This window comes from Astatotilapia calliptera, chromosome 7 (genome assembly GCF_900246225.1).
Source record: "Astatotilapia calliptera chromosome 7, fAstCal1.2, whole genome shotgun sequence".
Classification (NCBI taxonomy): Eukaryota; Metazoa; Chordata; class Actinopteri; order Cichliformes; family Cichlidae; genus Astatotilapia; species Astatotilapia calliptera.
Window position 1 is genome coordinate 42,107,482 of NC_039308.1, and position 282,703 is coordinate 42,390,184.

The 282,703-nt window shown below is 39.8% G+C and overlaps 10 protein-coding genes, 1 long non-coding RNA gene and 2 other non-coding genes across 27 annotated transcripts in view; 9 read left to right on the forward strand and 4 right to left on the reverse strand.

The window, feature by feature from the left end:
• Nucleotides 1–7,893: 7,893 nt before the first annotated feature.
• On the forward strand, nucleotides 7,894–15,880 carry ccnd1 (cyclin D1). The gene is made up of 5 exons (XM_026174841.1): nucleotides 7,894–8,511; nucleotides 11,692–11,907; nucleotides 12,402–12,561; nucleotides 13,474–13,622; nucleotides 14,669–15,880. The coding sequence occupies exons 1-5, from the start codon at nucleotides 8,308–8,310 to the stop codon at nucleotides 14,819–14,821; spliced, it is 882 nt and encodes a 293-aa protein (XP_026030626.1). The 5' UTR covers nucleotides 7,894–8,307; the 3' UTR covers nucleotides 14,822–15,880.
• Nucleotides 15,881–21,839: 5,959 nt separating this feature from the next.
• Nucleotides 21,840–62,057, forward strand: LOC113026270 (proline-rich protein 5-like). 2 transcript variants are annotated; one of them, XM_026174842.1, is made up of 9 exons: nucleotides 21,840–22,108; nucleotides 36,663–36,796; nucleotides 47,978–48,058; nucleotides 48,283–48,331; nucleotides 52,202–52,268; nucleotides 53,600–53,691; nucleotides 55,252–55,389; nucleotides 56,793–56,910; nucleotides 60,501–62,057. In XM_026174842.1, the coding sequence occupies exons 2-9, from the start codon at nucleotides 36,678–36,680 to the stop codon at nucleotides 60,938–60,940; spliced, it is 1,104 nt and encodes a 367-aa protein (XP_026030627.1). In that variant the 5' UTR covers nucleotides 21,840–22,108; nucleotides 36,663–36,677; the 3' UTR covers nucleotides 60,941–62,057. The 2 variants fall into 2 exon arrangements, with proteins under 2 accessions (XP_026030627.1, XP_026030628.1); XM_026174843.1 differs by having other exon boundaries at nucleotides 36,666–36,796.
• Nucleotides 62,058–64,382: 2,325 nt separating this feature from the next.
• commd9 (COMM domain containing 9) lies at nucleotides 64,383–70,620 on the reverse strand. Of its 4 annotated transcripts, none has more exons than XM_026174844.1 (7): nucleotides 70,579–70,613; nucleotides 70,002–70,138; nucleotides 69,581–69,697; nucleotides 68,156–68,295; nucleotides 67,840–67,874; nucleotides 67,227–67,330; nucleotides 64,383–65,100 (listed from the first exon to the last, which is right to left on the reverse strand). In XM_026174844.1, exons 2-7 carry the CDS (start codon nucleotides 70,053–70,055, stop codon nucleotides 64,963–64,965), a joined length of 588 nt encoding a protein of 195 aa, XP_026030629.1. In that variant the 5' UTR covers nucleotides 70,056–70,138; nucleotides 70,579–70,613; the 3' UTR covers nucleotides 64,383–64,962. The 4 variants fall into 4 exon arrangements, with proteins under 4 accessions (XP_026030629.1, XP_026030632.1, XP_026030631.1 ...); XM_026174847.1 differs by having other exon boundaries at nucleotides 70,002–70,067; nucleotides 70,579–70,607; XM_026174846.1 differs by lacking the exon at nucleotides 69,581–69,697 and having other exon boundaries at nucleotides 70,579–70,616.
• Nucleotides 70,621–75,980: 5,360 nt separating this feature from the next.
• On the forward strand, nucleotides 75,981–85,385 carry LOC113026272 (40S ribosomal protein S17). 2 transcript variants are annotated; one of them, XM_026174850.1, is made up of 5 exons: nucleotides 75,981–76,123; nucleotides 77,396–77,547; nucleotides 78,585–78,690; nucleotides 82,500–82,565; nucleotides 84,945–85,385. In XM_026174850.1, the coding sequence occupies exons 1-5, from the start codon at nucleotides 76,121–76,123 to the stop codon at nucleotides 85,020–85,022; spliced, it is 405 nt and encodes a 134-aa protein (XP_026030635.1). In that variant the 5' UTR covers nucleotides 75,981–76,120; the 3' UTR covers nucleotides 85,023–85,385. The 2 variants fall into 2 exon arrangements, with proteins under 2 accessions (XP_026030635.1, XP_026030634.1); XM_026174849.1 differs by lacking the exon at nucleotides 75,981–76,123 and having other exon boundaries at nucleotides 77,390–77,547.
• LOC113027521 (small nucleolar RNA SNORA71) lies at nucleotides 77,607–77,735 on the forward strand. The gene has a single exon (XR_003273081.1). It is a non-coding gene; the product is annotated as a small nucleolar RNA SNORA71 (small nucleolar RNA).
• On the forward strand, nucleotides 84,734–84,863 carry LOC113027522 (small nucleolar RNA SNORA71). Its single transcript, XR_003273082.1, has one exon. It is a non-coding gene; the product is annotated as a small nucleolar RNA SNORA71 (small nucleolar RNA).
• A 767-nt stretch (nucleotides 85,386–86,152) lies between the features above and the next one.
• On the reverse strand, nucleotides 86,153–88,531 carry LOC113026273 (cocaine- and amphetamine-regulated transcript protein-like). Its single transcript, XM_026174851.1, has 3 exons — nucleotides 88,222–88,531; nucleotides 86,819–86,902; nucleotides 86,153–86,394 (listed from the first exon to the last, which is right to left on the reverse strand). The coding sequence occupies exons 1-3, from the start codon at nucleotides 88,336–88,338 to the stop codon at nucleotides 86,287–86,289; spliced, it is 309 nt and encodes a 102-aa protein (XP_026030636.1). The 5' UTR covers nucleotides 88,339–88,531; the 3' UTR covers nucleotides 86,153–86,286.
• A 13,648-nt stretch (nucleotides 88,532–102,179) lies between these two features.
• Nucleotides 102,180–106,533, reverse strand: c7h15orf40 (chromosome 7 C15orf40 homolog). The gene is made up of 4 exons (XM_026177024.1): nucleotides 106,292–106,533; nucleotides 104,754–104,886; nucleotides 104,548–104,675; nucleotides 102,180–102,613 (listed from the first exon to the last, which is right to left on the reverse strand). The coding sequence occupies exons 1-4, from the start codon at nucleotides 106,493–106,495 to the stop codon at nucleotides 102,524–102,526; spliced, it is 555 nt and encodes a 184-aa protein (XP_026032809.1). The 5' UTR covers nucleotides 106,496–106,533; the 3' UTR covers nucleotides 102,180–102,523.
• Nucleotides 106,534–111,032: 4,499 nt separating this feature from the next.
• Nucleotides 111,033–163,648, forward strand: LOC113026274 (synaptic vesicle glycoprotein 2B-like). 2 transcript variants are annotated; one of them, XM_026174853.1, is made up of 16 exons: nucleotides 111,033–111,231; nucleotides 117,308–117,511; nucleotides 117,675–117,886; nucleotides 119,072–119,298; nucleotides 122,016–122,196; nucleotides 124,806–124,957; nucleotides 127,616–127,749; nucleotides 127,993–128,082; nucleotides 131,486–131,599; nucleotides 133,838–133,926; nucleotides 138,260–138,335; nucleotides 138,687–138,775; nucleotides 146,958–147,091; nucleotides 152,780–152,980; nucleotides 153,797–153,956; nucleotides 161,127–163,648. In XM_026174853.1, the coding sequence occupies exons 3-16, from the start codon at nucleotides 117,714–117,716 to the stop codon at nucleotides 161,308–161,310; spliced, it is 2,004 nt and encodes a 667-aa protein (XP_026030638.1). In that variant the 5' UTR covers nucleotides 111,033–111,231; nucleotides 117,308–117,511; nucleotides 117,675–117,713; the 3' UTR covers nucleotides 161,311–163,648. The 2 variants fall into 2 exon arrangements, with proteins under 2 accessions (XP_026030638.1, XP_026030637.1); XM_026174852.1 differs by having other exon boundaries at nucleotides 117,308–117,886.
• Nucleotides 163,649–165,440: 1,792 nt separating this feature from the next.
• Nucleotides 165,441–202,216, reverse strand: LOC113026276 (aminopeptidase N-like). Of its 2 annotated transcripts, XM_026174854.1 has the most exons (23): nucleotides 202,083–202,216; nucleotides 200,234–200,331; nucleotides 197,940–198,056; nucleotides 190,392–190,578; nucleotides 190,144–190,286; nucleotides 188,635–188,771; nucleotides 188,408–188,534; nucleotides 187,492–187,646; nucleotides 187,304–187,417; nucleotides 187,064–187,207; nucleotides 184,799–184,864; nucleotides 184,623–184,688; nucleotides 184,038–184,210; nucleotides 182,079–182,158; nucleotides 181,841–181,971; nucleotides 179,285–179,340; nucleotides 175,536–175,683; nucleotides 175,308–175,399; nucleotides 172,368–172,478; nucleotides 168,082–168,249; nucleotides 167,557–167,697; nucleotides 165,927–166,008; nucleotides 165,441–165,841 (listed from the first exon to the last, which is right to left on the reverse strand). In XM_026174854.1, exons 1-23 carry the CDS (start codon nucleotides 202,214–202,216, stop codon nucleotides 165,677–165,679), a joined length of 2,835 nt encoding a protein of 944 aa, XP_026030639.1. In that variant the 3' UTR covers nucleotides 165,441–165,676. The 2 variants fall into 2 exon arrangements, with proteins under 2 accessions (XP_026030639.1, XP_026030640.1); XM_026174855.1 differs by lacking the exons at nucleotides 197,940–198,056; nucleotides 200,234–200,331; nucleotides 202,083–202,216 and adding an exon at nucleotides 193,926–193,938.
• Nucleotides 174,500–176,227, forward strand: LOC113026277 (uncharacterized). The gene is made up of 3 exons (XR_003272900.1): nucleotides 174,500–174,597; nucleotides 175,277–175,293; nucleotides 175,954–176,227. It is a non-coding gene; the product is annotated as an uncharacterized LOC113026277 (long non-coding RNA).
• A 10,283-nt stretch (nucleotides 202,217–212,499) lies between the features above and the next one.
• LOC113027414 (aminopeptidase Ey-like) lies at nucleotides 212,500–232,788 on the forward strand. Its single transcript, XM_026177026.1, has 21 exons — nucleotides 212,500–212,794; nucleotides 215,546–215,846; nucleotides 217,364–217,506; nucleotides 217,717–217,853; nucleotides 219,259–219,385; nucleotides 220,638–220,792; nucleotides 221,214–221,327; nucleotides 221,420–221,563; nucleotides 221,648–221,713; nucleotides 223,201–223,266; nucleotides 223,515–223,687; nucleotides 223,872–223,948; nucleotides 225,070–225,203; nucleotides 225,294–225,349; nucleotides 226,653–226,800; nucleotides 226,890–226,981; nucleotides 227,335–227,442; nucleotides 229,515–229,685; nucleotides 229,774–229,914; nucleotides 230,782–230,863; nucleotides 232,630–232,788. The coding sequence occupies exons 1-21, from the start codon at nucleotides 212,500–212,502 to the stop codon at nucleotides 232,786–232,788; spliced, it is 2,889 nt and encodes a 962-aa protein (XP_026032811.1).
• Nucleotides 232,789–250,076: 17,288 nt separating this feature from the next.
• The window catches only part of zc3h18 (zinc finger CCCH-type containing 18), a 59,708-nt gene continuing 27,081 nt past the window's right edge, over nucleotides 250,077–282,703 (forward strand). For 2 of the 8 annotated variants that reach the window (XM_026174856.1, XM_026174862.1), the window contains exons 1-10: nucleotides 250,103–250,540; nucleotides 251,153–252,108; nucleotides 257,114–257,198; nucleotides 268,532–268,680; nucleotides 268,880–268,975; nucleotides 270,847–270,989; nucleotides 272,181–272,210; nucleotides 273,874–273,988; nucleotides 274,604–274,878; nucleotides 282,367–282,549. In XM_026174856.1, the coding sequence (XP_026030641.1) occupies nucleotides 251,194–252,108; nucleotides 257,114–257,198; nucleotides 268,532–268,680; nucleotides 268,880–268,975; nucleotides 270,847–270,989; nucleotides 272,181–272,210; nucleotides 273,874–273,988; nucleotides 274,604–274,878; nucleotides 282,367–282,549 (1,991 nt within the window). In that variant the 5' untranslated portion in view covers nucleotides 250,103–250,540; nucleotides 251,153–251,193. The other 6 variants (XM_026174863.1, XM_026174864.1, XM_026174860.1 and 3 more) reach the window with 5 other exon arrangements.

The window sequence follows — 282,703 nt, forward strand, 5'->3', positions numbered from 1 at the left end:
AAAAATAAACAAGCAAAATATTAAATTAAGGGTTGGGGACACCAGACACTGGTCTTCATTTTATTATAAATGGTGTCAAAGGCTTTTTCTGTTAGAAGGATCCTGTGAACATCAATTAAAAATTCCAGGTTTTTTTTCCTTCCCATTTAGTCTCGATTTGAATCTGTGTGTGTGTAGCAGTAACGATGGACCCAACCGCATACTTCACTCTTTCAACACTTCTTTATTCGGCTGTCACTTCTTACACACGGCCGCAGCTTTTCAGCTGTATCCTACACTTAACAACCCCCAGGTCCCGGCACAGTCCTTTGAACTGGGGAGATGTGATGAGCTGATGGAGCTCCGATGCGTCTCATCCACCTCTGCAACCACGCCAAAGCCACATCTCGCCACAGTGTGTATATGTGTGTGTCGTAGGGTGTGCCTAACAGGCCACATGCTTTTAGTGTTTCCTTTAATCTTTTGTCTTTCACTTACCTTGTCTCTTTGTGTTCACAGTTCTGTCTAACCACTCATGCTGTCAAGAAACTGCAGCCTGGTGCTGAAAATCTCACCTCATCCATCTTGCTCCACCGTCAATATTTGGGTATCTTTGCCTCACCTGCTCGCCTTCTGTCTTCTCTAGAAAACTCACAGCAAAAAAAAAAAAAAAAAAAAAAAAAAAAGAAAACTCACAGCATCAGGTTGGACAATCTCTCTTTCTGCACACTACTCTGCCACTCACTTGGTGCACATTGTCCCTCCGCTAGTCGGAGAAAAGCCTCCCCCTGCAAGTAAGCCATTGCTCTCTCCCATTAGTATCTCAGGCTCAAAGGTTCCATCACTGTCATTAACCCCATTTCTCCCGTGCTGCAAACCCACTGCCTCAGTGATTTCCCACACTAGTTGCGTGGTGTTCCTTGTATTAAATCTGTGTTTAGAATAAAGACTTGTGAATCTGATCTCTGTCAGTATATTGGTATCTGCATTTGGGTCCATCTCTCATGGTGGCCTCCAGGCCTTGTGACACTGGGCGCAGGTTCTACAGAAAAGCGGCCTGGAAGCTAAAGGCTCGAATGAAGAGAAGCCAGGACAAATTTACGGAGCATAATATATTAAATTACAACATAAACTGAAATGATCAAGATCAAAATTACAAGTAACACATTCAGTGGGGCAAAAAAGTATTTAGTCAGAATCAGAATCAGAATGGGTTTATTGCCAGATGTTGAGGTTTACAACATTAGGAATTTGCTGCGGTGCTTCAGTGCAAACAATAAGAATTAAAGTGCTATGTAGAAAGAAAGATATGTGCATGAGATATACATGTGATATATACATGAGAATAAGAATTATGAATGCTACGTAGAAAGATATATACATGAGTGCAGGTGGTGATCAGTGCCAGACATGAAATGATGCAGTGACACAGCGTAGGGTCATGTGTTAGTGGCGGGGACAATCATGTGGTTATTGTTCATGTGTCCAACAGCAGAGGGGAAGAAACTGTTCTTGTGGCAAGAGGTTCTGGTGCGAATGGACCGGAGCCTCCTGCCTGAGGGGAGCAGGTCAAACAGACTGTGTCCAGGGTGAGAAGGGTCAGCTGAGATCCGGGCTGCACGCCGCAGTGTCCTGGAGGTCAGCCACCGATTGTGCAAGTTCCCCCACCTAAAATGATGACAGAGGTCAGTAATTTGCACCAGAGGTACACTTCAACTGTGAGAGACAGAATGTGAAAAAAAAAATCCATGAATCCACATGGTAGGATTTGTAAAGAATTTATTCGTAAATCAGGGTGGAAAATAAGTATTTGGTCAATAACAAAAATACAACTCAATACTTTGTAACATAACCTTTGTTGGCAATAACAGAGGTCAAACGTTTACTATAGGTCTTTACCAGGTTTGCACACACAGTATCTGGTATTTTGGCCCATTCCTCCATGCAGATCTTCTCGAGAGCAGTGATGTCTTGGGGCTGTCGCCGAGCAACACGGACTTTCAACTCCCGCCACAGATTTTCTATGGGGTTGAGGTCTGGAGACTGGCTAGGCCACTCCAGGACTTTCAAATGCTTCTTACGGAGCCGCTCCTTTGTTGCCCGGGCGGTGTGTTTTGGATCATTGTCATGTTGGAAGACCCAGCCTCGTTTCATCTTCAAAGTTCTCACTGATGGAAGGAGGTTTTGGCTCAAAATCTCACGATACATGGCCCCATTCATTCTGTCCTTAACACGGATCAGTCGTCCTGTCCCCTTGGCAGAAAAACAGCCCCATAGCATGATGTTTCCACCCCCATGCTTCACAGTAGGTATGGTGTTCTTGGGATGCAACTCAGTATTCTTCTTCCTCCAAACACGACGAGTTGAGTTTATACCAAAAAGTTCTACTTTGGTTTCATCTGACCACATGACATTCTCCCAATCCTCTGCTGTATCATCCATGTGCTCTCTGGCAAACTTCAGACGGGCCTGGACATGCACTGGCTTCAGCAGCGGAACACGTCTGGCACTGCGGGATTTGATTCCCTGCCGTTGTAGTGTGTTACTGATGGTGACCTTTGTTACTTTGGTCCCAGCTCTCTGCAGGTCATTCACCAGGTCCCCCCGTGTGGTTCTGGGATCTTTGCTCACCGTTCTCATGATCATTTTGACCCCACGGGATGAGATCTTGCGTGGAGCCCCAGATCGAGGGAGATTATCAGTGGTCTTGTATGTCTTCCATTTTCTGATGATTGCTCCCACAGTTGATTTTTTCACACCAAGCTGCTTGCCTATTGTAGATTCACTCTTCCCAGTCTGGTGCAGGTCTACAATACTTTTCCTGGTGTCCTTCGAAAGCTCTTTGGTCTTGGCCATGGCGGAGTTTGGAGTCTGACTGTTTGAGGCTGTGGACAGGTGTCTTTTATACAGATGATGAGTTCAAACAGGTGCCATTCATACAGGTAACGAGTGGGGGACAGAAAAGCTTCTTACAGAAGACGTTACAGGTCTGTGGGAGCCAGAGATTTTCCTTGTTTGAGGTGACCAAATACTTATTTTCCACCCTGATTTACGAATAAATTCTTTACAAATCCTACCATGTGGATTCATGGATTTTTTTTTCACATTCTGTCTCTCATAGTTGAAGTGTACCTCTGGTGCAAATTACTGACCTCTGTCATCATTTTAAGTGGGGGAACTTGCACAATCGGTGGCTGACTAAATACTTTTTTGCCCCACTGTATGATGTAAAGATCATCACAAAATATTTAAATATGGGTCAACATATTGTAAAATAAAATATTGGCTCTAATATGTCATCGCCTGCTTTTCATCTGGAGACAGCATTTACATTTCAATCTATCTTTGGTGGCTTTTTGACCATTTGTGGAATTTATACTAGAGTACACGCCACCTACACTATATACTCCATAAATGATCAAAATCACCTTGGGTGATTTTGTGTTAAAGAAGACTCGTCTGACATGTTAAACATGTTTTTATGTGAGTATGCTCACACATATGCCTGAAGCAGAAAGCCCAAGTTAAAAGAGAAAGATGAGAACCACTGTGGTGATACCTGCTATTGTGGTTTTAGGTTTTCTCAAGCCAGTCAACGCAAAGAAAGCCATGCTGTGTTGATCTTACTTTGTAGTGTATACCTTAACAAATTTTCAGATTCTCACCTCTCAAGAACCCTACATGCCTGTCAGTCACCCTACCAGCCTCCCTCACTGTCTGGGAACTAACTGTAAGAAATGTTTGTCCAGTAAAATCATATAAAAGTACGCTTTAATGTCTTGCATTTCAACATTTTGCATTAGCCTGTTACACTTGTAAATTTTACAGCACTAAGATGCTGACTTGGCCAGTCATGTTTCTTCTACCTCTCAAGATTTTTTTTTTTTTTAATTTTAAGTCGAGAGACCATTTGTTTCATTTCAGTTGAGAGCTGTGTCTATCTCTCTACATCCATATATAAATATATATACACATATATATGTATATATGAGAGTAAGTCAATACATTTCACTTTAAAAGCTTTACTTTTATCAGTCATTTTGGGGGTAAAGAGAAAAAAATGAGAAGCACCCAAGAGTGTATTGTCTTGAACCTTTCTTCTTGTCTCCCTCCCTCTATCTCTCTCTCTCTCATACACCCACACACACACACACACACACACTCCACCCTCTCCATACATTGTCTTTTCGGATCAGTTAACAGGACAATTACTCTAGACATCTTTTCATTATGCTCTTTGTGTTTTTATCCTTGGTTTAGAAAGTGTTTATGGAAAGGAAATATTTTTCTGTTTCTATGGTTATATTCACATTGTATAATTTAACACAGTGATCATACTGATTTAGGATCTTCAGGGAGGATCAGTAAAATGCTTTATTCATAGTGGAGTATTCAAGGCATGCCTTATAGTTTTTAAATTTTACATACTGTTTTCTTTGAGGAACCATTTACCTTTTATTTTACCTTTTACATTATTTTCTAATTTTATTCTAAGCCTTCATCTGCAGCCTTCATAAGCTTAGTAAAAGCATAATAACAGTTTTTCTTGTCAACAAGGTATCTCTAGAAATATTTTTTCTCAAGAAAGACTGAGATACAGGGTAATCTTCTTGGTTTTGTTTATCAAAAGTCAAATAAATGCTAGTTTTATGCTCTACTACATTTGGTTTCGTAAAAGTAAATATATGCTTCAGACCAATGGCTTTATCAATATTTATCCATAACAGCTGATTTCAGTGTTAACATAAGATCGAGCATATTACTGTTACAGTTAGAGCACACTAAAAACTATTAATTATTAGAAGATAATGGACAATATCATTGATATATTGGTATTTTATATTTTGATTAAGAAAAGATTAAAAAAGTAAACTGGGGTAATGATTTAGTCATGGTACATCCTGTTGCATATCTAAAGCACTTTCCTTCGCTGTAGGTTTATGAGGGTGTTTTGCTTCGTTGCTAACAGACATACTTCTAGATTCAGTAGGTGGTACAATGTTTTACAACACAGTTTTTTGCAATTGTCAAAACTACAGAGATTATAATTTGTCTGATTGCAATGAGCCCATCTGTTATTCTCTAAATGTTAGAGGTATAAATTGTTCTCTAACATGCAGCAGTAAATTATTCACTTGTAAATGCCCAGTGGAAGCACAGCACAGTACCATCCCCCCTAGATGTGGAAGAGGTGTTGGGGGCTAGTAGTGGGGGATGAAGGCCAGATTCTTTGGGGGCACTCTGGGCCTTTCTCTGTTCTGTTGTCCATATATGATTGTCATAATAAACAGGCCTTTCAAGGACTTAAAAGACGCTGACGCACTTGAGAGGTTATGGAAGCGTCCTTCCTTCCCTGCAGTCACATGCAAATGCTCCAGAATGTGAAGGCTCATTGTCCAAAGTGCCTGGAGAAGTCTGAAGTCAGACAGACATAAAGTTGTTTTATATTACAAGTGTTTCTAGTTCCTTAACCTCTTCTAAAGCTTGCCGGGCACTTTTTATCCAATTCTTTTAACAGACAACATAGCAGAAGGCTAGCAAAGCTGGTCATCACAGATCAATCTCTGTTGTAGGAGGGCTCGGTCTTGGTGACTCAATAGAATCTACAGGCGCTATTGTATGCAGTTTCCATAGTATGACCCTAAACTGGGCCACCCTGAGATAATGAGGTTAAAGGTCATACACACAGACAGAATGAAACATCACTACATAGATTTCTGTCTCAGTCGTCTTTCCAAAAGCATCCACACCTAAAGAACAGTTCACTTGGGCTCAACACGTTCTCACTTTCAGCTCTTCACCCTCAACCCCTTGGGATGACATTTTACCACAGTGCCTCTTTAGGGTCATTTTTCAGCATGCAGAGTACTACAGCTGAGATTTGCAACTGCGTTTGTTAGAGACAGGAAACTGAACAATGATATAGTTCTTTTGTATAGAACAAAGGGTGGTGGTGACATAGGTCAGTCACAGGACACAGGACTGAGGTGGTGTTCCACGTGGGACTGTTCTTCTATGATGCTCTTGCCTTGTTATTGCATTTTTGTTGTGTGCGTAACATATACGTTTGTTGTTATTTGTTTAGGCTTAGGAAATTATGATGGCTTGGCTTAAAACACACCCTTTGGTAACATTAACAACAAGAAATTCAAGTACATCAGTGAATGACCCTCCTGGCCTGCCTCACCCAAACGGCTTGTCAAGGCCAGGTGTGCCAACTTTCCTCCCACACAAGCCGATTATCTTGTTTACAGAGCGGTAACTTCACTGCCTAAGACACACAATAGTATTTCCACTCTAAAAAGAAAGTATAGAGTCAGGGAAGTCCAGATCCTTCACATTTTTAAAGCTGACACTTTGAACACTGGACAAGTAGTAGTGTTCCACTGATTTACAAAAAACAATGTCACAGTCAGTGGATGTTTGTTCATTAAGTATTATCTGAAGTGGTGGAACCATATTGAGGTCACAGAGGAGTGTCACATCATCTGTGAGGTTATAAAGCAAACCTAAGTGTGTAAACCACTTTCTGAAGTCCAAAATCATCACATGACAAACATTTTCATTTGATGAGGCTTTGGGCTGAAAACTTTCCTTTTTGCTAAAGCATATAGTCAGGGCTGGATCAGGGGACCCTGACTCCTCCCTTAGGTATGCTGCAATACGCATAGGCTGCTGGGAGATTCCCATGATGCATTGAGTGTTTCTTCTTCAGTCACCTTTCTCACTCGTGATGTGTTTATGAACCTCTCTGCATTGAATAATACTTGTTACTAATCTCTGTTTTCTCTTCCACAGCATGTCTTTTGTCCTGTCTTCCTCCCCTCACCCCAACCGATCGCAGCAGATGGCCGCCCCTCCCGCAGCCTGGTTCTGCTGGAAGTTATTTTTCGGTTAAAAGGGAGTTTTTCCTTCCCTATGTCGCCAAAGCGCTTGCTCTCTGTATGTATTATTGTAGGCTATACCTTACAATATAAAGCGCCTTGAGGCGACTGTTGTTGTGAACTGGCGCTGTATAAATAAAATTGAATTAAATTTATTGGAACAAAAATATACCTAATTGGCTCCAACTGTCATGCAATTATTGATTTAAACAAATCCTAACACTAAATTCGAAGAACATTTGTGGAGCATTTGAACGATTGTCGGACAGCCATACAGAGATTCCTTGATTTATTAGTGACATACAGCAGGTACAATAAGTATTGAATATGTTACCAATTTTGAATATATTTCTGAAGGTGCTATTGACATAAAATTCTCCCCAGTTAATAGTAACAATTAATCCAATCCACACATGCAAAGAAATCAAACCACAGATGTCCATAAATTGTAAGGGGTGGCTGTAGCTCAGGAGGTACAGCAGGTCATCTACTATACACTATATTTACCTTTTTACTATATACTATATTCACACACACACACACACACACACACAGACACTTTGTATATATATAAATATATGTGTGTTCGTATCGTATGTAATGGTGGGCCAAGTTTTTGTCTCAGTCCAGTCCTGTAAGAAAGTCACATGAATGTTAACACTCTACATTTTACTCTAGTATATGATTTACATTTTGACCCAGAAATGGAAAAACGCTAAAAAGAATGGATGAATAGATGCATCGCTGGATAGATGGATGGACAATGCTGCTTAACATTTTGTAAATTTTCTTTAAAATGATTAAAAAATAATTTTCCATTTTTCCATTCCGCTTCTATCTTTAGACATATTGTTAGTACACACTCTCTCCCTCTCTCTCTCTCTCTCCGCGTGTTTATGTTGAGAGCAAAGTTACCTAAGTTAAGCGCAAAAGCAGTCATGTTTGTCAGAGTGCATTTCCGTGAGTAAACCAACAGCCTACTGACGTGATCTTCAATAGTAAGGAAAAGGACCGTTACTGCTGTCTTATTGTGAAGTGTATACTCGGAAGTGTACGTTATCTCGCGTTGTTTGACGCCGAACAATGTGCCAGTAAAAGGGCGCAGCAGGACAGGGATGTAGTCTGCCGGTGGAGAAAGCCTTGCTGTTCTGGTTTGTCCTGTAGTTCTGTCTTGTCCAACAAAAGGAAGTAACTTTTAAACCGTCGAAAAGGTATAAGCTAACTTGGTAGAGGAAATCAAAAGGTTAAGTTATTTACAGATTTAATTCCAACAGGAAACTGAAATTAACATACAAACATGAATAAACTGGAGCATTTAGACGGTTTTGTGAACAAAGTATGTAGCGGCTAATAATTTTGTGCTGCTAGCTAAGTAGTTAGCTTTAGTCGATCACATCAGTGACTTAAAAAGTACAGACTCACAGTGCTACGGACGCAATAAGGCATGGAGCCTCAGCTGTGGTGCTGCGAGGGGGATGGGCCTCCTATACCGAGAGCCTACCGAGACTCCAACCTGTTGACTGACCGGGTCCTGCACGCTCTGCTGCGGGTAGAAGACATGTACCTCCCCGCTCCTAACTACTTTAAATGTGTCCAGAGAGAGATATCTCCGTACATGAGGAGGATAGTCGCTGCTTGGATGTTAGAGGTGAGTTGAGCCGATACACGTTAACCGCATTCACAGAACTCAGAATTCCTCTGCTCTGCAACTTTCCATTAAAGTTTGTGTTTTTGTTGCGTGTCACGTGGCTTCAATTACCGATTATTGATACCTGATTTCCACGCGGTAACAAGCTCATTTCACTTGATAGTCATTTTTCTATCCCACAGAGTGTGTGCGATAGATTTTACATACAGTTCCGTGACGTGAAAGCTGAAAACTATGTTAGTGGCGAGTTGCCAGTCCTGCGGCCACGCGCTGCCTTTGTGTTGGGGCTTCGCGGAGAACTTCAGTCTATTTGTCCGGTAATGTTCATTAACACCGACCCACCGTTTGTTGCATTTCCTTGGCTTATGCTCAGAGTTAAATGCGGGTTTTTTGTTTTGTTTGTTTTTGTAATCTTGAGCTTGTCCTGTCAGTGCATGTTGTTCAGCCATTGTTTTTGTCATCACAGACGCATATCACTAAAAAGATGTGGTGGGGTAACATTTTTCTCCTGTCATAACATTTTCCAATTTTAAAATCGTACGGGGTCTTTTTTTTGTCAACTTTTTTTTTTTTATAAATTTTTCAAATGTTGCTATTATTACTGTTAAAACAGGATCATTCTGTGTTTTGGGGGGTACTTTGCCCGAATTTCAGCCAAGACGCAGAAATGGCGACCAGAGGACGCTGCAGGCATTGGCTGTGGGATGATTGTCTGTCAGTCTTCATACATTCAACATTATCAATTTGTTGGGGAGTTTTTTTTTTCTTATGACCTTGGTCAAAAACAATTCCTACCTCTTAAACATGTAAAATACTCTGTAATTACAGTTAATATAGAGCAGTATAGAGAACTGTAATATAGAAATAAAGTCTTAGTACTTATGAAATGTTTTAAACACAATCTGTTAACTGCTTTTAAAATGAATCAGGCTCTCATCACTGCATCAAGGCTTCTCGATACCTTTATGTCCATTTTGAGTGCATGATAATGAGAATTATGAGTAACTGTAATGAAATGCTCTGGGCTAATGACCTAAAATGCTAGTATGGTACACAACCTTTAATTCTGCTTCATGCTAAAGCTTTAAAATGTATTTATAATTATAAAAAATGTCGTTCTATTTTAAGAAGTATTGAGTGTAATGATAATAGGGAGTGTAAGAGGCGGAAGATTCAGTAAGATTAACAAGAATATCACAAATCGAGAGAAGAGCGAGCAGCTGACTTTGTGTCCGTTTTGAATCTTCTGTCTGAGGAGATGCATTGTGGTACTGCTCATCAGTTTGCTTTTTATGAGCAGGTGAAATGGTAATGAGAAACATTTAGTGTGGACAAGGTAGTTTTAAATAATTTTAAATATTTTCTTTTGTTAAATATCATATATATTAATATTAAGTATAATTATAGACATGTCTATATTATGACTTATGTCTATATATTAAGACTTAAAGACATATTATAGACATATCTTTGCAATTTTATTTTATATGGAATTTTTATGACATTAACAAAATAAGTAGAAAAATGGATCCAGATGCATGTTGATAATGAGAATTCACTTAGAATTCTGGTTAAATGATTGTGAAATTGTGTTAAAATGATGACAAAATTAATTAATCCTGTCAGCCTCTTTCAGGCTTTACATAAAATATCTTACTTTATATTACTAAATTATTGTTTTTGAAAAATATGACCTGGACATATTGTAGATGGCGCCGCGGAGCCAGTTTGCAGTGTTCCAGCACGAGGACCATAAGACATGAAAGCCTTCATCGTATTGACAGTTAGAATGTGTTCAAGCCGGAGCCTTATCACGCATGAGAAGTTTGGTATGGATTGGATAATGTATGTGTCAACGACAACAAATGAAATTTTCATGGCACATGATCAAAATTAGCCATGGTGTCATGGATGCCCCCTGCAATGAAGACTCAAAAGCTCTACAGTTTAATAAGGCCAAAATATGAAGTTGATCTAATAAATCTCTAGGAGGAATTTGCAAAATTACAACACCTGGAAATGTCAAAATTGCTATTTTCAATTATTATAAACAATTATTTTGCCCGAATAACAAGAACAAATGTCGCAGATACATTAGGGCCTTCGCACTTTAGTGCTTGGGCCCTGATTACACACTTTGACAATGCTGGCTGTAAAACACATTGTGTTTGCACTGAAAAAGTTTTAAAGATGTTTCAAGAGGAAAATATACTCGTTGAATTTAAAGTAGCAGTGTCTAAAGGTATTTTGTGTTAAATCTATTAATCTAAGTAACTGCGAGTTTCTATAATCCAGTAATTTTTTTTACAACTCGAAAAAACTGTACTGTGCAGTCAAAGACTTTTTCTGTCTATTCTTAAAACAGTTACTTGACACGCTCTATTGGTTTGTATCAGAATCATTTGTAACTCTGAATTCCTTAAAGCTTTGTACACTGAGAATTAAAATAGTGACACTTGCTGATAGAGATACAGGTACTGTGTATAAAAGCCATTCAATGTAAAACCTCAATGGTAGCATTTAGCCTGTAGTCATCCCCCCCCCCCCCCCCCCCCTTTCACGCTCCTTTTGTTTTTGTTTTTTTAAGCCAAAAGGGGCCATATTTGAACAAGGCAGATGCACCTTCAAGTTGCCACGATGACCTACATACATATCTGCTAGTTAGTGCTAATAAGATATTAGAAATTCACTCCCACAGAGTGAAGCGTAAATGTGTATTTTATAAAATATTACTATATCATTAGTTTGATAGTTACATTAAAGTGTCCCAAAAGCCTAAAACAGCACAAACACTACTTAGAGGTCCAGTTCAGTGACTCCTAGCAAATGGCTTTCCGCTACCCTTGCCTGTGCCGGGACATCTGTTAGAGTATCAGGTTGTAAACATGTGTTTTTAATGCTGTAAAGTTGGGCACTTTTACACAGGCCCAAATGGGGACTGGGTTCATTTTGGGGCCAGACTCAAGTGACCATTATTATGCATCTAAGTTGACTATATTTCCCCAAAGGTTATCACTTGGATACATTTATATCTCACATTTCCAATACCTGAACTCTGTTTCTTCAAATTTTGAATCTGGTAACATTTCTAGGGAGTTTTCTCCGAGACTTAAACTAATACAACATTTTAAAAACGACTAGACAGTATTTAATGGTGGTATTCACTGACTGTTGCTACAGGTGTGCGAGGAGCAGAAATGTGAGGAGGAGGTTTTCCCCTTAGCTATGAACTACATGGATCGCATCTTGTCAGTGGAACCCACGAAGAAGAACCATCTGCAGCTGTTGGGAGCTGCCTGCATGTTCCTGGCATCTAAACTAAAGGAGACAATCCCACTGACTGCGGAGAAACTCTGCATCTACACTGATAATTCAGTCACACCTTCTCAGTTGCTGGTATGGCATTCTGAAGTAAACTATTTCATTAAAGTGCTCTCTCTGTTTTGAAGCTAAGATTCTGAGGACTTTTTTTTTTTTCTTCATGTAACATCCATCCTGCAGGGATGTCTGTCTCAAAACAAGATGTCTCAGTAGCTAATGCCCAGATGCTGTAGAATGTATAGTCCCAGAGAATGACTTGTAATAGTTCTAGTAACCTCCTAACATTTTCCACCTTGCATTTAAATAAATAAATAAATAAATTTCACTATTTTTCCACCAACATATGAGGTCTTTTATCTCTAAATATCAGCACAGTTATTGTAGTGTCTCATTGTCCCACGAGAGTATTTCCTTAATCATTTCAGATACCCCTTTTCTTACAGTGTTACTTTTAAGCCCCAAATCTCCCAAAAGTGACCATAAGATATCTGTTAATCCCTCCGTCTGTCTGTGTCAAATCCCACTTTGAACCTGGCCTTCTGTCCATCTTTGTTTTCACCCACTCACAGCAGATGGAGCTGCTGGTTTTGAATAAGCTGAAGTGGGACCTGGCTTCACCCACCCCTCTTGATTTCATCGACCACTTCCTGTCTCAGCTGCCTGTCAACAAAGAGAACAAGTCGATACTGAGGAAGCACGCTCAGACCTTTGTTGCACTGTGTGCCACAGGTATGCATGAGGCTACATCACATGCATCGCTGTCTTTATATATTGTGGTTGAAATTTCTCTTGAGCAGAGTGTGGTAATAAGACTGACTCACTGGGTTAGTACATGCCAACAAATAACTGATGTACTTTTAAACACCCAACTTCATAGTTTTCTCTACTAAATTGCATAACAATTCACTTATTCCTAATTGCTCATATTTGATGCATAAATAGACAATGGATCCACTGCTGTCTGACTACTATAATGTGCAGTGTTTTGGAGCACAAATCAGGTTGCAGTCTCCATCCGTAGAGCTGGTAGATGCCAGACCAGCTCAACCCTGCTGTCTGACTCAACCTTCCCTGGTGAAACTGTTGTGTCGTGGTTCGCACTGTCACCTCACAGAAGGTTTCATGGTTTTTAACCCTGGCTTGGGCCTTAGTTATTTTGAGTGAGGCTGGATGGTTAAAAACAGTTATGGCATTGTTTGAGAGAGGGCATAAAAGGAGGAGCTGCTTCCATGTCTGTAATGTGGGCAGGCCAAAGCAGCTAGTTTGTGTGGACTTTGTGTCGAAAGAAAGAAGAAAACAATGTGTAGAAAGGCATCAGCTGAGCTGTTAAATGATGATTGATGGGATTGGGGTCAGCTGATCTGCTGTGATTATGGCTTGTCTGCTTTAACTAGTCCTGTACGCAATCTTTGGGTTTTCCTAAACCTTTAAAGCCCCTATAACTTCTTAATTTCTTGCTTTTATTAAAGCATCTTCATATATGAAACACATTGCCATCAATGCATGCTCCTGTTTAACACAGAACAGAAATTCACCTCAAGCATCTGTATTTTTTGTGGTTTTGAATGTTTTGTTTTGTTTGTTATTAATCCCCATTTAAAAACTAACAAATTTACATTAAGTTCCTTTGATTCTCTCCAGATGTCAAATTCATAGCCAGCCCCCCATCCATGGTGGCAGCAGGCAGCATGGTGGCAGCGGTAGAGGGCTTACAGATGAGAATGGTGGGTAACACCATGATGTCTCAAAAACTGACAGAACAGCTGGCTCAGACCATCAAAAGTGACCCGGTGGGTACATCTGTTCACAGCATGACTGGTACACATTACATTCACTTAGTCACATTAGAGGAAAGATGTTAGCAGAACGAGTGTGTAATTAGTCCTGCTCCGCACTAATACTGTTGATTTACTGGAAAAAAGAGCAGAATTGAATTTAACAGGGTGTCGAAGAGAGGGAGAAGGATCCTGAGGAACCCAACAGATGCTATTATGTTTGTCAAAACGCAGCTATTAATGGGACTGTGTTGGACTGTTTATAATACGTTCAGGTTTGTTAACTTATCCAGTATTTCCAGTCTAATGAATCCCTCTTCAAACACAACAATAGAAATGGTCATGAGATGAGTCCATACAGGGAGTCATCGCGTTCCATTTACTGATATCAACAGTCAAGTTTTGTGTTGATTTAGTTTTATTTATATAGCACCAATTCACAACAATAGCTGCCTCAAGGCAATTAATATTGGAAGGGTTTGTTTTTTCTTTTCTTTTCTTCTTCTGTTTTTTTAAATGGCATCTTGGACCACAAGTGTTTGATGTGAGTGATGCAGTAAATAACGATCAGGTTGGGTTCTCTTTACTGGGAAATGTGGCTGCTTCTCCATCGGCCATCACAGCAGCTGCACCGTCACTTGCAGCGCAACCCTGCACATAACATTTGTTCAAAGACGCCCTCACAGCAAAGTTTTCTAACTGCAGGATGTGAGACAGCAGCCCTGGTATATTTTTCTCAGTTTCAGACACTGCTCTCATTTACACACAGTAAACAGTATCGCACATGGATGACACACACTCTTCTACACGTCGTCAGCTGTTGCATATAGATTTGAATCTCCAAACTAAGGACCCTGGAAAGAAAGTGGGAGGACTCCAATCACTTTCTTTCCAGGCTCCTTAGCAATCATCCAGGTCATGGTAGTCTGTGTTTCTATGTAGGTTCTCAGTCTTTGACCACTGTTTATTGTGACTGTAAGCCTAAGCTGAGACCTTATCTTTTTAAATTATGTATTACTGTATAAATTGTATATAAATTACTCTGAACTCTCACTTTTCAGGATTGTTTGAGAGCATGTCAGGAACAGATCGAGTCTTTGCTGGAAACCAGCCTCAGACAGGCGCAGCAGCAGCACTCATTTGCCATGGAAACTAAGAAAATGGGAGAGGACCACTCAGCGACGCCCACAGATGTACGAGACATTAACATCTGAGCTCTAGCAGTAACGCTGCTGGATGAAGAAACAGAAACAGATGAATTTGATGATCGTATAATACGCATAAAAATATGCACGTCATGGAGCATTTATAAGTAACTGGACTCAACAGTCTGTCACAGCTGTTCATGTGAAGTCAGTATGAACTGTGGCAACAACCATAGCGAGATTCTCAGCAGATGGCGTTATTTGCAGAACTGGAATTATGCTAATGCAGGTGAAAAGGCTGAAAAAGTAATGTGTTACAAACAGTGTGTTGATGAATGCAGGCAGGTAGGTGTTCAACCGGGGTGAATATTTCCCTTTAAGACCTGGGCTTGTAAGCACTGAGTAAATTCAAGATGGATCCACAAAGGCCTACAGGGCCTTTTTGAACTCGCACCTCCTGGCAAAGTAAAGAATTTGAGCTTTAGGGGCTAACACTAATTATTTCTTTTAAACGGCTATGAAGCTCAAATGTATCCAAATTTTAAGAAAAACACATCGAGGCACCTCTGTAAATCAGTCTGTTTATATAAATGAAACATCCTTTTAAATATGTGTGGAAATTAGTTTTCATGGCTTTTTTTTCAGACTGTTTCTATTTCAAATTACAATATTTCCTTCACATTACATGTTATTTATTAAGGTCTTTTTACTGCATTATACAGTAATTTGATGTCATGGGTCTCTCTTGTTGAATTCAGTAGGTGAATTTAGAGAGGTTGTCTAAATGTGAGTGTATTTTAAGTAGAGTAATATGAGAAATGACTTCGACATTCAGGTTTTAAACGTAAGGTATCCACATGTATCTCTGACAGTCTGATAAACTCATACAAATAATAATTCTGAATAAGATGTAATACGAGTTTATTACAGGGCAATCCTTTGATGGCCACCTAAGTGGTAAATACCAGTAGTTTACAATATGATCTTTAGTTATTTGCTTTAAGACATGACTAATGAAGTTATTGTTCAGCTTTAATTCCATGTGAACACTGATTTTCTTGAGTCAAGGCCTAAAATCCCCCCCATTGTATTTGGCTAATAAAATATACTATATCTACTGTAAAATGATCTCATGACTTGGTGCAAAATTGGTGTTGATTTTGTATCTCTGGTATACCAACATAGATGGCTAACTCCACTAATGTTATAATGTGATGTTGAATGCACGACTAGCTCTGAAGCCAAAGGATGAGCAAAGTCCCAGGGATTTTTATTTTTTCATTCCAATAAACCTGTCTGTTCTTCTACAGAAATGTAGAAAGGTACCAGATTTTCTTTGGGGGGTGAAATTTTCTGGTAAAACGTGCTTTGGTTCCATTGAAACGCACATTATCCCGTTTGCTGTGGCTGCAGGTCAGCGCTACCTATTGCAAAAGTAGATTTGCGGTTCTAATGGAGAGCAGAGACTAAAACAACTTGAAGCATAGGCTTTAAATAGGAAGACTATAAAAGCAAAACCAGCCAACTTTTAATCAAAAATTGAACATGACTTCTACTGGAACAGGTTAAATGTCCATAAGGTCTCATGATGACGATTTGGCTAAAGAGCAATGACACTGAAAACTCTGGCAAACCCATGATGGGTTGCTAGGGCTAACACACAAACATTAGAGAGACGCAAACATCCACAAGCTTAAAAACAAAAAAAGTCACTTAATGGTTTTTGAATGAAATTTCATGCAAACGCAATTACAGTAGATGATACGGTTGGGGGAAAAAAACTAAGTGCCAAATTATAGTTAAACTAATAATAAAAACTATCCAGGGCATTGGATGGTTTTTCCAGCAGTATGCCACAGAACATTTCTGGTTTTCATTCCATCAAAGGAAAATATTGCATTTCAATTTTTATTTTATCTACTAGTAGCAGTTTCTTAGCAGCTATTTGACCATAAAGGCCTGATTAACACAGTCTCCTCTGAACAATTGATGTAGAGATGTGTCTGCTACTGGAACTCTGTGTGGCATTTATCTGGGCTCTAATCTGAGGTGCTGTAATGATTTCTGAAGGTGACTGACCCCAGTCACCTCTGCTGCTTCATCCTCAGCAGCAGAGGTGACTGGGGCGGTACACATGTGAGCCAGTTTCTTCGTAGCACTTGATGGTTTTTGCGACTGCACTTGGGGACCCATTCAAAGTTTAACAATTTTTCTTACCGGAATTTTGTTCCTGAGAAAAATGAGATCCACAAATGAGGGCATTCATTTTAAATTTTGATAGAACAGTGGCAGTATAATGTCCTCGTAAGTGGATATCAGGCCCTTGTAGAGCAAAATTTAGTATTTTGGTTTAGACATCCCAAAATGTGATGTCCACATATGTGGACGCCAGGTCCTAGGAGGTTAAAGTAATGATGGACTGTCATTTCTCTTTACTTAGCTGTTTGGTTCTTGCCATAATATGAATTCTAACAGTTGTCAAATAGGGCTGTCAGCTGTGCACCATCCTGACTTTTACACAACACAATTGATGGTCCCAACCCCATTAAGAAGGGGTGGCTGTAGCTCAGGTGGCAGAGCAGGTCAGATACTAACCCCATGTTTGCCTACTGGTGGTGGTCAGAGGGCCCGGTGGCGCCAGTGTCCGGCAGCCTCGCCTCTGTCAGTGCGCCCCAGGGCAGCTGTGGCTACAATGTAAAGCGCTTTGCTTTTATATATTTGATGTCTTCAGTAGGTTGACACATTTGTGGTTGAACCATTTTACTATAATCAGACCTTTTGAATCTACGCTTTTCTGTAACAAATAGACTCAGATGTTATTAGCATATTATTATCATTTCCTTTCCTTTTCAAAAGAATGGTCCAATGTGTCCTAAACCACAGGACCAATAATAATAATAATTAAAGCACCATTGCTTAATATTTGGAGTTTTTATCATGGGTGAGACTCAGAAACTTCTGGGAGATTTCATTTGGTTTAAAGCTCAGAAGAAAAAGGACAATTTAGCCATAACTCACATTTGCCTGAGCAAGAAACGTCTAGGATGTGAACTGCTAATGTGATGTCCGTCCTGGTCAAACTGCTGCAAAAGACTGAGAGACTGAGTATAATGTAAGTAAAAACAGAATGCAACAATTTATAAATCTATTAAACCCAAAGATATGAAATGTTAAAACTGAGAAATATATTTATAAAGATATTGTCCACACATCTTAAAAATAGGTTGGGGCAAGTCTTCATCACCAAGAGTATGAAGCAATGCTGTTATAATAGATGCAGTGTACAGTTTAGGATTATCTTGCTAAAATAACGTCTTCAGTGAAAAAGATCTGGGCCCGTATCCCTAAAGATTCTGAGAATCCTCTCAGAGAGCTCCTAACTTAACCTAAAAATTCCTTGCCAGGAGTTTTAGCTTAGAAGTGATTCCAGAACATTTTCAGTGAACTCTGAGCAAGGAATGGATGGAAAATCCTATCTTAGTGAGGAGGTGTGGTTGACCCCGTTGCTAGGTATGAGTCATCATTTCAAAAGCCGTGATTGGTTGATCCTACAAGTTTGATGGAAATGAGCTTTTGGTGATAATGAGCAAAGGATGTACCCTCAAATCAATAAACATATTATATACTCTAATCTTATGCTGACTGTAATTGTAAATAATATTTCACATTCAAGAAAATATCTGGAAAATGAATAGTAAGCTGTAGGGGTTATAGCCTAACATTAGAATCTAAAATATGTGAAAACTTAAAGTCATTACACCCTGTTCAAATAATGATTCGTGTCTTATTTGCTCATATAAATATCCTAGCTGGCATATTTTGTACTTTCACTCCCATATGGACCCCGTTGAAAACAAGATGGCCTATCTCAAGAGGCTGTCCTTAATGAAGTAGAAATCACAACGTTACAAGTCCAGTGTGGTCTTAACGAGGGTAACACGGCTCAGCTTTTAGCAATGTCTGTGATTGCAGACCCAAGTCATCACTGCTGCATTGTTGCATTTTCCCGGTTGCCAAATACCTCGGGGTTGTGATTACTTTCGTCTCCGGTGTAATAGCGTTGTGGCGTCGAGTTGGTGAAGTAATTGCATCTCTAAGGAGATCCACCACAAACATGATTCCTGCACGATCCAATCTGTAGCATCTCAATAATTCCCTGTCATCCAGTGTTTGCAGGACATCTCTCCTGCCTCTTCTGTTGGCCATTTTGTGCAGCTGCTTAGGGGAACTCCTAAGCCACTAAAAGTCCTCTTCCCTGCTCTTAGCAGATCTTGCCTTAGGAGCCCTTTTAAGCGCTAGGAATCTTGAGGAATAGCTTTTATATTAACTGGGATTGTCGTGTCACTTTTAGGGGAAATTCTAAGAAAACGTCATGACTCTGAGAATTTTCTTAGAATTTGGCCGCTAGGAGCCACTTTTTGCACAAAGATTCTTTAGGGATACGGGCCCTGATCTGTAAGAGAATGTATGTTGCTCTAAAGCTTGTATATACCTTTCAGAATTGATGGTACCTTTTCAAATGAGCAAGCTGCCATGTCTAAAGGTTTGACAAACAGTAAAGCTCAGAGATGCAGTAAGTGAGCACTACTAACAAGCTGGGTGGTCTTTTTCTTCTTTAGTCCAGAGAACAGGGAATGTTTTCTTCCAAATTGATTTATTTTTTCTCACACAATTTGCGTGTGCAAAATAATCCCAAAATGCAACAGTACAACATTCTGCCAGTTGGCAGAAAAATAAAAGAAGAAAAAAAAACCACACACAAAAACCCTATAGTCACGTTGTGTGTGCACATAGTGGTGTATTTAGGGCTCTTTAAGTGTTTAATGGAAGTGTAAAAATGATATACAGTGCAGTTAATTTACAATTTAGTACACTTGAGGTGTAAAAAATATATTTTTAGGCATTTAATGAGTGAAGAATATTTTAAATAAGTCTTTGATTCTAGTTGGTCAAGGACAGATATTTATTTGTACTTCTTGTGGTTATCCAGCAGATGGGGATGTTTGTCTCTTTAAGATATTCATACCCCACATCCAGCGTTTCACCAACTTCTCTGACCTCCTCTTTGGCTAAAGTGATGTGCAGTGTGGCCTAAACCTGACCCAGTACCTTCTGTGTGCTGCAGCCATGGACACAGTAAGTTACTGTACAAACAGCTGAAAAACAAGTAAGCCAGTTCTGATGTGAGAAATCTGGTCATCATAGTATTTTTGTCATGTGGCCTTCAGTCCCATGTTGGCTCCCAAGGATGGGAATGTGAGAACAGTAAGGTCTCAGTCCAAGCAGGATTTCTGACATCATCACTATAGTAGTAAGTCTCAAGTCTGCCCATAGATACTCTACGGTTTCTCTGAATGGTTATTAATATTTATCCAATACTACTTTTGCTGATGCCGCTGTATAGCATCTTAGTCCTGCTAACTACATAGCAATCAGCAGAAAGGCAGTCAAGATCCTAAACAAACAGTCTTTAATGCTTATATTTAGTAATATGTCCAACAACAAAAAAAAAATCACACTGTACTGCTCAAAACAAAACAAAACAAAAACAGGCACAAAACACTGAAAATAATACCTTCCTGTTGCTATTATTAGAAAACATTATCCTGACCCATCATACAACCTTTTTTTGGCAATCCTTGCCACAGCAGGAATACTGAGTTCCTGAGCTGTGGAAGTAGCTGAAGCAAAAACTCAGGTGTGGGATTAAATCTGCGAGGCCACTGGACTTGACTTTCAGTTGGTCTTGATGTAATTCTGGCAAACCCTCAGGAAACTCAGTAGGAGAACTCTGCTCATACTGTGTACAGTGGAAGTGGGGTGCTGCAGACTTCTACTGAGGATATAATCGACCATGGAGGGATCCCCTCAATCCTGCTAATACGCCTTCTGTAGAAGATCTGGGACGGTGCCTCTGGTTTGGCAGACTGGGTTGCGAGTCCTATCTTTATGAAGAGCTACCATAGGTTGAGAGGCAGGTAACACCCTGGACGCCAGGTTGCCAGTGTGGTGCAGCCAAATACAGCATACCAGCACAAACCGTAGACAGGTCTCCAGCCTCTACCAGGGCCAGCACACACTGGGGCTATGCTTAAATGTGAATATACAAAGTCAAAAATTAACAATCATACTTAAAACATGCTGTAAAGAAATTTCAGACAATTTAAAACTGAAACTCGGAAACTCGTCTGCTCTTGATGTTCTAGTTTTTATTCTCTCAGTAGAAGACTTGGTGCTATTAAAGGGGTTCAGAGTAAAGATTAATTCTGAGAACAAAATTCAAACATCGTCTGTGTACAAGTTTGATATGAGGTCATCAAGGACGGTGTAGGTTTCAGTAGGCAGTGATTTCGTACCTGTTGATCCTTATCTGGATCGTATCTAAACTGCTTCAGGCAAAGTTAAGGTCGCCACATAAGTTACCATACCTATACATCCTGGTAAGAAGTTACCACTGGCATACTACAGAAAGCCCAGGGTTTAACCCTGAACTTAGCTGGATGAGACAGAATGCTGCTTTGTACTATAGCCTTCTGACCTCAACATAATTAAAATACTGTAGGGCTGTGTATAAACAAAAGCCTGCAAATCTCAATTAACTGAAGCAACACTGTAAAGAAGAGTGTGCCAAAAGTCCTCCACAATAACATGAGAGACTGATAAAGTCATACAGAAAATTATTACTCCAAGTTATTGCTGTTAAACATGTTTTTTAAGCTACTGAATCATGAACTGTGGTTGCTTTTGAAATGGTTATGTGTTCTAAGAATTAAAAAAAAAAGTAATAGTGACCACTTTTATTCTTATATTGCTTTCTAATTAGCCTAATAATTTCATGTAAATCACAGAATCAGGCGTAAAGGTCTTCTGAAAAAGGCAATTAATAATCCAACACTATATTATATATAGAATTATATAGAGGTTTAACTATATACCTTTGCATATCTCTGCTTTGTGCAACGTGTTTTCTGCGAATAAACTTCAGGTGCAAGTGTTGTGAGGTTGTACTGTGAATCCATTCCACCACAAAACTTGATTTCTAACAAATTCGACTTTTATTTTGAAGGTCACGCGTGGCAGCGTCGGTTGCAGCCGGTACTGCAGCCTGTTGAATGGAGGCAGCGGGAAGAGGCAGTTGTTCTCACTTCCAGTTATCAGAGAACCTGTGTGAGCTCCGTTTCTCAGTATGAGTTCTTAAGCGGAGGAAGTGTTTGTTTTTTTTTAGAACGGAAACCCAAGCGATGCGCACACACAGCTGCTGATAACAAGAAGCGGCACATTTTATTGAGTCGCCTAAAGACCGCGGCTGTGTTTATTACTCAGAGCAGCAGCAAAAGGTGAAGCCAGTTTGCAGAGGTGAGTCCACGCACGAATACCACGAGGCTTATATCCTGTCAAGATGTTCACGCAGAACAGCGGCCAAACTCTGTGGCGTGTTTCTTTTTCTTTTACTGTGTTTTTGTGACCGGACGCATTTCATATCCTCTCGAGCTGGAATTCAGTAAAAAAGTAACTTACGAAGAAGAGATCCTTTAAAATAGAAGTGAAAACCCCTTTTTAGGTCAAATAGATACAGCCCACTGAAAAGGGGAGAATGCAGATACCTGCTGGTAGTTACGTGTGTGGAATGACCCACAGAACTTCATGTAAATAGGTACGCAGTCACAGACAGTTCAGCTCTTTACGTATAGTTACATGTAATGACTTTGGGGAGGCGTCGTGGATCTTATACCAGTAATTCTGTATGCCAACTTAAAGCATAAGATCGATAACTGCACCGCATACTAACCCAGTGTTTGTTTTTGGGTCAGTAGATGTATTTATAACTGTCATTGTTGTGTTGGTATATACGTTTTTAACCGTTCGTGAGGCGATTTTTCTTGAGACCAGTTGTACTTGTCAATGACATGAAGCGGATGGAGGAAACAGTAATACGTTATTTCATTCTTAGAACACGGGCAGATCAGACTTCTCAGAGCATTATTTAATGATCTTATTGTTGCAGCTCTAGATAGACTGAGTAATTTTCAACTGCACTTATGTGAGTTCCTCAAATATCTGGGGATCGACCTGTCACAGAGACCTGCAGTTTTTTTTAGGATGCCAAGATAACTTTACCAAGTTAGGCCTATGAATAGCTCACAGTTTGCAGATGTCAAGCAAGTGACTACTGTCACCTGTTACTTTGTAACCAGAATTGTTTAACACCACGTAACTTCAAAGTAAAAGAAAATAATGTATTGTGTGTATAATATGGCCAGAGGTAAGAGGGCCATTTATGGGGCAAGGATCAGCAGAGGCAGGCTGATGCTTGGCCTTGCAGTGTGGTGATAGTCTGTAGGTAGCATACAGAGCTTTGTAGATCCTGTTACTTTTTACTGTCTGACTGACAGGACGTTGGTACAGGGAGAACTCACTTGGCTATTGGTTGCTTGGAGAAATTCCAGTTTGACAAATGCCCTCATGGGTTTTTGCAGACTCTGTACTGTGCACTCTTACACTTCAGTTTATTACATTAGGATTAGGGGCTCACTAATTGGCACTTGGCTGATTTCTTTCTATTTTGTTTTTGTTTTGTTTTTTATTCAAAGGGCACTGATGAACAGCCCTCAGCCAGTGTCTCCCAAAGTATACAATAGCATGGAAGTCTGTGAACAGTTCAATCTAATTACAAATTTGTCATCAAATATTACAGTTGTTTGTTTGTTAGAATTTCAAACACCATAAAACTACCAGAGGGGTCATTTTAACCCATCCTACAACAAGATGAAAATTAGGTTGTTAATTTTCATCTAATTTTAAAAATTATTAATAAGAGCTAACACAGTAAATATGTAAGATTTTTTTTCATTAGTTTTTGTTTTACGAATTGTTTTATTTTGATATACTGATTTTTTTTAAATGATTATTTTATTAGAATTATTATTATTAGACTCAATAGAGTTCAACAAACAATAGTTTACACACCTGAATAATGTAACTATTTTAGGAGAAGATGATCAATGAAAGGTTAATTTTGGATATTGGTTACCCTACTATATAAAAAGAGCACTCACTGTGAAACATTGAACAGGTCTTTGCCTATACAGGTGCTGGTCATAGAATTAGAATATCAAAAGTGAAACTTGTATAATGTATACATTCATTCCACACAGACTGATATATTTTAAGTGTTTATTGCTTTTAATTTTGGATGATTAAAACTGACAACTAATGAAAACCCCAAATTCAGTATCTCAGAAAACAACAACAAACTTTATTTATATAGCACATTTAAAAAACAGTGGTGTACCAAAGTGCTTAACATGCAAGCGAGTAGGATGAAGTAACAGGGAAGGATGAGGGCTATGGCAAGGTACCAAAACATGCTAGCAGGTTGAATGGCATTAAAACACAAAAGCAAAAGAATTGCATAAGGAAACTAAGTGTAAAGGATAAAACAGTCAAAATTAAAAATGATTAAAAGTAATTAAGAATAAGCCAAAGATAAGAATAAGCATTAAGCTAACTGACAAGCAGGCGTTAACTGGTAGAAAAGGCGAGGCTAAATAAGTGGGTTTTTAACCGCGATTTGAAGGAATGGATGGAATCAGACTTGCGTATAGCGATGGGGAGGTTATTCCATAAATTAGGTGCAGCCAAGGCAAACGCGCGGTCACCTCTAGTCTTCAGCCGGGATCTCGGGAGTACCAAGAGTGACTGGGAAGATGATCTTAGTGCTCTAGTAGGGGTGTATAATCTAAGAAATGTAGAATATTACTTAAGACCAATACAAAGAAAGGATTTTTAGAAATCTTGGCCATCTGTAAAGTATGAACATGAAAAGTATGAACATGTACAGCACTCAATACTTAGTCGGGCTCCTTTTGCCTGAATTACTGCACCAGTGCAGCATGGCATGGATTTGATCAGTCTGTGGCACTGCTCAGGTGTCATGAGAGCCCAGGTTGTTCTCATGACACCATGAGAGCAACCATCTATCATGGTCCTTAAACCAGCTACTGGTAGCTTTGGCACTGTGTGCATCTCCATAAAGCTGGTCAGCAGCATGAAGTGCTCTAAAACTTCCTGGTATACGGCTGTGTTGACCTTGGACCTCAGAAAACACAGTGGAGCAACACCAGCAGATGACACCCCAAACCATCACTGACTGTGGAAACTTTACACTGGACCTCAAGCAACGTGGATTCTGTGCCTTTCCTCTCTTCGACCACATCTTTTCCTTCCCCTCGCCTCTCTACTAATTTACTTGGACACCGAGCTATGTGAACAGCCAGCTTCTTTTGCAATACCCTTTTGTGTCTTGCCCTCCTTGTGCCCAGTGGTCATCAACTGTCAAGTCAGCAGTGCTCCCCATGATTGTGTAGCCTACAGAACTGGACTGAGATTTTCTTTAAAGGCTTTTGCAGGTGTTTTGAGTTAATTAGCTGATTAGAGTGTGGCACCAGGTGTTTTCAATATTGAACCTTTTCACAATGTTCTACTTTTCTAAAATACTGAATTTCATTAGTTGTCAGTTATAATCATCAAAATTAAAAGAAATAAACACTTGTAATATATCAGTCTGTGTGGAATAATTGTATACATTATACAAGTTTCACTTTGTAAATAGAATTAGTGAAATACATCAACTTTTTGATGATATTCTAATTATATGACCAGCACCTGTATTTTAAAATTGACCTCACATTTAACTTTTAAAGAATAAGAAACTCAATTTAATGAAGTATTGTAAAGTACAGCAATCATAGTAACATAAATTAAGCTTCAATCTACATCCCTGCAATTCATCAAGCCTGAAACCAAATAGTTAAATCTGCTCTGCATTTAACTCAATTTAACTCATTTAACAAAACATTTTTGTGGCATGCAATTTATTGAAAACAACGCTTAAACTGAAACAGGCTGTTTTACAGCTGATCAAATGCTTAGGACCACACCTCCAAAAAAACAACAACCCCGTAAACCCCCACAAAACAGAAATCAAAGTTCCAAAAATGAACTCAGAAATGAGTAGCTCCACCGTTATTGTTGATCATTTTAAATATTTGTTGCGGTGTGCTTGATGCAAGTGTTTCTATGAGGTGAGTGGGAACATTTCTCCAAGTGGTGAAGACAGCTGCAAGAAGGGCATCTACTGTCCAGAACTGTTGTCCATTTTTATAAACTTCCCTCGCCATCCATCTCCAAAGGTTCTCAATTGGATTGTTTTACCTGCCTAAGAACATCTGTGATATCAGGCAGGTACGTAGTTCTTCTCTCAGTATCGGTGCAATATACTTCCACATTCACTGCATGTAGTTGGGGGAATTCCCTCAAACTGTATTTACAAAGGCTGCCTTGTTATGTCTGTAAAAAGTGGAACATGTAGCTTACTTAGATGAAGTTAATTTACCTGTTTTATTTACAACTGGAGCACTGGCTCAATAACTTTTACACATTATGAGCAAAGCCAATTGGCCACTCTAAAAGTGAACAAGTTCCATACGGTGTATTTATTTGTATATATAATAGAACACTTTTAGAATTAGAGCAAGAGAATTATCTCATAGTTACCGTAATTGTTGGGCTATAAGCCGCTACTTTTTGCACAAGCTTTGAACCCTGCGGCTTTTAGTCAGGTGCGGCTTTTTTATGGATTGTCCATGATTTTTGTCATATCGTAAGACGATTTGTTTTGTTTGTTCCGCTGTTGTACGGCACTACATTGCCTGGCAGAAGGGCATGTGATATGTACCCATAACTTGTTTTTCAAAATATTAATAAAAGGGGTGTGTCTTCAAACAGCCATCTCTTTCCTGACAATTCCCTTTGTGCATATTCTCTTACATAAGATAAGTCAACATTGAAACACCTGCGGCTTTTAGTCAGGTGCGGCTAATGTATGTACAAAACAGGATTTTCCCCTGATTTTAGCTTGTGCGGCTAATATTCAGGTGCGCTTTGTAGTCTGGGAAATATGGTAATCAGATAGTTGTCCCAAATTTGGGGGGGAGGAAGGCACATCACAAAACAAACTTGGTTGCCCTTTAATATGCTACACAAAGCTTTATTTTCTGTGGTATATTTTCTGTGCTTCTGATAACTTGGTGTGATATTTTCATTGCTGATTAGAGGTGGTAGACTGCCACTGCTTATTTCTATTTACTGGCAGATGTTGTGCAGCTTCCTGTAACAGATTTTTGACACAAATAAGTGTTACTCTGCTAAGTTAAAACTGTATTTATGTTACAGATAGGAAGGAGTGGTAATATTTTTCTGTCTAGCTCCAACATTAACGTTATATATTGGCGTCTCTTCATTGGCTCCAGATTCAAATTGAAAATCCTACTCCTTACATACAAGGTCTGAATAACCAGGACCAATCTTATCTCAGAGACATAGTACCATATCTCCCCAGTAGAGCACTTTGCTCTCAGACTGCAGGCTTACTTGTTGTTCCTAAGATATTTTAAAGCCGTATAGAAGGTAATGCCTTCAGCTTTCAGGCCCCTCTTCGGTGGAACCAGCTCGTAGCTTTGATTCAGTGACAGGTTACCTCTATTTTAACATTAGGCTTAAACTTTCCTTGTTGATAAAGCATATAGCTGGGGATGGATCAGGTGACCCTGAACCCGGCCTTAGTTACACTGCAATAGGCCTAGGCTGCTGGGGGCTGTTCCTCCTTCAGTCACATTTTTTCATTCACCTTTGTGTTTATACATCACTCACTTAATCATTAGTTGCTATTAATATCTGGCTCTCTTCCACTGTGTGTCTTCTCTCTTCCTACACTCACCCCTTGTTTGTCGGTCACAGCAGGTGACACTGTCACTAAGTTCTTGCTCTCAGGGGGGGGGGGGGCGTTTGATTGTTGGGGTTTCTCCATATTATTGTAGTGTGTGATGTGGCACTATGTAAATAAAATAAAGTTGGAATGAATTAAATTATTATTAGCCACAGCTGCTAAGTTAATGATAACTTAACTGATGGCTAATAATAGTAAAATGGGTAACATTAATGTGGGTGCCAGCCAGATTAACATTTATGATAACTGTTTAATTATTAATTGTTGTTGAAACAAGAACTTTACTGACCTCAAAATTCCTTTTACACTCTCCAAGGTGGTGGTTTAGTGTTAGTGTAGGTTTGGTGAGTTAGTGTTCACGTCTTCAGCTGCTGGTGATGGGAGGGGCTGCCTGAAAATCTGCAGCAGTCCCTTTGTTATGTGTCAGATGGAGGAGGCGAAGTTGGTACCGACGATGTCATTACTGTTGCAAAAGCATAATAATCTAATCTATTTAATTAATAATTAACAATTATCACTAATTGTTAGTATAAATTAGTATCTTAAGTACCTACTCAGTACTTATGCTGCCTTTAGTGCAAAAAAACCAAAAACGTACCATTGCATTTTCAGAATTTAGGTATCAAAGGTTCTGTAAGTATTGGTTCTGGTGGCATCCTTATACCACAAAGTAGTAAACCCTAAACTGTTAGATCATCCATATGTTAACCCTGGGACTTCCTCAATGCAGAGGGCTCTATCCCGTGGATGGACTGGTATCCGGGGAATTTAAAATCTAGGTTTACACTTTGGCTATTTGTCACATTCCTGGAGTCACCCTCAGAGTAATTTTTGTTGCATAACAGAGTGCATAGTTCTGCTGGGAGAAACTGCTGCTCCCTCTACAGTGTTGACATTGGTGGTACAGTTGTGGTCAGAAGTTTAAATGCATTCATCCTGGGTATGAGTGTCAGGTTAATGGTTTCCTTCAACCGTACTTTTTCTAGAGTGAAATGTTTGTACATTATACATCCTTAATTACTTTAAAAAACAAAATTTGGGTGCACAATTTTAAATTTCTTTTAAATTTTATAAGTTTTTAGAAGTCAACACTAGGGGTGGGCGATATAAACGATATACGATAGAAACGATATAAATTTGGCCAATGATAGAGATTTTGACTATCTCGCTCTATCGCGATAGCGCATGTCGATGATGTCATCAAGCTGCGCATGTTTTGGTCGAAAGCATCACAGCGGCTAAAACCATTATCATCTGCAAGTTATTCCAGGCGACAGTCATAGCAAAGAGATGAAGCACTTTTGAAATAAGGGGAAAGCCAAAAACTCTGCTTCCTCCACTTCCGTAACATTGATTCATTAATGTTGAATTCTCTCGCAGCTGTTCTAATCCCATGTTGTTGCAGTATATTAATAACTAACCTCGTATTGTGGATGAATAATCTCAGTTGTTCTCCTGACTGAAGTTTGGCCCATGTATAGCATCATGCTATGCGATTGCATTTGTCCCTGACCACCAGAATCCCTCACGTTAACTTTTAATGAGTGGAAAAAAGTTGGCGTTCATCTTCCAGCTTCACTGTGCTAATGTTATGCTAACATAGCTGTGTCGCTAGCAATCACGTAGCACAACATGTTTAGGTGGAAGCTAGCGAGCTAACTTCCTGTTAACTTCTAACTCCGTTAAATTTAATAAATTCTGTTTTCATGGATGCATGGATGTTAAACTTAATTGTTACAGCTGGTAAAGCAGCAATGCTGATGATTTTATTAAAGATGAAAGAATTTAGACCGTTTTTAACTCTCAGTATTCGTTTGACTTTGGGACCTGAAGCGGACGGAGTTTTCGACCCAGATTACTCCGCAAAGCTCCTCACTACGGCAGCCGCAATGCTCTGACAATCCATCAAGCAGTGCACTTACCAAAGTTGTACTAAAACATTTTTTAACAGATTTCTGCACGCCAAAATCGGTTCGAGGTCAGTAAGCACAACCAGAATTCATACATAAGGCACACTCTCGATTTTTGAGAAAATTAAAGGATTTTAAGTGTGCCTTATAGTGTGGAAAATACGTTATACAGAAGAAAAGAATATATCGTGATATATATCGTTACCGCACATGCTTCAAATTATATCGCGATATGAATTTTAGGCCATATCGCCCAGCCCTAGTCAACACAGTGTCAAAAGTATGGATACAGGCTCAATAATTTACATAATTTCCTTCGGGATTAATAAAGTTTTCTGAAAAATATAGATATATTTACATACACTTACTTAAATCTTTTAACAAGTGGTGCTGAAGATTCTAAGATGGCTTTTAAGTTGACGAGGCAGAGCCCTATTAAATTCTGGTTAGTGATCATGTCCAGTACAACTGGTGATTTCTCTTGGATAGCACTCATTGGACTGACCAATTCTTAGAACAATGGCAAAGTCCAAGGGAGCCAACTCAAAATTACCATGGCATTCATGCCCATGATGAGTGTATCAGAATCAGAATCAGAATACTTTATTGATCCCTGGGGAAAATTATTTTTTGTTACAGTGCTCCATTTTAAACCAACATTAAGACAAGACAGACAATACACTAACTAAGAATAGTACAATATATACATATATATACATACATACATACATAAGTCACTCATAGATAAATAGTTGGAAAAGAAACGTGTAGTTGTAGCAGCAAACAGTGTGTTAAGTGGATGCGTTGTACAGGGAGATGGCCACAGGCAGGAATGATTACCTGTGTCGTTCAGTGGTGCTTTTCGGTAATCTCAGTCTCTCACTGAACGAGCTCCTGTGACTGACCAGCATGTCATGGAGTGGGTGGGAGGTGTTATCCAACATTGTCTTTATCTTGGACAGCATCCGCCTCTCCGACACCACCTTGAGGGAGTCCAGCTCCATCCCCACAACATTGCTGGCCTTACGGATTAGTTTATTAAGTCTGTTGGCATCTGCGACCCTCAGCCTGCTCCCCCAGCATGCAACAGCATAGAGGATCGCACTGGCCACAACAGACTCATAGAAAATCCTCAGCATTTTCTGGCAGATGTTGAAGGACCTCAGTCGCCTCAAAAAATAGAGACGACTCTGGCCCTTCCTGTAAAGTGCTGTGGTGTTTTTAGCCCAGTCCAGTTTATTGTCAATGTGTACTCCAAGGTATTTATAGTCCTCTACAATGTCAACACTGACCCCCTGGATTGAAACAGGGGTCAAGTGTTTCCTGGTCTTCCTGAAGTCCACGATCAGTTCCTTGGTCTTTGCCACGTTGAGCTGCAGATGATTCTGCTCACACCACATGACAAAGGAGTCGACCACAGCCCGGTACTCTGTCTCATCATCCCTGCTGATGCATCCAACCACCGCAGAGTCATCAGAAAACTTCTGAAGATGTGTACATAAAGTGTACATAAAATTCTGACCAGAACTGTATGTGGATAATCGGTATGACTTTCAACCTTTTTTAAAATCTGCTTCCATGTTCAGCATGTAGACGATCTGGAAAGACTAATGGTTAAAGAAAATGTGGGAACACCTAATACCTGTTGAGATGATTCACATTAGGCCAAGACAGGTGATGATCGTGTGAGGGGCAGACTGTAAGAAATTGACTAGGAAGTTATTGAATTTTATTTAGAAAAAAGTTATTTCAGTGGAACATACTCAATTCCCCAGTGTAACTCTGTAGGCTAATGACTAAAAAAAACCTGCACAATGATAGATTTCTAGCTCTACACAGATGAACTTCGTGTCTCAAAAATATAGGTCATCTAGCTAAATTAGACTTGGACAGAGGTTGGTGTAGTGTGATTTATTAAAGGATCCCTGGGTTTTGGCTTCATAGCCCAAAGAGTAGGGTTGGGTGATATTAGTTTAAACTTTAACATGGTTTGTGGTAACAGAAAATAGGAAAGAAAGTTTATTAATGCAGGCAGCTTGCAGACAAGTGTAAGTAAATTAGGAGCATTTTCCATCCTTTTGTTTTCATAAGCTACTGTCAATAATAGCCCATTTCCTAATGTGAAGTGTGAATTTACTGAAAGAAGGTGTTGGCAGCAGCATTTGACTGGAAAGGTAGTGATACACCTTATATTTAGTGACACTGTGCAAGTTACACACAAAAAAGCCTAGGTACTGTTTTCCCTTGAAGTTTAATACTTTAGCTTGTCATCTTGCTTTAGTTATTGCTAACATTTTTTTATATCATGTAAAAATGTATAGCTGTATATTGCAAATATTATGACAATATGATACAGCACAGTCTTCCCTAAAGGTTGACATCTTTAATGACTTTAAAAATCGACAATTTTGTGCACAAATGTGAATGTATTTTGGAATTTCTTACTAATGTTTGGTTTATTTTTGTCCCTTAGAACATTGCACTTCAGTAAGATGCTTTCAGTAGCCATCAACAAGCTTCTGGCTGGATAATTAACTAATATATGTTGTCTTGTGGGCTCAAGCATGCCTATCTATTTCTTTCTCTCTGACTCTCAGGATTTGTAATTGCATTAGTCTGAGTACTTTCTCATGACAGGGCTTCTGTGATAGGATTAGTCGTCATGCTAGCACAAATCAACACTTGCACACAAATACACAAGCACAAGAAAACTGACTGCTATTCTTTCACTGTAGGTCAGCAGAAGTACCATTATATTTTCAGGATTTTGGTATGTCTTTGTTTGTTTTTGTAATGAACACTTGGTTATCTTTGCATTGAGACTGGAAACAGCAAGTTAGTCTACCCAGATGTATCAAAAGCCACGTGCACCTGGCAAAACTGTGTCCTAAAATTGCTTCCAATTCAGCTAAACTGCATCTTCAGTAGCTCTTCTGGTGAAATGTATTTGTTGTTAACTGTTGGTTGTACAAATATATCTCTGAACCATGACTCTGATATTTATTTACATAAATCACAAGCTTGTGATTTGGTGTCATTGTAAAAGCCTATTTTAAATGAACTATTAATGATCTTTACTTCAACCTAATTGAGTTTGCAGTGTCAGCTGGTTTACTTTAAAGAACACTAAACCCAAAATACATGGACGGAGGCATATTTCTTTTTTCAGTAGCATTGTCACTAATGTTTGGAGTTTCCACTTTTCTTCACTATGTTGCCTGTTCCATTAGTCAAAGCTGACTTCTGTTGACATGTGGTGGTTTGTGTAAAAATATCTTGATACCATCCAAGCCTATGGCATGTTTTGTTCATTGAAGTTGGATGAGGAAGTTACACTCAACATCACAGACTGATAAGATGTAACGGTGGGGAAGCATCTGATGGAAGGTTTGGTGAAGTAGAGGTGGTTTGATTGATTTTTGGTGTGTACCAGATGGATTGTCATGGTGATAGTTATGCACACAGTGACACCCAGCAGATTTCTTCCTGAGTGAATCATGTTGTCAAATATAGACGCTTGTTGATTTTGACTGTGGGTAACACATGTTTAGAGACATTCAGCACAGCTCAAGTTGTACTGAACAGCTTTTTAATTCTTCTGCGTGTGTGTGTGTGTGTGTGTGTGTGTGTGTGTGTGTGTGTGTGTGTTAATGCCAACAAATCCTTTTAACACCACATGTGGTGAACGGTGCACAGATGGTCTCACTCTCACACACAACCTGCGGTCCCTGGCACACACCTTTTTGAAACATTTGGAATGTCGTCTCACTCTCCCACATGTATCTGGATGATAAGCTGTTATCCATTTGGTTCTTCTTTTGGTCAAACATGTCAAACGTTGAGTATTTGGGATACAGCTCAGGAGGTAGAGCAGGTCATCTAATCAGAAGGTTGTTTTAATCCCCGGCTACACCAAATTATCCTTGGGCAAGATACTGAACCCTAAGTTGTGCTCTGATGCATCCATCAGAGTATGAATGTGTGTGAACGTTAGTTAGAAAGCACTTAGAAAAAAGAAAGCATAGTTGTGTGAATGGGTTACTGAGGCAAGTTGTAAAAAAACTGTCCAATATTTCTGAATTAAAACTCAAAGGAAGAGTAGGCCAATAATGAATAATGTGAAAGACTCATTGCCAGTTATCACACATGATTCATTTCAGTTCTTGCTGCCAGTGGTGACACAACCACTTCTAAATCATTTCTCACATGGTGATAGAGATTAATACACAGACACCAGACCGATACCAAAACCCAAACTTTTCTGGGCAATTTTAATTTTCATTGACCAAAGGTTAGAGATAAGTCCTTTGCTTTCTTTGCATCCAAAGTACGACAAACCTCTCAGTGCCTGTGTATTTATAACCATAACCCTGGCTGCACTCTTTTGATTACTCTTTCACTGAACACAACTATGAAACTAGCTCGCATTTGGGGAAAGCTATATTTTGCATTTCCTGGGTGTGTAAGTGTGATTACACGTGACAGCCATATTTACAAAATTAAAAGCAGAATAATTATTAACTGACCTCATTTCAAAGAAAACAGTTATGTTTCAGACACGTGGGAAATGTTTACACTTTTTCTTTCTGATAATATGTTTGTTTGTTTGTTTGTCTGTTTTTTCAAATTTGATGTTAAAAGAAAAGAAGTGATGGACTGTTAATTTTAGTATTATTAAGTATTGGGACAGTCATAGAGTTTTTGTGATGTTGCCTCTGTACCACCACCACAGCAGATTTTAGATCAAACAGTGAAGACTGAAGTGCAGAGTTTCAGCGTCATTTCAAAGAGTTAAACCAAAAGTATTGCATCAACTGCAGAGGAGATGTAGACTGTTTTTGTGATTTGGCACTATGTAAGTAAAGTTGAAGTGTAGTCCTCGATTTTCAGAGGACAAAACAAGATTTTAAAAGTAATTGCCCGATCACCAAATGTGGCATTTCTTTCCTTGAGACCTTTGAAATGAGGCCTTCACTGCTACCATGCTCAGTTGCTCCTTATTTGTGAGTCTCTCTGCCTTCAGTAACTGAAAAGGGAGTTTTAGACATTGACTTTATCTGTCCCTCACTGGGGAAAGTCACTTGTTAGTAGTACAGTAAGGTTCAGGAAGAAAAAAGTGAAATGGACATATATTAGAAAAATAAATAGGAAATTTAAATCAACTTTAAAAAACAAACAAAAACCAAAAAGGTTACCAAAAGATAAACGTGTGTGTGTGTGTGTGTGTGTGTGTGTGTGTGTGTGTGTGTGTGTGTGTGTGTGTGTGTGTGTGTGTGTGTGTGTGTGTGTGTGTGTGTGTGTGTGTGTGTGTGTGTGTGTGTGTGTGTGTGTGTGTGTGTGTGCGTGCGTACGGTGTTTTGATATTCCCTGTGTGGGGGGTTGTGCAGTCTGACTGCTGTCAGGATGAAGGATTTGCAATAGTGCTCCATCCCACACAGTAGCTACAGCAATGATTTATCATGATTTATTATAATTTCACACTGGAAATTATAATACAGTTTTACTAGTTCTGTCAGCGTTAATCTCGTTAAAATGACGTTAATGCCATAACAGCATTAACGCGGCATACCTAAACGCGGTTAGCTTGTTAGCACGTTGACGCCGTGCAGCCCCACGCACGGGCGATCCGTGGTAACTCACTAACGGAGATTTGTCGCGTTAATGTTATGGCGTTAATGTCATTTTAACGAGATTAACGCTGACAGAACTAATTTTCACTGCAATTTTTTTTGTTTTTGTTTCGATGTTTCGTTTTAATGCACAACTCCGTAGTGCTCAGTTGTCACCATTTTAATGCAAGTGCATTTTCCACTTTGAACTAAAAGAATGATAACACAAGAGCAGCACTGATGAAACTGTCGATTACTAAAATATTAAATAGCTGCAGCTATTTAAGGATTTCCATTAGGTGGTAGTACCAGGTACTTTTTTTTTTTTTTTTAAGAGTAACTGAAGTCACTGTTCTGAGAAACTCTTGTGTTGCTTTTGCACTACGCTTTAGGTCAGTAATTCTCTTGGCAGCCATACATGCCAGTGTCAACATTGTCTCCACCATTTTTGACAGATGATGCTTCTTTTCTCTGTTGTCAGACTTTTTATTTACATGTTGCTCCTCAATACAGTTTTACAGTTCTGTTGCAGGTCTGTTCTTACTTGCAAATCTGGGTGAATTGCTTGTGTTGCCATCGTTTAGCACATCAGCGTGTTAGAGCTGCGCGTTAAATGAATCATCAAACCAAAATATTTGTGTAGGATTTTATTTAATAATTGAATTATTCATATAACTAGATGAATTGTTGTCATGCCTTTTACTGTTCTGATAAATTATTGTGTTTATTGCGCCCAGTTTCAAAGAACTGACAGGTTAAATGCCCAGGTGTTTCCTGTTGCATTGGTTCCTTACTCATGTACCTGCAGTGTAGGTCAATAGTTGCAGACTGGTTCTTGGTCATCATGTTAATTAATTGTTAATTAATTTTTAATTGTGAATCACAAGAGGCTCATTTTGGGGTCATATTTAAGGCCAAAAAAGAAGCACTATGAGTCATAGCACAAGAAACTGATTTGTACAATGTGTGGAAAATTGCACAGAAAGAGAGACATGTCACCAACAAAAAAGGGCTACATCCAATGAAAGAAAGTCTGTGTAGTTTCTGGAAAGCAGAGTACCTGGAGATCTGCATTTTATAGAGACAGGCTGATCTTGTATCTTTGCACAGGAAGCTGTGGGTTGATAGAAGTCTGTCTCTCTGGTTCTAAATAAAGCCGATGTAGCTAAAGCCGCTTTGCTGCATCAGCTATCAACAGAAGTTAAAGCAGCCTAGAACAGGGGAGTATTCCCAGTATGTAACTTGAAAGAATCAAGATCAACATAATAATACATTATCAAAATATCCTGGTTAGCCTAATCTTATTTGAGCATCCATCATGCAAGTTCCCCACTTTCAGAACCTCAAAGAGATGTGGTGTTTAGCTGCAGCACCTTTCACCTTCTTCCTCCTTTGCATGCTAGCAAAGTCACAATGCAATCTTCCAGTTCTATATACAAGTATTACTGTGCAACTCAACCACAGCTAAATGCGCTCATCACCTTTGAATGTTTTAATCTCAGATTCACGCCTGTCTCCAAGGAGATCAGTTTTGTATATTTGTAAAATGATGAAACTGTGTTTTAGTATGCTGATTATTCAGCTGCGCTTCCCTCTCTCTACAGCAGCCAGCTTCCATAATGGGATCTTTTCGGCGTCCCAGACCTCGATTTATGAGCTCTCCAGTTCTGTCAGACCTTACCCGTTTTCATGCAAGCACACCTGCTCTACAGATCTCCAACATCACTGTGTGGAACAGGTGAGCTGACTTCAAACAAGAAATCCCACAGTACTTTAGCTTGATCTTTGTGATCCATATTTAATTTACATTTAAAACCAAAGTAAGCCGAAAGTGACTGTAAGCTAAAATTTGAAGTGTTTTTGTTCTGTTGTAATTTAGTATTTTTATGAAGTCACTTTTCCATCAGCAAGTTTCATCTTCCCCTTTTATTCAAAGTCGGTAATTTATGTCAAAGGGCCTGCACTGACCTGTTACACTTCAAAATTTTAAATAGGCAGCAGTTAGAAGTTTCCACATATATAACAAGAATATAACAAGAATTTGCCTGAATGGAGCACTACATTGGCTCAGTTCATTGGTATAAATATCAGACGTTATCAGTTCTAGACTGCACGACTCCATAATCCCAAAACAAAATGTACAGATATTATCTTACTTTTGTTCTACCTTTAGCACTGGGTTATGTTTTGTCATGTGTATAAACATTGGTTTTAAAAAAACAGAAAAATACAATAAGAGAAGAAGAGGTTATATTGAAAGTTTCAGAGGTTAGAAATTTTCTATTTGGTTTCATATCTGATTAGCTTCTAATTTTAGTGATTTAATTTATATTGGTAATGGCCTAATGAGGGCTGCGTGGTTATGTCTAGAGTTATTATCATGATAACAAGTCTTTTTTATTTCCAGACTGACCATTTTCCTGAAACCTTTGTTACTCATGTTTGTGGTTGAATGAAAACAATTCTGCAAAGAAAAGTGGGCACAGTTCTTCCACAGCGACATGAAAGAGTCATTGCCGGTTGTTGCAAATGCTTGATTCCTGTTTTTGCAGCCAGAGCAGGAAGAACTGACTTACTTACTTACTTTTGATTAACAGATAGCTGATTAAATAATCTGTTGAGCCCCTTTGTCCCTGGGGGTTCATGGGCTGTGCCGCCAGGTCTGTGATTTAACTATAGACTTAACATAGCAGCACCTGGTATCCAGAGAAATGGCAGACTCTCACAAAACCATTTTTATGACCACCAAACACAGCTAAAACAACAAACAATCAACAACAGGTAGACAGATTCTGCGAAAAGATGTCAACACAAAGTGCGGATTCCCACATTCACCCAGTGATATTTACACGGATCTACACAGACAAACAATGTCTCTGCTGTCTTCACGGATATTTCAAAACCACAAGTTTTATCACACTCCAACCAAAATTCACTGAAAAAGCAGCAAAAGAAGACCAAAATTGTGCTTCACGTTAGAATTTATGCTAATATTTTTTTAATCTTACCTTTTCTGTCTGGCTTCCAAAAAAAAAAAAAAACTCAGATAAAAACACATTTCCTGCATAGCTCCCTCTCCCAGCTTCAAGAGTAGTTTCATAAATCACTCTTTTCTACCTTATTCGTTTGTTTATCCACAGATGCATTATGCACCAGTCTACCATTGTGTACAGTGGGGTGTCCGCTTTTTGTTTTACAAAAATGACCTAAGTTATACTGTTCAACAAAATTTTCAACTTTCACAGATGGTGCCAAATTGTTCCTATGCTTAGCTTAGCCTCTAATTAAACCTGTGTAACTTTGCTCTGTGTCACTTCAGCAGCATTGTTCTTTCCACAGGTAATGTTTATATGTTGATTCATTCAGTTTTTGGTCTACTCCAGCATATTTTCAAAGGGTTTATATGCTATAAAAGCTAAAAAAAAAAAAACAACAACAACATTAGTCCAGAAAAAGAATTTTTCATATTTTTTTCAGTGTTCCATCCTCAGTTATTTTGACACAATTGCATCTGATGTGATGCTTACATGATTATTTCTCACATGTGTTAGCTTTAATACCAAGATAGTTTTTTTTTGTTTTGTTTTTTTTGAAAATGGAGTTTATGATTTTAGAGAAATATTCAATTCATTTTGGGCATGATGTTTTCAAGCAGGAACCCCAGAAAGCCCATAGGGTATTAAAGGTTAAAAGAAAAAAGAAAAACCCCTAAAGTATCTTGATGCGTGCTCTATTATCCAGGTAAGGAAATCCAAAAAGGTTTATTCTGCTCATCTGCAAATGTACTCTATATAAGGTTGGGGAAACCTGCATAGGCTGAGACTGAAGAAGTCACTTGGATGAATGATGAAATGTTTCTCCCACTGAAAACGCTACGTCCAGATGAACAGAATCAACTTTTTGAAAAGTATATGAGGAATGTGGAGGGCCTAGACATGGTCCCAACATAGCTTAAATTGCTCCTTTGCATTGACTCTTCATCCCTGTGGAACTGTACTAGAGGGTTGGAAATGTTGAGGGTGGTGGAGAATGCTTGGCTGGTTTGTCCCAACTAGGAGCATGAAGGAGCTGCACGCTGTACTAGTTGAAATCAAGTCAGAGGTAGGACTGCCAGTCTAGGACGGACTTGTAAATTTCTTCTAGGCATTCAGTTGTATTTAGGTTTGGTGACTGCTAAATGCCATAGCATGTGACTCACATCATTACCATCTGTTTCTTGCTATGATGGCAACTGCACTCACTGGCAGCAGTTGTTTTCTAGCAGGATCATGTGTGACATCACAAGACTGAAACTGCTCATAATTGCCTCAAAGAACTAGTAAAGAGCTCAAGACGGTCACCTTGGATTTACCTCTGAACTCTCATTGACATCTGAATTCAGATCAGTTAAATTTTACTAGCGCCAAATCACGACAAGAGTTGTCTCAAGGCATTTTATATTGTAAGGTCGAATAATACAATAATACAGAGAAATACTGAGAAAATGACCCCTTATGAGCAAGAACTTTTGCAACAGTGGAAAGAAAAAACTCCCTTTTAACAGGAAGAAACCTACAGCAAAACCAGGGAGGGGCGGCCAGTTGACTGGAGAGAAGGAAGACAGGACAAAGGCACACTGTGGAAGCGAGAGAGAGAGATTAGTAATAACTAATAATTAAATGCAGAGAGGTGTATAAACACACAATAAAGGGGGAGGGGGTTGTTGAGTGAAGAAGAAACACTCACTGCATCATGGGAAGTCCCCAACAGCCTAGACCTATTTCAGCAACTAAGGCGGGGCTCTATCTAATATGCTTAACTATATGCTTTGTCAAAAGCTTTAAGCCTAATCTTAAAAATAGAGAGCACGTCTGTCTCCTGTGTCCCAAGTGGTGGCTGGTTCCACAGAAGAAGAGACTTGAAGCTGAAGGTTCTGCCCTATTCTGCTTTTATATATCCTAACCTTATCACACGATTTGCTGAAGAAGATTTGAAGGAGTCAGGAATTACCAAGAAGTGCATGAGGGTGCTGCAGGATATGCACTTAGAACAGCAAGACAGTGGTGTGATGTGTCGCTGGTGTAACAAATGAGACTGCATCAGGAATGGGGTTAACAAACAGATGTGGACCAGCAGGAGTTTTCATTGACTAGGAAGGGAGCCTGGAGAGGTGGAGGCATACTCTGATCAAGAGTAAAGAAGAGTGAGAGGGAAGAAAGGTTAATTTGCAAGAAACAGATGTAGAGAAGGAGGAAGCGGTAAACAATCCAAAGCAATGACTGGTGTACAAGAGAAATGAAGAGAGTACAGGCAGGGTGGAATGGGTGGAGAAAAATATCAGGGGCGATTTGTGACAACAGGATGCCAACAAGGGTGAGTCAAATTCCTCGTTTGTGTGTACAAACTTATCCAAATAAAGGCTGTTCTGATTCTGCTGATTTGGTGGCAGTGCCAAAAGCGACCGGGATGGATAGGAATTAGGGCTGCACGCTTACGCATTTTGCATAAAATGAGAATCACGATTTTTTGGCTTAGAATTGAGATCACGATTCTCTCACGATTTTCTTTTCCAGTATAAATATTTATTGCACTTATTAACTGCACATCAACTTCGTAACAGTTGAGACTGAACATAAAAACAATAAATAAACATAAAAACAACAAATGTCTCACGTTTTGTTGTTGCCGCAAAATGTCGTACTGCTTGAAATTCCGTCTCCGTTGCTGGACGCTGCGTGTATAGAGCAGGTAGTGCAACAATAGAAAAATAGTTGCGGGACGGCACTGTGTAGCGTTTGTCTAGGGTGTTGATCATTTTCCTAAATCCCTCGTTTTGCACAGTGTTGATGGGAGCCATATCTTTGGTCAGGTGATAAGTGATAGCCTCCGTAATTTCTTTGTACCTGCGGGAGTTCGACGTGTAAAGGGAAGCGCTGTATAAGGTTCCCGTTATTGATGTTTGGGTGGTTGACCGGGACGGATTTTCTCCTGTCACTTTCTCGTCATCCCTGACGTGCTCAACGTTGTTTTTTCCCTGCTAATTTTAGCATCACACGGCACAGCTTCTGTATCACGTGGTATAAGGCTCCGCCCTTGTTATTTGTTGAGCAGGAAGAGTGAGCGCTTGTTTTCATGCAGATTACGTCCCGGATCAAAATGCGATACAATCGTCGTCGTCTTTTTTTTTCTTTCTTTTTTTTAAAAATCATTGTCATTTGGAAATGAGATCACACATAAGTATGAATCGAGATCGCGATTTTCTAACGATTAATCGTGCAGCTCTAATAGGAATCAAAATGACTCTTTCAGAGGGATGGCTCAGGTTGTGCAGTTTGGAGAAAGAACTGGAGATAAGATTGTTTCGAAATTATGCAGAAGAGCGACAGTGGAAAAGTACACAATCTTTCAGTTCTGAGGTTTTATGTATCAGAACAAAAAAATCATTGTGTCCTTCACAATTCGCACAGATTATTGAAATAACCTGAGATTAACACTTGACATATCTCATCATGCATTTTATTTTATTTTTTATTTTTTAAAAGAAACTAAGCCAAGGTGTAGATGCAGTGTGTGAAAGATGAAGTACACCACATGATGCAGTGGCCTGTATAACCACTTTTAACAGCAATAACTTGAAGTAATTTTTTTTTTTTTGAATGATTTTATCAGTCTCTCACTTGGCATTCGCATACCTAAATGCTTCAGACTAACAATGCATTTTTTATGTCATTTCATAGAACTGGACAAAGGGTGTTGAATATGGAACTGCCAGGCAGGAGAAAAAGAGGTAGAGCAGATTTATGAATGTAATGAAGGAGGACATGGCAGTGTTGGCATTACAGGAGCGGATACAGGGGATGGGGTGAGAAGGATGAAGATGAGCTACTGTGGCTTCCTCTAAAGGAAGCGGCTAAAATAAGATGGAGAAGTTACAGTTGAAAATTCTTTATCCTACTGCAGCTCAGTTTGTCAGGGTGTTTAGATTATTTTATCACTGACAGGAGGAGCTCACACCTCTGAATCTGTGGCCTGTTTCCTGCACTCCACAGCTCAGAGCAGGATGTTTAATAGGAAATAGAGGCAACAGCAAGGTCATATCCTGAGAACCAGCTTAGCTGCATGCAAGGACATTGGACATAGAGAGGACACACTTAAATGCAACTGACCCAAGGAAAAGAGAAACAGCCTTACCTAGAGGCATTATATTTTAGGTTGTCTTCATCCGTATGTATATATGTCTCATTCTTAGTAATGCAATTATTTTCAGCAACACAGATTTACCCTTAAACTCATGTGTCTGTGAAGGTTCTCAGTCATCCAGGTCATCGTAGTCTAAGGAGCTTGGAGAGAAAAGCGTCTGGACTTCTTTAAGTTGCTTGAAGACGTTTCACCTCTCATTCGAGAAGCTTCTTCAGTTTTAAGGGTCAAATGGTGGAGAGTCCCAGATTTAAACACAGTGGGAGTTTCCCACCCAAAGAGGGACAAAGGACCCCCTAATGATCCTCTACCTAATCACATGAGCCAAGGTGTGAAAACTGGTGTGGATCACAATCAGCCAGGGTTTCGGGTGAGCTCATTGTGAATTGTAGCCAACCTTTACATGGACGAAGTGGAAAGAAAGGCTCTTGGCTCTTTTAAAGGGAGAGTATCCAGCCACTGGTACAGATATGTAGACGACACCTGGGTCAAAATCAAAACACAAGAAGTGGAATCCTTCACTGCGCATATTAACGCAGTGGATAAAAACATCAAGTTCACCAGGTAAGACACAAAGGACGACTGTTTGCCTTTCCTGGACTGCGCTGTGCACATTGAAGAGAATGGCAACCTCAACATTGACGTTTATTGGAAGCCCACACACACGGACCAGTACCTCCTCTTTTAGTCCCATCACCCTCTGGAACACAAACTTGGAGTAATTAGGGCCCTACACCACTGGGCAGAAAATGTTCCCTCTAAGCCTGAAGGGAAAAAGGAACACACACATGTAAAGGAAGCACTCAAAACATGCGGTTATCCTAATTGGGCGTTTGTAAAGTCAGCAAAGATGCACAGAAAAGAAGACCAGACACCAGCGAGGGAGGATAAGAAAGACAGACGCAACAACATTGTCATCCCCTATATAGCCGGTGTATCAGAGAAACTCAGAAGAGTTTTCTCCAAGCACGACATCCCGGTGCATTTCAGACCCAGCAACACGCTCAGACAAAAACTGGTTCACCCGAAAGACAAAACTCCTAAACACAAACTTAACAACGTGGTGTATGCTGTACAGTGCAGTGAGGATTGCCCAGACCTCTACATTGGAGAGACCAAACAGCCACTTCACAAACGTATGGCACAACACAGAAGAGCCACCTCCACAGGACAAGACTCAGCAGTCCATCTGCATCTAAAGGATAAAGGTCACTCTTTCGAGGATGCCAATGTTCACATTTTGGACAGAGAGGACAGATGGTTTGAAAGAGGAGTGAAAGAAGCCATTTATGTCCACTGTGAATGACCATCTTTGAACAGAGGTGGTGGTTTACGACACCAACTGTCTGCCATCTATAATCCAGTTTTGAGATCCCTTCCCAGACGCCTTAACGCCCACTCACCTCCTGGGCCATCTGACCTCAGGAAATCGCATGATAGGGTGGGGCCAGGTTTCACAATGAGCTCACCCGAAACCCTGGCTGACTGTGACCCACACCCGTTTTCACACCTTGGCTCATGTGATTAGGTAGAGGATCATTAGGGGTCCTTTGTCCCTCTTTGGGGGGAAACTCCCACTGGGATATTCCTCTCCTTCCATCTCAAATGTAACATCTGACATTAGAGGGAAGACATTTTTACAATTTAAGTAACACTCTTGGTATAGAGTGTTTGTCTTTTTCATTGGTTAGTACTAAACCTAATAACTGGTTGGGTCACTTCAAAGTTTTCATTTTGTTCTTAAGCCAGTGTGTGTGGACTGGCTGGTGTGATTTGGATCATTGTCCAGAATGCAAGTGCGCTTCAGCTTGAGGTCAAGAACAGATGGCTGGACATACTTCTTCAGGATGTTTTGTTAGATGGCAGAATTCATGGTTCCATTTACCACAGCAAGTCTTCAGGTCCCGAGGCAGCAAAACAGCCCCAGACCATCACACTACCACCACATTTTACTGTTGGTGTTAGAGTCAAATTGTTAAATGTTGCCATTATTGTACTTAAATTTGTAAGTCTTGGTTCAAACTATATGATTAAGGACTTTCCTTTGTTTCTATCCGGTCGTTAAGTCTGACGTCACTAGCCGTGTCTGGGCCTAAACTCCGCTGCAGGTCCATATATCAAACGATCACTATGGCATTACTGAGAGTTGAAAAACTGTCTAAAGTCTTTCATCTTTAATAAAATGATCAGCGTTCTGCTCTACCAGGTGTAACAATTGAGTTTAACATCCAGGCATCCATGAAAATGGAATTTATGACATTTAACGGAGTTAGAAGTTAGCAGGGAGTTAGCTCGCTAGCTTCTATCTAAATACAATATAGCATGTCCTGACTGCGGGGTTTTGGAAACAAATTAAAACGTATAGCTCTGTTATCACTTCCAACATAAATGAAGACAGAAAACTAAACAGCAGTGACGTTTGTAGGGTTACTGAAGTTTGGCTAGCTGGTACATAATGATGTGCTACGTGGCCGCTAGCGACACAGCTATGTTAGCATAATATAAACAAGATAACTTTTTTTTCCACTCGATAAAAGTTAACGTGAGTGTTCTCGGTGGTCAGGAACAAATGTAATCGCATGGCAGGATGCTGTAAAAGGACCAAACTTCAGCCAGGAGAACAACTGAGATAATCCATCCACAATACGAGGTTAGTCATTCATATACTGCTGCATGGGCTGGGCTGTAGTTACATCCTAAGGTTTTAAAAACTCAGCTTAAATAAATGATTAGCGGTAATAAAAGCCGAGGGAGGTCAACAGTGATCACTGACTGTTTTAGGAGCTTTTTGAGATTAAATAGAAGAAAATACAAAACATTAAACATGTTAACAACACAAAAGCCATATTAAACGCAGACTACTTTAGACCCGGAAGTAGGGTTAGTCACGTCATCACTTAACGACCGTCCTCCCCAGCCTGTTGAAAGGTGGGGGAGGCTATAGTGTTTAACTACAGGGACATCGTATGTGAAGCTTCTGTTTCTGCTTTCTTATTTAGTGAGGATGTTTTACTTGCCATTTATGACCTCACCTGTGCTTGTGTATGGTGAGATGGTGAGAACGTTAGAGGGGTTAAGCCATATACAGGGTGGGGGAGATTACCCTTTGGTGAGCAGGAGGTCACACAAACGCACCCCCAGACACACACACACACACACGCCTAGTGCCTGACACCATAGGGGGGGGTTTACAATGAGTGTTTGTGAAACTGTGTGTCACAGAAATAAGAGGCTGCAGGGGAAGCTGGTTCTTTGAAGTGGTCTGTCACCAAGGGCAGAAGGGCTGCTCTGAGATCCTTCCCTTGCTAGTATGTGAAAGACCGGTTGAGCTGTTCGTCTTGCTTTGTTAACGGGAATACGTTTCTGAACCAGCGGGGCCTGTGGAAGCGCAGACCCAACAGTTGGTATGATGTTACTTTTACACCAGATGTAATGGGACACACACCTTCCAAAAAGTTTAACTTTTGTCTCGTCAGTCTACAGAGTATTGTATTAGTATTGTAGTGGCCACAGAAATTGAACTCTGCTTTCCAAAGATGACATATATTACAGTTCATTTATGCTATTATAGTCACTGATTGGAGAGGTTGTAATCACAGAGTTGTGACTGTAAGTAGTAAAAAAGATAAATATAAGAAATTTGAGTTACAACTTTGCAGCTCTCAATATGGACACATTTGTGTATAAATTTATTTTCTGTAATTGTAGTGTGTGTGTGTGTGTGTGTGTGTGTGTGTGTGTGTGTGTGTGTGTGTGTATAAAAATAAATAAAATTTTAAAAAATGTTACAAGTGAAAATTTCAAAAGTTCAAATTTGTTCTACACATTGTCACTTTTTTTGAAAACTCTCACATTTTGCATTATATTTATTTATTTATATTTATATTTTTTGTCAAATAATGCCACCCGACTTTCATTTGGGGAGGGGGGGGGGGGGGGGGCTCTCTGCAAGCTGCACTACATGAGACATCTCCATTAGGAGGTAAGATACAGATCACTATTTTACATGTTTAAAGTGAAATAAGTGTATATAAAAATACTTGTATGTGCATGAATATGTTAAGAAGTATATTTGATTGTTCGTTTTACTTTTTAAAATTTATTTCTAGAGTAAAACTGTTAATTTTCATTCGTTACCTCAAGGCAACACTGTGCAGTTAGCCCAGTTTTTTTTCAGGCAATATAATACATTAGCATATGTGTGTAGAGATGTGTTTGACTATGATCATACAAATGCACACAATGTTTTTTACTTTACAATCTACTGATAATTACAGGACATGGACGTTAAAGCCTTTTATGGAAGGAAACCAAGGGAATGTGCAGAAAGTGTAGAAAGTGAGCTTTCAGGGAGTGACAGTGAAGTAGAGGAGTGGATCCCTCAAGAGGTCAGAGGTCAGCTGATAAAGTAATTGTGTGTGTGTGTGTGTGTGTGTGTGTGTGTGTGTGTGTGTGTGTGCGTGTGCACCCGTGCATGCACATCTTCCTGTTGCATTTCTTTCTTTCTAATACTTTTTTCTTTTCGATGCATGGTGCCAGGGTGCAGTGGTACACCAAAAGCAATGTGCCGCAAAAGCAATGTGCACCTCAGCTTCACCCCGACCCCAACTGCTTCCTGAGGTTCAACACTGAATGCACAAGACACCCTGAGAGATCCCTGATCAAGTGTTGGATGTATTTTGGTGTTTTATTGTTCTGTGAAATTGTTTATTTGTTGTTTGTTTATTTGTTCATTCTTGTCGTACTAATAAAACTTATTATAGAATAACTTGGTGTTTGACTACACTTGTTGCACAGTGTTGCGTTGAAGCAACAAACCAATATCTGTTTGGGGGGGGGGGGTCAGATTTTATGATTGATATATTATTACGGATCCTAAAGCTTCCCCAAAATAGGGTGGAATTTCTCCCCCCCCCCAAAAAAAAAGTCATGCAGTAGAGGGTTAAAACGTTATATTTTTTGATATTTTTGTGAAAGTCTTTGATCTTTACTGCTCTGTGGTGAAAGGCTGATCAGGTATTACCATGTGTGCCTGACCAGTGGGGTGACGTAGGATTTTCAAATTGATACTATAGGTGCATCTACTAAAAATCTTGGACAAGTTTTAATATCTGTGAAACTTACCTCAAAGTCAGGGTCAGAGGTCAAGTTTTCTGAAAATCTTTTCAGATTATTGAATTCAGTAATCTGAATCTCAGAATCTCAGATCGTGATAATCTCTATTCAGGGCTGAAGTGCAGCCCTTCACAGCAGTCTAAGGTTTTCATGTGGCCTTTGTGAAAACTTAATTGTTCAACCCTTAGAAAGTGATTGCAAATGGGTCAGTGACCCCAGCTATACTTCAGAAGTTGTGGCAGAAAGGTTTAATAACTACAAAGTGTCCTGGTGTTGCTGTGACAAATCAATGAACCCAAGTCCAGTTCAAAATTTGTGGTTAGACCTGACCAATGCAAATGAGGGAAGAACTCACAGTAATTTATTGTTTGGAGCTTGTGGCATTCTACCTGAAATATTTGACCCTGGTGGTATAAATGTTATGATGCCTTCAGCTTCAACTGAAAAGCTAAGGAAATAAGTAATCGAAGTATTACATTCTGAGTTTTTAAAATGCCTAAGATCTAGCTTACTGGAGACATAATGCAGTTTGCTGTTTTTTAGTTCTTCAGAAACTCGGTATGATAAAACAAAGATTTCTGTTACAAGCTAGAATTTATTTGTTTGACCTGTTTTATTTCTCTCTCAGGGTCCAATCAGCTGTGATCAAGGTGTTCAAGGGGGGAGCTCTGCAGACTAATGAGCTCTACACACTTAACGAGAGCATCAGGTGACACTTTACTTTTTCTTTTCAAAGTAGCCTTGTTGAATCAGAACAGAACAAAATGCAGAGACAGAAGAAGTGGAAAGAGTCGGCAGAAACAATAAGTGAAGAACTAATTTAACTTTAAATGAACTTAAAGAAGAAACTGGTTTGGACTGTGTGAGTGAGATAAAAAGGAACATGGTAGCTGCCAGTCTTCCTCACTGCTCAAGTCTTCTGTGTCTTTGTAGGTGGCTCCTTAAAACTGAGATGGGTTCCTTCATCACAGAGTACTTCCAGGTATTTTCTCTTCCTCTTTTACCTTTTATTACTCCTGAGTAAAGTAACAGAGTTCATGTCAGCAGGAGTCTCTAAGTCAGAAGCATCTGAAGGTCTGTTTGTTTTCCGTGGGCAGGGGAAACATTTACTGTTGCCGATGTTGGGCGCTGTCCTTACTTTGTCTTATCATTAGTCTTGTAGTACTGGTACTGGATTTTTGAGCATTTTACCAATACTCAATTCAATTCACTGCCACCACAACAACACCCATTTCAAAGAACTTAATATATTAAGATAAAGAGGACTACAAATTTGGAGAGATAACACTAATGATCAAAAGTGAATCCTACATGGTGACTGCCAGTAGGAAGACCTCCAGCAGAACCAGGCTCAGTAAGAGATAGTGACGGGATGAGGGGGAAGAGAATAGAAAAAAACGTATTGCATAGAGATATCAGGAACAATAAACTGGACAAGATACAAAGTACAGTAAGCAGTATAGTATTGTTGGGGCGATCGTGGCTCAAGAGTTGAGTGTTCGTCTTGTAATTGGAAGGTTGCCGGTTCGAGCCCCAGCTCGGACAGTCTTGGTCGTTGTGTCCTTGGGCAAGACACTTCACCTACCGCCTACTGGTGATGGCCAGAGGGGCCGATGGCGTGATATGGCAGCCTCGCCTCTGTCAGTCTGCCCCAGCTGCCCCCAGCTACAACTGTAGCTTGCCTTCACCAGTGTATGAATGTGAGAGTGAATGAATAGTGGAATTGTAAAGCGCTTCGAGGGGTCCCGAAAAGCGCTGTATAAATGCAATCCATTATTATTATTATTATTATTATTATAAGGAATTTAATAACGTACAATAGTGGCATGTAGGTGGAGTGGTGAAAAGAGAGGAGCAGCGTAGAAGTTCTCAATGCATCATGTAAAGTTGCTACAATTTTATAGATTTTTGCTGATATGTTGATCACCGAAATTATTTTTAAAGTTAGTCAAATTTGTTATTTTATGGGAAATAACCTTTAAATTGTTATGGATTGTGAGCCACAGGAACTACTGTATCACTGCCATTGTAGTTTTTGTGAGACTTGTAGTATTTTAGTTCTGTCTCGCTTGTATTACTGATCTTAAAATTGGAAAGGCATTTATTATGAAATTGCAGGCTGTTTTTGACAACACATCCCCTTTGTGTTCGGATGTGTTTGTGTCCTTTTTAATTTTTCTTTCTTTTCTTTCTGGTTTTTTTTTTTTTTGTTTTTGTTTTTTTTTTAAATGATCTGCATGTTATGTCAGCACTGAGTTTCTGGTCTTCTTTGTGCTGAAATGTCTTTCCTCTTCACATCCTGAAGCAGCTTAGCTTTCATTCTGTCATGACATTCAGATTAAATTTTTTGCGGTTATTCTGAAGGACTTCAGTAAAAAAAAATGTAATATTTAAATATCCAGTGTTATTATCAACAGTACAGTTCTGCTTTATATATGCACCAAACAGCCACAGCATTATAATCATATTATAATACATATTATACAAATAAAGTGAAAAATACTGAACATTACAAATCACTATAATGTTCTGTTAGGAAAACCTTGCAATCAAGCATTCATGTGGATAATATTGGACATGTACTAAGTCCTTCTAAAAGCCAATATGTTTACAGAGCTGCTTGAAAAGCCTCTGGGCACTGATTTAGGTATTTATTCACCTCATCGTGCTTTATTTAAAAAGCACTTTGCTCTCAGACTGCAGGCTTATTCGTGGTTCCTAGTTCATTGTTCAAGTTGTTCAAGTAGAATGGGAGACAGGCCCTTCGTTACGGAACCAGCTTCCAGTTTGGATTTGGAGAGACAGACACACTCTCTGCTTTTAAGATTGGACTTAAAACTTTCATTTTTTTAAGGAGGCTTTTAGTTAGGGCTGGAGATATCGAGATTAGACTCGGCAACCAGTGGCAATACAATATTTCCACAGTCTGGAACTGAACTCTATTCTCCCAAACAGGAATGCTCGCCTCAAAAGAGTGGGATTTATCAGAGATTACCTTCAGAACTTGGGAGTAAAGCATGTAATAATTAGCCTGCTTGTAGTCTTGACTTCAACCCCGTCAAGCACCTGTGGGACTTCGGTGTGCTCTTGTACAGATTCACTAACTTGTGACAAATGCTGGTTGAAGAATGAAATGCCATCCCCCAGTAGTATGTGATCCACATGAGGAGCAGAGAGCAGAGGTGAAGGACTGCAGTGGCTGTGGATGCTTCTTCCACATGCTTTTGAAGCCTGTTTGTTTGAATCAAATGTGGCTCCATTGTTAGAAGTCGGAGGTGACTCTACCGACAAGGCGCAGGAACTTTCACTTGAGCCAGATGAAACTATGGTGTCATTTGATATAGTCTCTCTCTTCACTTGCATACCTACAACAGAGGCAGTGGAGACTGTTAGAAAACCCCGATCAGATTTGCACACTGTTAGATCCTAAAAACAAATGAATCCAAATTTGGTTAATGAATCCAGCCGGAATTTCCTTTTCTTTTTTTCTTGTTTTTGCTCAGAATAAGAACATTTCCATACAAATATTTGTAAATGAATCTCATTATTTGTTTGTTTTTTAATGTCTTTGTAGTACATTGAGTTACCTAATGTTAGTCACTGCACAAGAGAACCAATGATTGAATCTCTTGATATTAATTGATATGACTGCTTCAGTCATTTAGCTTTAATCAATTTGCTCTGAACTCAAGATCAAGAAACAATTTTCACCTTTAGATCTCTCTCAATGGCTCAGATACTTTATGAATTACTTTCACTAACACCAGAATTCAATTCATAACACTGAAATTCTTAGAAAACCTCAATTTAAAAATTGTGTCACTAGGAACAATCCATGGTACTAGAACTGCAGTCCCTGATCAGTGTCAGCCGTTGCCAAAAGAGCCAAGCAAACCAAACAAAAAAGCGCTGTGAGTGCTCCAAGTCTGGTTGCCCCGCGCAACTGAGAAACCACAGGGCTCCTGGTTCCTGTGACGAGCGAAAAGAGCTGCGAAACTAAAGAGCAATCTCTGCTGTATCTCATTATCTGAAAGGAAATGTGTGCTGTGTAAATGTGTTCACTGTTACAGTGATGATAGTTTCCTGTGCTACTTACTAACACAATAAATAAGGAAGAACAGCAATGCTTTTTATACTCTGCCTTTAAAATATTTGACCCATGTGTTAAAACACCTGTATGCATGCTATAATAACAATAATACCTTGTTGGTCACTGCTTCAGTAGTGATATTTTTACATAAATACAAGCTAGAGTGGCTGTGGCCCAAGAGGTAGAGCAGGTCATCGACTAGCTGGAAGGTCAGTGATAAGATATTGAACCCTGAGTTGCCTGTGATGCATCCATGTGAGTGTTATTATAGTGATATCAGGTTGAAAGTGCTTAGGTTAGAAAAAAGTACTCTTATAAATGAACCTCATAGTATTAAAATGCTTTGCGTGCTCAAATTGAGTAGAAAAGTACCAACCACAATATTTATAATATGATTAGTTCTTTTGTAATGTATGAATGGATTTTTGTTTGGGTATTAGTGCGTTAATTTAGCAGGTTAGGACACTGACAGTGATTTTCAGACAGTGCTGAACACAGGATCACACAGTATTTGGACTGGTTAACTTTCAGTCTGAATCTTTGGGAATCTCTTTATAATCCTGTCTTCTGTTCTAATCTGACATGTGGTAAGATTAAATGTGTGATTATTTTCTTTTTTATGTTGTCCCAATTTGAAATGGCAGTTGCATGAAATGTGGCGTGAAATTTAAAGACATCAGCTTGTAGATGATGACCTACTTATTGGCTTGATTGTCCTGGATACACAGTTCAAATCTTTGTCTGTCTGTGTTGATGTTTTAGAATCAGCTGCTGAGTCGAGGTCTATCTGGAGTCCTGGAACAGATCCTTCTTCAAAACAGTGACACTGGTTAGTAGGGTGTTAATATAAAGAAGCTGGAATCTCTTATGTTTAGTTCGCCCTATGTTTACTATCAGCTCAGAACAATGTAGAAGAGAACAGGCCTGGATCAGCACTGTCTCATATTGCCCATAAAATAGAAAATGAATACATTCTTGTAACTGTAGGATTTAAAATGACAGAAGGGAAATTTGATTAGGTGGTGTGGTATTTAAGCCACTGAGAATTCTGCATGAAGTCATTTGCAAATAAGTAAGGTTTATTTACATAGTGCTTTTCAAGAACAAAATTCAAAAACTGTTTTACAGAAATAGGGATACAATATGTCTGTGAAGGTTCTCAGTCCTCCAGGCCACCTCGCCAAGGGATTAATAAAGTTCTGTTCTAACTCTTTAAAAAGCAAGGATGGGGGTACGGAGCTCAAGTACACAAAGCTCTGGTACACTTGGGTTGTGCAGCAGAACAATGATCTAAAGCACACCAGCAACCTCTGAATGACTCAAAAAAATAAATAAAGGTTTTGACTTGGCCTAATTACATTTTAGACTAAAGCTAAGATGCCTTTACATGAGCTTACACAGGCCGTTCTCTCAAAAATGAGCAGCCTGTTTAAAGTCTGGCTGAATTTAAACAATTCAGGAAAGAAGAGTGGGCCAATTCCTCCGAAAGACTAGAATTTCTTATGTTGCTATGTATGCGTCTCTATCCAGTTAATCCCACCAAGAAATGTTGAAGTTTATAGCACTCTAACATTATATTATGTTTTCAATCAGCTGGGGAAAATATCTGAATCTGCTCTTAATTGTCATTCCATTAAGACTGAACAGAGTAAGTTAGTGGAATTTGGATTAAAGGGAACTGTATTGATATTTTTGCACTCCCACTGTAGAAGTTATTGAATTCTATTATGTTGGTTTTTTTAGCTGGTTTAGTAAATTGTGACTATTGTGTGTAAAAACTGGTTGAAAGGATTGAACTAATAATTGTTTCTCTAATAATTTTGACTGATTTAAAATGTGAAAAAATAAAAATGTGTTAGACTGTGACACTGATGGCACCCCACATTTTCCAAAGGTTGCTGTAGTGGCCGTGTCTGATATTTTCTGATGGACCATGGAATCACTGCATATATGATTGTTGCCACTATGTTGCAGCCAAATAAAGGATATTGATCTGTTATAAAGTAACAGGTTTCAGCAGAACATCATGCTTGTGTCTATCTTCTGTTAACCTGTTTGTTTATACAGACAGAAAAACAGTACGAGTAAGTCCTCAGATGGTGGGAAAAGCTCAGCATATCACTGTAATATTGGTTGTATTTCTAACTCGTGTCCCCACAGATGACAACCAGCTTAATGTCCTTGCCTGTATGTGGGACCAGTTCTTCACAGAGACCCTCCCTACACTGCAGGCCATCTTCTACCCTGTCCAGGTAAAGTGTTCATCGTCCACATTACAAAAATGTATAGTTCAGTTCTTCCCGAACTTTAATAATACGGCATTCAATTAAACCAAGACCTTTTTATATTATGTTACTTATGTTATGTTACTTTAAATCTGCCAATCCAGAAAAATGATTGTCTGCAAAACTCACTGTATAATGTTGTGATCTGTGGTGACAGTAGAAAGCAGGTGAAAGAGAGAGATGAGGTATGCACTTTAAAGAAGAGGAATAAAATCTAGTAGAAGAAAGACGGGTACAATCTGTGTGAATTGGAGTTAGGGAGGTGTAATGTTTAAGATGCATGAAGTACAGGTAGTGAAGGCAGATGGGGATAACCATTTGAAGGAACAGTGTAAAAGAGAGAAGTCAAGAAGAGGTTGCAGGCAGGTGAAGTGGGCAATTTGTGACAAAAGGGAAGCGGCGAGGAAGGATGGTAGTGAGACCAACTATTATAGAGTTTAAAGATGGTTAGTCTTACAAAAAACATGGGGAGGAGCTAGATGAGTCAGGAGTGGCAGATCATGCTCAGTGTTTGTAGACAAAATAAGAGAGGCAAGGATGAGATTGTGTGAACATGTAGAGATAAGGGCTTGTGGATAAATTAAGCAAAGGATATTGAAGAAGGAGCAGCTAAGGGTATTGAGACAGGAAGAAAAAATGAAGACCAAAGGGGAAATTCATTAATGTAGGGACTGAGGACATGCAGAGGGTTGGTGTGACTGGAGATGTAGGCCCCTAAAAGGAGAGGCTGAAAGAAGACATTCGTATAGTACCAGTTAACAACAAGATGCCATATAATGTGCGATATAGACTCAAAAAATGTTAGAGAGAGAGAGAGAGAAGCCTGATGATCAGATGAGTAATCACTGAGATATGGAAGAAGAAAAGGAACTCCCATTTAACAGCAGAACCAGGCTCAGGGCGCAGGGGTGAACAAATGAAAACTGTGATGTTCATAAAAGTAAATCTTTTTCTTTTCTTGATACATTTTTGAATTTGTGAGATTACCACAATGGTATCAGAACAGTCAGAAGTTTTTTCTGTTATTTTCACAGCTCAATTGTCCAAAAAATGTTTTGGAAAAAAAAATATTGTTTGTCCAAAGAATGTTTTGGACACACAATATTGTGTCCAAAACAGCTGTGTCATGGGCTTAGTCTGTGTCTGTGCGTGGTTTTAGAAGATCTAAAGTTACAGATTTAAAGCCTTACATCACCTGGGGTCATTTGAGTGCAGAGGTTATTAGATTAACCCTCTGATCTGAGGACTGAAGTAAAGTGCTTCTGAGCGATATTTTTCATTCTTTTTGGTTGTATTTTTTCACATTATCTAGATTTGAAATCATATTGGGATGAAAAGCCCACATGAGGTCACCGTAATGTAAATTATGAAATTTTAATGGGAAGACTCGGCTGAAAGTGAAAGTAGGGCGCAGGTAGCAGTGATTATGGTTAAGGCAAGTGTCCAGCAAATTAACCAATACTGAAATGTTGTCTTTAATAATAGTCTGTGTTTATGTATTTTTAAATATGACTTTGTGCATTCCAGGGTCAGGAGCTGACTGTGAGACAGATGGCTCTCTTGGCCTTCAGAGACCTGGTGCTGTTAAAACTTCACCTGGAGGACACTCTGGGAAATGCAACCTCTATTCCTCCATCAGTCACACAGATGCTACTGGTGTTACAGGTAAACACACAGTCACACACAATCACTCGCTCTATTTAAGTTAATTACAAGTCAGTTACAGCCTTTATTTCTTAATTAGCACGATATTTCTTCATGGCCAACATCACTGTAACCCAGAAACCCAGAAAATACAATCAGATACATATGAAACAGTTTGTCCATGTTAGCTTAATCATATTATTTGGAAATGCAGCTAAAACTGAGCTTGCATCAAATGTTAATGTCCCAAAAGATAAAGAAAAGCTATGAGCATAACATAAGAATGCAGTTAGGTCAGAGGTGTGGCCATTATTAAACAGAAAGTACCTGTGAGTCCATAAAAGTTTTCATTTTGGGTTTATTGCTAACATATTTGACTCTTATGTGAGCTACGTACTGGTGTTGTTGTTGGTGAAATTAAAGATAAAAATGCAAAAATAAAAGAACAGGCTATTTAAAAGTACTAATCATCACTAATACCCCTAGATCTAAACAGTTTTAACACGAAGACCTTCAATAGGTTTTTGATTTTTGGAAACAGATATTACTTATCAATACACTAGTTGATACCATTCTCTATATTTTATATAAAATAAAGATATAACAGACGTTATAATTCTGACACATTACGGGGCCAAAATAATCGTACTTCTGCCATCGATATTACTACAATACTAAATTGTTTTTCATTGTCATGACAGTTTACACTAAATTCAGACTTAGTGTAAACTTAGGCTAGCTACATGGTAGTTGTTGCTGTTGTGATGATTTGTTACCAAGCATTCAGGACCTAAATCAACCCAAATCAACTTGACTCCACTGTAATAAATGGTGGGGAATTTTTTCACAATAATTAAGCAATTTAAGAATGTGGTTGTACGTTTGATCTGACAGAACTATGCCTGCTGCTTGTCTACATTTAAAGAAATACTTACTAAAGGTTCATTTAGTGTGGGACCAGGAGGTTGCCCTGAAGATGCTGATATAAAGCATTGACTGCTTGCTAAAGTAAACATATTGTGCTGTGAAGAATATTATAGTTGAATTTAGTTGAATTTTTCATTAGTTGTAAAATGAGCCCAGTCTTTTGAACATTCTGACCTGTCGGCTTTGACCGCAAAAAAACAAAATATTAACGCACAGCGATGTCAAATGTAATCCCTTTAAATTGGCACATTTTATTGGGGGTTAGTTAGAAATTAGAAAGTATCAGATATATTAGATTGCATTAATACTGCATGAATTCCAGTAGCAGTACAGTTTGCCTAGATGCTTCTCATTACTACTGACCACTCTGGTCCTGGTATCCATCCTTACTTAGTATTTTGAAGTGATGTCTTCAGTTTTTAAAATATCATACAGAGGCCCAAAGGTACTCACTTAACATCAAAAATTGTATGAACGTCTTTGTCTTTTTCTGCCAGGGTATCCATGAGTCGGGTGTTCCAAGTTCGGAGTATCACCGTTTGGAGAGTCTCGTGGAAATTGTTGTGTCTCCATATATCTGCAATGTCCTGCACAATAGAAACAGCCACCAATTAGGTCAGTCCACTGATCACTGATACTGCTTTTACATTACATTGATTTGTTACAGTTAAAGTTACAAGTTACAGATTTTAAGGCTTACATCACCTTGGGTCACCTAAGCGCAGAGGTTATTGGTTTAACCTTCTGAATTGAGGACTAACGTAAAGTGCTTTTGAGCTATATTTTTCACTCATTGTGGTTCTACTTTTTTCCACATTATCTGGATATGACATTGTATTAAAGATAAAATACCAGAAGGCTAGTTGTACTCCCAGCACAGTCTCGAGAGCATGGAGGAAATTTCAGGAGACGGGTAGTAACTCTGGATAGGGCCGTAGAAGGTCCTTAACCCATCAACAGGACTGGTATCTGCTCCTTTGTGCAAGGAGGAACAGGCTGAGCACTGCCAGAACCGAACAAAATAACCTGGCTTCAGGTTTCATGACAGCGTGGCCTCTAATGGGCCCTGTGCTCACTGCCTGGAACAATGGATCCTGGTTTTCATTTATCATAAAATACCAGAATTGGCAGGTTGATGGCAGAAATCTTGTGCTTTTCACAGATGTCAAGGGTTCCAGAGAACCATGGAAAGTGTTATGCTGCATGTAACATTGTTCAGCACAACCAATTTGGTGGTGGGTTAGTGATGGTCTGGCGAAGGATGCATATACTTCTACAGGCTCTACAGGTTATAACACCCTGACTGCCATTAGGTATCAGAATGAAATCCATAGATCCATTGTCAGATGCTACACTGGTGTGATGGTCCCGGGGTTCCTCTTGGTGCACAACATTGCCAGGCCTCATGTGGTTAGAGTATGTAGGCAGTTCCTGGAAGATGAAGAAAATTGATAACATGACTAGTCCACTTGCTCGCCTGGCTTAAAGCCAACAGAACACCTCTGGGACATAATGTTTCAGTTCATCTAGTGCTGCTAGGTTGCACCTCAGACTGTCCAGGTGCTCAGTGATGCCCTGGTCCAGATCTGAGATGAAACTCCCCAGGATGGCATCTGTCTATTGTTAGACAAGCACACGGGGGCCATGCAAACTTCTGAGTACCATTCTGAGTTGTTGTAAAGACATTTCAGCATAATGGACTAGTCTGCTGCATCAATCTTTCACTTTGAGTTTTTGGGTTGTCTTTGAATTTACCCTTCTGTCACTTGATCATTTTCATTTCCATCAAAAAATGTAGCTTATCTGTGTTCCTAACACATTAACCAGTCCATACCAGTACTGATAGTGATTGCATGACTTTTTTAAATCTTTTATCGTCCTTTTAACTTTTCAATAGCTAACCAATGATTTCTGATTTCAGGTTGCTCAAACATAAAAAAGGTGCATTGTTTTACATTGACCTCTGCATCCATCTGCAGTTGATTTTCAATACAAATCTAATGGTATAGATGTCTTTACTATGACAGATGGATTACATTAAGAAAGTAATGTTTATGTTTTTAAGAAATAATTAGTAAGTTTGCAACAAAAGTGCCTGCTGAACTTAGTCAGCTTGTTTCAGAGGTCAAAGGCAATGTGCTGTTTAAATCCTCTCAGAGGTTGGCCGCTTAATCTGCTCCTGCTGCATTGTAGTTTCATTCCAGCAATAACCAGTTACTTCACGTTTCAAAACATAATGTGCTCCTGTTGGAGGAGACTCTGAAAAAGTTTTACACACATACACAATCTCTGCACGACTGAATAAAGATTATTGGATCAAATAGCTGGGTTTAATTTCAGGATGGATCAGATCACAAATCTTGCTGTCTGCTACTGAACAGTTAGATCAGTGCTCGTCTTTCCTACAGCATTCTGACAGGAACACGTTAGTTACAATAAAGTGACGAACTGTAAATAAATAACCAAAGATATTTTCTATGAGTCATAATTCTTCACAGAATTATTAAAAACAGTCATTAAAGTGAACATATTCTGCTTTTCCTTCATTTCTGTCAGATATGTATGGAAAAATGGACAAATATTAAAACCTATCAAAACAACCTTACACCTCTGAACAGCTTTCTATTCAGGAAAGGATCTCATGGTGCCTTTCTACTTGCACCCTGTACATGTCTGCCATCTTGTGGTCACAGTTGGCTATTGTTTCTTGAGGGCAGTTTAAGTTGACTATAACCACTAGGGTTCTGGGCTGCACCACTAGAGTCTGACCCAGAGGTTATAGCCATGTTTTGCACTGGCTGTGATCGGTGTTGATCATTTCTGTCATTTCATTGACGATTTGTGTCCTGTTAACAACAGCTCTGTCCCACTTCCCATTTAGGGGCTGCATCCATTGCAGGATAAATTGGGACGCAGCTAAAGGCTGGAATTTGTCAAGCTAAAAGGCCAGCATCCTCTTCTGGTTGTTTGCAGTATGTTTTCACTATGTGGAACACTAACAAGAAGCAAGTATGCTAGACCAGCTGCCCCCGGCTGTTCACTGATCTGAAATCAGTAAAGTCTGAATGTCATTGTACACATGTGCAGACATGTTTGGAAACATAGCAGTAGCAAGTGAACAGGAAGTTTACATCATGATTGTCACCACTGGGGGTTTCTCTGTATTGTTGTAGGCATTGGAGCTTCAGCAAACCATGGTGAGAACAATTATCTATAAATGAAGAAAACTTGGATCAGTGGTGAACCTTCCCAAGAGCAGCAAGCTTGCCAAAATTACTCTAAGAGCACATTGACAACTGGAGTCACAAGAGAACCTAGAATGACATCTAAAGAATTTCAGGGCTCATTGCAGGACCAAGACTTTGGGGGAAATATTCTTTGGACTGAGGAGACAAATATAGGGTTAGATATAAAGGGCTGACAAAACTAACGTAGCAATTCAAAAAAATAACATCATAGCAACAGTTAAACATGGTGGTAGTGTGTCGGTCTGGGGCAGCTTTCCTGTTTCAGGACATTGAGGACTTGCTGTAATCGAAGGAGCCATGAATTTGAGTCTGAAACAAAAGCACACTTGGGTTATACAGCACGGCAGTGAGCTGAAAAACACCATTAAGTCCACAAACAAAATGAAGGTTTTTAGTGGTGTAATCACAGTTTAGACTTAGACTGAGACCTTTTTGCGTACGGCACAACTAATTTTGAGTCGTTACCTGGTGATTTTTCAGAAAAACAGTATTTACTTAAGTACACTGTACTTTTCTGGGCATGGCCTGGTATTATGGGGTGACTTAACCCTGCATCCATGTGTTAGTGTTATTTATATTTTGCTAAACAGTTTGAAGCTGCAGTTATTAAAGTTAAATGAAAGAATCTGAATTAACTGCTGTTTGGTGACACCTGAATGATATGCTGTTGGAGTAAAACATTTTTCCAACACGCTTTTAATCCGAGTCACAGTAAAAGCTGTATTTTGACAATGTTGTAACGGTTTTTAATATGTAACATAGCTGATAGTTGAAAAAAAGGTTTTGATGGAAATCAGCATTATGTTTTGTAACTTAAGGTTCATGTAAGAAGAAGAAGTCTGATCTAATCTGAATGTGCAATCCACTTACAGAAAAAAGACTCTGGAAGTAACGACATGAAACAAAAATGACTTGTCGATTGAAATCAGTTTTCTGTTTTTATTTCTCCTCAACCAGAGCCCTGTCATCTACGTTCATCTGAAGCACTGCTAGGTGACCAGTCCCAGCCTGAGATTATGATCACACAGCATCATAGCTCCTTAGACTCCTCATCTCTTTCTCCACTGGTAGAACAAGAAGGAGAGGCATATCTGGAGAAAGTTGGCGGTGTGCGGCGCCACACAGTGGCTAATGCACACTCTGATGTCCATCTGCTGTCAGTTTCAAACAAGATGCATGCTGGGATGGAGAACAGCAGAGGGGAAGAGGAACAGGGAGTTGTTGGGTTTTTGGTGGGGGCCAAGCCTATGAGTCCCATGAATTTCTGCCGCCAATTGGTCATGGGAGATTCTCCAAATTGCTCAGAAGACATTGGATATGTGAGACAGAACAAGATGAAAAACTTCAGGGTGACGAATGAAACTAACTGCAGAAAGAAACTCGCAGGACATTATTAAGATTGAAGAAAAAGCAAGAAACTGTGTAGGAATCACGAGGAAACGTCCGTACCAAGCTTGTTCATCTAGGATGGAAAGGTCTGCTCAGGGTCTTAACTGCAATGAATGTTTTAGCATCAGCTAAGAGCTGCTGTCAAGTTCCTCACTACTTATGAGGTTCTTTGTATGTCTCCTAATATCAGGAGGTTCTCTTTTAAGACTGTTATTAAATAGCAAAATTGATTAATAAAACAAATTCATGTGCTTTACAGTACAATACCAGTCCAGACATTGGACACTTCTCAAACATTTTGAAAGAGTAGATTTGTTTTTATCTGTATTATTCTTTACTTTTCAAAAATAAAAATAATAAATGACACATTGATATGTTTATAGTTAATACAAAAATTTAGTCTGACGTCACCATTTTTATCTTCATCAGTTTGTCACTTGGTTGGAGAGGTGTTTAGTTAGCCAGCCAGCCTTGTCATTGTTAACTATTAAAATTACATACAAATTTGGTACCATTCAGCAACTCTGCTAAGAAACACAAAACTAAATAAAGAGCCCGTCAACTAGAATACAATGAATCTGGAAAGTATTCAAAGTGCTTAATTTGTTACACATTTTAACATGTTTCAGCCTCATTCAAAAAGAAACTAAATTAAAGTGTAGTTTCTCCCATTATTACTCTCAGAACCTCTCAAGTTCAGGGTTGATGGGACGCGTCAGTGCCAGCCATTTTCAGTTATTTCCAGTGATGTTCAATTCAGTTTTAATTTTATTTCTATTGAGCCATTAAACAATAGTCACCTCAAAATGCTTTATGTTGTTAAGTAAAGACCCTATAATAATGGAGAGAAGCGCCAACAATCCAACGACCCCCTTTCAGTGACCACTTGGCAACAGTGGGAAGGGTAAGCTTCCTTTTAACAGGATGAATCCTCTGTCAGAACCGGACTCGCTGAGAGGCAGCCATCTACTGGGACTAATGGGAGGAAGACAGGATAAAAGACACATTTGTTTAATCATTTATTATTAGCTAACGATTAAATGTCGAGTGAGTAAAAAAGTTAAGTGAAGAAATAATCAGTGCATCATGGGAAGCCCCCAGCAGCAAAGACATTTGCAGCATAACTAAGGGTGGATTCATTGTCACCAGATCCAGCCCTAACTATATGCTTTATCAGCAAGGGAATACGGTACTACAAGGCTTTTAAACATAATATGGGGGCTGATTATTGAAAATGGTATGTAATGAGAAGGGTTTTAATTTCAAATCTGGATTTAACAGAGAGCCAGTGGGGATTAGCCTGTATGGGAGAAAAATGCCCTTTCTAATCCCTCTCAGTATCCTTGCTGTTTGGATCAACTGAGGGTTTTTTAATTAGTTTTTAGGACAGCTTGATAATAATCTGAAAAAATGTATGTTATGCCTTCGAAAGGTACTGCCTAGGGGAAGTGTGTATAATGTAAACAGAATTGTTCCTAATACGGAACCCTGCAGAACTCCGTAATTAACTCCATTTACAAGAACAAATTTGAGTCTGTTAGATGGATATGATTAAAACACTGCAGTGTAATGCCTTTTATTTCTATGCCATGCTGTAATCTCTGTAACAAAATATTGTGGTCAACATTACCGAACACTGAACTGAGGTCTCACAGGACAAGTACCGAGATGAGATCACTGTCAGAGGCCATAAGGACATTATTTTAACCTTCACTAACACTGTTTCTGTACTGTGATGTGATCTGAAATTTAACTGAAACTCTTGAAAATAAACCATTACTCTGCAGATAATGAGCTGTTTCATAACTACTCTGTCAACATTGTTTTTAAAGATAAAAGAAAGGTTGAAGATTTGCCAATGATTAGCTAACAAATCTGGGTCAAGTGATGGCTTTTTAAGAAATGCTTTTTACTTCAACCTTAAAGGCCTGTAGTTCACAGCCAATTAATAACGATAGGTGAAAATATCAATTAATGGTAGAACTTCTTTGAGCAGTCTTGAAGGATGCTCAATTGGGTTCAAGTCTGGGCTCCGGCTGGGCCACTCAAGAACATTTAAGGACAAAGGAATTGTCCTAAAACCACTCTTTTTTTTTTTTTTCCTTTTTTTTATACTGGCCATGTGCTTAGGGTCATTGTCCTGTTGGAAGAAAAAGCTTTTTGCCTTCAGGTGCCTTTTGGTAAACTCCAGGTGGGCTGTCATGTGCCTTTTACTGAGAAGTGGCTTCCATTTGGCCACTCTACAATACAGACCTTTGGGTGGAGTGCTGTAGAAATTATCATCCTTCTGCAAGTTTCTCTCTCCATAGAGGAAAAGTGGAACTCTGTTAGTGACCATTGGGTCCTTGGTCATCTCGAGAACCAGTTCTTGTAGAGAACTTGTGGGCCACATCAGCACAAAGACTGAGCTATTTGCCTACACTAACAAGATATATGTTCGGAGGTTTAAAGAGGAGACTTTAAAACCTAAGAACACTGACCATTTTAAGGATGGTGGTGGTAGTAACATAATCCTCTGGAGCTAGCTAGCAACAGTGGTACTGATACAATGTATGCAGTGAATGGGTTGAAACTTAAGAATTTGGAATACCCCCAAATTCTTAAGTTTCAACCCAAATCAAATCACAAGCTGCAGTCTTATGAGCCTTCTGATCCACCATTATATCTGAATGTTTAGCCAGCTGCTTATCTGTCTGGAATTTGAAGACCCACAGGACCTTAACCGTGTAGTTTTCAACTACCTTTGGTGGCGTCTGCCATTGGAAACTGGAGACTTCTAGTCCATATGCAGCACAGATGTTTTTGTACACTATTCCAGCAACTTCGTTGTGTCTCTCAGTGTACACTGTCCCATCTTACATCCTCCTAGTATGTGTTTGATAGTCTGTGGGGCACCTTTGCAACGTGGTTCCTGTTAACTGTATTAGACTAATTGGTAAATTGAGTGGTTCTTAGATAGCTTTTCGACTCGAAGTGAGCACTCAAACACTTTACACAACTTGCCTCATTCACACAAACGCTTTTTTCTATGCTCTTTCTATATAATTGCTTCCATCTAACATTAACTCACATTCATGCTGCGATGGATGCACCAGAGAGCAACTTGTGATTAGTATCTTGCCCAAAGACATTTGGCATTCAGACTGGAGCGAACAGAATTGGCATTTTCCCTATTACTTAAAGACATTTTATCTGCTGTACATCGTTTTGTTTTTTTAGACCTTGCTATTTCTTTTGTCCTGAACTTATCTGGTTTGCCCAACAGTGCCAAGATATGCCAAGATTTCAGCTAAAAGTGCTATGGGAATCACCTTGTTGGTGCAAAAATACAATTTTGGTATGTTTTATGTTTTATAGAGCTAGTGAAAGAAATGGGAATAAATTGAGTGCTTCTGCAAAAGCTACTGTCTTCAATTTAAAACTGCTTGATAAAAAAGACGTGGAAATTGCTTCAACTTGTGGCAGATCCAATTAAAATTTATTTTTATTGATTGAACAGTTAGAATGAAAGACATATTTCATTCTAATCCATTAGGTAAACAACATTCAGATATGTTCTAAATCACCAAATTAATACACAGATATATAGGACATGAAACCTGTGACAATTTCAGCTGGTTAAATCATTTGCAACCAAAGTTTTTTCACTGTTGACTGAAAGTAGACACATTATCATGGTTCCACCCACTACTGGGACCTCTATACAAAGTAAAGAGCAGACGTATGGCAATAAATTTTATCTTGAAAACTGTGAGGACTAAATCTGATGGGTTATATCAAGTTCCAGGTATACAAGTTTACCAACAGGACGAGACAGGACGTGAGACCGTATGTCTCAATTTACCTTCATTACTGGAGAAATTCTTAAAGCACTAACTCAACATGGATGGAAATAGTTCCAGCATATTTCATCTTGACTTTTGTACTGGGGCAAAGTGGGGACACAGGCAGTTGTTAGACACAGATGATAGTCCAAACACATCAGCATCACACTGTAAAAATCAAAGCACTGTCTCTGAGCTTTCAGTGATCACTTCCCAGCAACTACTGACAGTTGGTCTCTGATGCGTCCAAGTCCATCCAGTATAGTGTCCAGAGACTCCCTACTCAGCTCCACAGTCACAGAGGAAACAGACTCACTGTCTGCTGATGAACATGGATCCACCATCTGAAAAATAAGAAGTGCATGACATTTTTCACAAGATTAGATAAAGATTTCACTTTCAACGCAGCAATCTGCAGCATGGGTAACAAATGCTTTGTTACTGTACTGAATTTTCAGGTGTCTGTCCTTGAGTATTTAATTTTCTGACAACTTTTTACATTTATTCCCTACATTTTTAAAACAAATATCTGTACTTTCTTCTCCTTACATTTTCAAAACAGACTTGTTACTTTAGGTTCATTTATAGTGTTTATACTTGGGGGGATTAAAGTGGGCTGGAAGGAGTGCAGGTATGTTGTGGTTGTAGTACTTCTGCATGTAGCTAGCGCTACAGAAGAGGAGAACGCATGAAGGGAGTGATGTTTTTTTAAGTGAGGGGTTATTTCAAAAATTCAACGTTGCTATCAGCTCTGCAAACATTAGCAAACACAAACTGTTTGTGTGCAATTTGTCGCACAGTGTGTTGCTCCAGGTGCTGTATTTCACAGGGAGAGAAAAGAAGGAGAGCTAATGTCACTCAAGTGTTTGTGTACATGGTCACATTATGTACACTTAGAAAGTCTACTGAAGCTCATGCTATAAATAATTGTGAGTTGTGATTATTTCCTTTTGCTGAGCCACTACACAGATCTTAGGGTTCCCCCACCTGCTAAATCCGACTGTAACCCCTGACTGTACTCATTTTACTGTTTAGGTGTGGAGACAAAGTCACCCTGCAGGCAACAGAAAATAGTTTTGGTTTTTTTTACATTCTCTTCTACATAACAGATTGAATCTTTTATGAGAATTTAGATTGGAAAAATATTTGCACTCTCGTGTACTGATATTGTTTATATTCATTTAGCACAAGGTTCAGTTACCTTTGTACAAAAATGGTTAGTAGAATTGTTCTTCAAGGAGCTACTCTTTTTAACTTCAAGTACATTTCAGAGCCTGTGTTTTTTCACTTTGACTTGAGTAAAAAAGCTGAATCAGTACTTCAACTTTTACTGGAGTATTTTTAACACTAGTATCTGTACTTCTACTTTAGTACAGAAAGTCTGTACTTTTGCCGCCTCTGTTTACTCTGCCTCCAAACACAAATGAGTCAATGCACCATGTTGTTTGGATGTTTGTGAATGTCGAGAATTATATGAATATACCCACTCTGACCATACCTTCAGTATGAAACGTGAATAGTATCACTGTTTACTCAACAATTATTTAGGAATGAGTGTGTTTGTTAAACTGTGTTAAAATCTCAGTTATACTAAAGCTAAAACACTGGAATATCCCGTTGATTGATTGATGTAAGATACTTTATTTCAATCCTTATATAATGCTTCATATAATATAGTAGTATTGCATTGTATGTTATAACACATCGGATATATGATTATATGATACATGAATATGTGCACATGATGTGCACTTTATTGTTATGTCCAAAATTTTTTCTTTGCACATCGTGGGAGACTGATGGCTCCTGGATCTGATGCAAGAGAGATAAATAACTGGCTGGTATCTGGGCTGATGGTGGTTGATGTGTCAATGGTATATGTCACTCAGACCAGCTGCAGGGTGATGCAGGGTCAGATCTGCAGGTCAGAGTGATCTCTTGAGAGTAGTAAATGACATCACCACTGGAACATAATGGATTTTTCAAACACTGCCTGAGTAGACCAAGAAGCAGAAATTTACAGAAGAAGTGGCCTTGGTGGACCTTTTTTGCTAAATAACATAGCGACCTGTCTTGGATTGTTGATCCCAGATAGTCGCAGATAATTAATATTTGGTCACTTTTTCCAGGAAAAAATAAATAAACATTATTGGGTCCACTAGAATAAAACAGAATAGCTTTTTAATGTCATTGTACATGTACAACGAAATTATAGGTGCTCTGCACCAACTGTGCATGAAAAGTGCTCAGAAGTAGTGCAAAGGACTTGGTCTGACTAGAGTTCGTGTGTGAGTGATGAGGGTTACTCGGACCATGGCTCAGGTAGCTAAGTGGCTGGGCAGGGATGGGATATGGGGGGAAAATGTAAATGAACGTTCGTGACACTACTTTCATAACTTTTGTAGCTGATAATGCTTTAGCTCATATTTATGCAAAACAAATATTCTGAAGCAGGTGGTCTCACACTGACCTTGAGTTGAACCAGGCAGGTTGGCACCGACATCCGACTGACTGAGTCTGAGCTGGTCACCATGTCAACTCTCCAATCCAAGTCCTTCAGCTGAGGGAGAGAGACTGGGTGCATCCATGCATACGCGCGCACACACACGCGCACACACACACACACACACACACACACACACACACACACACACACACACCTCAATGATTTCAGGGGACATTACATTGAGATATAATAATCTCCTACAGACACAGTCTTTTAACACAGGCGGTTGAAATGGCAAGATAAACTCCCAGTCAAATCTTCTTGCAGTATAATGGTAAAAACTGCAAAATATATGGACAGATGTTGACATCATCCCCATTGTTTTCCACATATAATGGTGGTCCAGCTAAATTGCTTTTACAAAGCAACATAAATTACATTATTGCAATGAACAAGGCAAAAACATGTCTGATTTTGTTGGGTTGGCTGTTACAGGCGGAGGTACAATATATGTCTCATATAATTCAGCTTTTGCCATCATGGTATGGTTTATAGAAGGAGAGACATACATTACATGCATACAAACACACGTAAACACACACATATGTGCATAGCTATAAACGCCGAGTCTACTCACTCTGATTACTGAGGGCTTCTGTCCTCCATGTTGCACTGCAAAACAGCAGAGACATCAGACATAATTACAGCTTATGGTTACATCATCAGCAAAGAGTAAGATGGGGAAAACAGAAAGAAAAAACATTTCTCATCCTGTTAAACACATTTAATACCTTTATCTCCCTCTCGAGCCCACATTACTTTCTTCATCTATAACATTTTTTTCTCTAATCAACATTTTTATTTAGGTTTTTGAAGGGAATAACAAAAACAGTTTACTGCTAATTTAAAAGAAATGAATAGCGTGCAGCATTCAAGGTTTTTCTGGGACTGACCTGTTCTCTAACAGAATCTTGGTGATCAGGTTTTTCAGACTGGAATGGAAGGACTCGGGGAAGATAGCGAGGATCTGCTCTGGAGAGCTGAGGTTGTAGAAAAGGACGTAATGGGAGAGTGCATGGAGGGACTGGACCAGCTAAAGGACAGAAAATAACTCAGATTCACATTGGAAATACATGTTTTACAGCTATTTAAAGTCCTCGATCAAAGCCAGCAATAGTTAACTATTTTGATGCTCACTGAACTTTAAGTAATTTTCAAAGTAAGAATGTCAAGATTTTAATGATTCCGTGTTCTCAAATTTGAGGATCAAGAAAATTAACCCAGTTAGGAAATATCAAAAACTGTAGTTCCTCTACTGGCCACCCAAAGCCAGCTCTACAAGTGAACCACCTGTCAAATCCAGCAAAACAGCTCCAGACCGTCACACTTGGACATGTTGGACAGTTGATGCCACACACTGTGGAACCATCCTTTCGTCTACTCTACGGCGTACAAAGATCCTGCGTGATGAACCAAAGATTTCAGATTTTGATTCATCAGTCCGTAATACCTTCTTCAAGACTTCAGTAGTCCAATGATGGTGTTTCATGGCCCAGGAAAGCCTCTTTTTCTTATTCCGATGTCTTAGCAATGCCTTTATTGCTGCAACTCGCCTGGTTCAGTTGTGGCTTTGGGTCTGCCAGCCCTCTTCCTATCAGAGTTTGCCCCAGTTTCTGAGTTACTTTTGATGGTGAAGGAAACTGGACTCCCGACACTTTGACTTTCTTTGCAATTTCTCTGTAGGAAAGACCTGCATTTATAAGTGTTATGATGGTCTGTCTCCCTTTCATTGTTAATTGCCTTCTTCTTGCCATTTTTGTAGCAACACACTACTTTCTGCAGTACTTTACTGTTCAACTGATGCTCACGAGGGTATGGTACCACAGTTTGTTCCAATACTGGTTTTATGCAGACAGAGGGGGCTTTGTAAGTAATCCAGAAAAGTTGGAACACCTGTAGGAATTAGTAGCACCAGCTTTCAAGACTTGATAAACCTTCATAACTGCAGAACAGCTTTACATTGTTGACCCATTTTGTGTTCGTTGAAAAAAGCCTTTTTGTATAATTCTGAAATGTAGATTATTTTTCAGTTTTGATATGGAGGTTTTTTTGTTTTGTTTGTTTTTTAGTGTTGACACATATCATAATAATAAAACTAGTGAGTGCATGTAGAACAGTCAACAGTTGCGAATTGGTAGGAAAAAAATTATATTAATCGATTTCAACCAAGTCCTCAAGTTAAACTACAACGACTAAACTTAGTGGAACTTTCTTTATATCCCCCAAAACACAGTCAAGTGCTTGCAGCATGGGTCAGTAAACTACTGTATGTCCACACACACTGCAAGGACCAACACACACTGATGTTTTTGTGTTACCTGTGCAGCCTGGCCTTCCGAAATGCCGAGTGTTGCTGCAGTGCTCTCAGTTAGCCGCTGACTCAGACCTCTTTGACTCTGCACACAAACCTCTCTCACTGCATCTTTAGAAGAAGCCTCCAGAGAAAAAACAATCCACTCTCAGTGACTTAAAACTAACGTGTGTAACAATTTCTCAGATCTGAACATGGAGTCGGTACGTGAAGCCCTAAGATGTCCTCAAATCTGCTAATGCGGTTCAATTTACTGTCACTGGAGGTTTTTAAGGTCAGTTCCACTTCACTGACGTTTGTATATAAAATTGCAGTATTTAGATAAAAATCGTGTCTTTATGTCTACAGAATGAGAAATACAAAGAGCTAGCAGACTAACAGACTCACTGAAAGCTGACTGTTTTACAAAATGTTAATGTTTGACATACCTTCAGAAGAAGCTGTAAGTTGGTGAAATCTTCGTTGCATACAGTGGCAGCCATGTTGACATGTGACTGTGACAAGTCACGTGAGAGAAGAATGCCGCATGGGAAATGAAGTGCAAACAAAATGACATCGGCAGCATCTACCAACATAAATCTTTATTAAATGAAACAAACTATAATTTGATTTTTTAAATAATCAAAATATGAATTGTGTAATTCTTAACAAACAGTATTGCCAAATATGTATGCCACATATACGAATCCCTGAAATGTTCACTTGAAATTGTCAGAAAAATGAAGACACGAACTATTCATTTATCTTGCCAGATTTTCTCTGTTATTACAAATAACAAACACAAAATAAATGTGCAAATCTTCCCTTGTTCAACTGTGTCTCTTTGTATAAATGTCTATCCTTTTGTTGTATGTCGGAGTTAAACATACATTGTCAGATCGGCTTAGCACAAACTGACAGCTATATCTGTTAGACAGCCATTAGCCGTGAGACCAGCAGTCACCCTAACCGTATATCACTAAATAGAAAACTTTGCTTAAGTAAAAAGAAAGATAATTTACTTACCGTTTGTCGTCTGTGAACTGACGGCTCCTATTGACATAGTGGAATTATTCTAAAACGCGCATGCGCGCACATGCGACTCAACGCAATGTATGCAACTGATTTGTGGGCTGCGACGACGGAACACTGGCATTAGATATTAAACATACTCAGTTTCAAATGGTATAAACCAAATAAACATTGAAGCAATATTGAACCTCTTACTCTTATGGTCTCAATCACACAGTATAATTCAATCAATTAGAAATCCCAGTTAGCTCACTTAACAGCAAAAATCAGTCTTTCACTAGAGGTTTTCAGACCGGTGAATATTCAATATGTCAATCAAGCAAAGGTTTATAAGTTTAGGACACTAAATAAACTATAAAACTAATCAAATGAACCGCATTTTAAACCCTTAATCGTTCCTTTTCTATGATTAACCTTTTTAACATTGGTTTTAGCACAGTATCAACAAAAATATCAACTTACAACACGTGGTCCAAGGATTCAGGGGTCCAGCATTCAAAATAAATATCCACAATCATATTATTGGTACAATACAAAGCTTTAAAAATTAATAAAAATTTATTCATAACACAGTTCATTACATGTTCATTACTCCTGCCTTTTTACTGGTGGCAAACTACACAAAAACAAGTAACCATGTCCATAAAAGGCCTTGTGCATTTAGCTTACAGAGGTAGTTTTTTGTGTGATTTCACAGTGTGCTAACCTGATTCAGTAAAAGGACTAGATGTTATAGTCCCTGAAATTGCATTGCTTTAAATGGAGAGAATCTTGAGGGATGGCTGTTATGAGGAAAGGCAGCCCAGAAACTTTTACCCAACCTAATCTGCCATTTTTGGGGGATTAGAGATCTGATTAGATATTAAGATTTGGAACACATTGTCACTGGTGGACCTTAAATTCATCGGGTGGGATGGGTCCTTTCCAAACCACAGCTGTGGATTTATTTGGGAAGGTAGCACATCGTATGTCGCTCGGATTACGAAACAGTCTATTAGACTCCATCCTCCAGATTTCATTCCATGAGAGCTTCTCCCAATTCATCCAGTGACCCTGCCTTGCCAGCACTACGGCTTTGGACATGTCTGGCTGTTTACTACTGTCGACGCACCTCCTCCACCACCATTTTTCGACGTTCGGTTACAGATGCCTGTTGCCACCGAGGTGTAACTGCTCCAAGACCAAATCCTCCTCTACCCTGTTGGACGGGACCCACCACATCACGATGCCGAAGAGCAGATTTGGCCTGTAGCACAGATGTGGCTGGGGTCCACTTCCTCCCCGTTGCTTGGGTGGGAGCAGTCCCTCTCACTATGGGGTCTTGGGAGTCCGTGAGTGACATCTTAAGCCTCACTTTTGCACATTTAAACTCCTCCACCAGACATGGGATAGGCAATGACAGTATCCCGTCGCTATAGAGTCCAACGCTGCTGAATCATTTGGGAAGTCCGAGCCACTTCTTAACGTAGGAGCTCACTAGCCTCTCTAGTCAATTGGGATGATTGAGTGAGACCTCATACATGGTCAACGGCCACTGTAGTCTGGGTAATAACCCAAACTGGAAGCACCAGCGCTTCAGTTTCCCTGGGAGTGCAGTGTTGTTAATCCGCTTGAGGTCATTAGCCAAGTTCTGCCTTGGTTGTTCTAGTTGTCACGTATCATTGAGTTCTGCATTGTAGCACCGTCCCAGGCTCTTTATGGGCTTCTCTAAAAGTGTGCTAACCTGAAATACACATCATAATACACTATCAGAGGCACAAAGACACACATCACTCATTTCTCTTTCCAGATTTTCTGAGGTGAGGGCAAAGCCCAGGTGCAACGCTTTCATGCAGCGCTAACAAAACCTTATTGTTATATTAATGGAGAGGGTGATGTGAGGAAAATGAGTGGGGAAGACTTTAAAAGTGGGACTCAGCGTTTGGGGGAACCCAAAAATCGCATGGAGCGACTCAGTGTGGGGAAAATAATCACAACTCACAATAATTTCTACTGAGCACTCCAGTAGATTTTCTTAGTGTACAAGCTGTGATCAGCTGACCTGTGCTGCTGGTTTGAGGTTTACGGCACTTTTTGGATTTACACAACTGAATTCAACCAGATGTGAGCAGATGTTTCATGAGTTGTCCAACAATCTTATCTTATCTTATCTTCCCATATGGAAAAGATATATATAAATCTTATAAAGTTTTTATCTGTCTTGTATGAAACTTGTATGAAAAGCATACAAGAGTGAAAACACATATAAGATCCCTTGAAAAATTATATAATGAAACCTGTATGTTTTGTATACTTACTAAAAACATATATGATTTACTCATGAAAGTGGCCACTTTCATGAGTAAATCATATATGTTTTTACTATTTCTTTTCCATATGGGTTATCTTATCTTATCTTATCTTATCTTATCTTATCTTATCTTATCTCTTGAGATTGTTTTATACCATCATACATGAAACTTTGTGACCTTTTATTTAAAAATAACACCCACCTAGCAGACTAAACCTTTACTGTGCCATTTAGGTGTCATCTACAAATGAAATTGAGACATTGGTCAAGGAGACTAGTCCCCAAATAAAGATGAACTATAAAAAAGGGGCAAAATTGCCTATTTTTGTTAAGGTAACTAAGATCTCTTGACATCTGCAGTAAGCTGCTGCAGGTGTTCTATCAGTCTATGGTGGCAAGTGTTCCGTTCTATGCTGCAGTGCAGCATCAGATACAAGGATGCAAAGAGATTAGACAAACTAGTGAAGAAAGCTGGCGCTGGAGCCAGACTGTACATGCTGGGGGAGGTGAATAACTCTGATCACCCACTGTACAACATTTTCATGGAAGATGAGTAATAGAAGACTCCTCTCTGTCTGTTGTACAACAGAGCAATACAGAAAAACATTTGCTCCCACAGCGATTAGGCTTTTTAATTTTCATACAAATAGCAGATGGGCCATGTCAGACACAAATTTACCCTTGGGATCAATAACGGTATTATTTTATTATCACAATAATGTCACATGTTACATACCTCAACTGGTGTAAGCTACATTTTCTCTTACCTAGGGAACACCTGCATCCTGGTGCCAGGTGTTCCCTAGGCAGGCAAGTTGGCAGAGGCATGTTTTGGGCAATGTTCTGTTGGGCAACTTTGGGTCGTGCCATCCACAAAGATGTTACTTTGACCTAAGCACTTTTGCAGACCATATATATATACACCACTTCATGAAAACAGTATTCCCCGATGTTTTTGATTTTTGCCATTTTTTCAATTGTATCCATCATTATCTGTCAAAGTGGTGGCACATCATAGAACAAGTTAACCTGTATTCACCTCTGTGGAACATAGGCTATATACCATCTGATATGTCATGTTATCAGTATTTCTTTGTTTGTATTGTTAGGTCAGGTTCATTATTTGGCATATATCGCAAGACACACTTTATTCGCTTTCCTCCATACATACAGTGGGGCAAAAAAGTATTTAGTCAGCCACCGATTGTGCAAGTTCCCCCACCTAAAATGATGACAGAGGTCAGTAATTTGCACCAGAGGTACACTTCAACTGTGAGAGACAGAATGTGAAAAAAAAATCCATGAATCCACATGGTAGGATTTGTAAAGAATTTATTCGTAAATCAGGGTGGAAAATAAGTATTTGGTCAATAACAAAAATACAACTCAATACTTTGTAACATAACCTTTGTTGGCAATAACAGAGGTCAAACGTTTACTATAGGTCTTTACCAGGTTTGCACACACAGTAGCTGGTATTTTGGCCCATTCCTCCATGCAGATCTTCTCGAGAGCAGTGATGTTTTGGGGCTGTCGCCGAGCAACACGGACTTTCAACTCCCGCCACAGATCTTCTATGGGGTTGAGGTCTGGAGACTGGCTAGGCCACTCCAGGACTTTCAAATGCTTCTTACGGAGCCACTCCTTTGTTGCCCGGGCGGTGTGTTTTGGATCATTGTCATGTTGGAAGACCCAGCCTCGTTTCATCTTCAAAGTTCTCACTGATGGAAGGAGGTTTTGGCTCAAAATCTCACGATACATGGCCCCATTCATTCTGTCCTTAACACGGATCAGTCGTCCTGTCCCCTTGGCAGAAAAACAGCCCCATAGCATGATGTTTCCACCCCCATGCTTCACAGTAGGTATGGTGTTCTTGGGATGCAACTCAGTATTCTTCTTCCTCCAAACACGACGAGTTGAGTTTATACCAAAAAGTTCTACTTTGGTTTCATCTGACCACATGACATTCTCCCAATCCTCTGCTGTATCATCCATGTGCTCTCTGGCAAACTTCAGACGGGCCTGGACATGCACTGGCTTCAGCAGCGGAACACGTCTGGCACTGCGGGATTTGATTCCCTGCCGTTGTAGTGTGTTACTGATGGTGACCTTTGTTACTTTGGTCCCAGCTCTCTGCAGGTCATTCACCAGGTCCCCCCGTGTGGTTCTGGGATCTTTGCTCACCGTTCTCATGATCATTTTGACCCCACGGGATGAGATCTTGCGTGGAGCCCCAGATCGAGGGAGATTATCAGTGGTCTTGTATGTCTTCCATTTTCTGATGATTGCTCCCACAGTTGATTTTTTCACACCAAGCTGCTTGCCTATTGTAGATTCACTCTTCCCAGTCTGGTGCAGGTCTACAATACTTTTCCTGGTGTCCTTCGAAAGCTCTTTGGTCTCGGCCATGGCGGAGTTTGGAGTCTGACTGTTTGAGGCTATGGACAGGTGTCTTTTATACAGATGATGAGTTCAAACAGGTGCCATTCATACAGGTAACGAGTGGGGGACAGAAAAGCGTCTTACAGAAGACGTTACAGGTCTGTGAGAGCCAGAGATTTTCCTTGTTTGAGGTGACCAAATACTTATTTTCCACCCTAATTTACGAATAAATTCTTTACAAATCCTACCATGTGAATTCATGGATTTTTTTTTTCACATTCTGTCTCTCACAGTTGAAGTGTACCTCTGGTGCAAATTACTGACCTCTGTCATCATTTTAAGTGGGGGAACTTGCACAATCGGTGGCTGACTAAATACTTTTTTGCCCCACTGTAACCTTAACCAACAATACACAATCAAACGTTGTTTTCCTCTTCAGCTTTGGCCTTGTGGTCTTGTGATTTTTCCCACCATTTTACCGCTTTCATTAACGTAGTAAGTTTATCAAACCAAGTGTCAAAGAAACAGTTGAGGTCTCCTCATTTTCTCTTCTATTACTTTCTGTTTCGCCTGTAGATGCATATTTCTCTTTCATATATGGAAACATCTTCAAGATCACACGCTGAAAATTTCTGACTTACAAACAGCATGGCAGGGCAGTGAGGAGAAAAGCTGGTAAACAACACAAAATTTTAAGAAAGCGTTTTTTGTCTGTTGTAGAGACGTGCATGTTGGAGGTTGTTGTTTAGCTTACGATCGGAGGGGTCGCTGCAGGGACAGAACGTTTCTGTTTTCAACTTCCGCCCGAGGATTCAAGCTTCCACCGGAAGTGTGCTTGTTCTCTTTTACCAGGGCCGATCCAACATGGTGGGTGTTTTTTATATGACTACCTACACTATCTGTTCTAATCCTGTCGTTTAAAATGTTTTGTATTCCGTTTAACCTTACCAATAAGCAGCAGATCAATAATCTTTCCTTGTGGCCGCTGTATTGACGTTAGATGATACGAACGCGACTTTTTATCGGCGCTTCTGTAACGCTGCTGCTGACGGAGCGACCGGCTGAATGAGCCGCGATGCTTGTTCGGGTTTTTATCGGTTAATATCGAGAGGACTGACAGAACAACCTAGGCGGTATTTGTTTGTTCACGAACCGTTAAAATGGTTAAATTGCCGAAAAGTATAGCTCACCTTAGCTTGGTGGCCAACTCAGGTGTTAGCTTGTGTGTCGTTGAGGAAGCTAATGCTGCTCTGGAGGCTGCAGTCCCTGATCTAGTTGGGAGCTTGTCTTCAGCCGCACAGTGCTTCGGTCAAGTGATTTCAGAATACTGAAGATGTTATGTGGCGCGACAAAACTTCACCACATTAATCCAAAAACAACGTCTGACACACAAGTTTAAGGGTAAACTTTATTCCAAGGAAGTTAGAGCAACCCAGAGGCAAAAATGTATAATATTAAACATTAACAAGATAAAACTAACAAAATTAGCACAGGCTCACATAAGGCTCTAAGAAACAAATATAGATGGTGCTATCAATAATAATAATTCACAAACCTTATTCAATTCAATACTACTTTGGGATGTTGGTACGTTTACCTCGGCCTCTTCATCCTATTTGTAAAATTGGTTCTTTATGTCTTCGGTGTATTCGTCCAGGAATTCATTTAGCCGCTTGTTCATTTAGTGTAATCTTCCAGTCAGATGGACTCCAACTCTACCATTTTGGGCAGCAGCTGATGCCTTTAGTCCTTGTTCTGCTGTGCAGGAGACCCACTGTGATCAGGAGGACCGCTCCAGCCAGAACCTGCAGCAGGAGGAAAACTGCTTAATGTGCTTCTACACGGAGCTCACTGACGTTGCAGAGCAGAACAAGGACTAGCATTGCCTGGTACAGTCCAAGATGATGGAAATGGAGGTTGTGTGCAAAATCAGCCATATAACATCAAGGACAGCCACAGCTTTGACCTGGTCAGCCTGCAGGTAGGGAGTTGCCTGCAGATTGGCCAGGCCTAAAATAGGATTTAGATTCCACTCATGGTGGCAAACGGATGTTTTTTAAAGAAATGGTGCCAGAATGACTGTTCCGATAGTTTACCCAAATGCTAGGAGTAACGAGTAAACATGTTCTCTTCATGCAGGGACGAGTCAGGACCAAGACGGTGAAAAAGGCTGCCAGGGTCATCATCGAAAAATACTACACCCGGCTGGGAAATGACTTCCACACCAACAAGAGGGTGTGCGAAGAAATAGCCATCATCCCCAGCAAGAAGCTCCGCAACAAGATCGCTGGGTGAGTTGTCTATTGCAAAGTGGAGCCCACAACCACAAATTTGTCTTGCTTATCTGCCATCCTGTATCGAAAGGTGATCATGGCGTCTATGTTGCCTGGTCATTAAAAATTACAGGAAGATAAACCTTTGAGCCTTTCCCGTGTTTGAAGGACTGCCAATTCCTATCAGACCCTGGTGCTCTAAGACATGCAAACAATTCCTGGGATGGTAGACATTAATTAAATAAATACATTTTTCTGTTAAGTAGGCAGATATTGATGGAAGGCCTGTGGTGTGGAATCTGAGTTCGCAGCAGAGTTAGCATTTATTTCATCATTTTTTTAAGTCACTTTTGTACCAAAACACACTCCAAAACCATCAGTGTTTTTAGATTAGAGGTGGGTTTAAAAAGCCTCAAAATTATAGTGGTATTTCATGAAAATACATCATCAGAGACTGGTGATGTTTGTATGCTCACCACGTGCAAAAAAAAAAAAAAAGGTCATAACTGTTGGTGTGGGCTGCTGTTTTTGTGTCGTACACCACCTACAGTTATCTATTTTTGTAGCCTGGCGTGTTGCACCGTGGCTGCTGCAGCCGGATTGAAGACACCAGGATATGATCGTGTCCGTTTTTACCGCCATTTTAATGGTATTCACTACAGAAGCGTAGAGATTCACAGATGTATGAGGGAGATGTTGCACAGTTTGAAAACCTGAGTTTGTGAGAGGGGAAAAAAACACTGGGCAGTGTCTTTGCTTCTGGTTTTGATTTCTTCTCTTTCTATATCAGTGCTTATATGGCACAAATAGAAGTGACTGTAATGATGTTGCGGCAGCAAAGCAACCAGTATGGAGGGTATACTGGTGCCTTGGCACCTGGCTCTTGGTCTCAGACAAGCCCAGGCTTGTCTCGATGCATTTGGGAATCTTAACATATGGTGTTGCTATAGTAACCATGTCCCTACATGACATTTCTATAATATGTACAAATTTCTATGGTATTATCATGGCAGTTCCATGTGATGACAACTTTGTGTGCGTTGCTCCACTTGTAGGTATGTAACACATCTGATGAAGAGGATTCAGAGGGGTCCAGTCAGAGGAATCTCCATCAAACTGCAGGAGGAAGAGAGAGAGAGGAGAGACAACTATGTACCAGAGGTCAGTGAACGCATCACTGTGTTTGTTATACCAGACCGGGTAAAAGCAGTGAATCTGCTCTTGTAAAACTTGTTGATTCTGGTAGCATGCTACCGGAACCACTGGGACCATTAGTATAGTTCCTGTTGTATCTTTTTCTAATTTTGCCATAGATGTGTTTGTAAATGTTGTGGTGAGAGGTGCTGAATAGAGCAGGGCGATATGGCCAAAAATATTTATCACGATATATATTTGAAAATTTGCGATAACGATATAACTGACGATATAATTGATGCGAGACAAAATACAACTCCACAACATTACTAGCGCAAAAAGACAACCTTCCATTTATTTTCACTTAAACAAGAAGCTGGTTTTTATGTACATTAAAGCTTTATAAAAATGAAATAACGGTGCAAATGCAAATTCCTTGCTGAAAGTTTAACCAAAAGGCATTTCCAGTAGAAATGGGCTGACATATCCTGAGCATAACCATGTATAATATCCACTGAAGTTAAAAAGAGGTGCTTTGCAACATTAAACTGCAGTGTGCAGTACGTATTTTTCGGACCATAAGGTGCGCGGGATTATAAGGCACATTAATCGAAACAAAGCAGTCAGATAAATCAAACTTTATTAAACTCATTCTTCTTGCTTCCTCCACTTCTGTACCATTGATTCATTAATGTTGAATTCTCTGGCAGCTGCTCTATTCCCATGTTGTTGCAGTATATTAATGACTAACCTCGTATTGTGGATGAATTATCTCAGTTGTTCTCCTGACTGAAACGTCACTGCTGTTTAGTTTCCTGTCTTCATTTATGTTGGAAGTGAAAGCAGAGCTGTACGTTTGAATTTTTTCAGAAATCTCTCAGTCAGAACATGCAATATCATGCTTAGGTAACTAGCGAAACTAGCGAGCTAACTTCCGCTAGCTTCCTGCTAACTTCTAACTCCGTTAAATGTAATAAATTTTGTTTTCATGGATGCCTGGAAGTTAAACTTCATAGTTACACCTGGTAAAGCAGCAATTCTGATCGTTTTATTAAAGATGAAAGAATTTAGACAGTTTTTAAACTCTCAGTGATGCTGCAGTGTTCGTTTGACCTGAACGATACGGAGTTTAGGACCCAGATTACTCCCAGATTTAAGAGCATCTTAGTCCGACAAATAGGACAATAACGACGGCCGCTTGCATCTTCTGCAAAAAAATGTGCTTTGTTGTGTATCTGACGGACAAACACCAAACCAGTTCCACATCACTGAAGTTGCACCGTTTTTTACAAACCAATTCTGGTTCATCTGTTTCACTCAACAATCGGCCATGTGCGTATGAAAACAAAGGCACTGCGCATGCGCGTTTTACTCATATTCTATCGCGATATTTCATTTTCCTATAGTTGCCTAACATTATACCGGTATTACCGTGAACGGTATAATATGGCCCAGCCCTAGTGCTGAACGATCTGCTGATTGTTGACTGAAGTTTGAGCCTGATCCACAAGTGGTCACGTAACTAAACGTACATGGTACTACAGGGTTCATGTGCTGGGCAAGTCTATTGTAATCATACAATATTACAGCAATATACAACTAGATAAAAAGTGAAGAATGAATGGCTAAATTGCTGCATCAGTAATTTTCATTGTGCATACAGATGAAGAAGGGTGTCAGCAGAGTGCACAGATCACTGTTTGTCCCCATTATTTTTATTTGTGAATGTGTGGATTTATTTGCTGCAATATAGAGCTGAAAAGCATCAAGAGTGCATCAGCAGGCCATTGATACTGAGGTCTGGTAGCTTATGTGATTGATTAAATGGGTCAGGCACAGAATAATAGCCAAATCTGTGCATTATTAGCCTAAAACATAAGTCTGTTTTTAAGAGTGTTTTTGAAACAATTTTAGTTATTGTGAAATGTGGGGTTAAATTGTGCTAAGTCTTCACAATTAAAACTACAAATACACAGCTTTGAGGGGAACCACTGACTTTTTTTTTTTAAAGAAAATATGGCTGTAGTGTTACAGTATTGTCGTTATAATTGCCAACTGCTCCAGTTTACCTTAGTAAACTTCTTTTCTTTTGGCAAATTTGGCACATTTATTTTTTTAAACAAATGTTAAGAAATAAAGCAAAAGCTTGGATATTATTTTGGGTAAAGGAGTGGAATGAGTACATTTTAATAAGTCTAATTTTTCTGAAGATCAATTTAATTGCACTTTTAAACTCATGGATTTCTAAATTTGACATTTAATTGTGTAAAACATCAAACTGTTTCACATTTATAAATATTAATGTGTTGCATGTAAACTGTATGATGGATCTCAATTATTGTTCCAGGCACCTCAACATGCTGCACAAAACTCATCCCACAAGCCTGTAAGGCTACAGTTGCACTAGGGATACCAGTGGTTGGAAACTACGGCACAACCATAATTATTGTGACCATGACCAATCAACTCGTGATTTTCCTGCCTTTGAATTGGTCCCTTTAAAAATATTATCAGGTCTGAGATCACTCCCAGTCAGGTTCTGTTTTCGAAGGAATATTAGTGCATCAAGATGGGGATAAAATGGCAATAAGATGGAATCAGTTTTGGATTGTGCGAATCAAATTGGCACTTAAATTCAATCTGTTTGCAACAATCACTCTAGAGTAATACAATTATTCTAATTTCTAAACAAACATTTTTCCAGACATATGTAACGATGCCTGTTGAAGGCAGTAAAAGAAAGACACTTGAAAGTTGCTCTGCGTGAGCACTGCAGACCGTTTCTTTTATTTATTGTAATACAGATTAAGAGACTAAGACCATAAACTCCACAGGACAGAGGCCAAGATAAAAGGATTCTTTAGAATCTGGAGCCTCTTTGCAACCACAGCTTATGCCATCTGGTGGCTCTCAGATAGAATGCAGGTTGGCGATATTTCCACATTGGCTTAATCTTCCCTATCCTGGAATCTACATCCATGTTTTATAGCATCCCTATCTGTTTGTGTTTGAAGCTGTTGATTTCCTTTTTACCCATTAACATTTGATTAGGATTAGAAAGTTTCTTCACTCCATCTGGCGTTTGGGTTTTGATTTGTTTCATCTATTGGAGAAATAGTTGAGCTTAACAGTAATAGAGCAGAGTAGTAGCAGAGAATGTACAAAGTAGAAAATAAAATAAAAAAAGGCAAATAAAAAAAGTCTGCATTGTAGTGTGCCAATATTTCAGTATGCGTGCATCTACGTTGCAAATTTGAATAAAACTGTAGTTTTGTACCACTGGCTTCATACATTTTGTTACTGGCTGCAAGACAGAGCTATATATTTGTGAGTGTTTGCTTCAACCAGTTTATCCACAGGTGATCTCAGAAGTGCAAACATGGTCAGGAGCTGGAACAGTCGAGTGTCCAGCCCTGATGGGGCTTTTGGACACATTAAACCAAATTGTGCCTGTTATGTGTTTTTTGTGTCCTGGTAGTCTGCCTGAACCGAACACCTTTCTTTCTACCAGTTGTTTTGTGATTATGGTCTGTAGGCAGGTGATTCACAATGCAGAAAAAAACAACACATACAAATTTTCTTGAGTTTTGAAGGACTTTCTGTTCTTTTTGTGCACTCGTACAATTTTTTTAAACGCAACAGATGGATATAAGTAAACAAAATAATATGGTGTTACTTTGCAACTGTGGAAATAACTGAGGTGTGAGATAAATTCAAATTCAAATTTTATTTGTCACGTACACAGTCATACACAGTACGATATGTAGTACAAGTATTAACCGGAAATGAAGAATGTAGTGATGGCTAATGTGATTCCTGTGTGTTTATCTGTCCAGGTGTCTGCTTTGGACCAGGAGCTGATTGAAGTTGATCCCGACACCAAGGAGATGCTGAAGCTGCTGGTAAGTCTTTCTGTAACAGGACAGAACAAGTACAGTTTTTGCGGTACTTACTTTCATCTTACTCTGCTGGGGCTTAGCGGTTAATGTATTAACTGATTAAAATAAAGGGTCTGTTATACTGTAAAGAAATCCTCTCACAAATTGAATCCTCTGTGTGCCGTGTTTTAAACACAAAAACAAACTACTGAAAAATTATGTGATCAGACATAAATCTTAGAATTAAAGGCATGTTCCAACTACAAATGAAAATAAAAAGATGTAAAAGCAACAGGCTCACAAAGGTAATGACAGAAATAAGAAGCTGATTTGTTAGATGTTTAATGGTGGAATGACTTAGATCAGACACAGGCATCTAATCTTGTTAATGATAACAGCAATTGGTCTTGAGTTGGGAAATAAAAAAAAAATGGTTGGAGTTAATGGAGTTTGAGTGTTGAATTGTATCCAGCCAGTGGAGCTCTTTAGAAAAAGTTTGTGTAGCTCTAGAGAGGAGTTGTAGGAAGGCACATCTCATCAAGCAACATCAAGGGAGGTCACGAATCGCCTTCAGAGGAACCAGAGGGTTTGAAAACTTCAGAACACTTTGATCCATTTTAGTGTTTCATTAAAACTGGCAGTTGTTGTGTAACCAGTGTTACTGTCAGAGTGGAGGTTGCTGTTCAGGCCTTTTAAACCAGAAGATTTTATTTAAAGCACAGAAGCATTTAAATGGCTGAAATCAGTTTGTTGGGACATATTTGCCTCTGTCCCTGTGTTCAGCTTTTAAATGGCAGAATTTCCAGGTAAAGGATTTTACTAGAATCAACCTGAGCTTGTAACGGTCCGATTCCAGCAGCAAGAAGGGAGCTTTTAAAAACAGCCACTCAAACCAGAGAGTCAAAGTGCAGCATGCCCTTAAAACTTGTTTTGAAATGTCGTAGACAGAAAAAAAATTAGATAATGGGACATGTGTTTTTTCCTCTTTTTTTTTAAACACATATAAGTATGCTATATGTGCTGTTGTCTACTCTGTTATGTACACTACAGGCAAAGAAATAGCCCAAATCCAGTTCCATGCACGTGCACATGTATTTGGTAACTAAAGCGGTTTCTAATTCAAGACAGTTGCCGACCTTCTTGGGAGTGGACACCCCAGCAAATTCAGCCCAATGTCAGACAATGCAGTGTTCAGATAAACTGAAAAACCAAACAAACCCTGCACCTTAGATTCCACGGGCCTCAGATAGCATGTAAATGTTAAAATTGATAGCAGTATAATTAAAAAATACTGAAGGACTTCCAGGACAAACGCTCTGTTCTGTCTGTAAACACCATCAGCCTTCCAGGGATTGCAGATGAAAATGAGTCTCTCTGGCTAAATCTGGCATGTTTACATGATAAATTTAAGTGTTCATGTTAAATAATTTTAACAATAAGTTTTTCACTGTTATGAAGTAAAAATAGTATTACTACTTAAAATGTACAAGGGAACTGTGTTAGGCCTGTTGTTTGAAGACAAATAATTACACGATGCTGAAATAAATCGGTAAATGTGTAACAGATGAAGGTAGTGATTTCTCTTTTCGGTCATTTATCAACAAATGCTTTTACTTGGCTTTGATAAACCACACACTTCTAAAACTACGCCCCATGGACAGAGGAGACCAGTGATATGAGCTGCTTTTGCAGCCACAGGACGTCTTGTTGTACTCTGTATATCAAAATGATCAGCTTTGGTCAGGAAACGGGACAGGGGCAAATCTCCAACAGAGATGCAGCGAAAGAAGGGAACTATGGCCTAGTCAAAGTTCAAACCTCAACCTGATTGGGAATCATGGGGGTGTACTTAGTTTTTCACACTGATTTTGGCAGTTTTTGTCAAGTGTGTTGTTGTTCATGTGATGCTTTTAGATCCCCCACCCATTTTGTTTAACATCACTATATTAAAACCTTCACATCACGTATTTATTTCAGGACACAGCATTTAAAAAAAAACCATGAGTGTTTATGCTGGTGCAGCCACACATGCCTGGTAATAAGTGAATATAAATGTACTCACCACAGCTGAAGTACAAACCAGCCGGGTAGTCGTGCTACACAGCAGGCCAAAATATTTGAAGGACCATTCCATCAAGAAGACGCAGACAGCTAGCTGTGTAACTTTGCTGTTGCTTTTGCATTTCCCTTGAGCCTGTATCGAAAGGTGATCATGGCGCCTTTGTTGCCAGGTCATTTATTAACTACAGGCATATAAACATGTGAGCCTTCCCTGTGTTTGCTGGACTGTCTGTTCCTGTCAGACCCTGGTGCTCTCAGACATTGAGTATTGAGTTGATATTGAGTTGCAGTCACCTCCTTTCAGATCAGTTCTTAAACCAGTGTCTTGTTTATGTCCCTCAGGATTTTGGCAGCCTGTCCAACCTGCAGGTCACCCAACCTACTGTCGGCATGAACTTCAAGCAGCCCCGAGGAGTCTAAGCTCTGTACAGTATCTTCCCAATAAAATCCATTTGGGACAAAGAGCTCTGCTGTAGGACTGATGATTTGTGGACATCCGTTTTATGTGTTTTCCCTCTCCAAACTTGAGGTGTTAAGTTATCCTTTTCTCATAAGTGTAGGGCCAGTTGGGTGAAACTAAATAAACCCCATCAATTATTGGCTGAAAATACAATTATGTCTGTAAATTTGATGCTTTTAAACTGAGTCATGCCAGTAATTATGTGGAGGAACAGAAGAGGCCACACAAGGCTGCTTAATATTAGGAACATGTTTGTCCTTTGGTTTCATTGTTTTGACACACAATTGAAAGTCATTTTTAATAAACAGCCCATTCTACATTTACTAACAAATAATGGTTCTCATTGATCAGGTGCTGCTTCCTGTCAAATTGTGGTGGATTGCCTTTTTTTTTAAACTTCATCGAATCTGTTATATTTATGTGTTACATAATTTGATGTAGCCTTTTCAGTCATGATAACTTTACGTTTGTCCTGATAGTATTAAAGGTTAAAGGGTAAAGTCTACTGGCAGCAGAGCAGCTGATTTGACAAAAATTAGTAGAAAAAGCGTAAAAACAATACAGGCTGAAAACAGCTGCTTTAGACAAAAGAGGGGAAAAAATAGGTAATGAAAATTTTGCATAGCTGTGTGTCTTCTAAGCCTGGGTTATGGTCACCATCATGGGGACAGCCATGATGGCATCACTGTTAGGAGACTGGAAAATAACTGTCAAAGGACCTGTAGAAAAGCAAGTCAAACGTTTATGTCACAAACACGGTGAAAAGCTATCCAAAGATTTTTCTGCTTCGTTTGTGCTACGATCTACTTTTTCTCATTAAGTTTAACATTAATAGTTTGAAATTACATGACCTCAACACTTTTTGTCAAGACTCTGGTTTTTATCATCAGAAGAAATATGACTTCTCACAGATCCCAAAAGGCTACATTTATGCTACATATGTGTGTTGATACAAGGACTGCAAGCTTGAACAGGGTTCCTGTCTTTTGCCTGATTAGTCAGGATTTTACATACACATCTTGCAATGTATGAAAACTTATGAGAAGGTCTGTGTACTTTATTTAAAAAAAACAAACAAACCTCTACAACATTTTTAAAAGCAAGATAAAACACCTTTAATGCAGCACAAAAATGTTTTCACATAAAAATTGACAAAGGATTCATTCCATTCTAAAGGTTAAATCTACAATTTAAAATAAACTTTTGTGACATGATTTAATTTGCTCATAAGCACTTAAGGAGGAAGAAGTTGCAGAAAGCTCCTCGGGGGCAGTCGCACATCTTCCCAATCCGAGATCCTTTCCTGATGGCACAGTATTCCCCAAGATCACACTGTGAACACAAATAACTTTTTAATATCAAACTCTGGACTTCATGGAATGAAAATTCACAAAGTATCACTAAGACGTTAACACAACCATTCTGCTAATTTATGCTTTCTTGCAGTCCAAAAGAAGTCATTCATAACTGCTGTCAGAAAAAAAAAAGAAAGGCACAGCAAGGACGATCTCTGATGCCGAGAAAAGCACTTTTCTAGAGGGAATCATACCTTTAATCATTAAAACAGTAAAATGCTGCTTCAGCTTTGGTGCACTGTTGCTGTTTTTGATTTTTTTCATTGCATTTTTGTTATACCTTTATTCTTGAGCACCTTTGCACTGAGGTTTAGAATGTTATACACTTTTAGAGAAATTATAAATGTTTTAAACATTTTTTGTCACAAGTGTTAAATCAGAGTATAGTGTTAGTGACTCACAGAGGGGACCTGTCCATACTTCTTCTCCCAGGGATTAATTCTCTTGGTTTGCAGTCTCTCCAGCACTTCATGCAGCGCACCAAGCTGAGAAAAACAAAAATACAACAGACGTGAAGCTAATGTGTGGTCAAAATTAAGCCTGGAAACACAGGAGAACACTTTAGTGCATCAGTCACTGTCATCCAGCCATTCTGTCATTTTCTGTCCAACAGCATTGCTCCATCTATGACAAAGGCTTTAAACATCAATTGGTCAATAATACAACTAACAATAAGCAATTGTATTAACTGAATTTAGGCAAAAGAAGACAAGAATTAAAAAAGTCTCCAGCTTGACACTTGTCAGCATTTCTTGCAAAAGATATTCCACATATTTCTCATTATTGACTTGTCTTATGGCTCATGTTTTTAGAATTGTACTGCCTTAGTTAGAAGCAGTACAGTTATAGGAACTAAAGGATATTGAGTGGACTAATTAGGCAGCCAGATCTAAAGGATTACATTTTTCTGTTCGATATGACATCTGGTTTGAAATACAGTAACAGCTTTTTAATAATCTGCTAAATTCATACAAATCCCCCCTCCATACATTCATATAGAGATTTACACTTTTCTATACACTTCAAGCACTTTGTCTATCTCACATCAATTGCCAATTTCAAATAGCCAATTAATTTAACATGCATATCTTTGTGCTTTGGGGAAAGCTGAAGCGCAAACTCACAGAAGAGATGAATCAGATTTGAACCAATTTAAATCACCATGCTGCGCTGTGTCACTGAAGAACATGGAACCTGACAGCTTTTATGAGTTTGGTGCCAATATAAATAGATTAACTGACGATGTTTTGGGTTAATTTTCATTATTTACTAATCTGATGTTCATTTATTGTTTGATTAATTGAATGAAAAAACACAACCCTCATACATTTATACTTTTCATGCTGAAAATGTCCTCTTAACTCTGAGCAATCAAATCAGTCAAACACAAAAATAAGCAAATCTTCATAATGCAACCAGAAATGTTATACATCAATTAACAAATAGTTACTAATTTATTTACATTTTACAAATTCATTGTTGCAATGAAAAACATTAGCCACCTATTATTATTACAGTTTCCAAAATTTGATCAAAAAAGCTGACACTAATGGAGATTTCACTACAGAATGAGTGCTTTTATTTTGATACTACAGGTTCAGTTCTGCATAAGAAGTTTGTCCAGCATACATTTGGAAGAGGTATATATGTTAAATACTTAAACAGAAGAAATTTCAGATCGTATCCAAAGACATATAACTTTTATTAAAGCAAAGCGTATGAACCCCCTTTTCATCACAAAATACCTTTATGTGTGTGTGTATTAAAATATTAGATATTGTAAATATTCCACACTCGGATTTACCAGTCTGTTGGAGTTGTGGTAGTCCTGCACTTCTCTCTCGTCCCTCTCGGCTTCCGTCTTCCCCGCTGGACACAGCGCAGATAGTAGCACCGCGCACAACACAGCTCGTGCCCACATTTTAAAAACACAGCAAAGAAAGCGCAGTGTTGAATTTTCCAACAGTCGCAGTTGCCTCTTACTTCCTCCAGGCGTTTCTCACGCACTCTCTGCATGTTCGGCACAGCGCGGGATCTTTAGAAAAACAGCTCCGCCCCTTCCAGGTATGACGCGGAGCATCTCCCAATGGGCTAAGATGTAGCAAAGACCCTGACTGGTTCACTCCTGTTGCTTTCAGCAAAGCTTTTATCAGAAGAAGATTAAAATACAGCACTGAAATATGTAGTATTTATAAGAACTTCTAAACATCACTGATGAAGACATCTTACTTTTTTTTGCATTTCCTTATTTTTTTATTTGTTGTTGTCATTTCCCACGTGTGGGACTAATAAAGGTTATCTTATCTTATCTTATCTTTTCAAAAAAACAAAAAACAAAAGAACAGCTATCTCATTATGGCATATTAGGTATTACGTGAGTATTTGCAAACAAATTTGAATATTAGACAAAGATAACCCAAGCACATACAAAATTATTTTAAATAGTAATGCCATTTATTAAAGGAAACAAGCTGTCTAAACCCACCTGGCCCTGTGTGAAAATTTTGCTCCTTTTGTTATCATGAATTGCTTTCAGGATGCTGGACTGAGGGTGGAGGTCTCAGTTCAATGTGAGTAGTGTTTGTGTCTTGACATCAGTGGTATCTGTCTACTCCTGTAACCAGTTTATCACTCCTGCTGGGTATCAGATGACAGGTAGGGCGTATGCGTTGATGGCTTGGATCATATTCCTGCACTTCAGCTGACCACTCAGCACTTCTTTTAGATATTTGGACGTGGCTAACCTTCATGAATTTTTATCATGTTTCCGAGTGGCTTGTGAGATACTAAGGCACTTGTAGTTAATTAAATTCAGTTCATTTTTATTTATATAGTGCCGAATCAGAATGATTTTGAATTGGATTGGAGTCTGTTAGACAGATATGATTCAAACCACTCCAGTGTAGTAATTTCAGTATCTATGGCATGCTCTAATCTCTGTAATAACATATTGTGGTCAATAGTATTGAATACTGCACTAAAGTCTAGCAGAAGGAGCAGAAAAATCAGTCCACTGTCAGAGGCCATAAAAAGGTAATTTGTAATGATGAGCTCTGAAACATGACTCCATCTCTTCAGATAAACTATTTTCATCTGCGGATGATCAGATAGCTGTTTTACAACTACTCTTTCACGAATTTTTAAAAGTAAAATGAAGATTGGAGGCTGACCTACAGTTAAGACAGATGGGTCAAGTGATGGCTTTTTACATACTGGTTTAATTACTACCACCTTAAACACATGTGGGACGTAATTGATTGATAAAGACTAATCTTATTTCAGATCAAAGTATTAACTAAAATAAGCAGTCTTTTAAACCCGGCAGGTTTATGCCACTGCAGGGGTTCCCCTTCTTTCAGGAGTGCGGGCCCACTCATCCCATGGGGTGGCCACCTCTTGTTGAGGGGCTCCTCTCTCTCTACCATTGGTGTGGCGGAATCATGGTCCTCGGCTACCACCTTTAATAGGTTTTACCGCTTGAATGTGGCAGCCAGCCCCTCTTTTGGGGAGGAGGTGGTGGGTGCCCCTCTGAGGTAGCCTTTGTCTGTTCGCTTGGCCTAGTGTCTTGCAGGCTGACCATGAGCGGCTGTTTAGGTGTGGACCTTGTGTCTTGTGGGAGTCACTCAGGCCAGTCTTGCGTCTGGCAGACTGATGCCTCCTCCCTCCAGCTCGGCCTTTGCATCTGGCGGGGCCTTGACCAGGGTGGTGTGTACATATGTACCAAGGGCGTAGATTTGGCATGGACGGAAGGGGCATGTCCCCACCAATAATTTGATCTCTTCGAGTAAAGAAAAGCAAAACCAAAAAACCAAAAAAAAACAAACAAACAATCTGTCAATGTCTCATTCACCCAGCGGTGCAGAAAGAGTTACGTTCTCTACCGGAGTCCTACCTCATGTGACAAAAATGGCCAATGTGATTGGCTGGGCCTTTCAGTGAGCTCTGTTTAGTGTTAGCAGCGGCAAGCCTGCGCTGCGAGGACCTGCAAGGAGGAGAGGAGGATGGCAGCACAAAGGAAGAACCTGGACATAAGAAAGTATTTTTCAAAGAAACCTGTAAAGTCAAGTTCACTCATAAAATGTGTCCGTCATAATAACGTCACAGGCTATGCTAGGCTTTGGCCCACATCAGTCTAAAATTGTATGTAACCATGAATAACGTGTTTGGGAAACTAACAGCACAACAGGCAGCACTCGTTATCTCAGTCTCCCAGAGTAGCATTTCTAATTTTGATTGAAACTGTCAGAGAAAACGGCAGCCTCGAGCAAGCCAGGATATTAGTTTACAGAGGCTGTTAGAATTATATGTCTAACGTTAAAATGTTGGTGAAACAATAATTTCATCCTAATGGTACTGACATATTCATAGGGTTAATTTTTGAGACAAAATATCACGAGTTAGTCATTATTTTGCAAATATTCCACGTTGTAGTGCAGTTTGCACAAATTGTTCTAACAATGCACTCACCCTACAAACATTACTGACGAGTCAAGATCTGCACAATTTGACAGAAACACTGAAGCAGCTCCACATTTTATTCTTATTGTCATGTATGTCCTATTTGTCAGGTGACAGAAGAACCAACACAAAGCTCAGAGAGTAATGGTGATACAAGATCACAGGTGAAATTGGATGATGACTTGGTGGTGCACATGTGTGACTGCATGTATTTTGTAATTTAACATTATATAATTCAGATATAAAACTATGAATTGTTATTTTAAATGGTTTAAAAGCATGTAGAATATCATATGTAGGCAAGTATATTTCTCCTTTTTTTTATTATCAAGAAGCAAAGACAAAAAGGAAAAAAAAAAAGAAACAGGGCAGGGTTCGGTGGTTGAATCAGCCGTCCCCACCAATGCCAAAACCAAATCTATGCCCTTGATATGTACATTTGTACATTGTTCATTTTGTACACTTTCACGCTGGGGTTTCGGTTGCACTGTCTCTTCACAGGGTGTCTTAAAGAGTTACCCCATACATATGGAATATGTAACGGAGTGGAGAGATAGTCTCTCAGTCAGAGAACCAAGGTTACAGTGCAACCGTACGTTATCCCTGGCAGTGTTTCAGAGTTCCTTCAGTGTCTCCTCTGGAAGACAATCAACAATGATTTGGGGTTGCTTGTGTCTCTAGCTTCAGGTTTTTCAGAATAGAGTTGCCAAAACCTAGAATGTTTTCCAATTAGTCAAACTGCAGGAATGTCTAATAGACATAAATACCTGGATGACCTTTAAATTCCGGCTTCTAAATGCAGATAAAACAGAGACTACTGTACTCAGCCCTAAAGATCTTAGAAAAATGTGGTGATATAAAATACTGCAGTGAAAGTAGGGATAGGGACTAGAAAGATATATCTCCCATAACAACAGCTTTCAACAGCAGGTTTGCATGGAATAGATAAAGTAGGAGCCCCAAAATAAGCTAACAAACCCACTTACAAACCCACAGTACAACTGCATTTTATTTACATAGCACCAAGTCACAACAACAGTCACCTCAAGATGCTTTCCTGTTCATAAACAAAGCCATGGTAGCATTTGATAGCAAGTACTGTTTAGTTGCAGATTCATAGAGTTTTGATTACCAACCAGAAACTGATTGGATTGTTGTCTGCTGAGTGCAAGCCGCAGCATCAAATCCTCCCGCTGTCAGCAAGGCTTTAGTGTCGGACTAAGAGCATTTTGCTGCTAGTAAGTCAGCGCTGGGCACACAAAAAATAGAGACTTTAAAAAATAAACAGTATTGGTATTAAAGTGTGTGTTATGTCAGCTGCTTCAGGACATTTTAGATGCTTAAGGAAGCAGATGACTATAAATAAACCTGCAGAGAGGAATGAAGTAAGAGGTTTAAAACCTGCCATGTTGTTCCACTTGCTCCAGGCCATGATTCAGTGTGTGACTGTCTGCTTATGGGCTCATGATAAAGACATAAACAACTATATCCCGTCTATGTCAGCTGCCCAGAAATCCTGCTGAGTGGTAGTGAAAATGAGGATGAAAGCTGTTGGCTTTTACTGTAGACAGAAGAGAAAATATAACAGGATGCAGTTTGCATCTTTTCATTCATATATTTTTCTTCTGCGAGTGGTTGAGCCCCTCTAATGCTCATTGCCTTGATTCATGCTCAATCATCCAGGGAAGTAAATCTCAAAAGGTCGATTCTGTTCATCTGGACGTAGCCCACTCATGAATGACAAAATGTTAAATGTTTTGTCATTCATTAGGATGAATGACAAAACATTTCTCTCATTGGAAAAGCTACGTCCAGATGAACAGAATCAACCTTTTGGGTCTAATACTCATTGCCATTTGACTCTTCTTCTCCCACTTTGTTGTATATACCATCCATCCATCCATCCATCGCGGGGCAAGTGCCTATGTATGTATCAGGCAAGAATTAAAAAAAATAAAAAAAGTCAATTACAGCAGTTGGTCTCCTCTGTTGCTAAATGCTTGCACAGTGTTTAAAGAAAAAGTGATGCATCACAGTGCTCCTAACTTTTTTGCAGTAGGTTAACACTGATAGTATCAAATTGAACTACTTCAGTTGCATATAGGGTTTATAGCTGCAGGTCACTGATTTTTTAAATTAATTAATTAATTAATGACAATCTTGTTTTAGCACCACATCAAGCCTCCAACTTCCCTTGCATTTTATTTTTCATGTACATAGTACTGCTTAGACAGTCTGACTGTAGTAAAGGAAACTTGAACCCAAGCTGCCAAAGTTGATTTAGTTGGGAGGTAGAGGTTTGGTAGCAGGTACCCACCACTAAATTTTGTTGAGAGCCAAATGGCCAAATTATAGTTGGCCTCTCATTTACACCCACCTACCCCTTAGAACCTCGCTGCTTTCAAGTTTTCATTAAGTAGTAAATGCGGTGTTGAGTCTGTTGTGTCACTTGTAATGAAAATAAGGCTGCAAGAACTATCTGGAAGAAAATGAAGAGTAAAAAAATGAGGCTGAGCTGAAAGGAAACATCTTAAACCGCTTCATTTACATAATCCCACAGAATAGATCAGAGTTGGGCATCATTATCATCCCTTAATCTCCTCAATTTTCCTCTAATCCTCTCAAGAAACAGCAGCTCCATCACCCGTAGTTAAGCCAAATAACTTTTATCATTCTCTGTGCAGAAAGTGATCTTTTAATTGCTGTCTATGACTGACCTGTTGCAATCTGAAGGCAACACTTGAGGCTTTGATGGTGAAATTGTCATTTTCTAAAACTTGGAAGGAAGCATTAAATCTAGAAACTAAAAAGAAAGTATATGGTTTTATATATCAAAATATATATTTTTTAAAAATCAAAGCGCCCTATTCCAGGAGGCATGTTCAACAAACAGAGTTAAAAAATTAATTCTGAGTTGGTTAACTCTGAGATTGGCATTTTCAGTTTCAGAAGAGCTGATCAGAGTAAATTCAATCAACTTGTCACAAACAATTCACCATGGCAATGAGTAATCTAGTGGACCAAGTAATATTTTTTAATATAATATATGTCAATGCCTACCATGATATTTAAACAGGAGGGCAGGAAAGAGTCATTTTGATTAGCTTTCATTATATACGTTTTCAAGCCTTCATGTTTCAAATCTTTTCAGTCTCATCTTCACTTAAATGTCAAGTCAATGGCTTTATTGCCATCCCAACCATGTGCAGTGGTACAGTACACAGTGAAACGACACAGCATTCCTCCAAGACCATGGTGCAACAAATGACATATAACAGACAATCAACACAGGACTACATAGAATACAATGTGCAAAAAATGCAAAAAAACAAAGACAGTCCAACACCAGACAGAACAGATTGTTTCCAAAATCCAACTTCAACTGTCATTTTTCCATCTGTGTGACCAAAAACAACACAACAAATGATTGATCCTTGATGAGTTTGTTCTGTGTGTAAAGCTTTATAGAGATCATTTTTATTTGAACAATGATTGCTAAAGTAATCTACAGTAAATGTTTGCTATGCAAGGAAACTGTCCACAAAGTCACAGCATTATAAAGATGGAGACTATAGATTTTTGGAGTGCCGTTAGTATTAATTTATGCATAATTTATAGCATCATAGTGTGGTACTTCAGTATAGCCCTACTCAGCAACCATAAAGGGAGTAACATTTTTTTTAAGTGGCAAATGCAACCCAAATGCAACAAACAGCACAAACTGTTTGTGTGTTTGCTAGCTGAAGGCTTAGCTGCTGTATTTCACAGGGAAAGAAAAGAAAGAGAGCTCAGTTCACTCAGAGATGAGAAGATAAGAAAGACAGACAGTAGAGGATGAAGGGAGGTTAGAGTAAAAGGTAAGGGCTGCTCAGTGGTATTTAATAAACTGGGAATGTAAACCTTACATGCAATATGATCTTTTTTAAAATCAGATATTGGATCTATATATATGTTATGAAGTTATATTTATGCATATTGTGAAACCTGCTGCAAAACAAACTGAGGCAGACTAACTGTGTTATTTAAAGGTTGCATGACAATATTCTGCAGGCTAGTGCAGGATAAAATGGTTTGTTTGCTGTACTGTGAGATGGATTTACAGTAAAGAACAGTGAGTTGGACTGGTGCACAGTGGCTGTGGTGTTTATGGTTATAGCTAGGTTACATAAAATGTAGCAGAGATTAGTAAGATTTTTAATTGATGCTTATTCATTCACTGAATTCCAGCATTACACTAAATTCATACTGTCTAGTATAAACCATCTAAGTTGTCATACAACCAAGTTTAGTATAAAAACAGTTTACTGTCATTATAGAGGATGAAAAACATCCAAGACATCTCATGAAACATGAGCAGTAAACCTCTTTCAAAAAAAAAAAAAGTCCCCTACTTTTTCGAGGATTTGTATCTCCTGACTTCCCACTTCTGCACAGTCTGTTATGTCACAGTAACTCATTTAGAGTTGACGTTAACTCTCTTTCTTGAATGGAAAACCTAAAGTTTTCCTTATTCAGCATGAAAACATTTTGTTAGCTAAACCGCTTTCCAAGTTTAGGGCCAAAGCCTTAAAATTAAATAAATAAAGCTTCAGATGAACAATAAGTTGACACCATGATACCATGTTATTATTTATTTTGCAAAAACGAAACAAAAAAGCAGAAGCAGTGTGTGCAAAGCTAAGTAGCTAAGATTCAATAACTTGCATGACCACCTTTAGCAACAATAACCTGAAGTATTGCTGGTAAATGTGATTTTCTGTATGACTTCATCAGTCTCGCACATCATTGTGGAGTAATTTATGGCCCACTCTTCTTTAAAATGTTGCTTCAGTTCATTTAGGCTTGGTCTGGACTATGACTGAGCCATTGCAACACATTGTTACTCGACTATGAACTCTTCTGTATACCAAAGCATTTTACAGTGAAATGCTAGGCCTCTTGTCCGACAGAAAAAGCTTGGCCGACATTGGGTCATGCAATAGGACAATGATCCCAATCACACACTTACAGATCTACAACAGACGTGCTGCAAAGCAAGTTCAATTCAACATCCTTCCACCACTATGAGAATGAGGTAAGAGCTGTTTTAACTGATTTGCAATCCTAACCCATGTTGCTATGGTTTTTTGAGAGAGAAGAAGCTTTCTCCTGGCAACACCAACTAGCAATAGTCTCTTGCAACTTGGGGATGAGTGGAAAGAGAAGTGTTAAGAGAGGACCACAAAGAGACAACAAATAAACTTCAGAGATTAGACAAAGCTTGATAACATCCAATAATTGAAACATCAATTGCAGTTTATACTTGCCATTGTCATGTTTGCACACCAAAAGTGATATTATATCTACTAGCCAGCAGTGTTTTCTGGTGTTGTTTTGGCTTTTGGCACACGTTCCAGATGCCATTTTTCTAAGATTTTTATGTCTGAGTACAACAACCTCAGTTTTATCTTAGTTTAATTGGAAAATTAGAGCTTATGCAGGTCTTATGTTGTTATGACATCTCTGCAGTTTATGGATGGATGCTATACCTTCGGATGATACTGCCTAAGGGAAGCATGTATGTTGTAAACAAATTTGGTCTTAGCACAAAACCCTGTGGAACTCCATAATTACCCTTAGTGTGGGAAGAGTACACAAAGGGATCGGACAACCAATGTCGTGATATAATAGATGTAATACTATTGACAGAATAATTGATCTCTGTGGGAGTAGAGTTCAAGTATCTGCTCTGCACTCCATTGGCACATGGCATTGAAGAAAATAGCAATGAAGGAAAAGAAAAAAGAGGGAAGCGGAGAAGAAATGTTTAGTGCATCACGTTAACTCCCGCCAGCAGCCTCAGCCTATAGCAGCTAAACTAAATAATGGTACAGGTTCACCTTTGAGAAACTCTAGGAACCACAAATAAGCCTGCAGTCTGGGAGAGAAGTGCTCTTTTAGATTAATGATAATAGGATGGTAATTTGCATATGATCTTTTTTTCCCTACCAGTTAGTAAAAACTGCTGTGTTTTGGATCCAGTGAAGACTTCTTAGGGAATCTTTGGAATCAGTTAATAAGGAATTATGGTAGTTCAGCCTAGAAGTAACAAAAGCATGAACTACTTTTTGGTATCACTCTGAAATAGGATATTTCTAATCTTGATTTGTTGCAGAAAAAATATGATGAAAGAAGGCATTCCTAGACATTTGTTTAACTGAGTCCAGGTCGAAAATGACTCCAAGATTCCTCACAGTATTACTCGAGCCTAAGGTAATACCTTCCACACGAAGCATCTAGTCAAACACAATTTTGTCTTGTACTTTTAGGGCCAAATACAATAACCTCAGTTTTGCCCCAATTTAAAAGGAAAAATTACACTGTATTCAAGACTTTACATCTTTAAGACATACCTGCAGTGTATTAGGGCATTATCTACACAGCAGTGAGATGACCTTTTTTTCAAGAATCTGTCAGATAAATTAAATTCTGAAGTCTAGCAGGATACGCACAGAGAAGACTTTATTGTCATACACTGTAGATCATTAGATCATTAGTAACAATCAGTGGTGCTATTCCTGTCCTATGATGTAATCTAAATACTGAAATTCTTCAAATAAATCTTTCCTCTGCAAATGATCACACAGCTGATTTACAACTCCTTCGATGTTGAAGGACCTCAGTCGCCTCAAAAAATAGAGACGACTCTGGCCCTTCCTGTAAAGTGCTGTGGTGTTTTTAGCCCAGTCCAGTTTATTGTCAATGTGTACTCCAAGGTATTTATAGTCCTCCACAATGTCAACACTGACCCCCTGGATTGAAACAGGGGTCAAGTGTTTCCTGGTCTTCCTGAATGTCCACGATCAGTTCCTTGGTCTTTGCCACGTTTGAGCTGCAGATGATTCTGCTCACACCACGTGACAAAGGAGTCGACCCACAGCCCGTACTCTGTCTCATCATCCCTGCTGATGCATCCAACCACCGCAGAGTCATCAGAAAACTTCTGAAGATGGCAGGTCTCTGTGCAGTGGCTGAAGTCTGTGGTGTAGAGGGTGAAGAGGAAGGGGGAGAGGACAGTCCCCTGTGGTGCCCCTGTGTTGCTAATCACCTTGTCAGACACACACTGTGGGAGACGTACATATTGTGGTCTTCCTGTCAGGTAAATCAACAATCCAGGACACCAGAGAAGCATCCACCTGCATCGCTGCTAACTTATCACCCAGGAGGGTCGGCCTGATGGTGTTGAAAGCACTGGGAAAGTCAAAAAACATGACCCTCACAGTGCTCGCCGGCTGGTCCAGATGGGTGTAGACACGATTGAGCAGGTAGATGATGGCGTCCTCTGTTCTGAGACGGAGGCTGATAAGCGAACTGAAGGGATCCAGGTGGTGGTCTTACTATGGGTCGCAGCTAAATTAAGGTAAATTAAGTAAAAACTTTTTAAGTAATTCTGTAATTTCAGAATTCCAGCCACTTTGTGGTATGTAACCTGTTACTAAACATAGTAAGTCTTGCAGGGATAGTATCCAATAGACATGTTGATGATTTGAAAACTATCTCTACCTCAGAGAGATCAATAGGTGTAAAGCGGTCTAAATAAATATCAGCAGGATTACTGAAGTTGTACTTCACAGTTTATCCAGAACTTTGAGTGATTACTGTGTGTTTGCTTATAACCACTTGATTTGATTTTGCAGAAAGCACTTTTGATAGACTATAATCTTCAAAAATTGACCACAGAGATCTTCCAGCATACAGTGTGAAGGGAAGGGGGATTTAAGTTTATGAATCTCTTGAATTTAGGAGGGAAAATGCTCGTCCAGTCAGCAGAGGCTTAATGCAGCGTTTGAAACCTCCGTTAGGCTGACATGAGCTTCAGTGGGACTCAAATGCAGATATAAAGCTGCTGATCCAGGCTCAGCAGAGGAGACAACCCACGAAAAGTGACTTCAGTTAGCAGAAAACAGCATGAAAGTGAAGTGTGATTTAGTCCAACTTGAAAACAAACTCCCTTTAGCCCTGCACAAGGTATTTCTTATATAATGATCTCAGTGTCTGAGAAGATAAACTTCATTTAACAGTCATCAAGAAGCAGAAATGTTGCTTGCAGAGCTGGAATATAAAATAAGTCAGCGTTTTGATGATAGAGCTTCATAAGAGCTGTGATGTTTGATACGAAATCATTATCTTGCCATGCTTTGATGTCAGCTCACATTCAGCAGTGGTGCCATCTCTTTGAAGCATTTCAGTTTTAACTAGAACAAAGCAAGGATCATTACTGCAGTGCTAATTCACTGTAGGGGAGAGTGAGGTAAGATGAGCCACTTTTTACTCATGTTGCCCTGGATGTGAGAAAAAATGACACAGAAATAGAATGATAACATATTCCTTTATTTCAGGATGTCTCCTTTCAAATGTAATGATCAGAATCTATGTCTGATGACGCTGCCCAAAATAATGACCTATTAAAAAAAAATGCTCCTTTGGCTCAACTTGCCCCAGATTAGGGGTAAATTGAACCTAGTCAGTGGGTAAACTGAGCCATCTTGGGGCAAACTGACCATGTAGTTTTTAAAATGTAAAACTGATCATATTGTGAAAAAAACAGTTGTAAACCTGTGAGAACAAACCTGGAAACTGGTGGTTTCTAAACACCACCACCACCAGTTCAAAACCATTTATTCAAAAGAACTATTCAATATTCCAATGATCAAGGTTGCAGGGGAATATGAACTGTTGCTCCCTCCTTGCAGTTCCTCCAGCCTGTTGAGGTTGAGGTAGCTTCTTCAGCACATCCTTGCGTGGGAAAGATGCCTCATCATTTTCCTTGAACACAAACGTGGGTTTCTTACTGCTAGTGATCCCTCGGATTCTTCTGAGAAATCTGGCACTCACTTCGTTGTCTGCAAAGCTGTCAACCAGGCCAATGTAATGGTGGCTCCTGGATTTGGATGCAAATCTTACGATGACAAAGTCACCAACTACCAGGTCTGAGACATCTGGTTCACTTCTTTCATCGCTGGAACTCAGCGTGTCAGAAGTGTACTCAGAAGTGTCTTCAAATGGGATGGGAACATCACTCTCCTCAGAGCTGCTTTCCACTGCAATTTTTGTCTGGGTTTGTTTCCTCTTCCACATTCCTTGCTTTTTGTGGATTATTTCTTTTTTGCCTTTCAGTTTATTTGTCCTTTCTTCATGGGCTCTCTCTCTCAATTGCCTGCTTTTCAGGTGTATCAGTCAGGATTCGTGTCTTCACACGCTTTCGATTTGTTTGTTTCCTGGGCTGCTGACTTTTGGGTAAGGGTAGAATATCAGTGGGAGACACATATCGAGCATGGTTGGGGTCACTTCGTGAACCACATGCATGTACAGGGTCTGGTAAAAATCTGGAACTGCTCTGCAAGCTTCTTGATATGCTCTGCTAGCTCCTTCTCCACCTCCTCAGAGAAGACTCTCTTTGCTGAAGCTGTTCCACTATAGCCAACCGATTTGACCTCCTATGTGTCCCTCTTTTTAATATATCTCCTGAGTGTTGACCTGTCAATTTGTCTTTCTTTAGCCACTGATCTTATGGACTTTCCTCCCTTGACTTCACTCGCTGCCCTTTCAATCTCCTCCAGGGGTGTTGAGCCCCAGCTGGTCTTCCGTCTGTAGGTCCTTGGCATGATATCTTTTCTATAATAGTTAACATATGACAAATACAACAAAAGGGTTCAGTATACTGAACTAAAATACTATTTAATAAGTCAGAGCCTTAAATAAATTTCAGTGCCTTATGGTGGGGTAGGTTGAACCATTGGATCAATTTACCCCATAGCCTTTGGCTCACTTTGCCCCATAGCCACCATTTTGAAAAAAACGGGCTAGCTTAGCAATTTAGGCTAATCTTTAGAAAACTTCTTCAGATGATATTATATTTTAGAAACCCACCAACATGTATAATATATCATTTTAGACACAGATACGTTTGTTTTAATATTACAGTCAATTTACCTGATATGCAGAAATTTTACTTTGACAAGCAAAAAACATTTTTTTGTGTAATACAGACTTACCCCTTCTCCAATGTGCTCCTCTTTAATATAGCAGGATGGAAATGATGAGTGCTTCCTGGATTTATGGTCACATGACAAAACATGTACACAGTTACCTAGATACAAGGGGTGGTTCAACTTACCCACTGGCTCATCTTACCTCACTCTCCCCTACTCCTGATTCTGTGGCTGATGCTAATGAGATTTTTGTTCTTGTTTCTCCAGGGACTATCCACGTGGATGTGCATGACAGTGTGTTCTCAAACCTGAAAATATGGTAGCTCACATTGCGTCACAGGACAGTCTTGGAGTGTTTCATTGTTTGGGCTTTTTAAATTTGATTTTATGTTGTTATATTGAAACCTTTAAAGAGTCCTTTACAGACCCATGGTTAATGACTTCAAAATGTATAGAACATAAATTCCTGCATTTATGTGGTACCTGTGGCTCAGGAGCTAGATGGCTTGTCCCCTACACACACCCCTGTGGGTGGTCTTCTATCCCTCAAGCTCGGGTCCTCCACCAGAGGCCTGAGAGCTTGAGGTTTCTGTGCAGTCTCTTTGCTGTTCCTAGGACTGCGCTCTTTTGGACAGAGATTTCAGATGTTGGTCCTGAGGTCTGCCACTCGCCTAGCTGGGGGGTCACTGCACCGAGTGCTGATTACCACTGGGACCACTGTTACCTTCACCCTCCACATCTTCTTGAGCTCTTCTGTAAACCCTTGGTACTTCTCCAGCTTCTCGTGTTCCTTCTTCCTGATGTTGCTGTTATTCGGTTTTGCTACACATTAACATGCCCATATTCTTCTGCTTGTCCACTACTATGCCCAGTTAGCCATCACCAGTTTGTCCGTCAGTTTGTATGCCCTGCCTGCTAGCATCTTGCACCCTTTACGCATCTTTACGCAGCCTGCACCTGGGGTCTTGCCTGGTGTGGTAGACCCCAGCCTCTATGGATCTTGTGCTCAGAGCTCGTGTGCTGCCATGATTAGTGCCTCTGTGCTGTCTTTCAGTCCTGTGTGTGTGTGTGTGTGTGTGAACTTTGTATGAATTGAATTAAATGTTAACCACTGTTAACATTCAAAACTGGGCTGATCATCCTATATTGTAGCTGGTGGACGTAACACATAATACATTTGAGTTAAATGATTTAAGTTGGGGGAAAAAAGATTTTGTTGATGATCATCTTGACATTTATTTTACTAAAATTCAATTTGCATTCTTTCTATTGCTTGCTAATAACTGCTATATTGATTGGGAGAATTAATTTCTGTTTATAAAAGATACAGTGGTTTCAAAATTTTCATTTTTATTCCGCTTTTGCCTACTTCATACAGAACACCCACCCCCTCCCCTTCATGAAACACCTATAGGAGACTACACAAAAATAGCATCCATGGTAGAGCTCCAAGGGAAAACTCACTTTGGCATAACCTTAAACAGGCTGTTCATGTCATTCCAAAATTTCGCACAGCAAATTGTAAATGACTCATTCCCATGTATCCCAAACTTGGTTAGCAGTTCCTGCTGTCAAAGGTGGCACAACCAGCTATTAGTTTATTAGTTGTAGGGACAATTACTTTAAACACAGATCCAGGTAAGTTTGGATGACTGCTGGAAACTGACATCCCTCTTGTCAGCCTACAGCCTGTCTGAGCTTCCTCAACACCTCCTCTGGACTGAGAGAAGAGTCCACTTTGATGACTTTGTCTCTGGACCTGGACCCCTAAAAAATACAGACGAAAGGACTTAAACGATATATGATACAATGGGATAAAACTTTGCTCACCCTAAAAAAAGAACCTTCTTACTGTGACAGTGCACCATCATGAAGCCACAGAATGAATGACAATGACAATTTGGCCCAATTTGGCAGCTTAAAGGTTTAGGAGCACAAAAAACAAAGTCAGTGTCACTCCTCTATATGGTCCCTGCTGCATATTTAGATCTAATAATAAGGTATCTATATAAAACATATATTGTGTAATACATTTACATTTTCAAAGTACACATGTGTACTTTTGGGTACAAAGTTAATTTACACCCCTGGAGCTGACACCATTTAAAATTCTCAGTGCATAGGACAAGTCACACTACAGTAATGGCTGTTTAGTGTTACGACCACTATCGAGCTCGTTCTTCAAACCCTACCATACCCACAACATGCAATCTCTGCAGTGAAGCCCCCAACAGACAGTAACAGTGACACAGTGCCATCTACTGCTGCCTGCTTACAGCTGCTTACACATACTCAATGCAGTATAGAATGTGAATACTGTGGTGTAAAAAGTGTTTTTGCCCTTCCTGATTTGCTATTTTTTGTATGCTTGTCACACTTAAATGTTTCAGATCATCAAACAAATCTAAATATTAGAAAAACATAACAAGTAAACACAAAGTGCAGTGATTTCTCCCTAAACCTAATAACTGGTGCAGCAACAACTTTATCAACAACTCCCTTAACAGCAATAACTGCAATCGAGCGTTTGTGGTAACTGGCAATGAGTGTCTTACGGCGCTGTGGAGGGGTTTTGGCCCACTCATCTTTGCAGAATTTTTGTAATTCAGTCACATTGGAGGAGTCCTGAGGCAGCAAAACAGCCCCAGACTATCCCACTACCACCACCATATTTTACTGCTGGTATGATGTTCCTTTTCTGAAATGATGTGTCCGTCTGATGTCAGATGTCATGGGATGCACACCTTCCAAAATGTTTACCCTTTGTGTCATCAGTCCACAGAATATTTTCCCAAAAGTCCTCAGGATCATCAAGATGTTTTCTGGCTAAGGTGAGATAAGCCTTTGTGTTCTCTTTGGTCAGTGGTATTTTTTTCTTTGAACACTCCCATGGATGCCATTTTTGCACAGTCTCTTTCTTACTGTTGAACAATGAACACTGACCTGAGCCTGCAGTTCTTTAATGTTATTCTGAGTTCTTTTGTGTTGTCGATGTGCTCTTGGAGTAATTTTGGTAGGCTGGCCACTCCTAGGAAGCTTCACCACTGTTTCATGTTTTCGCCATTTGTGTATAATGGCTGTCACTGTTGTTCACTGGAGTCCCAAAGCCTTAGAAGTGGCTTTGTAACCCTTTCCTGATATATGTCAGTGACTTTGTGTCTCAGGTGTTTCTTTAGATCATAGCATGATGTGTTGCTTTTTGAGATCCTTTAGCCTGCTTCATTTTGTCAAACAGGTTCCATTTAGTTGATTTCTTAATTCAACAGGTCTGCCATTAATCAGGCCTGAGTCTGTTTAGTGAAACTGAACTCAGCTTTCAAAATCACAGCTAAGTCATCATTTAAATAGTTTAAATTACTTTTTCCACACATGACCAGATAGGTTTGGATAACCTTTCTCCATTAATCAATTAAATCACCATTTAAAAACTACATTTTGTATGTACTTAGGTTGTCTTTGTCTAATATTAAAATGTGTTTGATCATCTGAAACATGTAAGTGTGACAAATATGCAAAACACTAAGAAATCAGGAAGGGGGCAAACACTTTTTCACACCACTGTATGTAGTGAGATATGTACATGAGTGACGGTTTAAGTAAATATTAAGTGAGAAATGCTTAGTGACAAATGTCAATGTATACAGAAATACTCAAATGTGTACTGAGATTGCACCAAGATTCCACTTATAAGTTTCAGCAACCTTGTCCAGACACACGTGACTTTTCTTCAGGCCCAGAACCTCAGCCAGGTAGCGAATAAGCTCAGCATTGGCCTCTCCATCTGTAGGTGGTGCTGAGATGGCAACACTTACTGCCTCTGTAGAAACTTCTGAAAGCATGGCAGAAGAGATAGCAGTGTGATTTGTGTTTCACTTTGTTCATATCAACAATTCTGTTATACAAACACCTGTGATGCTGCTGTGTTTGGAGCCGGGCTTTGCATGAACTCTTATGGTTACAGCACCACTTTTGTCTTTGGTTACTGGACCACAGGCTTCTGCTACGGCCGCTCCTCCACAACCTGCCAGCTGTTCTTTCACCTGGTTTAACAGCACAAAAGAGCTTAAGTCAAACATTACTGGCTCTTTACATTCATTTTCTACCTTTAAGTCATCTTACAGTAAAACAATTGGGAATCTAGAAATAGCTTACACCATAAGTAACACACTTGACAAAATCTTCAACCTTCCTTTTTGATTTTTCCTGCAGATCATATGAGCTTTCTAAGCTTATAGGGGAGTTTGTTCACAAGTGTTTTTATAGTAGTGACATTATCCAAGTCTCTCATGCAGCTGATACCAGACATTGCATTTAAATATCCTGTTAGGAACATTACAAAAGACTATAACACACCACCATCTTCTAGCTTCATTATTTGCCAGTCTTGATGCATGCTGAATCATCCAGGTACAGAAATCCAAAAAAGTGGATTCTGTTCATCTGGACATAGCGTTTTCAGTGGGAGAAACATTTCATAACTCATCCAAGTGACTTCTTCAGTCTGAGCTGACTGCAGGTTTCCCCATCAATGTAATCTTGTAACAGATTTCAAGTTTTACACTTTTACTACTGTTTACGTTCACTGCTGCCACATTGGATCAGTAACACGGGGTTGGTGGAGCTGCTCCTTCTTTCAGAGTTGGTAATTCTAGCTGTTGGAACTGGAAACTCAGAAATTCCATTCTAATCTGGAGTAAGTGGAGTAAGTGTGCTATCACCACACAGCTGTGGAGAAGTGTTTCTATGGCGACTAAAGACAGTAAAATGAAGAGGAGTGAAAACCCCTGCTGTCTGCATCAGGTAGAGAAACAGAAAGGATAGAAGACTAGAAATTCAATCTCAGAGAAAAGCTTACCACGTGAAAACTAGAAGTTGTATAAGAAGTATTCTGTGGGAGCAGCAGCAGCAACTTCCCAAGTACAAAATACACATTTTTCACTTCTCCAGTGTGTATTATAAGGACACAGTTCCAATATACATGTTCAACAGACAGACAATAGACAGCATGTTCTTCTTCTTTTCATCCTAAATATGGGAGCTGTTCTACCTTTTTGGGTATTTGTCTGTTCATGAATTAGTAAAAACAAAAAACAAAACCTACTTTTGTAAGGGTTGAATACTACGACTAATACTACTAATACTACTAATAATACTACTAATAATACTAATAATAATACTAATAATAATAATAAGAAGATATTGTGACTTAATGCTGTTGCACTGGCACACTTAATAACAAAGGTCGCAACAAACGAAGAAGCCCTGCACTCAATCTTTAAACTCCTTAAAATTCAAATCAAACTGTTTGGACCTTTAGCATAAACAATGTCCATCAAAAAGATGGTTGAAAGAAGTACTTACTTTACTTTAATTGACTCATATCAATGAGAAAATGAAGTTAAAAAAAAAAATCTATATACACAAAAGTGGAATAACCGCTCTTACCTTTTTGGGCATTTGTCTGTTTCTGGAGTAGTGCCTTCTGTGCAGGGCGACACCGGGCAGAGGGGCTCTGTACCGGCAGCTGAGCACCAGCACAAGGTTGGGTAACGTTACAGCCTTTAAAGTGACAGATCTAGCCTGCTGCAGAGACGGTATAAATTTAACACGGTAAAGACAAGCTACGGCAAGACCTGAACAGGAAAACATCTACCGGCTACCTGTTAGCTTGCTAGCTTTTTGATGAATTTCCGGTTTTCAAAATAAATTCTTCCGCTTATCACAATCTTAAATGAGTTGTTATAAATGATAATAAATATATAGATCTTTTTATACTTACATTTTCTGCTACTTATCAAAGAAATGCATAATGGGGCTAGTTGGCTTACAAATGTAAGCATTTAATTCATACCAGAGCCAGAGAACACATTTATTTAATAGACTTGCATATTTTAGCAAAAATAAATAATATTTTAAAAAAGTACGGGGTGGTGCGACACATACGTCCTGTCTTGCTCTTCCTTCCTGCAGCACAATCTGTGCTCGTGTGTAATGGAGGAACAGGAGTGACAAAATGATTTAATTAAATACGCCATTAAATAATTAAATGTTTCATTAATTAATTAACATTTGAATTTGTTAATTAAATAAATAGTTCAATAATGAATTAAATGCCCATTCATTTCATCTAAATGCAAATTCACTTCATTAAATAAAATATATTTATTTATTTCTAATGTTATCTAATTAATGACACATTTAATTAATTATTTATTTATTTGCTAGTTGCCAGGGAATCAAAACCTTTATCCTTAGAGATTTTGGGGGGGCTCCCATTAAATGTAGTTTCTTTCTTTCTTTCCTTTTTTTTTTAACCACACATGGCTGAGTGCTGAACAGGGGTGAGTGCTTGATGAGATTGGGAAGAAACAGGAAGAACCCCCCAGTAGAACCAGAGTCAGGGAGGGGCAGTGGGGGTTGAGGGTGAGGGGAGGAACACTATCTGAACACTGTTACAGAGGCTATAAGAGATAGCTTATCAAGCATTATTGTATCCTAATTGCCCCTTGGGGATAAATAAAGTCTCTCTGATTCTGATTCTGACTCTGATCCAAGTTATCAACTCCATTCTTAGTGCCTCACAGTCTGTCTTTTTTAAAGCTTGATGTTTGATATTTGCACTTTATTGATCAGGCTGCCGCCACAATGGCTCTCATATAGGCTCCTGATTCTGACCCAACTGTCTCTGTCTCTTGGTCTGTTATTTTTAACCAGTTTGAACCTGTGAATCCGGCGTTCATATAGAATGTAATTCAACATATTGAGCCTTCGGGTTCTCCCCATGATGTTGTTCCTCTTCATCTCTCAGAGGCTCTGTATAGTTTAGTGCAGTTGGTTATTGCCATTATTAATATCAGTTTGTGTTCTGGTTTGGTCCCTTCAAACTTTAAACATGCAACAAAGCAAAACCTGGCTCGACCAAACAGTGCAGTAGTTAAATCTAGCTTCTTTCATTTAAGGCGGCTGGCAAAGTTGAATCCTCTTTTATGATGTCTGGGCTGGATTACTGTAATCCACTTTATATTGAAGTTAGCCAGTCTTCCGTCTTACTTTTGTTCAAAGTCTCACTGAGTGTCTTTTGACAAGAACATGTAAAATTGAGCAGCTCTTGCCCCACCTTACCTTCGAGCTGCTTTAGCCTGACACTCTTGTCCAAGCTCTTAGGTCATCTGACCAGTACATATACAGAAATCTAAGCAGAACCTCAGAGTGTACAAAGCGTTCTCTATTGCTGCCCCTAAGTTACAAGGGGCAATAAATAAATTGCTTTTGCACAACAATAACTTGTGTTGCCCATCTTTAAAAGTCATCTTAAAACACAGTTATAATTTTTGTCTTGAGATATTGACTTTATTACTATGTGTATGATGTTATGACCTTATTTTTATTGTATTATAGTTGATTGTTTTTGTTTTTAGTGTTTTGAAGATGTTTTTAATTGATGTTTTTGCGTTTTTATCATTTTCCTTAATTCTCTATGTAGCACTACAATACATTTTGATATGTCAGGAAATAAAATTGGCATTGCAGGCACTAACACTATTCCCTCACAGCAAAGGTCCTTTGTCAGAGGTTGGGGCGTAGCAGTCAGCTTTACATCAGCATCCTTTCTTGCTGATTAATATTTACTTTAGTCTGCTTAAGCTGTAAAAGTGAACAGTCACTGTTTGGTAGACGAGGCCAATCTAATCCAATTAAATCTGCTGTACTGTGCCAGACCAGGAAGATCAATCTTGTAAATTCCATCCTTCTGGATCCAGTTCATGAAGTAATTTGCTGGGTCATTGACTGAGGCTCTTATTAAAATCTGTCCTACTTAATAAGAAAGCCTTTAAGCATTTTATTTTAAATGGAATGACCACGAAGTATTCTAACAAGTTTTAGGGAAAGACCTTGTTACTTTACCTTTAACTTGTCCAGTTACTTTTGAAGCTAAGAAAGTAGTGAACTGTATAAAAATGGCTGTAATTCCTAATATCATAAAAAATGCAATAGTCCTCCAGTCCACATACTGAAGTATCTTGAGTGAAGATTGTGAACTCTGAGTTGCCCCCAATGCATCCATAAGAGTGAAAATGTGTGTGTAAAACTTAGAAAGGCTGCATCACACTCATCTGATCAAAAATAAGTGATCAGTGTATCCAAAAGCACAAAGATTCGCAACATAGATTTAAAATTCTAACTGGGTAGCCACCAGCTAGTATTGAAGCTGCCAACTCTACAATCCTCCACCTCAGGAAGAGCATAATGGGGCTATTATGCTTGCTATATTGCCTGTGTCGCACATCAATTTTGACATCACATCATGTGTTGTGTGAGAAAATCACATTTTGTAATCTGGCTTTGTGTCCGCTGAAGCTGGGTTGAAGACAGATGTGTATGATCGAGTCAGCTTTGACCAACTTTTTAATGATATTCCAGTGCAGAGACAGGAACATACAGATACACAGAACGAGATGTTGGAAAAGTTTGAAAATTTGAAAAAACTTAATTACGGCAGGTAAACTACGGCCTAAGATTCCAGCATCTAACTTTTAAACACCTGTATTCAGACTACTCATCTGCTTAATCTTTGAGCTATGCAAACCACCCTAATACCCATCAATAATTTATTTGGGCACATCCAGATATAACTGACTAAAATTGTTCTTCAATCCATGAAATGTTATTTAGTTTAGCAGTTTAGGTGTGTTGGACAGGAGTTTTTTTTTGTTTTTTGTTTTTTTATGTGCTTCCTGCTTCTACAGTGTGGTTGACTGCCTCAAAATGACATTCATGTCATCACCATTACACAGGATTAAGGACGTTCCCCATTGCCTGAATACATACTTATTTGTGAACATATTTTGCTTTTGATTTTTGATGTTCTGACTTCAAATCAAACCGATGGCCCCTTATGAGCAAGCATTCATGACAGTAGGAGGGAAAAACTCTCTGTTAACACGAAGAAACCTCCAGGAAAACCAGGCTCAGGGAGATCAGCTATATCCAGCAAATGGCTGAGGGTGAGGGGAGGGATACAATATAAAAGACACACTGTGGAAGAAAGCCAGAGACTAATAATAACTAATCATTAAATGCAGAGTGGTGTATAAACACTAAGTGAATCAAGAAAAGAGGAGTGGAAGAAACACTCCTAATGAGCCCGATTGCAACAACTAAATGTTAATGAAAAAGAAAATTTTACCAGTATAGGAGAAATATGCTCTCTCTTTTTTGCCCTGTCAGTATTCTCGCTCCAGCATTTTGGAACAAATAAAGGTTTTTCACAGTTTTTAGGACAACTACAATAGTCCAGTGTAGAAGTAATAAATGCATGAACTAGTTTTTCAGGATCTCTCTGAGATGGGATGCTTCTAATTTTAGAGCAATGCACAAATGCATGAAAGCACCTGCATATTTGCACATTGAAGTACATATCTTGGTAAAAAAAACAAAACAACAACCAGTGACTCAAAGATTCCTCACAGTGTTGCTGGAGGCCAAGTTAATGTCATCAGAGTAAATACATTTGTCTGAAAATCACAAAACTGCAAAAATAACTGCAATACAATACAGCTCTCTGACTTCCCTGAACAGGGCACTAATGTTCATGGTCTTTAGGCTCAACATAGCAGAAGCATGCAGAACATCCAACTACCTTGTGGTACATTTCATGATTTCCGACAGTAATATCGATAAAATCCATTCACGATTTTTCCATAGTTTCATCTAGATCTGGGTCAGAGAATGGCCATGTCTGTCTCTTTCTTTTCCTTGTCCTCCTTAATCTTGTGCTTCCTTCATTACTTAATCATGATGCTTAAATGCATAATGATAGCAGTGCTTTAGTAGCCGAGTAGGGAAGCAAAGAAAGAAAGAAAAAGAAACGAATTATGATTCATGGTTGTAAAGCTGCAGGACTTTCACATCATCACAGAGAAAACATCTTATCAAGCATCTCACACTAAGTCAACACAACTATCACATCACCTCCTCCTCCCTGTCTCCATTTCCTTTTTCACTGGCCACCCATATGCCACTTTCAAAACCCCCTCCATGCCCATCCCTTTTCCCATCCCCAGCCCACGCCCCAGCCCTTGCTCTCCCCTTTTGATGAATAAATGGCGTCTTCGTGTGTGTATTGTATAACAGAGGTGGACTGTACCACTGTGAATGTGGCGGGAGGCTTCAGGGAGGAGTGCTGCAGTGAGAGGAGAGGAAGAAGGAGGAGACGGGGCAGCTAGTAAAATCCCTCCCAGCCCTAATCCCTCAGTCGTGCCTGTGTATGTTGATGCTCTTTACATTTTTAGGGCAAAAAGACTAGACTAGATTTTTTCAGGCTACAAGTGAATTTTAAAGAAAGATCTGGTGTGTGACTGGGAGCTTCAACTCGTTTTGTCCTGGTAAGAGAAGTCATTTTTCTGAATGTTTCTTTATGTTATTGACTTAGATTGGAAGAGCTTTACGTTTTGTTCATTTTAAAAAGTAAGATTTCCAAATATAGAAATTTTCAACTGAGGTTTGGACTAAAAAATACCGTAGCAATCTTTTTAAAATGTTTTTATTGCATTTAATATGAAATATTACAATTATCCTCTTCTTGGTATAGTTATTTTTCTTTCAGATAAACTGAAACACAATCACTTACAGTACTCCTTCAAATTCCAGACTGAGCAGCACAAACACTCTATTTATTTCATAATTTGTATGTAAAATATGTGCATGTACTACATGACACCACCTTGTGGCTTTGGACTGTTTTAAATGCTCAGTGTCAGTACAAAGTTATCAAATATTGTTTTCAAGCTTGGTTTGCATTGGTTATACATAAGCTATACAGGTGCAACACACATACACAGACATCCTCTAATTAGTGCTAACAAGGAAACTAATAAGATACTAGAATTTTACTATATATATACTATAATATATATATATGTGTGTGTGTGTGTGTGTGTGTGTGTGTGTGTGTGTGTGTATATGTGTGTGTGTGTGTGTGTGTATATATATATATATGTGTGTGTGTGTGTGTGTGTGTGTGTGTGTGTGTGTATATATATATATATATGTGTGTGTGTGTGTGTGTGTATATATATATATATACACACACACATATACATACATACACACACACAGTACAGAAACATCTGTGCCAAGTATGGCCTGGAAGTCACGAGGTCTAAATGGGAGACGCCCCTATGGTGGTGAAGAACGGCTGAGCTAAGATCCTGTGGGACTTCCAAAATGGTGGTGGCTAACCAACCGGATATAGTGGTGGTAGACAAATGGAAGAAGATGGCCATAGTGATAGATGTAGCGAACCGAATGACAGCAACATCAGGAAGAAGGAACACGAGAAGCTAGAGAAGTACCAAGGGCTCAGAGAAGAGCTTGAGAAGATGTGGAGGGTTAAGGTAACAGTGGTCCCAGTGGTAATCGGAGCACTAGGTGCAGTCACTCCCAAGCTAGCTAGGCGAGTGGCTCCAGCAGATCACAGGAACAACATCCGAGATCTCTGTCCAAAAGAGCGCAGTCCTAGGAACAGCTAAGATACCCTGCAGGACCCTCTAGCTCTCAGGCCTCTGGTAGAGGACCTGAGAGCTAGAGGGTCCTGCATAAAGAAGGACCCTCTAGAAGGATAAAGACTGCTTGCAGGGACGAGCGGTAGTAGGTAGTAGGAAGTTTTATAATGAGAGAAAAAAAAGAAGTCTGACCCTTAACCTCCTAGGACCTGGCATCCACATACGTGGACATCACATTTTGGGTTATTTAGATTAAAATACTCAATTTTTCTCTACATGGGCCTGATATCCACTTATGAGGGCATTATACTGCTACTGTTCTATCAAAATTTTAAACGACTCTCCTCATATGTGGCTCTTATTTTTCTTAAAAACAAAAATAAGGTTGAAAAAAAATCTGGTAATTCTTTGTTTTTACATTCATCGGGTTCCAATATGCCCAAATATCAAAGAGAAATTAAAAATGCATGTCGTGGAAGAGTTCGGGTCTTAGGAGGTTAAAGGAGAAGCATGCAGAAGTAGACACTCTGGGACTTATGATGTAAAAAAAAAACAACCCATAGTAGTAGTAGTAGTAATAATAATAATAATAATAATAATAATAATAATAATAATAATAATAATAATAATAATAATAATAATTATAATAATGAAATGAATTCCAGCTAGAATTCTGTTTTGCATTAAAACAAGTTTAGTGAATAGCTTATTAAAAATTTGCAATCAATTTTGTGAAGTTGTAATAACATATTCAATAAATATTTAATTTGTGACAGCCTTGTTCAGTTATTTTGAAATCTACAAAAACAAAAAACAAAACAGTGTTTCTATTTCTTTTAAAAATTTAAATGAATGTTTCTCTCTGTGCTTTACTTTCAATTAACTTTATGCAGTTTTTTTGCATACAACTGCCTATGTACATCATCTGCATGCAACATACACAGATTCAAAGTTAAACTTATACACATATATAATGATGCTTATGTGCATAAAAAAGCAGTAATACTGTACATGTAATACTTAGTGATAATAGAGATGTGGGACACCAGTAACAGTTGAAAATTGAGATAAAAATGAAAGTTAGAAGGAAAAAAAGTCTCCTCCGTTTTGAATCAGTAGAGTGTGTTTTACCCAGTCTGTGCTTCTATCTCTCTCCCTCTCTCTCTCTGTGAGTGAGTGTGTGTGTGTGTGTGTGTGTGTGTGTAGTGGCTTCCTGCTGTACAAAGACACACGATGCATTATTAATCTGGTGTAAATGACTAGGCTTGATGCTGAAGCTTCCTCTTCAGCTCCCTCTCCTCACATCTGTCATCACAGGTTTGAACATAGCTATGTTTGTGTCTTATCACAGTTAAACAGTTTATATCTTTATTTTGGTTGTCATGATGACAGGATGCTTGCCATGTAAGAGGGATAGCTTCTATATTATATTGTTAGATGCCTCTCCACTGCCCTGAGGGGAAGAGAATTGTGTGTGTTTTCATCCTCTGATCTCAGTTTACAGGAAGTAGAGTGTTTTAGAGGCTTGCATTGTGTTTTCTGCTGACCTTGAAAAGCTACAGAGTGCACACTGAACGTGTGTGTGTGTACACACCATATGATAAAATGGCATGGGTTATTAAATTTTAAATATAAAGACTTGGACGAAAAGGATTACTTGAAGTCAGTGACTGCTGCTTGTTTGTGGGTCTTCTTGTATTTAGTTTGGTTAAAAACTGAAAAACATGCTCTACTGGGTTCAAAACAGTTGGCCACTGAAGAATATATAATTTCTTTCCCTTGAGAAATTCTTGGGTTGCAATTGCAGTAAGCTTTGAGTCATTATCCATTTGTACTGCAAAGCACTGTTTTTGCAGCATTTTGCTGAATCTCACAGAGATAGGTAGGTAGGGCCCATGGCCCTACTCCAGGAAGTAGATTTTGCTAACAACTCTGAGTCTGTTAAACTGGAGATGAGGGAAATTCTGGTTTGGTAAATGGTAAATGGACTGGTTTTTATACTCTCTGAGCACTTAAAGCAACTCATTGCCTCTTGCTTCATTCACCCATTCCCACCCATTTGCACAAGCACTTCCCCCCCCAATGCTCTTTCTCTTTAAGTGCTTTCTAGCTAACATCTTGATACACGTTCAATCATCCACAAACGAGCTAACTTGTCCCGCCAGGACTCCAGGACTGTACACATCCTGGACGGGGAGGAACACTGGTTTGAGCGGGGAGTAAAGGAGGCCATTTACATGAAAATCGAGGAGGGGGCCTAAGGGTACATCTTTCACCATCTTGTGATGCTGTGATTGCAGCCATTCCCCAACTCTCTGTGAATGATACTCATGGCCATTGATCAATGAGCTTTGGTCAGTGGTTGTTGATCAATGGTCATGACAATTTGCATATTAATGATCATGAAAGTGACCTCATGGCCCATTGTTAGTCAGTGGTGCTAGTTTTCATCATTATGCAAAAGTACTGTTTATATTGTTGGGTAAACCTGCAGTCAGCTGAGACTGAAGAATTCACTTGGATGACGATGAAACGTTTCTCCCACTGAAAATACTAACAGAATTAACTTTTTAGGGCAGCTAGCGTTTGGTGTCCAGCCTTTCTCTGTAGGTATCTTCACACCTACTCAGCTCCGGCTTCACACTGTATCCTTCTCAACATATCCTTGATCCCAGAGATAAAGATTCCTTTCTTTTCATTCACTAGGATCTCCAGGTCACTGGTGATCCAGGGCCTGTTGCTGAGAAAACAGCATAGAGTCCTGATTGGGATAATTGTATACTCAGAGAAATTTATATAATCAGTGATGTAGTTTGTTATGTTGTTGATGTCATCCTCATGTGGATCACAGAGCACATACAAAGCACAACTGAGTGGCAACAGGAAGTCAGGAGCATGCTGTTAACCTGGTCCTGGTACCACAACCTGGTCCTGTTAACAGTAACAAGTGGGGTGAGGGCAGTGGCTCTATATTAAATCCTTGCATGTATGCATTCAAAAGGACCAGAGTTTTATAGCCCTTTTCCATTAGCACCTACTCAGGTCAGCTCGGCACAGATCGATGAGGTTTTTGGGGTTTTCCATTAGGTCAAAAGTACCGGGTACCTTTTTAGCAGCTACTGGCTGGGGTTCCGGCGATCTGAAAATGTGACATCAACAGACTTTATGCCATTGATTGGCTGGTCAGTGGCGTCAGTCAATGAGTTATGAGTGCATTTTCTTTATGAAAATCAAAAACGCTATTTTGAAACCTGGCAATGAAGTAAACAGCTGCACAGAAACAACACCATGGTCCCCGTCTGACGAAAAGCTACAGACTGAGCAGCTGGTATACCATCAGCCCAACGTCCACCTTTGTTGTAGTGTTTATATCCCATCACAAGATGTTCAGCCACGTTGCTATAACAACTCCATGCACATTAGATGGTACTCAAATGTAAATGAGAAGCTGAGTAGTGCAACCTCGAGCCAATCCAAGTAGGTCCTAATTGAAAAAGGGCTTTACTTTCCTGTGTTTTGCAGTCCACAGTAAACCTTAAATGTTTACGGTTTTACTAGCGTTTATGTTGAATGCTGCCATGTTGAGTTTGCTAACTGGATAGTTGGCAGAGTGGAGTCATATTTATATAGTTAAAATCAGCGCTGATGGTGATGAATGCCACTGGATGCCTACACTGTAGGTCGCGACAGTTGTGTGTCTGAGTTTTAGAGGTCTACAGATGGTGCAAAGTGCAGCTGCTCGCATTTTAACAAGAACTGGGAAATTTGAGCACATTAGCCCTGTACTGAACTCTCTTCATTGGCTACCTTGTCAGGTTTGAGCAGATTTTAAGATTTTTCTATATGTCTTAATTCTACAGCTTTTAGTTTTTAAATTTTTTATTGTTTTTAACTTGTATTGTGTCTCTTACCTGTATTGCTATGTATCACTTTTATTTTATTTATCCCTTTAGTTGTACAGCACTTTGTTTGAAAGTGCTTTATAAATAAAGTTAATAATAATAATAATAATAATAATATTATTACTGATGTCGCTTGCCACTGCTCCATGGTGGTAAATACTGCTCACTAATAGTGCAGGAGAATTCCTGTGGTAAATAATAGCCTCAGCTAAAAGTTCAGTTTCAGGCAACCAGAGATATTCCTATGTGCACATGTCCTGGATTGCACCACCTTTCATTAAGAAGCACTACAATGTCTTCTTGTTTCTTCTTACTGCTCAGCTTGGTGTCTCTGTCAGCCTGAATAATGAAAAACCTGCGTACGCAGCCATGTCTCTGTGAAGTGTAGCAGACTGCACTCACTTTCCTCTCTCATGTCTTATTAGCACCCACAGCTTGTCCATCATTCTAGCCTTTGTTTTGATTCCTAGCAGGGTAGATAAATTCACTATCACTAACAACACACCATAATATTTATGTTTTGGTGCTTAAAAAACACATCTACGGATAGAGACTGATCAATGCTCTGCATATGGCTTATTGAGTGAGTCAAAAATACACAACAGTGGCAGTACAGATGAAAAAGAAAAACGTTTTACTACTGTTTATGTTGCATGCTGCCATCTTGGATTGCTAGCTCACTTCAAATCTGAGTTGATTTCCGACTGGGAAGTCGGAATTTCCAATTTCTGAGTTGTTCAGGAAAGCACCATAAATGATGGATAATGAGCCAAGGAAAACAAATCTAAAAGAAAGGCACAAGGGACAACAAACTTTTAAAATAAAGAAGAAAGTTTGAAAAGAAACCAAATGGGGAAACACAGTCATACAAATGAACTTAATACGCAGAGCAGAGTGCTCATCAGCAGTAACCACCTCCATCATCACCACTATCACCACCACCATAATCAGCAGAAAAAATAAATACGTTTAAAAAAGCATATTTTGGTAGGTAAGGTCTTCTGTGTTCCAAGTGTCACAGTGTACAATAAACTAACCAGTTTTTTTGTTTTCAGGAGTGAAGAGAGGACCTTACAGGAATTTGGAATTACCACTAACAGCACCATAAGAAGCACAACATGGAGCAGAAGTTACTGATGAAACAGACACGTTTTGTTTTATTGGGACAGTCACACCTGAATAGGCTGCACTGCAAATCATACAGACTGATGGTGTGATGTCATTAATAGACCTTTATTTGCTATTAAGTTTAAAAACCAGTAAGTGGAGTAAAGTGACTAATGACCCTGAAACTAGTTTTTAAGGGTAGTAAGTCAGTATGATTAACTAAGAACTCCAACTGCTATTTTATGACAACTATATTTTTCCCTAAAATTCAGAACTGACATAATTAACAAGCCAAACAAAACCTTTTATTTACAGTTATATTAACAGTTAGAAAAGCTGGTCTAGTAGGCCAAGATGGCTGACCACTACCAGAACAACATATACAACCAAGGAGACTACCCTCTTCAGGAAGACGATGCAGCAAGTGATGTGACTGAAGGACATGATGAAGAGGATCAGATGTATGAAGGAGAATATCAAGGGATTCCACATCCTGATGACACAAAGGCTGCACAGAGAGCTGCATGGTGAGGCACTGCATATTTAATGTTTCTGGGCACTCTCACTGTAGAGTGGTAGCTGGTGGTGAGGGGGTCTCAGGAAATCTGAAAAATGGATCAGTCATAAATGGATTTACAAGTTTGTGCCATATCACAGAAACTAAATAAAAAGGGCCACTGCACTGGAGTTTAAACTTTGTTTTATATTTAATAATTGTTTTACAGTCTGTTTAAATATTAGTGTACATTTTTTAGTATCAAAATATACTGAAAGTGTCTGAACTAAAATGCAGAATCATATATAATACTGGATTATAATTATTATTCATTATTGTGCATATTTCTTTAATGTTGCAGAGGGAATATACTGCTATTTAAGTTTATCTGTAATAATAAATAGTATATCATTAAAATCAGCAACCCCCCCCCCCCCCCCCAAACTAAACGTTACTTAACCCTTTCATGCATAATTATGACAGCCTCAATTAGGATTTTTTCTTAAGTATATATATCCATCTTTAGGCATGAAAAGGTGAATAAAGTACTTAAGAAAAAAAATCCTGATTGAGGTTGTCATAATTCATGCATGACAGGGTTAAATAACAATAATTACAATGAAACACGTCATATATCTATAGTAACATTAAACGACCAGTGGGTGGCAGGGTATGGAGTGACACATCAGTGTCCAGTGTAGTGGTTTATGTGCAAGTATACCATCAACACTGACACAAGTACAAGAAAACAGCCTTTGAATAGCTGTCCACTGTAGTGACCACTATGCATGAAAGGCTTAAGCTTAGATAAGAAAAAAAAGTCAAAACACTGTAAATACAGGAATGCAAAAATTAAACCTCAAAAATTGGGCACAAAACCTAATAATTTCCATGATAGCATATCTGAGAGTGACAGCAATAATAACCAGATATAGGGCAGGGATAGCACAGTAGGTAGCGTGGTCACCCCATGATCAGAAGGTAGGGGGTTTGAATCCACTGAATGGCTACCCTGAAGTACCCCTGAGCAAGGTAGCGTCCATACACACTGCACCCCGGGTGCCTGATTTGTGGGCGCCCTCTGCAGAGAGAGTAATTTCCTCAAGAGATCAATAATGTATTCAGTATTATCATATATTCAGGACAGTGTAATCAGATCTGGTTTTCAGTGTAATCAAAGATTCACATTTTCTTTTGTCTTCATGGCTTCTTCCAGGGCTAAACCTCAAACAGGTAGCAGTGCAGCATCTGATCTAGAGGAGTTATCTGAGCAGTATGAATACATCATGGAAGAATGTGGTCATGGGAAATTCCAGTGGATGCTCTTCATAGTGCTGGGCCTGGCTCTAATGGCTGATGGAGTTGAGTGTTTTGTGGTTGCATTTGTTCTACCGTCTGCAGAAAAGGACCTGTGTCTGTCCAATGCAGAGAAAGGAATGCTGGGTAAGCATTAGCTGTAGTGATTGTTGTTTAGAATAAGCACAAGCCGAGGTCCCTTCCTTCTCAATTTGAGCACTCAAAGTACTTCACACATTCATACACTGCCTTTATCTACCTTCACACACACACCCAACTCACCTGTTAATGTATCAGGGACAACTGGGGATTCAGTATCTTGAATACTTTGACACATTGACAGGAAAGGATGAATCCTCCAATTTTCCAACTGGTAGATGACCCACTCTACCCACAGGTGCACTACATCTGTGTTGTTCTGTCAAAGCAAGCAGTGCTTGTCCAGCCGTATTTGGACAATGAGGCAGTTTTGTATAGTGGCTTTTAAATCAAAAGTGGAAGATGTAATTGAAGTGAGGACTAATTCAAGGGGTTTAACAAAAGCATTTCATTAACTGTTTAGGGAGCTACATTAATTTTCATAAAAAGCTCCACATCTCAGGGATTCATACCCAGATGAGGCCTGTTCCCTTTATATTATCAAAAATGTAGAAAATAAAAGATCTGGAGTATATTCCAGATCGATTAAGTGTATTTGCTAGCTTTTTTATAGGAGTCATTTTATAATCAGGTTCTTAGGTGCTTGTACTACTTCAACAGTGTGCCTTAAACAATGCCAAGGTGCCATAACATCAGAAATGATTTTTTTCCTAATGCTTCACCAAAAGCATTATTACTTAAGCTGGAGAATATTCGTTTTCCTTTTTGCTTGCAGCTTTTAGCTGGTAGTTTTTTCTTGCTGTCAACCCAGGCACATGAACACAGTAAGTCTGTTTGCCTTATCACAATAAGATGTTGATGTGATAAATGGGCACCACAATAGATTTTTTTTTATATATATTGAAATGTTTCAGTGGCAACAGATTAAGATGTACCGGAAGGTGTTAGTTATTATATCACCGATGAGAAAAACCTGAAAATGACTTTGCAGTAGTCAACACTATATCCAGGTATCATACCAAGATAATTTGGCATTGATGAGAAATCTCATGTAGCTCCCTCTGCTGTGACCCTTTCAGCTACTGATGCAATTTTTCACCCCAGTAGCAAGGCTGAACGTGTAATAGACACGCCAGTCCACCGAGTCCACTTCACACTTTGCCTCCTTAAAATGTGAAATGAATACGCATGCAGAAGTTGCATTACCTGCAGGGGAAGATAATATATTAGATACAAGAAGTCGTTAGTGAACAAAAAATGTCTGGGCTGTAAGTGAGGCTTTCTTTTTACCTCTGGTAATTGTTGAGCCAAATGACTCGAGATGAAAACGGTATTTTTCTGAGGAAAAGTCACCATGTGAATCAGGTTTTCGCTTGTGATGTTTGTTAGTTTCTATCAGTTTAAAATCTAAAAAGTAATAAAATCTAAGTTTGTGTGAACTGATGCAAACAGGAAGAATAAGTTATTCATGTCTGTAGTTGTTTGTAGGTCAGTTAATTTCTCCGCAGTGAATTTAGTAGTCAAGTAAAGTACTACACTTTGTTTAAGAAAGGTATTCGTGTAATATATGTAATACTTTACTTTTTTTTCTTTTTGAGTAATAACCTTAACAGCAATCTCAACAAAAGAGGGGAAATGCCTCCGACACACACAAACATTTGACAACGCAGTATGCAGTCAATTTACACAAATGTAATGTAATGAGATGCTGCTTAGTGATGGTGGTAACTCTCATTGATGAGAATGACAATCAATAAACGCTCGAATCAACAAGTGATATAGATAATCGAATCGGAATTGCTAAATTCTTATCAGTTCCCATCCTTATCCCCCACTGGTCACAGCATATGGCTGCTGCCTGAGCCTGGTTCTGCCAGAGGTTTCATAACATCAGAAATGATGTTTCCTGTTAAAAGAGAGTTTTTCTTTTTTTCCCTGATGTCTGAATTTTAAGGTTTTCTATTTATTAATGTAGGGTGCTTACCTTCCAATATAAAGCACATTAAGGCGACTGCTGTTGTGATTTAGTGTTTTATAAATAAAACTGAATTGAATTGCCAAGGTTTGATCGAAACCGATATTGTCTGTTCGTGTTCAGAATCAGTAGAGTGACACACCAATTCTTTTTGTACTGACCTTGAAAAAAGCATATGGGTGCTGCCCAGGTGTCCCTGGACCTTTGTGAAACAGATATTTTACACGTGGTGTAAAATATCTGATGATGAGTCACAGTTATCCTGTGTTGCATGGCCATCTGTACACTGGTTTAAAATATTGTCAGCATGCCAATCTGGCACCAATCAGTGTTAAATGCTTGCCTAAGGCTAAAGCAATCTGCTCATGAAAGTCCATACCAAACAAGGTAAAGAAGGAATTTGATTTCATATATTTCTGCAGAGCATGTTTGATAATAGGTGTGTCATGGTAGAGTGTGATGAAGTGAGGAAAAAGCAAAAAAGTGATCCGTTTATTTAGGCTGGTATAAATCCATGGGAAAGAAAACAAAACCAAATTTAAGAGAAAGTTAAATAAATAAGTTGGGAACAAACAGCCAGAATACACAGTGAAGACACAAGCAAACGACAAACTGAGGCTTTAGATATACACAGACACAAAAGGCAATCAGGGAGGAGTAGAAACACCAGGGTAACAGAGATGAAACCAATCAGATGTGGTTTTGATTTTGAGTATATTGAGGTTTTGCAACATATCCTTAGTATTAAATAATTTGATATGGCATCCTCTATTACTTCTTCTTTGTGCAGGTCTCATCGTTTTCCTGAGCATGATGGTGGGAGCATTTCTGTGGGGAGGACTGGCAGACAAAGTTGGCCGTCGGCAATGTCTGATTCTGGCATTATCTATAAACTGTATCTTCGCATTTATGTCTTCCTTAGCTCAGGGTTACAGCTTCTTTCTCTTCTTCAGACTTCTTTCTGGCATTGGGTAATGCACACACACACACACACACACACACACACACACACACACACACACACACACACACACACACACACACACACACACACACACACACACACCTACAGGGCAGTGGACACTCTTTCAATGATGAGATGTAATCATTATGCAAATGTACTGTTTATAAGGGGGAAACCTGCAGTCAGCTGAAACTGAAGAAGTCACCTGATGATGATGAAATGTTTCTCCTACTGAAAACGCTACATCCAGATGCACAGAACCAACTTTCTGGGACTTTGATTCTAAAAGCTTTGATTCTTACATTTTCAAGCATCAGAGTCCAACAAAGTTACATTGGCTTCAAAGACAGTTTCACTGATGCTGGTTAACAGGAGCTAACAGCAGCGTTACCAACAGTTCAGCATATCCTCAACAACTCACCTCAGTAATGCTCTCATCAGCCGAATTGAGCTTGTCTGACTCTCTGACTGTCGGACTCCTTTCACACAGTTTTAAAGCCTTTTTCAAAGTAAATTAGGGTGGATGCTTTTTACCCCACATTAACAGCTGAGGTAAACAGTGGACTGACAGCCATCCAGAGATAGGGATGGCTGTTGGATCTAGAGCTGGTCCAGACAGCAGCAGAAACACACTAAACAGCCTTATAAGCTAAAGTGTAAATGTAATATTTTGGTCTCTCTTAGTTAACTAAAACACATTTGTCCTATAGCAGCTACCATAGTGAAGATTATCAACTGAAGCTGGAGTAAAACACACCTTAGTTGCCTGGAATCTCCTCAACCCAAGTGCAGAACATTTTTTTACACAGTGTAGAAATAAATGAGGTTCCATATTGAGCCAAATTGCATTCACATGGGACACATTTGTTTTCAATGTTTTTCTTATAATGGTCATGGCTATCTTTTCTAATTTAGCCAAGACAAGTGTGTTTTCTGTCAAATTAAGTTAAATTAAGTTTGCAGTTGCTGTGCTTTAACTTACGAAGGTGTCAAAATGGTGTAATTTAGGTCATTGGGTTAAAAACAATACACGTAAAAGACTTAAAAGTGTTTGAGAAAGAGATCTGGATTGTACTCTTGATGAGGGAGCATGGAATTCAATTATTTCTGAAAATGGGCTTTAAATCAGGGAGGCTAGAGGTAAATTTATCCGATATAAAATTCTCAGCAGGTACTATTACATACCAACAAGGCTTCATAAAATGTGCATGAGTAAAGATGACGTGTTGGAAATGCCAAGAAGCAAAAGGATGCTTTGTGGGAATGTCCAGTGGTCTTCCCAATATGGGAAATTGTTTTAAAATACATGGATGTAAATTACAGAAATCACCAAGATTGTGCCTACTGGGGGACAGGGGTGAGGTGCCACATCTAGATAAAGTGACACGTGTTCATCTTATTTTAACACCATTGAAAGAATCTCAACCCTGAATGTGTGGAGGGAGAGAATGACTGAAAATGTGGCATGTGGGAAAATGCTGGGAAGACTGAGCAGCAAAACACAGATTCTAGTAGAACAATGGGACAGTTTTTGTTTGTATGTATCTACAGCATCCGGGTAAGTTATAGTTTGGATCAAGTGTCTTGTGTGTGCAACAATAATCAAGCACTGGTTGATCCCTCTGGTGTCTCTCCTGGAATTTCTAAATATGAACTTCTTAGATCAAATCTTCTGAACTGCTCATCTGACAGGAGACAAAGGGAAGAACCACTTATCTATTCGGAACAACCCATTGTGGCGTCTAGTCACCGTTGTTCACATCTATCACCCGATGTCCAGCTACATCCTGTTATCCTCTCTCTTACTTTTCTACATACACGATTTAAAACAAAGTTGAAACTTTAAAATCACTTCATTACATTTTCTTCTTTTCTATGTTGTCGTGTAACATGACTTCTTAGTAATTCCCATTTGAACATTCAGTTACATATGGATGCACTTCACTTCATGTTTCATTCATTTTATCCAATTTCACTTCAATTAGATTTATCGGTAGCTCATTCTTACATGAACATCCATCTGCACATCTTTTTATTTCAAATGCTTGGGAATACTTTTTCTCTTCAAAACTCTGTAAATATAATTTATTTTATTAAATCATACACCTCAAAGTCAAGAATTATTTTAGAGTTACCTTAGAGTCAGACAACCCACCCCAATCTTCTTACATACACATATACGCACATAACCTCCAAGGACACAGTCTCCACACGGTCTCTCACCACACGACTTGCATCCATGTTCCATTACAGTGATGTTGGTCATGTTTCCAGACTGACAGCACTTCAACTCCAGTGACGCTGAAGGAGGCCAAACTGAATTCTGGGGTGGCAGTGCCATCAAATGTCACCTTGTTGCGGTTTAGAATGTGATACAAATTTCAAATGAACTCTTGTTGCCTCCAAGAAAACGTCGGCTTTGCTCAGAATATCTTTACACATCTTTGCTCTGTGATTTTCAGTGGACGTTTTCTAAAACACAACCTGCTTTTGTGTAGCATCTGTTTTCTTCATTTTTTTGCTCTGGGGGAATATAATAATCTTTAAAATAATGTTGTGGCTGATTATTATTTAAATAATAATCCTTACTATCTTCTTTTCTGTCTTTGCTCTCAGTATTGGTGGCACAGCACCGATCGTGTACTCGTACTTCTCAGAGTTTCTTCAGATGAACAAGAGAGGAGAGCATCTGTCCTGGTTGTGTATGTTCTGGATGATTGGTGGGATCTATGCTTCATTCACTGCCTGGGGAATTATACCCAGATATGGTAAGACAGTTTTAAAAATGAAAAAGGATACTTTACATTCTTGCTTGTGAGCAATACTGACCAGTGAGTGCATTCACACCTTTGGTGGATGTGGTTTAGGAGAAAATGGAGCTAGACTTCTTATTGAAGAGCTGTGGTTCAGCCCCTTACTATGCCAGTCTACATGCCACGTATATTTTTAAATACTGGTTGCAACCTTTGAATAAGAGTGGAAAAATATTGATATATTCATTGCTCTTTAGATAGATTTTTGACACATTTGTGAATACAGTGGGGCAAAAAAGTATTTAGTCAGCCACCGATTGTGCAAGTTCCCCCACCTAAAATGATGACAGAGGTCAGTAATTTGCACCAGAGGTACACTTCAACTGTGAGAGACAGAATGTGAAAAAAAAATCCATGAATCCACATGGTAGGATTTGTAAAGAATTTATTCGTAAATCAGGGTGGAAAATAAGTATTTGGTCAATAATAAAAATACAACTCAATACTTTGTAACATAACCTTTGTTGGCAATAACAGAGGTCAAACGTTTACTATAGGTCTTTACCAGGTTTGCACACACAGTATCTGGTATTTTGGCCCATTCCTCCATGCAGATCTTCTCGAGAGCAGTGATGTTTTGGGGCTGTCGCCGAGCAACACGGACTTTCAACTCCCGCCACAGATTTTCTATGGGGTTGAGGTCTGGAGACTGGCTAGGCCACTCCAGGACTTTCAAATGCTTCTTACGGAGCCACTCCTTTGTTGCCCGGGCGGTGTGTTTTGGATCATTGTCATGTTGGAAGACCCAGCCTCGTTTCATCTTCAAAGTTCTCACTGATGGAAGGAGGTTTTGGCTCAAAATCTCACGATACATGGCCCCATTCATTCTGTCCTTAACACGGATCAGTCGTCCTGTCCCCTTGGCAGAAAAACAGCCCCATAGCATGATGTTTCCACCCCCATGCTTCACAGTAGGTATGGTGTTCTTGGGATGCAACTCAGTATTCTTCGTCCTCCAAACACGACGAGTTGAGTTTATACCAAAAAGTTCTACTTTGGTTTCATCTGACCACATGACATTCTCCCAATCCTCTGCTGTATCATCCATGTGCTCTCTGGCAAACTTCAGACGGGCCTGGACATGCACTGGCTTCAGCAGCGGAACACGTCTGGCACTGCGGGATTTGATTCCCTGCCGTTGTAGTGTGTTACTGATGGTGACCTTTGTTACTTTGGTCCCAGCTCTCTGCAGGTCATTCACCAGGTCCCCCCGTGTGGTTCTGGGATCTTTGCTCACCGTTCTCATGATCATTTTGACCCCACGGGATGAGATCTTGCGTGGAGCCCCAGATCGAGGGAGATTATCAGTGGTCTTGTATGTCTTCCATTTTCTGATGATTGCTCCCACAGTTGATTTTTTCACACCAAGCTGCTTGCCTATTGTAGATTCACTCTTCCCAGTCTGGTGCAGGTCTACAATACTTTTCCTGGTGTCCTTCGAAAGCTCTTTGGTCTTGGCCATGGCGGAGTTTGGAGTCTGACTGTTTGAGGCTGTGGACAGGTGTCTTTTATACAGATGATGAGTTCAAACAGGTGCCATTCATACAGGTAACGAGTGGGGGACAGAAAAGCTTCTTACAGAGGACGTTACAGGTCTGTGAGAGCCAGAGATTTTCCTTGTTTGAGGTGACCAAATACTTATTTTCCACCCTGATTTACGAATAAATTCTTTACAAATCCTACCATGTGGATTCATGGATTTTTTTTTCACATTCTGTCTCTCACAGTTGAAGTGTACCTCTGGTGCAAATTACTGACCTCTGTCATCATTTTAAGTGGGGGAACTTGCACAATCGGTGGCTGACTAAATACTTTTTTGCCCCACTGTAGATAGTTATGAATCTATTCACAACTATCTATTCAATAGTGAATCAGTTGTTTTTTTTGTCAGCCATAAAAAGCTAATCAGTTGTAACTTTTGCTGCCCTCTTGGCCAGGTCTCCTTTGGAAAGACATTTTAATCTCAATGAGACTTTTTATTTATAGAATAATGAAGATGGATGAAATTAATCTCAGTGACCTCAACCTCATTGTTAGAGGTGCAACCTGTTAAGTCTTACATATCAGCAGCACAGTAGTGCAGTGGTTAGCATTATGGCTAGTACTTGTTAAGAGAACTATCCCAGTGACAAGGCACTGTGCTACTAAAGGTGCAATAGGAGTCTCTATTTTGAATGGCTCTACAATTTCACACCAATACGATTCTGTAGGTTATGGCTTTCTGCAGGTTTTTAGTGCTGGGGCTCATTCAAACCTCAAAGTAATGCACAACGTTATCCTGTAGTTTTTGAGTTGAGCTAGCTGTTGAAAAACAAACCAAAACAAAAGATTTCCTCTGTTCTGTCTGGACTAAATACCCTGAACAGTCTCAGCTGCAAATACATACAATTACAGTAAACTCAGAGAGGAAACATGCATCATTTACCACCTGCATTGCTTAATGCTGCTCTGAATCACTGTTTATGATACATTTCTACTTCTGACAGTTTGAAGTAAAACCTTAGTATTTTTCTCAAAACTTGTAAACAGTGATTTGTGTGTGTGTGTGTGTGTGTGTGTGTGTGTGTGTGTGTGTGTGTGTGTGTGTGTGTGTGTGTGTGTGTGTGTGTGTAGGCTGGGGCTTCAGTATGGGCACAGAATTTCAGTTCCACGCTTGGCGAGTGTTCGTCCTGGTTGCGGCTCTCCCTGCAATTGCTTCTCTGGTTGGACTTACCTTTATGCCCGAGAGCCCACGTTTCCTCCTGGAGGTGAGACTGTTAGCATAGTGTTTCTTTGTACACCTGCCTGCAAAGTGTACACATGTGGAAAGAACATAGCTGGCATAGTTGTTAATCAATTTAAAAGAGACGATGAAAGTGTTTTTGGAGATCACCGAGATAGTTCACATTCACTATAGATGAACACTGACAAAAGTTTTTTTTTCTTTGTAACGTTTTTCCATGGCTGTGTGTAAGTTTGAATACCTCTGCCTGTGTTTGTTTATGGAGCAGAATGGCAAACATGATGACGCGTGGATGATCCTAAAACAGGTCCATGACACTAACTGGAGAGCCAAGGGGCAGCCGGAAAAAGTCTTCACTGTAAGTAAATGATTTTAATTAATAATAATGATTCTTATTGCACTTTCGAATAAACTGATTTTCTTATTTGATGGTAACTTTTTAAATGTTTATTTTCAACAATAAAACGAAACCGCTCAAGGATAACTAACAGCTTACGGCACGCATTAATGTTAAGTGAAGATTTTCACTTTTTTATAAGTGTCATATCTGAATTTACCTTTACTTACCCATGCACTGACACGTAAATATATTGCTCTAGTGAGATATTCAGTAACACAGTCATTATTCTGGTACTGTCATGGTTTCCTGCTTCTTTTTTTTTGCGTCTAAAGAGACATCTGTGGCTTTTAATTTGTTGATGGAGCAATAATCTATTATATTTATCAATCTGCTTGTATTATTGGCTGAGTGTCTGCCCTTGATAAAAAGAAAAAACTGTTTGGTCAGAATATTTTGTGAATGGAGTGATTTTTTTCTAGCTGAATGGGAGCATAGGATCTTTGCCGGGTTTAAGTATTAGACTAATGATGTTTGTAGATAGCGTCTAATCGTTCTGAATTTGAGTGACCATTCTGAAAAAAGTAGGAGCCGGTGTAGGCCAAAATTCTTTGTAAAATTATGCTGAAAACTATCTTGACCTGGGGCTTTATTTCTCATGAGATGCTGTTGGGCTTCATCATTCAGACATTGAAAGCGGTGAATCCAGACACACAATCTGTTCTTCAGTTTTAGATTAGATGAGATAGATTAGATTAGATTAGATTAGATTAGATTAGATTAGATAGATTAGATTAGATTAGATTAGATTAGATTAGATTAGATAGATTAGATTAGATGAGATAGATTAGATTAGATTAGATTAGATTAGATAGATTAGATTAGATGAGATAGATTAGATTAGATTAGATTAGATTAGATTAGATTAGATAGATTAGATTAGATGAGATAGATTAGATTAGATTAGATTAGATTAGATAGATTAGATTAGATGAGATAGATTAGATTAGATTAGATTAGATTAGATTAGATTAGATAGATTAGATTAGCTGAGATAGATTAGATTAGATTAGATGAGATAGAGCTTTATTAACCCATCTGGTGGGTTTCTCTGGGAAATTCAGCTTCCAGTTGCAGAACACCAACAGAAGTTGCATATTACAGAGTTAGAATATCAAATAAAGGGGAATGAGGGAGTGCGAACATAAGTATAAAAATATAGCATATATACACAAATATAAATACTAGTGCTGTCAGCGTTAAGCTTGTTAAAATGATGTTAACGCCATAAACGCATTATTGCCCCGTACGTGGGGCTGCACAATGCTAATGCATTGATGAGCTAACCACGCTAACACGTTGACTCCGTGCAGCCCCACGCACGGGACGATCCGCGTTAATGAGCTAACGGAGATTTGTCACGTTAATGCGGTTATGGCGTTAACGTCATTTTAACAAGATTAGCGCTGACAGCACTAATAAATACAGAATATATCATAGAAATAAATAGGAATACTAGTGAAATATACTCATTAAAGAGATGTAGACAGCCAAAGTCTAATGCACATTTCAACAATTGCAAGACTATTGCACAGTGATTATTGCACAGTGAAAAAACACTACAGCTTAGTCGCCCTCCTTTATCCTCCTGTTTCCCCTCACTCTCCCCTCCAGCGAGGAGTTAAACAGTTTGATGGCATGTGGGACAAAGGAGTTTTTAAGTCTGTTGGTCCAAGATTTTGGGAGGAGCAACCTGTTGCTGAGCAGACTCCTCTGGTTGTTTATGACCATATGCAGAGGATGCCCAACTTTCTCCATAATGTCCTGCAGTTTCTTCAATCCTCTGCTCTGCCACTGTCACCAGAGTGTCCAGCTTCATGCCAACCACAGAGCCCGCCTTCCTGATTAGTTTTTTCAGTCTGGATGAGTCCTTCTTTACTGTGCTGCTCCTCCAGCACACCACAGCATAGAATAGTACTCCTGCAACCACCAATCGGTAAAACATCCTCAGGAGCTTCCTGCAGATGTTGAAAGACCTCAGTCTCCTGAGGACGTACAGGTGCTGCATGTTGCATGACCAATGCAGTTTGTTGTCCACCCACAATCCAAGGTACTTGTACTTGTTGACCACCTCCACCTCCTCTCCCTCTATCTGAACTGGCAGTGAACCTGGTCTGGACCTCCTGATGTCCACAACCAGTTCCTTGGTCTTTGAGGTGTTGAGTTGCAGGTGGTTTGTGCGACTCCGTGTAACAAAGTTCCTCACCAGCCTCCTGTACTCCTCTTCCTAATCACCCCAGATACACCCCATGATGGCTGTGTTGTCTGCAAACTTCTGAAGGCATGATTCAGAGTTGTAGCAGAAGTCAGAGGTGTACAGGGTGAAGAGAAGAGGGGACAGCACAGTTCCCTGTGGTGCCGCAGGTTAGAGCCCAGATAAATGCCACACTCAGTTCCAGTAGCACTCATCTCTACATCAACTGTTCAGAGGAGACTGTGTTAATCAGGATTTTATGGTCAAATAGCTGCTAAGAAACCACTACTAAGGAAAAGCAACAAGCAGCATAGATCTGTTTGGGCCAAGAAACACAAGGAATGGACATTAGACCAGTGGAAATCTGTGCTTTGGTCTGATGAGTCCAAATTTAAGATCTTTGGTTCCATCCACCGTGTCTTTGTGTGATGCAGAAAAGGTCTCTACATGCATGATTCCCACCATGAAGCATGGAAGAAGAGGTGTGATGGTGCTTTGCTAGTGACACTGTTGGGGATTTATTGAAAATTGAAGACACACTGAGCCAGCATGGCTATCACACATCCTGTGCAACATGCCATCCCATCCTGTTTGCGTTTAGTTGGTCCATCATTTATTTTTCAACAGGACAGTGACCCCAAACACACCTCCAGACTGAGTAAGGGCTATTTGACCAAGAAGGAGAGAGATGGAGTGCTGCGCCAGATGGCCTCCACAGTCACCTGACCTAAAACCAATCAAGACGGAGATGGACCGCAGAGTGAAGACAAAAGCGTCAGTGCTCAGCATCTCTGGGAACTCCTTCAAGACTGTTGGAAAATCATTTCAAGTGATGACCTCATGAAGCTCATCGAGAGAATGCCAAGAGTGTGCAAAGCAGTAATCAAAGCAAAGGGGGGCTGTTTTGAGGAATCTGAAATATAAAAAATGTTTTGAGTTATTTCACGCTTTTTTATTTAATAAATAATTCCACGTGTTCATTTGTAGTTTTACAGTGTATATAGTCATGAAAATAAAGAAAAAGCATTAAATGAGGAGAGAGAAACCAAGTCTGTTCTGCTATAAATTTATGTATAAAGTAAAGTAAATACACCTAATTCTGTTATGTTAAGAAAAAGCTACTTCGCAGTGTTTTTCAAAAAGTTTCCCGTTTTTTATTTTATTTTATAGGTGGTGCACATCAAGACACCGAAAACAACTGAAGACGGTTTTTTCGAGGTTCAGAGTGCAACAAGAACACCTGTACAACGATGGGCTGTACGCTCACTGACACTCTGTAAACTGGTATGTAGGAACACAGACTGGAGCACCATCTCTAGCTCAGAATCTGGCTTGGACTTATTTTGTATTATTGTAGGTTTTTTACCTTACAATATAAGGTGCCTATTGTGATTTGGCGCTATAAAAATAAAATTGAATTTACTGAGGGGTCAGAGAAGGGTGAATGTGGGTTTGTCCTAGTTAAATGTTATGTTCCCCTAGATAGTTCAAGGGATGTCAAGAAATAACAATAAAACTCTCCAGGTTGAAAGTGTCAAAGGACATGACACAAATGAATTTATTATTGTTATTTTTATTACTTTAATTATTTATTTGTTAATAACTTAACTAAAAGAGACAGAAGCTACTATCACCACCAACAAGGAAGAACACAAAACACGTAGTTTGGTCAAAACAATTATAAATGATCAAAACACACTCTTCTCCGCTGACTAGGAGGAAAGTTACAAGCAAACAGCACACACTATAAAGAGGATGACACTCTGGCACCAGAGCTCGAATTTGCTTGACACAAACCTCCAGTGTTAATTTTGACAGAAAATTTTGACTAAAAATTTTTATTAAACATAATTTACACATCTTAAGTCTTTTAGTTTAGTTATACTTTTAGTAGACTAAATCTAAAGTTGATTTAATAGACTAAAATATAAAGTGTAAAAGTTTGTCATGTTTTTACTGGTGAGAGTTGATCCACATGGTTTAAAAAGAGTCTTTTTTCACACCTGTAGTGTTTACTCCATTCAAATGGGACTCTGCTGTATTCTCCCATTTGGTGAAGTTTGTTTGTGCAGGTGTTCAGTTCAGTTCAAACATTTCAAACATGTGCCTTCACAATCATTACAAAATATCATTCCATTATTTGTTTGAAAAGGAGTAGGCAGAAGTATTTACTTATTTGTCCCTACCCCCTCAAGTTTTACCTCTCATTCATTTAATTTTTTTAAGTCTTAAATTAAACAAACAACATATGAAACAAAAGTAAAGCAAAACAAAACAAAACATACATAAATCAAAAACAAGAAATTAGCACCACAGTATAGTTTCTTTCATGTGAAAAATACAGAATGTGTATATTTGCAGATACACAAGTTATGGAAAAACAAACAAACCAAAACAAAAAAACAAACAAACAAAAAAACACAGTAAATACAGTGTGGACCAAAATAACCACACCGAGATCCTTTGGATAGGCTGGTCTCGGTACGGTTAAAAAAAACCCCTCCAGAGCAGTTTGTTTAATGTCTGAGCATGTGCTGACCCCGATCCGAGCCAACTATCATGTGTGTTGCAGGTTTGAGCTAAAAAAACATCCTGCTGTATGCTTTGTATTCTCAATGCGGGAACTATAGTTGTGTCTCTACGGGCTAGCAGCTAGCCATGAAATAACTATAAATTCTCTGTGTTCAGCAGTACAAAACACTGCACTTTCTTCCTGTACTTACTTTTGTTTCTCTTTCCCCAAACACATCAGGCCAATGAGTTTACTGAACATTAGTGTGTGGTTTGTAATTATGGATTTTGGCTTATTTGGAGTTCAATTGGATTTTTTGTTGTGTGAAAACGAAACAAACCAAGACAAAAGCTACAAGTTTACAAACTCATTAACTGATTCAGACCAGAGTAAATGAGCTACAGGTGTGTGTGGCCGAGGAGTGGGTTCAGGGTGTACATGAGGCTGTGGTTGGCTTGTATGCGTGCAGATCCTGCTCCACCAAAACCTGGTTGGGCCCTGGGCATTGTTGGAGGAAGAGTGGGTAAAGGTTAGGTGTCGGAAATGCATTCCTGCCCGTGCACTGTTGGCTCTGGGTCCATTGTGTAACTGGCGCCACCAACATTAACAGGACGATTACATTAGAGCCTCTTATTACGTGCTTTGTTTGGGTTTCCAGCAATCAGAATCAGAGAAATTGTATTAATCCCAGATGGAATTTTTTTTTAAAAGATTTCGGGTCATACTCGAACTCAGGCTGTCCACTCTCAGCCATGCAAGATACATGCTCATCCGACTGCGTTTGATCATCAAAATTTTCTTTTTTGAAAAAGTGGAAATGGGTTAACAAAAATGTGGAAAAGCAAGTGGTGCTGAAAACAAGCTCCACATTCCTTGTCTTCAGTCGCCACTTATAAAGCAATTAGGTCATGTGAGGGAAAACTTCCTTGCTTTGGAAACAAAGCAGTCAGTGGTAATAAATAAAAACTGCATGGTTCTAGGCTCATTCTGTGTTTGTATATGTAAACCAGGTGTTGAGGAACGTGGCATCTCTCCTTTCTGCAGAGCTGAGATTTGCTACACTCTTCATGGCTGTCATCTGGTTCTGCATGGCTTTCAGGTAAGTTCCCAATTTCAATTCAACTTTTGATTCAATTTTATTTATATGCTGCCAAATCACAACAACAGTTGCCTCAAAGCACTTTATATTGTACGGTAAAGACCTAAAAATAAAAGGGAGAAAACTCCAACTATCACACAACCCCCTTTGAGCAAGCACTTGACAACAGTGGGGAGGGAAAAGTCCCTTCAACAGGAAGAAACCTTAGTCAGAACCAGGCGGGCAGCCATCTGCCACAACTGGTTGGGCTGAGGGGAGGAAGACAGGATAAAAGGCACACTGTGGATGACAGCTAGAGATGAATAATAATTTATGCATAATGAAAGCAGTGGTGTATAGATGCATAGTAAGTGGAAAAAGGTGAATGAAGAAGAAACTCATGAAAAACATGTTTTCTAATGGTTAAATTCTTATTTCCAATCCAATCCAACTTTATTTATAGAGCACTTTAAAAACAACATGGCTGACCAAAGTGCTTTCCAGTAAAAGAAAAACAGATAAAAGTTAAAAACCATACATTAAACAGACAAAGAAAGTTAAATAACAATAAAATAAATACATAAATTAAAAAAGGGATAAAATAAATCAGTAAATATTAAAACAGGAGTAAAATAGACAATAAAATATACAATAAATAAAACTAACAAAGTAAAAAAAGACTAAGAGCAACCAAAAGCTGACTAAAACTGACTACAAGCTGACTGTGGTTCTTCTCCTTAAAAACCTTAGAAAAAAGGTGTGTTTTTAAAAGTGATTTGAAGATTTCAAGTGTTGGGGCCAGCCAAATATGGAGGGACAACTTATTCCTTAATTTCGGGCCACAACAGCGAACCCATGTGGAAAAGAAATAGAAAAAAACTTATAAAAGACTTGCATCAGATTTGGCCTACTTCATATAGTGAATCATATAAGGCTTATATGATTTACTCATGAAAGTGGCCACTTTCTCATTACTTTCATATATTGTTTTAGGAAGTATCCAAAACATACAAGTTTCATTCATATAATTTTTGAAGGGATCTTATATCTGTTTTCACTCTTGTATGCTTTTCATACAAGTTTCACACAAGACAGATACAAACTTTATAAGATTTATATATATCTTTTCCATATGGGAAAGCTCAGTCCCCCTGGTGTTTCAGTCTCGACATGGGGACAGCAAGGAGTGGCTGGTCAGTTGATCTGAGAGACATTTGTGGAGTGTATAGGTGTAGAAGGTCTGACAGGTAAGTAGGAGCCAGGCCATTCAAAACTTTAAAAGCAAACAATAAAAATTTTAAATGAATTTTAAAATGGACAGGAAACCAGTGTAAAGAGGCAAGAACAGGGCTAATGTGCTCGTGTTTGTGTGTACCTGTCAGCAGGCGAGCAGCAGCATTCTGGACCATTTGCAAGTGGGATAGTGAAGCCTGATCAATACCAATATAAAGTGTATTACAATAATCAAGTGGTGAGTGGTCACAAATGCATGTAAAACTCTAAGTCACAAAAAGAGATAATAGGTTTGACTTTAGAGAGCTGCCTCAGCTGAAAAAAGCCATTTCTCACCACTCTACCTATCTGTTTGTCCATTTTAAGAGCTGTGTCAATTTTTACTCCAAGGTTGCTGACAATTGGTTTGACACAGGATGTAAGAGGACCCAAGTCAGGTGGTGGGACACCAGGGCCACTCGGCCCAAATATAATGACCTGTCTTCTTTTCATTAAAATTTAAAAAAAATTCAGAGCCAACCATGCTCTGAGGCATTCTAAAATAGGCCTGAGGGAGTGAGGGTCATTATGTTTCTGTCATGGCTACCGGACAGACTTACAAGCAGACAGAGTTTTTTGAAGACAGTCAAAAGAAATCAGTTTATTAACAACGGGGAACACCTGAGTGCTATATATATGTACAGTGAATTGGGAGGGGGGTCCAGGGCTCCAGGGAGAGGGGGTAATCCTCACACTCACTCCTCATCAACCACACTGGCTCCCAAATCTTCACTCACACCACCACACACAGGAAGGGTCCGTAATCTGGTCCAGGAGGGGGATATTCAGGAGATTCAACGTTCCAACGGCGAACTGCTCTGTGCCACTGCCTTAAATAGTAGCTGGGGAAATCAGCCAGATCAGCAGCAAGTGGTGACAATCACGCAGGTGTGTGGGCCAAGCGCGAGAGCCTGTAACGAGCTCTGCCCAGGCAGAGAGGAGCGAGGGAGAGGCAGAGAGGAAGAGAAAAACAAAAACAAAACCTGTAGCCAGTGTGAGCCAGCCAGAGAGACACGGGGACCATGACAGTTTCAGGGGTAGATAAATCTGACAGTCATCTGCATAACAATAAAATGACACTTTATGTTTGTTTGTTTTTAATAATATGGCCAAAAGGAAGTAAATAAATGCTAAAAAGAAGGGGCCCGAGGATGGATCCTTGAGGTACACCACATGGGAGGGGGGCAGAGGATGAATAAAATTTACCAAGTGAGACTGAGAAACTTCTGTCAAACAGATATGACCTGAACCACTCCAAGGCTGTGCCTCTAATTCCAACATGATGTTCTACGCGAGAAATTAAAATGTTGTGATCTACAGCATCAAAAGCTGCTGTGAGATTCAAAAGCACAAATAACACGGAATTCCCAGAGTCAGCAGTTAGTAAAATATCATTAAAAACTCTTAAAAGTGCAGACTCTGTGGTGTGAAGTGCTTTAAAACCTGATTGAAATACTGCAATTTTTTTTTTGACTGTTTAAAAAAGTCTGCAGCTGTGAAGACACTACGTTTCCAAAATTTTAGGAACAAAGGGAAGCTTTGAAATAGTTCTGAAATTATACAACAAAGAGGCATCCAGGCCACGGCGTTTCAGCAGAAGCTGGACCACTGCCTGTTTAAAAGTTACAGGTACATCACCTAAAGTCAGGCTGCTGTTCATAAGCCTTTGAATATAAGGTCCAATAGTCTCCCAAACTTCTTTTAAAAAAGCGATGGCGAAGGACATCACTGGGAGAGCCAGACTTGATTTGGGTAACAATTTGCCCCAGATAAGACAGAGACACGTGGTCAAAATGGCTAAAACTGCCAAAGGTGTGATAATAAGTTATTTGTAAAGAAATTCAATAAGTTGTTACTAATTAAGGTTAATCTCCTAAGATCCGAACTCTTCCAATGGCATGCATCTTTTAATTCTCTTTGATATTTGGGCTGATTGGGACCTGATGAATGTAAAAACAAAGAATTGCCAGATTTTTACCTGATTTTTGTTTCTGGCAAAAATGAGATCCACATATGAGGATATTCGTTTAAAATTTCAATAGAACAGTGGCAGCATGATGTCCTTGTAAGTGGATATCAGGCCCTTGTAGAGCAAAATATAGTATTTTGGTCTAAACAACCAAAAATGTGATGTCCACATATGTGGACGCCAGGTCCAAGGAAGTTAAAGGAATGGTTCGCTCAACAGACCTTTGACATTTTGTCACCATGGCTACAATGCTGAAGAAAAATCTGGTGTTGTTTTTTCTTCAATAGTAAGATTAGTAAGATTTATGCTATTGACAATTACTGAGAATAGTAAGATTTTCCAGGTTTAGGGCTGTTTTAAAGAGCAGCGATCCATTTTTCCAGACTAAATGAAGATCTGATAAATAAGTGATACACCATTTCATCTCCAGCTTATGGTTATCTGCTTTAAGGTGCACATCTTAGAGTTACACCAGGGAGTCAAGTACTTCTTACTAGAGACTTTCTTTTTCAGAGGAGCAGCAGGATTCAGAGTCACAGTAAAGATGTAATACTATTGTGGGAGTCGAGTTCAGGTAGCTTACCTGCACGGTTTCTTAATATAGTTATAATTTGGGAAATCTTTAAATAGTTGTCTACCAAGAGCTTGATGAGCAGGCATAGAAAGGACAGCCTCCAGGAGAAACTCCACCCACAGGTGGGTCAGCGAAGCAGAGAATTCGTTCTAAATATTTGCTCCCTGGTTTTTAGATCACTGAGGAAATAATTACCCTAACATGAATTGTATACGGTATTACCTCACAACAGATATGGGAATGAAATATGGCAACATTGCAGTTCACATGTCAGAATCCAAAATGGTAAATGGCCTGTATTTATATAGCGCTTTACTAGTCCCTAAGGACCCCAAAGCGCTTTACATATCCAGTCATCCACCCATTCACACACACATTCATACACTGGTGATGGCAAGCTACATTGTAGCCACAGCCACCCCAGGGGGGCACTGACAGAGGCAGACTGACTGAATAGAGTCTAGAGTCTAAAGTGATATGATGACGAGTCACTTTTATTCTTAACCTTTTGTTAATTCAGCGTCTCATGTTTTTTACAGCTTTTATGGCTTGTCTGTGTGGTTCCCTGACATGATCAAACACCTTCAGCATGAAGAGTATGTGTCTAAGGTCCAGGTAATGTCATCTACTCATAAAAGAGTCTTAATACAGTATCATTTCAAATCTGGTTGATGTATTATCTTGTGTATGTGTTTTATGTATTAATTTGTACCATATATGCTACATCAGGCGGTTTTTGTTTTTTTTTAGCTATGTGTATTTTTTGCAAAATATATTTTAACATTTATTTCAGCTTTTTGGGGGTAAAAACAACAACAACAAAAATTCACCCTGATGACACAGAAGGCAAACCACTTACAAAAACTCATATATCGAATATAATAAACTTGGCTTTAAAGGGTTAAAAATGAATCAAACAAGATTTGAGCACAGAAAACAGATTTTCATTGTTTTGTTTCTCTCTAGGTTATCCATAAAAAACGAGTGGAGAACATGATTTTTGACTTTCCTTTGGAGAACCAGATCCATGAAGAAGTAGAATACATCCGTGACAAGTAAGCTTTAATGCTGCTTAAATTCACTGCTGGCTTGAGGTTTATCTACTTAAATATGCTGTAATTTAATATTCATTCGCTGCTGTTTCCCCTCTCATCTGAGAAGCTTCTTCAGTTCTAAGAGCAACTGGTGGAGAGTCCCAGATTTTAAGGCCTATGGGAGTGTCTCCAACAGGGACATAGACCCCCTATTGACCCTCTACCTAATCAAGATGTGAAAACGGGTGTGGGTCACAATCAGCCAAGGTTTTGGGTGAACCCATTGTGAAACCTGGCCCCACCTTATCATGGGATGTACTGAGGTCAAATGGCCCAGGATGTGAGTGGGCGTTATTCCGTCTGGGAAGGGATCTCAAAACTGGATTATAGATGGCAGACAGTTGGTGTCGTAAACCCCCGCCTGTTTAAAGATGGTTGTTCACAGTGGACATAGATGGCTTCTTTCACTCCTCTTTCACTGTCTTCTCTGTCCAAAATGTGAACATTGACATCCTCAAAAGAGTGACCTTTGTCGTTTAGATGCAGATGGACAGCCGAGACTTGTCCCGTCGAGGTGGCTCTTCTAAGATGATCTCCTGTCTGAACTAAGGAAAGAATGGTTTCTTTTGTCCTGTCCGGTCTAAGAGAAAGAGCTTCATTAAAATAGGGATTTGTGTTGGTGTGTGGGACTGTAGCTGATAAGTTTATATTGTTAAATGGTAAATATGAGACAATGCATTTTAGATCATTTTATGGAGAAATGCAAAGTGATGTAATGAGTAGTGCAACAACTTACTTTCTCCTGGGAGTAAATTGTTAAGTGATCGATAAGGAAATCAGAATCACTAAATTCTAAATAATTCACATGCCCAGTCATAGAGACTGTGTGCATGACGGTTCATGTGGACACTGCCTGTGTCATCTGTGCTTAAAGTGATCGAGCCAGTAACCTAACAATCAGAGGCTTGGTGAAGTTATCCTCACTTCCTTCTGGACAGATACTGAAGCCCGAGCTTCCCCTGATTCATCCATCGGAGTGCAAGTGTGTGAATTTTAGATAAAAGTACTTAGGTATAGGTAAAAGCAAACTCTAGAGACAAGGGAATCTACCAGTAGCCCTTAAATCCAGTGATGTGAAAAAGCACCCAGGCAGTCTCACAATGATGTGTATGAGGTTAGTGCAATCTGGTAGAGGGGAGAACACATCAGCAAAGGGCTGCTGCAATTCAGAAACATCTGTTCTCTAGGCCATCACAAAGGAGCATAGCAAGACTGATAGAATTTGTTTGTCTGCCTGTAAATCAATCAATCTATCATTCGCCATGATTGTTAGACAGTCTTCACCAGTCTCCATGATTGGGATAATAAATTTGCCTTGCTCCTGCCCTGTCAGTTGGCATCACCTCATAATCTTCATCATTCATTTGCCATGTGACTTTGAAGGGCCCTTGCCACTTCGCAAATAATTTAGTGGTGGAGTAATGGAGTAACATAAGCACTTTATCTTGTGGTATCCAGCAAATAGCTTTTCACAGGGAAATGGAATTGGAGGCCTGGAGTACCTTCTGCACTGCAAGCAACAGAAGATCCAATCACCAATACAATCAATGGTCCTAGTAGTGTTCATCATCACTAATGAACTTATGAATTGTGGGTTTTAGAGTCTTATTCAGCTGCTTCAACAGGCCATCTGTCTAGGGGTGATATCCACTGGTCAGAATCGACATAATACAGGGAGTGCAGAATTATTAGGCAAGTTGTATTTTTGAGGGATAATTTTATTATTGAACAACAACCATGTTCTCAATGAACCCAAAAAACTCATTAATATCAAAGCTGAATGTTTGTGGAAGTAGTTTTTAGTTTGTTTTTAGTTTTAGCTATTTTAGGGGGATATCTGTGTGTGCAGGTGACTATTACTGTGCATAATTATTAGGCAACTTAGCAAAAAACAAATATATACCCATTTCAATTATTTATTTTTACCAGTAAAACCAATATAACATCTCCACATTCATAAATATACATTTCTGACATTCAAAAACAAAACAAAAACAAATCAGCGACCAATATAGCCACCTTTCTTTGCAAGGACACTCAAAAGCCTGCCATCCATGGATTCTGTCAGTGTTTTGATCTGTTCACCATCAACATTGCGTGCAGCAGCAACCACAGCCTCCCAGACACTGTTCAGAGAGGTGTACTGTTTTCCCTCCTTGTAAATCTCACATTTGATGATGGACCACAGGTTCTCAATGGGGTTCAGATCAGGTGAACAAGGAGGCCATGTCATTAGTTTTTCTTCTTTTATACCCTTTCTTGTCAGCCACGCTGTGGAGTACTTGGACGCGTGTGATGGAGCATTGTCCTGCATGAAAATCATGTTTTTCTTGAAGGATGCAGACTTCTTCCTGTACCACTGCTTGAAGAAGGTGTCTTCCAGAAACTGGCAGTAGGACTGGGAGTTGAGCTTGACTCCATCCTCAACCCGAAAAGGCCCCACAAGCTCATCTTTGATGATACCAGCCCAAACCAGTACTCCACCTCCACCTTGCTGGCATCTGAGTCGGACTGGAGCTCTCTGCCCTTTACCAATCCAGCCACGGGCCCATCCATCTGGCCCATCAAGACTCACTCTCATTTCATCAGTCCATAAAACCTTAGAAAAACCAGTCTTGAGATATTTCTTGGCCCAGTCTTGACGTTTCAGCTTGTGTGTCTTGTTCAGTGGTGGTCGTCTTTCAGCCTTTCTTACCTTGGCCATGTCTCTGAGTATTGCACACCTTGTGCTTTTGGGCACTCCAGTGATGTTGCAGCTCTGAAATATGGCCAAACTGGTGGCAAGTGGCATCTTGGCAGCTGCACGCTTGACTTTTCTCACTTCATGGGCAGTTATTTTGCGCCTTGGTTTTTCCACACGCTTCTTGCGACCCTGTTGACTATTTTGAATGAAACGCTTGATTGTTGGATGATCACGCTTCAGAAGCTTTGCAATTTTGAGACTGCTGCATCCCTCTGCAAGATATCTCACTATTTTTGACTTTTCTGAGCCTGTCAAGTCCTTCTTTTGACCCATTTTGCCAAAGGAAAGGAAGTTGCCTAATAATTATGCACAACTGATATAGGGTGTTGATGTCATTAGACCACACCCCTTCTCATTACAGAGATGCACATCAGCTAATATGCTTAATTGGTAGTAGGCTTTCGAGCCTATACAGCTTGGAGTAAGACAACATGCATGAAGAGGATGATGTGGACAAAATACTCATTTGCCTAATTATTCTGCACTCCCTGTACACAGGAATTCATAAAGCTCTCTCAGTGTGTGGAACATGAATGATGTGCTCTGGTCCGTCAGAATCTCTTTCAGGATTCCTATGAGAGGAAATAACCTGAAAGTAGGGATGGGTATTGATAAGATTTTCACGATTCCGATTCCACTTTCGATTCTGTTTAACGATTCGATTCTTTATCGATTCTTTTTAAAAAAGGAGAACACACAGGTCGAATAGCTTAGAACTTTGTTTTATATCTTCTCTTTGAACAAGATAGAAATTTAGGAGTAACATGGCCTTACAAACCCAACAGTGAGATCTTAAGAGATCCAGCCTATGGCTCTTCTTTTTTTTTTTTTCTTTTTTTTTTTTTTTTGTGTGTCCCGTTTGGATCTTTAGCCATCAGAATTGTTGTCTTAAGGCCAAGAAAGATGCCGAGCGGATTTATTTTACCAAGTGGATCATCATGGCCTTGCCACATTGGTCCATTTGATTGACCTTTATTATAATTATGTATTTATTTTATTTTCAGTTGCTACAAACGGGACAGACATGACTGGGGGATAGGACAGGGAGAAAGAATGATAGAAAGAGAGGGAGAGAAAGAAAACCAAACAAAACACCTGGATCACCTGTATGGAGAAAAAAAAACAGAAGAGAAAGCAAACAACAACGAGCAACATAATAAATATAACACCATCACAATAAACTAGCTAGCAGTAGATATCAGTAGATACTAAATAATAAACGATATTGTGCAGCACGCAAGATAGACAGCGCACAATGTGCTTTGAGGCAGCAGCCAAGAAAGCTGTAGTCCGCGTCTGTGAACACCCGTGTGTACACCTGTGTGCATACCTGTGTGGATCAGCATGCTTGTATTCCAAAGGTTTCTCCATGTAACGATCTGCTAGGGAGTGAGGGGAGCCATAGCCCCGTCCCCCAGGGTATGAAGCAGGTATGGAGGAGATCCAGGCCCCAGATATCCAGAGGCCCCAGAGTACAAGGACCCGAGGTGGACCACCAAAAAGGGGGGGGGGGGAACCGTGCCACCCTCCTGGGAAGAGCTGAGTAGAGCCCCAAACGAGAGGTCACCCCGCAGCTACGGAGCAGAGGCCAGAGGGGGTTGCAGTGGCGTGCCCGCGGGCTCTGCCGGCAGCCAGCTATGCCAGAGAGGACCGAGCTTCAGGCCCAGAGGCCTGAGGGCACCCCACCCCCCGGAAGGGGCCCAGCTGGGTCACAGGCGCCAGGCCCGCCAATCGGCCACCAGGAGTGAGCCGGTACATACATGAGCGCCCAGCCCCAGTCGACAAGAACCACCAACGCACCAACGTCTGAGGGCATCAGCCACCTGAAGGGAGTGTGGTGAGGGGAGATAGGCCTCCGTACTTTAGAGGGCCTGAGATGTACCCAGAGAGGTTGAGTCTAAGACCCAACCTGACATATAGACACAGACGAACAGGCACACGCGGACACAAACATGCATTCCTACCCCCATATACACAACCAAATACTCGGCACTCACCCAACGTGTAGACAGACACAAATAGACACTGCACAGACAGTCGCACTCCCCAAACATACTCTATATCCCAGGTCCAGGTACCGCCCTCAGAGGGGCAAGCCGCACCTAGACCCAGGAGATGTAACCCATCTCTCTGGGGTGGAGGCAAGCGGACCACCTCCTTATCTGCAGTAGCAGGGAGGCCCCGCATCCCAGACCCCAGTCTGACGGCCAGCACCTCCTCCCAGCCCCCCAGCCTATGGCTCTTCAATGGGGTGTCACAGGGTCCCCAGGAAAAAAAATTGCAAATGTAAAATAATAAAATAAACATTCTTCTGTAGCAATAACAACGTATAACATAAATTATTCTGTAGCAATTACACAAGAATATCCAGTAATGTCCCTGCCTACAATTAAACACATTCACTTACCGAAAATCGGGGGCATCTGCTGTGGCAAATGGGTGCAAGCCTTTTACCACAAACTTAGTCACTGCTCGGTGACATTCGTCTATCCTGGCCTGAAAGGAGACGCTACCGGTAGACCCCAGCCAGTCTATTTACAAAATCAGCAGCTGCGCAAGGCAGGAACTATTTGCGGCCTTGATTCTGTTTTGGCCCTCTATTTAATTTTCACCGGCACTATGGGACAACTGTGAAAATTATTATGTGCATGCTTAAAATCCACACACAATAACTCCACCATAGCTCAGGTTCTGAACCAGGCTCTGGTGGATTAGTGACTGTGTACAGCCTGAATCCACTCATGCCTGGCATATACTACTACTGCCCGTCACCCCTCCCAGGGTATGGGCCGCCAAAGGTAGATCTCCAGAGATTTCTTCAGATTTGGTGTATACCCCATATACCTCATTGCATTCTTACTGGATGGTGTATGTTCATCCTGAGCCTTGGAGAGCTGGTGGCCCAGACCACCTGACCAACCTCTTTGAGTGTACACTCATTCTGGAAATGCCTGGGAGGGGTGGCAGGTGTTTGTTCTGCAGGTTGGGTACGGGTACATGGTAGCTAGCATGATGGCCACATCCTCACCTATTCTGATGTCTGCAGTGGAAGCATATAAATGAATATCTGTCACCATCAGCTCCAGCAGCCATTGTTCTCATTCAGACTCCCCCAGCTCCAGTCACCTTGGCAGCATCCTTCAGTAGGGTGAAAAACGCACAGTCCTGTCTGCTTTGAAAATGGTAAATGTACTGGTATTTATATAGCCCTTTTCTACTCTAAGTGAACAACCAAAGCACCTTTTGCTACTATGACCTTGGAGACCGGTGGAGAGGTTGCCATTCCCAACCGGGACAGCAGGCTCTGCAGCAGCTTGGTCTACTTGTCCAACAAAGCCTGCAGCGACTCTAGGTGCTTAAACCCATGCTTGCTCTGGGTGCCACACAGCCATTTCAGCTAACATTTGCAACAGTGATGCTACTGGCTGCACCATTTATTACTCAGATGTCATCTAGTGGATACCTTAAGCACCAGTGTGGCAATAGCTAGTTCTGCTAGTAAGGATGAGGGTCAGCTTGTGATTCGTTTAGATATTTATTTGACACACTTTCAAATCAATTCAATAACATTCAGTTCAATTTTATTTTTTTTAAACACCAAATCACAACAACAGTTGCCTCAAAGTGCTTTATTATTGTAAGGTAAAGACCCTACAATAATTTAGATAGATAAGTATTAATATCCTCCTGCACAGCGATAAATATAAGAATATGATTTAGTCTTGAATTTTTTCTGGCTTGTTACTGGTATGCTTTCTTGGCATAAGCCTAAAGAACCACAGAACCCTTGCTGTACCGTGTGATTCCTGGCTCAGTTTGTCATAAAATAGTTCCTACAGGTGAAAACTAAAAAGGGTGAGTTGGTATTTGACTGAATAAAAATAGCTTGGAATGGACAGGGATTGAGATGTAATGTATTTTGGTTAAATTAAGGGCAATTTGTGATTTGGGCTGTACCTCTGACTCTGAAGGACAAGTTATTAAAAAGGACATCCACAGGCATCGGCTGTTTTTATCTGTCTTCAGAGTTGAGCTAAAGCTTCAAATACAGCTGTTGCCAAAACATATCGCTGCAATTTGTTCGTATTACCAAATATATATTAAAAAACAAACAACAACAACAACAGCAAACCAATATTCACCTATACTTAATACTCTAACTCTGGGTATTTTAACATAGGGGTTAGAGCTAGAGCTCTACACTTGTGCAGGTACAATTCACAGCTGAACATTAGCATTCTCAAATAAGGGAATGCATCTTCAAGTTTTAAGTACAGATATAATGTATATTTTGTTATATATTTTACAAACTTCTATGCTCTTTTAGAATAAAATGCACAGAATCAGGTTTAACTTTCAGTTTGACATGAACCACATGATTATAACAGGGCTTCTTTTTCCATACATTGTATTGCCATGAAGATTGTTCCACCATTTTCACTCCAACATGCTTTTGCATGCTTCAACTTGTGTCAGTTTTGGATTTATGCCCACTGTCCATTCTGATTCTGTGCTGATAGCAATAGAAGTGAGAGTCCATGTTTTCCATTTCTCAATCTGTATTCTCACCTGTACTTGTGTTCTTGTAGATTATTGAACATCCTTTATATAGCATCCTTTAAAACTTATATATAGCCAAGTTCTAATTAAATCATTATCTTCTACTGATTCAAATATGAGAAATCTGCCAACAGCTAAGCTTGAGGAACGACTGGTCATGACCTACCTGAAACAGGAACAGATGAAATGCAAACTAGAATAAATTTTGCTGTGATGCTCATGGATTTGGGTTAGGGTTAGGCAGGAAAATTCAACGTTAGTATGGTGCATTATGTATTTACAGTGCTGCTTGAAACCATACCTACACCCTATGTGAATATTGTCTTCTTCAAAAATTGACTTTATGGTCATCATTTCATCCCTTTAAAAACTCTTTTCCAGCAGTTTCTAAATTGTTGTCACCTACAAACAACACACTTAAAAAACTAGGCACATAAAATGTATGCTTACTTCTTACTTCCTGAAACTTCAGAAACACTACCCTGTATGCAGGGACCCTCTGGAGACAAAACTCTGCTTTAGTTATTCCACTTAGTTATTTAGTTATTCAGCTTAAACAGAAACTGATAAAATGAGTCCCTTAAATAGTTTCTTCTCCCTCGTTTAAGTACCTGTTAAGGAAACATACCTGTAGTGGAGTTTTTGATTGTAGATAATTTTGTTTCGGTGCAGTCAGGTACTGACGTGTTGATATGTAACATTTACCAAGAAAGCTGTGGTTCTATTTTGAAATTGCCCTTCTGTCCCTAAGGATTTATATTCCTGAGGTAAATTTGAACTCAAGAACACAAGTCAGTGCTTTGATTTGAGAAAGGCTCTTTGTCCATCCCATTCTCATAGGTTCATCAATATAGAGATGAAGTCAGTGAAATTTAAAGACTCTCTGTTTGAAGACTGTCACTTTGAGAACATCAGGTCCTCTGAAACAGTGTTTGAGAACTGCACCATCCACTCCACTGTCTTCTACAACACAGGTAAGTTTGAATGGGACAATTTGTTGGAATTGGTTGCAGCTTTGGTATAGAAACGAATGTGAATGTGAGTGAAAATGGTTTCTACCCCTCAGGTATGAAAGGCTGATAGGGCATTATCGTCACTCTGCTGGGCGGGCAGGTGGATAGCACCGTCATCCAAGTTCGTCAATGCAATAACTAGAGAACTTTACATTTTTTATAAAGGGTGTCTTTATTGAACGTTATACCTACATTTTCTTTCTTTTAATATAATGTTAATCTTTTGGGAGGGCTGTAGCACAGGAAGAACAGCAGGTCACCTACTAATGGGAAGATTGGTGGTTCAATCCCTGTCTGCTTCAGTCTCCATGCCAAATATCCTTGGGTGAGAAACCTACCTTAAGTTACTCTCTGATGCATCTATCAGAGTATGAATGTTAGATAGAAAGCACTTGCATAGAAAAAAAAATGCTTGTGTGGTTGAATGAGGCAAATGTGTAAAGCACTTTGAGTGCTCAGAGGGAGTAGAAAAGTGCTATATAAGAGCCAGTCAATTTATAATTTCAATATTTGTTTTTTGGATGACAGAAATCCCAGCGATTTTGAAAATATTAAACCAGGATTTACTCTACTGCTTTCCAATTGTCTGCCTCCAGTGATTTTCATTTAGAAATGTGGTTCCACATTTTTCATTAGTTTGAGAACAGTCACAGGCTTCAGCTAAACATTTTAATTTTTTATCACCAAAAATTAATATAATAATTACAATAATTAAAACTGTGAGGTTCTATGTCCCTGTCATTCAAGCCGCAGTTCATACAGTGTTTGCCCCCTTCCTTATTTTCTATTTTTTGTGTATGTTTGTCACACAGGTCATCAAACAAATGTAAATATTAGACAAAGATAATACTAGTAAACACAGAATATAGTTTCTAAATCTCTAAATCTCTGAGTCTGTCATGTTTCGGCCGTGTGGCAGGCAGGATGAGGACCCAATCGCAAAACTCACACACACGGGGATGAACTCAAAAAACACAGCTTTATTGCTGGCCACGAGAAACAATACAAAACTAAACTGGGAAAAACTAACATAAAGCTCACCAAGGAACACAGGGGAATCACACACAGCATGAGGGAGAACGCGACGCCGAACAGAGGGAGACTCAGACAGAAATACACAGAGGGTAAACGAGGAAAGTGGGCACACACGGGGAACACAGGTGACACTGATAATCATAACGAGACAGGGCGGGGTGAACTGAACATGACATGTACAGGCACAGAGGTTCAGACAGGAGGAGAGAGAGCACGGGGAAAACACAGACATAACGGGCTGGGGAAACATGAAACAACCACAAAGGGAGACGAGGGCTCATAAATACATAGAGGGCACACAGGGGGGAGAGAGAGCACGGGGAGAACTTAGACATAATGGGCAGGGGAAACATGGAATAAAACATAAGGAGAGACGAGGGCTCACAGATACACAGAGGGGCACACAGGGGGTAAAAGCCATGAAGGGAAAACACTTAGGGAACAACACAACAGGGCAACTCAGAAAACATGGCCTAAATAAGGAACGAAATACAAAAATACAAGGAACTAAGAATACTGGGCCCACATGGCCCAGGACCATGACATCACCCCCCCCTAAAGGGCTGGCTCCCGACAGCCCAAACCCGAGAAACAAAAACAAAAACAGAAAACAACCCACCCAGGGCGGGAGGCGGGGGACCAGGACGGAGGGACCAGAACGGGAAACAAAAAAACAAACAACAGAAAACACGGGAGCACATGACCATAGTCAAAATAAAGTTCAGGGGGCCGACCCAGAGCCCACAGGCACAAGAGTTCACGGGTCACACGGTCGGGGGGCCGACCAGGCGGGTGGCACAGGTGGCAGAGCTGGTCCGGAGGCCGGCCGTGCGGAAGGCAATGGCGGCGGCGACGAAGGAGACGACGGAGCAGTTCAGGAGGCCGGCCGCGCGGAAGGCAGCGGCGGCGACGAAGGAGACGACGGAGCAGTTCAGGGGGCCGGCCGCGCGGAAGGCAGCGGCGGCTCTTCAGTCTCAGGCGTGCTGGCCATGGCCTGGTGGGCACAGGACCAGTCGAGGCAGGACCAGACGATGGCGATGCGGGGGCCGGACCAGGCGTCGCTGCAGAGGCTGAGGCTGGACCAGGAGGAGCAGAAGCCAAAGTTGGAGCTGGGCCAGACGAGGACGAAGACTCTGAGGCTGGGCCAGACGAGGACGAAGGCTCTGAGGCTGCAGCAGACGAAGGCTCTGAGGCTGCAGCAGACGAAGGCTCTGAGGCTGCAGCAGACGAAGGCTCTGAGGCTGCAGCAGACGAAGCACAGGCTGGAGTTGCAGCTGACGAAGGCTCTGAGGCTGCAGCAGACGAAGCACAGGCTGGAGCTGCAGCTGACGAAGCACAGGCTGGACCAGGCGTAGCAGAAGGTGGCTGGATGGGCTCCTCGGGCCCTCCAGCTGATGTGGCATGGTGCTGGTGCGGTTCTCCTGAACCCCCAGCTGACGAGGAAGGTTGCTGAACGGGCCCCTCGGACCCTCCAGCGGAGACAGGAGGCTGAACGGGCCCCTCGGACCCTCCAGCGGAGACAGGAGGCTGAACGGGCCCCTCGGACCCTCCAGCTGACGAGGTAGATGGCGGCGTGGGAGCCGCGGAGTCCTGGATGAGCTCATCCGAGCTCCCAGCAGGAGCTGATGCAGAGCCAGGGAGATTTGGGACCCCTGGCTGAATGTTAAGCTGACCAACGGACCATACTGCTATCGGGGACTGGGCTACTGGAGCTACTGGGGCCTGCGCTACAGGCGGCACTGGAGCTACTGGGGCCTGCGCTACAGGCGGCACTGGAGCTACTGGGGACTGAACTGAGGGTGGCTGCGAGGCAGCTAACTGAACTGAGGGTGGCTGCGAGGCAGCTAACTGAACTGAGGGTGGCTGCGAGGCAGCTAACTGAACTGAGGGTGGCTGCGAGGCAGCTAACTGAACTGAGAAGGGCTGCGCAGGCGATAAGCAGCTCGCGTTGACATCCGCCACACAAAACACAGCCCCTGAGCGAACAGTCACTATGTCTGGAAAAGACACAGAGTCCTCACTCACCACAGCAGGTGAATTGGAAGTCCGAGTGTCCGGCTGTGGGGTGGTGCGTCGCTGTACAGTGTCTCCGGAGTCCAAACAAAAGGGGACAGAATTATCCGAGTCCGGTGTTAAAAAAACAGAGCCACTCACAGTTGTGCACGGGTTAAGAAGTCCGGGATCCGAAAGCTCGGGCTGAGAGTGTGACACACGGTCACTCTCTCCCAGGGGTGAAAACTGCTCCGCTGCTCGGGAACGGCGACAACGTGAACGCCGTTTTCTCCGGGAAGGGGGAGGAGACGAGCCGGGCCGCGAATCCGTCAGCGGGCCGGGCTGAACATCCTCCGGCTCTTCGTACAGGAGCGACCGCTCCGGGAGGACGCCTACAGTGGAGACGAGGAAGTCCTGGATGTGGGGGTGGAGCGCGCCGAATAGCCACGGGAGTCCGGACACCATCCGCTGTAGGCGGACGGCTACGGTCTCCCGGTACTCACCCTCGGGCAGCACCACCCACTCCTGACAGTGATACTCCACTGTATAAATCAGATCCTCCCGGAGGTCAGCGGAGGGGTTGTGAATTGCTGGGTCCATATCGTGGTCGCGTTCTTCTGTCATGTTTCGGCCGTGTGGCAGGCAGGATGAGGACCCAATCGCAAAACTCACACACACGGGGATGAACTCAAAAAACACAGCTTTATTGCTGGCCACGAGAAACAATACAAAACTAAACTGGGAAAAACTAACATAAAGCTCACCAAGGAACACAGGGGAATCACACACAGCATGAGGGAGAACGCGACGCCGAACAGAGGGAGACTCAGACAGAAATACACAGAGGGTAAACGAGGAAAGTGGGCACACACGGGGAACACAGGTGACACTGATAATCATAACGAGACAGGGCGGGGTGAACTGAACATGACATGTACAGGCACAGAGGTTCAGACAGGAGGAGAGAGAGCACGGGGAAAACACAGACATAACGGGCTGGGGAAACATGAAACAACCACAAAGGGAGACGAGGGCTCATAAATACATAGAGGGCACACAGGGGGGAGAGAGAGCACGGGGAGAACTTAGACATAATGGGCAGGGGAAACATGGAATAAAACATAAGGAGAGACGAGGGCTCACAGATACACAGAGGGGCACACAGGGGGTAAAAGCCATGAAGGGAAAACACTTAGGGAACAACACAACAGGGCAACTCAGAAAACATGGCCTAAATAAGGAACGAAATACAAAAATACAAGGAACTAAGAATACTGGGCCCACATGGCCCAGGACCATGACAGAGTCAGAAAAAGGTTACAAAGCCAGTCCTGAAGCTGTGGGACTCCGGCAAACCAGAGTGAGCACTGTTGTAAAACATGGAACAGTGGTGAACATTGCCAGAAGTGACCGGGCACAGAAATTTACCCCATGAACGCAGTGACAACTTATCCAAGATGTCACAAAAGACCCCAGAACAACATGCAAAGAATGAATATATGTAGCTCTGTGTTCCAACATTCAGAAGAAGGAACTGCTGTCATGGCTAGAAAATGATGGGTTACATCACATATTCTATGGCAAGAGGGAGCCAGGACAATGGGGGGAGATATCATCACCACCCCCACCCGAGATTGTGTACCAAGGGCCAAGTACGATGGAAGAAGGATCGTTGAGTGTGAGAGGATTTGACCTGAAATATAGGATCGTGGAGAAGCTTAAAACCTGGACCCTCCACAGCTGGTTACCAAGATTACGTGAAGTACCCCTGAAGGTCTACTAGACGATGTGAATGCAGCACTATGGACATTCCTACTGTGACCATCATCAAGACTAATCAGCTGATCTACACCACGGCAGCAGTAATCAGCCAGAAGGAGCAGTACCCTCCATGGAGAAGGAGACTAGATGAAAAAATCAAGGTAGCACAAAGGGAGTTGCAGAAAGGTGCAATGAAGAAGGTGCCAAAGAAGTACGGCAAGCTGTCCATACCTGAGGCCTGGTGAACTGCCAAGCAAAGACTCACCTGAAGAGGTACTGAAGGCAGGAGAATGAACCTGGTGTTCTCCACAAAACTATTCAAGGTATACAATCAAGGTATGACAAGTGAAGAGCACTGCAAGAGTATTGGGGGTAGTGGATCCAAGAGCAGACCATAGCAACCTGCCTGAACAGGATCCAGAGATCCAAGAAACAGTTGGACAGCACCAGGCCCTGACATGATTCCCACCTACTGGCTGAAGAAGCTGACTGCACTCCATTAGTGTCTAGCAGCACAAATGAACCAGCTGCTAGTCAATGAGACACACCCAGAATGGCTAAAACTTTTTACCAGTTGTGTATTGTAAAACTGTTTTCCTATATCTGTATAGTGTAGAACCGTGTATCTGAGACTACTAATATAGACAGTTATAGACAGTTTTTCCGGTTTTTGTTTTTTTATTTATTGTATTTATAGCAGTATTCAAATGCAAAAACAAGTCAATAAACCTTTTAGAGAGGTGTCAGTTAATGGCTCTTGTAATTTAGTTCCAAAAACATCTGCAAACACAAAAGCCATTTAAAGTATATTAACACTAACAAGTAAAGTATATTATATAATAGCCTTTCTACTCTCTGTAGACCTGTGGGAGGCAAAGTTTATTGACTGTGAGATGGAGAACACCACCTTTGAACACAACAAGCATGGCTGCCACCTAGATACTGCTAAGGAGAATGATGTCCTCATCTACCTGGTCAGCTTCCTAGGCAGTCTGGCAGTGCTGCCAGGCAACATCATCTCAGCTCTCTACATGGAGAAGATTGGCAGAGTAAAGATCATAGGTAAATTATGGAAGTTTGTTTGTAAAGGAGTTAGGAATGCAGTCAAGGAATATTATGTATATCTTTCATATTTTCGTACCGTATGTAATGTTGTAGAGCTTGTATTTTGTGTTGTATTTATTGCATTTCTGAAAGTTTCTGAGAGTTTCAAATGGGCTTCCTGGTTAAATAAAGGTAATAATAAGGTGTTTTAGTTGTCATCTGAGATTGCGTTTACCCAGTTTTAAGACCTCCTCCCATATGGAAAAGAAATAGTAAAAACATATATGATTTACTCATGAAAGTGGCCACTTTCTCATTACTTTCATACATTTTTTTAGTAAGTATACAAAACACACAAGTTTCATTATATAATTTTTCAAGGGATCTTATATGTGTTTTCACTCTTGTATGCTTTTCATACAAGTTTCACACAAGACAGATAAAAACTTTATAAGATTTATATATATCTTTTCCATATGGACCAGATTCTTTTTTTTTATTATTATATCCTGATACATTAAACTTTAAATTTAAAGAGGGTATTTTCTTTTTACAGGGAGTGTAAATCTGTGAGTCTGCATTTCAGTTCATAGTTTCATTGCATACCTGTGGTGGCATTCAGAAGCAATGTTGTGTCACTGTCCAAACATTTCTGGACATAATTTCACCTAGCTTTACATCTATATTTGATTATCTTATATAGGCCATAACTTCATATTACATTATTTTAGAACTTATGTTATAATGAACTCTTAATGCATTCTATAAATATGTTGCAATTTATTAAAAAATACTGATTCTACAGGATTCATTACAAAACTCTGATCTCCTTAGGTGGATCCATGCTGATTTCAGCAGGCTGTACATTTTTCCTGTTTCTAAGCTTCAGCCAATCAGCAATCATTGCACTACAGTGTCTGTTCTGTGGTGTTAGTGCAGCTGCATGGAATGGAATTGAAGTGGTGACTGTGGAACTGTATCCAGCTTCAAAGAGGTACCAGTATTTTTCTTCTTATATATACACACACACACGTGTGTGTGTGTGTGTGTGTGTGTGTGTGTGTGTGTGTGTGTGAAAAGTACATTGTAGCTAAAAACTGAAGACATCAAATATATGAAGCAAGATATATGGAATTATGTAGCAAGATTAGATTCCTGAAAGTAGCCACCATTTGCTCTGTTGACAGAAGTGATAGAACTGAAAATCAGTCGCTCTGGAAAATTTCTAAAACTTTGAATGTCACTTCTTGAGTCACCTCTGCTGCTAAGGATACATTCATGTGAGTCACCAGCCCCAGAAATCGCAAGTTAACAGCACCTTAGATTAGAGTCCAGATAAATGCCACACAGAGTTCCAGTAGCAGACCCATCTCTACTTTAACTGTTTAGAAAAGACTGCACAAGTCAGGCTTTTATCAAGTCTTTGTGTGATGCAAAAGGTGAACTGATGGTCTCTACATGTATGGTTGCCACCGTGAAGCATGGAGGAGGAGGTGTGATGGTCTGGGGGTGCTTTGCTGGTGACACTGTTGGAGATTTTTTGAAAATTGAAGGCATGGCTACCACAGCATCCTGCAGCAAATTTCCATCCCATCCAGTTTGCGTTTAGTTGGACCATTATTTATTTTCCAAAAGGACAATGACCCCGAACACACCTCCAGGCTGTGTAAGGGCAATTTGACCAAGAAGGAGAGTCATGGAATGCTGCGCTAGGCCAGCGTTCCCCATGTATATATATATGTATACACATATATATATATATATATATATATATATATATATATATATATATATATATACACACACACACATATATATATATATATATATATATATATATACACACACACACACACACACATACATATATATATATATATATACGTATATATATATATATATATATATAGCAGCTGGATAGCGTAGTGGTTAGACTACACGCCTTTGGAACAGAGGATCGCAAGTTCGATTCCTGCCTGGGGCGTCTGTATCCAGTAAGGGTCCTAAGGCTAGACCCCCTATGCTAAGCAAGCCTACCGCAGACATGAGCGAGACAGATAAATATGAAGGCATGCCGGCTCGGACGTCGCCCGGATCAACAAGGTCCGCGTCAGGTGTTGAGGAACCAGGGCACCCTGACGAAAAGTGGGCTACTGGAACAAGAAGGCATCGGTGGGCAAGAGACGAAAACAGGGCATTGTTGGAATGCTACTACGCAAGTAACCCTGGCGGAAGGGGCTACATGAATAGGATGAGGGACCTATGGATTCTTCGATACCCAACATCCACAATGACGGCGAAACAACTAGTAGCTCAGTGTTCCAACATTCGAAAGAAGGGACTGCTCTCACAGCTAGAGATTGACGAGGTACAACACAAATGCTACGGCAAGGAGGAGTCAGGACGCCAGGTCAGGGGGGCGATTTCATCACCCCCACCCGAGATTGGGTACGTAGCCCCAAGTGCGATAGGAGAAGGATCGTTGAGTGCGAGAGGAACTGACCTGAAAAATAGGATCATGGCCAAGCTTGAAACCTGGATCCCCCGTAGCCGGTTACCAAGATTACGTGAAGTACCCTCAGAAGGTCTGCTAGATGATGTTAATGCAGCACTACGGGCAATACCTACAACCACGATTATCGACACTAACAAGCTCATCTACAATACGGCAACAGTGATCAGTGAGATGCTTGGCTACAAGTTGAACAGCGACAAGGGGCAGTACCCTCCATGGAGAAGGAGGCTAGAGGGCAAGATCAAAGTAGCACGGAGGGAGGTTAGCCAACTAACGGAGTTGCAGAAAGGTGCGACAAATAAGGTGCCTAAGAAATACAGCAAGCTGTCCATACCTGAGGCCTTGGAAACTGCCAAGCAAAGACTCACAGCCTTGGCCAGCCGCTTGAGGAGGTACACCAGAGAGATCGAAGGCAGGAGAATAAACCAGCTGTTCTCCACAGAACCAGCAAAGGTGTACTCTCAGTGGCAAGGGAACAATAAGAGAACAGCACCACCAAGGCTGGAGACGGAGCAATACTGGAAGAGCATATGGGAGAAGGATGCAACCCATAACGGCAATGCTCAGTGGCTAGAGGATCTGAGGGCAGACCACAGCGACCTCCCTGAACAGGGTCCAGTAACCATCACAGTGGCAGATATCCAAGAAAGGGTCTCCAGTATGAAGAGTTGGACAGCACCAGGGCCCGACATGGTTCACGCCTACTGGCTGAAGAAGCTGACTGCACTCCACGAGCGTCTGGCAGCACAAATGAACCAGCTGCTAGTTAACGAGAGACACCCGGAATGGCTAACTGAAGGCCGGACGGTCCTGATCCCCAAGGACCCCAAGAAGGGACCGGTCCCCTCCAACTACCGACCAATAACCTGCCTCAGTACTACATGGAAGCTCCTGTCAGGCATCATATCGGCTAAGATGAACAGGCACATGGGTCAATACATGAGCGGGACACAGAAAGGAATTGGCAAGAATACCAGAGGCGCAAAACACCAGCTACTGGTAGACAGAACAATCAGCCGAGACTGCAAGACCAGACTGACCAACCTGTGCACTGCCTGGATTGATTACAAGAAGGCCTATGACTCAATGCCCCACAGCTGGATACTGGAATGCCTAGAATTGTACAAGATCAATGGGACCCTAAGAGCCTTCATCAGGAACTCAATGGGGATGTGGCGTACAACACTAGAGGCCAACTCCAAGCCCATAGCACAAGTCACCATCAAGTGCGGGATCTACCAAGGAGATGCTCTGTCCCCACTGCTGTTCTGCATAGGCCTGAACCCCCTCAGTGAGATCATTAACAAGACTGGCTACGGATACCGACTACGGAACGGAGCAGTTGCCAGCCACCTCCTGTACATGGATGACATCAAGCTGTATGCCAAGAGTGAACGAGACATCGATTCACTGATCCACACTACCAGGCTATACAGCAATGACATTGGAATGTCGTTCGGACTGGAGAAGTGTAGTCGGATGGTAACAAAGAGAGGGAAGGTAGTCAGAACTGAGGGGATTGAACTACCAGAAGGCAACATTGCAGACATAGAGGACAGTTACAAGTACTTGGGGATCCCACAGGCGAATGGGAACCATGAAGAGGCCGCTAGAAAAGCTGCAACCACCAAGTACCTGCAGAGGGTCAGGCAAGTCCTGAGGAGTCAGCTGAATGGTAAGAACAAGATCCGGGCCATCAACACGTACGCCCTGCCCGTGATCAGGTACCCTGCTGGGGTAATAGGCTGGCCAAAGGAGGAGATAGAAGCCACTGACATAAAGACAAGAAAGCTCCTTACCATGCATGGAGGGTTTCACCCCAAATCCAGCACCCTGAGGCTGTACGCTAAGCGGAAGGAAGGGGGCCGGGGACTGGTGAGTGTCAGCACCACAGTCCAGGATGAGACAACGAACATCCAAGAATACATTGGGAAGATGGCCCCAACTGACCGAGTGCTCAGTGAATACCTCAGGCAGCAGAAACCCAAGAAAGAGGAGGGAGACGAGGAACCATCATGGAAGGACAGGCCCCTGCACGGTATGTACCACCGGCAGATAGAGGAGGTGGCTGATATCCAGAAATCCTACCAGTGGCTGGACAAAGCTGGACTGAAAGACAGCACAGAGGCACTAATCATGGCAGCACAAGAACAAGCTCTGAGCACAAGATCCATAGAGGCTGGGGTCTATCACACCAGGCAAGACCCCAGGTGCAGGCTGTGTAAAGATGCCCCAGAGACAATCCAGCACATAACAGCAGGGTGCAAGATGCTAGCAGGCAAGGCATACATGGAACGCCATAACCAAGTGGCCGGCATAGTGTACAGGAACATCTGTGCCGAGTATAACCTGGAAGTCCCGAGGTCAAAATGGGAGATGCCCCCAAGGGTGGTGGAGAATGACCGAGCTAAGATCCTGTGGGACTTCCAGATACAGACGGACAAAATGGTGGTGGCTAACCAACCGGACATAGTGGTGGTAGACAAACAGAAGAAGACGGCCGTAGTGATCGATGTAGCAGTTCCGAATGACAGCAATATCAGGAAGAAGGAACACGAGAAGCTGGAGAAATACCAAGGGCTCAGAGAAGAGCTCGAGAGGATGTGGAGGGTGAAGGTAACGGTGGTCCCCGTGGTAATCGGAGCACTAGGTGCGGTGACTCCCAAGCTAGGCGAGTGGCTCCAGCAGATCCCGGGAACAACATCGGAGATCTCTGTCCAGAAGAGCGCAGTCCTGGGAACAGCTAAGATACTGCGCAGGACCCTCAAGCTCCCAGGCCTCTGGTAGAGGACCCGAGCTTGAAGGATAAACCGCCCGCAGGGGCGTGCTGGGTGTTTTTTTTTTTTATATATATATACATATATATATATACGTGTGTATATATATATGTATGTATGTATGTATATATATATATATATATATATATATATATATATATATATATTAGGGGTGCAACGATACACAAAATTCACGGTTCGGTTCGATACTTTGGTGTCACGGTTCGATATTTTTTCGATACAAAAAAATGTTCATGCATTTTTAATTTGTCATTTATTAAAATTATAAATATATATTTTAACTCAAAAGTACAGTTTTTAAATTTAACCCTAACCCTTGTGCGTGTTTTTTATTTTGACAGCGAATGCGCACCTGCGGACCACTTATGTGCAGCCCTGGTTATTTAGCTCATCATATTGCAGCCACAGAAATTCTTTTGTCCATGAAACCATAAAGCTGCACTTTCTTTTTGCCTTATAGTCTGATTTGTCATAACTTCTCCGTTTTGTGGTAAGCTTTTCTTTGGCTGTCACTTCTTCACCCTGACCTGTCTTATTTGGCTCAGCAGAACTGAAATATAAATCCTGCTGCTTTTACACACACACTCACATAAGCTCAGCGATTCTCTGCACGATCAACCTCTCACATGTTTAAGCTTGCTGCGGGAGATTTCACTTGTCATGTTTGCATAGTAAGCTAACGATTAATAAGACGATGTCAGAGGAATTGGTGCACAAATTATCATCACTCACAGATCAGTGCTGTCGCTCTCTATACACAAGCGCAAATTCAAACGCGACTTCAATATGTCACATATTGACAGTGGCTCACCGATGCCAATGACATAATTACCCAGCTACATTTCCGAAAGAATGCAAAAGCATTGACATATATTTTTCCTACAATAGCCCGACGGGCAGGGAAGAGATAGATTTTGGTAGCCCGACTGAAAAAATCGCTAGCTCTGGGACGTCGGGCTAGCGATATTGCAAGCCCTGTATCTGATTGAGGAATCACTCATCTTTGGAAAAGAGAGTTTATTACAGAGAAATGTCTCTTTCCAAAATAAAAGCTATACTATCCGCTTCTTCTGGGCTATATTCTCAGCAGCATAAGGAGAATCATGTGCTAACAGCTGTCTAAATGACTCGGCTAAAGTTAGTAGCATGCTTGCTTTTTTTTGTCTGCTTCCACTTGTCTTTGCACTACGATGATGTCGGCGTAAATGTGCAGTCATATTCGTTGTGTTCCCGCTAGTGCTTTCAGGTTAATCTCGTTGAAATTACCTTAACGCCACAACACGGCAAATCTCCGTTAACGAGCTACCGCCGATCACTCCGTGCATGGGGCTAGACAGCCAACACGTTAACGAGCTAACTGCGCTAACACACTAGTTCACACCAATGTAATTGAGCATTGCATGGCACATCCAACATACTGTTTTACTTTAGTCCATGACTCGCTTACCTTCAGGGTCATACGTCACATGAAAACCAAAATAATTCCAAACGCCAGATCTGAATGACGTTCAATTTGCCTGTTGCAAGGAGAGCTTAACTTCTGTCTTGCTAGCTTGCCCTGCGCTCTTCCTTCTGACTATGCTGTCTGTGTTGAGCGCTCAGTGGATCTGCGCTCGACAGTGCAGCCTAGGCGGAGTAGTCGAACACAGATTCACTGAGCGCTCAACACAGACAGCATCGTCAGAAGGAAAATTGATAAAATAAATTACAAATGTTGTATTGTTCGATACATATGCGTACCGAACCGAAAGCACTGTATCGAACGGTTCAATATCGATACGAATATCGTTGCACCCCTAAAATATATATATATATATATATATATATATATATATAGCCTATATATATATATATATAGATATATATAGATATATATAGATATATATATATATATATAGATATATATATATATAGATATATATATATAGATATATATAGATATATATATATATAGATATATATAGATATATATCTATATATGTATATATAGATATATATAGATATATATCTATATATGTATATGTATATATATATGTATATGTATATATATATGTATGTGTATGTGTATATATATATATGTATGTATGTATGTATATATATGTATGTGTATATATATATGTATGTATATATATGTGTATATGTATATATGTGTATATATATATATGTGTATATATATATGTGTGTGTATATATATATGTATGTATATATATAATTTGTTTTGGGACAAACAAAATATGGATCAGTGCATCTGATGAGAAATTCCAATTCCTAAAACCACAGATTACAATATCCTCATATCACATATCCCTGACCACTTGATCACATTATATTAAATTCAGTAGGTAAACATAAAACATTAAAATATTTACTTTTGAAAGTTTCATTATTCCAAAGACTTCTTTTTTAAATCATTTATTTCTTCTTTTTTTGTTGTTGTTGCTCAAATATGCTGCTGGGATCAGATTTAAAATGAGCCCGTGTTTTTTAATCACTTTTTTTTTTTCACTTGCAACTAAAAAATGTATGTGAATTTTTGAATTTTTGAAGTTTTGAGATCAAAAAGTTCCTGAACTCCACCTATTAAACCATAGATCAATAATTCTGTATTTATTTATTATTTATGTGATTCATCATTGGATCCTTGTTCACATTTCTTTATTTTTTTTAGGATGATTTATGTATAATATTGTTTATGTGTGAAAAAGATTGCACAGCAGTCTTGAAAAAACACAAAACCATATTTTTTTCTGTTTGGACATTAAAATGTTAAGAAATGAAAAGTCCTGGTGACAGCTTTATTTTCAATAAGGCTGCTTCAAAATGTCATTCTGTTGTCACTCTTTTCTCTTAGAGCAACAGCTTCTGGTGTGCTGAATGCTCTGTGTAAACTGGCTGCTGTTCTCAGCAGCTCCATCTTTGCTAGCTGTGTGGGAATCACCAAAGCCATCCCTATTCTACTATCCTTTACTGCGCTGGTGTGCGGCGGCCTTGTGGCCCTCAACCTGCCTGACACGCAACAGAAAATTCTCCAGTGAAGTGATACGAGCGTGCTGAGGTGGGAATGAGGGGGGTAAGGAAGAGGCCAAAACACATCTACTTCTTGTTGGAGGCTAATGAGTTTACCTTGACTCTGAACTTAAAAAAAGACAAGACTTGGAACAACTCACAACTGTTCATTAGAACAATTTTTTTCAGGTTGGAGGTTTTAGACCAGGAAAAAGCAGGTTTATGTTTTTCTGTATTTCTGTATGAGTCTTTATTGATGCCATGAATCCACTAAGGCAGTTGACATACTAACCATTTAATGATTTGTTTGACTTACGTGGACAGATGTTTTTTGAATGTTTAAAGCACGCGCTGTAATATATTCTGTCTTCCTACCACTATTTACATGCATGTCAGGGTAAAAAAAAGTGTTATCTGTAATTTGCACCTTAAAAGTTTTTCCAACACTTTTAGCAAATAACCTGCTTGAAATCATGGGACAAAAAACTGAATAAAGATTTTCCGATTTCAACAAACTCTACCTACAAACATGTAACCCAAACTGTTTACACCATGCCTTAAAGCTTATACATAGTGACTTCACATTTGTGACTACATGTGGTTAAAACTGTAGTGACTTAAGGCAGCAAAGACAGACTTGGGTAAGCTCTGTTATCAATATTTCATAGCTTAAAAATCTGCTTTAGCTTTTCTTTATACTAAATAAATAAGCTAGTCCTTGTAAACAGTGGCTAAATAACCTAGCTTAGCAAACTAGCCCCAGACTGTAACAGATTTTATGTGATCAGTGTGATTAAATCACATACTTCTACATATTAACGTCAAGATTAGGTTTTGATGACAGAAATGTGATGCTGTTGCTCTGTGAATTTTTGCAGGGGTGATCTCACTCATTCCAGTTCCCACGTGTCTTTATGTCTTGTAATGTTAATACTGTTCTAGTTTGGATTTTCACATCTGATAATACTGCACTTGTCTGTATATGTCATCTGTAATACACAATCAGTTAATTCACTGGTGATTCTTAGTTAAACTGAAAATATTAGCAACATAAGTGAAATCCCCTTTTCTGAAAGTTTATTTTGTTTTGAACTGTTGGTGTCAGTTTTAAGGCAGTGGGATATGGGGATCACTATTTTCAAATATTTTTAACCAGATGTTTGACTGATTCATTGTGAAAATAACCTTCAGATCAACCTCTTAACATCCAGTATATTATTGAAGAACCATCTAGGATTAGGGTCAAGGACAGGAGTAGACTTTGGTAACTTGCATGTTTTTTAAGAACTGTTGCCTCTTTGGCCCACCAACACCTGTAAACAGAATTAAGTGAATAACTGTATGGCACAAATGTATGCAACATTATATGAAATGTAGTACCTTCCAGTTTCTGAAAATGTACTTGTTTATTATAAGGATAAAATACAGCCTTTAAAAATAACCCTCATCGTAAACTTGTTGTTTTTAAGAGATTAATCATTAGCAAACAGTAATTGTGAGACTGGATGAAGCAGACAAATTTATTTTATTGACCTGCAGGACAGAGAACATTTGAACTTACATCCCCTAGACTGAAGAAATACATAACCTTTAATAGGATCTTAACAAGAGATATATTGGTCATACTGAAAATGTAATATTTAGGAAAATGGTTCTTCAAGCATTCTGCTTGGACACCTCTTTGCACTAACCTCTTTTTAAAAAACAATTGGATGATTGTTATTGTTGGATGGTCATTCTTGCAGCATCAATTCACCTGCAGTTTTTAACAGCTCATTGCAATTAACTGAGATTGTCACGATCCTGGGTTTTCTGACCCAGCGGTTTCAGTTTCTTGTGTTTTGTCATTTTGTATTATGGTTTTAGTCCACCTTGTTAGTTTAAAGTTTAGTTCTAGTCCCTAGGTTGTTATGTTTAGCTTTTGGTTGTTAGATTTCCCCGTGTCGTTGGTCCTGTGTTCCCTCTGTGTATCTGTGTTCATATAGTTCTCAGTTCCTGTGGCTTGTTTCCCCTTGAGTTTTATTCCATGTTTCCACAGCCCATTATGCTCTCCCTGTGCTCTCTCTCAAACCCTCCGGTCTGCCTCTGTGTCCTTCCAGTGTTACGTTTAAGGCCCACGTCTTGGGTCAGTATTTTCAGTTCCGTGTCCCCCCTGTCTTGTTATGTGTTTGTCCTCAGCTGTGCTGCCCGTGTGTTCCCACGTCTCTCATTACCTTCTGTGCGTCATCCATCAGTGTTGTGTGCGTTTCCCCGTGGCCTCCCTGTGCCTCCCTGTGCCTCCCTGTGCCTCCCTGTGCCTTAGTTCATCCCAGTGTAGTTTTATATTGCCCTTTGCCATTCTGTTAATAAAGCTGTGTTTTGAATTTATCCCTGCGTGTTGTTAGTCCTGCCTTTGGGTCCTCTCCTGCCAGCACACAGCCGGTTCCTGACAGAGATGCTTATGATCAGTGAATATTGCAGTCACATTATTTAAAGTTAATAGAATATTTATCTGTGTATTGAAGTCCAACATTTGGTCTTTTTTGATGTTTCCGCATGAGTACTGTACTGGACTCTACTGGATTACTGTCATGTGCTGGGTCTTTTGACCCAGCATTTTGAGTTTCATGCCTTTTTGTATTATGATGTTGTTTGTATAGTTTAGGCTTCAGTTAGTTCTGTTTGAGTTCTCTGTTTCCTTGTTTAGGTTCCTCCCACGTAGGTGTCTCCCCCACTATGTTGGTTATAGTGCCGTGCCTTCAGCGTGTGAGTCTGTCATGTCCCTTGTGTTTAAGTCTCCCTCGCCCTTTGTGTGTCTCAGCGATGTCTTTGTCTCCCTTCGTGTCTCGCTCCCTCTCTCCCTCTGTCTCCACCTCTTATTTACATGTTTGCCCTTGTCTGTCATGTGTGTTCTCCCTAGCCATCATGTTCTCTGTATTTGTTGCTTATTTATGTCCATGTCTCATCTCCAGTTTCTATTTCCCTATTGCCATGTCAAGTGTGTGTGTCTTGGTCTGCGTGTTTCCTGTTTTACTTTGACATTCTCGCGTCTTATGTTCAGCGTGTTCAGTTTGCTTCCTCCTGACTTGTTATTATGTTTATTCGTCCCAGCTGTGTTGCCCGTGTGCTTCCTTTTCCCTCGTCACCCTCTTGTGTATTCCTGTCTGTATGAACTCTCATGCATTCATTGTCAAGTCGTCTGTTATGTTTATGCCATGTTATCAAGGTTTCATGCTTCCAGGTATTTACGAATTCTCACCAGGTTTATGGTTTTTCATGTTTACTTTCTTGTTTCCACAGTTTAGATTTTTGTTTAGTGTCGTATTGGTTTGCCTAGCCCTTTGTTTCATACTTTTTATCAAACACAATAAATGTCTTACTTTCAGTTAAAATTGTCCTATGTTGGGTCTTTATTTCTCTACTCCACATGGTCTGCCAATGCAGACCTTGACAAAATCAATACAGTGGAGTACAAAATATATGTGACCAAAGCTGTGTACTTTTATTTCTCTCTCTCTCTCTGACCTGAAGACACTTTGCTAGGTAAAATCTAATCTGCTGGTTGACTTCTCTTTCTTACAATTTTCACCTTCCTAGTTATTTTTTTTTCACTCATACGTATTCTGGACTTAAAATGAATGAAGGCATTGAAATGAACAGCATTACAACAACATGTTGTGAGAGAAGGCAAAAGTCACAGCAAATTTTGTCCTTCTCTGAATACGCAGCAGAAATCTCGCAGTGGAAAAAGTATTGCTTATAAGAGGTTCCCTGCATCAGTTACTGAAAAAAGAAAATTGCTGTTCTAAGAGATTAACGAGACAGAAGGACAGGCCTGAGGCAAAGACCCTATGGCTTGTATTTGTATAGCGCTTTACTTAGTCCCTAAGGACCCCAAAGCGCTTTACACTACATTCAGTCATCTACCCATTCACACACACATTCACACACTGGTGATGGCAAGCTACATTGTAGCCACAGCTGCCCTGGGGCGCACTGACAGAGGCGAGTTTTGAAGTTTATAAAAAGTAAGGAAGACTTGTTCACCATTAAAATCAGACTTTGTCAGATCCCATAACACATCTATGAAATACATTTTTTAGTTCTGATGTGAGGATATCATCAAATCTGATATCTATCTAAAATAAAATGGGTAAAATGTTTTTACAGTTTGGTTACATTTTAGTTTATTTGCATTTGTCAGTCAGTTTAATAAAGGGATCATCTGAGTTTATTATTTATTAAAACACATCTCATATACAGTCAAATCAAATTTAATTTGGACAGACATCTTTCACTACTTTATTACTGCATGCTGTTTTTCATTAACACCAGTACACCAGTAGTTTATAAAATTGTCACTCTTTTTTTCCAGAAAAAAACCAAAACAACACTAAATCTCCAAACACACCTTTGTTACTGCATTTGATCTCCGTTCTGACTGTTGAACCAGTTCAGGATTTCCTGTTTGTTTGTCTGCAGCCACTTGATGTTCATTCTGGTCCTCTCCAGGGCCTGATCTACAGCCAGTGTGGCAGAACCAAACCCTGTTGCACTGTGCGCCTCGACAAACTCCTTCAGCTGTGAGAGAAATCACAGGAAAAGACTTCAGACAAAAGCTTAACATTTAAAAATTGGTTTTGTATTGTACCTAATCAATGTATACCTCCTGTAGTTCAGCAGGTGTGGAGAACCTCGCTGTTACCCCAGTGATCATAGAAGCAAAGGAGAAAGAGCCCACGCCATATCTGAAAGAACACGAGAATGCTTTATTTCACAGATTCTTGGAAGCTTTGCACACATAAAATTTGGCATATTTACAGTTGTGGTCAGAAATTAACATACATTCATGGGAATGAATACCATGGTTTATTTATGGTTTATTTTTTAGTTTTATTAAACCAAAGCCAAGTTACAACTGTATACATTACGATCATCAGTGTGGTAAGCAGGGAATAAACCGAAATGCAGGACTCCTCAGACTAAACATAAACTTAAAGGCCAGCTTTACTGCTAGTACTCGAACTCAAAAATACTAAATACTCAGGCACAGATGAAACCAGGAACGTGGAAACTAGGAAACACACAGGACGAGTGAAAAAACAGCATGAGGAGAAATGAACTGAGGCAAATGGAGGACTAAAACAGACACAGGAGGTTACAAAGCAGACTAGATACACCTAGGGAACACACCGGAACAGAAACTGACTAATGAGACAGCAAGGAGAAAGGTGAACAGAATGCACACAAGACAGGGGACTGTCTAAATAAAACAGGAAACATAACACTGAGACAGAGACAAAGATATACAAACTTGACAGAAAAAAGGGAAAGAAACACGGAGACTAGAGAGAAAAGACCATCTGACACAACTAAACAGGGAGAGACCAGAAACCACAGAGACAGAACACGGAGACAACCAGACAGACATGCGGAAATAGAGAGGAATCAGAAAAGGGAACTAACGAACTATAACAAAAGCTAGGCAAGGGCCTAAAGCATGAAATAACAAAACTCAAAAGGAACAAATGATAAAACAATTATCAATTCAGTTCAGTTTTATTTATATGGCACCAAATCACAACGAAAGTTGCCTTAAAGCACTTTATATTATAAGGTCGAAAAACTTCCTTTTAACAGGAAGAAACTTCTAGCAGAACCAGGTTAAGGAAGCTGAGCCTGGTCCATTTACTATCACCAGCTGAGGTGAAAGGGGGAAGACGGGACAAAGACATGCTGTGGAAGAGCGCCACAGATTAAAATGGAGTGCTGGATAAACACATAGTGAGTGAAAAAGGTCACTGAAGAATAGGGATGGGTACCGGTATCCGGTGCCATTATGGCATTAGAGAAAATCCAAAGTAAATTCAAACTTGTATACCCTTTTTAAAAGTCATTATAGAGCTATGCTGTACAACCATTTCCTGGAAAAATAAAGTTACTAGAAATCATCAAGAGCCACAAATTACCATAATAATCATGCCCCTGTAGACTTCTGACCACACCTGTACCAGCTCAGGTTTTGAACCCTCCTTTACTTGGCATATAACAATCCATTGTGACTTCAATTGACCGTATTAAAATATTCATTCAGGACTTAAACTGATGGTTGATAAATGCTTTCAGAATAAAAGAAGTGCTGATTATTATTTTGTCAATCAAAAAAGGGTAAAAGTATATTTTAACAACCTTATGCTACTGTACTAAAATTCACACTCCATGTTGATGTTTTCTGTATTTTCAGTTATTGCTCCACCTCACACATGCAAATTATTTTTTATCAGTGTGATACTAACTCTGTGAACATGTATTCCCAATGGTTTCTGACAAAGTCCCAAGCCAGCTTTTGTCCTGCTCTGTTGCTGGCGACAGATGTGATGACACTGGTGGCATCCTGCTTCCGGATGATAGTGGAGTTTAAAGTGTAAGACAGATACCTGTGAAAACAGTTAAAACAAGAAATGCACTTACTAAAGCTCCTTCACCTATGTTTATTCTTGGAGTCTCTGCTGTATCCACACTCAACTCAGTGTTTCTTAAAAAGTTTAAAGCTACAATAGATTGCAAAAATAGTTTCAGTTTTTATAATGAGTTCCTTTATAAGTTTTTTTTTATGGGAGACAATACTGCTTTAAAAAACAGTTCTTTTCATTATATCAGTTTGTTAATTCTAAGGCTTTAACCCAAGGGGCTTAAAAAAATCTGCTTTGTTTGTTTGCAAATTCCCTGACTTGATTTATGGGCCACATAAGGGATTTTCTTACTGACTTGTTACATCACTATATGTTCCATTTATTTGTGCACAGGAAGGACACACATACCTGTTTAGCAGCTCTGTGTTGTTTGTGCAGGCCAATGCAAACATGAGTTTGTTGGCCTCATTTGCTACAGAAGCAATCTTAAATTGTGACCATCCAAACTCCCACTCAGCCTCATCACCTGCTGCAATGGCACTGCAGTACACCACTGAACGCAGGTTGGGGTGGATCCTGAAAAGGTTACAGTTAACACACTGCTGAGTAAGTATCTTAAAATACATCCTGTTAAAAAGACTCACTGTTAGACTCACGGATTTCTCACCAGTGCTTCCCAACCAGTCTAACCCAACTCGTCACACTTGTCGACTAGTGAGTTGACATTTCCCATCAGAACTGACGGCAAAAATGGCGTGTACTTCTACTTACTAGCCTTTAGACACCACATATTACTGAAGTTGAGGAAGCCATTCTGAGGGTGACGAACAAGGGCTAAGAAGATTATCTCTTGCGGACATTACTTTTCCCAGAGTTGTGCACATCACGATATTTGGAAAATACACATTTAAAACTGAACACTCTCTCAAGAGCTACTCATACTTGCTGCCACTCAATATGGTGAATTATTTGAATTTGAATGATTTCAGAGTTATTTACAGTGAGGCAAAAAAGTATTTAGTCAGCCACCGATTGTGCAAGTTCCCCCACCTAAAATGATGACAGAGGTCAGTAATTTGCACCAGAGGTACACTTCAACTGTGAGAGACAGAATGTGAAAAAAAAATCCATGAATCCACATGGTAGGATTTGTAAAGAATTTATTGGTAAATCAGGGTGGAAAATAAGTATTTGGTCAATAACAAAAATACAACTCAATACTTTGTAACATAACCTTTGTTGGCAATAACAGAGGTCAAACGTTTACTATAGGTCTTTACCAGGTTTGCACACACAGTAGCTGGTATTTTGGCCCATTCCTCCATGCAGATCTTCTCGAGAGCAGTGATGTTTTGGGGCTGTCGCCGAGCAACACGGACTTTCAACTCCCGCCACAGATTTTCTATGGGGTTGAGGTCTGGAGACTGGCTAGGCCACTCCAGGACTTTCAAATGCTTCTTACGGAGCCACTCCTTTGTTGCCCGGGCGGTGTGTTTTGGATCATTGTCATGTTGGAAGACCCAGCCTCGTTTCATCTTCAAAGTTCTCACTGATGGAAGGAGGTTTTGGCTCAAAATCTCACGATACATGGCCCCATTCATTCTGTCCTTAACACGGATCAGTCGTCCTGTCCCCTTGGCAGAAAAACAGCCCCATAGCATGATGTTTCCACCCCCATGCTTCACAGTAGGTATGGTGTTCTTGGGATGCAACTCAGTATTCTCCTTCCTCCAAACACGACGAGTTGAGTTTATACCAAAAAGTTCTACTTTGGTTTCATCTGACCACATGACATTCTCCCAATCCTCTGCTGTATCATCCATGTGCTCTCTGGCAAACTTCAGACGGGCCTGGACATGCACTGGCTTCAGCAGGAACACGTCTGGCACTGCGGGATTTGATTCCCTGCCGTTGTAGTGTGTTACTGATGGTGACCTTTGTTACTTTGGTCCCAGCTCTCTGCAGGTCATTCACCAGGTCCCCCCGTGTGGTTCTGGGATCTTTGCTCGCCGTTCTCATGATCATTTTGACCCCACGGGATGAGATCTTGCGTGGAGCCCCAGATCGAGGGAGATTATCAGTGGTCTTGTATGTCTTCCATTTTCTGATGATTGCTCCCACAGTTGATTTTTTCACACCAAGCTGCTTGCCTATTGTAGATTCACTCTTCCCAGTCTGGTGCAGGTCTACAATACTTTTCCTGGTGTCCTTCGAAAGCTCTTTGGTCTTGGCCATGGCGGAGTTTGGAGTCTGACTGTTTGAGGCTGTGGACAGGTGTCTTTTATACAGATGATGAGTTCAAACAGGTGCCATTCATACAGGTAACGAGTGGGGGACAGAAAAGCTTCTTACAGAAGACATTACAGGCCTGTGAGAGCCAGAGATTTTCCTTGTTTGAGGTGACCAAATACTTATTTTCCACCCTGATTTACGAATAAATTCTTTACAAATCCTACCATGTGGATTCATGGATTTTTTTTTCACATTCTGTCTCTCACAGTTGAAGTGTACCTCTGGTGCAAATTACTGACCTCTGTCATCATTTTAGGTGGGGGAACTTGCACAATCGGTGGCTGACTAAATACTTTTTTGCCCCACTGTAACTTGGTTTATTTTTAAACTCAGAGTTTGTTGAACCTACTTCCTTGAATTTTGTCCACAAGTAGCAGAGTCACTGACTTTTCAGGAAAAGCTGGCCACTCGCATCTGTTGGTTCATTAATATTTGCCTCTTTGGATGATTTGAACTCAATTGCAAGAGGGCATTTACCGTCTCCTTTTTTATGTTTTTGAATATTTGTCAGTGATTCATTTATTCTTCATTGAGAAATTCATTCTATGCAAAAGAAAAAGACTGACATCACACAATCACAAGTCACAAGAGGATTCTGCTATATTTACAATCTCTGAAAGCTCTGAATGACATCCTCAAAGTGCAAAAAGAGCTTTTGTACTCAGCTGCCAGAGATGCTGATTATAAAACTAATAGATTCAAGTCTGTTATGCTGCTCTGCTGTTATCTGGGAACATGCAACCAAACCCTGGTCCAATAAAAAACATTCTCAGACCAGCAGATTTTAAAAATAGATTAGGTCTTTGCCTTTTACATTTTAATGTTAGAAGTCTTGTCCCTAAAACTGACATGATAAATATCTACATTATCACAACTGATAATAATATCATGGTTCTATCAGAGATGCAGTTTAAAAAGTTAATGCCCAATTGTGTGATTGTAATTGATAGCTACAATATTTACAAATCCCCAGATGAGGGGTCACTCAGTAGCCGCGGAGCAGAAGCCAGGAGGGGTTGCAGTGACGTGCCCGTGAGCTCCACCGGCAGCCACCCCAGTAGGCACCCCCATACTCCGCAACCCGCCAGGGAAAGGGGACCCAGGCCCATCCGGACCAGGGCCCAGTTCAGCAGCAGTTCAGGTCAGTAACCCACGTCCATCAGCACAGACCCGGAGCTAGGGGAGGGTCCCAAGCCTATCCCTACCCCCACACCATTCACAACAGCACTCTGAATTGCTTGCTGTTAAAGTGAATACATCCAAGGTTCTTTACTGTTGCAGGCTGTAATAGGTTTCATCAGCTAGAAATATAGGTGTATGGGTAAGTATAATGGCACTATTGCGGATAGGACATTTAATTAAGATCTTTATATCATTTAGTTCATTTTTGCCTTGGACAAGAAGTGGTACTGTGCAGCTGTTTGTTGATATGTCCAAGGCATTTGATTCAGTTGAATATGACCTGCTCTTAGACTCGGTGATATTGGTTTGAGTAATGGGAATTGGGTAGTTCAGGTTCAAAATTCAATTTTAAGCTTTGTTTTATTTTCTATTTTTATTAATAATATTGGAAATACTATGCTGGCAGTTACACTACACCTTAATGTAAATAAGACAGCAGTTGGTTAGTTCTACTGTGAGTCAGGCTGTTAAAGAGCTTGGGGCTGCCTTCCAACAGCTGCAGGCATTACTGCACCGTTTAAAGTTTCTCTTAATACTAAGAATGTGTGCATTGTGTGGAAACAGTGCACATGGAAACAAAGCTAGCATTACCAAGTTAACAGGCTAATTCTTTTCATTTAGATTAAAAATAAATGTTTAAGATGGCTCATATAAATATTGTGTTTTTGAAAAGGTCCTGGACATGTGTGCTTTTTGCCTTGATAACCTCTATGGCAGGGGTCTCGAACTCCAGTCCTCAAGGGGGCCTGTCCTGAAACTTTTCCATGTGTCCGTGCTGCAACACAAGTGAATACAATTGGTAGGTCATTAGCAAGACTCTGTAGAACTTGACTGTATGCTGAGCTGGCAATTCAGCCATTTGATTCATGTTACAGCAGCTTGTGAGTGAATGAACATGGTGCAATAAAAGTAACTTTAGAACAACATTTTCCCAAACAAATGTTTACATTTACTTAAATTGACTTGAGTAGGGTTAGGGGTTGCCACTTCAGCATGCAGTCAAGTTCTCTAGAGTCTTGCTAATGACCTACTGCTCTTTTTCACATGTTTTGCAACAAGTTTCAAGACACCGGCCCTCGAGGACTGGAGTTCGAGACCCCTGCTCTATGGAATATGTCATATATGAATTTCCTTGTTGCCCAGAATTTCTACAATGTAAAAAAAAAAAACTATCTCATTAAAGCGCAGTGATTGAAAAGTAGTTTATAAAGTTGACCCACATATTTTGTTGAGGTTCCTCCATCCATTTTTTGAACCATGTGGTTGTCAAGCTGTTGCATTCTGGTACCCCACTTCTGCACGCCATACGAATGGCATTCTCCTGGTTATATCTGCAAGAAGAGACAGGCATCGTTATATCTGAAACATCAGCAGTGTTGGTCAAGTTACTTTGAAAAAGTAATTAATTATAGTTACTTGTTACTTCTTCAAAAAAGTAACTGAGTTAGTAACTGAGTTACAAAATTCTAAAAGTAATTAATTACTTGAAAAGTAACTATTGCGTTACTTTAAAAAAAATCTTTAAGCCTCTGGGGTCCAGGGTATAATTGGCCTTTTTTAACTACTTTTGATGTTTCCTCTACATTTTACCTTTAAAAACTATTTACTTTGCCTTGTTTGGTATCATCCTTTAAAGCACAACCTCACGTGTTTGAATTTACAGTTAAGTTTTCATTTTGACATACTGTATTAACACAATTGATCTAAAGTCAGACAAAAAACATAAAATCCAAGTAGAAAGTTACATTTTTACTGTAACAACCACAAAGTTTTGCAAACAACAAAGTTATTTGCAGCCATTTACCTTTTACCCCTTTTTTTTAATAACTATTTCAAACTATTTACAGAACAATCAGCTGTTCTGCATTCAATAAGATGCCACAAATTATTTGTGCCACTCCAAAAAAAAAAAAATTCTGTCCACTATAAAGGAGAACATCACAGCCTGATACCTGCAGGTCTGACAGCAGCAGGTGTATCACTCCTATTTTTTACCTGGAGACAGCAGTCACCTCATTGTTCTGACACACAACACAAGACAACACATTAACTACACACTCCAAATACGCTAAACGTCACAAATCTCTCACATCTCAAAACTCACTCTCTCTCTTTTACTGCTGTCTTTCTTTCCTCTCTCTCTCTCTCTCTCTCTCTCGCCGTCACTCCTAAAACTTCCCCCTCTTCCTAAACAACCAAATGTCATGTTGCCATATCATTTTTTGATTGGTTGACATGGTGCATTTTCCCACCAAAATGAAAGGGCAGTTTTTTTGTTTTTGTTTTTGATTTGTTGCTCATAAGCAGAGAGTGCTTGCTGTGCTGTCCTTAGACAGTAAAAGTGACGAAACTATTGAGGAAAAAAACGCTGCGTATATATTGTTTATCATGACTCTGGTTTTATGTGACCTATCAACACAATTTAAAAACTGGTATATATCACCTTGTTGCTTTGTCTTGAAGTGGTCGTGTGATTGGCTTACCACGACTACTTTATTCTTCCTCAGTCAAACAGCAGCACTCATGCGATTGTTTTGCTCCTTAGCTCCAGGTGTTGTGCCAAAAAGTGATCGTCGGGCAGAAAGTGATTGCCACCTGTGGGAGCGCGCAGTTGCTTAAACTGCTTAGTAAAATGCTGATGCTCAGTGATGGGAATAACCCATCACTGAGCATCAGAGACACATTGGACTGGTGTAAAGTAGTGTATATAGCCCATCACCTCCTTAATGGGTAAGCCAATCTACACAAAACTTAGCATAACCACTGTCAAAAGTGTCAATTCTTTTGATTTTCATATAGATTATTTATCTCATAAGTAGTTTCACGTGTTTCATTCATTGTACATTGCCTGTATGGTCACCAAAATTTGTATCCACCATGGAATTTTCTTTGAACAGCACTAAATAAGGAATGAAGACTTTGAAAAAGCACTGAAATCTTAGCAAATTACTAGCTTTTTGCTAATATAAAGAAAGGCTAGATAAAAAAAAAAAATTCATGAAATTGTTCTTATATAGCACTTTTTCACTCTACTTGAGCACTCAAAGCACTTTATACAACATGTCTCAATCACCTATTCACACACATTCATACAAGCATTTTTTACTGTCTAACTGATTTCTATACCATATAATATATATATTTGTTTTACAAAAGGACCAGAGCGCTAAGAGTTTTGCCACAAGAGTGATGCTCAAACTGAGGCAGACGAGTCATAACAGAACTGGAAAGTTCTACATTAAAGTGTATAAAATACAACTGCTAGATGTCAGTGGACTGTAGATTGCAGTCAACTGAGTTCTGTTTTCTTACCACTCTCATTCCACAGTTCACCTACAGTGGCCACTGAAGGACAACTATTTCTGGGTGCCGTTCATCTGTAGTGAATGTAGGCTGTCAGTCTGCTGTTTACCTCAGCTGAGGTTTGCACTACAAAGCAGGCTCATCCAGGTAACTTCAAAATTCTAAAATACTTAGGACCATATAATATTTCAGTTTTTCAATTCTATGTTTTTCTGTCAATATGGGGTGCTGTATGTACATTAATGAGGAAAAAAATTAACTTTTAGCAAATGGCTGCATTATAACAAAGAGTGAAAAATTTAAGGGGGTCTGAATACTTTCCGTACCCACTTTCTCAGTACATGTTTAGAATTTTTTTAATTTATTCATGCGGCCATGCATTTATAAATAAAAGTACTTTGTTCTTGGAACAAGGACCAAGATTGATCTGTGATACATTACTATACTAGAGTAAGAACTAGACTAACACTACAATGCAGTCTAGGAGAAATCTAAAACTAATGGAAATTGTGGTTAGCAAAACTTAAGTACAAAAAATAAATTAAACTACTATCCAGCACTCAAGCCAACTGCTAAATCAGATCTCTTTTTTGTTTTGACACACTGATTACAAGGTGGAATATATGTCAATATATGTCATTTGTGGATTGCTGATTATTTTATAGGAATAAGATGGGAAAGTGATTTTTAGACTATAATAACCCATTTGGATTGTGGTTCAAGTCTTTATTTATTTATTTTTCTATATCTATATAAGCTGCTGTTTCTCTGATGTCTTGTAACCTATACTCATCTACTCATCTTTATATTTTGTTTGCGTTTATAGGTGGACTATGTATCCTGGTGAGTATACTTACTGATCAGTGTGTTGTACAGGAACACTGCTCCAGTCTAAGGTCATGTTCTTGAAGTATAGGAATAGTGGAGTCACCTGCTTTCTTATGTAGTCCTAAAAATCAAGAGTTAAGGAGAGTTTATCTGCAGAAAATGTTTTCCTCCAAATGGGTCTAAAGTCACAGTTGGGTAAACAGTCATAGAGAGTAAAGGAACATTTCTTAAAAAGCTAAACTTTGGAAAGTATTCACCTGCATGGGCTGATAGACGTCCGTACGGTCTAACATGAGGTAATAATAGTCCAGATTATTGAGAGCAGATTGCCAGGGCATGTACTCTGTTTCCTTTGACAAGTAAGAGGTTGTCCTGAGGGCTAGAGAGGTGGAGAGCAGCTGAGCCCTGCAGAAAGAATACATGGGAATAAATAACTTATTGCTAAGAAACAATATTACAGCAAAGAATTGACCACAAACAAATTTCTTTATTCAATAAATCTTGTAACACTGGAAAACCTCTTTTCACCACATTTGTGAGAAAAATACATTTGTGGTTTGAGCAGTGGAATTGAGTATGTGGATTGCGCCCATGAAAACTTGCCATCTCTTTTTTGACATTGCCAAATAACTTATTCTGCTACCGACTCTTTGTTTTGAATTTCTGGTACCCCAGGTGCTGACGATCAGGTGCCAATCAGGTATCTGATTAACAGGACCAGTGAGCATGGACCCTTCTACAGTGGTCTTTACAGATCCCTCACACCCTGGACACAGAGTTTTTGACCTGCTGCCTTCTGGCAGACGGTATAGAGGCCTGCAGACCAGGACCACCCGACACAGGAACAGTTTCTTTCCCCTTGCTATTTCCCTCCTAAATAGTTGAACTGTCACATTGCTTCACACTGCCATACTGCAACTGCACCTTATGTACATTCTGTGGTATTCATTTTTGTAATCCTGTAGTTTTTGTATATAAGGATTTAGATGTTTTTATATTGTGGTTTATGTATATTGTTCATTGTGTTGCTCACATATTGTGTGCTTTTACATTGTTGTGCTTGAAAGACACCATCGACCGGAACCAAATTCCTTGTATGTGTTTGTGCAGATACTTTGCCAATAAATGCGATTCTGATTCTTGTCAGTTGATGTCTGCTCTAAGCTTACCCTATTTCACTGATCTGGATATGGCCCCATGCCATAAAGCAACTTTAAGGTGGTGTTCTCCAAACCCAGCTTCCAGCGTATTTATAATGAGCCCTAGTATCATCTCCAAATTGAACACAAAATTCCATATAACAGGGAATTTCAGACACAGGGCACCCCAAGAAGATGACACCGCAAGAAGGCCAGGGACCGCAGTTAGTCTTCAACAGATTTGCAGTCAAAGTTTGCAGGATGATGAAGCCGGTGGCTCTCTACCCAGAACAGACTGGACACAGCCGAACTCTGGCCTTACAGTACTGCCAGGAAGCCTGCCATGGGTGCCCTTCACCATCAGGCCCATTTGAACTGATGTTGACAACATGTGCACTGGTGCATCATGAACATGTGGAGGAATATTATGTTCAGTGATGAGCCCAGATTCTGCCTATGACACTTAGCAAATAAACTCTCATACAATGTGAGAAGGTAATAAAACTGTGTATTAAAGGGAGAGTGTGATTTTTAGAACACTTGAACCTCAAATTAGTCGGAGTAATGTTAGCTCATAATCTGTTGTTGTTGTGCAGCTGGCTTGACATCTGTCTGCAGATAGGAGGGTTGCATGTCTAATATGCTGATAATTAATTGTGACAATATCTGCATTAAAATAAGTATGTTTATGCACATTGCTGTATGTTTATGGCAGTAACTGTTACTGTTACTATTTTTACCATTTCTTTTTGGAGCAACTGTAACCCACATAATTTCCTTAGGGATTAATAAAGTATTCTGATTCTGATTGTTTCAGGATGACCTGCCATTATCCAATGACACATCTGCTTACCTGCATCTTTTGCTCATTTCTCCTCCTCTTCTTTTGTCTTTTTTATAAACTGAGGACCTGATGGCTTTGAACTTTTCTTGTCCATCTTCCATTGGTTTTAATTTTGCACTCCAGTATGAACACAAATCCCCCAACCCGAGGATCACCACAACATAACCTAATAGACCTACACCTTAATTCACAGATTCACTTTGTCTAGGGTGCATTTCTGGGATTTCACACAACCCAGGATTCAAATCATGAATACATAATGGTCTTGGATTTACAACATTATAAATGAAATGTGCTCTATTTGGAAGGAGTCGGCCCCCCTCCCCTTTCGACGGGTTGTGTGTGAGACTTTAAATCATCAAACTGTAAATTTTAAATTGTTATTGATCCCTTTACCCCTGGTCCTAAAGTGTATATTTATTTTCTTACTCTTCTTATACATATTGCTCATTTACTTGCACTGCTGTAACTGGAGCCTCGTCGTCTCGTCTCTCTATATACTGGACTGTATGTAGCGGAGATGACAATAAAGTTTACTTTGACTTCAGCAGCAAGCAGGCGCACCGAGGGCTCTCGCGCTCACTTTTCGCGTATAGAATTTTGAAAAAACATCGGTGCAAATTATAAGTCTGTATCATAATGTCTGGTGTTTTCGTGTTTGTTGGTTTCTTTTTATTTTGTGTTATTTTGTGGGTTGGTTATTAGATGCTGCTCCAGCCAGCCAGAGAATCCCCCGCCGCCCCGCCCTCTCCTCCCTGTGCCGCAAGCAGCAGGCGCACCTCGCAAACGGAGGGCGTCCTTACTCCCAGCAAATGGGAGATAGAAAACCGATCGGTATCTATGTCATTCACAATATGCGCTGGCATGACGTCGGGCAGCATGAGAACGAGCTTTTTTTTTTTTTTTTTTTGATGCCGCCCCCACCATGATGCCGCCCCGCAAAACGCAAAGAGTTTGCTTTTCCTCTGCTCAAGTAAGACTGTGACAAGTCCTGGAGTTGGTGTTTTCTACCAGGCTATGTCCGTCAATGCACATATTAAACAAATATGTAGGACTGCTTTCTTCTATTTGTGCAAAATTTCTAAAATTAGGAACATCCTGTTTTTTTAAAGTGATGCTGAAAAACTAGTTCATGCATTGATTACTTCTAGGCTTGGCTATTGTAATTCATTTTTATCAGGCTGTCCTAAGAACTCAACAAAAAGCCTTCAGTTGATCCAAAATGCTGCAGCAGGAGTACTTACATAGTCTAGAAAGGGAGAGCATATTTCACCCATACTGGATTTTCTTCATTGGCTCCTTTATAAATCCAAAAATCAAATTTAAAATCCTTCTCCTCACATAAAAGGTCTTGAATGAGCAGGCCCCATTTCATCTTAAAGTCCTTAGTGTCCCATGCTGCCACTATAGAACACTTTGCTCTCAGACTGCAGGCTTACTTGCAGTTCCTTTGGAATTGTAAGGTTATACATTGAGGACAGAACACAGACTCTAGGACATTAAAGGAACTAACATAATCAAACAAGACATCCTGAGAAAATATACATAAGAAACTCAGAAGCACAAGGAAATACTAAACTCGGAATGAAAAATACTGAGCATGAACTTAAATCATCTCTGAAATCCAAAAGAAAGGCCCAGGAGTCCACAACAAAAAAACTGGCTCAAAGATCCAGGACCATGGCACCAGCTTCCTTTCCACTTTTCGTAGCTGCCCTTACTTCGTCATTACTAATCATCTGTATTTCCTGATTATAAATAATAGAAATGTAAGCTTCCAAAACTTTAAATTGAAAAACAGCAATTAACTAAGTCTGGGGGGAAAATGTAGTTACTGAAAAGCAAAAGGTGGCATCAAAAGAAAAGATCTGCGTAAAAACCTAAAGCTTGCACTTGAGTCAGTACTTCATTGTCTCAAATAGGAAAAGTTATATAGTTACTTTTTTATCAGTGGGTATATATAAAAGACACCAGAATTATTAGAACTGGAAATTAGTGAAAAACTGCAACTTAATGGACCTACCTGGCCAGACTGAATGCATCATCCACAAGTTGTGCTCTGTTTATCACTGGTATAACCTGGAATGATATAGATTCTCGCTGAAGACATCAAAACTATGAATTAACACATATGGACTTGTATAGTAAACAAAAAGTGTGAAATAACTCAAAACATGTTTTATATTTTAGTTTCTCCTAAATAATTCCCCTTTACTTTGATTACTTCTTTGCACACTCTTGGCATTCTCTCGATGAGCTTCATGATGTAGTCACCTAAAATGTTTTTTTCAACAGTCTTGATGGGGTTCCCAGAGATTCTGAGCACTTGTTGGCCCTTTTGCCTTCACTCTGGGGTCCATCTCATCCCAAACCATTTCGATTGGGTTAAGGTAAGGTGACTGTGGAGGCCATCTGGTGCAGCACTCCATCTCTCTCCTTCTTGGTCAAATAGCGTTCACACAGTCTGGAGGTGTGTTTGGGGTCATTGTCCTGTTGAAAAATAAATGATCGTCCAACTAAACACAAACAGGATGGGATGGCATGTTGCCACAGGATGCTGTGGTAGGCATGCTGGTTCAGTGTGCCTTCAATTTTCAAGAAATCCCCAACAGTGTCACCAGCAAAGCACCCCCAGACCATCACACCACCTTCATGCTTCATAGTGGGAACCACACATGCAGAGACCACTCGTTCACCTTTTCTGCATCACACAAAGACACGGCGAGTGGAACCAAAGATCTCACATTTGGACTCATCAGACCAATGCACAGATTTCCACTGGTCTAATGTCCATTCCTTGTGTTTCTTGGCCCAAAGAAATCTCTTCTGCTTGTTGCTTTTCCTTAGTAGTGGTTTCTTAGCAGCTATTTGACCATAAAGGCCTGATTCATGCGGCCTCCTCTGAACAGTTGATGTAGAGATGTGTCTGCTACTGGAACTCTGTGCGGCATTTATCTGGGCTCTAATCTGAGGTGTTGTTAACTTGCAGTTTTTAAAGGGTTGATGACTTGGATGAATTTATCAACAGAGGTGACTCTTGGCCTTCCTTTCCTGTTGTGGTCCTGTTATGAGCCAGTTTTGTTGTAGCGCTTGATGGTTTTTGCAACTGCACTCGGGGACACAATCAAAGTTTTAGCAATTTTCCAGACTGACTGACCTTCAGTTCTTAAAAGAATTATGGGCTGTCATTTGTCTTTACTTAGCTGATTGGTCCTTGCCATCATATAAATTCTTACAGTTGTCAAATTGGGGCTGTCATTTCGCCTTACCACTAACTACTAGGTAATTGGTAAAAATACCTCAGGCAGCAGAAACCCAAGAACAAGGAGGAACCATCATGGAAGGATGGGCTCCTGCTTGGTATGTACCAACCGGACATAGTAGTGGTGGACAAGCAGAAGAAGACAGCCGTAGTGACAGTCTTAGCAATACCGAATGATAGCAACATCCGGAAGAAGGAACATGAGAAGCTGGAGAAGTACCAGGGGCTCAGAGTCTCAGGGGATGGGTCTGTGACTCAGCATTTTGAGTTCATTTTGTAATTTTGATTTCTTATATTATATTGAAAATATGTGAAAATAAAAGTCTTGTGTTGGTATTATCAGTTAGGATTAAGTTAAGTGTTATTCCAGTTTAGGTTTTCATCTATGTTCCCTTGTGTGAGTCTGTTCTTTTCCTCTGTGTCAGTATGACTTGTATTTCTTGTCTGTGTGTTTCATGTTGTCAAGCCGGTGTTGTAACGTCTCGGTCTCTCCATGTTTCCTGGTTTATTTTGAAAGTCTGTTTCTATGTTCAACGTGCTTAGTGTTTCTCTTCCCTGTGGTGTCATGACGTTCATTTGTGTCAGCTGTTTCCCTATGTGTTTCCACTTTCCCTGATCTGTGTGATCCATGCAGTCTTTGTTGGGTCGTCTGTTTGCGTTCATGTTGAATCAGGTCAAGTCACAGAGTTTTCTCTACTGTTCAGGTTCATGTTCATGTTTGGTTCGTTTCATAGCTCCATAGTCGCATGTTCCTTTTCAGTTTCATGTTCTTATCCATCGAAACTGTTTTGATTGGTTGATTGACTGGTTGATTGATAATACTTTATTTATCCCCAAGAAAATTGTTTTCATAGCTATTTTAGTATTTCCCAGTGTAGGTCTTAGTTTAGTTTTGCCATCCGCCACAATAAAGGCTCACTTTTTCTTTAAACCTCAGTTCATCTCTCCTGTGTCTGCATTTGGGTCCATTTCATAAATACATAGGCGTTCCCCGCTGAGACACAGAGAAGAGCTCGAGAAGATGTGGAGGGTGAAAGTAACAGTGGTTCCAGTGGTAATCGGAGCACTAGGTTCAGAAACTCCCCCCAAGCTAGGTGTGGCTTCACCAAATCCCAGGAACAACATCCAAGATCTGGTTGAGGACCTGAGTTTGAAGGATAAAGACTGCCCACAGGGATGAGAGGGGAATTTTTTATATGTACATATGCATATCTCATTATGCATATGCATAAATACTGATAACAGAAAATAACGAAATTGATGTCCTGCATCCATTAAATGAGAAAATGTGAATCATGTCAGAGAGTGTCTGTGTACCTTGTGATTTGTATTAAGCTGGGTGAAAAGGCGTTCCCAGTTTCCCAAGTCATAGTTTACCCGGTAATATCCAGTTACATTAATGTTGGCCAGTACCCAAAAACCATCACTCCTCATTTCTAAGTTTATCACTGATGGAGGAAAAGAAAAAAAAACCCACATGCTTAAATTTTCAAAAAGTTTAATTACATTTGTATTGTACTTGTAAAACCACATTAAAACTGTGTACCAGCTTTACCTTCCTTTTCCATGAGCCACCAGATATCTTTCTGGACCGTACCACCCCTTATCCATCGAATAGGAATCAGCCACTCATAGCTGGGGAAGGCAACACATTTAGCGTCATTCATATACCAAACAAGTTACTAACAGGTGCAGCTCTGACAAATACTAGTGAATTTAATATTTCTATTTAATTCGGTTTAGCAATTCACTGTTTAAATGGACCTTAAATAAGGTGATCCAATAATGTTATGTGATTACATGTGTCAAGTGTTTGAACAAAATAGAGAGTTAGAAAGGGTCTAACTTTCTATAAATACTATAAGTAGGGATGGGAATCGAAAACCGGTTCTTGTTGAGAACCGGTTCCCACTGTTTCAATTAATTGGAATTGTTTGTCATTTTTGCAACGATTCCCTTATCGATTCCAGTCGCCTCGAATGACGGCACCATGTTGTTGAGCGTCATTTACCTGGCAGGAATCATGGCGCCTAAGCGGCACAACCGCTCAAAAGTTTGGTTGTACTTTACGAGAACAGATGACAACAGGGCAACTTGCAATACTTGCAAAGTAGATCTTTCATTTAAGGGAGGAAACACTATGAATATGCAAAAGCATTTGCTCATAAAACACGCGATAACCTTAAATGAATGTCGTGTTTTTAATTCTGCTCTGGACGAACCCAGCAGCAGCGGTAACGTTTGCACGTCCTCTCCCGTTAATACGGCAGGTAAATAATCAACTAACAGTGCATATTATGTCAGCACTATCTGCCTTATTACAAAACCTGCCATTACTGTGCATTTAGGTGACCATGATGAGAGAGACAGACAGAGTCTGGCTGGCTCAGATGCTGGCAGTTCTCGCTGCAGTCTACCGGTAGCGTCTCCTTTTAGTCCAGGATAGACGAATGTCACCGAGCAGGGACTAAGTTTGTGGTCAAAGGTTTGCACCCATTTGCTACAGCAGATGCCCCGGATTTTCGGTAAGTGAATGTGTTTAATTGTAGGCAGGGACATTACTGGATATTCTTGTGTAATTGCTACAGAATAATTTATGTTATACTTTGTTATTGCTACAGAAGAATATTTATTTTATTATTTTACATTTACAATGTTTTTTTCTGGGGACCCCGTGACACCCCATGGAAGAGCCATAGGCTGGATCTCTTAAGATCTCACAGTTGGGTTTGTAAGGCCATGTTACTGCTAAATTTCTATCTTGTTCAAAGAGACGATATAAAACAAAGTTCTAAGCTAATCGACCTGTGTGTTCTCCTTTTTTAAAAACAAGAATCGATAAGAGAATCGATAAAGAATCGAATCGTTAAACAGACCAAACGTTGCTGTCTAGATTTCTACCTGTATCATTACCTGTGCCAGTTATTTCAGATTTTCTTTCATTATTATTGTCCATTTTGAGCTGTCACAATTTAAAGTTTAAACCCAAAAGGCCATTTCGAGAAAAAAAAAAGCTGAAATACTATTTTGAGAAATGTGGAGATTTACGTTGTAGTTTCAAGTCAACCAACTGCCACGTCTGCTATACCCTCTAAAAATTGTTCTTTCAGAGAAGGATGCAACAGGATCCTAAGAGCTTTCATCAGGAATTTGATTCGGATGTGGTGAGCAACCCTAAACAAGCAAACACTTTCCTGATGTGTTTATAGTTCCTCCATGAGCCTGATCCTACCAGAGATCTCTTCCTGTTAAAAGGGAGTTCTTTCTTCCTGCTATTGCAAAGGGCTATTTGAGATTTTCAGATTGCCAGGTATTTTTTATTACTATACAAAGCTTTTTGAAATAACTATTGCTGTGAACTTGTGCTATGAAAACAAAACGTAACTAAATCTAAGTTGACTTTAGACTAAATCTAAACACTGTGGGAAGGACATATAAAAAAATGACATATTTCTCAATACTGCCACAATGAGTCAAAGCATATTTGCATTTCAAAAGCTGTAGTTCTGCATACTTGTAAGGTGATTTGACTGTGACGTTAGAATCTGCATCCAGCAGGAAGTGCTTCTGGGATACTTTCCCTATGGCTGTATTTATAGTAACCACAGGGAATCCCATCTGAAGCACCCAGGGACTCATAATTCGATCAACTGAATGAGGAAGTGAACCATTATATTCTTTCACAGCCTGTAGATTAAAAAAAAGTACCAAAAAGAATTTAGTTAAAAAAAAAACACCAGAGGCATAATGATAATAACTTTAAGACAAAATGAAAATAAAATATAAGAAGTTTGCAGTAATAACATTTGTCAGCTATTGTGAAATTTAAAATTTGTGAAATTTTTTGTACTGTGTGTTTTAATAGAACCTCAGTCCTTTGTAGGATCATATGGCAATACATGCAGATGATTTTGTGTCTGGCTGCACAGTCCGGTAGTGTGAGAAATTTCAAAATGCCATAAAATGTTTTAAAAAAATTATGGTAATGTAACTATCCCTTTTTTAGAGAATATACCAAACAATCATGTTTTGTAACTGTAACAAAATGCCAAAGTCACATACAACCTTTGTAAATAAAAAAAAGAAATCATCATTTTACCATCTGCAGATGATGCCACAAGTCATTCCCTACTATATTACTGTATCCAAAGTAATTGAGGTAAGTCTGCAGAAAAAAGGAAAAAAATCCAAAATTCTTAATTATCTGTGGCTGAACAATATTGGATAAGGTGATGTATCTCATTAACTAACTAAAAGAAATATACAAAAACATACACTCAGTCCCTGGATGAAGACTGGCTCTGAGAGAACGTCTGAAAGCATCCTCAACACTGCTGCACCCTGAGGAGGTAAAAGTTTTGTTCAATCTATCAGTTACTCAGTTTATAATAATAAAAAAAATTAACACAATATATCGAAGAGTGTACAGCAGCTGAAAAACACTAGTTATTCAGGACATGTACATTTATCTCAAAGTGGTACTATTCCTGATCTTTCACATCTACAGTGTCAGTATCTTCAGGGCTATTACTTATTTTGTATTCAATCATTATGGAATCGCTACCCCTCTCTGTGAATCGCTACCTTATTGTCCTGGAGGGGTTTGTGTGTGCCAGAGATTCCAGGGGCTATATTGTTGGGTGGGGTTGCCCCCTCGTAGGGTTACCCATAACAAACTGGTCCTGGGTGAGGGACCAGAAAAAGAGCCATTCAAAAGACTCTTATGAGTAGAACATCGAGGGAACAGTTCACCCTGCCCACGACAGGGTTACCAGGGCCCTGCCCTGGAGCCAGGCCCAGGTAAGGTGCCTAAGGTCGAGCTTCTGGTGGCCAGACCTTCCACGGGGCCCGGCCAGGCACAGCCTGAAAAAGGGACATGGGCCCATCCTCCTGTAGGGCCGCTAACCACAGGAGGCGCCCTAGGAGTCGGTTGCAATGTGTGTTGGACAGCGGCCAGGAGCAGAGGCCCAGGCAGACCGATCTCTGACTACCTAAACTAGTGATTGGGACATGGAATGTCACCTCCCTGATGGGGAAGGAGCCTGAGTTAGTGTGTGAGGTTGAGAGTTACTGGCTAGATATAGTTGGGCGCTCCTCAACACATGGCTTGGCCTCTGGTACCAGTCTCCTGGAGAGGGGACTGTCTCAGTCTGGATTTGCACTTGATGAGAAATGGCAGGCTGGGGTGGGTATCCCATTGTGTCCCCTTGGCTAGCTGCCTGTATGTCAGAGTTTAACCTGGTGGGTGAGAGGGCTTGTTCCCAGTGCCTTTGGGTCGGGAAATGGGTCCTGACTGTCATCTGCGCTTATGCAGTGAATGAAAGTTCAGAGTACCCAGCCTTCTTTGAGTCCCCGGGTGGGGTGCTTGATGGTGCTCCACCTGTGGACTCTGTTGTCCTACTGTGATACTTCAACACTCATGTCTGTGACAGTGAGACCTGGAGGGGGGGTGATTGGGAGGAACAACCTCTTGGATCTGAACCCTAGTGGTGTTAAGGTTCTTCAGCTGAGAGCATTGTCAGGGTGGAAGGAATACTTTGAGGACCTCCTTACTCCCACTGAGAGGTCTTCCGTGGAGAAAGCAGAGCCTGGGGACAAGGGGGATGACTCGTTTATCTCTAGGGGGGAGGTCACTGAGGCAGTTAAACAACTCCTTGGTGCCAGGGCCCCTGTGGTGAATGAGGTTTGCCCTGAGTTCCTGAAGGCTTTGGATACTGCATGGCTGTCTTGGTTGACACACCTCTACAATGTTGTGTAGAGATCGGGGCAGGGGGGTAACTCTGGATTGGCAGACTGGGGTGGTTTTTGTCTTGGTCGTGGAACACTGGAGAAGCTCTTTATCCTCTCGGGGATACTCGAGGGGATAAAGGGTACACGGGAGTTTGCCCAACCAGTCTATATGTGCTTTGTGGACTTGAAGAAGGCATTCGACCGTATCCCTGGGAGTGTCCGTTGGGAGGTCCTTCGGGAGTATAGGGTTTTCTGCTATGAGCTATGAGCCATTTGATCCTTATACAACCATTCCATGAGGTTGGTCCACATAGCTGGCAATGAATCAGACTAATTTCAGGTGGGTGATGGCCAGGGCTGCCCTTTGGCACCAATTCTTTTTGTAATATATATGGACAGAATTTCTAGGCATAGCCAAATGGAGGAAGGCTTTCACTTCGGTGGTCTCAGAATCTCCTCTCTGATTTCACAGATGATGTGGTTCTGTTGGCTTAATCGGGTGATGGCCTCTGACTCACACTGGAATGGTTCACAGCCAAGTGTAAAGCAGTGGGAATGAGAATCAACACCTCCAAATCTGAAGCCAAATCCTCTCTGAACCGTAGTTATTCAGTAGGGTGAGATATGTTAAGTTAAAAGAGATCTCAATTAATCTCCTACAATTAATCTTGTTTAAACTACTTAGGTTTTATAAACTCAAAAGGCCAGATAAAGACAATTTGGGCATGTTTGCATACATAAATCTTATTCAATTAAGGATAATTAGAAGTTGATGAGTAGTGATACTGTATGGTGTTGCAGCTTCTGTACCTTGCTGTATGAGATGACATCAAATTGTTCACTGATTTGGTTAGGTAGGACAATACTGTCTTCGTTAGAGGACAGAGGATGAGAAGAAGTCAAGGCATCGACAGCAAAAACTTTATGAATTTCGTCAAGTACTATCAGGTCTCTCTGGGCAAACAGACAAACAGGAATGTTTTAAGAGAATTTTACACTATGACAAGAATGCATGTAAGATCAGGTCCAAATGCAAAAGTCTGTTCTCACAACATTCCATGTGGGCTCAGCATGGTCTGCTCCTAGGTAAGCCACATATGAAGCAAAGCCTTCATTGAGCCAGACTTCATTCCACCAGCGCAGGGTCACCAGGTTACCAAACCACTGTACCAGACATGGCATGAATTAATTTGTTGATTTATCAAGGAGCGAACAAATCAAAAGGCAAAACAGCTTACCATGTGTGCTAATTCATGGGCAATAATGGTGGCAGTCTTCTCTTTATTCCTACTGGAGGAAGTTTCAGGGTCATAAAGAAGATTGGTTTCCCTGTAGGTCACCAAACCCCAATTCTCCATTGCACCATAATAAAAGTCTGGTAGAGCAATTTGGTCTGTGCGGAAGAGAGCAGATTTAATATAGGTTTAAGGAATTGCTTCAAGTTATCTTAAGATTGTAATTAAACAATTTGTTATAAGACACACAATTCCTTAATTCCCTCAACTGGTATAAACTGTTGTGGTCTGTGAGTTTTATTGATGAGAGTTTTTAGTTTATAGCTTTCTGATTTTCTTTGTTTTTATAATTATAGTAAGAACTCTAATGGTTTTTGATTTTGGTTCTTTTGCCTTTTGTAGTTTTACTTCGTTTGTGTCACTGCACTTGATTAGTTTCTTCTGTGTCTTGTTACCCTTATGCTTCCACCCTTCATGTGAAACCTTGTGGTTTCAACCAAAACCTTTGGTAATTAATTAATGAATTAATTGATTCATTCATTAAAATCCAGGTTGTGCTGATTTGCCTAGAGATTAAGTGGAAACTGGATTTATCTTCATGATAAATATGAACAATGTATGAAAAAGACACTTGTTTTTGAATGTCATCTTTTGATGAAACCTCTTTTAATGTTTCTATTAATTTATGCAAATCGGGTCTCAGTATGTTTACCATTTGCAACAAGACTTTTAATTCGCTTTCATACAAGGGGTTAATAAACAATCATATCAATTCATCTGAAATTGTTCAGACAGACTCTCTCTCAGTAATCTGGATAGGTAAAAGAACTCCCCACCCACCCAATATCTATCCAATAATTGGAAAAGCTAAAACACTAACATCATGTTATAACAACACCTGTTATAAAAGCAGGGTCACCTGATTTAGTTAGAGGGTAGGCAATGTTATAGTATGACTGGAAGAAGTCCAGTATGGGTCCAGTTACATTGAGAGCATAGTTTCCCTGTCCTAGGTCAATGGCCTTCCTTCGAGCCCAGATACGAATCTGAAAACAAAAACAAAACAGCAACCAACTCTTTCACAAACGTTTTTGACACAGTTCTTCCAGTTTTGGAGCAAGTCAACCAAAGCACACAGAGAATTACCTGAGGGTCTTTTTGTGTGGTATTGATATATGTGTAGTCAGAGACAATGATGGCCAACAGATAGGTGGACATATTCTTGGTGGGTTCAAACTTGGTTTTTGTCCAACTTACTCCATCAATGGTGATGTTAGCAATATCTGAAGAACACAACTAAAGTTATCAGTGACTATGAATGAAGTAATAGAAGACAAGGTTTTGGTAATGCTACTGTGTGCAACTTTTTGTTTTGTTAAACACGATGATGACTGTCCATATGAGACATACAAACTTTAAAATAGACACACATCCTGCCCATCAGGGTGACAAAAATACCATATTAGTCTTTTATAGCTACATCATGTGAATCCAACAGAATTAAAACTAAAGTAGTCTAGTTGAGGAACCTTTTTCCAGCAGCTAGTCAAATTTCCTAAAAATTCATGAATATTTATATGAGCTATTCTGTTAAATTACTATTTAGTAAGGTTATAGGTTATTGATTCTGAAGCTCATAATTAATCTGATCAACACATGCAGCACGAAGATTTTTTATTATAAAAGTTTTAGAGTTAAAGAGCGAAGCTGTATTAAGAAAACGGACTTGTTTTGGCTACAGCATTTGGTCATTATGACAGAGCTTTAAGATATTAACTTTTTTCATAATTGACATTTAGTTAAACACATGACTGCAAATTTCTCCGTAGCACAAATTGTAGCACCAGGTCTAGGTTGTGTCTGGCAGTCGTCTAAATTACTTTGAATCTAAAGGGTTTATGCTAACGCCGAATGCATCACATGCATTCAACAGAATTAAAACTAAAAACACTTAGAACTGTGTTATTTGAACTGTGTGTCATGGTCCTGGGTCTTTAATCCAGTGTTTTGAGTTTATTTTGGTTTCGTGACTCTTTCCTTGCATGATAAAGATGATTTAAGTCCAAGTTTTGTACCATTTAGTCTTGAGTTTAGTTCCTTTGTTGTCTCTCAGTTTATTTGTATTTCTGGTTTCCTTTCTTTTAAGTTCCTTTTGTCTTTGTCTTGTCCGGTGTCTCCAGTGAGAGTTAGTCGTGCCCTCTAGTTATTTACCTTTTTCCTCAGACGTCTCTGTTTGTTCTCTCTCTCTCTCTCTGTCTCTCATGTCTTTACCATCTCTAGTCCCCTGGCACTTGGACATGTCTGTCTATCATGTGCTTTGTGTTCTCTTCCATGGACATTTTTGTGGATCTTGGCTCCTCGTCTCTATCTCTGCCGTGTTTACTGTTTTACTTTGGTATTCCTTGTCTCATATGCATTGTATTCAGTGTTGTTCTCCCTGTCTCGTTATGTGTAGTTTGCTCCAGCTCTGTTCCCATGTCTCTCTACTTTCCCTAATCGCCCTCATGTTTTTGTATTGTCACAGTTGTCTACCAGCCTAAATAAACGACTCAGCTTCTGTTGTCTCCTGTGTCTATGCGTCTTTATTTGGATCCTCTTCTGTGCTCCTTATGATCTGCTGTTGCAGATCTTGACACTGTGTTTAGGTACACTGACCTCTTTCCATGCCATTTGAAAGGGCTACTGTTCCAGGCGGGTGAATGAGCGTTATATGGAAAATAGCTTTCAAAGCTGGCTCATCAAAACAAGGAAAGGTCTTCCTGGCATAAGTTGGATGCATCTGAGAGGTGGCAACTATCCTGTAAATGATCAAAATTCCACACATGCAAATAGTGAGACTGTAGAGGTTTAAAATGACACCAGTGAAACAAATCCAGCCATAGAAGGACACAAAGAGGACTTACTTTTGTAATCCATCTTCTTCATACTCACTCCTGTAAAACCCTGACAAGTCATCAGCTAGTTCTCCAGTGAACTCAGTGTACAGCTGATACTTCTGTCCTTGACGTAATTTACTTTTTAAGTTGATAACCAGATACTGTGTTTCTGGCTGCAGCCATGTTGATTCTATAATCAGAGCAGCTGCATCATCTGGAGAGAAAAAAAACAAAACATCTTTAATGGTCTCTCTGTATAATCTCCAAGAATGTAACAACAACACACACACACACACACACACACACACATATATATATATTAGGGGTGCAACGATACACAAAATTCACGGTTCGGTTCGGTTTGATACTTTGGTGTCACGGTTCGATATTTTTTCGATACAAAAAAATGTTCATGCCTTTTTAATTTGTCATTTATTAAAATTATAAATATATATTTTAACTCAAAAGTACAGTTTTTAAATTTAACCCTAACCCTTGTGCGTGTTTTTTATTTTGACAGCGAATGCGCACCTGCGGACCACTTATGTGCAGCCCTGGTTATTTAGCTCGTCATATTGCAGCCACAGAAATTATTTTGTCCATGAAACCATAAAGCTGCACTTTCTTTTTGCCTTATAGTCTGATTTGTCATAACTTCTCCGTTTTGTGGTAAGCTTTTCTTTGGCTGTCACTTCACCCTGACCTGTCTTATTTGGCTCAGCAGAACTGAAATGCTTTTACACACTCACTCACATAAGCTCAGCGATTCTCTGCGCGATCAACCTCTCACATGTTTAAGCTGCGGGAGATTTCACTTGTCATGTTTGCATAGTAAGCTAACGATTAATAAGACGATGTCAGAGGAATTGGTGCACAAATTATCATCACTCACAGATCAGTGCTGTCGCTCTCTATACACAAGCGCAAATTCAAACGCGACTTCAATATGTCACATATTGACAGTGGCTCACCGATGCCAATGACATAATTACCCAGCTACATTTCTGAAAGAATGCAAAAGCATTGACATATATTTTTCCTACAATAGCCCGACGGGCAGGGAAGAGATAGATTTTGGTAGCCCGACTGAAAAAAATCGCTAGCTCCGGGACGTCGGGCTAGCGATATTGCGAGCCCTGTATCTGATTGAGGAATCACTCATCTTTGGAAAAGAGAGTTTATTACAGAGAAATGTCTCTTTCCAAAATAAAAGCTATACTATCCGCTTCTTCTGGGCTATATTCTCAGCAGCATAAGGAGAATCATGTGCTAACAGCTGTCTAAATGACTCGGCTAAAGTTAGTAGCATGCTTGCTTTTTTTTGTCTGCTTCCACTTGTCTTTGCACTAGGATGATGTCGGCGTAAATGTGCAGTCATATTCGTTGTGTTCCCACTAGTGCTTTCAGGTTAATCTCGTTGAAATGACCTTAACGCCACAACACGGCAAATTTCCGTTAACGAGCTACCGCCGATCGCTCTGTGCATGGGGCTAGACGGCCAACACGTTAACGAGCTAACTGCGCTAACACGCTAGTTCACACCAATGTAATTGAGCATTGCATGGCACATCCAACATACTGTTTTACTTTAGTCCATGACTCGCTTACCTTCAGGGTCATACGTCACATGAAAACCAAAATAATTCCAAACGCCAGATCTGAATGACGTTCAATTTGCCTGTTGCAAGGAGAGCTTAACTTCTGTCTCACTAGCTTGCCCTGCGCTCTTCCTTCTGACGATGCTGTCTGTGTTGAGCGCTCAGTGGATCTGCGCTCGACAGTGCAGCCTAGGCGGAGTAGTCGAACACAGATTCACTGAGCGCTCAACACAGACAGCATCGTCAGAAGGAAAATTGATAAAATAAATTACAAATGTTGTATTGTTCGATACATATGCGTACCGAACCGAAAGCACTGTATCGAACGGTTCAATATCGATACGAATATCGTTGCACCCCTAATATATATATATATATATATATATATACACACACACACACATATATATATACACATATACACACACACACACACACACACACACACACACATATATATATATATATATATATATATATATATACACATATACACATACATATACACACACACATATATATATATATATATATATATATACACATATACATATATATATATATATACACATATATATATGTGTGTATATATATATGTGTGGATATATACACACACACACACACACATACATATATATATATATATATATTTTAGGGGTGCAACGATACACAAAATTCACGGTTCGGTTCGGTTCGATACTTTGGTGTCACGGTTCGATATTTTTTCGATACAAAAAAATGTTCATGCCTTTTTAATTTGTCATTTATTAAAATTATAAATATATATTTTAACTCAAAAGTACAGTTTTTAAATTTAACCCTAACCCTTGTGCGTGTTTTTTATTTTGAAAGCGAATGCGCACCTGCGGACCACTTATGTGCAGCCCTGTTTATTTAGCTCGTCATATTGCAGCCACAGAAATTATTTTGTCCATGAAACCATAAAGCTGCACTTTCTTTTTGCCTTATAGTCTGATTTGTCATAACTTCTCCGTTTTGTGGTAAGCTTTTCTTTGGCTGTCACTTCACCCTGACCTGTCTTATTTGGCTCAGCAGAACTGAAATATAAATCCTGCTGCTTTTACACACGCACTCACATAACGGTCAGCGATTCTCTGCGCGATCAACCTCTCACATGTTTAAGCTTGCTGCGGGAGATTTCACTTGTCATGTTTGCATAGTAAGCTAACGATTAATAAGACGATGTCAGAGGAATTGGTGCACAAATTATGTGCTGTCGCTCTCTATACACAGTTCGCACGATTGCAAAGTGAAAGCAAAAAAACAAGCGCAAATTCAAACGCGATTTCAATATGTCACATATTGACAGTGGCTCACCGATGCCAATGACATAATTACCCAGCTACATTTCTGAAAGAATGCAAAAGCATTGACATATATTTTTCCTTCCTACAATAGCCCGACGGGCAGGGAAGAGATAGATTTTGGTAGCCCGACTGAAAAAATCGCTAGCCCCAGGACGTCGGGCTAGCGATATTGCGAGCCCTGTATCTGATTGAGGAATCACTCATCTTTGGAAAAGAGAGTTTATTACAGAGAAATGTCTCTTTCCAAAATAAAAGCTATACTATCCGCTTCTTCTGGGCTATATTCTCAGCAGCATAAGGAGAATCATGTGCTAACAGCTGTCTAAATGACTCGGCTAAAGTTAGTAGCATGCTTGTTGTTTTTGTCTTTGCACTAGGATGATGTCGGCGTAAATGTGCAGTCATATTCGTTGTGTTCCCACTAGTGCTTTCAGGTTAATCTCATTGAAATGACCTTAACGCCACAACACGGCAAATCTCCGTTAACGAGCTACCGCCGATCGCCCCGTGCATGGGGCTAGACGGCCAACACGTTAACGAGCTAACTGCGCTAACACACTAGTTCCCACCCATGTAATTGAGCATTGCGTGGCACATCCAACATACTGTTTTACTTTAGTCCATGACTCGCTTACCTTCAGGGTCATACGTCACATGAAAACCAAAATAATTCCAAACGCCAGATCTGAATGAGGGTGGGGGAGGTCCATGTTGCAAGGAAAGGTTAACTTCTGTCTTGCTAGCTTGCCCTGCGCTCTTCCTTCTGACTATGCTGTCTGTGTTGAGCGCTCAGTGGATCTGCGCTCGACAGTGCAGCCTAGGCGGAGTAGTCGAACGCAGATTCAGTGAGCGCAGGGCAAGCTAGCGAGACAGAAGTTAAGCTCTCCTTACAACATGGATAAAATAAATTACAAATGTTGTATTGTTCGATACATATGCGTACCGAACCGAAAGCACTGTATCGAACGGTTCAATATCGATACGAATATCGTTGCACCCGTAATATATATATATATATATATATTAGAGATGGCACGATACCACTTTTTTATGTCCGATACCGATACCGATATCATACATTTGGATATCTGCCGATACCGATATGAATCCGATATAGTGTTTTTTAATCAACAAAACTGTTTTTTTAAATATCTTTCTGCATTTTGTATAAGTTCATACTCAAGTTTAAAACAACAACTACACTAAAGCTATTCTGTTATACCTGTATGCAAAAAAAAATATTTCATAGTTCAGCAATACTGATCAATCTAATAAACTTAAACCTACACCATCCTCCCTATTCTGGTATTTTAAAGAGTACTTAGCGTAAATATTAAGCAACCTAACTAATAGGGTTCCAACTCCCAGCAACAACAAAAATAAATAAATAAAAAATAGGGAACCACCCCTCACGCTTCACCTCATGATGCTTAATCGATGTAATCAACCTTAATTTGATGCAGTGTGAAAAAAAATGCACAGAAATCAATTATTTTTCATGGATGGATAGATGGATGGATGGATCTTTCTTCAACAAAATTGCAGACTGCACAGATGGTACCTTCCCAAAGGAAAAAGTACTATAGCTTACTAGGGTATATATATTAGACTTAATAGTCACTTTATACAGTAATTAACTTCTATTCCTTTTACATCAAATTAAAACTTTGGGTGTCAGATAATTATTTATTAAAAGCTAGACATTTTAAATGAGAATAAGAAAGAAAAGTATGTCTTTGTGCCCCCTTTTCCCTGTTAATGCCCTATCGGCCCCCCTGGCTAAACTTTGCTAGATCCGCCCCTGCACAGTTACCAGCGTCAGCTACGTAGAAAAAGATCCTCGAGTAGAAAGTAATATTAAATAAATTCTAACAACAGCTTATCAAGCTTAAACGTGCTGCTGTTGTTCAGCCGCTGGTTTCCTCTTTCTGGTGCAAAGTGGGCCAAAAACAAACAAGAGAGACGGACTCGCGACAGAAAAGCCGATCAGCTGATCATTTAAGCAGTTTCATGATTGAAGTAGCAGCAAGAGAGGGAGGGAGAGAGAAGAGGCAGTCGCTCCATATATCGCTTGTTAAGCTTAACGCAGGAATGCTTTACAAACATTCAGAGATGGACTTGCACACTTGCTTTACTTCTCTCGGGGATAACTTTGTTGGAGATGAAATGCCGGGTTGCTAGCGAAGCTCCAAATGCTATCCAGACCACCACAGCCGCTCTATCACGTGATGCATACTGCTCCGACGTGCTAACGTTCTGAGGTGAGTTACGGCATGTTGCAAGTTTTGTGAGGTGCTTTCGTGATATTTAATGGATCGGATTACATTTTTTATTTTTCTCCGATATCCGATCCAGTAATTTAGGTCAGTATCGGACCGATACCGATACGTAATATCGGATCGGTCCATCTCTAATATATATATATATATTGCAACAATACACAAAATTCACGGTTCGGTTCGATACTTTGGTGTCACGGTTCGATATTTTTTCGATACAAAAAAAATACCGGTAACCATCCCTATTCAGGCCTATGCAGTACAGCAGTGGGGACAGAGGATCTCCTTGGTAGATCCCGCACTTGTTTGCAACCTGTGCTATGGGCTTGAAGTTGGCCTCTAGTGTTGTATACCACATCCCCATAGAGTTGCTAACGTAGCCTCTTATGTTCCTGTTGATCTAGTACAATTCTAGGAATTCCAGGATCCAGGTGTGGGACATCGAGTCATAGGCCTAATCAATCCAGGCAGTGCAAGGTTGGTCAGCCTAGTCTTGCAGTCTCAGGCAACTGCTCTATCTACTAGTGGCTGGTGTTTTGCTCCTCTGGTATTCTTGCCAATCCCTTTCTGTGCCCCTCTCATGTATTGTGCCATGTGCCTATTCATCTTAGCTGCTATGATGCCTGAGAGGAGCATCCATGTGGTACTGAGGCCGGTTATTGGATGGTAGTTGGATGGGACCAGTCCCTTCTGGTGTCCTTGGGGATCAGGACTGTCCGCCCTACAGTTAGCCATTCTGGGTGTCTATCATCGACTAGCAGCTGGTTTATTTGTACTGCAGATGCTTATGGAGTGCAGTCAGCTTCTTCAGCCATTAGGCGTGGACCACGTCGGTGCCTGGTGCTGGAGACCCGTTCTTGGACACACACACACACACACACCCATTTGCACACTTTGGCTCTTGTGATTAGCAGAGATGGGCAGTAACGCGTAACGCGTTACTGCCCATTACTTGTAACGCGTTGCTGTAATCTGATTACTTTTTCGAGTAACGAGTAAAGTAAGGGATTACTATTGCAAAAACGGTAATTAGATTACTGTTACATTCCCGTAGGAACACTGCGTTACTGCGTTACTAAAACCGTGATTTTTTGCGAGAATGTCTCACGACAGTGACGTAAGCGAGTGCGCCGTTAGTGACAACAGCTGTGTGCAGATCAACAATGGATAATATATCGAGTGTGGGAGAGAGTATGAGCGTGCAGCGTTTAAAGCGTGGAAGTACTGACCTTACTTTGAGTTTGATTCCATAAAAAGTGACAAAAACATTAGCGTCCGTTGTGCGTGGGAAGAAAACTTCTTTTTACAGCAAAAAAACCCCCTAAACAAGCACTGACGTAATGGGAAACTCACAGAGAAACTCGTGGATTCTTCAACTGACCGCTGCAGCACACCTGCACCAGGGTAAACCTCCGCCTACCCCACTCTTGCTTTACAGGTGAAAATAGAGCAACAGGACCGCTAGTCTTTCATTTTATTTATTTTCTGCTGTGTTTTACTTGCATCTATTTGAAAGAGTGAGTGTAAACACAAAAGAATATTTTATGTTATGTGCTGGAATGTGTAGAAAATTGGTTTAAATGTTAAACTAATTTATTCAACTCAGAGAATGGTGCATATAATTAAATTTTTGCTTGATGCATAAAGTTAAAAAGATTAAAACTAATAAAACAAGTTAAAAAAAGAGATTTTTCCATTTGATTACATTTTGTATGATGGATTATGTAGAAAAAGTAGAATTGGGCTGAAAGATCTATCACTTTATCACCTCTTCAGGTTGAAAATCGTGTTTTTAAAAAGTAACTAAGTAACTAAGTAATTAATTACTTTTGAAAATAAGTAATCAGTAAAGTAACGGGATTACTTTTTTGGGGAAGTAATCAGTAATTAGTTACTGATTACTTTTTTCAAGTAACTTGACCAACACTGGTGATTAGGCAGAGGATCAATAGGGGGTCCACAGCCCTCTTAGGGACACTCCCAATAGGGCTTGCTCTTAGATCTGAAGAAGCTTCTCGGATGAGAGCTGAAACGTCTTCAAGAAACTTAAAGAAGTCCAGACGCAGCTCCTTAGACTACAATGATCTGGATGACTGAGAACCTTCACAAACAAAAGCTAAACATGCATAAATGAGTTTTTTCTTCAAAATTTTGATTTTTTAAAATGTGGTATCCTACAGCAATACTTAATTTGTTAATATCAGAAAGGTAATAATATCTTTGAAAACATCTGTAACTCAATACATCTTCTGCTGCTCTCACAGTTTTATGTATGCAATAGTATTAACTGCAGAACTAGTAAAATGATTTCTGAGATCCTAATAAAATTAAGAATTGTTACTTTACTTTGTATCAAGACTTTGATGGTACCTGCAGTGGTGACACTGGCCATGTGTTTGTTGTCTTGCCTGGTGTAGCTCAGTTGACTGGAATGAATCAGTATCAAATTTGTTTCTTTCACACACTCAAACTGCACAGTGGACTGGCCTGAAACACATGAAAAAAAGAAAAATGCTAACTTATATTAATGCAACCTCCATTGCAGCGGTAGTTTAACACAGGCACCAATGAAATCTCTGCGGAAATAAAAGTATAGTAGAGAAACCTAAATGCAGATACAGAGAAAATAAATCACTAATAACAGTGAATAAAACATTTGAAGGTAACCCTTTATAATAATGACACACTATTAAGGCATTCCCTAAAAGTTTCTTCTGTTCATCTGGACGTCCAGAATAAATTTTTTGGGATTTCTTTACCTGGATGATTGATCATATATCAAGACTATTAAGCATTAGTAAGGTAGTGGGGCTGGGGTGCTTGTGGTGGCAGAGGTTGGCTCCTGGCTAGGGTGGCTGGCCTGATCTGGGCAGGGCCAGGTGATAGGTCTGAGGCCCCGGTGCCCGTGGTTGTCTAGTCTCTGGCTGGGTCTCTCCTTGTGATGAGTTGGTCTGGCCACCTCACCATGTGGTGTGGGTCAGCTCACGTTGAGATGTCTGATCTGTGCCTCCAGGACTCATGGGTGCCCGTAGGCCAATTGGGTGGGGTGGGGTGTCCAGAAAAGGGAGCACCTGTTGCCGGGTGCAGCTTGTCTTGGACCCAGACCAGTCCCTTTACTGTCTGTAACTGAAGAAATGTCTGGTGTTGTGACGCAGTGTACAGATGAGCCTTGGAACTCATCTGCACACTCCAGTCTACTCTTTGTGTTGAGGGTTCTGCCCCGGACTACTTGGTCTTCCAGGGCGATGACATTGTGGGCCCCAGGCCGACTTCTTCCTGCACCGTGGTGGGATGTGGGGAGTGGGGATGCCTACTGAGCCAATCGTTTGCTGCGCCTTCCATGACAACCCATCTGGGTGTCCTCCTTCTTCTGCTGGGATGGGTTCAGGGATGTTGCAAAGATGTGTTGCCTTACTTTTTGGTTTAAATTTTATGAATATTACTGCTACATTACTGTCTGCACATTACTGTTTTAGATTTGTATGAGCTTTATATATTTTAGGGTAAACTGATCTACAGCACTGAGTATTTTAAGGATGACATGTGTCTATATCATCTCTACCATTAGACCCATTTACCCATTAAGCATCAGCCTTCAACACAGCTCTGAACTCTGTCAGTGCGCCCCAGGGCGGCTGTGGCTACAATGTAGCTTGCCATCACCAGTGTGTGAATGTGTGTATGAATGGGTAGATGACTGAATGTGTAAAGTGCTTTGGGGTCCTTTGGGACTAGTAAAGCGCTATAGAAATACAAGCTATTTTGATATATTTTCCCTCTTAAGAAAATGGCACAATTTTCTCATCCAATAAAAAAAAATATTATCTACAAATTTACCCTTTAATTTTATCTCAAACATCACATCTCAACCTATTATTACCATAGTATAACCTTGTGATGCTTACTGGAGATAACTGTAAAACACAATGTTACATGTGAGTGAAGATAACTACAAATCAGCATTTATAATTACACACATTAATGACTATATGCAAGAACAGATAAGCCTTGTTTTTCAAAATAAACATGCTAGTCATACACCACAACCATCTCTGCTGCTGCTGTTTTAACTATGTGACTTCTTGTATGAAAAGTGCTTGGTCATTCACTTTGAATACTTTCAGAGGGGTTCTAATTCAGCAAGTCTTTTTTTCTATGCTAATGTATTTCCCTTGTTAGCATTGTGTTAATGGTCTAGTTTGCTAGCTTGCTAAGCACACTACCATGTGCTCAGATGCTATACATATTTGTGTGAATAATGCACATAATCATTGTCACTTTATAACCACATACTGACATATCAACTTCATACAGTGCATAAGAAAAACATACTCAGACAGCTTATCTGATGTGGCTTGGTTCTTTTGGTGCTGATTACAACACACTCTAGGGTCCTCGTGCTAGACATGCATGATGGGAATGACATTCTGAACATCCAATGTGTGTCATAATTAAAATGTTTTTGCTGAAGTAGGATTTGAATTTCAATACAGATTGATATTCCCTATCCTACTTTTGCTGAAATAAAGGACCTAAACACCATTTCAACCACTATGAAGAACAGATAATTAATACAAAATGATAGTCAATGCACTGTCAGTCTTCATATTATACACCTTACTTTAGGCCACAGGGAACTATTTGTACAGTAAGGTTTTACTCACCCGTGAAAATGTAGAGACCATTGTTTGGGTCAGGACTGAGACGAGGCCATATGGTGATGTTGTAGTACTCAGGAATCACATCCATGGAGAGACGGTAGCTTAGGAGAATAAGCACAAAAATAATAGGACTTATTTCAGACATTGCTATCCAGCTTGTTTTATTTATATTTGATCATTTACAAATGTTTGTTCTTGAAGTTGATGTGTTACAAGCAGAAAAAAGGATTGTGCATCAATATTTGAGCAAGTTTAAAAATGCCAAATTATGATAGGGAGACGACTGGGTCAGAGTATCTCCAAAACTGCAGCTCTTGTGATGTTCCCAGTCTGCAGTGGTATTTATCAAAAGTGGTCCAAGGAAGGAACAGTGGTGAACTAGTGACAGGGTCATGGTTGGTCAAGGCTATTTAATCCATGCTGTGAAGGCTGGCCCGTGTTGTCTGATCCAGTAGGCTCAAATTACCAAAAGGTTAATGCTGGTTCTGATAGAAAGGTGTTAGAATACATGGTGCATCACAGTTGTGTTCCTATTTTTGTAGCAAAAAGGGAACCAATGCAATATTAGGGAAGTGACCATGATATTATGCCTGTTCAGTATGTCTAAATAACAGAAATATTAAAAATATATATAAACACCTCAAACAGTACATGACCGTAAACAAACATTTAAATTTCATTTATTCCATTTCATTTATTTATTTATTTCACACATGGTTCAACAGTGTTTCATTTCCTTCATACAAATCCTCCTTCCCATTAATATAACACTGCACCCATGGGTAAAAAGGAGCAGAAGAATAAATTCTTATTAGCACCTGCCCCCTATCTGCAATCTAATTATTCTTACAAGAGGGCGCCAACAACCCAAAAAACCCTCTAATATGTATCTTTATTTAACAATGCAAAACTAACAACAAATCAGTATAATCACAATATACAGCACTAAATGGCAATGAAAAATTTTCCTTCCACATTTAGCCCAAATTACTTTCATGTTCTTCATATTGATTTACCCTTTTAAGTATGTAACACATTTTAAAACTGTGCATATTTGTACAGCTCTTAAGATCATCTTGAAGAGAATTCCATATTCTTATACCCTTAACTGTCGGACACAATTGCCTTTGTGTGGTCCTAGCAAACTGATGCTTCAAGTCAAACGTCCTTCTGTTATCCCCACTTCCTGAACACAATACAGACAAACTTTGTAACTTAAGAGGTAATGTATTATTTCTTGCCTTGAACATAAATAATAATGTCAGTAATTTCACTAAGTCTTCAAATTTCAACAAATTCGATTTTATAAACAGATTATTTGTATGTTCTCTATATTTAACATTATGAACCATTCGTACCACTTTTCTTCTGTAACAAGTATAGAGGATTTATATTAGTTGCATATGTATTCCCCCACTCTTCAGCACAATAACTGAGATAGGAGAAAAATAGTGAGAAATATAAAATACGCATTGCCTTATAATCTAGTATATATCTGACATTATCCAAAATAGAAATATTTTTAAACATCTTTTTTCTAACATGTTCAATATGAGATTTCCATGTTAATTTATCATTCAATACTACCCCCAAAAAACGGTAACTCTCTCAATCGGAACTCCATCAATGGACAGAGTTACTTCCTCGTCTTTTACCCAATTTCCAAAAATCATAAATTTCGTTTCTGTCAAGTTCAAAGATAATTTGTTTACATCAAACCATTTTTTTTTTAGTTCTTCCATTTCAGAAATCATTAATTCAGCTAGACTAGGTTGCAGTAATTATAAGGTCCCTGGTTATAAAATGGTAATAAAAACAATAAAAGGTATGTTTTTGCCAATTAATATCCTACCTGTCCCAAGGAGCTGTAACATCACCATGATCTGTCAGGGCAAGAGTCCACAATGTGACAATGGTTGCTATGGAGACCAAGGCTAAGATTACACACAAAACACACAGAGTACTGACTCTGCAGGTTTTTCCCATTGCAAAGACGTCCTACAGATAGATGTGAACAAAATGGCAGAGTGGAACAAGTCCAGTTGTTGAATAAACCCTGATCTCAGTCTTCAGTGGCAGTTCAGTTGTGAATTAGCAAAGCCCTGTTTAAACTGAGCTTGTCTGGTTTGCTGAATCTCCTGTGAATGACAAAGAGAGGTGACTATCAGCATTTAACTACGACCTCCCCTTCTGCCACAATCAAGTCCTCTCAATGTGTGAAATAAATGGATTATAAATTAGGTTGGCACTTGTGGGAATTGTGCTGCTGTTGACGATGACTTTCCATTTTGTAGTAGTAAACTGCACAATAATGTTTTACTGCCTGTTTACATATCAGTCATAAAACACTGCATGTCCAATGAGAATTCACTCATTGGATAACATAAAGATTCTTATCATCTTTGACTCAGTGTTTAGAGGTCAAACCTTGTAAGATACTGACAACACAAAGGCCCATTACCAGTCATCACTTTTAGCCCTATCTCTTGGTTGTCAAGGCTGACATTTAGAGTTGGGAAATTTGAACAGCGAGATGGTGCAGTATACTGCCTCACAGCTGGTAGCCACCCCAGCTTCCTCCCAAAGACATACATGTTAGCTTAACTATTAATTCTTAACTCACCATAAATGTGAGGTAGATAATGTGCTTAAGCTGTATAAAATGTATGGTCAAAGAAGCTGTTTGTGAGTCTGGAGGTGCAGGACCTGAGTGACCTGAGGTGCTGACACGAGGTAGCAGGTCAAACATAAAACAGGTGTTTGGCAGGGTGCAAGGTGTCACCCGTGATGGCCCTGGTTTTCCTGAGACTGGAGGAGCTTGTGATCATGGGCTGCCTCCAGGGGTAGTAGCCACTCGTTTTTTGGCAGTAAATTACCCTCTGCACAGCCTTCCTGTTCTCAGTAGTGACACTGATTTAGACACCTGTCTACATAGAACAAGTAATGCTGGCTTAAAAAGCATGTTTTCTTTTTGTTGTTATTGTTATTAATTTTGGTCACTTAGGAATGGCTCTCAGGTGGCATCATTTGTCACTTTTCATGTCTTTTCTCTTGTCCTTGCGCACCCTGTAAAATGTTGGATCCAGGGAAGTGGATTGTGCAGTATCACATAGCTTCTATGATTTAAAAAAAATCATCATAATGAGAAGCACACATCATTCCTAAGAAAAAAATAAATTGTTTCTTATTCAATTGAGTAAACGTAATTTTACAAAATGTGCACCAATATAAAATGCCTTTATGTTGTTGGCAGTGAGTGCGCATCACTCACTGGTGTACAGCTGTACACAGCTGCAGAGCTCCACTCACTGTGGGTTCAGGCTAGACTGTAATATTTCATCCAGATAATGTGTCAGGTTCTCTGAACAGACAGTCTGTGAGGTGCACAGGAGAAGATTATATGACAGGCTGTCTTTGGTAAGTAGCTGATTTGTCTGAACTAGTGTCTAATTAATAGTTCAGATTGTTGCTATAATGTGTGTAAATCTAAAGGCTCATTTTGATTATATTACGCACCATACTTTTAGCCCCTCCTTGAATCGCTACCTTATCGTGGTGGAGGGGTTTGTGTGTCCCAGGGATCCCAGGGGCTATGTTGTCTGGGGGCTTTTGCCCCCTGGTAGGGTCTCCCATGGCAAACTGGCCCTGGGTGAGGGACCAGACAAAGAGCGATTCATAAGACCCTTATGAAAAGGACACCGAGGGAACAGTTTACCCTGCCCGGGATAGGGTTACCGGGGCCCCACCCTGGAGCCAGGCCCGGGGAGGGTGCCCGAGGGCGAGCGTCTGGTGGCCGGGCCTTAGTCCATGGGGCCCGGCCGGGCACAGCCCGAAGAGGAGACATGGGCCCATCCTCCCGCAGGCCCACCACCCGCAGGAGGCGCCATAGGGGTCGGGTGCATTGTGTGCCGGGTGGCGGCCAGGAGCGGAGGCCCTGGCGGACTGACCCCCGGCTGCCAAGACTGGCAATAGGGACATGGAATGTCACCTTCTTGGTGGGGAAGGAGCCTGAGTTAGTGCGTGAGGTTGAGAGGTACCGGCTAGATATAGTCGGGCTCACCTCTACGCATGGCTTGGGCTCTGGAACCAGTCTCCTGGAGAGGGGCTGGACTCTGTCTCAGTCTGGAGTTGCCCCTGGAGAGAGGCGGCGGGCTGGGGTGGGTATTCTAATATCCCCTCGGCTTGCTGCCGGTACGTTGGGGTTTTTCCCGGTGGACGAGAGGGTTTGTTCCCTGCGCCTTAGGGTCGGGGAACGGGTCCTGACTGTCATCTGCGCTTATGCGCCGAGTGGCAGTTCAGAGTACCCAGCCTTCTTAGAGTCCCGGGGGGGGGGGGTGCTGGAGGGTGCTCCACCTGGAGACTCTGTTGTCCTGCTGGGAGACTTCAATGCTCACGTGGGTAACGACAGCGAGACCTGGAGGGGCGTGATTGGGAGGAACGGCCTCCCTGATCTGAACCCGAGCGGTGCTTTGTTATTGGACTTCTGTGCTAATCACAGTTTGGCCATAACGAACACCTTGTTCGAACATAGGAGTGTCCATAAGTGCACGTGGCACCAGGACGCTCTAGGCCGTAGGTCGATGATCGATTTTGTAATCGTATCAGCAGACCTGCGACCATATGTTCTGGACACTCGGGTAAAGAGAGGGGCTGAGCTGTCAACTGATCACCACCTGGTGGTGAGTTGGATCAGGTGGCGGGGGAGGACGCTGAACAGACTTGGTGCACCTAAACGCGTACTGAGGGTGTGCTGCGAACGTCTAGCAGAGGCCCCAGTCCGCGAGATCTTCAACGCACACCTCCAGCAGAGCTTCAACAGCATTCCGAGGGAGACTGGGGACATTGAGTCCGAATGGACCATGTTCAGCGTCTCCATTGCCGAAGCTGCTGCATTGAGCTGCGGCCGCAAGGTGGTTGGTGCCTGCCGTGGTGGTAATCCCCGAACCAAATGGTGGACACCAGAGGTGAAGGGAGCCACCAGGCTGAAGAAGGAGTCCTATCGGGCTTGGTTAGCCTGTGGGACTCCGGAGGCAGCCGACAGGTATCGACAGGCCAAGCGGAATGCGGCTCGGGCAGTGGCTGAAGCAAAAACTCGGGTGTGGGAGGAGTTCGGAGAGGCCATGGAAAAAGACTTTCGGACTGCCTCGAAGAGATTCTGGCAAACCGTCAGACGTCTCAGGAGGGGAAAGCGGTGCTCTACCTGCACTGTGTATAGTGCTGGCGGAGTGCTGCTGACGTCGACTGAGAAAATTGTCAGGCGGTGGAAGGAATACTTCGAGGACCTCCTTAATCCCACTGACACGTCTTCCGAGGAGGAAGCAGAGTCTGGGGATGAGGGGAATGACCTGCCAATTTCCGGGGGCGAGGTCACTGAGGCAGTTAAACAACTCCTTGGTGGCAGAGCCCCTGGTGTTGATGAGGTCCGCCCCGAGTTCCTGAAGGCTCTGGACGTTGTAGGGCTGTCCTGGTTGACACGCCTCTGCAATGTTGCGTGGAGATCAGGGGCAGTACCTGTGGACTGGCAGACCGGGGTGGTGGTCCCCATCTTTAAGAAGGGTGACCGGAGGGTGTGTTCCAACTACAGGGGGATCACACTCCTCAGCCTCCCTGGGAAAGTCTATGCCAGGGTGCTGGAAAGGAGAGTTCGTCCGTTAGTCGAACCTCGGATACAGGAGGAACAATGCGGTTTTCGTCCTGGTCGCGGAACACTGGACCAGCTCTTTATCCTCTCCAGGATACTTGAGGGTGCATGGGAGTTTGCCCAACCAGTCTACATGTGTTTTGTGGACTTGGAGAAGGCATTCGACCGTGTCCCTCGGGGTGTCCTGTGGGAGGTGTTGCAGGAATATGGGGTGTCTGGCCCATTGCTACGGGCCATTCGATCCCTATACAACCGTTGCAAGAGCTTGGTTCGCATTGCCGGCAATAAGTCGGACTCGTTCCCGGTGGGTGATGGGCTCTGCCAGGGCTGCCCTTTGTCTCCGGTTCTGTTCATAATTTTTATGGACAGGATTTCTAGGCGCAGCCAAGTGGCGGAGGGCTTTCGCTTTGGTGGCCTCAGAATCTCATCTCTGATTTTTGCAGATGATGTCGTTCTGTTGGCTTCATCGGGTGAGGGCCTCCAGCTCGCACTGGAACGGTTCGCAGCCGAGTGTGAAGCAGCGGGAATGAGGATCAGCACCTCCAAATCTGAGGCCATGGTTCTCAGCCGGAAAAGGGTGGAGTGCCCACTCCGGGTCGGGGATGAGTTCCTGCCCCAAGTGGAGGAGTTCAAGTATCTCGGGGTCTTGTTCGCGAGTGATGGGAGAAGGGAGCTGGAGATCGACAGACGGATTGGGGCTGCAGCTGCAGTAATGCGGACGCTGCACCGGTCCGTCGTGGTGAAGAGGGAGCTGAGTGTAAAAGCGAAGCTCTCAATTTACCGGTCGATCTACGTCCCTACCCTCACCTATGGCCACGAGCTGTGGGTAGTGACCGAAAGAACGAGATCGCGGATACAAGCGGCAGAAATGAGCTTCCTCCGAAGGGTGGCTGGCCTCTCCCTTAGAGATAGGGTGAGAAGTTCGGCCATCCGGGAGGGGCTCAGAGTAGAGCAGCTGCTGCTCCACATCGAAAGGAGCCAGCTGAGGTGGTTCGGGCATCTGACAAGGATGCCCCCTGGGCGCCTCCTGGGTGAGGTGTTCCAGGCATGTCCCACCGGGAGGAGGCCCCGGGGCAGACCCAGGACACGCTGGAGAGATTATATCTCTCGGCTGGCCTGGGAACGCCTTGGTATTCCCCCGGATAAGCTGGAGGAGGTGGCTGGGGAGAGGGAGGTCTGGGCCTCTTTGCTTAGGCTGCTGCCCCCGCGACCCGGCCCCGGATAAAGCGGATGAAGATGGATGGATGGATGGATGGATGGATGGACCATACTTTTAGCTGCTGTGTGCTACATTTTTATGCTTTGTGGTTATCTCTTTGCAGCTAATCACTGGCTTAAGTTCAGTTATGTCTTTTGTAGGTCCATCGCTCTGGTCTCCCTTCTTGGGTCTTAAGACCACAGGGAAACATCACACATCTATCTGCTGTTTGTTCTCATTGCTTAAATATTTTTTGTACAATAATCAAACAATAATCAAATATTTCCATTTATGTAGTTATTTTTTATTTCTAAATATGAAAGAACTCATCTGTGCCACACATCAGTCTTTTTGAAATTGCCGTTTACCTACAGCTGTTATTTCTATTGTGCAGCGGTGGATGTGCTGATTTATCACTAAGCTTCACTTTAATACTAAACAACATTCAAGAATTCTAGAGCATGTTTTGAAGCACTCCCATTCAGTCGTGCATGTGCAGTTATATGTGTTTGCTGCAGACTGGACAACTTTTTGTTGGGAGGTTTTATTGTCAGTAATTTGGCCAAAGTTATAATTGCCAGATTCTGACGTGCATTTCCTTTTCTGATTCTCGTTTTGAGATATTTTTTTTTTTTAATTTTTTAAATCATAGAAGCTATGTAATACTGAACAGATTAATGGGACAGCATTGCAGAGGCTTCCGAATTTGCCTTAGAATCCTCTGGTTTCAAATATTTCTACAACATTAAATTCAAACTGAAAATGCAGACCATAAGATAACCCTATATGCTGATGATGTAATACTTTTCCTTGGGAACTCACAAATCTTTCTTCTGAAGATGATCACACTTATAGATAAGTTCTCATCTATATCAGAATACTCCATCAACTGGAATACGTATAAATTTTTCTGCCTGGTTTTCAGATTTGTCAGGGTTGAATCACATTCCTCAACTGCAAATAGTAGAGGATGATCTCACACGTTGGAATACTTGTATGAATCACAGAGAGGGTAGCCAAAATTAAAATGATGGTTATGACTATAATCAACTACTTGTTTTTACTGATCCCAAATAAACCCTCTGTTGATTGGTGTAGGTCACTAGATCTTAAATAATTTAAAATTTAAAATCAAAACACAATTTGTATATTACTCATTTTTAGACTAGATTTTTAGACTTGGTCCCCACTGAACAGTTCCATTGCTTAATGGGGGTGGTCAGCTGTAGTCTTGTCTCTCCACATACTTAGCAGGGGTATAGTGGATATATTGGACAAAGGAGGCTGTATACAGAAATGTAAGACCGGAGGAAAGGAGGAAGACCACTGAGAAGATTTATAGATTTATTGAAGAAGGGCTAGGATAACAGAGGAGGATATTGGGGATAGGGAACAGCTACTTCTTTTGGTCACTGTCTGTAGGGGACACCACAGCAGACCAACTGCCTCCATATCATCGTAAGTGCCAAGTTTTGGTAAGATAATTTAGTAAAGACAAAATTATATTGCATAGACTATGTTAGTGTAGTCATCAAGTCATTACTGAGGCTGACTTTGACCTTAGAGGTTTAAAGTATTCAAGCAAGCTAAGATTAGCCATTTATTTGTAACTTAGCTAAACTGCATCAGCTATCTCTTTTTATAGGATATCCAGGCCTCTTATATCTTTAGCATATGCCTGTTGGAGTACATCTAAGATATATTTTATTTGGGTTGAAACTAATTGATTTCTGTCATCTACGGTAGTTTCATAGAGAAACATCCCGTGCCCTTTCCATGACAATGGAAATGCCTAAGTGAGGCGTGTAAAATGTAGAAATAACTAAACTGTATCTAATTTTTTACTGTACAGCAGGTAGTGTCATGTTTGCTGTGTGGCAGGATGCAGGACCCTAATGCAGGACTCACAGAAAATGAAAGAGTGAACTAAAGGAGGCAGCTTTATTTAGGCTGTAAAAAACTCTTCAAACATACAGAAAACCAAACCAAAAGTGAGGAACTAGAAATACGGACAAAAATCAATACACTATGACACTGGGAAGCTAAGGAACTAAACTGGGAAACACCTAGGAAACTATGAGGAGCACTGAGGGAAAAAAACATAGAGGGTGGTGCAATGTGACAACAAGCAGGGGAACACCGAGAACTAAAATACACAGGTAGGATCACGAGAGGTTGTAAATTATTAAATTATTCAAACTAAGAAGAAGAACAGAAGGTTGATTTAGAGATAGTGCTTGGAAAACTGGAAAGTACAAAGGTTACAAATGGATGTCATGGATGTGATAAGTGTTTAACTCTCCTGTTCATAATCACTGTGCTTTATAGCTGTGTGACAATAAAATGACACTCATAAAGTAAAAGTGTTATGAAAAATTGTTTCTGTTAAACTATAACTAAAGGTTCAAATATAAGACAAATCACTTGGAGACCACACATGATGAAATAAAAATTTTATAATTTACTTATTAAGAAATGTATTGAAACAAAACTTGCATAGATTTCTTCTGAATAGTTTTTCTTCCATAAGACTGTAGTGAAAAGAAAATTTGGTTTGCTACCAAATACAAATTACATAGCATTTTGTTTTATCTTATTCTCAGTAAAACTTAATTTCCTATAGGAACCTATTCAAGGGATTAATAAAGTTCTATCTATCTATCTGTCTGTCTGACTGTCTGTCTGTGCAGGCCCAGACCAATCTTGAACCAATTTAAACACTTAAAAAACATCTGGTGAAGAGCTGAAGCCAGACGTTCAGAGGAACGGACGTCAGTGTAAACAATCAGTTTCCCAAGGAGATCCTGAAGAGACACAAGGTCCTTCCCAATCTGAAAAAACTTTATCCAAGAAGGGTCTTGAGCTTTTGTCACAGTCAATAATCTGTATGTCAACAGGCAGCTTTATCAGGACCAAAACAACACCCTATGGCTATGACTCAGGTGACGTGTATTTACACGATTGTCTTTTGCTTTTCTCTTTTCACTTTTTGTTTTCACTCTCCTTTTCCACTAATCTAATGGAATTGACTACATAAAACAATTAGCAATAGCCAGCAAAGCCTGTGTACCTGTTTTTGTTTTTGTAACAGAGGTGCGGTCTGCTGCTCCACTGCAGAGGCGGGATGGTGCAGTGGGCTCATGGATCAATGCCAGGGTGGCTGGCAGGGCAGCTGCCCCCATTTGGCTAAGTGGGCTGACAGGAAAGCTGCTGGGAAAATCAACAATAACACTTGTCAAAGACACATTCCTTCAACTGTCAGCGATCATGCACTGCTATCTTTCCACTGACATAGCAAAGAGTCACATCACCAATTAGGAGCTAGAGATTTAATACATCATTGCTAAAAGAACAAGATTTCATTAATTATTTCAAAAAGAAGCAGATAATGTAGTTAGATAATAATGAACTCAGTGAATATCCCCATGTATTCTATGGGAAACGGGAAAGGTAGGAATGTAGAGCAAAATTTAATGTTCATATAAGAAAAAGAAGGAAAAAATGCTTGTGTCAGAACTAGGACAAAAAATAAATAATTGGAATCAGCCTATGTTGCCTCACCACAAGAACATATAATTAACAACCTGAGAAAACTAAAACTAGAATAAAATGACATCATTAATGAGAGAACAAAATGTCTGATGCAAAGGCTGCATTTGGAGAACGTTGAACATGGTAATAAATCTGGAAATTCTTTGCTAACAGGTTAAAGTTAAAGTTAGTAAAGAAATGGAGGAACGCACGGATGTTGCTGAGACATGTGCCCCCAGGTCTTCGGTACTCTTGGGAGCTGCGGATGGTTGTCCTGGTTCCATCTACGTCTGCCTCATTATCAAGTACATTTGTGTCAAAGACACTCTCTCTATCTCTTTCTTTGTCACTGATTCACACTACGACAAAAGTTTGGATTTATGTATCTGTGTATTGTGTATTTTCTATTTTTTGTATTCCGGATGCTGTATGTTTGTTTTTTCTTACAGGTGTAGCAGATTTCTCTATAATTGTGGGGACTTTATCTTACAATATAAAGCACCTTGAGGACGCTATGAATAAAAACTGAACTGAATTGAATTAAAAAATAATTTGAATCAAGAAGAAAGAGAGTTATGGATGTGTTGAAGAATAACAAATTGTGACTTTAAAGGTTGTTAGAATACAGACACTGTCCATTTATGTTTAGAGACACCAAAACATGGTAGTGAAGTGCCCAGGGCCACCCAAAATATAGCCACTTGTCAATGACAAGGCACCCAGGCCCTAAATTATATTTTGTTTTGTTTTCTGTTTTCTCTAAATGGGACCATAAATAACAAAAATCATGCTGCACTTTAGGTATGAAACTATAAATGCAGTAGTTTATGAGATTCTTAGTCAAGTGAGAAGTTAGCAAACTTTCTTGTAGTATGTAGTATGGCTTAGTGTACTATGTCTGTCTTTTATTTGTAAGTAATGCAAATGTAGTTCCAAAACTTTTTTCACTGTGACTGGATGGCAGCTTTAAACATCTAACCTTATTTTGCATGCCTCAGTAATATGTTCTGGGCTTTAAGTTAGAAGTGCGGTAAAGTTATGTTGAAACATGGTAAAATATCAATACCAACAAATAGTGCGTTTCAGTGATCTTTATGAACTTTATGTTCTAACATGGATTTGACATACTCAGAATAAAAACTTAAAAATTTCAATATGTTCTTTCTTTTCATTAAATGCAAGAGCAAATATCAAAATCAATTCTCATCAGAAAACATCAGAAACAGTAATATTTTAAATATGACTGAGTGAGCAACAATCAAATGTAATCATCCTGAGGTAACTGAGAGGCTTTCTTGAGTTTTGTTTCTTCCAAGAAAAGTCTGCTCTATCCTCAGCAGATGACATTCACAGCAAAATCTCCAGTGTTAAATTAACACTAGAGAGTGTCTATATGGGTGCACACCTCTGAGTGTTAAATACAACACTGTTGAGTGTTAAATTAACACTTTTGACAGTGTTATATGTTTAAAAGTAACCTAGTCAGTTTTGAAGATTAACAATGGCTAACACTGAGCAGTGCTGATTTTCTAACACTGGAATATTTCTAACATTTTGAGTTATTTTCCAGTGTTAGAAAATCAGCACTGCTCAGTGTTAGCCATTGTTAATCTTCAAAACTGACTAGGTTACTTTTAAACATATAACACTGTCAAAAGTGTTAATTTAACACTCAACAGTGTTGTATTTAACACTCAGAGGTGTGCACCCATATAGACACTCTCTAGTGTTAATTTAACACTGGAGATTTTGCTGTGTTGGTATTTACAATGCTATTGTTAATGTATCACCTGTTATTGCAAATGGGAGGAGAAATGCTACCCACAGCTACATATCCAAGTTCACCTTCCACCTCTGAATTCAGTGTCTGAGTGTGGGGCTCCTGGGTAGGCAGGCAACATGGGGAAAGGTTTCTTTATTAGTAAAACTGTTGGGATTTTGGGGATCATCGCAGGTGTGGGAGCCTTAGCCACTATCATAGCTTTGTCAGTTGTTTACTCACAGGAAAAGGGGAAAAACAATAATCAAAATGAAGAACAAACAACCTCCAAACCCCCTACCACAACACCCATTCCATCCAATAAACCTTGGGACAAGTATCGGCTGCCCAAGAACCTGGTGCCAGAGACATATAATGTCACCTTATGGCCAAGACTGACTCCAGACCCAACAACTGGTCTTTACACCTTCTTAGGTAAGGCTTTATGAGTACTTTTCTCTCTTTCTCTGTAATGTTCATATAATAGACCCTCCCGGTATCAGCAAGAACTAAAGCCAGAGGGTGTTTACCAGCATTGTTCTCAGAGGTAGAAGTATGATTGTAATGCTTTTTATTAGTTTTCCAAGGGATGACTGAAAATGTATAATGTAGAACAGACAATAGAATGAATAACACTGATCACACTTGAAATGTCTTTGAAGAGTTGATGAGAGTTGTTGAATCCATTCTAAGCCCAACTAACAGTTGCGCACTGTATGGAACAGAAATTAAGCAAAAATATTGTTAAGCACAAATGAAGTACATTTTAATGGTAAACTGTGTTGGAAAAACAGGTTGCAGTTAAACAACAGAGACAGCAATACTTACAGTAACAGGAACATTTGAGGTGGAAAGGCTTAGAATGCTATAGTGAAATATGCATGCAGTTTTGATATAGTTAAAGCAATGGTAAGTCCAGGTGGCTTTTAATTTAAAACTTCAAAACCAAGTCAATGGAGGGGAAATTTGGCTTCTTTTAACATCAGATTTCAACTTAAGCTCAACACTTTCAGCCTGTGGTGCTCCAACAATGAATTGTCAGAAATTGTCAAAAAGAAATGTGCTGAACGTGAATCTAAATGTGGACTTGAATTAATCAGAAATAGTTTTTAAGCACGGTGGCATGGTCATGAGCACTGTTGCCTCACAGTAAGATGGTCCTGAGTTAAATTCCACCATCAGGCCGGGGTCTTTCTGTGTGGTGTTTGCATGTTCTCCCCGTGTTTGCGTACCCTGGCTTCCTCCCACAGACCAAAGACATGCAGGTAGTAGGGACAGGTTAACTGGAATCTTTAAATTGCCCGTAGGCAGTGTTGGGGAGTAACGGAATACATGTACCGCCATTACGTATTTAAAATACGTAACGGCGGTACAGTTACCGTTAGAGTTACCGTTTAAAAGGGTGGTATTTAGAATACAGTTACTTTGTTGAAATGAATGGATTACATTTTTCATAAGGCTATGCCCTCTTTATTTTTGCTTTCCACACTGGTGGAAACCCAAACAAAACGTGCATTAAGAGGCTCTAATGCCTGTGGCCCATGTCACCTCTACTTCACGTCATTACATAATGACGTGAAGAAATATTTTTTAAAATTATTCACAAAAATGATTTAATATGAAGGCAATATGCAGTGTGTTACAGGCATAGCCCTAAAGAATGTAGCATCATGGGCAGTGTAGTCCGTGCTGCAGGGAGAATGGACTGCCAAACCCGTTATGTGTCTGTGAGCGAGGGAGAGAGAAAAAGTCGGAAAGTACGTGCTGTCACTGAGCAAAAACGGGAGCTGGAAGCACGGAAATATAATAATAACCACTGCAGCCAAGAAGAGTGCCTGACGAGCCCAGTTGTAAGTAAGCTATTAAGACTCGACTGTACACCGTGTTCGTGTTTTCCTCCGAAACAATGAGTTTCGTTGGAGCAGCCTTTCAACGCCTCTCTCTGTCTCTCACTAGCAAAGTTGACACAGAAAACAAAGTAAAGCTAGTTTTCAGCTACACGGAACCCGACGTATTAGCCAGAGGTCCCTTTACTACGGTTCGGAGCCGCGGACCTGTTTTATATATGCGCGGAATAGTTTTCTACGAGATCGCTGCAAAAAGTGCAGCCTTACTTAATGTCCACCTACTGTTACTCATTCTACGCTAAGATTTAAAAATCTAGTTGGTATTGGTATGGCGAGTAACCTTTAGTAACAGTAATAAATCACACAGCAATAGTACATTCACGTTGTTGTAAAAAGCATGATAATATATTAAGTAATCCAAAGTATTCAGAATACGTTACTGTCATTGAGTAACGTAACGGAATACGTTACAAAATACATTTTGGGGCATGTAATCTGTAATATGTAGTGGAATACATTGTAAAAGTAACCTTCCCAACACTGCCTGTAGGTATGAATGCGGGAGTGAATATGAGTGCGAATGGTTGTTTGTATCCTGCGACAGACTGGTGACCTGTCCAGGGCGTACCCTGCTTCTTTTCCTAAGACAGCCCCCCAACTCTGAATAGGATAAGCAGAAGCGAATGGATAGTTTTTAAGCCACAAAACGATTTGTCTTACATTATGCTGTCCTTTAGAAACACAAAAGACAAATACAGTTTGAAGTAAAAAAAAAACTTTTAAAAAGTATTAAAAACTAAATTAGTTTGAATTTATATGACACCAACTCAGTGCTGCTATTTTTTAAATTACTCTTACATGTGTATTTGCAAAAATTAAAAACACATTAAAAGCTTGAGTTTGACCTTATAACTATCACACCTATGATATTAAAAACTGTTACTGAAAAACAGTTCTCATCTCTTATAAAAGTTTAGATCTGATCACACAAGTGAGAAAATTAAATGTAACAATAGTAAACAACAGAGAATGAAGAAAAATAAATAAAGCATCTGAAACTTAAAGTCCTTTTTAGGTGTGCAGCCAATTGTTTTTTTTCAGTGTGCTGTTTAAATATTCTATAGTGGCACGAGAGTTATGGTGTTTTTAAAGTTGGACTAAAGTGTATTAGCTAGGGGATTGCTAATAGCATTACCTGATGCAACTGAGTTTATATTTTTTGGCAACAAAATCATGGATTGGATAAACCGGTCACATATCCTAATGTGACTCCAAATAATGTGAAGGTTTCTACGTTTAAACAACTGATTAAACTGCACATTATTTCTTGGTGTTTCAGGCAGTTCCGTTGTGGACTTTGAATGTGTGGAGGACACTGACCTGATTCTTATCCATTCTAATAAATTGAATTACACCGAGTTTGAGAACCAGTTGGCAAGACTCATGTCAGTGAGTAGTGTTGAAGCCCCCGCAATCAAGTCCTCCTGGCTCCAAGGTGTCACACAGTACCTGGTCCTGGAGCTGGATGGTACACTGAAAAAGGGACACAAGTATCGCCTCTACACTGAATTCATTGGAGAACTAGCTGATGACCTTGGAGGCTTCTACAGGAGCGAATACATGGAGGATGGAGAGAAAAGGTAAGTGTATATAGTGTCAACAAACCTGGAACATATCAACATAGGTAACAATGAAAATAGCAAAAAAGAGTATGTCTTTAATAATTACATTTTTGTTTGAATCATTTAGTTAATCTCTGTCCAAACTTCAACCACATCTAGAACAACTACAAAATAGTTGTTAAAATCAACGGTTACAGTTTGACAATTATTTCAATAATGAATTGATGAATACTATCATAAATTAGCGGAAAATTCCCACAGTACATACTTTTATATCTTTTGTTTGACAAAGTGTCGGAAAATAAGAATCTTACTGTCTTACAAGCAGAGATGGGCAGTTACTGTAATCCAATTACTTTTTTCAAATAACGAGTAAAGTAAGGGATTACTATTGCAAAAATTAGATTACCGTTACTTTCCCGTAGGAACGCTGCGTTACTGCGTTACTAAAACCATGATTTTTTTTGCGAGAATGTCTCATGACAGTGACGTAAGTGCGACGTTCATGACAGCAGCTGTGTGCAGATCAACAATGGATAATATATCGAGTGCGGGAGAGAGTATGAGCGTGCAGCGTTTAAAGCGTGGAAGTACTGACCTTACTTTGAGTTTAATTCCATAAAAAGTGACAAAAACATCAGCGTCCATCGTGCGTGGGAAGAAAACTTCTTTTTACAGCGAAAAAAACTCCTAAACTTCCAAACAAGCACCGAGTGCGCTACGAGGTAATGGGAAACTCACAGAGAAACTCGCGGATTCTTCAACTGACCGCGGCACACCTGCACCAGGGTAAACCTCCGCCTACCCCACACCTGCTTTACAGGTGAAAATAGAGCAATAGGACCGCTAGTCTTTGATTTTATTTATGTTCTGCTGTGTTTCACTTGCATCTATTTGAAAGAGTGAGTGTAAACACAAAAAATATTTTATTTTATGCGCTGGAATGTGTAGAAAATAGGTTTAAATGTTAAACTAATTTCTTCCAGTCAGTGAATGTTGCATATAATTAAATTTTTGCTTGATGTTTAAAGTTAAAAGATTAAAACTAATAAAACAAGTTTTAAAAAGATACTTTTCCATTTGATTACATTTTGTATGATGGATTATGCAGAAAAAGTAGAATTGGGCTGAAGATCTATCACTTTATTACCTATTCAGGGGTTGTAAATCGTGTTTTTAAAAAGTAACTAAGTAACTAAGCAATTAATTACTTTTGAAAATAAGTAATTAGTAAAGTAATGGGATTACTTTGGGGGGGAGTAATCAGTAATTAGTTACTGATTACTTTTTTCAAGTAACTTGACGCGAACTTGACCAATGTCAAGTACTGCTTACAAGATAAGAAAAGTTGAGGACTTTGGTTGAAATTACTAGTTTTTATGTTGTTGTTATTATTTTGCTTATATAGGCCAACTAGGTTTTGGGCATATAGCTATTACATCTTCTGGATTTTGGAGAACCTTCATCCAACCATTTTGTTTAAATTGTGTAGCACCTTCTTTACACACAAGGCTAATTTATCTTCTTCTTGTCAGGGTCATGGCTACCACCCAGATGCAGCCTACAGATGCTAGGAAATCTTTCCCTTGCTTTGATGAGCCAGCTATGAAAGCTTACTTCTTCATTACGCTGATCCACGACCGTGGAACTACAGCCCTGTCCAATGGCAAGGACATAGGTTAGTTTGAGAACAGAGCAGATATTTTTGTTTTAAAAATTGATGTCACTACATAGTTAAATATTGAGGATGTAACACATAGTTAAACAATAAAATATGACAACAACAATATAAAAACACTTTGTGTCTAGTCAGTAAAATGGTAAGAAGTGGAAAGCAATCAAATAAAAATGTTACCTCTTTATTTTATTTTATTTTAATTATTTTCAGAAACAACTGAAATCAACCATGATGGCCAGGATCTGCTTAAGACAGTTTTTGAGCGAACGGAGAAAATGTCGACTTACTTGCTGGCATTCATTGTCAGTGACTACGACAGTATTGGTAACAGCATTGATGGCGTTGAGGTAATTGTTGTCCCATAGTAATTTTGACATTCTTTAATCAAAGTGGTTTGATTTCCAAGAAACTTTCACACGTGGATTTCAGTAATTTTCACAGTTGCCTTTTCTTCCGATCAAGTAGAGCAAATATGTTATTAGTAAAACAGAAAACTAATTAGTAAAAGTTTCTTGTGCTCATCCAACTGAAGATACAGAAAATTTAAAGGAACAATTTAATCAAGTAAATAGCATCAAGTCAATTTAACATCTGGCCCCCAGGAGGCCCCAGAGGCTGGGCAGGCTCGGCTGAGCCCGGAGCAAGGCAGGAATGAGAACCTCTGGGGGTCAACTAAGACCTTAAACTTGGTCTCTGGCCATGATCCGGGCAGAGTTTCTGTCTCAAGGGAGCCCTGTTCAGCCAAACAACAAACAGTCCCAGAATAAACAGTCTTGAAACACACAGTCTTAGGAGTCTTGGGAGTCAGCTCACTAAAATCAGACTTTTTCCTGGCAGTATTAGCTGGCTGGGACACAAAACAATCAGGACCTGATACAGAATCCCAACAAACAAAGACATGCTCAGAAATAAAAGACTGAGATGGAAATCATCAACTAATAAATGGTAAAATGGTAAATGGCCTGTTTTTGTATAGCGCTTTACTAGTCCCTAAGGACCCCAAAGCGCTTTACACATTCAGTTATTCACACATTCACACACTGGTGATGGCAGCTACATTGTAGCCACAGCCACCCTGGGGTGCACTGACAGAGGCGAGGCTGCCTGACATTGGCGCCACCGGGCCAGTGTCAGGTTGGTCTCTACCCGCATACATAAAATACAATTAGACAGAACAGCGATGTCCATCTTGAGGGCTGTATTCCTGAGTGGCGGGGCAACCTGGTGGCTTCCACAAACCAGTGCCCACACCTGTATATTTTTAATGGACTCATTCTAAGTTCACATAAGTGAACACATAAGACATAAGTCAGACTAATAATGCATATTTTTCAGTTCAACATTATTATTTTTTTCTTATAACTGCAAAAAAAAAATATTGACGGTACGTCTTGATGCATGCTCATGATGATGAAGGAACTGACCTCCCAGCCCTTTGTTCCTTCAGTGGGCTGGTTTCAGTCATGATGCAGATGTACTGTTTATAAGATGAAACCTGCAGTCAGCAAGTGAAGAAGTCACTTGGATGAGTCACGAAACATTTCTCCCACTGAAAACATTACGTCCAGATGAACAGAATCAACTTTTGGAGATGATTGACTGTACTTTTAAGATCATGGTGCCTAGACTGTACCCTGTACTCTTTCTATAGATTTAAACTATTTGAAATACAAGTGTATAGAATAATGTTATTTTGCAAAGTGGTGTAAAGTGTTTTTCAATTTTATTTTATTTTGTGTAATCTGGGTTTAGATCCGCATTTTCGCCCGGAGGTCCGCCATTGCAGCTGGTCAAGGACAGTATGCCCTTAACAAAACTGGACCAATCCTTAAATTCTTTGAGCAGTATTACAATGCCACGTACCCTCTACCCAAGTCTGGTAAGACCACCACACAATTAGCTAGACATCTACATGCCTGCACGTTTACTACTGCACACTTTTTAGCTTCACTGTATCATGAGTCAGCACAGCTGTCCTGATGCACCAGCATGGATTTCTCAAGTCTATGAAATCTTAATCTCATATCTATTATGTACATTTAATTTGATAAAAGTCTATATTTAATAAGTAACAATACTAACATATCAAGTACTAAGTGAATACCTGATCTGAGGCCTTGTCATGAAGTGACTTTATATTTCTTGCTTGTCATAAGTGACTAAACTCAAATCAAAGACTGTGAGGGCAAGAAAACCTATCCTATAGTGACATTAAATGACCATAAGCAAAATGCAAAATTTCATTAAAAAGATGCAAAATAACATCAAGATTTTATTTTTTGTTTGCTGTTTTTATGCAAATGGGACAACATTTGGAAGAGATTATATTTCTTCAAAAAACTACCACAAAATGACAAAGCAATTAAAAAACAGTGTACAAAAAATGCTATACTTTTTCCTTTACCAGTTGATATGATAGACTTCAGCAGCATCACAGTTTCTGTTAGTGTACAAAAAAACACACCATAAAAATGCCTTATCTTTATGGTGTCCTGATTGAAGTTCATTTTGTTCATTAATAAATGCACCTAAGTCTCTGCTCACATGTAAAGTGGGGACATGTGTCTACTCAGTGTACTGATCTAATCTTAGATCTCAGATCAGTTTTTGGTCTCATGTTTATTGGCATCATGTGTATGTTTATGGCAAAACTGTAAAATATATAGTTTTATTGCCCAAGACCTTGGCTGCAGCATCCAGTCAGCTCCATTATGTTCTTATCATACGCACATCTTTCAGTTGTGACTTTTTATGACCTGTTATGAGAAGGTCATCTTCATTATCAATTATTAACAGGTAAAATGTGATTCTTCATTGTTATATAATCTTAGCCTGTCCTATGTTGCAGGCCAAGATTTGATGTACTCGCACTTTTTTTATTTGACATTTTATTATGCATATATAAACTGATATTTATGACACCTTTGAAACTTTTATTTACGTGATTATAGGTACTTTTAACTAAGTAGGATGTTAATCAGTTTTTTTTTTTTACCCATAGTGGATTAAATTGACACTGTTGCACTGTGACTGGGTAAAGGTTTTAAGCACTTCTGCTGTTTTAAACTGGTAACCTCTTTCACTTCAAGCAACTAATCAGCCACATTAACATAATCTCTGTCCTAACACAGATCAGATAGCAATCCCAGACTTTAATGCAGGGGCCATGGAAAACTGGGGTCTGATCACATACCGGGAGACAGCTCTACTGTACGATGAAGCATTCTCCTCCAACTCCAACAAGGAAAAGATCGCTACGATCATTGCTCATGAACTGGCTCACATGGTGAGTTTCAAGTCCTGGAAATAAAGTTTAAGAGGATTCTTGAGATGCTGAATATAGGCAGTAATTAAGTTTTAAGTGCTTTGGAAAACATTCATGTCAACTCTCAGGGCACCCGAAAGCAATTTCAGATATAGTTCCAAGTAACTGGTAACTGGATATATATTATATAGTTGATATTCTGGATATATAGTTTTACTTTTTACATACTTTTCTACTCTACCTGAGCACATACAGCTTGGCTGATTCACCCATTCACACCCATTCATATGTCATAGAAAAGGGTTGAAGTCCCAGAAAATAACTTCAAGATGAGACTTAAGTGAATAAAAAACTTCAAAAAACAAATTCTATTCACTTCTTTGTAAACTAGTTCAAATGCATGAGTCAATTCTCACATTTTTTTTCTGAACTGTCCCTCTAGTGGTTTGGTAATCTGGTGACACTCAGATGGTGGAATGACTTGTGGCTGAATGAAGGCTTTGCATCCTATGTTGAGTACTTGGGAGCAAATAATGCTGAACCTGAGTGGAATGTGGTAAGAATTTCATTAACACCAAATTGTTTTGAATGTAAGTATTGGTGCTCGACAAAGTTGTTAAGTATACAGTCTCATTTGTTTTATAATAGACAGACCTCATCGTGCTTGGTGACATTCATAGGGTGTTTGCTATTGATGCTCTGGCTTCTTCTCACCCTCTGTCATCTAAAGAAGAAGATATCCAGACGCCAGCACAGATTAGTGAGCTGTTTGATGCTATTTCATACAGCAAGGTAAAGCATGCATAGACTCTCAAAACCATGAAAACAAAAAGCAAAAAACAAAAAAACCTAACAGTGTGTTTTTTTCCTCATCAGGGAGCATCTGTCCTCAGGATGTTGTCAGATTTCCTCACTGAAGATGTCTTCCAGCTGGGACTGAGGGTAAGGACCACAATATAACAGAACACAGTGTGCTACTATGAAGGTGAGTCCACCAGCCAGTCATCCTTGCAGAGGTTTTTGCTGTAACAACAGGACAATATCTACATTGTTTTAAAAATGTACCAGAAGAAGACTAAAAGAACTGCACTGCCTCAGTTAAGGTCAGTGTTCATAGATCAACAAGAAGGAGTAAATAAACACCATATCAACAGTTAAACATCTTGCAGACGACCGCTGTATGCAGAAGGTGATCACCAGCTCAGTCATGCTGGTTACCACGATTGTTGCAAAAGCACAAAACTTCTCGCTCAAATAATTATTTAAACGTTCACTGCAATAGTGAAAGTCCCTTGTCCAGTTTCTGCACATAACAAGCAAGATACTAGTGATGAAAGCTTTTTACTTCCTCTGAGAGAGTATATACACTTGTTTCTTTAACCATAGTTTCCATAATTTATCTTATCTACATGAGGTTTAGTAGGTTTTTGAGTATGATTTAGGAATACTGTGTGTCCAAAATGGGTAACAACTTAATGGTATGTGGTAAGCGGTCACATGTCTGCCAAACCTCTATAAAGGTTTTGTTTTGTGCAGCCACATGTGGAGTTGTATCTGTTCAGCCCACCTACTCTCCATTTCCACCTCACAGACACTCCAACTTTCCAATCCAACTTTATTTATAGAGCACTTTATAAACAACATGGTTGACCAAAATGCTTTCCAGTAAAAAACAGTGAAAAAAGTTTAAAATCTTACATTAAACACACAAAGAAAATTAAATAACAATAGAATAAATAAACAAATAAATGAAAAAAAAATGATAGAAATGAATCAGTAAAGTAAAGAAGATTAAAAGCGACCAAAAACGGACTAAAACTGACTACAAGCCGACTCTGGTACTACTCCTAAAATGCCTTGGAAAAAAAGGTGTGTATTTAAAAGTGATTTGAAATTTTCAAGAATTTGGGCCAGTCTAATATGGAGGGGCAACTTATGGACACTTCAGTAATAGTCCAATCCAAGCATCAGTCTTCATCTTCACCACCTCCAGCGTGTCAACTCTGGGGGGCCCTGTCCTAAATCTTATCATCGCTGGGTTTCCATTCTGCCATGATGGGTCTTCAGAGTCTAATCACCAAATACATGAATGTTTATATCTCAGTAAATCATGTTTAATTCTTCCAAGCAATCTCTCCTTATTGAAATGCTTTTATATATTCTTAAACAACCCATTCATACACCAGTTATCTTTCTCAAATTACAAATTACAATTTGTCCAATGATGAGTGAGAAATATAAATAACCTAAGAAATCATATCCTGTCATCTGTGAAAAGGATATCCCTTTCAAGGAAAGAACTTGGAGGACATTGTAGCGAAATGTTGAACACTTGTACAATTTTTTGGAAACTTTTGCTAACACAGTAATCCCTCATTTATCCAAAGCAGTGTGTCTGACATATCTCTGTTTACTGTTTTTTTCTGCAGTCCTATCTGAGTGCATTTAGCTTTGGGAATGCAGTCTACACAGACCTTTGGTATCATCTGCAAAAGGCATGTTATCATCTCTCTGCTCTTTTTATTTGAATATTTAGTTTAAGATCTCTTTTTTTTTCTAGTGCTTTCGAAACATCAGAAAGGATCAGCTGTATATATATATTCATACACACACACACACACACACACACACACACACACACACACACACACACACACACACACACACACACACACACACACACACACACACACACACAAACCATATTTACTTTATCTTTTTGGATTTTTTGGGACCTTCACAGGCTGCTGATTCTAGCAAGTTAGAGCTTCCTGATACTCTCGATAACATAATGAACACCTGGGTGCTGCAGATGGGCTTTCCTGTGGTTACCATTAACACTGGGACTGGAAGTGTTTCCCAGCAGCACTTCCTTCTGGATCCAGAAGCTGTAGTCACAACTCCATCCCCCTTCAAGTATTTGCATTGCCTTTTTTATCTTTTCCTCCTAATATATCAAGTGAATACCATATTCTTTATGCAGTTCTTCAATTTTTATTATTTTTAAATGGCAAAATGGTAACAGGCAGTTTTTAGTTAATGAAAAGCAAAATAAAGAAAAAGAAACTGCAGAAATAATGTTTCAAATGTTCTGCCGTAGTTATCAATGGATCATTCCAATCAAATGGATGATGACTGGAAATATGCAGAATCCACTGTGGCTAACATCCAAATCAGGTAGATAATCCATTCCCAGCTTAAGACTGCACATCATTTTCAAAATGTGGTGGTCCTCTGCAGTCCACCAATCTTTTAATCACAATCTTTCAATTATCACACAAGCATTTTCTAAGTATTTTTTCATCTTTGTGTTTTCACTGATTTATGTTCAACTTCTAACAATTTGCTTGTTGGAGTTGATTCTCCGTTAGCAGAAACCACTGAATAATTGGTTCTGTTTCTTTTTTACATGTAAATATTTACATTGACTCAAAATTTTGTATTTTTAAAACTATATTACCTTTAAATTCTTGTGGTCTCTCTATAGTACCTTAATGTCCCTGAGATAGAGCAAACAACATGATGGTGATTTTGTGTTCATAAATAAAACAGTTGCAGTCTGTTGACAGTTTAGAGAGTTAAAACTTGAACGGCATTTCAAATACACAAAGGTCACAAAAAACACAATTCAAGCTCAAACTGCTGGGTCAAAAGACCCAGCACACTGACAACAGCTGAAACTTGGCCAAAACTGAGCTATATAACTGGACAATTGTCAAAAGCACAGCACCACTCTGTACTTTAATTAAGTAGTTTGTTTTTCTTTTTACTATTACTCCCTTCATTTTAAGGTAGTCACACTCTATAATGTAGGCCTAACAAAATCAAGATTTTTTTTATTTTCCTTCTTTTTGTACTGATTCAACCTGAGGACTATTAGAATTAAAAATTAGACTAAAGTTTGTATTTCCGTTGTCTAATATTATTTGATTATTACATTATTATAGCACAAGACTTAGCTTAGCTATTCACAAAAATAGCGGGTAGAACCATCCTCCAAAAAGCTGATTTTTACTTTCTTATGTTGAGCAAATTTCAAAGCCTGTACTTTTTTTACTTTTACTTGAGTAAAGTAGTTGAATCACTACTTCAACTTTTACTGGAGTATTTTTAACACTGGTATCTGTACTTCTACTTAAGTGCAGAATAGCTGTCCTTTTGCCACCATTAGCTCTTGCAGGATCTTAAGAGAACTGTGGATCATGAATACCTGCAACCCTCAATAAACTAAGGCAACTTTTTAAGAAAAGCTTACATTTATTTTATTCTTGTGCACCAACTTTGAGTTCTATTTCTAGAAACATCTGAAGCTATGAAAGCAACACAAGATCAGTGGGTGCTAGCCAATGTCAACATGGTTGGTTACTACAGGGTCAACTATGATGATGACAACTGGGCCAAACTCTTAGATGTTCTGCAGAGTAATCATCAGGTAAGACAGAGGAGCGCAACACACAGTCATTATCAGTGATTATCAGTGATTGTAAACGTGTTTCTTGATGTTTCCTGATGTTTCTTTAAGCTCATTCCACGGATCAACAGAGCTCAGATATTGGATGATGCCTTCAATCTGGCCAGGTAAGTTTGCAAGTGTTGTCTCACATGTACATGATAACTGTTATAATTCCGAAATGTACACTGCTGTGAAAAACTATTTACTTCTGTTCCAGCTTTGTCACTTCATGATCATTCAAACGTGAATCAACTGCGATACTTTGATTAAATACATTATTATTATAAGTTCAATTTCACTAGCCTGATTATTAACAGACATGTTTAAATGATATATCAATTAGACAGATGTCAGATGTCATTTACTCTAGAAAGAGTTACAAAACCGTTTCTAAGGCTTTGGGACTCCAGTGAATCACTGGGAGAGCCATTACCCGCAAATGGAGAAGACATGAATAATTGTCTTTTCTAAAGGGAATGTTTGATATATGTGAGGGACACTTCCCTCAGTCCATCACCATGGAGACCACTGTTGCTTTTGCCTTCCACATTCTCTCAGCCCGTGCTATTTCTTGAGCTTCTCGTGTTCTTTTTTCCTGATGTTGCTGGAATAGCTACATCTATCACTACAGCCATTTCTGCTTGTCTGACACAACTATTTCTAATCAGTTAGCCATCACCAGGCTATAAATAGAGTATAACAGGTCATCTAGTAATCAAAGGGTTGGTGGTTTGATCCCTTGCCACCCTGCATGCATAATATTCTTGGGCAAGGTACTAACCTCAAGTTGCTCTCCACTGCATTCATTCGAGTATGTGAATATTAGATAGAAAGCACTTACATAGAAAAGGCATAGAAAAAGTGCTTTGTGAATTAGTTAAGTAGCTTAAAGTGCTTTGAGTGCTGATGTAGAGTATGAAACCACTTTATAAGAACCAGTCCATTTACCATTTTATTTATTTCAGCTTTTTTATACCGGGATCAATATGACCTCAGTATGGCTTAATTATTTACAATATTAAAAAATAATATTTTCTTGAAATTACTTAATTGAATACCAGAGTCAGGCTGTTATGTAATTATACTTTGGATGAAATCTGCAAGTTGATTAAACAATAAAACTTGTGCACATTCTATAACTATAATAATAATTGTAATCTATTTTTCATATGGTGACATTAAAGTGGTAACAGCGATACTATGAGAAGAATTAAGCCTTACTATTATTCTTATTCTGATATTACGAATTCTCTTGGGGTCCCCAGGGATCCCAGCCAGTTGTCCATGTATTTTAAATATGTTGGTAGGCTGTGGGCTTAAATACTTACCTATCAGATATTAATTAATAGTACTCGTGGTAATATCTTAAAATTATGACAATGGAAAACATGAACATGAAGTATCTGATAAATTTATTCTACCTCTTAGAGCCAAGATCATTTCTACAGTGCAGGCGCTTAATACCACCAAATACCTGAGTAATGAGAGAGATTACATTCCATGGAAGGCAGCCCTTAACAACCTGGACTTTTTCTACCTCATGTTTGACCGCAGCGAAGTCTATGGCCCCATGCAGGTGAACTTCTTCCAACGACATATACATACAAAAGAAACAATACACAAATAAGTTGTCACATTTTCTGAGTTCTGTCTTTGTTGTTTCAGGATTATCTCGTGAAAAAAGTCTCCCCTCTGTTTGAATACTACAAGCAAATGACAGACAACTCGAGCAAAGTTCCTGATGGACACATGGACCAGTGAGTGAAAACACATTTTAAGTTTTCAACATAAAGCTGCCACCAGTCTAAACTGCATTCATAAATCAGATAGATAGGTTAGACTTTTTCAATAAAACATAATTTATGTTGTGATGTAATTGTAGAAGTTGTTCTTTTCTGGACCCAGGATACAGTTTTTAAATGAATTATTTAAAATGTGTAATTCTACAAATTCAGTTCAGCACACGTGATAGCTGGAACTTAGAAACTCTGCTACTCAGCTTATATGATGTTGAACTCCGAAATATCTGTATTCATTATTCTTTGCTCTCCCCAGTTTTTCCCTAAAAGTTCTTGTCAATACTTCTGTTTTCTATTTGTCTATCCTGCAGGTATAATCAGGTGAATGCAATTAGCCTGGCTTGCAGGACAGGGTTGGAGGAATGCCAAAACCTGGTCATGACATGGTTTCAAGAGTGGATGGATACTGACACCAACAGGTGTGTGTCCATGTCAATTTTGGGGCCATATATATATATATATATATATATATATATATATATATATATATATATATATATATATATATATATATATATATATATGGAGGTGATTCCAGAATACTGGCAGTTCCTCAAGTAGAGCTGCTGTTAGAATGCAAGCAACATCTGCTCTCTAGACCTTTGTGAGATAGTCATCATAATGGAGGAAGGTGGGAATGGTTGAATTTGGCACCTTAACTCATCTCTTTCCCTAACCAGGCTCATCAGAGAAACAGTTCCAGCTTCTCGCCATACTTTTAGGAGATTGAGGTGATATACCAGTGTGGCTCCTCCCTTTTCATAGTCAGTGTCAGCCACCCCATGTTTGACCACAAAGGGTCCTTGGCACTTGGCAAGTAACCTTGAGCTAAAAGAAAGGAGCAATACAAGCACTTTACCTCGAGATGAGTTTTGCCCCTCTGTTGTACAGGGACTAATGATGTTCCTGGGCCTGGAGCTCTTGTGTTACTCCCCAATGTGTATAGCTTTGCTCTCAGGTCTAGAACATAATGAATTTCATTTTTAGCTCGGCTTGGACCTTGCTCACAGTTTTCTTTAATAAGGTCAAACGCACCCACACAAGTTCCTGACAAACAGTTAGTTAAAGGGAGAAAATCTCCCACTACAAACAAAATAGGGTCTAACCAGTGATCTCAACTGGGTTCATCCTCATGAATAGAAGTCTTATTCAGCCACTCTGCCAGCCTTTCAGTCTGACGGTGGTAGAACCTGGTCTGAATAGATGTAATAGCAGTAATTGGTACAGTTCTTTTAGTGTGTGAGACATGAACAAAGTGTCAGTTGGTAAACTGATGAGATCCATCCCAATGCACTCAAATGGCACCTCCTTTAAGGTAGGCACTAGTGGGCACAAGGGCACTTTTGAAATAGCAGCTAACACTCCAGGTAGGATGCACACCATTTGAACACATCCACATCCAGGCCAATAATATCAGGCCATGATTCACTCCAGTTTTATCATATCCCATATGCTCTGCCATGGGGTTATGATGAGCCACCGGGAAAATAATTTCTTGGTGGCTTTTTGGCACCAACAACTGGGTGTGTTCCTCTTTTGTGTGAGCGTCAGCCCATTTTTAATCTTTAATCAATACAAAATGCAGATAGATAAGCGCTGCATTAGGGTGCACCATATGAAGATCACTTTTTATCACTTGGTCAAAGGCTGGGTGTAGAGTTTTTTCACGAGACTGCTCTAGTGGGAAATCTCCTGTGGAGTGAATTACTGGAGCCATTGGTGCACAGTGGCTGCAACCTGGGCCCCTGGAGAGCAGGCACAGTTTGTGGAGCTGGTGGTATAAGAGCTACCACGATCTTTGGAGAGAGAGCAGAGAAAAGCAGAGAAAAGCAGAGAAAAGCATAGACAAGCGAGCCAGCTGGTGCCAGCAGACCCAGTCTGAGGTCTCTGCAGAGATCCCCTCTATGAACATTCACCTTGAGCACATATTAAAAACATAAAGACAGGATTATGAGATGTACACTCGTACAACATAGAGTCATACATGTCATATGAGTATACTGGGATGAAATCCTTGGTCCAGCTGTCAGAGTCTACAGTGGTGCAGTGAGTCCTGGGTTCCTCCTGGTGGACAACAATGCCCGAGTACGTATGCGAGCAGTACCAGGAGGATCAAGGAATCGATACCCATGATTAGGCCTCATGTTTGCCTGACATTAATCCAATAGAGCCAGGGATGAGCTTGTTAATAATGTGAAGGAGCACACGTAGAAGCACATGAATAAGGTCATGTAGTGACTTTGGAAGTGTCCACACTTTAATCCTAAAGAAAATCTTGGGAGGGAGTTGAAGTTTCAAGTTCTGAAGCAGCAGCCAATAACATCACTTAAAATGAAACTATAAAAATTTCAGACAGTTCATTTCCTTTCCTTGTAATTAAGCACCCTTATAAATTTGGCAGGGGGATCAAATAATTATTCCCCTTTAGTTTAAAGTAATACTCTGTATAATCTATGGTGTACTGAAGTCTAACAATATGCTCTTTTTCTAGGATCCACCCTAACCTGCGCTCCACTGTGTACTGCAATGCTATTGCAGCAGGTGGCAAGAAAGAATGGGATTTTGCTTGGTCACAGTTTATTAAGAATGACAGTACTGCTATTGAATCTGATAAACTTCGCTATGCTCTGTCCTGCACCAAACAACCTTGGCTGCTCAACAGGTACATTCATTGCTTTATTAATAAATATGCCACACTATGTAACTTAAAGTTACTATCTAGCACACATATTTACTCTGTGACTGTTCAGGTATCTGGAATACACTCTGGATCCAGACATGATCCGAAAGCAGGATGCCACCGCCACCATTGTCGACATTGCCAGTAATGTGGTTGGTCAGTCTCTGGCATGGGACTTTGTCAGGGCTCGATGGTCATACATCTTCAGTCAGTGAGTACAACATAACTCTAAAAAGGCACCCGAGTTTCATTTTAGGAAGGATAGTTTTTAATATGAAAAAAGAATTACAGTTTATCTTCAAAGTGACAATTTAAAAAAGGTTGCAACACATATATGAAGTGTTGTGTGTCATATCTATGTGAACCAAAGAACACTTACAGCATAATCATAACATAATCTTTACATGATTGGACCCATAACTGATGCAACCATCAGTTGTGGATGCACTGTGGTTAGTGCACAGTGTTATGCTGGTGTGGGACTGATGATGGTTTTGTTTTCCATGTGATTCCAAGTTTTGGATTTAAAGCAGAGCCTGAACTGACTAGGAGACATTAGGAGAAACATCACCAGATATTTTATTAAAGTTGCTTAAAATGCCAAAGGGAAAGCAAATAATTTATTTCTCTCATAAGCAAAAAAGGAGTAACATGTCTCATACTTCAGTTTGTAGGGCTTCATAAGAGCCATTACTCTAAGCAAGATTATTATAAATCATTTCAGATAAATAGATTTCATCCCGCAAAATCATTAGTACGGTTTTCTTAAATTTCTTTTCTTTTCTTTCTTCTCTTCTTTTTTTTTCTCATAAATGGCTTGTATATGTTACAGTTTGGATAGAACTGCACTCTTAAATGATCAGAGTATTTAAAAAATATAATCTATTGTATACTCATTAAATATACAGTATATATACATTTGTAATGAATTATATGTAATTTATGAAAGCATGTAGAAATTCAGTAATTTCACAGATGATAATCACGTTCTCAATGAAAGAGAAGACCATTCTTAAGTGACTTGGACTTTAATTTCTGCTAACTGATGTTTGCCTTCAACTGTGCTTCCCTCTCACAGGTATGGTGGTGGCTCATTCTCATTCTCCAACCTCGTAAACGGCGTCACCAAACGTTTCTCCACTGAATTTGAGCTTCAGCAGGTTAGATATTTCTTTGAAATGACTTTACCACAATGTGGTTTCCCTTTTGTTCATTTTGTTATACTACTTTTAAATGTAGATACTTTAAGCGTTATCAAATCTCAAGTCATCCTCTGGTCTCAAAATCTCAAATTTCAAGTATTGATTTCAAGCCTTCCCGACTTTACAAGATGTTAATTTAATCTGAACTGACTTGAACTAATAAGTTTGACAGGACAGGCATTTTACTGCTGTGTGATAGTGTTCTCATTACCAGTATTTGCACACCTCTGTTGCTTGTGAAGCTCGCACACAAGAATTTCATTCACATGTACTGTACCTGCACATGTGATGTGACAATAAAAGTGATTTGATTTGATTTGAAACCTAAAGACAGTGGTTTGGTTCTCATGGCCCTCCATAGCATCAAAGCACAGTGGCCTCCCATTGCTCCAGTATTCATAAGCACAATCACTTTCCCATCTTCTGAAAACACTTTTAACATAAACAGCATTAACATATACCTCTCATCATATCCTATTTGGATTTATTTAAATATTGACTGAAATCAGTTATGTTAAGCCCTAACTATTGGTAATCTTCAATCAGTCTGGACTGACTCATAGAAACAGACTGACAGAGGTTGACACAACAAAGGACACAGATACAGAGAATATATACACAGAGTGGACACACCAGGGAGCACAGCTGTGAAGAATAGAACTAACAAGACAAGGGATCCAAAACTGAACATGATACACACAAGAGAGAGGTCTAAGAAAATAAAACAGGAAGTAACACACACTGAGACCCAGATTAAGACGCATGAACTTGACAAAGAGACCGGAGCTACACAGAGACATGAGTGACTGGGGAGACACAAAGGGATACAAACATGGAGACAACCACTGTGATTACCACAGGAGACACTGAGTTAGTGGGGACAGGTTAATTGGAAACACTAAATTGCCCATAGGTGTGAATGGGTGAGTGAATGGGACTGCAATTGGTTGTCTCTGTCTGTGTGTTAGCCCTGCGACAGACTGGCAACCTGTTCAGGGTGTACCCTGCCTCTCGCCCTAAGATAACTGGGATAGGCTCCAGCTCCCCCCGCAACCTTGAAAACAAAAATAAATAAATAAAATTTTATTTATATAGCACCTCTTTATACAGAATCACAAAGTACTGCACGTAAGATAACAAGTCATAAAAGATAAAACAAACAATATAAAACGATAAGCGGAAACGAATGATTGGATGGATGGACACTGAGGACAGGACACAGAGGTGACAGACAGGGCACCAAAAGGAACTAACATAATCAAACAAGAAACCAAGAAATATGAATAAAAACAGATAAACAAGTAATAGGAAATCAGTACACAAAACCCTGAATATGATTTATCTCAAATGTCCAAAGAGAGAATCAGAAGTCCAGAACAAAACTCAAAAATACTTGGCCTGAGACTCAGGACTATGACAACTTTAACATCAACATGCAAGCAGTGCAGTCTTGTGCCATAACCAAGCTGCAATATTTGGTCAGTTTATAAAAAGTTGCAGTGACTGTGTGCAAGAAGAACATTCATCCAATAACAATAACAAAAGGTTTGAGTGTTTGTAGCATTTTATGAATGACAAACAACATGTCTCATTATTAAAATGTTGAAAAAAACATAATTGTAATATAACAAAAGAGATGAGTGATATGAACAAAGCCATGTATTTTCAGTATATGTATTTCTTTAAAACTACTCCCCTGATTTACATTGTGTCTGTTGCATCAGCTGAAGCAGTTCAAGGCTGACAATTCCGATGTTGGTTTTGGCTCTGGGACCTTAGCACTGGATCAATCCATTGAGAGAACCATCGCTAACATTAAATGGGTTGAAGAGAACAAGGAGAATGTTCTGGACTGGTTCACAACTGAAGCTAATGCCCAATGAAGAAGCTGTTTTTACTTTTTCATCACTCATTTAAAAATGAAAACAGAGGTTCGATCGACCTGAAAATGTTTATATTACATAATCACATGTGGAACAAAATCAGTTTACCGAACTTTTGCTAAACCTCGCTTTGATAAAAGTTGAACTAGAAAAAATAGATACTTTAAATATTATGATAAATTAAATTGATACATTAAGTACTTAAAAGGTACTTACATCAGTTATCTTTGAGGTTTTATACTTTCTAGAATCATTATTTTACAGTGTCACAAAAGCCTTAAGTTTGTGTCAGCGTCTACTGTTTCTGTTTTTTATATATTTAATACCAGGATTCTCCAAACCTTTATTCTTTTCTTTTTCTTCTTACTTTGGGATGTAAAACTTTCAAGAATATATGTTTAAAAATGTTTAAATGTTTAAAAATTATAAGCCTATCTGTTTTGTTCTTCATATAAATAATTTCCCCCAGGGATCAATAAAGTATTCTGATTCTGATTCTGATTCTGATATTTATTTGAACAGTCTCAAACACAAATTTGACAAAAGAAAGCTTAAGTTACTTCTAATTTTGCAGATTTTTAAAATAGAAAAATGTATATGAAGTGCATTTAATTGTTAAACCTTTTATGTTACAATTTGGAATGGATTACGACTTTTGAGTCCAGAAATGTTTTCACTGCTTTAAGAAAAAGTTTTAGACTCTTGCGTATGAAAACCAAGTCTGTATCTTCTTAAAAATAATTTTTATACATGAGTAGAGAGGAAAAAACTGTAAAGATGTCAGATTTTCATAGAGTAGACTACTGAAAATGTGATCATTTTTCCTCTTAATGGTGAATATATGTAGTGTAACTTTACTGGACTATATAGCGTGTTCTCAGATTGTATCTTTCTTTCTTTGTCTTTTTTCTGATTCATAAAGTTTCATAAGTGTCATTTTGCATTTCTCCACTTCAGCAATTTTCAAATAAATCTTTCACCTTTGATTTTTCTGTCTGAACACTTTTATTTCTGTTCATTAGGGAAAATCAGTAACGTTTGATTAAAGTTTTTTTTTTTTTAAGTCTAAAAACAATAGTGGTTTTATTCACTGGTTACACACACACACACACCTTTTTTTTACATTCTGTCAATGCTTCACTGTGTTGTGTTCGTATTGTTCTGTTCTGTCTGGTGTTGCATTGGTTTTTGCAATTTTTTCACAGTTGCACTATGTAATCCTGTGTTGATCTTCTTTTATATGTAGCACCATGGTCTTGGAGGAACGCTGTCTCGTTTCACTGTGTACTGCACATGTGTCAAAGTCAAGGCCACATCCGGCCCGGCGTACATTTATATCCGGCCAGAGAGATCATTTTATGTAGATTTATTATTATTGTTATGCATGGCCCGGCGATATGAGGTGCTAATAACACACAAACTACAGATCCCATAATGCAGCGCTGCAGCCTCCTTGCCGAACGCTCGGCTACCTGGGAACATTCCCCCCTCAATCAAGTCAAACTTCTGTTAGCTAGCTGCTCACAATGGCGAAGAGAAAAGTTGATTCTGAAAACAGAGCCTTTCTGCACCGGCGGCGGGAGACTGAATATATGTTTACAAACATTGCTGGTAAACCCGCATCTTATTTGTGGAGCTAATGTGGCTGTAACTAAGGGATTTAATTTAAGGCGGCACTTCAAGACAAAACGTCAGGATAAGCTGAAAAACCGAAATGCAGAGCAGAAACTACAGAAGGTAGAAGAGCTAAAGAAGAATCTGACATTTCAGCAGATGGTTTTCACCAGAGCAAAATCACAAAGTGAAGCTGTTGTGAACAGTGGCGGTCCTAGCCAGTTTGGCGCCCTGGGCGAACACTCCCTCTGCCCCCCCCCCTCCTCCCCACACACGCATACACACAAAACATATTAAGGATTGTACATTAACATAAAATTGTTGTACACACACATATGAAGAGAGAGAGAGTATGCATAGTATGCAAACGGCTACCAAACAGCCATCATAATTCGTCATACAATGAGAACAGTACGAAACAACAACTGACAATGACTAATTATTAATATTAAAATCTGTAACATAATGTACTGTTTGGAGTTTAGTCTGTTACTGTTGCTATTTTTACCATTTCTTCTGTAACTCACATAATTTCCTTAGGGATTAATAAAGTATTCTGATTCTGATTGTTTCAGGATGACCTGCCAGTATCCAATGACACATCTGCTTACCTGCATCTTTTGCTCATTTCTCCTCCTCTTCTTTTCTCTTTTTCTAAACTGAGGCTTTGAACTTTTCTTGTCCGTCTTCCATTGGTTTTAATTTTGCACTCCAGTATGAACACCCATCTCAACCCAAGGATCACCACAACATGATCTAACACACCTACACCTTAGTTCACAGATTCACTTTGTCTAGGGTGCATTTCTGAGATTTCACACAACCCAGGATTCAAATCATGAATACATAATGGATTTGGATTTACAACATTATAAATGAAATGTGCTCTATTTGGAAGCAGCAAGCCCCCCTTCGATGGCTTGTGTGTGAGACTTTAAATCATCAAACTGTAAATTTTAAATTGTTATTGATCCCTTTACCCCTGGTCCTAAAGTGTATATTTATTTTCTTACTCTTCTTACATATATTTTTTGTTTGCTTGCACTGCTGTAACTGGAGCCTTGTCGTCCGTCTCTCTATATCAGGGGTCCCCAATCCCAGTCCACGAGGGCCGGTGTCCCTGCAGGTTTTAGATCTCACCCTGGGTCAACACACCTGAATCACATGATTAGTTCATTACCAGGCCTCTGGAGAACTGAAGACACGTTGAGAAGGTAATGTATCCATTTAAATCAGCTGTGATGGATCAAGGACACATCTAAACCATGCAGGGACACCGGCCCTCGTGGACTGGGATTGGGGACCCCTGCTCTATATACTGGACTGTATGTAGCGGAGATGACAATAAAGTTTACTTTGACTTCAGCAGCAGGCGCACCGAGGGCTCTCGCGCTCACTTTTCGTGTATAGAATTTCGAAAAAACATCGGTGCAAATTATAAGTCTGTCTCATAATGTCTGGTGTTTTCGTGTTTGTTGGTTTCTTTTTATTTTGTGTTACTTTGCGAGTTGGTTATTAGATGCTGCTCCAGCCGGTCAGAGAATCCCCCGCCGCCCCGCCCTCTCCTCTCTGCGCCGCAAGCAGCAGGCGCACCTGGCAAACGAAGGGCGCCCTTACTCCCAGCAAATGGGCGATAGAAAGCCGATCGGTGCCTATGCCATTCCCAATATGCGCTGGCTGACGTCGGGCCAGCATGAGTACAAGCATTTTTTTTTTTTTTTTTTTTGCCGATGCCCGTGATGCCGCCCCCCTCCACGATGCCGCCCCGGGCAACCCCCCGTGTCGCCCGTATCTAAAACCGCTACTGGTTGTGAAAGCAAGTTTTATTGTAGCAGAGGAGATAACCAAATCAGCCCGGCTATTTACCGAGGGAGCGTTTCTGAAGAGCTGCACGATGAAGGTGTGCGACGTCTTGTGTCCAGACAAAACGGAGATTTTGGCAAATGTGAGTTTGAGGAGAAATACATTAAATTGTTGCTATGGATGAAAGTACAGACATGATGGACATTGCACAGCTGACCATCTTCATCCGTGGAGAGGAAATATTGGAAATTAAATCGATGCGCAGGACAACGACAGGAAAAGACATTTTTGAAAACGTATTTCAAAGTGTAACCGACATGAAACTGCCCTGGGACAACAGATGGAGCGCTGGTGTTGTGTAGGATGTAGGATCTAGTAAAGATGCAGGTGAATTAACAGCAGATCACTGCATCACACATCAGGAAACGCAGTGTGGTAAAGTCTTAAAAATCGAGCATGTAATGATCACCATAACGCAGACCATACATTTTATCTGAGCTAAAAGTTTTAAATCACCTTCAATTTCAGTCTTTTATGTGGGAAATAGATTCAGAGTTTGCCGACATTCCTTATCATACAGAGGTCTGTTGGCTGAGTTGGGGAAAAGTTCTCAATATAATTTTTGAGCTCAGCAAGGAAACCTGTCAGTTCATGGACATGGCATGTATGATGCGGTGAAGGCATTTCAAGTGAAGCTGTCACAAATGCACCAGCGCAACTTGCCTCACTTTCCCTGTTGCCAACTAATGTTGAACAAAGTTGGGGCACTTGGCTCCATCTACATGCGGCTCGAACCTTGTGTATGCTTTCATTTATTTTTTCTGGGGTTTTTGGCAGCATGTTTATATTTCTAACTTGCATAATTTTGAAAAGATATATTTTTATGGAGAGCAAAATATTTAAAGTTAAAGTTTATTTTTTTAATTGTATTTATTCTGGAATAATATTCCTGTCTGTTTTTATTCATATTTATGTTTAAAAAACCTTGTTTTAGTGTGTTCAAAAATGTTTATCTTGTTTGGCCCGTGACCTAAAGTGTGCCTTGAATTTTGGCCCCCCCTCCAACTGAGTTTGACACCCCTGGTGTACTGTATGGTTGAAGTGACAGTGACAAGCCATTTGATTTGACTGTATTTGATGCTCTGGCTCTCTCTAAAGGTAGGTATTGTAATTTTGGTAGTGCAATCAGTCGCTTTGTGTGAGGAAGAAAAACGGGTCTATGCAAAACTCTTAGGCAATGCTTTAGGACTTGACCACACTTAGCCGCTATCATTTACTGATGTCTCCAAATTAAAAAAAACAAAACATTTAACTGTCTATATGGAGTTGGGTAAAGATCTTGTAATAAAAATACTCAGTGCACACACCCTTGCATTGCACGTGAGTGGTTATTTACGAACGCTTTTCACTTTAGCAAAAAGCAACAGGTGATTCTAAAAGACTCAAGAACAAAGTCAGATGTCATTTGCATCCGACTTTGTTACTCTAGAAAGAGTTACAAAACCGTTTCTAAGGCTTTGGGACTCCAGTGAATCACTGGGAGAGCCATTACCCGCAAATGGAGAAGACATGAATAATTGTCTTTTCTAAAGGGAATGTTTGATATATGTGAGGGACACTTCCCTCAGTCCATCACCATGGAGACCACTGTTGCTTTTGCCTTCCACATTCTCTCAGCCCGTGCTATTTCTTGAGCTTCTCGTGTTCTTTTTTCCTGATGTTGCTATCATTTGGAATAGCTACATCTATCACTACAGCCATTTCTGCTTGTCTGACACAACTATGTCTGATTAGTTAGCCATCAACAGGCTCTAAATAAAGTAGAGCAGGTCATCTAGTTGGGTTGGTGGTTTGATCCCTTGCCAGTTTGCATGCCAAATATTCCTGGGCAAGGTACTAACCCCAAGTTGCTCTCCACTGCATTCATTCGAGTATGTGAATATTAGATAGAAAGCACTTACATAGAAAAGGCATAGAAAAAGTGCTTTTATGAATGAGTTAAGTTGTATAAAGTGCTTTGAGTGCTGAGGTAGAGTATGAAACCACTTTATTAGAACCAGTCCATTTACCATTTTGTTTATTTCAGCTTTTTTTTTTTATATGGGATCAATATGACCTCAGTATGGTTTAATCATCTAAAGATCAATACAAACAATATTTTCTTGAAATTATTGAATTGAATACCAGAATCAGATGGTTCAGAATCAGATAACAAGCTGTTATGTAATAGTATACTTTGGATAAAATCTGCAAGTTGCATCAAAGAATGAAACTTGTATTTTATTTTAATGCAGATTTATTATAACTGCAATAATCCTATCAATCTATTTTTCTGGATTATCGGGGTCCCCAGGCATCCTGGTCAGTAGTCCGTGTATTTTGGTGTTGGTAGGCTGTGGGTTTAAATACTTACCTAGCAGATATTAATTAATAGTATCATGAAGTATAAGAAACACAACACAAATAGGTTGTCACATTTTCTGAGTTGTCTTTGTTGCTTTCAGTAATATCTCAGAAAAAAAGTCTCCCCTCTGTTTGAATACTACAAACAAATTACAAACAACAGGAGCAAAGTTCCTGATGGACACGTGGACCAGTGAGTGAAGACAAATTTCAAAATACAGCAGACACCAGTCTCCACTCATAAATCAGATAGATATGTGATAGTTGGAACTAAGAAACTCTGCTACTTAGCTTATATGATGTTAAACTCTGAAATATCCACATTTATTAACCCATTGATGATAATAATAATAATAATAATAATAATAATATTATTATGAATAATAATAATAATAATAATAATTCCAGGATGGAAAGTTTTATGTGGAATAGGTCATTGTGAACAGGCGAGTTTTGAGTCTGGACTTAAAATGAGGGAGGGAAGAGATGTTTCTTATCTCAGGAGGAAGGGAGTTCAAAAGATAGGGGGCAGAGCAACAGAAAGCCCTGTGCCCCATGGTGGCTAGCCGGGGAGAAGGGATGGACAGAGAAAGAGAGGAGGAGGATCTGAGACACAGAGAAGGAATGGTGATCTGAACCAGGTCAGAGAGGTATGAAGGCGAGAGATGATGGATAGCCTTGAATGTGTAAAAAAGTATCTTGAAATTGATGCGGTATTTAACCGGAAGCCAATGAAGCTGCTGCAGAGCAGGGGTGAGGTGGTGCACGGAAGGGGTCCTGATGATAATACGGGCAGCAGAGTCCTGGACACGTTGAAGCTTATGGATCAATTTTTGACCAAAAAGAAGAGAGTTGCAGTAATCGATCCGGGAAGTGACCAGGCTATGAACAAGAAAGGCAGTGGCATGTGGGGAGAGAAAAGGACGGAGACGACTAACTAATACAGTCCTTATAATGCAGTTTTCTTATAGAGACATTCAAGCTGTCGACCTTTTGCTTTCAGACGCCTGAGTTCAGATGCAAACCAGGGTGCTGAGGGGGAAAATGATACAGATCTGGTTTTTAGTGGAGCAACAGAGTTTAAAATATTATTGAGACTGTGGTTATAATAGAAAACCAAATCCTCTAGGCTGAGCAGGTTATTAAAATGCAAACACCCAGAGAAGGCAGTAGAAAGGGTATCAGGGTTAATTTTGCTAATATTCCAGAAAGAGATGGAGCGAGGATTTTCGGTTATAGAAGATGTCATTTGATGACTGAAACTAGCACCACTGAGGAAACAATGGGCCATTGACCAAAGACCAATGATCAATGGACATGAGTACCATTCACAGAGAGTTGGGGATGCCTTCAATCACAGCATTGTAAGATGGTGAAAGATGGACCCTTAGATCCCCTCCGCGATTCAGAGATGGTGTTTCACTTTTCACGTAAATGGCCTCCTTGACTCCGCGCTCAAACCAGCGTTCCTCCCTGTCCAGGATGTGTACATCGTCATCATTGAAAGAGTGTCCACTGGCCTGTAGGTGTGAATAGACTGCAGAGTCCTGGCCTGATGAGGTAGCTCTTCTGTGTTGTGCCATCCGCTTCGCCAGATGTTGTTTGGTTTCCCCGATGTATAGATACTGGCAATCCTCCTGGCCCCTAACAGTGTACAGTACACTACATTACTCTGTTTGTGTTGGGGGACCCGATCCTTGGGATGGACGAATTTTTGGCGCAGCATATTTTGGGGTTTAAAAGCCAACGAGACGCAGTGTTTAAAAAATGCATTTCAACTGTTGCGATACTCCTGAGACATAAGAAATCACTACGGGTTTTCGCTTAGGCAGCGGTTGTCCTTCTCTCCTGGATCAGCTGGAGCTTTCTTTAGGCGCCTTCCCAGCTTTGATAAAAGTCCAGCTGGGATAACCACATTTACTCAGGGCCTTCTTGATGTGATGTTCTTCTGCTTCCCTGGCCACTGTGTCTGCGGGGTTGGTGTTTGCTCTATGTTATAGAGTCCTGATGACACCCAGTTTATGCTCTAGTGCAGTGGTTCCCAAACTTTTTTTGCTAGGCCCCCATTTGTTTTACAAGAAAAATGTTTGCGTCCTCCCTTTAACCACACACACCCATATTTTGCTCCATTGCAATTTATTTCACACCTCAAACATTTAGTAAACAATTAAGTAAATACAAGTAATCTGCAATAAGTTACAGGTAGTAAGAAAATAAACTACTAACTCTTTTATGCTATGTCCACACCTACACAGGTATTTAAAAAAAAAAAAACGCAGCTCTTTCTATGCGTTCTGACCTTTCATCCACATGTAAACGGTGTTTCGAATCACCGAAAACTGAGACTTTTTTAAAACTCATTTTTTGCGTTTACGTGTGGACAAGGAATACAGAGTTTGTCACGCAACGTCAAAGGTATGTGCCTTTTTTCACGTCACGCTGTGCGCCAAGTTATTGTTTACATGAGATGAACTGCAGAATGGCAGATAGTCAGATTAACAGTGACGGTATTTTGTCTCTATCTTCAGGTTTTACACGCTTACATATAAACACGCAGTTACTGTCCCTCCATTTAGAAAGGCAGAGGCGTCACAGTGTGATTATTTTACATGTAGTTGTGTTTTTTCCTGTGTAATAATATTCAACATTGCTATCAATACATTTTTCAAAAAATGCCTCTCTGTGGAAATTGGTTTAAAAACATAAACAGCTATGGGATACTGTTTGTCCGTGATTTTAGGCAGGGGGAACAAATCGTGGCAGGATCAGCCTGATATTATTTGTATCCAGCTGTAACTTTACTGTACAAAGAGCTAACATCTCCAAAATGTCAGGAGTAGTTAGTCATTACAACAAGTAATGAACTAAAAATCAAGAATGTGGGATACTGTTTGTCCCCCAGCGCTGCTCCCGACGAAGGGAAAACCAATTTTGCAGGGGAGACCTACCTCGGCACTTATCAGGGCAGGGATAGCTCAGTAGGTAGAGTGGTGGCCCCATGATCGGAAGGTCGGGGGTTCGACTCCACTGAACGGCTACCCTGAGGTACCCCTGAGCAAGGTACCGTCCCTACACACTGCTCCCCGGGCGCTGCACTGGCGGCTGCCCACTGCTTCACTGGGTGAATGGGTTAAATGCAGAGGAACTATTTCCCTATGGGGACTAACATGCACACTTTACACAGGTGAAGCCAAAGGGAAGATATGCTTCACCATATTTTCTAGTCTTTGGCTCAGAATGAAGTTGGTTTGGAAACATATTCAGCGATGCTTCATCCCCTGCTTTGTGTTTGTGTGGGAGCCCCGCCCTAGGGGGCGGGCCCTACACTTTGGGAGGGTCTCCTCTAGTGGATGATGAGAATCAAACCTCATAAGGGGCTCATAAGTATTTTCATCACTGACCAGTGACAAAATTTTCTCATGCTACTCTTTCTGGTTTTGCACCTACCCTTGTCTGCCGGAAGGATGATAATATTGTTGTCATTACTAAATGATGTGAGTACCTTCCTCTCCTCCATGCTGATGTTGGATGCTGGGGGCTTGTCATTGCTGAGACAGAAGAAGAGCTCATTTGCAGACTTTCAGGAGTAATCCTCTTTTATCAACATCTGAGATTGAATCTCAGGTGGTTCCTGAAATCAGCCATCTTACATGCCATTTGCTCATACTGATGTACAAGCTTTAGGCAGTCCTTGCCAAAGTGGGTTAAAACGTCTTTATGCATGCTCAATAATGCAGGTAAGTAAAATAAGAGTGTATGTCAGTATGAGCATACAGAAAGTAAGATGGCTGATTACAGTCCTGCAGTCAGCTGAGACTGAAGAAGTCACTTGGATGAGTGAGGAAACCTTTCTCCCACTGAACACACTATGTCCAGATGACCAGAATCCACTTTTGGGGGCATTGATAGACTTCTATTATCACACCATAACCAAAAACAGATTAGATGAATAAACGAACAACACACACTCATTCATGTTTTTATTTCTATTCTTGGTAATGATTATTTCCATGCTCAGACTGTTGCAAGGCAGACAACAGCTAAAAAAGTCAAAGTTAAATGTTACACAAAGTTAAAATTGCAATAAAAGATCTGACCAGAGAGAGCCAATGTGAAGCCTTGACTATTGGTAATCTTCAATCAGTCTGGACTGACTCATAGAAACAGACTGAGAGAGGTTGACACAACAAAGGACACAGATACAGAGAATATATACACAGAGTGGACACACCAGGGAGCACAGCTGTGAAGAATAGAACTAACAAGACAAGGGATCCAAAACTGAACATGATACACACAAGAGAGAGGTCTAAGAAAATAAAACAGGAAGTAACACACACTGAGACCCAGATTAAGACGCATGAACTTGACAAAGAGACCGGAGCTACACAGAGACATGAGTGACTGGGGAGACACAAAGGGATACAAACATGGAGACAACCACTGTGATTACCACAGGAGACACTGAGTTAGTGGGGACAGGTTAATTGGAAACACTAAATTGCCCATAGGTGTGAATGGGTGAGTGAATGGGACTGCAATTGGTTGTCTCTGTCTGTGTGTTAGCCCTGCGACAGACTGGCAACCTGTTCAGGGTGTACCCTGCCTCTCGCCCTAAGATAACTGGGATAGGCTCCAGCTCCCCCCGCAACCTTGAAAACAAAAATAAATAAATAAAATGTTATTTATATAGCACCTCTTTATACAGAATCACAAAGTACTGCACGTAAGATAACAAGTCATAAAAGATAAAACAAACAATATAAAACGAAACGAATGATTGGATGGATGGACACTGAGGACAGGACACAGAGGTGACAGACAGGGCACCAAAAGGAACTAACATAATCAAACAAGAAACCAAGAAATATGAATAAAAACAGATAAACAAGTAATAGGAAATCAGTACACAAAACCCTGAATATGATTTATCTCAAATGTCCAAAGAGAGAATCAGAAGTCCAGAACAAAACTCAAAAATACTTGGCCTGAGACTCAGGACTATGACAACTTTAACATCAACATGCAAGCAGTGCAGTCTTGTGCCATAACCAAGCTGCAATATTTGGTCAGTTTATAAAAAGTTGCAGTGACTGTGTGCAAGAGGAACATTCATCCAATAACAATAACAAAAGGTTTGAGTGTTTGTAGCATTTTATGAATGACAAACAACATGTCTCATTATTAAAATGTTGAAAAAAACATAATTGTAATATAACAAAAGAGATGAGTGATATGAACAAAGCCATGTATTTTCAGTATATGTATTTCTTTAAAACTACTCCCCTGATTTACATTGTGTCTGTTGCATCAGCTGAAGCAGTTCAAGGCTGACAATTCCGATGTTGGTTTTGGCTCTGGGACCTTAGCACTGGATCAATCCATTGAGAGAACCATCGCTAACATTAAATGGGTTGAAGAGAACAAGAAGAATGTTCTGGACTGGTTCACAACTGAAGCTAATGCCCAATGAAGAAGCTGTTTTTACTTTTTCATCACTCATTTAAAAATGAAAACAGAGGTTCGATCGACCTGAAATTTTTGTGTGTTGTTGTGTCTGTATCGTTCTCTCTGGTGTTGCATTGATTTTTGCACACTTGCACTTTATGTAGTCCTGTGTGTATTTTCTGTTATATGTTTCTCCATGGTCTTGGAGGAACTCTGTCTCATTTCACTGTGTACTGTATATCGTTAAAATGACATTAAAGCCCCTTGATTTGACTTGATGCTCTGGCTCCCTCTAGTGGTAGGTATAATAATTTCGGTAATGCAGTCAGTCGTCTTGTGTGAGGAAGAAAAACAGATCAGCTGCTGTCATTTCTTGATGTCTCCAAATTTTAAAATTTTTTAATGTCTATATGTTGTTAGGTAAAAATATTGTAATCAATGTACCCAATGCACATGAATAGCTATTTACAAATGCTTTTCACTTTTAGTTCACACAGCTTTCCAGCTGCTTCTTCCAGCTCAACACACCACACAGCTCTCTTGTGTGGTCTCTTCATCCTATGATTATACGATGGAGATCAGCCATTTTGGTCTGCCTCTCTGACAGCACACCACTAAACCCTCCCTGCAGCTCCCTCTTTGCCTGCTGTACATTTTTACATTTGTGTAAAAATGTAGGTAGTGGAGTAATGTAAAAGTTGTCAGAAAAATAAATAGTAAAACAAAGTACAAATACCTGAAAATTCTACTCAAGTACAGTAGTAAAGTACTTTTTACTTCCCACTACTGACAGGCACCAAGGATGACTACCACTGGAAAAGGTAAATACAGCGCCTCAAACACATGGAGAGAACAAAAGAGACGAAGAATGAAAAGATGAGACAGAAACTGGCAGTGGGCAATAAAAATAAAAAGACTGGGAAGCTGTGATAGTGCACCCCCTAATGGAAGCCTCCGGGGAACACACTGGGTTTGTAAGGAGGACACCTGTGGCTCATTGACCATAGTCCAGAATGGCAGACCATGGCAGAATTGACATCAGACTCATACAAGAAAAACTACTAAAATCCACTCCAGGCATACAGTGTTAAAATGTCTTACACACACACACACACGCTAAAATACACAAGCCAAATAGTCATATAATAATAATGGATTGGATTTATATAGCGCTTTTCAAGGCACCCAAAGCGCTTTACAATGCCACTATTCATTCACTCTCACATTCACACACTGGTGGAGGCAGCTACGGTTGTAGCCACAGCTGCCCTGGGGCAGACTGACAGAAGCGAGGCTGCCATATCACGCCATCGGCCCCTCTGGCCAACATCAGTAGGCGGTAGGGTAAAGTGTCTTGCCCAAGGACACAACGACCAGGACAGAGAGCCCAGGGATTGAACCGGCGCCCTTCCGGTTACAGATGCGATTCCCAACCCCCTGAGCCACGGTCGCCCACATATACACACTCAACTGGTGAACTGTCGGCTGTGCCAGTGACTGTTGTTATAACAGGTAATCCTAGCTCAAACACAACATAAAGGAATTCCCATTTGGCACCTTCTGTGGCCTTTGGAGCAAATCACTAAACAAGCTAGTAGAAATAAACAAATGATGCAGGTAAAGTAGCAAGACACGCGGGCAAGAAGTAACTGTGGCAAAACAACACAGGCAAAACAGGAGGAGTATAAACAAGAGAGTAGTTCCTCAAGGGATGGACCACAAAATAGTGGCTGCTGCACCTGCTGTGAATGCCTTCACAGCACCGATCATTTCACACACTTTTTTGTGTCTACCTTGCAACTGCTGGTTCAGCTTTTTAATTTCTTGATCCGGATTTTTGGCCAGATCACCCACTCAGCATCTCTTAGTAGTATGTTATCCTCTCCTCTCATTGTCATGAAAGCCTCGATCTCACCCAATAAGAAAAAAAAAAAGCTTATGTCTGCTCAACACCGGACTTCCATGTGACTTTTGCACAAATGGGTCTCACCCTTTTACTCCTTTGATTTTTTTCTTTGTCCTCTTTTTTTGCCTTTTCATCAAGTCTGTCTTCGTACGGACCTGCCGTGTTCTCCGTCGTTTTGTACATAACTGTTTTGGGGGCAAATAAAATGCAAGTAGGGATTAAAACCGCAGAATTAATGATTACCAAAGCTGGAAATACTAGCAGTTGATGCAGTGCTTTGATTTTGTTGCCTCTAGTACCCACAATGCAACGCGCGAAATTCACGTGGTCTGTCAATCTCTATCAATGACTGTGGAAAACAGTCATTGATCTCTATTCAAGTCAATATAATACTTATTTGTAACCTACATCAACAATTATGTTATGATAAATTACGTAATAACTACAACAGAAGACTTACCTTAGTGGAAATGCTTGGAGCAGACTAACATATGAGCTGGAGTATTTGTTCTGAAACGTTATATCTGGTCTTCGAACGGCTGCAATCCGGGCCATCCGGATGTGACGTCATGCCTGCTGATGAATGATGCAGTGATAGTTCGAACATTTAGCAAAGTTTGGGTGCACTTTGCCATGTGCAATAAATCTGGAGTGAGGTCCTGTCACCTCTGCTACTCCATCAGTTGTTATAGAAACCAGTTTTTCAATGGATTTTTTCCCCCCCCAACAAGTACCGCTTCATTGCATTGTAAATGCCAACTTCCTTGGTTTTCAGTGGCAGCAACGTCAAAAATTCCTCCTTTGTAGAAAAGTCATCACCATGTGTGCACAGCTAGCTGTGCCATATTACTGTAGTCCACAGACTCATCAGACTGAAGTAAATACCAGGAGCACCTGTGCAGGTCCAAATCTAGCTTTCTCTCTGCATCTGCTGACTGTGTTCAAGCCAAGCTGAACATTAGCGATAGCAGAAAGAATCTCAGTCTTATTTTCTCAATGATTCTGCCATTGCCTCTTTAATGATCTCGACATTGATGAAGGGTTTTTTGTGCTTGGTGAGGATGTGCACCACTTTAAATGATGCCTCGGTTGATGCGCTAGCGTTCTTTGTCTGTTTAGATGGTTGTTTTTGGAGGATAGTTTTCAATTCTTTTACCTTTTTTTTGCAGAGGTTGCTTCCCACTACAAAGTCCTGGGAAAGGTTGCTGTGAACTTTGGTGAAATGCTGCTCCGTGTTGCATTTTTTAGAGACACCAAGGTTCGTGCCACAGGTCAAACACACATACGCACACATTTGTGGAAAAAAAAACAAGTTGTTTCCCACTCCTCAAGAACATATTTTTTTCCCTCTTACTAGCATAACCAAACTCTGCTGCTATCATTGTTGCTAATAGCCTGGCACCTCGTCTGCCTGCTACCTCCATACGGCGTCTAACCGCTTCAATTGCTGACGGCACAAACTTTTGATTGACAGCTAGTTGACAAATAATTGTTTTATCTCAAGAGGGGTAGGGGTATATTTAATTTTAATTGGATGGAAAGCTTGGCCAGTTTCACCAATCTACAAATTATATTTGTTATTTTCTTGACCACTTTTGTTATTGATCCCTTTGGCAAGCTACTGAAAAAGGCCCTGTTCGCAAGTGATGTGGTGGAGACTCCTGCTGTACTCTGAGCCTCTCCCGTAGTAACTCTGGTGCCGCCTAGTTACACCGTATTCATGTTTACACATTACTGTGCTCATTTTCTATATTACTAACAAAATATGAAGAAATAAGGATTGGTTTCATTATGGGCAAGAATTTTTCAAGTTAGACGTTTCTGGAAATAAACAGACATTTTAAGTTTAATCAAACTAAAAGCAAATAATTTTTTTATAATCTACAAACGATTAGTTAGCTCAAACAAAGTGGCCTTTCTTGTTTAGACAGTTTATATTGGTTTGCCTATTGAAAACAGCAACTCATTTAAGACTTATTTAAGATTTTCAAATTTATGCCACAAGTGCATCTACTAGGGGGCTGAGGGATAGCACTGGCTGCCACCAGTATTAAGCATTAAGTTTTTCACTCAGCCACTCAACTTGCTGTGAGCTTAATGTGAGCTACTGTTTTCAAGGCAAAAAATAAATAAATAAATAAATAAATAACAATGATCAAGAATTATGTTAAAAAGTTTATTAACTGCAACAATCAACATCATTGACGAAAATCTACTTTTATATAGTCACTGGTCATAATACTGATATGACACGTCTGTGGTCATGAAATCCTTCGAACGACTGGTGTTAGCCCATCTGAAAGACATTACAGGCCACCAGCTGGACCCTCTGCAGTTTGCCTACCGGGCAAACAGGTCGGTGGATGATGCAGTGAACATGGGGCTGCATTACATCCTGCAACACCTTGACCGCCCAGGAACTTATGCCAGGGTCCTGTTTGTGGACTTTAGTTCAGCTTTTAACACCATCGTGCCTGAACTTCTTTCCTCCAAACTCTCCCAGCTCAGCGTGTCACCAGCTACCTGTCAGTGGATCACCAGCTTCCTGACAGACAGAAAGCAACAAGTGAGGCTGGGGGAGATCACCTCTGAAACCCGGTCCCTCAGTATTGGTGCCCCTCAAGGATGTGTCCTCTCACCACTACTGTTCTCCCTCTACACTAACGACTGCACCTCCAAGAACTCGGCTGTCAAACTCCTAAAGTTTGCAGATGACACCACTGTCATTGGCCTCATTCAAGATGGTGATGAGTCTGCATACCGGCAGGAAGTTGAGCGGCTGGTACTCTGGTGCAGTCAGCACAATCTGGAGCTGAACACTCTTAAGACTGTAGAGATGACAGTGGACTTCAGGAGACATCCCTCAACTCTGCTCCCCCTCACCATATCAGATAGCCCTGTGTCAACTGTGAAGACCTTCAAGTTCCTGGGTACAACCATCTCCCAGGACCTGAAGTGGGAGACCAACATCAACTCCATCCTCAAAAAGACCCAGCAGAGGATGTACTTCCTGAGACAACTGGGGAAGTACAGTCTTCCACAGGAGCTGCTGATCCAGTTCTACACTGCGGTCATTGAGTCTGTCCTGTGTTCCTCCATCACAGTCTGGTATGGTGCAGCCACTAAACAGGACAGGAGCAGACTGCAGCGGACTGTACGGGCAGCAGAAAGGATCATCGGCACGCCCCTGCCCTCCATCCAGGATCTGTACCTCTCAAGAACCAGGAAACGGGCAGGGAAAATCATCACAGACCCCTCACACCCTGGACACAGACTTTTTGATCTGCTGCCCTCTGGCAGACGGTACAGAAGCCTGCAGACCAGGACCACCCGACACAGGAAGTTTCTTTCCCCTCGCCATCTCCCTTCTTAACAGTTGACCTGTCACACTGCTCCCACTGCCAGACTGCAGCTGCACCTTATGTACATTTTGTAGTATTCATTCCACCTCATTAATTTCTGTATTTTATGTATATAAGGTTAGATTAGTTATTTATAGTTGGTTTACAGAGCTTTGTGTATGTATGTGTAATGTGTATATATAGACACGTGTGTGTGTGTGTGTGTGTGTGTGTGTGTGTGTGTGTGTGTGTGTGTGTGTGTGTGTGTGTGTGTGTGATTTACATTGCTGTGTTTGAGAGCCACCATCTACCGGAACCAAATTCCCTGTATGTGTCTGCACATATACTTGGCCAATAAACACGATTCTGATTCTGATGATTACTTTGTTGTTCTTTAGTGAACTAAACAAAGGTTTAAAAAAGTCTTTGGATATGGAGAACTGAAATAAATGAAATTAGACGAGTTAACTCAAATAGTTAATTCAAAAAGAATTAGTGGTAAAACATTGTATCCATATTACAGTTATTGTCAACAGAGATGAGAGTTCACCAAGTGAATTGAAGAGAAAACATTAATCAAAAATAATACTTACATGGAACGACGTAACTGCTCCCCAAAAATGTCTTCCATTATTTCTAAGTAACTGGTTAAAAATCATGTATGTCTAACAACATTGTTAAAATATTACAGATATTCTCCTGTCAACGTTGGACCATACTGATCTCAGATCTGCCCTGATTAGCTTTCAGCGCGGTTCCAACCACACGGTTGTCGTATTTTGATGACGTTGAGGTAATGGCCGCTCTCGCTGTGCCGTGCAGGGTGTTTTATTTTCATCGCTACAGCGGCTAAAAATAAAACCGTCTAATATTTATTGCAGACTGTAAAAAGTTATATCCGCGAGAGAGTGCAGCTGAAAAGGTAGAGGCGTGGTCTTTATAGAGCTTCGTGTCGGCAAGGTGATTAAAAATGTGTTGTTAGCTCCTAGCTCAGTGTACTTGCTCTTTTAGCTTAGCTTCAGGGGAGGCTACATTGTTAACCGTAAGACGGCCAAGTGTACTGGTGCGAACGCTTCGTACTAAACCGGTAGTGTCCGCTTATTTGTACGGTTAAGCCAAGCGTTTATAATCGCTGAAGAAAACTATCCATAGGTTGGGGACACTTTACTCGTTATTAGCTTTGTCTTCGCACCGCCAAGTTATGGGCCTTGTTGCGAACTAGCGCGACCCAGCCATTGTAAGTGTTACCAGTGACATTATGCTACAGGGAAACCTGTAGTCTTTATAAACTTGAGCATGTTATCTAATTATGTATACACATGTAGTTGTACCATGGAGCTATATGGAGACTTATATACACCTAAAACTAAATGGTGGTTGTTAGTTAGCTTGTTATAGCTAACGTTTACTTTGCTGGTGAATTAGCAGCGCCGGAAACTAATTTCATATAAAACATATACTGCTGTGATCAACATATAGCTACGTCTTAATCTCAGGAACGGTGTTATCAAAGTTAATAGAAATCGGTTCTTTTCCGTTCTTTGTGTCAGCTATCACCAAATGAACAAAAACAAGTATTTAACGTTATGGTGTATGACAGTTATATGTTACTATAAAAGTTAACTGTACCATTTTTCTTTCAGTGGGTAGCGGAATTAACATATTTTTGTGGTGCATCATTTTAAATTTAATTTGTGATTATAGACATTTTATTGGTTAATTGTGACTGTTTTTGATTGACTGTTTTTAAATCGATTAACAAAAGGCACGTAGCATTACATTAAACAGTATTTAATTGCTATCAGATTACTGGTGACATACAGTTGTCTTTTCTTTCTTTTTTTGGCAGATTGCTTTTTTTGTTTTTGTTTTGCACCAGAGTGGATTCACATGGATACTCCTGAAAGCCCTACCCAGTCCCCTCAGTCTCCTGAGGAGGAGGAGAAGGGTCTTTCTGACAGTGAGTTGCTGGAGTCTCCTAATGAAGAGGAGGACAGGGTCATTTCAGACAGCGAGATCCTCAATGAAGAAGGGGACATAGAAATGCTGGAAAGCCATGGAAAACATGTGGAATTAGAGGAAGAGGAGGATGAGGTGGTGCCTGACTTTGTGTCGGAGCCAGAGGATGAGGAACCTTTTGGAGAAATGGGAGAGTTGGGACAGGATGATGAGAGCATTGTGCTTATGGAGGGGAATGAAGACAGTCCTCAGGTGGCGGAGGAGAGGGAAAGAAAGGAGGATGAGGAGAGAGTTGTTAGCACTCCATTATCCCCAGACTCTGAGCCAGAACATGTCAAGAGCCTTAGTGCTGGAAAAGATGGAGAAGACTGGAAGGAAGGCTATGATGACTACATAAAAGCTGCCTCTGCAGAATGTGAGGTAGCTGAAGTGGATGATCAAGAGGAGGATTACAAAAACAAAGCTGAAGAGGATGGAAGAATAAGAGATGAAGAGACAAGGAGAGCTGCTGCGCTAAGGGAAGTGAAGGATGACTCTGTGTCAGTTTCCCGGGAACTGGACGAACATGAGCTTGATTATGATGAGGAGGTCCCAGAGGAGCCTGGCATCCCTACACACGAGGAGGATGATGAGGAAGACACAAAAGTAGAGGGAGATGAAGATGAGGAGGAAAGCGAGGACAAAAGCAGTAAAAAGGAGAAAAAATCAATCCTTCCACCATCTCCTAAACACAGCGAATCCAGGAGGACAGATGGGTCGAAAGGGCCGGAGAGGATACGCCAGGAATCCTTCAGAGACAAGAAGAAGGATGAGGATGATGGAGAAATTGATGAAGGAGAGATTGATGTAAGTTATTGTAGTTCTATTGGTAGTAGTGCTGCCTGATTTGCTGAGTGCAGGTAAATTGTAAAAATCCCTTGTGTTTGAAAATAAGCCTTTAGTCAGGAAGCACTGCTACTGTGTTTTTGTTTTATTGATAAACCTTTAGAACAAATAGCCTTAAACATAAAGAGTGGTGTTAAATCTGAAGAGAAAAAAAAATCCAAGTGGACTGGACCTAATTTGGCTGGATGCTCTTTATGCTACTGCTGAGTGTGTTGAGTGTGTGTTACACTCTCATAATAGGGAAATAAGAATATGAAGCCTTGTAGGCTTAACATTTTCAGAACTCAAAGGTTTCTTCTTTCTTTTTGTGTTTGAAGTCCATATTCTTCTCACGAGTCACGTTTTAGCATGCGAGTAAACGGTCTGTGTGAAGAGCAAAAGAGGGAAAACCAAAAAACGTCCAAATAGAGTTAGTATTTGATTAATAGTTGACTTATACATTCTTGTAAAACCTGAATAGAGCTGTGGATGAGAAAGCACACAATACAAGTCCCTTTGCAATATAATACATATACTGATATTCGGCCCACCACTGATGCGTTAATGCAATTCTGTTTTGTTTTTTATTTATTTTTTTAAATCAAGTAGTTCTGGAAAGTTTTGCCGCTGTACACTATCACATTAGCTTTTTAATCAAATCAAAATGTGGTTGAAGTACAGATTTTCAATTTTAATTCAAGGGGTTTTACACAAGTATTTCATTGGGATTGGGTGATATAGCCTCATAATTACATCACAATATTTCAAGAATGTTTGTGATAACAATATTTACGATGCTAAGCAGAAATAATATTGTTATTGATACAATTTTTAAATTTAGTAGTGTTAGTATTTAGTAAGTATAAAATAACAGCTTAACAACTTGAGCTGTACAAAACAAAAGCATCTTGGGCCTTTAAAACCTCTGCACAGATACGGTCAAATAACTAAAACTAGAAATATGTTTTCAGTTTTTAATGTTTTATAGACTAGTGTGAAAAAGTATTTTTCCCCCTTTCTGACTCTCTTCCTGATTTCTATGTTTGTCACACTTAAACGTTTCAGATCATCAAACAAATGTAAATGTTACACACTGATAACACAAGTAAACACAAAATTAAATTTCTAAATGAAGGTGCGTGGGGGGGGGGGGGGTGAATAAGTTTTGCCAGGAAATATCTCTATGATCCCCAAGGCTTTTGGGAAGATACTGCTAATTCTGCTCTTGGAGGACAGTGTTTGGCCATGTGTTTATGACCTCAAGATGAAGCACAATTGTCTTTTGCATCAATACAATGATCTAAAACACACCAGCAAGTTCACCTTTGAATGGCTTAAGAGAAACAAAATGAAGACTATGGAACAGGCAATCAATGTCCTGAATTGAATCTTATTGAAATTCCTGTGGCATGACCTTTAAAAAGGTGGTTCCTGTTAAAAAATCCTCCAATTTGGCTGAATTACAACAATTCTGCAAAGATGAGTGGGTCAAAATTCCTCCACAGCCCTCCAAGATACTTATTCCCAATTATTGCAATGGATTTAGCAGCAATCACTTTTTCACACAGGGCCATGTAGGTTTGGAATTTTTCCCCCTTAATAATAAAAACCTTCATGTAGAAACCGAATTTCATGTTTACTTTTGTTATCTTTAGCTAATGTTTACATTTTTTGATAATCTGAACATTTAAGTGTGACTGACATATACAACAATAGGAAATCAGCAAGTGGGCAAAACACTTTTACACACCACAGTATAGGCAGCCATAACAACTTCTGGACAACCCATTTGCTCCACCATAGTCCTATGTGTATTTGTAGCCTGCTTCTGCCTTAAATGGTGGAAAAGGGTTTGCTTTCAACTTAAGTGTTTTGGTTTAGTTCTTTTTTTGCGGGGGTTTTGGGTTCTTGTTCTCTGACATGCCTAGGCATGTCTTGTTGTGCGCACTACAGAATGTAAACACAAGGGTTTTAAGGGTGTGAATTCTTAATTCGGTCATTTTAGAATTAGGTCATAGTAACTGGTAGGGCTGCTCAATTAATCGAATTTTAATCACGATTACGATCTGGGCTTTCAACGATCATTAAAAATGACTGAGCCAATTATTAGCCCCTCCCTCGTACTTTACTCTCGCGCTGCTCCGTGTGGCAAATCGAGCGCACCTCTCTGCATTTCGAACACGTGTCACAACAATTAAGAGCAGCGGTCTCCAACCTTTTTTGCGCCATGGACCGGTTTATGCCCGACAATATTTTCATGGACCGGCCTTTAAGGTGTCGTGGATACATACAACAAAATAAAACTAGTACCGGTACCGAAAAAAAAGAAGATTTATTCATAACACACGTGAAAAGACCCAGGAAAACCAAGTAAACGATAAAAACGATAACAAAATAACACTGAAAACCGATAAAAACCCTGAAAACTATACATTTCACACCTGAGCCTCAACTCTCGCGGCCCGGTACCAAACGACTCACGGACCGGTACCGGTCCGAGGCCCGGCTGTTGGGGACCGCTGATTAAGAGGACCCGAGGGAAGCTCGGAAAGCTAAGCAGAAGTTATCTGGAGAGGAGAGTGACTGCCGCTGGTTGAAAAGAGAGGTAAAAAAAAACCTTCAGTGGTGTGGAAACATTATGGGTCCGCAGAGTCAGACGTGGATCAAGTAGACATAGTGTGTAAACTTTGCTACGGTGTCGTAGCTGCACCACAGAGCAACACTGCGAAGTTTACTAAACATAGATGTTTACATTTTTCATTTTTTTTTTATATTGCAAACATTTGCACTGTTATCAGTATTTGCACACTATTTTATATTATTTTTTGACAATCTTTAAAGTCATTATTCAATACATTGTTATTGTTAAATAAATATTGTCAAATAATCGAGATCTCAATTTCAGTGAAAATAATCGTGATTATCATTTTGCCATAATCGAGCAGCCCTAGTAACTGGTACCAGGTACTACTAGGGCTACCAGTTACCAGTTTTTTGCTATTTACTCAGCCGGGGTTCCAAGCGATCTGAGCAAGTACTAAAATGTGACGTCATTAGATTGCATGCCACCTATTGGTTGGTCAGTAGCATCACTCAATGAGTCATGAGAGCTTCTCATTCACGAAAGTCAAAACCACTATTTTTGAAACCCGGCAACAAGGGAAATGGCTAAACAAAAACAACGTCATGTTCCCCGAGTCTGACAAAAAAACAAAAACAAAACACAGACCAAGCACCAAGTATATTGTTTTCTCAGCGTCCATCTTTGTTGTAGCATTCGTGTCGCATGTTAATTACGTCACAGGATGCTTGGCACTGTTGCTATGATGACGAGCATGCACAAAAGATAGTACTGAAATATAATGGAAAACCAGTTGAGTTGTTATGAGTTGATCTGAGTAGGTACTGATGGAAAATTGGCTTTGATGTTTCAAAAAAACAAGTTCTAACATTGTTTGGAGTGAGCCCTAGTACTGTCTCCAAATTGAAGGCAGCGTTTCATATAATGGGGATTGTCAGACATGTTGCCCAATGAGCATCCGAAGGACACATCATGAAGACATCAGGTGATTGCGCTCCTCGGCCTGTACGCCTGACCTGACAAGAAAAGAAAAAAAAAAATCAGTGTGTTGAAATGCAACTTGTCAGTGTACCTGATTCAGAACGTATTCTACAAACCCCAACGTTACAGCTAACAGGTGGATTTTCCTGTTTCATTTTAGCTAGCCAACAACGAGGAGGCACTTACTGCCTAAAAGACAGAGCGTAAAAGTGGACAGAATGTACTTGTGGGGGTTTTTTTAAACATAAAACTGATTGCTGCAGCAAAGAGAAGTGCAAAAGCGGCTACCATTAGACGGCTTTTTAGTCTTGGTGTCCTCTTTTTCCTGTCAACAGACTGGGCTAACAAGTCTGTTAGTACCAACCAGCCAAGTGATGTCATGTTCTGCCTCTAGTGGAGAGGCAGAATGGGCACTAAAAGTCTTTATCTTATAACTGCCTGGATCAGCAGAATGTCACACACTAGTGATTGTTAGGGCTGGGTATTTTCACTGATTTTTTTAACTGATTCAATTCTGATTCACAAGGCCCCGGTTCGATTCAATTCCGTTTTTGACTCAGTCAGAAATATTATAATTAGGATAATTTATCTTGGATATGTACTTTTGAAAGAACCCTCTAAACCTTGTAAATAAAATATATTTATTTCCAAATTAGGAAAACGGATCCTAAAGCAGTTACAGTCTTGGACTTATTATTTAATCCGTAAAGCCTCGGGGGTTTTTCTGAGGTTCCTGCTGGAAAATGACATGCCCAAAGTGAACGGACTATTTCTCTGCAATTACAAACTTGGTGTAAACCATCTAGGTATAAAAACAATGCTGACACTCGTGAGGCTTCATCAGAGGTGTAAGCATCACAGCAGATGCCTTTGTGTCAAAGTAACTGAGGCTAAAACCCAGAAAAATATAAAGGAGTTTTTACTGGCCTGATCTTTTATAGCACATAACCCTCTTGAAAATATGCTGCAAAATTCAGAGTTCGCAGTGACGAAACCTGCATTTTTGGATTCTGTGATGAGATGTTGGCTTTCAGCACCCGTGCCATCGAGTGAACAAGCCGTGTGTTTACATCTTTGTGTAGAATCTGTCTATCTGCTCTTTAATTTTTTCTATTTTATCTCTTTGGTGGTTGTTGAAATAGTTTTGTGAGCTTTTAGCTGAGATTCTGATATTTCTGGAAAAATACATTAATTTAAAAAAATGATTGCAGGATTTGATCGATATCGGATTATTCAAATTAAAATTGATTTGAATTAGGAAATCTTTTTTTTTTTAACCCATCCCCAATGATTGTTCCTCATTAGACATTTAAAATAATTTCTACTTTGCACTTGAAATACAAATAGCACACACTTCACAACAATAGTCTGGATACAGTGATGTGTTGTGAAGTGTCATGATTTGGCTTGTGTATGTGTATGCAGGATGATGATCTGGAGGAGGGGGAGGTCAAAGATCCTTCAGACAGGAAGATCCGACCACGTCCCATCTGCAGGTTTTTCATTAAAGGTAGGTGGTGAACAGCAGATGAAGTGTCGTAGTAAAGTATTTACCTTCATCCTTTTTACTTTTTCACATGGGGCATATACAGTGTTATACAGTGGTCCCCTGCTATAACGCAGTTCACCTTTTGCTGGTTTGCGGATTTTTTTTGGGTGCAATTTTGCATGCTTTTTAAAAATGTTTTTATAGCGCATTGTGTTCTGCGTCCTGATTGGCTGTAGACCATTGTCAATCAATCTTGTTTACATAAATCTTCGATCGCTAGCAGTGTGACTCTGAAGTGCTGTACTGTGTATGTTAGTAAGTTTTCTCCCCAACAAACACAACAATGTCGACAAAACATTTTGCATCGTCAAAGGCAACCGCAGGCGTCTTTGGTTTCATTCCATAATACTGGACTTATTTTTCTACGAAGGTTTGAACTTTGAGAGTGTTTAAACAAGAGAGAAAAGCGAGAAAATGTTCATGCCTGTCTGAGAAAACTGTATAAAGGGATATAGGGCAGGGATAGCTCAGTAGGTAAAGTGGTCACCCCATGATCGGAAGGTCGGCGGTTCGAATCCACCTAACGGCTACCCTGAGGTACCCCTGAGCAAGGTACCGTCCCTACACACTGCTCCCCGGGCGCCTGCTTAGTGGGCTGCCCACTGCTTCACTGAGTGAATGGGTCAAATGCAGAGAAAAACAAGTAATTTGCCCATGGGGATCAATAAAGTATCCATTATTATTATTATTATTATTATTATTATTATTATTATTATTATTAAAGTGTGTAGTGAGGGGTTTGATAGCCTTAAAACATCTATAATAATTGTAAAAAATAAAGTTGGCTACTTCACAGATTTCACCTATCGCGGCTTATTTTTAGAATGTAAGTCCCACGATAAACGAGGGACCACTGTATTTGATAGCTTTTTTTTCCTCTAATAAATAATGTTTTAATAATTAAATTTTTTCTATTTACTTGGATTGTATTTATTTGGAATAATTTTCTAATATCAAAATTTGTTTGATCGGAAACATTTCTGTGTGAAGAATATGCAAAGAAAAAAAAATCTAAGAAATTTCAAAAGGGCAAATATTTTTTCAAGGCACTGTATATAGCCACTGTGACTCAAAGCACGTTGAGGCTAACGCTAGGCTAAATTGGCTTCTTTCAAAATGTTAGAGAGCCCACCCACCACTTTAATCAGACTCTATGACTGAGTACTTTAGTAGCAGTGGAAAGGAAAAACTCTGTTTTAACAAGAAGAAACCACTGAAAAACCAGGCTCAGGGAGGTGCAGCCATCTGCCGCGATAGGTTGGGGGTGACGGGAGGAAGATGAGACTAAAGACATGCTGTGGAAAAAAGTGAAAATACAGAGTCTAAACACGTTATGTGAAAAGGGGTGAGAAAAGGAGAAAAGCTCAATGCATCATGGGAAGCCCCCAGCAGCAGCAGCATAACTAAAGGTGGATTCAGGGTCATCTGATCCAGCCCTACCTGTATGATTTGTGCAATACTCAGAGACATGGCCAAGGTAAGAAAGGCTGAAAGACGACCACCACTGAACAAGACACACAAGCTGAAACGTCAAGACTGGGCCAAGAAATATCTCAAGACTGGTTTTTCTAAGGTTTTATGGACTGATGAAATGAGAGTGAGTCTTGATGGGCCAGATGGATGGGCCCGTGGCTGGATTGGTAAAGGGCAGAGAGCTCCAGTCCGACTCAGACGCCAGCAAGGTGGAGGTGGAGTACTGGTTTGGGCTGGTATCATCAAAGATGAGCTTGTGGGGCCTTTTCGGGTTGAGGATGAAGTCAAGCTCAACTCCCAGTCCTACTGCCAGTTTCTGGAAGACACCTTCTTCAAGCAGTGGTACAGGAAGAAGTCTGCATCCTTCAAGAAAAACATGATTTTCATGCAGGACAATGCTCCATCACACGCGTCCAAGTACTCCACAGCGTGGCTGGCAAGAAAGGGTATAAAAGAAGAAAAACTAATGACATGGCCACCTTGTTCACCTGATCTGAACCCCATTGAGAACCTGTGGTCCATCATCAAATGTGAGATTTACAAGGAGGGAAAACAGTACACCTCTCTGAACAGTGTCTGGGAGGCTGTGGTTGCTGCTGCACGCAATGTTGATGGTGAACAGATCAAAACACTGACAGAATCCATGGATGGCAGGCTTTTGAGTGTCCTTGCAAAGAAAGGTGGCTATATTGGTCGCTGATTTGTTTTTGTTTTGTTTTTGAATGTCAGAAATTTATATTTGTGAATGTGGAGATGTTATATTGGTTTCACTGGTAAAAATAAATAATTGAAATGGGTATATATTTGTTTTTTGTTAAGTTGCCTAATAATTATGCACAGTAATAGTCACCTGCACACACAGATATCCCCCTAAAATAGCTAAAACTAAAAACAAACTAAAAACTACTTCCAAAAACATTCAGCTTTGATATTAATGAGTTTCTTGGGTTCATTGAGAACATGGTTGTTGTTCAATAATAACATTATTCCTCAAAAATACAACTTGCCTAATAATTCTGCACTCCCTGTAAGTATTTCTTTGTCACTCACCTTTTTCATTTGTGATGTGTTTATACACTGATCATTATCATAATCTCTGACTCTCTTCCATAGTGTTTTTTTTTTTTTTTTTTTTTTTTAAATCTTCCTCCCATCAACCCCAGCCAGTTGCATTGTAGTTCTGTCTGATGTTTCTTCCTATTAAAAGGGAGTTTTTTTCTTTCCCACTGTTGCCAACTGCTCGCTCATAAGGGGCCATTTGTTGCGGTTTTCTCTATATTATTGTAAAGTCCTTTACCTTACGATATAATGAACCTTGAGTCAACTGTTTTTGTGATTTGACACTTTATAAATAGAATTGAACAGTAGCCCATACATACCCGTACCATAAGGCTGCGTCCACCGTGATAAGGTAATGTGGTATGGGCTCTTTCTCTTCTTCCTCATACTTTTCTTTCCCCATTAGAGATGTTCCTGGAGACTAATTTCTTAGTTGACTAAATGAGGAAAAATATTTGGACTAACTAGACTAAATAGTCTCTTGTTGTATACCTTGTTGGCATGTATTTTAAAAAAGTATTTTAATTAGAACCTAGCTTATCAGTGTGCTTTAATTGAACACAACTTACATAATGTCTGAACAGTTTTCTTCATCCATGTAATGATCAGTTATATCAAATGATAAAGCATTTATCATTGGTCCAAATCCAGGCCTCAAAGGCCAGTGTCCTCCAGGTTTTAGACATCACCCTGGATCAACACACCTCACTCAAATGATTATTACCATTACAATGATTCAGTCATTACCAGGCCTATGGAAAACGTCAAGACATGTTGAGGAGGTAATTTAGCCATTTAAATCAGCTTCGTTGGATCAAGGACACATCTAAAACCTGCAGGACACTGGCCCTCGAGGCCTGGAGTTGGACACCCCTGGTATAGATTATTCAACATTTGTCCTGATTTTTGGTGTACCGTATTTTTTGGACCATATGTGCACTGGATTATATATAAGATAAGATAAGACTTTATTGATCCCACAACGGGGAAATTTTTGCGTCACCTCACCTCATATGGTGCACTGTCGATGAACGCGTCTGTTTTCATACATAAGGCGCACAGGATTATAAGGTGCATTAAGCGAAACAAAACAGTCAGATAATTAAAAATTTACTCAACTGATTCTTCTTGCTTCCTCCACTTCCTTACCATTCATTCATTAATGTTGAATTCTCTCGCAGCTGCTCTATTCTCATGTTGTTTCAGTATATTAATTACTAACTTCACATTGTGGATGGATTATCTCAGTTGTTCTCCTGACTGAAGTTTGGTACGTTTACAGCATCCTGCCATGCGATTGAATTTGTCCCTAACAATAAGGAAACCTGATGTTAACTTTTATGGAGTGGAAAAAAGTTAGTCTATGTGTTTATGTTATGCTAACATAGATGTGTGGCTATCCATCACATAGCAAATCATTATGTACTAGCTAGTCCATCTCCAGTAACCCTACAAACATCACTGCTGTTTAGTTTTCTGTCTTCGTTTATGTTGGAAGTGACAGCAGAGCCGTGCGTTTTAATTTTTTCAGAAATCTCTCAGTCAGAACATGCTATATCATGTTTAGGTGGAAACTAGTGCACTGACTTCCTGCTAACTTCTAACTCTGTTAAATTTAATAAATTCTGTTTTCATGGATGCCCGGATGTTAAACTTAATTGTTACACATAGTAAAGCAGCAACCCGATCATTTTATTAAAGATGAAAGAATTTAGACAGTTTTTAAGTCTCAGTGATGCAGCAGTGTTCGTTTGACTTTGGGACCTGAAGCGGACAGAGTTTTGGATCCAGATTACTCCGCGAGACTCCTGATCAATCAAGTGGTGCGGCTTCGTAGCTTACCAAAGTCGTAATAAAACATTTTCTTGACAGATTTTTGAGCGCCGTGTACCATATAAAATCTGTTTGAGGTCAGTAAGCACAACCAGAATTCATACATAAGGCGCACTGTCGATTTTTGAGAAAAGGAGAAAGGATTTTAAGTGCGCCTTATAGTGCGGAAAATACGGTACACGGATTCACTCAGTGACTGTTCCTATTTAATGACCTGTGAAAAACCTTCATATGTAGGTATTTGGGGTGCAACGATACACAAAATTCACGGTTCGGTTCGGTTCGATACTTTTTCAATACAAAAAAAAATGTTCATGCCTTTTTAATTTGTCATTTATTAAAATTATAAATATATATTTTAACTCAAAAGTACAGTTTTTAAATTCAATGTTGCTGAAACAACAAAGTAATAAAAATTAAATATCTGATCGAGAAATCACTCATCTTTGGAAAAGAGAGTTTATTACAGAGAAATGTCTCTTTCCAAAATAAAAGCAATACTATACGCTTCGTCTGGGCTATATTCTCAGCAGCATATTAAACATATCAGGTCCCCATAAGGAGAATCATGTGCTAACGACTGTCTAAATGACTCGGGTAAAGTTTGTAGCATGCATGCTTGTTGTTTTTGTCTGCTTCCACTTGTCTTTGCACTAGGGTGATGTCAGAGTAAATGTGCAGCCATATTCGTTGTGTTCCCACTAGTGCTTTCAGCGTTAATCTCGTTGAAATTACGTTAACGCCACAACACGGCAAATCTCCGTTAACGAGTTACCGCGGATCGCCCCGTGCGTGGGGCTGGATAGCCAACACGTTAGCGAGCAAACTGCGCTAACGCACTAGTTCCCATCAATGTAATTGAGCATTTTATCCATGACGCGCTTACCATCAGGGTCATACGTCACATGAAAACCAAAATAGTTCCAAACGCCACATCTGAATGAGGGTGGGGGAGGTTCAATTTGCCATGTTGCAACGAGCTTAACTTCTGTCTCGCTAGCTTGCCCTGCGCTCAGTGAATCTGCACTCGACTGCTCCGCCTAGGCTGCACTGTCGAGCGCAGATCCACTGAGCGCTCAACACAGACAGCATCGTCAGAAGGAAAGTTGATAAAATAAATAAAAAATTTTGTATTGTTCGATGCGTACACATGCGTACCGAACCGAAAGCACTGTATCGAACGGTTCAATATCGATACGACTAACGTTGCACCCCTAGTAGCTATGGTCAAGATGTACATTTTGTAATTCTTTCTCTGAGCAATGCCATATCCTATTTCTAAAAAATAATACTATACTACTACTATACTATACTATACTTTTTTTTTTTTTTTTTTTTTACTTAAGTAAAAGTGAAAAAGTTCAGTTAAATCTACTCAAAGTAAGAAAGTAAAATGGTTATTTGGAGGACATTTACACTAACTATTTTTCTGCTAAGCTATCTCTACTTTGTGCTATATTGATGTAACAATGAAATATTATTAGCTTCTCAAAAACTGCTATTTGCTATTGCCGACATTGTAAAGGGTGACTCTGCCGCAACTCATCATAATTTCTTTTGTGAGTTGAAAGAAATTTTCTTAGTGCTTACTGCTGCTCTGATGTTCATTGTTCTTTGTGGATTTATACAACTGAATTCATCATGTGAAAATATTTCATGAGCTTTCTTAAGATCACGTGTTTTTCCAGCACTAAACTAAAAAAAAACCCATCTCTTTACCAGGGTGAGAAGTTATTTCACACACTTTCTCTCCATAAATACAGCAACTGTACCTTTTAGCTAGCAGACTTGCTGAAGCTGCGTGACCACAAACGCCATTGCAACCCACTTTGACCCCTGATTATAGCTCTATAAATTATGTATAAACTATATCTTTTTGAATCTTTCATGTCATCGTGTGTGATATATCCTGGATTTTTTCCCCCAAGCTTTATTTTCATTTTTAAATTGGAAAACAAATAACAACAAACAAACAAAGCAAAAAAAACAAACTGAAAACTCACAACTTGTATCTATGCCTTTCAAGGATAACCTCAGACATCCGAAAACCAAACACAGAAAATACAAGCAGCATAGTAATAATAATAATAATAATAATAATAATAACAGCATAACAACATTGATAATTGATAATTACAGAATTTTTTTTTAAAAGCAAACAAAAAAAACAAAAAACAAAGAACTCAAAAAAAAAAAGGAAAAAAAAGTGAGCAAGACAGAAAACACATCATGTGAACCCCTCCCACCATCCCCCCACCCCTTTACCCCTGTATGGCTCTCAACCTCATCACATTCGTGTATCCAGACAGCCCATATTTACACCTATCTATAGAAACTCTCATGCACAGGAATCAACATCCCCCACGATAAAACTGCAGCATTCAGGAAATCGAGTCAGGAGGGCCTAACCGGGGATCAACTCAAGGCAGGATATATCCTGGATTTATCAGAATTTTCTTTTAATGTTTTGCTCTTCCCTTCATTCAGACTCAGATTGGTTACTCACATTTTTATTACCGGTAATCATCATAAATCAAACCCATCAAAGTCCTCATCCTCTGTGTCTGAATTGAACAGCTGCGCTAAATCTCCATCAAACATTCCAGGTTCACTGTCTTCACTGTCAGAGTCACTTTCCGTGCTGTGCGGCTCCTCGGAAATGATGCCGGTTTTTGCGAAAGCTCGAACAACAGTGCCAGCAGAGATGTTAGCCCAAGCATCTACAATCCATTCGCAAATTGTGGCGTAACTCGCCCGGCGCTGCCTTCCACTCTTAGTGAACCTGTGGCCTCCATTGGTCATCCATCGCTCCCACGCCATTCGCAGCCTTACTTTGAACGGCCGGTTCACACCGATGTCCAGCGGTTGGAGTTCCTTTGTCAGGCCTCCCGGAATGACAGCAAGCTCACAGTTAATTTGCTTCACTTGTTTTTTCACATCGGCTGTGAGATGGGCACGCATAGAGTCACAGATCAACAGCGATAGTGATGCGTGGAAAAAAACCACTTGGTCTCCTTACATACACCTCCCTCAGCCACTCTTTCATCATTTCCTCATCCATCCAGCCCTTTTCATTTGCCTTAATGATGATTCCTGCTGGAAACTTCTCTTTAGGCAAAGTCTTTCGCTTAAAAATCACCATAGGCGGCAGTTTCTGTCCATTAGCATGGCAGCCAAGCACAACAGTAAAAGAAGACTTTTCATACCCCGTTGTGCATATCGCTACCGTGCTGGTCCCCTTCTTCTCCACAGTGTGACTCACTGGGATGTCGAAAATGAGCGGGACCTCGTCCATGTTAGTGATGTGGCTGGGCTGGATGTGTTTGTCGGCGATGCGTTTGCTGCAGTAGGAGCGGAAGATGGCCAGCTTTTCCTTATAATCCGCTGGAAGTTGCTGCGCTACCGTAGTCCTGGTCCGGATGGAAAAATGGCACCGTTTCATAAAACGAAAGCACCAAGACGGACCTCCTTGGAAATGTTCAATTTTCATTTCTTCTGCTAGCAAAACTGCTTTTAGTCGAATGGTAACCGTTGAAACGCTTCTCCCGCTCGTTCTTTGCTCGATGATCCACTGCTCGAGTCTTTTCTCCAACTCGGGCCACCTTGCCTTATGTCCGCGGAAACTCACCTGCATCTTCTTGACCTGTCGGAGCTTGTTTTCCAGCTTCCTCCACTTGCGAACCATCGATTCATTAATCTTAAATTCTTTCGCGGCTGCTCGATTTCCATGTTCCTCTGCGTAGCTGATGGCCTTCAGTTTAAACTGTGCTTCATAAGCGTGTCTCTTTGCCATTTTCAGGGTTGTTAAAACAACGATGTTCCACATAATGCACATACCTGTCCTTTTATACAGGTATGTGCGATTGTACCGGTATATACAATCAACGCCCACCCTTCAGTGTTCTCATGGTGTTCTCTACTACGTCCTCCTTACAACACACACAGGGCGCACTGCACTATAGAGATTGACAGACCACGTGACTTTCGCGCATTGCATGCCGGGAACTCGTGGCAAAACAATCCAAGTACCTGCATCAAATGCAAGCATTTGCAGCACCGCAAAACGTTCATTCTTCGGTTCCAATAAATTCTTGCTTTTTCTTTGCCCCCCAAAAAGGTATGTACAAAATGAAGGAGAACAATGCCGGTCCGAACAAAGACAGACTTGATGAAAAGTCAAAGAAAAGATACGAGGAAAAAAATCAAACCAGTGAAAGGGTTAGACCCTTACGAGCAAACAGAGTGACAAAATACGTTAGCGTGCTGCCCAACTTTCACCACGCTCATGTTTATAATTATACGGTTCTTGGAGTGAGTGCATACACTCATGAAGTTTAGTAACTTCAGGTCACTGCAACAAGCCCAGGTACAGTTTACCGACGGATGGGTACAGGACCTTGAAATGCACCGTGTAGAAAGTAAAGACCATCGTACGTATCATAAGTTTACCAGTCTGACAAATCGTCGTCATAAATACACATTCGTTAACCGTTTATTAATAGGACCTTTGAGCTCAATGGTAATTAATTAGTAGTGGAAATAATTTCTGGTACGTATCACAGAAATGTAGCAGTGACAATAATACTGTATGCTGTAATCGCACTGGGCAATTAGTGATACAAAACAACTGTTTTATCCTGTGAATAAAAGTATGTTTTTGTCAATGTACCATGGTAATAACAGAAGCGAAACACAATATTGTGTCAGGACAATTCACTATTTATGCACAATAAATAAAGGAGCATAGCGCGACCATTTCTGTTCAGCGCCAGACTTGCTTGTAACCTGTATCACCAATTATGTTAAGAAAAATGACGCATTAACTACAACAGCAGACTGACCTTTGTGGGAATGCTTGGAGCAGACTAACCTGAGCTGGAGTGTTCTGGGACGTTATATTTTGTCTTTGAATGGCTGCAATCCAGTCGCCTCTTTGTTACTTCGGAAACATGGCTCGAACAATTTCTCTTCAACGACGTAATCCGATAACAACCGATCTCTTTACCCGTCGGCTTCCCGTAGCTGTCATGCGACCGGCTATTGCAGTTAATAATACAACAGCTTCTTGGCATTTTTTGTTTCTTTTTATCGCTGTGTGACTGATTTCAATTGAAAGCCTGCGTGCGCTAGTACCTCTTGCCACGAGTTCCCAGAATTCTTTGCGGTTTTACCCCCAAGTGACGTCACATTTTCAATCTCTATAGGGCGCGCCGCACTTTTTGAAGAAAATCCAAGACTTTTATGTGCGCCTTATAGTCGCGAAAATACAGTACTTGAAGTACACATACCAGAAAATTCTAGTTAAGAACCGTAACAAAGTATTCCTACATCTGATCATAGTAAATCATTGTTTTAAACTTCAAGAAAACACCCTAAACTCTGTTTTTCCTCTGGCATAGTCTACACAGATGAGTTTTTAAAGTGACATCTTTAGTGACAGTGACAGTCTCCAAAAGAATGATGGCTGTTGCCATGTGACAGTACCAGCTGTGAGAAATTGTCAACTCCCACAAACTTTTTAAGCCTTTTTAATGTATTAACCCTTTAGAGCCGATTGGAGCGGGAACGCTCTGTTATGCGTAACTATTTTTAAATCCCGGTAGCACTGCAACCACGTAAGCTAGCGCAAAAATTTTTTTTGCATATGAAACCGGAGGAGTTGTACTTACATATTGTGCCATCAGCTTGTCCTAGGTCACGGTTTCCTTCCACATAAAGCTTTGCAAAAACTGCATAAAAAGCGCTTGCAGGAACAAAAACATAATATTCCAAAAACACGCTTTGCCGGTCCGATCAGCTGTTCAAAACACTTCCTACGTTGGAATAGACGTCAGCGCGAACTTTTGCATTTCCGCCATTACCTGGCCGAAACCGGAAGTGACGTCATTTTCGCGGAAATGTAGTCTTTTTTGCGATCAGGGCCTATACTGCTCTTTTTAAAAGTTATCTTTGACTTTATGACTTTCTGTGTCGTTTCTGGGATGCTTAGGACTCATATTGCACTGCTGGAAATAGTTTATTTTGATGCATATGCTGCTTTTTTGCAAATTTGCAGTATAATATTTATTTTCGTTTTTCCTGCAGTGTATAAAAATTGGTGTATTTCAAAAATAAAACTATGAAGACACTCAAAATAAATTTCCTGTGGTGGGAAACTATTTTGTGCAACTTTTTTGTATTTACAGTTTTGAGGGATAAGCCTCTTAAATTTCTCTAACTACAAATATATGTTAAAAAATCAAAAACGATTTTCAATTTTTTTGTAGTTTATTGCACTTTTTTGCAATTTATGTAATTACTATGCACTTAATGAATACATATTATTAAAATCTGGGCTATAATGGTTGTATTGATGTATAGCAACTTGAAATGCTCCCAAAAATGGCTCCACAGCATGTAAAAATATAATATAAGCTCTGGCGGACTTGGTTCTATGGTAGGTCTTAAAGGGTTAAGAATATCTGTCTGATTATTTCAGTTTATCTACAGTAGAGGGAGCTATTGAACTTTAAACTTTATTCAGCTTTAAGTTTTCCCCTCTGCTTTTAGACACTTAATAAGAAACTTTGAAAGCAAGAAACTTTTAAGTGAAACTGTTGATCCATTATATCTTTTACTGCAAATTTTTAAAGTTTCACATAGATTGAGTATCACCTTAATTTGCTGCAAGATGATAATAAAGATTTGTAATTTATCTTTTGAACTGAACAGTAGCCCTTCCCACAACATACTTCCTAACATAAATAACAGAATACTGGTCAGATTAAGAAAATGGAATACTATCGGAAGTACTTCTTCAAGAATCTTTCTCTCATATTGGTGCCTGAATTCAAGAGTATCAATGTTGACATATAATACTTAAAAAAATTTCTGTAAACCCCAAGCAAAGTTACAGTAATAAATAATAAATATTGTTGTGCCTTCTTCAGGAAATTGTACCTGGGGAATGAATTGTCGCTTTATCCACCCTGGAGTCAATGACAAAGGAAACTATTCCCTCATCAGTAAGCCAGATCTCTTCTCACCTAATGGGGCACCTCCTGGAGGACCACACCCACTCATACCCAATAATCCTTGGGTATGTGTGCCTCTGTTACAGTGACTGTACTTAGTACTGCTAAGACCCATCTATCATGCTTTTTTTGTTTTTTTTGTATTGTAGGACGTGAATCAATGTTGTGAATTCTGCGCTAGCTTGAATTCTGCTGAGAATCTCATCAGGCTTCTTCTGTATCTCTCTGCAAGTAAGATAAATTAATTATTCTTCGCTGTTTCAGGCTGCTCCTGCTGTGGAGGAACTGCCTCCACCACCACCTCCAGTGGAACCTCCTGTGGAGAGTGCCTGGGAGAGAGGACTGCGCCATGCTAAAGAGGTAAACAGTTCCACTGCTTGTCACTGAAAACTAAATTGAGCTTCCGCCAAATGGAAAGCCAATCACACTGCGGTGTGTGTGCGTGTGTGTGTGTGTTAACTACCTGCCATTATAGTCTGTTTAACGGCATTCCAAGCAAATGCTTACAAATAGAATTTATTGTATTTTCCTGTAGGCAGCTTGGAAAGCCTTACCCTTTAGCCTGGTAAACATTTATAAAGCCTAATTTGTTAACCAAATGTGTTTTGATGTCTTGCATTTTGCCAACAAGGTGTTTGTTAAAAGTTGAAGCTTAAGCAAAAAAAAATAAAATGATAATCTGCTCAGGTGCCAGTTTTGAGTTACAAGCGTGAAAGTGAAGACACTCACACTGAACTTAAATGTGTGAATAAAATTCTTGCATAGTGAGAGTCTTTACTGCTAATGATTTCACATTTTCATGTAGAGTGAAATTAACAAGATGGGTGCAATTAATAATGAATAATAATCAAGTTTATGACAACATCACTGTAAATGAAATGTAAGGTTTTTTACCACGTATCCTGCTGAGCATGAGAGAGTGAAGTTAAAAGGGATATATAAACAGTCCTGTTGAAACAAGCTCTTTTTGTTTCTGGAAGAACATCAACAGATTTTTGACAGTAGTCAAAGGAGCTTGCAAAGAAAAGCGTCTGGACTTCTTTAAGTTGCTTGAAGATGTTTCACCTCTCATCCGAGAAGCTTCTTCAGTTCTAAGGTCAAATGGTGGAGAGTCCCAGATTGAAACCTAGTGGGTTTCCCCCCACAGAGGGACAAAAGGACCCCCTGATGATCCTGTAATCGCCCAGGATGTGAGTGGGCGTTAAGGCGTCTGGGGAGGGAACTCAAAACTGGATTATAGATGGCAGACAGTTGGTGTCGTAAACCACCGCCTCTGTTCAAAGATGGTCGCTCACGCTTCTTTCACTCCTCTTTCAAACCATCTGTCCTCTCTATCCAAAATGTGAACATTGGCAGTCTTGTCCTGTGGAGGTGGCTCTTCTATGTTGTGCCATGCGCTTGTGAAGTGGCTGTTTGGTCTCTCCAATGTAGAGGTCTGGGCAATCCTCCACAGGACAAGACTCAGCTGTCCATCTGCATCTTAAGGATAAAGGACACTCTTTCGAGGATGCCAATGTTCACATTTTGGACAGATGGTTTGAAAGAGGAGTGAAAAAAGCCATCTATGTCCACTGTGAGCGACCATCTTTGAACAGAGGCGGTGGTTTACAACACCAACTGTCTGCCATCTATAATCCAGTTTTGAGTTCCCTCCCCAGACGCCTTAACGCCCACTCACATCCTGGGCCATCTGACCTCAGGAAATCACATGATAGGGTGGGGCCAGGTTTCACAATGAGCTCACCCGAAACCCTGGCTGATTGTGACCCACACCCAGTTTCACACCTTGGCTCAGGCGATTAGAGGATCATCAGGGGGTCCTTTTGTCCCTCTGTGGGGGGAAACTCCCACTAGGTTTAAATCTGGGACGCTCCACCATTTGACCTTAGAACTGAAGAAGCTTCTCGGATGAGAGGTGAAATGTCTTCAAGCAACTTAAAGAAGTCCAGATACTTTTCTTTGCAAGCTCCTTTGACTACAATGACCTGGATGACTGAGAACCTTCACAGACACTTTTGACAGTAATTATTTTACTTACAAGGGGGTACCTAACTTCTGAACTGACCAGTTTCAGCAAGCCATTCATAGTATTAGACATACTGAACTTGGAACGTAGTCTCACCGATATTCCTGTCATGATAAAACTTTGTGTGTTAATGTGGGCTAATTGATGACATCAGTCACAGATTGTCAGTATTTCAGATTGTTCTGTATGTGTTTGGATCTCACAGGTGCTGAAGAAGGCCACCATTCGTAAGGAGCAGGAGCCTGACTTTGAGGAGAAACGGTTTAATGTGACGATTGGAGAGGATGAGAGAGAGTTTGACAAAGAAAATGATTTCTTCAGAGAACGCAGCTACCGTGTTATCAGAGAGTATGACTTACTTCACTTCATGTAGTTTCTGTCAACACCTAAAAGTAGCCCACATGACAGTAACATTCACACAAAGCATACGTCTCAAATAGAACCCCCCTGAAGTTTAGCTGGAATGTTAGGCTTGTTGATGTCGATAGAAAAACAGGTGATAAACAGAAAGTCAAGTGTTGCTCTGATTACACCTGAGCCCACCTCCATAGGCCACAAGTCCCATCCCAACAGGGATTTTAGATATTGGTGTATTTGATTATACTCATTTTTTTTTTTTCAGAAAGTTCCTAAAGTTATCCTGAAACCCTGACTACTGGCTGTTTTTTCTTATCTTGTGCTCATAATATACTCTATATTGCCAAAGGTATTTATTCAACCATCCAAATTGTTGAATTCAGGTGTTCCAATCAATTTCATGGCCAGAGGTGTATAAAAACAAGCACCCAGTCATGCAGGCTGCTTCTACAAACATTTGTGAAACAATGGTTCATCTTAACTCAGTGAATTCACACATGGTACCGTAATAGGATGCTACTTGTGCAACAAGTCCAATTGTGAAATTTCATTGCTACTGAATATTCCACAGTGAACTACAAGTGGTATGATAACAAAGTGGAGGTGATTGGAAAGAAAAGCAAGTCAGCTACGAAGTGGTAGTCAATTTGATAAATTCATGCTCCCAAAGGGAAGGTCCCATCCTATTCCAACATGACTGCACACTAGTGCACAAAGCAAGGTCCATAAAGACCTAGATAGGTGAGTTTGGCATGGAAGAAATTGACTGTCCTGCACAGAGTCCTGACTTGAACCTATCTGCTCTAATTCAACCTTATTGGAATGAATTGGAGCAGATACTGTGAGCCAGACCTTCTCATCCACCATCAGTCTCTGACCTCACAAATTCACTTCTGAAAGAATAAACACATTCCTAAACCTTGTGAAAGCCTTCCCAGAAGAGCTAAAGCTGTTGTAGATGCAAAAGGAGGGGCTACATGATATTAAACCCTGTGAATTAGGAATGGGATGCTGCTCAAGTTCATATGTCTGAAGACAGACGAGGGAACGCTTTTGGTAATATAGTGTAGCTGTCAAGACAGCAAAACTCGTACCAGTTTACCGTTAACTATAAACACCATTATTTCCTAGTACACACATCATAATATTTTCTGTTGATGCTGATCTGCTTCTCCTTTTTAGTGAAATGGACTTCAGAGATCCCATATATGGGTAAGTTTAATAAAACTCATAACACAGAGCTTTCAAACCAGTTTCAGTTTGAATATGTTTCAGAATCTATATTATCACTAGTCAACTGAGCAGATTTGTAATGGTTTTAATGAATTTGTCACAGTAGGTCATGCCTTCTTTGAATACTTGGGTAGAAACAGTATTCACGTCAATAGCGTCAAATCACAACAACAGTCACCTTAGTGCGCTTTATTTTGCAATGTCAAGGCCCTACAATAGTAGAGAAAAGGCAAGCCTTTGGTGACAGTGAGAAGGAAAAACTCACTTTTAGCAGGAAGAAAGTTCCAGGGCTGTTCATTAAATGCAGGGTTGTGTATAAAAAGTCCAGTTTTTATCATGTAAGGCAACTGGCAAGAGTGAAATCTTTTCTTTCTAGGCAGCACATTGAAACAGTGATCCATGCTTTTATTTCTTCCCGTCTGGACTACTGTAACTCACTTTATGTGGGGAGCGATCAGTCGTTGCTCTCACGTCTGCAGCTGGTTCAAAATGCTGCTGCATTACTCCTAACAGGAACTCGTAAAAGAGAGCATATAACCCCTCTCTGCACTGGCTGCCTGTGTCTTTTAGAGTTCATTTTAAAATTCTTATGTTTGTTCACAATCTTGCCCCACCTAACCTGTCTGAGCTTCTTCATCCCCACACACCCTGTCGGTCTCTCAGGTCAGCTGACCAGCTCAAGCTCAAAGGGGACAGAAGCTTTCCTATCGTGGGTCCTAAATGGAATAGTTTGCCCTTGCACGTTAGAGAGGGCCCTTCACTGTCCACTTTTAAATCACGTCTTAAAACCCACTTTTATTCTTTGGCTTTTAACCTCAGTGAGACTGAGTTCCTCTTATAATTAAATAGTTATTTAATTAATTATTTTACTTTTTCCTTTATTTGGCTTTTATTTATATCTTATGTAATTTTATTATATAGTTCCAATGTACAGCGCTTTGTATTAGCTGTGGTTGTTTTAAAGTGCTTTATAAATAAAGGTGATGATGATGATGAAATACAATGTGAGTAAAAGGGTGAATGAAGGAGGAATACTTAGTGTATCATGGGAATCCCCCAGCAGCCTAAGACTATTGCAGCATTACTAAAAGAGGATTCAGGGTCACCTGATTCAGCCCCAACTATAAGCTTTATACATAAGGAAGTTCTTGACAGTAGGGAGGGTGTCTTTAACCCAAATGGGACCTAGTTTCACAGAACAGGGGCCCTGAAAGCTGAAGGCTCTGCCTCCCATTCCAGTTTAAAAAAAAATAGGAACTACAAGTCACCAGTCTGAGAGTGAACTATCGGTCAAAAGTTTTAGGACACCCCAATTTTTTCCAGTGTTTTTTATTGAAAATTATGCAGTTTGATTTCAGTCTGAAATGAAAGCATAGTACAAATAAGCAATTGGAGTTAAAAAAGAAATCATGGAATCAATGTATAGACCAAAATGTATAGCATCCTCTTGGTGCTATGTTATTAAAATTGAATTGAATTAGGATAGGGTGAGCTCAACGTAGCTGATCTGCTACCCCCAAAAGGGACCAGTGGAAAGAAGTAGTAGCAGATGAAATTATTGCTCATGGAAGCAAAATCATTCATAAAAGTTTGGCATATTAAATTCTGTAAAGTTTTTTAACTTTCTTTCTTCCTCCTGCAGAGATCCATATGCTGACCCATACTATGACTATGAAATGGAAGCCCTGTGGCGAGGTGGTCAATATGAAAATTTTAGAGTGCAGTACACTGAAGCTCCTCTTCCTTATCACTACAGTGTGAGTATCCACCCCACGATACAAGCAGAGCCAGACACTTGTAGTTTGGTCTTCTGGAGCACTGTAACATAACAGTTTACCTCAGGTGTGGCTGCTGTGCCATTGGTGGTCCTTCCTAGTTTGTTATGTGGCCTATGAGGCCAGCTAAGAGTGTGTCAAAGTATATCTCTTTCATAGACCGTTTTGTTTTTTGCTGCCTTATTAGACATTTCTTTCCATGGAGGGCTGCGCAAAATGTTACCATTGGCAATGGCCTGAATTTTGTATCGGATCATGCAAACGTCTCTTTGGTCACAGCTTCGCTGCGACTAAAGTAATCTCAAACTTTTTTTGTTTGAAGGGCCACAGTGAGGTCAGTAGCCTCCCTATAGTAAAAAGGAATCATTCATACTGTCAAGTGTGATCTGTTATCATACTGTTACTTTACACTATAATTGGAAATGGTATGCAATTACTGCAAAACATTAATTGTATATTCTTCAGAGACACGATAAGAAAGATGAAGTACAACAAAAATAATGTAGAATAATTATATTTGAATGTGTGTGTGTGTGTTCTATCAGAACATATGCATTGTTAAGGACCACTTTTTGTTTTTTAAAACTCCCATCTCAGCAGGAGCGTGAACGCGATCGCGACCCTCGGGAGCGGAACCGTGATCGAGAGAGGGAACGAGACCATCGCGAGAGGGAGAGGCGCCAGCGAGAAAGGGAGCGGGAGAGAGAAAGGGAGCGCGAGAAGGAGAGGATGCGGCGGAAAGAAGAATGGGAGCGGGACCGGATGAAGCGAGATGAGAAGGAAAGGCCAAGGATGCGTCCTCCTCGAGACACCAGGGAGAAGAAAGATGAGGACAAACTGAAACCACGCTCTCCAATCAGCCTTCCTCCGAAGTGAGTAACATATTTCAGGCAAACTGGTTGAAATGTATGCATTTTATTGTTTTCCAGCATGGGTGTTGCAAAATGGCTCTATGGCGCCACCTATGAAAGTATTGCCAGCACATAGATTGAGCTACATGATTGAAATTTGGTACACAAATGTAACATCCCACAATGCAGAAAAAAGCCCATGGGACCTGTGACCCAACCCCAACAGGAAGTGGGCCGTTTTAATTTTACTGTGCCATTTTGGCAATTTCGTTACACGTTTGTGAACTTTTCTTAGGGATTTTATTTCATCAACTTTACATTTGGTCAGTCTAAAGTTATGACCTAGGCCATATTAAATTGCAGAACTTTTGAGTGCATGTAACGCCATGGCGAACTTCGATTATTCACCATGAAATTTTATATTGCTCTTATTCACATGTAACTGTCCCCCACATTTAAACTGGAGTGTTTGGCCATGGTCACAGCGAAACCTTATATTTGTTCTCTTGTTTAGCAATGTGAAAATGATTGCGGACCAACATAGTTACACAGAGGTGGGAGGAGAGTGAGTGAGTGTGTCAGTGTGTGTGTGCGTCATTTGCAATCTTAATCAAAATACAATAATTTCATTATTACAGCATAACATTACAATGTGCTTGACTATTTTGTTTATTTATATATTTTTAATTTGTTAAATGTTTCAATTAAAAATTACTTTATTTTAGCATTAAAATAAAAATTTTGATTAAAGGGCACATACTGGTGAATTGACTATTAGAGAAACATAAAGAATTATTTGGGGAATTGTTAATACTGTTAATTTAGTGCAGCTGTGCCATAAACCTTGTATTAGATGATAGTTATACTAATATATTTAGTAAGCATTGTGTTAGCGATTACTATGACCATTAAGTTCCCCAGAAAACCATCTGTCAGTCAAACCCTGCGTGGCACATTGAAATTGAAATGTATAATAATACAAAAAATAATGTTCCATAGAAAGTTTATTTTAATAATGAATTCATATATTTCAACTGCAACTTGATCTTTTTTCTACATCTCTTTAATATCCCAATATTATTATTATTAGTAGTAGTAGTAGTTTATGTTGTCTTTTTTTTCTTTTCTGCTCCTCATTTGGGACACTTTTAATTAATGAGTACATGATTTCGTAGCACTGTTGGTGTTTCCCTGGAAATATTGTCTAAAAGTATACAATGTTGTGCGTTGTTAAAGTAAACATGACACTGTAATAATATCAACAATGTGCACACAGCACATTAAAACATCCAAAACATTTAGTAAGGGGACTCCTCACAATGATCATCGTAATGACTCATTAAAGAATGATTGGTAAGATTATTTTTATTTGTAAGTCACAGTGGAGAGATGTTACCAATGGAAAATTATTGTACTAGCAACTCCCAGTTCATCTTGGGTTTTTTTGTTTTGTTTTTGTTTTATTTGTTTGTTTGTTTTTGTTACATCAGCTAAGGCAGAGGTGACAGAAGGAAGAAAAATTACAAAGACTACTTTGTTATTATGAAATTACTATTTAGTGTGTGTGTGTGTGTGTGTGTGTGTGTGTGTGTGTGTGTGTGTGTGTGTGTGTGTGTGTGTGTGTGTGTGTGTGTGTGTGTGTTGTTTTTCCCCACTCATAGTCTCTAGTTTTGAAATTATGGAAGTCTCCTCATCAGCCTCAAAAGCAATAATGATGACCTTTCTGTGTCCTGGAATCTCAACAACATCAACATGTTCAAAGAGCTGCTTTCACTTTATCATGGTTGAGAAAACGAGTAAATCATGGGACTTTTATTTCCTTCTTTCTTTTCTTGTATCTCCTTCACTAATTCAACTTAGGGTTGCCAGACCATAGATTTAACGCAAAACTATTCCTCGCATATAAAGACAGTTAATAATAAGTTAACAGACAAACCATACCATAAATAAAACCACAGAACTAGCCTTTTAGCTCTTTTGCCAAGCATATTTGTACTATCTATTCTGTAACAGCAACTGTTTTAATAAAAAGGCATGTCTAGTTGCCTTCTCTTTTTGTTAACCATCTTAATTCTTAAGTCTGAGGTTACTCATCTGGATAAACCGGATAAAGGCAAACCATTCTTGTAAAAACAATAGACAAAAACGTGTTCTACAACTCCCATTCTTAATGCCATGACTTTCAGTGAGATTATTGCCTTCTGCCTTTTTAACATGCAAACATGAAAATTACAAAAGAGTAGTACAAATTACAAGTACAAATTTAAAAAGATCACAGATGTACAAGTAATTAGAATAATCCTTTAATTGTCCCACAAAGGGAAATTTGGGAGTAGTAATAAGCAATAAGTAATATGTAAGTAAATAGCCGTAGAATCAAATTAATTAATGAAACTGGAAATCTAATCTGGCTTGTGCTTTCCAGAAGACTTTTTAGATCTGATTAATTACACTTATAAAGTTCTGGAAATATCCCATAACCTTTGGTGTACACCATGGGCTTCCTGGCTTTAATTGCCCAACTTCCTTTTTTTGATCCTTTCTCACGGGAAACATTAAGTCGATAAGAATTTTGAGATAAAAATAACTTGTGTTTTGTTGTAGTTCTATTTTTAGATTTGTGAGTTGTAATCTCGTAACATGACTTCATTGCTCTTGCATCACATCACAGTGGAATTTCTCGTTCCCTAGGCGATGTGTACCTTTTGTTTACTTGCAAGTGCAAAGAACCTGCAGTCATTATTTTTTTTATTTTTATCCAATGTAATTTTAGGTAACTGCTTCAAACTGTTTGCAGGGTACACATATAGTATAATAATAAATCACAAAAGGTTTCCTGTGAGCATTTTTAAGGAGTTCTATATGCCAACATACTGTTTACCCTTTAGTGGGAATATCCACTAGTATTCATTTCCTCCAACAAATATTTACACGATACACACTTGAAGAAGATCACTGGAACCTTCGCAGTGTTTAAACAAAACTAAACTAACATAGGGAAAATCCCTTATGTATTTAAATATTGTAGCTGTCTTGTGCTAGTCAAGGGATGTCATCATGGAAGATCTTTTTTATCGACGCATGAAAACTTATATATGTAAATATAAATATATTAGAGGTGTTTAACTCTATTTAAGAGACACATAATATAAAACAAAATTAAATGACATATTTTGACAGTTGATACTTGACTTATTTACTTATGGATTGATATAAATTTTTTACAGTAAAAATTTTCATTTGATACAAAGTTTGGTTTATTGGCAAATATTTTTCTGATTCTGACATAATAGTAAAATGGGCTACACAAACGATAACAGTTAGTCATTTTACCTTTTTAATACCTTTGTCCAAAACAATGTGGGAAATAGGGATATGTAAGCTAGGGAATAATAAATACTAATATCATACATCAATATTGTTGTGTGAAAACACTGGGTTCCTCTGTTTTGTTTGGTGGAAAAATGATCATCTTTATGTCATAATGGAGAAATTTTTGAGCTCCATCGAGTGATGATTGAAGTGTTGTTTGCATCCTACCCGTTTTAATCTAAAGAAGGGAAAAAATTCCCAGGTCTGTTTTGGGAAATGATTTTGAGTTGTGCTCTTTGCTGTTAATAAGCCGATTTTGATTTTTAGTTCTGCTCTTTCAACTTAATCAATCAGCTTTGACAATGTTCTTAGGTAATAAGTACTAGTTCTAAAAAATACAAGGACAAAATTGTTATTCTAGGACATTGTTCATCCGTCATTCATCAAGCGTGACCTTTTGTACATTTTTAAAAATACTTTATGATGTACCAGTGACATTTTTCCACTTTCTTTCGGTCATTTATGAGGAGGAAGTTAGCTCATTGCACCTGAATGTCTGAACGCATTTAGCAGCTTTTTATCTCACTCTAGCAGAGCTTGTTTTATGACCTCAGTGACTAATGTAGGAAAGCATGCTCATATCCTAACTGTTGCTTTATCACAGTATTCAAATTACAGTAGTAAAACTGAAGAGAAGAAAAAAAAAATTAGTTAATAAATTTAAGTTGCAGTAAGTATAAGTGTACCAGTTATCATTCCCAATGCTTAGTCAACAAATCAGTTAATAAATCTGGTAATAATAAATATTTCAGAGTCAGAGTAAAACAATTTAAAATGATAATTAAAAAGTGAACGTGAAACAGATAACTCTCTGCTAAACTAGGGCCGTGAAAAACTAAATTCTCAGACACTAATTAATATTAAAAATTAACTTGACTAGCTACTGATACTGTTGCAAATAAGTATCATCTGCGGTGTCTTTGTGTTTCCACTGAAATAACTTCACATGTCAGTATTGAACAGTTATCGAAATGTTAAACTGCCACGAACATTTTAATGTTAGCTGTATTAACTGCTGTAATGAACATTTTCTTTCTTCAGGGTATCTATTTGAATTTTTCTTTTAGATTTATAACGCTTAATGAGCAGCATGCTCTCTCTGCAGCCATTTAAACTGAATCTGCGGTTTAACCCTTCAGCTTTTCTTCTCTGGATGACATGGAGGTCCAAAGGGCTTTGAAGGTGTTGGATCAAAATGTTTCTTTTTCATCATCATCAGGGAAAACCGAAAAGGGGCTTATGGGAAGCATGTATAATGTAAATAGAATTGTTCCTACCACAGAACCCTGTGGAACTCAATAATTAACCTTAGTTTGTGAAGAGGACTCTCCATTTACATGAACCCATTGGAGTCTATTAGATAGATATGATACAAACCACAGCAGTGCAGTACCTGTAATACCTTCAGCATCCTCGAATTGCTGTAATAAAATGTCATCATCAAGGCATCCGTTTTCGGACCTTGGCTAAGTGGAATTAGGCAGAGGATCAATAGGGGGTCCAGGACACTCTCAATAGGGCTTAAAAATCTGGGACTCTCCACCAGTTGCTCTTAGAACTGAAGAAGCTTCTTGGATGAGAGGTGAGGCATCTTCAAGAAACAGACGTCCAGACGCTTTTTCTTTCCAAGCTCGTTAGACTTTAACTGATATAGTTACTCAGCCATTCAATATCAATTTTGGTGTCCGATTCAAATTACCGGGTGTCATTATTGTCAATGTGAATTATAATTTTACAGATTTTACATTTGCCCCTTAGCCAGCTGTTTTCAATTTCCCTCAGACACATGAAGAGGTTGGTGGTGTACTGTAGGCTTCTGTTTAGGACGGTACTTCATCCCTACCGTCACCCAGCTCTCCAGTTTTTCTGGCTGCTCAGGATATTTGGCACACTGAGCAGGAAAGTGCAGCAAGGACAGGTGAAGAGGCCATGCTGCTTGCGAGTTGGCTACAAGCTAAGCTAGTGAATCTTTAAAAAGACAGTGAAAGAATCCTGTCAATATAATTAGCATGTAAATCCACAGAGTGTGCTTTAGATAAAACACATGAAGGTTACACTATAAAATAAGACGTTATGTATACAATTTTTAACTCAATTGCGTACACAGATAAGCTAAACAAAAACACAAATGTGCGTTTTAACAAGAACATAATGGGAGATGATAAATATTGAAATTATGACATGTTATTCTTTTCACTATTTTTTTTTATAATTATTAGCTTTTTAATTCCTAATATAATTCTCATGTCCATATCAATTTCTTGACTAAATGTTTTCATAAGAGCTGTGACTGAGGAGTTAGAGCATGTTCCCTACTAATTGGAACGTTTAGATTAAACCTCTACATCTCATGCTTTGAATAAATACAGCATACACACAATAATGTGCAGGTCACATTAATGACTTGTCAAAACAGTAACAGGGTATATTTTACGCTTTATTCAGCCATTATTATATGTCTGATGCACAACAGGTTAGCAGATAAGAAGCGAAAAAAGGATTTGTTTAGTCTGGCTTTTATGAATGGTTTCTCTCAAAAAATAAAAATAAAGTAGATAGAAAGAAACAGCAACCAATGTTTATTGTCTTCCAGGAACCAGAGTGGGCAACATTGACAGCTGACTAAGGATAAGAATGGGCTTTAAAAGCCTTCCACATAATACTTGCTTTGTTTTCAGATTCATTTCTTTCATAGTATTTGTCTATGCATCTTTCTATAAATTCACCAAAAATTTGATCCGTTAACAAAATTGTTTGCAGTCTCCATCTCATTGAACTTGCATAGAGATTGCAGCATGATCACTAATCACAATACTACATCTAATATAGAAGCATTTTTTGACTTGGGATTGTAACTCTTTGGATATTTAAAAAAAAAAAATAGCGCATGAATGGCACTTTCTTTCTTTCTTTTTGCATGTTTTGTCAGTCCAGGTGGATCTGTCCATTACTGAGTAAAGTTAAAGTCCCTTCCTACAGTGTAGATTCCTTCTAAAGCAGACAGTTAAAAATATTCTCTCAAAAAAACGGGTTGTCATCAATGGGCTACACACAGATAGACATATAATTTATTTTTGTGAGAGGATATTAACTTGAATGACAATGTAACTCCCATGCGGAGTTACATTGACTAGTGTATAGGGATGGCAACCCCTCTTGCCTAACTGTTAAGACAAATGTGAAATAAACATTTAGTCAGCAATTTTATGTCTGATGTGGTCAGATGCATTTATCGCATTTAAGATCATCTTAGATTTAAAGTCTTGTATTCTATTGAATACTTGTTTCATTTAGTTTTCTCTTTGCGCTGACATTCCAGCTCATTATATTAACAATGAAACTTTCCTGTTTGGTCCTCGCTATATGTTGTTATTATATTATCCTGGTGTCTTTTAGATTGTGCACAAAAAAACCCCCAACAAAACAAACAAAAACCACAAATTTACACATACATTATACATTCAAGCACTCGCACACACTGAACACAGAACCTGTTTTGAACACTGGCATTTCCCTTTGTGGGATGCCTAGCTGCTGTAGGTTTTTGACATACTGTGTCCTTATACAGAGAGATTGACAGTTTGTAAGGGTTGTTTTTAAAAATGTAGACCATGGTTCCCAGAGCTTCTCTATTAAGCTGTCGTCTTGGTCACGTGACCCCCTGAATGCCTTCATGCATGTATTACTTCCATGCTCAACTATTGTAATTTATTAATTTTCGGCTCTTTGAAAGCCTTTAGTTGATCCAAAATGCTGCAGGGACTAGAAAGAGAGATCCTATTTCTCGCATACTTGCTTTTATTCGTTGGTTTTCTGTTAATTCCAGAATCTTTTTTAAAATTCTTCTCCTCACATACAAGGTTTTGAATAATCAGGCCGCATCTTATTTTAAATACCTCACCCCAACCAGAGCACTTCACTGTCAGACTGCAGGCTTACTTGTAGTTCCTAAGACAGAGCCCTTTGCTTTCAGGGCAGCTCTTCTGTAGAACGACCTTCATTTTGGATTTGGGAGACAGACACAGTCCCTACTTGCAAGATTTGGCTTAAAACTTTTCTTTTTCATTAAGATTATAGTTATATAAGGTGTATATATATAAAAAATTCAATTGGATTTCAACTTTTCAATTTTGTCAGCAGGCCGATTGAGCCCCCATCAAAGAAGGAGGTTGTTCCAATCATGAGACGACCAGATGAGTGGAAGGACCCATGGCGACGGTCCAAATCCCCCAGGAGACGTCCAGCACCGGGCTCGCCCCCACGGGGCCGCCGGCGTCATCGACCATCAGGCTCTTCAATCTCTGTGTCCAACTCCTCAAGGTAGGGACTTCTCCATATTAGGCTTAACATGGAGCCTAATAATGAAAGGTGTTATCCAGTTTCCAACACCTTAGGGACAAAGGCTGGGTTAGGCCTTAGACACGCTTTAGTGAGTCACGGGGTCAGCTGTAGACAAGAGGGGTGAATAGACAGA

Excerpts from the sequence above, each read along its gene's own strand:
- LOC113026273 (XM_026174851.1), bottom strand. The coding sequence starts at position 88,338 with ATGTGGGCACGAGCTGTGTTGTGCGCGGTGCTACTATCTGCGCTGTGT. Across the intron at positions 86,903-88,221 it reads ACCACAACTCCAACAGACTG|CTTGGTGCGCTGCATGAAGT; the intron begins GTAAATCCGAGT and ends TGTTTTTCTCAG. Across the intron at positions 86,395-86,818 it reads AGTATGGACAGGTCCCCTCT|TGTGATCTTGGGGAATACTG; the intron begins GTGAGTCACTAA and ends TTGTGTTCACAG.
- c7h15orf40 (XM_026177024.1), bottom strand. The coding sequence starts at position 106,495 with ATGTTTTCCTGTTCAGGTCTTGCCGTAGCTTGTCTTTACCGTGTTAAA. Across the intron at positions 104,676-104,753 it reads CAAACACAGCAGCATCACAG|AAGTTTCTACAGAGGCAGTA; the intron begins GTGTTTGTATAA and ends CCATGCTTTCAG. Across the intron at positions 102,614-104,547 it reads GTCACGTGTGTCTGGACAAG|GGGTCCAGGTCCAGAGACAA; the intron begins GTTGCTGAAACT and ends TGTATTTTTTAG.
- ccnd1 (XM_026174841.1), top strand. The coding sequence starts at position 8,308 with ATGGAGCCTCAGCTGTGGTGCTGCGAGGGGGATGGGCCTCCTATACCG. Across the intron at positions 8,512-11,691 it reads TCGCTGCTTGGATGTTAGAG|GTGTGCGAGGAGCAGAAATG; the intron begins GTGAGTTGAGCC and ends CTGTTGCTACAG. Across the intron at positions 13,623-14,668 it reads AGACCATCAAAAGTGACCCG|GATTGTTTGAGAGCATGTCA; the intron begins GTGGGTACATCT and ends CTCACTTTTCAG.
- LOC113027414 (XM_026177026.1), top strand. The coding sequence starts at position 212,500 with ATGGGGAAAGGTTTCTTTATTAGTAAAACTGTTGGGATTTTGGGGATC. Across the intron at positions 212,795-215,545 it reads TGGTCTTTACACCTTCTTAG|GCAGTTCCGTTGTGGACTTT; the intron begins GTAAGGCTTTAT and ends TTGGTGTTTCAG. Across the intron at positions 227,443-229,514 it reads ATGGATACTGACACCAACAG|GATCCACCCTAACCTGCGCT; the intron begins GTGTGTGTCCAT and ends CTCTTTTTCTAG.
- LOC113026274 (XM_026174852.1), top strand. The coding sequence starts at position 117,714 with ATGGCTGACCACTACCAGAACAACATATACAACCAAGGAGACTACCCT. Across the intron at positions 127,750-127,992 it reads GCCCACGTTTCCTCCTGGAG|AATGGCAAACATGATGACGC; the intron begins GTGAGACTGTTA and ends TTTATGGAGCAG. Across the intron at positions 153,957-161,126 it reads CTGTATCCAGCTTCAAAGAG|AGCAACAGCTTCTGGTGTGC; the intron begins GTACCAGTATTT and ends CTTTTCTCTTAG.
- LOC113026272 (XM_026174849.1), top strand. The coding sequence starts at position 77,390 with ATGCAGGGACGAGTCAGGACCAAGACGGTGAAAAAGGCTGCCAGGGTC. Across the intron at positions 77,548-78,584 it reads CTCCGCAACAAGATCGCTGG|GTATGTAACACATCTGATGA; the intron begins GTGAGTTGTCTA and ends CTCCACTTGTAG. Across the intron at positions 82,566-84,944 it reads AGGAGATGCTGAAGCTGCTG|GATTTTGGCAGCCTGTCCAA; the intron begins GTAAGTCTTTCT and ends TATGTCCCTCAG.
- LOC113026270 (XM_026174842.1), top strand. The coding sequence starts at position 36,678 with ATGGGATCTTTTCGGCGTCCCAGACCTCGATTTATGAGCTCTCCAGTT. Across the intron at positions 48,332-52,201 it reads TCATCACAGAGTACTTCCAG|AATCAGCTGCTGAGTCGAGG; the intron begins GTATTTTCTCTT and ends TTGATGTTTTAG. Across the intron at positions 56,911-60,500 it reads TAGAAACAGCCACCAATTAG|AGCCCTGTCATCTACGTTCA; the intron begins GTCAGTCCACTG and ends CTCCTCAACCAG.
- LOC113026276 (XM_026174854.1), bottom strand. The coding sequence starts at position 202,216 with ATGGGAAAAACCTGCAGAGTCAGTACTCTGTGTGTTTTGTGTGTAATC. Across the intron at positions 188,772-190,143 it reads TTCAAATGGCATGGAAAGAG|ATATTGCTAACATCACCATT; the intron begins GTCAGTGTACCT and ends TGTGTTCTTCAG. Across the intron at positions 179,341-181,840 it reads AGCTTAATACAAATCACAAG|GTTATACCAGTGATAAACAG; the intron begins GTACACAGACAC and ends ATATCATTCCAG.
- commd9 (XM_026174846.1), bottom strand. The coding sequence starts at position 70,615 with ATGTCAATAGGAGCCGTCAGTTCACAGACGACAAACG. Across the intron at positions 68,296-70,001 it reads ACTTACAGCTTCTTCTGAAG|CTGGTCCAGTCCCTCCATGC; the intron begins GTATGTCAAACA and ends TCTGTCCTTTAG. Across the intron at positions 65,101-67,226 it reads CCTGCCTGGTTCAACTCAAG|ATGGTGGATCCATGTTCATC; the intron begins GTCAGTGTGAGA and ends CTTATTTTTCAG.